Source organism: Myxocyprinus asiaticus, chromosome 35 (genome assembly GCF_019703515.2).
Source record: "Myxocyprinus asiaticus isolate MX2 ecotype Aquarium Trade chromosome 35, UBuf_Myxa_2, whole genome shotgun sequence".
Classification (NCBI taxonomy): domain Eukaryota; kingdom Metazoa; phylum Chordata; class Actinopteri; order Cypriniformes; family Catostomidae; genus Myxocyprinus; species Myxocyprinus asiaticus.
The window spans coordinates 18898153-19145321 of record NC_059378.1 but is presented as its reverse complement, the minus strand read 5'-3'; the positions used below and the strand labels follow the sequence as shown (position 1 = coordinate 19145321).

The window sequence follows — 247169 nt, the reverse complement described above, 5'->3', positions numbered from 1 at the left end:
CAGGCTGAGGCATGGCTGCGACATGGCACGGAGCAGGCTGAGGCGTGGCTGTGACATGGCACGAAGCAGGCTGAGGTGTGGCTGCGGCATGGCACGGAGCAGATTCAGGCGTGGCTGTGACATGGCACAGAGCAGACTCAGGCGTGGCTGTGACATGGCATGGAGCAGACTCAGGCGTGGCTGTGACATGGCATGGAGCAAACTCAGGTGTGGCTGTGACATGACACGGAGCAGACTCAGGCGTGGCTGTGACATGGCATGGAGCAGACTCAGGCGTGGCTGTGGAGCAGACTCAGGCGTGGCTGTGACATGGTATGGAGCAGACTCAGGCGTGGCTGTGACATGGCATGGAGCAGACTCAGGTGTGGCTGTGACATGGCATGGAGCAGACTCAGGCGTGGCTGTGACATGACATGGAGAAGATTCAGGCATGGCTGTGACATGGCATGGAGCAGGCCGAGGCATGGCTGTGACATGGCATGGAGCAGGCCAAGGCGTGGCTGTGACATGGCATGGAGCAGACTCAGGATCTGGGGCAGAAGGTGGTGCAAGCTCAGCGACCATGACGTGGGACCCTGACTAGTCGGCAATAACGTGGGATCCTGGCTCAGCGGCCGTGACGTGGGTCCTGGCTCGGCAGTCGTGACGTGGGACTCTGGCTTGTTATCGGCCTCCCCCACAGTGAACGGTGAACCACTTATCAGTAAGACAAGGTCAATATACTGAGTCAGGCTGTAGGTACTCCAACCGTCAGGCATCAGGGAGGAAACCGGCTCATTCAGTCCAAAACGGAAACAGTCCTTGAGGGCAACCTCATTAAAGTCGACCCTGCAGGCCAGAGCGCAGAATTTCTCAACATATTCCTCCAGGGGATGATTCCCCTGACATAAACGAAGAAGCTGAACTGCTGGGTTCATTTTGCAGTCAGGTATTCTGTAACGATGCTGGCAATAACAGGCAGAGGATGACGAAGGGGAGACTGGAGCTAGCTGTCACACTTTTTACACCAGAGAATATTTCTCAGAGTAGTTTATATTTGAAAGTCAGTTTCTATATACCTAAAGTCTTGGCTACAAAAAAGCTAATGAATATTTCATCCATTATTATCCAAGGATAACAAATAGCCTGCTTTGACATTTTGTAATACAACATGCTCCGCAACATGGGGTTAGTCACAATGGAGCCCGCCATTAAACCAGTGGTGTAAGGCCAAAAATATTGTAATTGATAAAATGTATAAATTTATGACATTTAAAGCATTTGTGACAACCTGACCCTGCCTGACATTTATATAGACCCTTGTAATAGTTAAAACTTTCAATTAAAATCTAACTTACATAGCTAACCCTTGTCTGAATGTATGCCAGTGATAACTTTTTTACCCAACTGGTATTACAAAAATATAATGATGATATTGAAATTTTGGTTTACAGGATAGAATTCACAAATAAATTATTTAGTTTTGAACTAAATGTTTGAAATCAGTATGCAAAATCACTGCTAGAGAAAACACTCTTGTGTAAGAGAGAACACACATTTGTGTCATTTTAATTTTACTTTTAAACCGTTACTGAGATGCAGCCATTGTGACAACTTCACCTTGAGACACATAGCCCTGTTCTCCCCCATACTTTTTCATTGTTCATTTATAAATATATACGTAATGACTGAAAAAGAATATAATTATTACTAATGCCAAATTAACTTTCCATTTTTCCATTGTCATTATACAGTTATGATGTTCCAAATGTGGGATATTAGACTCCATGAATTATGATGTACAAGATTTATGATTATAGTTATGATTCTATTATGACAACATGGAAGAAAATCTGTTCTGTTGTTCTTTCAGCAAACACTGCAGTTGAGCAGTGCTGTTGTGTTAGGAATGCAGCCTGTAGAGAGGTCACGTGACGCCATGCAGGGAGCAGACATGTGAGCAACGAGCTCTGCGCACTTTGCTACATTTTTTATTATTTTTATGTGATAACCTGGTGAAATTCGATACAGTCAGTTACACATTTGCTCTTTGAGGTAAAATATGGCAAAGAAGTCAAAATCCTCAGGCTCTGGAGACATTAAAAGACACTTACATGCTCAGGATGAAAGCCCTGTCAGGCCTACAGACCGGGGACTCGATTTGGTTGGTGCGAAGAGAGAGGAGATCCAGCGTCAACTGTCCAACATGTCGGTGATGCTGACGAGGATTCTTGCTGATTTGTAGGATCTCGCTGTTATACATAGATCGATTACTGCGATGGAAACAAAATTCTCTGAGTTAGTCACAAGAGTGATGGATGCTGAGAGACGAATCGATTGTCTTGAGTCATCGGAGAGGGAATTACCCGCTAATCCACCCATGACCAAAGTTGATTTGGAATGTGTTCTTGGGAAAATTGAAGATCTTGAGAATAGAAATTGCAGGAATAACGTCCGAATTATTGGAATTCCTAAGCATGAGGAGGGCAGAGATATGGTGAAATTCTTGGATGAACTCTTCCCGAGTCTGCTCGACATAACGGGCCACGGGCTGGAAATCGAGCGAGCTCACAATGTTCCGGCTGGTAGATCTACTGAGGGAAACAGGCCCCGATCAATTTTGGTCAAATTTCTGAGATCATCTGATAAAGATCTTGTGTTGCGCCAGGCGAGGAACAAGGGATGGCTTTCTTGGAAGAATTACAGTATTTTCTTGTTCCCGGACTTTGCGAATTCGACAAGAGAGAAACGCGAGCGATTCAAGGAAACTCTTGCATCAAAGAAATATCATTTTTGCACTGATGTTTCTGGCCAGACTGAGAATAGAGATGAAGGATGGATGCAAAGTATTCACGTGTCCGAAACAAGCACTGTCTTTTATACAATCCATGAGTGAGTAAACCATTGGGGTTTTTCTCATGTAAGTGGATCGACTCGCTGTTCATTGACTCTACTGTTGGAGGAAGTTGGCCATCATTTTTGTTTCTTTTTGCGTTGACTCCACCTGGCAGCTGGAGTCTGTTTGGTGGAATAACACTTTTCCTTAAAGAATCTTTTGCATTGACGGAAGATCACTTCTGCACTGAAGTTCCTGGCCAGATTGAGATTAGACACTATGGATGACCGCAAAATGTTTACATGCCCACACAAAGGATGTCTTTTTTACAGTTGGAGGTCTGAGTAAGTCATGGTGTATTCTTTTCATGTGCCCTCTGAGTGAACTTGACTCTTGATCACCCGAGGAACTGGGATTCCTGTTTTGCTGCTGTTTATGATGGTTCCCCCTAGCGGCTGGAGTTTGCTTTGTGGAGTAACACTGCTTTGGGACAGTTTTGTGGATGAATCTGCACATTCTTTGTTCTTATGCCTCCTGTTGGCTGCGGTTTGATTTGCGGAGTTTTTCTGCGGGACATTGGAATGATTACATCATCTGCTGCATTCGTAAGCAACCGGTTCACCGTTCATCTGTTTGACTGTTCGAGGACACTGAACGGTTTATAGCGGCTAGAATTTTGTTTTGTGGAAGAACACATCTTTGAGTCAGTTCTGTGAATCAGTCTATATGTGACCAGGCCAATAGTAGCCTGCAATTGGACTACATACCCCTAGAGGTCACCCTTGTGAATATGTGTGGTGAAGTAGCTAAAAAAGGGGGGTGATGTAGTTTATGGGGGCTGTCTGCTGTTAGAGATAACTGTGCGCATGCGTTAGCTGGTGTGTGCGTGTGTTGGAGTGGGGAGAAGCGCACACTCAGGGTGAGATTTGTTTGAGTGTGTTCGTTGGGCAGTCGAACGATTCAACTCTCGCACGGATCTTATGTTTCTCCGTGTGCAAGAGATCTCCATGGGGCGAGATTGAAGAAGCCGCTGTGACGGAGATTGAGCGTGAGTGTTCATTTAATGTGTTTGTTAAGAGATATTTGTGCTATCTGTTATATTTAATGTTGTGAATTCTGAGGGGGAAGTAAACTATTCTTCTTTCTCCTTTGATAAATGATATTAGAGGGGAGAAGCGAGACACGCGAGTGTGCACATGAGTTATTAGTCGCGTGAGTGTTCCAGTGCGTTGCAGCGCTTCACAGAGTGAGTGTCATTTATTCAGTTATCTATGATAAATGCTTTTATTCACTTAAGGAAAGATCTGATGAGTTGTGATGTGTTTATAATGTTAATGTTCATCTGAGCTCATTCATAATTTGTCTTAAGAGAAGGAAATGTAATTCGGGAAAGTGTTATATGTATTGATTCAGTCTGATTCATGAGTATGAGTGGCTTATGTGTATGTATCTTTATTAATTTTTCTATGTTTTATATTTCGAGAAAACAGTAAAAGCCACTACCGTTGTTTATTAGGGATTTAGTTACTTCCATAAATGGTTTTGTGTATTTTGTTTCACTTTGGGATTTCTGTAACTCTTTTTGGGAAGTTGTAAAGGGACACTGATGTGAATCTATACCCTACTGAGTCTTCTAAAAGGTGGAATAACCATAAGGGAAAAAGATACATAATTTGACTATTATTCTTTATTTTTGTTTGTTTTCTTTGTTATTTTGGAACATTGTAATTTCAGCTTTACAAGTGTAGAGGATATTGTAATCCTGTTATAACCTTGTTTTTTTTTTGTTTGTTTTTTGGTTCTTTTGCTGCTGTTAAGAGTTGTGGTGTATAAAAGCCTACACACAAACGAAAACCACAGATATTAATGCCGCGTCTTTCTCGAGCGCGGTTGGAAATAAAGAATCCCTATTAGATGTCTTGCTGTGACTGTGTCTCCTTAATAGTGGGCACGTTTGCACGGCCACATCTTTTTGGTGTCAGAAGTGGGATTGTTCCTTTCTGTGGGTTTCCCTTTGTGGGGAGGTTTCCTTTTTTTTCCTCTCTCTTTCTCATGTCAAATACATTGTTAGCCTAAGTGGGGTGTAGACAACGGTAGTGGTGAAGGCCGGTCGCGTGCCACAGAGTCAGCGGAGAGCTGTGTACCGAGTCAGGAAGGACGGCGGGGAGACAGAGAGCCAGCGCATCAGGACCTGCTAGAATGAGAAGGCTATATCAGACTGTGTTTGCGAGTGAACTTTGCAGAGACTGGAACTCTTGATAACTGAGGCATGGAGACAGGGGCACCCGAGGAGGTGGTCACCTGGGAGGAGGATGACCAAGGGACTGTTGCTGCCTCTAAGGCAGGCGATGACGAGCGAGATAACCCTTTCATACAGCTCCAGTCTCAAATTCAGGAGCTGGGGAGGAGACACGATCAAGTGATGTCTACACTTGCTAATCTGAGCACTGTTAATACCAGGTCTTATATTCCCAGAGAAAGACAAATTGTACCTTACTGTGGTGACTCTGGTAAAGACTGTCAGACTGTTGATGAGTTTATCGAGGAACTTGAACGAGTAATCCGGGTAACGGGATTGAGTGCAGAGGATCAAGTAGACTTTATTTTGTCACACTAGGGGATCGGCACTTGATGAGGTTAAATTGTGTATGGGGGGAGGATGCACTGCCTCGGGACCTGTTTGCTTACTTGAGGGCTGCTCTCTGAGAGAAGCGGATAACCCCTCAACTGTTACATGCCTTCTATGTGCGGAAACAGTTCGAAGGGGAGGACCTCTGGGAGTATTCGCATGCCTTGTCAATGATGTTAAATGCTGCACTCCAACAGTCGTCTAATGTGGTTCCCGAAATGCAGCTAGTGCTGAGGATACCAGGCTGCGGATTCTTGATAGTCCAAGACCGGAGTGATGGCGAGGCCGATCATTCGCCTCCAGGCATTATCGGCATGAACATTGCCCCTTGCTGTAAGCAGCTGATTTTGGCCGAGTTCGATAATGCTCTGGCGGGAACATTAGATTCAGATTGGCGAGCCGCCTTTAGTAAGGTACATGAGGCAGCGCTGGTTGGGCCGACCTCTACAGTTCGGGTAGCTGGAAAATGCAAAACGTGTGTGCCTGCCGCCTCCGTTGCCACGGTTCGGGTTCGAATACATAAGGAGCTACCTGAGGCTAAGGGTGTGGTGATACTCGAACCGGGGGCGATGCCGCTGCCGGGGGGATTGACCCTAGTCCCCACTGTGGTATCGTTCGGTAAACGTGTTTGGTTGAGCAAGTGCTATGGAGTGTTCATGACCAAATGGGGCACCAAGGGATTGAGAGAATGTTGGGCTTGTTCAAACAAAGGTACTATTGGGCAGGGATGCATGAGGCTGTGGACAAGTGGGTGAAAACCTGTCAACGGTGTATGCTGGCTAAGATGCCACAACCTAAGGTACAGGCATCCTGGACACTTTTCTGGCTTCCCGACCATTGGAATTGGTGGCTGTTGATTTTACTACCCTAGAGCCCGCCTCTGATGGTCGAGAGAATGTCGTTGTGGTGACAGATGTCTTCACTAAGTTTAGTCAGGTGTTCCCTACACAAGACCAGAAGGTGGATACCACCGCTAAGATCTTGTTGAAAGAGTGGTTTCTCAGGTATGGGGTGCCGCAAAGATTGCACTCTGACCAGGGGAGGAATTTCAAGAGCGCGGTCATGGCCGAACTTTGTAGGTTGTATGGAGTGCGGAAATCGAGGACCACTCCATATCACCCGCAAGGGAACCCACAGTGTGAGCAATTTAACTGCATGCTGCATGACCTGCTGCATTTGTTACCACCCGACAAGAAACGTAAGTGGCCTGAACACCTGCCAGAATTGATGTATGCCTACAATGTGATGCCACACTCCTCCACGGGGTATTCCCCGTATTATATGCTGTTTGGGACACAACCGCATCTTCCGGTTGATGCGTTGTTGGGGCGGGAGCCTGGGGGGGGGGCCCGGAGTCCAACTGGTTGTCTGTTCACAAGGAGCGACTCCAAGACTCCCATGCTAGAGCACGAGAATATGCTGAGAAGAAGGCAGCGGAACGAGTTGCCAGGCATGAGAGTGAGGTGTATTGTCCTGAGGTAGCCGTTGGACAGCAGGTGTATTTAAGGCACCGTCCTGCAGGGAGAAATAAGATTCAAGATGCCTGGGCACCAGTGGTTTATATGGTGAGAGATGTTCAAGGGGCTACATATGTGGTGGAACCGGTAGGAGGAGGTGTGCTGAAAAGAATACACCGGTCAGATATTTGACCCTGTCCCCGACCGATCCCTGTGCCAGCACCATGAAGCAAGGTACGGCCTGTGAGGGAAGTTGTTAATCAGGTGGATGAGAGACCTTCAATGTCCTCAGATGTGGTGTGCATAGTGGTGGAGGAGACATGGCCAATTGAGGAAGGGTGTTCGATGCCTCCTGTGTTGGTTTCAGTGGAGACTAAGGTTGAGGAATGTGAGGGTGCTGGTGAGACACTTACTGTGATTGAGGGAAAGGTAGATGAAGGAAATGGTGGCGTGGAAGTGGTAAAAATGGACTTGTTTCCAGATATTGTTGTGAAGCATCCAGTTCCGGCTCCAAGAAGAAGTTTGGCTGTGCCAGATGAGCCAAAAGTACCTACACCTGTGCCACGTCGGTTTCAAAGGCAGACGGCAGGTAAACATAGTAACCCAAATAATTTGCCCAAGTCCGTTTGTAATGCGGTGTCATTCAGCCTAGACAATTTGTCTCAAGTTTTGGCAGGCATGGTGATTTATACGTCTGAAAATCTAAAGGGAGCTGTGGACAGCTAAGAGGGAAGTCTACGTGGATGTTGACTTATAGCAGGGGAGAGTGTGACCAGGCCAATAATAGCCTGCAATTGGACTACATACCCCTAGAGGTCACCCTTGTAAATATGTGTTGAAGTAGCCAAAAGAGGGGGTGATGTAGTCTATGGGGGCTGTCTGCTGTTAGAGATCCCTGTGCGCATGCGTTAGCTGGTGTGTGTGTGTGTGTTGGAGTGGGGAGAAGCGCCATTTTTGAGGAATGGGGGAGAGCTCACTCAGGGTGAGATTTGTTTGAGTGTGTTCGTTGGGCAGTCGAACGATTCAACTGTCACACGGATCTTATGTTTCTCCATGTGCAAGAGATCTCCACGGGGCGAGATTGAAGAAGCCGCTGTGACGGAGATTGAGCGTGAGTGTTCATTTAATGTGTTTGTTAAGAGATATTTGTGCTAACTGTTATATTTAATGTTGTGATTTCTGAGGGGGAAGTAAACTATTCTTTTTTCTCATTTAATAAATGATATTAGAGGGGAGAAGCGAGACACGCGAGTGTGCACGTGAGTTATTAGTCACGTGAGTGTTCCATTGCGGTGCGGCGCTTCACAGAGTGAGTGTCATTTATTCTGTTTTCTATGTTAAATGCTTTTATTCACTTAAGGGAAGATCTGATGAGTTGTGAAGTGTTTATAATGTTAATGTTCATCTGAGCTCATTCATAATTTGTCTTAAGAGAAGGAAATGTAATTCGGGAAAGTGTTAAATGTACTGATTCAGTCTGATTCATGAGTATGTGTGGCTTATGTGTATGTATCTTTATTAATTTTTCTATGCTTTATATTTCTAGAAAACAGTAAAAGCCACTACCGTTGTTTATTAGGGGTTCAGTTACTTCCATAAATGGTTTTGTGTATTTTGTTTCACTTTGGGATTTCTGTAACTCTTTTTGGGATGTTGTAAAGGGACACTGATGTGAATCTATACCCTACTGAGTCTTCTAAAAGGTGGAATAACCATAAGGGAAAAAGATACATAGTTTGACTATTATTCTTTATTTTTGTTTGTTTTCTTTGTTATTTTGGAACATTGTAATTTCAGATTTACAAGTGTAGAGGATGTTGTAATCCTGTTATAACCTTGTTTTTTTTGTTGTTGTTCTTCTTCTTTTGCTGCTGTTGTGAGTTGTGGTGTATAAAAGCCTACACACAAACGGAAACCACAGATATTAATGCCGCGTCTTTCTCGAGCGCGGTTGGAAATAATGAATCCCTATTCTATGTCTTGCTGTGTCTGTGTCTCTTTAATAGTTGGCACGTTTGCATGGCCACATATACTTTACGTGTGTTTATGATGCCTATTGGCAGAGGTTTGTTTTACAAAGTATTTTCTGTTATGTAATTTTACCTTGCAAATTTGTGAGGCAAAATTGAGCAATCCGATGGCAAAGTTGTCGTGGGGGCTCTTGCAGGCGTGCATGGACCTTTTGAGTTTGGAGGGATTGACGCCGGTTGGCACTCTCGTGCGCGGGGTTAATGCGCACGTTTTCTTTTTTCTTTTTTTTTTTGGTTTGGGGGGGAATTCTGGGTTTGAATGTTGCACTAATGGGGATTGTGGTCTGTATAATCTTGTTTTTGACACACATTTTTTTTTCTTTCTATTATATCAAGATGTCAAGCGTTAATATGAATGGATTATCCCTCTCCACATGGAATGTGAATGGGTTGGGGCACCCCATAAAAAGAAGAAAGGTTGTTACTTTTCTTAAGCGTAAGAAATATGATATAGTGTTTCTTCAAGAAACACATCTTTCCCCACAGGAAGCTGAAAAATTTGGGAAGATATGGGGGGGACATGTTTTTTTTAGTGCTGGCTCAAGTAAGAGAAGGGGAGTTATTATATTGATAAATAAACATCTACAATTCAAATATCTCAAACAGATTAAGGATAAATTAGGAAGAGTCATTATTGTTTTAGTTGAAATTCAGGGACAAAGGCTGATTTTGACTAATATTTATGCACCTAATGCTGATGACCCGTGCTTTTTTAAAGATCTTGAAGGGATGTTGCAAACCGCTGGCACCCCTTATGATATAATATTGGGAGGAGACTTTAAATCTTGGTCTTGCAGATATCTGGCGACTTTTGAACCCATCTGGTAGGGACTATACATTTTTTTCATCAGTTCATAAAATCTATTCTAGAATAGATTTTTTATATATATATATCTAAGTCCCTCATTTCATCTGTAGTCGATTGCTCAATTGGAAACATCTTAGTCTCAGATCACGCCCTGGTGAGTTTAGAGATGTTGCCACATACGGAGAAAAAGAAATCATATAGTTGGCGCTTTAATGTAACCCTTTTGCAAAATCCTGATTTCCACAAATGTTAAAGGCTGAAATCAATGTTTATATGGAGACCAACTGGTCCTCAGTATCCTCTGTGGGCGTGGCTTGGGAGGCACTTAAGGCAGTTGTTAGGGGCCGGATCATACAGTATACCTCATTCCTCAAAAAATCCAAAGCACAAGAACTTGTGGAATTGGAAGGGAATATTAAAAGGGCAGAGGCAGAGCTGAAATGTCGTATGTCGTCTGATGGCCTCAGAGAATTGACCCGACTGAAATATAGATATAATGCTATTTTCTCACAGAAAGTGGAGTTTTGGTTATTCAGGGCAAGACAGTCTTACTTTGAGTTGGGGGACAAAGCAGGGAAGCTTTTAGCTAGATACACTATATTGCCAAAAGTATTCGCTCACCCATCCAAATAATTGAATTCAGGTGTTCCAATCACTTCCATGGCCACAGGTGTATAAAATGAAGCACCTAGGCATGCAGACTGCTTCTACAAACATTTGTGAAAGAATGGGCCGCTCTCAGGAGCTCAGTGAATTCCAGCGTGGTACTGTGATAGGATGCTACCTGTGCAACAAGTACAGTCGTGAAATTTCCTCGCTACTAAATATTCCACAGTCAACTGTCAGTGGTATTATAACAAAGTGGAAGCAATTGGGAATGACAGCAACTCAGCCACGAAGTGGTAGGCCACGTAAAATGACAGAGCGGGGTCAGCGGATGCTGAGGCGCATAGTGCGCAGAGGTCGCCAACTTTCTGCAGAGTCAATCGCTACAGACCTCCAAAGTTCATGTGGCCTTCAGATTAGCTCAAGAACAGTGCGTAGAGAGCTTCATGGAATGGGTTTCCATGGCCAAGCAGCTGCATCCAAGCCATACATCACCAAGTGCAATGCAAAGCATCGGATGCAGTGGTGTAAAGCACGCCGCCACTGGACTCTAGAGCAGCGGAGACGCGTTCTCTGGAGTGACGAATCACGCTTCTCCATCTGGCAATCTGATGGACGAGTCTGGGTTTGGCGGTTGCCAGGAGAACAGTACTTGTCTGACTGCATTGTGCCAACTGTGAAGTTTGGTGGAGGGGGATTATGGTGTGGGGTAGTTTTTCAGGAGCTGGGCTTGGCCCCTTAGTTCCAGTGAAAGGAACACTGAATGCTTCAGCATACCAAGAGATTTTGGACAATTCCATGCTCCCAACTTTGTGGTAACAGTTTGGGGATGGCCCCTTCCTGTTCCAACATGACTGCGCACCAGTGCACAAAGCAAGGTCCATAAAGACATGGATGAGCGAGTTTGGTGTGGAAGAACTTGACTGGTCTGCACAGAGTCCTGACCTCAACCCGATAGAGCACCTTTGGGATGAATTAGAGCGAAGACTGTGAGCCAGGCCTTCTCGTCCAACATCAGTGTCTGACCTCACAAATGCGCTTCTGGAAGAATGGTCAAAAATTCCCATAAACACACTCCTAAACCTTGTGGAAAGCCTTCCCAGAAGAGTTGAAGCTGTTATAGCTGCAAAGGGTGGGCCGACGTCATATTAAACCCTATGGATTAAGAATGGGATGTCACTTAAGTTCATATGCGTCTAAAGGCAGATGAGCGAATACTTTTGGCAATATAGTGTATATAAAACAGAGAGAGTCTTTTTTCACCATTCCCTCAATAAAATCTGCTGCCGGTGAAATATTTACCTTGACCAGTGATATTAATAATGCTTTTAGGGAGTTCTATTTTGATCTCTATAGTTCCACGTCTTCGTCTTCTGATGAAGATATTGGAAAATTTGTGGATCCATTAGAACTCCCTAAACTGACGACCGAGCAAAACAATCTCTTGATTCTGAGATAACCTTGGAGGAGCTTGACGAGGTAATTAAGTCCCTGCCTACAGGCAAAGCTCCGGGGCCAGATGGATTTGCCGCTGAATTTTTTAGATCTTGTGCAACAGAATTGGCTCCATTTTAGCTAGAAGTTTATACAGAAGCATTAAAGAATGGAAAGCTTCCCCCAACCATGACACAAGCCCGGATCAGTCTGATTCTTAAAAAGGACAAAGATCCAAGCGAGTGTAAAAGTTACCGCCCAATTTCCCTGATCCAGTTAGATGTAAACATTTTGTCAAAAATTCTGGCTAACCGATTAAGTAAAGTTATGACATCTCTTATACATATAGATCAGGTGGGGTTTATTCAGGGCCATAGCTCTTCTGATAATATTAGGCGTTTCATCAATATCATGTGGTCAGTGGTGAATGATTAGACTCTGGTCGCTGCCATCTTACTCGATGCCGAAAAGGCATTTGATATGGTTGAATGGGATTATCTTTTTAGGATTTTGGAAATGTATGGGTTCGGGAGTACATTTATTGGTTGGATTAAGTTACTTTATAGATACCCTGTAGCAGCAGTACAAACAAACAGATTAATTTCAGATTATTTTACTCTGAATAGGGGCACCCGGCAGGGTTACCCACTTTCCCCATTATTGTTCTGTCTTGCCCTGGAACCATTAGCAGCCGCAATAAGAAAAGAGGATGATTTTCCAGGGGTGATTGTGGGAGGTGTGGTGCATAAGCTTTTGCTTTATGCAGATGATATTTTATTATATTCTAGATCTATGCCTTGCCTCCAAAGAATTATTAATTCCTTCTCCAAGTTCACAGGATACAAAATCAATTGGTCTAAATCCGAAGCTTTGGCTCTGACAGCATACTGTCCAGTAGTGGCTTTCCAGCCGGGCGCCTTCCAGTGGCCCAAACAGGGCATTAAATATTTAGGTATTTTATTTCCACCAAATTTGTCTGACTTAGAGTTCATTTTGACCATCTAATAAAAAGATTTTCGAGCGATGTGGACAGGTGGGCTTCACTACATTTATCGATGATTGGGAAGGTCAATGTAATTAAAATGAATTGTATTCCAAAATTCAACTACCTGCTACAGTCACTCCCTATAGATGTCCCCCTCTCTTATTTTAAGCAATTTGAAAGTATAGCGAAGTCCTTCATTTGGAATGGTAAGCGTCCCAGATTGCACTTCAACAAATTACATAGGCCGATTGACAAAGGTGGACTAGTCCTACCCAAGATTTTGTTTTATTATTATGCTTTCAGTCTCAGACATTTGGCTCATTGGTCGCTTCCACCTGAAAGGGCTCCTCCTTGGTTTGGTATTGAACAAGAAGTTCTTGCTCGTATTTCGCCATTGCAGGGCCTGTCTATCAAATTAACCGGTGAAGTTAAGTTACACTCCGTCATCTCGCATTTGAACTCGGAATGGCAAAAGTGTCAAAAGTTCAATTCGGACATTTATTTGAATGCTGCTTCGAGCATATGGTTGAACCCAAAATTATGTATTGATAAGTCCCCCTTCTGCTGGTCAGAGTGGATTGTCAGGGGGGTTGCTGCACTCGGTGATCAATATGAGAATGGAGTGTTGAGATCCTTTGATAATTTGACTCAACATTTTGGGATTCCCAGATCTCAGTTTTTTTAGGTATTTACAGTTGCGCCACCTGCTATGTACTATTTTTGGGAGTAGCGTACACCCCCCTAAAGCGGCAGATATTTTGGGAGAGGTGCTTGCTGCTTTTGGTAAAGGACATGAGGCATCAGTGTATTACACTTTGCTAATTCAGAGTTTGGGGGATGGAGCTTTAACTTCTATTAAGAGATTATGGGAGAAAGATTTTAATTTGGTGTTGGAGGATGGGGTGTGGGCTGGGATTTAAAAAAACATCAAGTCTGCATCTAGAGATGCAAGGGTGCACCTTATGCAATTTAAGATTTTGCATCGATTTTATTGGACCCCCTCTAGAATGTATAGGCTTGGTCTTAAAGACACACCCACCTGCTGGAGATGCCAATCAGAAGACGGGGACACATCCCATGTTTTTTGGGGATGTGTTAGGATACAAGAGTTTTGGTTGAAAGTACAGAGGTTCGTATGTGAAGTGGTCAACACGGTTTTCGTTTTGCCCCAGATTGTGTGATTTGGGGGATGGAGGGGTCCTGCATGTGGGTGATAAATATGTGGAGAGTTGGGTCCTGACAGGCGTGATGATTGGCAGGAGGTTAATTCTCAGGGGATGGAAGTCATCTGATGCGCCCTCGTTTCGTGAGTGGTGTTTTGAGCTGGGTAGGGTGGCGGCGTTTGAGGAGATGGTGTACAGAAGGCTGGATAACATGGATATTTTCATTAGGAAGTGGGGCGGTTATCTGGCCTTTTTGGAGGGTTCTTGGGGAGGGGAAGTGGAGAGGGATTAGAGTTCTTTTTTTAAATAATTAAAAAAAAATTATTAATTTTTTTTAATTAAAAAAAAAATTGTCTATGTCTAAATATTTCCTGTTTTATTGTCTATTTGTATGTCTTTGTCAGTTGACTTCCGATTACTAGAGTGCTTGTTTGTGTCGGTGGGGTGGAGGGATTTGCTCGGGGAAAAAAAAAAAGGTTTGATTTCATGTGGTTTGAGGTTGTATTTTCTATTATGTCTGTGTGATTTGCTGCATGAATCAACAAAAATGTGTTATTAATATAAAAAATAAAAAAAGGAATGCAGCCTGTAGATGGAGTACATGACCACTTCATGCAGTAGCTACATAAGCTGCCTTAGAAATGTTGCCATGACCACTTCGATTTCACAATATAACAAAAAACTATTTTGTCTTGAATGGGTGAAAAATCTATAAAGATTTATCTAAATCAGTTCAGTATTTATGTACTGCTGATGAATGTCCTTCTCATGAACTCTGATTTCTGAAATATGTTCAGAGGCTGCAGTAAAGCTTTTATCCGCAGTTTGATTGACTTCCACAAGATCATAGCTTCAAGCTTTCAAAAACAGAGCTAACACTGGCAAAAATATAAAATTTTTGAGGCCAGTTCAATCAACCCAAGGTCTGACTTGGTGCAAATAATAATAGTTAACTAAATAAACTATTTCAAAAGCATCCTGTGCTCCAACATCTGAGAAACATTAGTAGATCAGTGATTATCGAACATGTTTAACAATGTAGGCACCTTTCAGGCAAACCTCACATTCTTGAAGTACTACCGCCTACACAGCTCCACCCTGATGTTCTTACAGCCAGTCCTTACGCAGACTCTACAGCAGCTTCCACACAGATCCGCCACACTGGCCTGCCAGTTGCCGTGGTAACTTGACATGTCTCCATTTGCTCTGATCAATGGAAATGTTGCAGTCACAGGGGATTGGAATGCTGCCAGCTCTCTCTCTCTCTCTCTCTCTCTCTCTCTCTCTTTCTTTCTCTCTCTCTCCAAGACAGAGGAAGACACAAGGAAGAAATGGAGGCAGGCGAAGGGGTGGGGTGGTGGTGGGAGTAAAATACCAGCTGGTTTGTCTTGACCTCTCTGGTCAGGATTAAATGATCAGTCATTCACCAAAGAGGCATATAATTTAATTTGGGTTCATTTTCTGTAATCACAGAAAACAAGTTGAAATGGCATTCTATGCGTGATGTGGTATAAGGGATTTCCCTAAAACTGCCATGGTCCTCTTCAGCTTTAGAGTCTGAATTTCTATCTGAGGGAGAGGGAAGTGAAAATGACTGGTACATGTGTGTGTTCACTTGTGTAGATCTTAAATTCAGAATGATGCTTTCTGTCAAGCAAAAATCTTGTGGAAAGCCACGAGTAATGTAATGTATATAATAAACCCTTTTTAAATTCAGATTTGTATGTATTATTTGCCCTCCAATAGAACTGTCAACCTTGAATACTGAAAAATTTTATATGACACGTTTACATAACAAACTGTCTAATAAATGGTCAGATATAGAAGACAGTAATGAGTCTACATTCATCTACACATATAGTTGTGTAAAGGTTCAAAGGATACATAGAACAACCCATACACACACACGCAAATGTACTTATCTATCCCCTGATAGCGCATGTACATCACCCAGACGTCTATTTGATGTGTGTTTGCATCTGGAAGACGTATTTTTTAGGTTGTTTGCTCATCTGGAATATGTCTGTAAGACGTTTCCTCTTGTATGTCAATAAGACATTCAGCCGATGTCTTTGAGATGTTTATGATTTAGAATGCTTGTAAATCTGATCTTTTTAAGATGTTTAGGAGATGTTACAAATTGATTTTCCAATTAGGGACATTGTCAAATGTCTCGAAAGGAATGTTTTGTAAGATTTTGCTCACTTTTGACATATTTTGGTTCACAATTGAATAAAAACTAATTGTTGACTCAACCTAAGCTTTTTATTTATTTTTTTACAATTCTTACAAGTTTTAATTAAGTTAGAGTTACTGTCTAAACTCTAAAGTTGTCATTAATAAAAAGTGGTCCTAATTAAACAGTAATTGAAATGACCCATTTTGGAATCATAACTCAAATATATACGTTCTTTAAACTTTGGATTTGAGTATTACCAACTCAAAATTATCAAGTACAAAATTATGGCTGTGTGGAATACCCATAAGCCCTTCCACTTGAAAGAATTATGTGTTTGGTCAAAACAAGGGAACTTATGTAGAAAGGTGATTACCTCTGGTGAACTAGTAGCCTGTTAAATTTCAGTCATTTGTCCCTAATCAACTGTACTTTAGAAAATTGCAGAATTATGTGCACGAAGAAGTACTCAAGGAGAATCAAATGTGCCAAATGGCTAACCGAGATTCCAGCCATAATTTCCCTTATACTGTATAAGACATGCTATGACTCAATTTCAATAATTAAATAAGAACAACGATACTTTAATCACAGATGAGTTAAGTTTACTTGTAACTAGTTAACTGTATTAAAAAATTAAGTTTAGTATACTTGAGCCAAATAAGTATGTTTACTTGAAAAAAGCATGCAAACCAATTGCCTTAAAAAATAAGAAAGGTCAACTAATTCGATTTTACAGTGTAATTACTGATTGGAGAGTAAAAGTACTGTAGATAACATGTCAAATCATTTAACTTATCATAATTTGTTGGAACCATGGAATGATTGAACCTCTAATTCCCTATAGTTCATCACAAGACTAGTTTTGCCCAGTAATGGCAAGTCCAGTACTGGTACTGTGTCACCCTCATTAGCATTTCAGAAGTGGTCTGTTCTGCAGAAACTGTGATATTTAGCCATTTGAGTTGGAGAGAGAGCCTTGGAAAACTGCTTTGTAAAATAAAAGCTTTAAAACTGTGAGCAGCTGAAGCACCTGAACATCAAGGGCAACAGTTTTCATTAAAGCTTTTGAAAATTTTATCAGCTTGAATTTAATCAGAGTATGTAAACTAAATATCAGGAGGGGAGAAAGGAAATTCATCACCCATGCTTCTAGGCTTCTACACCAGATGAGGGATTGGAATTTAGAAAGTGTGTAGATGTGTATTTGGATGAATCTGTTTTGGGTAATTTTTTATTTTATTTTGAACTAGTGGGTCGGGCACTAAAATGGATAATGAAAAAAAAAGATTTCAATAGAATCTATTAATATTTCTACATAACATTACTTCAAAAAAGTGTCTGTCTTTTTTGTCTTTTGAAAAAATTGTCAGATAGCATATTAACTCTGGCCTTACCCTTCTTACAGCTGAAAATAAAACTTGGTGAATATTCAGAATCCATTTCAGCTGTTCATCTTTCCAAAGCATACAGTATAATCAAAAGAGTTGAATGTCTATCTGATTGAGAGCCCAGATCCTCCCCCTGAAAACACACATGTAGTTCTCATTAAAATGATAAATTGCTTCACACTCGAGGCCCCCAGTGCTCAGCCCCAGTCACCATAGCAACAGCCAGAGCTCTGTGTGTGTGTTTCGCAGACTTCACGGTTGCAGTAGATGGTGTGGGCACTGCTCGTGTTTGGAGAATGTGTAGGCATCAGAGTTACCCTGGCAGAGGGAGCATGTCTGCTTCTGGCGTGGGTTTCTTAGGACCAAGGTGGGCTCTTTTGAACCATCAGCTTTTTGAGAGATTGTGGGATAACCCAGATGATTTGAGTAAAGGATACTAAAAGATGTGACACACCATTACCCGTAAAATTTTGAAACAGGCTAAGGTATAATTTCAGGGAGTGGGACATATTTAGCCTGTAGCTACACTTGTAACATTTATTAATTTAGGCCTATTACTTTTTGCAAAATAAATCTGCATTACACTGCATCTGTCATTTCTTTGAAAATCTTTAAAAATCTATAGTGTTTACACCTAAATTACAGACATTTTCTAGATATAGGTTCACTTTCATTTGGACTGAAAACTAAATAGATAATTAGACCTCATCAGACCCCCTAGAAACCACATCAAACCCCATTAGACCACCTCAGACTCCCCAGAAACCACATCATACCTCCTAGAGACAACATCAGACCTCATCAGACCTCCTCAGTCCCCCAAGAAACCACAGAAGACTTCATTAGATCTAATCAGACCCTCTAGAGACCACATCAAACCTCATTAGAACGCATCAGACCTTATCAGATCACATTACACCACATCAGACTAGTAGACCTATGGGACCCATATACTGTATATCAACACATATCAATACGCACTGTAAATACTGCATTCAACTGGTTGGGATACGTCAATCGTACCCTAGACTTGAAACGGTCTACAAGGACACCTGTTTGAATGTAAGTAAGTGAAGGAGATGCTTGAGCGCACTGATAAAAACTGCTTTTGTTTTGAAACAGGGTTATAAATTGACTAAAATTAAAAATGTTTGCAATGATGTACATATATATTTGCTGAAAATTGTATTTGGCTTCGAAAACTTTTACTATTGTACTAGGGTAAAACTCTATTCGTTTTCATTTTAGGACATTTTATGTTCTTTTAATTTAATTGTGTTGTGACTTAATTTCATTTTGCTGTGTCTTATTTCCTTTCACATATCTGTTATTGTAACTCACTGTTGAGGGGTGGGGAGGTGGGGGGGTTGGAGAGGGATGAAATCATCTTGAATAAACACTGAACTCATTCATCTTAATATACAGCATCTTGTTTATTATTGTCTTTTATTTTGTCACCTTTTTCAGAAACTGCATCAACAGCATGAAGCATCCATTTTGAACAATCATCCACAGAGATCCTGGAGCAGCCCACAGCACCATGAAGAGAGAGCTGACACACACAGAATTCAGACTGCAGTGACAGCTGCACATCTACATTATATTAAATCTGTATTCTTCACTGACTACGTTTACATGGACACCAGAAAGCGGCTTATTGCAAGAAAGTGGCGTATTGCAAGAAAGTACAGTGCGTTTACATGCACTGTATAAGTGCCGTACTCTGTACTCTCGTATACATGCGGCTCGGTCAGTAAAGCAGCTTTCTCCACAGCGACATAATTTCCCCACTACACTAGTGTAAATAACAAACATGGTAACCAAAGGAGACTTCACAATTTTTATTGCCTGTTCCTTCACTTGATTTCCAGATATTCCAGAGTTGTTGCAGTTTGTTTTCGTAACTTTCTATCGCGAATTGCGTCATAATAGTGGGGTTTCCCTCTTATGTAAAACTCCGGGATTCCCCCAATGTACCAGCGTATATAGGTAAACATGAGGGACCGCGTCGATATTTTACATTGGTGTGTATAAATGGGTATAGTTTATAGTGTATGTGCTTTTCCCACTGTACTCCCAGAAATGTTGAATTCTTTCCCCTTTTTTGAATTGTTGGGCTCCGTTTGTTATCTGGTCTATTCACGCACATGCGCACTCTTCAAAAACCTGTTACAACACCACTTACGTGTTTACGTGGCCACATAAGCCACGTTCAGGGAGTAACTTGGATGTGTTAAACTGCTTTGTCTTAATCCCTTAAACAGCTTAAGGAAGTCGGCGTCCTTGTTTACATGATGTTTCAGAACGCTGCTTTCTGCAAAAACCCTGGAATAAACCGTTTTCTTAAGTGCATGTAAACGTGGTCTGACAAGGCTAAAAATCCACCTTGACAACACGCACATAACATGCATCCAGTCCATCTAGAGAAGAGCTTTGGTCTGGAAAACAGCCTGACAAAGAAGATGCTAATAATCAAAGATCATTGCCAGAGAGTTTGTAGAAATTCTTTTTTGATTTACACCTGGAAAAGTCTTTTTTTTTTTTTTTTTTTTTTTTTTTTGTGCTATCTCTCATTTCTCATTATGACACATAAAATGTGGGACCTGTAATAAATTCTTCACATGAACCTGTTGTCGAATTGCTGTTCTGAAGTACAAGTTACAAAGTACAAGGTACATGAAAGACATATTATGTGAAAATACCTTCCTTGAGGAGCCCAGTTCATTCTAAAATTAATCTTAAATACCTCAAACATTCCAATTCACCTCTTGACAAACAAAGAGATGAAAGTTATTTATAAGTGCTTATTCGAGGTACTTACATATTTTCCACCAATGTGTCTTAGAATAGATAAATCTTCAGTAGATTTGAAATTACCGGAATGCTGTTTATCAGCAGTTATTATGAGATTGCACATGTAAAATGACATTACCTAGGTACCGCACATTCCTCCAATATTCAGATTTGTGGTCAACCAATCTGGGCTTTTCAATGGATGATTCATTTGATCCCACCAATCTTTAATGTTGGTACAGTCTTGGACATTACCCTTGCTCTCCTTCATTAAGAGCAAACAAAAATGTGTAAATCATTTAGTTTTTGCCATGAGTGTTACAGCAGACAAGGCAATCAAATATTTTCTAATATCATTGTATCACTACAACATCCACTAAACAATCGTGCACACACACATACACATAAAATTAGCTTGACATCTCAGCCACACGCTTTAAATCTTAATGTCAAGTATGAACAGAAAATCACCAATACAAATAAACCTTAACCTTAATCTTATTTTACAATCTGCCCAGGATTGTGAGATTATGTAAATGTAGTAAAATGAAAAAACATCATGGTTACTGGTGTAACCTCCGTTCCCTGATGGAGGGAACGAGACGTTGGTGTCGATGTAGTGACACTAGGGGTCACTCTTGGGAGCCCGAGACACCTCTGGTCTTTGATAAAAGGCCAATGAAAATTGGCGAGTGGTATTTGCATGCCACTCCCCCGAACATACGGGTATAAAAGGAGCTGGTATGCAACCACTCATTCAGGTTTTACGCTGAGGAGCCGATATAAGGTCCGGCCATTTCAGCGGGTAGTTCAGCGTTGTGGCAGGAGGGACCAACGTCTCGTTCCCTCCATCAGGGAACGGAGGTTACACCAGTAACCATGACGTTCCCTATCTGTCACTCACTCGACGTTGGTGTCGATGTAGTGACACTAGGGGTCCCTATACAAAACGCCACAAGGCTGAACTGTGTTACGTGAACTGGCGGTGTGTGGTGGGCAGACTTGCTGTGTGCCTCATAGCCAGCACACCAGGTCGACACGTAACCTCCCCCAACACAGTTATGAGTGTCGAACGGCCCTTTTTGGGGACAAGTCGACTACCCAGAGATAGAGACAGGCTTAACCCAGTCATGGCCTCTTTCCCCTTCTCTTTTTCCACTCCCTAAAAAAGAAGGGGGATTATCCGACTGGGCCGCCAGGTCTAGTCGGGGGGTGTCCCTCCCAAGGGGAGGACACCGCGGAGACCACACCTCGCCCCAAGAGAGGGGGGGATATTTAAGTGGAAGAATACATCACATGGTCTTTCCAACCATGTGGAGAGCCTTCAAGGTAGATCCTACCCAATGGGGGAGGAGTTACTACAACATGGAGACTGAGGGGCTCTGCCCAAGGAAGACGCAGTTTGCCAGCAGGGAAACGAACTAGCGGAAGATATAGATCGCATGGGGTTAGCCTTACAGGGAACCGCCACATGCGGAGCACCTACCCCAGAACCGGGCTCTTAGTTAGCGCGTGTACTGGGCCGGCAGCGAGTCTCTCCGAAAACTCGACTGCCACAGGGCTCGGAGGAAGTCAACCAGGGAACAACATTTGTGAACACTACTGGGAATTAACAGCGCACGGCTTCAGCTCAAAAGGAGGTGGAAGGTGCTATGTGCAAGCGATACACCCGGCCGGCTATCCCGGGCTTATCCGCTTGTGTTGCGTGCCACTACCTGGGACGAAACCGGTTCCACCCGGAGGTTGTAGAACCTTGCAAAGGTGTTGGGTGTTGCCCAGCCCGCTGCTCTGCAATGTTTGTTAGAGAGGCACCTCTGGACAGGGCCCAAGAAGCCGCTACACCACGAGTAGAATGGGCTCGTAGCCCTACCGGGGGCGGCATGTTTTGGGTGAGACATGCCATAGTTATGGCGTCAATGAGCCAGTGGGCGATCCTCTGCTTGGAGACAGCGCTTCCTTTCCGCTGTGCACCGAAGCAGACAAAGAGCTGCTCAGAGAGTCTAAAGCTCTGCGTGCGATCCAAATAGATGCGCAAAGCGCGCACCGGACACAGCAACGCCAGGGCTGGGTCTGCCTCCTCCTGGGGCAGCGCTTGCAGGTTCACCACCTGGTCTCTAAAAGGAGTGGTGGGAACCTTGGGCACATAGCCCGGTCGGGGGTCTCAGGATCACGTGAGAATAGCCCGGACCGAACTCCAGGCACGTTTCGCTGACAGAGAACACTTACAGGTCACCTACCCTCTTGATGGAAGTGAGCGGAGTCAGGAGGGCAGTCTTCAAGGAGAGTGCCTTAAGCCCGGCTGACTGCAAAACTCAAAGGGGGCTCTCTGTAGACCCTGAAAAACTACAGAGGTCCGATGAGGGAACAAGGCGTGGCCTGGAGGGATTCAGCCTCCTGGCGCCTCTTAGGAACCTGATGATCAGATCATGCTTCCCTAAGGACTCACCGTCGACTGCGTCATGGTGTGCTGCTATGGCAGCAACGTACACCTTCAAGGTGGAAGGGGACAGCCTCCCTCCCAACCTCTCTTGCAGGAAGGAAAGCACTGATCTGACTGCGCACCTCTGGGGGTCTTCCTGATGAGAAGAACACCACTTAGCGAACAGACACCACTTAAAGGCATACAGGCGCCTCGTAGAGGGAGCCCTAGCCTGAGTGAATGTGTCTACCACCGCAGGTGGGAGACAGCTTAGGTCTTCCGCGTCCCGTCCAGGGGCCAGACATGGAGATTCCAGAGGTCTGGGCGCGGGTGCCGGATGGTGCCCCTTCCCTGAGAAAGAAGGGCCTTTCTCAGGGGAATTTGCCCGGGGGGAGCTGTCACGAGGAGCGTGAGGTCCGAGCACCACGTCTGGGCGGGCCAGTAGGGTGCTTACCAGGACGACCTTCTCCTCGTCCTCCCTGACCTTGCACAGGGTCTGTGCGAGCAGGCTCACTGGGGAAAAACGCATATTTGCGAATGCCAGGGGACCAGCTGTGCCAGCGCGTCTATGCCGAGGAAGGCCTCGGTGAGGGCGTACCAGAGCGGGCCTTGGGAGGATTCTTGGGAGGCGAACAGGTGCACCTGTGCCTGACTGAATCGACTCCAAATCAGCTGGACCACCTGAAGGTGGAGTCTCCACTCTCCCTTGAGGGTAACCTGTTGTTACGGCGCGTCCGCCGAAGTGTTGAGGTTGCCCGGGATGTGAGTGGCTTGCAGCGACTTGGTGCTGCTAACTCCGTTGGAGGAGACGGCGGGCGAGTTATGACATACAGCGGGAGCGCAGACCGCCTTGGCGGTTGACATATGCTACCGCTGCCGTGCTGTCTGTCCGAACTAGCACGTGCTTGCCCTGGATCAACGGCCGGAACCTCCGCAGGGCGAGCAGAATTGCCAGTAACTCGAGGCAGTTGATGTGCCAACGCAGCTGCGGACCCGTCTAGAGGCCGGCAGCTGCGTGCCCGTTGCCAACAGCGCCCCAGCCCATTTTGGAGGCGTCTGTCGTGACCACGACGCGCCTGGAGACCAGTTCTAGCGGAACACCTGCTCGTGGAAACGAGAGGTCGGTCCAAGGGCTGAAAAGACGGTGACAGACCGACGTAATGGCCACGCGGTGTGTCCCGTGGCGCCATGCCCGTCTCGGGACTCGAGTCTGGAGCCAGTGCTGAAGCGGCCTCATATGCATAACCCGAGTGGGGTGGCCACCGCCGAGGACGCCATATGCCCCAGGAGCCTCTGAAAATGTTTCAGTGGAACCGCTGTTTTCTGTTTGAACGCCTTCAAACAGGCCAGCACCGACTGGGCGCGCTCGTTCATAAGGTGCGCCGTCAAGGAGACTGAGTCCAACTCCAAACCGAGAAAAGAGATGCTCTGAACCGGGAGGAGCTTGCTCTTTTCCCAGCTGACCCGAAGCCCTAGTCGGCTGAGGTGTGAGAGCACCAGGTCCCTGTGTGCGCATAACCCGTCTCGAGAGTGAGCTAGGATTAGCCAGTCGTCGAGATAGTTGAGAATGCGAATGCCCACCTCCCTTAACGGGGCAAGGGCAGCCTCTGCGATCTTCGTAAAGACGCGAGGAGACAGGGACAGGCCGAAAGGTAGGACTTGTACCGATACGCCTGACCCTCGAACGCAAACCGCAGGAAGGGTCTGTGTCGAGGAAGGATCGAGACGTGAAAGTACGCATCCTTCGGGTCTACCGCCGCGAACCAATCTTGATGCCGGACGCTCGCTAGAATGCGTCTTTGCGTCAGCATCTTGAACGGGAGTCTGTGTAAGGCCCGGTTCAGTACTCGCAGGTCCAAGATTGGCCGCAACCCACCGCCTTTTTTCGGTACAATGAAGTAGGGGCTGTAAAACCCCCTCTTCATCTCGGCTGGAGGGACAGGTTCTATCGCGTCCTTCCGTAGGAGGGTAGCGATCTCCGCGCAAGGTAGCAGCGTTTCCATCTTTCACCAAGGTGAAGTGGACACCGCTGGACCTGGGCGGATGCCCAGCGAAGTGAATCGTGCAGCCGAGTCGGACGGTCCGGACCAGCCCTCGCGACGGACTGGAAAGCACAAGCCATGCACCCGAGTTCCACGCAAGGGGGACCAAAGGGACAACGTCATCGGATGTACCGGCGGGTGGGGCCTCGCGGCGGGGCGGAGCTTGAGGTGCCACACCACATCGTGGCCGTGCTGAGTCCGAGGACATCGAAGCACTTACCTGGCTCCTTGTGACCACCCCCGGAACAGCCTGGGACGGGGGAGGAAGAGGCCTGTCCTCATGACCCATGGAGACTGTCACATCGGGGGCGGATTTGTGCCACAGCTGGGCGCTCAGGGCGGGAGACTGCCGCTGGAGCGCCAACCTGCCAAATGGAGTGGTGGACGGTGGTCGTGATGCCAGCCGTACACACCGAATATGTGACCCAGGGAACAAGGAAACCACTCTTGCGGAGTTCTTGAGTACTGCAGCCACTTGGGCATGCAGCGCAATTAAATGCAAAAGGTAACAAAAAGAAGATCTGCTTACCAGCTCCAGAGCAGCGGGTTTCGTTGTCCCTGGGTCGCCCGTCTCAGGGGCGCTTCGAAGACCTCCGTGGGTTCTTCGGTGCCGGCTGTGAGACGGGTGGCGTCGGCTTCCTGCGGTGGGCTCCACGCCGGGGCCGGGCCGGAGGGGCGGGCTGCGGCGGAGCCGGTGCAGTCACCGCAGGGGGACGCTCTCGGCGATGAGTAGATGGGGGGATCTTGAGCCACGCCGGGGCAGGACAAGCCGGCTAGCATCCATCTACTGCTCTACCATCGAGAACTGCTGGGCAAAGTCCTCGACAGTGTCGCCGAATAGGCCCGCCTGGAAAATGGGGGCAGCAAGGAATCGTGTCCTGTCGGCCTCACCCATCTCGACCAGGTTGAGCCAAAGGTGGCGCTCCTGGACCACTAGTGTGGCCATCGTCCGCCCGGGAGACCGCGCCGTGACCTCCGTCGCTCGGAGAGCGAGGTCGGTCGTCGAGCGCAGTTCCTGCATCAATCCCGGGGCGGAACTACCCTCGTGCAGTTCCTTTAGCGCCTTGGCAGACTTGCAGGAGAGCCATGGCGTGCAGGGCGGAGGCGGCTTGTCCAGCAGCGCCGTAGGCTTTGACCGTCAGAGACGACGTAAACCTACAGGCCTTGGACGGGGGCTTTGGGCACCCACGCCAGGTGGCGGCGCTCTGCGGGCATAGGTGCACCGCGAGCGCCTTTATCCACCGGGGGATTGCCGAATAACCCTTGGCCGCCCCACCATCGAGGGTAGTGAGAGCGGGGAAGCTGAAAAGATCGGGACCGGGCAGTAAAAGGTGCCTCCCGCGATCTTGTCAGCTCTTCATGCACTTCCGGGAAGAAAGGAACGGGGCGGGGCGTGGCTTTGAGCGGCGCCGCGAGCCCAGGAACCAATCACAGAGCCGCGAGGGTTCAGGGAAGAGCGGTGAAATCCACTCTAACCGACGCTCGTGGCTGTCCGGGAAAGCATGTCGTCATCTCCGCGTCAGCCTGTGACTGGGCGATCGACCCCGAAGGGAGGAGCCCAGCCGAGGCTTCCGACTGGACGAGCCCGCTCTCCGATGCTGCGCTCGAGAGCTCATCACTTTCGCGGGCTCCGAATAAGAGGTCGAACTCGCCGTGAGACGAGCCGGCGGACTCACCCGGAAGCCCGATCGGGGCAGACGAGCGTGCTGGGGAATGGGAGTTCCGCGGGGGGATACCCGGCGGAGGCGGTCCCATTGGGGTCCCCAAATCGCCCCCAGTGCTAGCCGCGCTGGCCTCAAACCCGTGGGTAAAAGGACCGAGGCGGGAGCCTCTGGGGTGGCTCGCTTCCTTACGAAGGCGAGCCGCGACCGCAACGTTGCCATGGACACATTCTCGCAATGAGAATGTGACCATCCACGAACGCTGTCTCCGCGTGAGCAGTGCCCAGACACGAAAGACAGTGATCGTGACCGTTAGAAGGCGAGAGATAATGAGCACAACCAGGAATAACACACAATCGGAAAAGCATCTTTAAAAAGACGCGTCTTTAAAAAGACGTTCCGTGTGTGCGCTCTTTTAGAGAAATATACTCTTTTAGAGGGGAAAAATGCTCTTTCAGAAAATATACTCTCTAGTTTTTCTGCCGAAGCGCCCAGGGGCGTTCTCTGCAGTGCACCAGTGCAGAGGAGGGAGAAGCCGCTGAAATGCGCCGTCAGATCCAGCAGGTGAATGAACAGTAGTATTCAGCTCAGTGAGCATGACCGTTCGGCTCCGAAGAGAAAATCTGAATGAGTGGTTGCATACCAGCTCCTTTTATACCCGTATGTTCGGGGGAGTGGCATGCAAATACCACTCGCCAATTTTCATTGGCCTTTTATCAAAGACCAGAGGTGTCTCGGGCTCCCAAGAGTGACCCCTAGTGTCACTACATCGACACCAACGTCGAGTGAGTGACAGATAGGGAACTGCCAGTTTTCATATAGTAGTTGTGCTCTTAAGTCATTTTAAACAGGATCTCCCATGAAGCTCTATTTACTCAAATCTTTTTTTAGTTGGTCCAGTCCTTCAAATATTCCCAATGGAGTCAAATAAAGCAATCAAAACAAATTAAATGTCCAGTTTAAGAGTAATGCATGGTGAAGTTCACTCCGCCATTTGTTGTTGTGCTTATAACTTCATTCCTAAGGGCACTGTCACTCTTTGACATGCCTGCCACTTTGTAGCTTTTTGTAGTAGTTGTCCTGTTCAGGTTGGTTCTGACTGCTCTCCCTGTCCAGCAGAACCAGAGGAGTCTTGCGCCGCAGACTGCGACCCCCTGCGGATTGACCAATGGGTGGGAGTTGTGGGGGAAGTGGTGGCTGGGGGGGTTCAGGGGGCTGGGAATGTGCATGCTCGGCCTCACTGGTAGAGGAACAAGGAGAGGTGCTCCTGATGTGCCGGTAACCATGGGAACCCTTACGGTTGAGATTCTTGAGCTCATATGACTCTGTCATGTTTCCATCAGAAGATCCTCTCCACTCCCAGGGGTTATTGGGGTTGGAGGTCATACGAACCACAGGGTGGTGGGGGGCATGGGCATCTATGGTGACAATGCCCGAACCGCTGTCACGTTCTGAGGGTGTGCGATTGGGCGATGACTCTGTGCCTGTGATGGATGATGTACAGGAAGAGGATGATGTCTCAGAGGATTTGGCCGATCCAGACAGGAGTCCCTGTTGCTTCGACATGGCGATGACCTGCATGAGCCGAGGCTGATTTCCTCCCTTGAGGGCTGGAATATTGGCACCACTTTTCTCAGTGATGGACACCCATTTAGCTCGAGTGCTTGCACTTTTAGGGGATACAGGTGGGGGTACAGAGGGCTGCCCGGGGGGACGAGGGGGCATCACTACTCTTGCTCCGGCTGGTGGATTAGCTGGTTTGGTGGGCTGTGAAACAGATGGATAGATTGAGGAATTCACACTGTCTTCTTCTGTGGTGGTGTCGTCGCCACCGTCTGAGCCTTGCTCGCTGGTGTCTTCATCTGGAAAGCTTCCGCCTCGCATCTCCATCGACTTTTGCTTCCATTCAGACACCAACTGCTGGGACCGCATAGGGTCCAGTGGTACAGGCACAGGTACCGTCACCAGACGCCTTGTTGGTTCCTCTGGAGCTGTAGCACGGGGTAATGTGTTGCTGAAAGTAACCATGGTCTCCTTACCCATAGGGCTGCGTGGTGCCAGCAACTCCACATCCACACTAGCCCTTTTTAAGCTGCCCAGGGAGGCTTTCTCTCGCTTTACAGGCCGGTTCAGACCATCTAGAGATGCTGGGGATGTAATTTCCTCATTGCTCTCAGACGCATGGCCTTTGTTATAAACAGAGTCATGACCTCGCTGAGCCAGAGCCCTCAACGCATCTTTCTGCAGAAGAGGGGGTTGAGGGACAGCAGTGTCCTCTAGAGATTTAAAGTTGGCAACAGCATGGAAAGCCTGGAGAGAATCGTAATTTAAATTGGTATCAACATTGAGGCTACAATGGCTTTATTACATTGTTTAAATCAATGACACAGGAATGTGAAATACTGACTCAACCTAATCTAGAGATCCACTGGAAAACATTCAACTAAGATATACATCTATGTTGGGCACTTACTGGCTGCTTTTCTTTAATATTTGGCCCAAGTCATCAATTAAAAAAAAAAAAAAAAAAAAAAAAAAGATTTTTTGTAATGAAATAAATTCATATGGTTGCACAATTATATTTTTGTTTACAAAATTCATTTCAAACATTTAAACATATGCCTTCAGATCAAAAGATTTTTAAGATCATGAGAAACATGTCAAGTGTTTTCAGTCAAGTGTTTCAAAAGTTTTGACTGGTAGTGTATATATACAGAATATATATATATATATATATATATATATATATATATATATATATATATATTGGTCCTGGTGCAACATTCCTATCAACCAATCAAGGTTTGGTTTAGGGTTAGGGTTAAGGTTCCAATACACTCATGACAAAGTTCTTTATTGTTCTTCGCTCAGAGATAAAAGAAGTTCGAAACAGCTGAACAGCTTTACTGGTTGTTTAGATCAGTGTTACTATCAGAAATAATCGATAATTATTTCTTTAGTTATTAATTAATATTTAAATTAATTGAATCTAACTCATTAAAACCTCATATGGGGCTCCAGTAAATGTAGTGCACTACGTTTAGGAGCGGGTGTGTTATTAGCAATAATTAATAATTATCAAAGATAATTATTAATTATTAAAATCAATAGAACTTTGATGAAAATTAATGTTGCTTTTTTTTAATCCTTTAAATCAACAATTATCAAAGATAATCACTAATCATTGACATCGATGAAACATTAATTAAAATTAACACTAGCTTATTGATCATTCAAATTCAACAATCATCAAAGATAATTATCAATTATCAAAAATCAATAGAATATTAATAAGGATTAATATTGACGGGGCACCACCCTGGATTCATGGACTAATAACCAGATAGTATAACAGTCTCAATATTAGATTGTTTTCTTAGGAAAATCGACATCCGAAGAATATCGATATTCGGGAAAAAAACAATGAATGAAGGCTTGAATCCAAGCACTGGCATCCCGTCAGCATGACACAGGTGTACGCAAAACAAACCAAAACACTTCTCTTTGTAATATAACAAAGTTTATTTATGCAGTAATATCAATTAATAATTAACACAATGCAGTCAATAAACTTCCGACTTACAACTACAAACTAAACAGTGATATGATTAGATATGGAAACCAAAATAATCCTATAACACATAAGGTGTGTGTGTGTGTGTGTGTGTGTGTGTGTGTGTAAGGAGGGACGCGCACAAAATGGCGGACGTGACTCTCGTGGAGAGTATGTCACGCGAGACTTCCGACCAGAGAATATGGCCGCGAATGTGGGCGGAGAGAAACCAGTCAATGGTGTCTACCAGTTTACCACGTGTATCTGCTTGTACGATAGCTTAGGGACAAAGCTGAGCTTTATCACAAAGCTATCTACTAGCCAAAAATGTGTGCGAGAATGTTTTTGAGGGGTCGCGAGTGTGTGTGTGTGGTTAGTACGAGAGAGAGAGAGAATTAAGTGACGGCCCCAAAGCCGGTTTCGCGATCGTGGGAGAGAAAGCAGCTGTTTATCACTCAGAGACACGGTGGACGGCTCGTAAACCGTCCCGCGGTCTTTGATTCTTTAATGGATAAACTCAGTTTGCTGGTCTCACCCGCGATGGCGGAAATGCACAACAGTCCAACGTGGTTGGACTACAATACAGCAAATCTCATTCGTGATAATTAATACCCTGAGTATTAAACTGTACAAGCAATAACCTTGATACACAAGAATAACACACTATAATATTTTATCTCTGCCCAGACGTAAACCTCTTACTTGAATCGCATGAGGACGTAGAATGTGTGTTCATCCGTCCTTTAACTCCAACTCGGTTCCTCGAGGCTCGGGTGATGACGGGAGGCCGTTTCCTCGCTCTGTCGGCAGGCGGTACAGCTGCTGATTCTCGGTGGGCTGGCGGAGAAATCAGCGACGTCAACTTGATTGAAGATGGAAGAGAAATCTTTTCTCTCTTCACTTCTGCAGGCAAACGGATGAAGATGCGGATTGCTCAGCGATCTCTTTCGGATCCGTTAGAGTGTTCGGTGGAACACAGAGTAATCTCAACTCGTCCAGCGAGATGGAGATTGTATGGACATAGTTTCAAGTCGTACGTTACTTCCTTGTGCCACGAGGCTACACCTGAGAGCAGCGATGAACTGCGTCTACACACGGCGAGCATAGTTGCTGGAAGCAAATCCCGGAAGCAATTTCAGAGGTATTTCTACTCCTGATGATGTCATGGTTGAGGTGCGTTCTGTCATGTGCCTCATCCAATAGGAGTTGAGAGTTCGATCCTTTAGTGAGCAAGGCTTCATGGGATTTGTAGTCTGTTTTGGACTCCCTTTGTTTGATTTTGGCGCGGTTTTTATCAGTAAGATTTATGACTTGTTATGTGGGGGCCTGAGTTAGGTTTTACGAGTGTGTTAGGCCTGCCTTTGTCTTCTATCTGAATACATGAGGCCCAACACATTTGTATGCTACTCTAAAATACATGAGGCCCAACACATTTGTATGCTACTCTAAAAAAATCATATGAGATACATTACATAAGGCCACTTTCCAGTTGTGGTGTGAATGACAAATGTGTACTGATGAGTCCTCGGACGGAAATTACGTCATCTTTGGTGGACTTTTAGCAAGGCCTTGATTAAGTGGGTGTTCTTTAACAATGAACATGGATGCTGCTTAATATATATAAAAAAACAGCAAGTACACTAGCTCGCGCAACATGTTCAGTGTTTCCTGAGAGTTCACGCTGGCAAGCTGTTTTGAACCACAGCAAAAATCTCAAAAACGCCTTAGTTTAGGGGCCTGGATAGCTCAGCGAGTAAAGACTACCACCCCTGGAGTCACGGGTTTGAATCCAAGGCATGCTGAGTGACTCCAGCCAGGTCTCCTAAGCAACCAAATTGGCCTGGTTGCTAGGGAGGGTAGAGTCACAAGGGGTAACCTCCTCATGGTCGCTATAATGTGGTTCGCTCTCGGTGGGGCGCATGGTGAGTTGTGCGTGGATGCCGCGGAGAATAGCATGAAGCCTCCACACACGCTATGTCTCCGCGGTAACGCGCTCAACAAGCCACGTGATAAGATGTGAGGATTGATGGTTTCAGATGCGGAGGCAACTGAGATTCGTCCTTCGCCACCCGGATTGAGGCGAGTCACTATGCCACCACGAGGACTTAGAGAGCACTGGGAATTGGGCATTCCAAATTGGGGAGAAAAAGGGGAGAAAATAAAAACATTTTGTTCGCAAAATGACGTCATACATGTTGTTCGTTCTTTGATTTTGCTTTGTATATTGGTCCCTTAAGGCTTATGGCTAAGATTGGGGTTTAAAAAACATTGTTATGTTGTCTGCTTTTAAGGGTTAGTAAGTGATTAGGGTTTGTTTAAAGTTATAGGGTCGGGGCTATGTATGATTGACAGTAATGTTGTTAAGGTTAGGGTTAGGGTTAGGAAAATCATGGTCACCCAATTACACCACTACAAAGCACAATGTAATGTAGCTTACTGTTCATAGTTTAAGGAGCATGATTTTCTGTTAAGCTGCTTTACGCACTAATAACAAATAAAGTTGACTTCCAGAACATGTCCTATTTGGGTAACTAACCAAAATGTAGTGTAGTGCTGACAAAATTCACCACACCACAGTGCAATCTGCAAATAAACATCTGGAAGCCAGACACTCACCAGGTATGCAGCAATACCAGCCCCAATACAGAACCCAACATAAACATCAATGGGGTGACTTCGGTACTGGGTGATCTGAGTGAGTCCTGTCAAAGCAGCCGCAATGGCAAAGGCAAAAACCAGAACGGGTTTGAGCAGCTTGGTGCTATCTGAGATTGTTGAGTTGAAGTACATCTGGAAGAACAGAAAGCAGCAAAGATTTTCAAATGTCTTGCACAAATTAATAAAATGCTGCTTTGCAGCTTCTGTCTGACAAGCACAAGGTAGGAAGCAGCATCAACTTATCTCCACGTCTGTCACTTGAAGTGGATCCTGACACATACGTAGACATGAAGCGCTTACCTATAATTACTTTACTAATCTAGAGAACAAGTGCAGCTGAGCATTTAAATAATTACAGCTTACATTAATACATGACCCATCTTAAGTAAGCTCATGTGTGATATGTCTGTTCCATGCACATCTAAATTATATTACAATATTGTGTTGGTTTTTTGTAAGTGTGATATACAATCACTATATCACAGTCTCCATTTCTCTGGTAGCATGTGATGTCAAATGTATTCAAATGTAAAGTGTGGTTCTAGCACAAAAACATTTTCATACATTTTGATAGACAGTGAAATTTACAATATCATCATATTGATAGTATCTTAAAAGAAAACCTTTTTACCTATAAACAATTTAACAGAAGTACAAATGTTACAAAATCGTTGAAATTCATAGAATATTGAATTCATAGGTTGATTTTATTGTATTTCTTATAAATTAGATTAAATCTAGATGCTGTAAATACATTGAAATTGTATGTTTCAGTGTCTATCCAAAGGTACATAAATATGTGCGCACACTTTACGTATGAACAACTACGAATATATATGAGACCACCCTGCTACTAGAGCAATTTACAACAGCAACCTGTGAGGTTTCCATATTAACAGCATTTTCTTTGCTGTAAACACTCACAAACAGACACACACATACTGAGAAGGTGCCGAAGAGACTTACTGAAATATAAACAGCAGCAAAGGAAGAGAGGGTTGCATGCTGGGAAGGGAAGGTTTTCCTGTTACAAAGGAAAGCAAACATCTCCAGTAAGTCTAGATCATATACAACAGAAGTTACTTTGACAAGTTTGTCTTTGACAAAGGGTGAGTAGGGAGTGTAGAACAAGGGGGGAAAATACAAAAGGGAGAAAGAAAACTGTGGTTGTGCAAGGTTGAAGTTGTTACAGTTAATCACATTATCAGATGTTAGCTTAATTTCCCGTTTTAAAGCATGCCATTACCTGGCAGACAGAATGGCATGCTGATTCTGGCCAGAGCAGATGTCTTTGATTATGTAAGGGTTCTTGTCACAGGACACACCTGGGACAGTATAATTGGGTTTGCACACTGTAAGAAAGAATGGTGTGTGATAGCCAGTGGCCAGCTGGATGACATCAGTGACCAGTGCTGTCGCACAAAGACCAAAAACATGAACACCTAGAAACAGAGACAGATGAAGAGGAATGATTATCGGCTTCATGTAACACTTTGTGCCTGACTCATGTTATGTAATGTTCATCTGCATATTCCATTTTGCAGCTCTGAAAGATTTAAAACTTTCACATTTTCATTTCATTGCCCTGGTTGTAGTAGTCGAAAGCTAAATTTTATTGCTTAGATGTTGTTCTTTCATAGCTCAGTACAATTCTCAGTGATGCTTCATCAACTATAACCTTTATTTGTTTCTCCTTAAATCCCTTTGGAGAAATAAAATAGACACAAATGACATAAAAAAGGTGTATGCTTTAGAAGCAACAGCAAGAGTAAATAACTGGTAACACTTTACAACAATTAGGCTGTATTTGTTAGCTTTAGCTAACAACATTAGTTAATAAACTAACAATAAACAACACCTTTACAGCACTTATTAATCTTGGTTCATGTAAATTATATATATATATATACCAATATATTTTTTCAACCCTTTAAGCTCGGCTGGCCCCCAAGAAAAAAAATAGTAAAAATATTAATAACTACAACCTTGACCAACACAAAATATGTATCTACTTTACAATACATGTAGGCATTAAATAGCCATGTGTAATATGTTGTTGGGAAGCTCTCAAAGAGTAGAATACAATCAGCCCATTTGTTTTACTCACAGACAAAAATTATAGCGAGTAATATAGCTTTGACTTTGACATTTATGTTTCAGGTGTTGAAAGAAATCGAGATTGAGACAGGTGTTGCTTACATGCTGCGCTTTCGCTTATAACTTTATGAAAAATAGACAGAACATAAAATATCACATACCATTACTTAGAGGAGGCGATTATCTTTCAAATGAGCACACACACAAGGTAATCAGATGCATAGATAATAAGATCATTGACAAAAAGCAGAATGTGCACACAGCATCTGGCTATCTGGCATCTTGCAAGAGTGGCTGTATGCCACTGACAGGTCATCTTTAAAAACAGAGCTTAAAGGGTTCAATTAAATGTTGTATATTAACATTAATTAACACAATATGAACTAACACAAACAAATAATAAACAATTTTATTGATACGTGCTGTAAAGTTCATTGTGCATTAACTAATGTTAACAAACAGAACCTAGAGTTACCAAGTTACCAACTATAAAACAAATTAGAATTTGATCTTTGATCTAATTTGATGGAAGTATTTGAGAAATGTTTCATGAGTTTATATCTCTGACTTTTAATTGTAGACTTTGGTATCTTGGCAAAGCTCAGTTTGAGACATGTTGAGATCTCTTCTGAAACTCAAAAGGAGACACGTGAGATTACTGGGGTCTTTTTCTCAGAAGAAAAATCTTAGAAGAAAAAGACTTAAGTCTCCATTTGCTCTCCATTTATTTGCATTGCTTTCTAGGAGGAACAACTGAAATATTAAAAACTGAAATATCATTTTAAGATTTTTTTTTCCCCTATGGAAAATTGTCTTACAATGGACAGAGAATTACATACCAACAAAACGAACAGTTCTCCGCAGGAAAGAGTTAAAGTTACAGCCCCCAGCATTGATGCTCCCCTCAATACCTGGGCGAACCTTTAGTTTGGACTGCATACAATACAGCAGACCCTCACCCATCATGATCTGTGCATAAGAAAAACAGAAAACCACATGGAATAATACAATTGTTCAGAAATCTGAATTTTGTCCTGTGTAAATGTAATTTGAGAATGAATAAAAATAATAAACAGATATTAAATGTTGAAATTCACACACTTAAGGGCATATGAAGTTTTTTATTTACCAAAAAGATTAAAGTAAAAATAAAAGTCAACATGAAACGGTATTAGAAACCTATTTTACTTCCATGATATGATGCATTTCTGAGTGAAACAGCAATTTCAAAAAGATAAAAATGTAGGGCAGGACTTGATTTTATCCATCTGCAATTGACTGCTTTGTGTGTTCCATAGTAGTTGTTCGATACCAGAATGGAGCCAGATCTGAATGTATGCATTGCCGATATTCAATTTTGATGTGGGTTTTTGAACGTGACATGGTGGCTGATGGCCAAATGCCCTCGTAATGAATTTTTATGATCATTATTTGTAAGATCTGATATAGTTCTTAATATTCTATTATAGTCCTAGTTGAACATATTATGGCATAAAATATGAGTTGTTCTTAGGTTAAGAGGTAATCAGTTCTCAATACTGAGAATTGGTATTAAAGGTGCAATAAGCGATTTTTTTCATGGAAAGGCATGCAAAAAAATGTTCCTACTCCCTGAAAGATATTAGTGAAATAAGTGTTGTGAGATATCTCACCAGTCTGAGACAGCGCTAGACTCTGTGAACAGCAAACAAAAATGTGTCTGCGGGTCGCGGTCTCTGACGCGTTCGACCTGTCAATCATTTTGCTTAATGCCATTTTATGCCATGTTGCTCATAACAGCTATCTGTTTTGCTGCTGTTGTTTTTAACAACCGTTTTTGCATGATGTTGGTCTCAGTAAAGCTCATTTGGTATCTTTGAAATGTGGGGTTTTGGAAAGAGGGTTGTGGCTATTTCAACGGCTCAGTCTCGTGGAAGCAGACTGGCTAAAATCGCTTACAGCACCTTTAATTATTTAAATTGTCATATCAATGAAGAGACAGTTTAGGTTTCAAATAGTTACAAAACAATATGATTATTTTATTTAAATATAGGATTAAACTATTGCCGTACCTATTGGCAAGATTTTAGAAAGGCATTACCTACAACCGCAGGCTAAACAATGACTAAATTGTTATTTGGCCACTGGTTAACATTAACCAAGACAAATAATGTGCAATGATGACTCATGCACAATAAGACCAGGAACATGTTTTATGGAAGTAAATAGGGTCAATTTTGATTTCATGTTGACTTTTGGTCACATTTGTTAAAGGGATAAAGTTTTAAAAACAATAAGTTGGCATTATTGACTATCTCTCATCTCACAGAGGCGGCAGGGCCAGCGAACGCCAGACTCAAGAGCATGAGCAGAGGAATGAGCTCATCTCCGCTGTCCACGTAGGGCATGCTGAGAGAGCGGTCATGGCAGCGAAATCCCACCTGCGCTGGCTGGAGCACATCCGTGAGCTCCAAGAAGTAAAGGGAAACCATGGAGGAAGCCACTATGGGCAGCTATGGGTCAGAGGAGGAAAGGTACAAGAGAGGCGTGTAATTAAACTTTTTCACAATGTAATAATAGAGAAATAGGCTTTGTATACGTAGTACATTTACTAATTGCCTTTCTTTACCATATACAAATAGATATTAAAGATTCATATTACACAGGCATATCAAGATCAGAGCACAGGTTAATTACTGTAGAGCGACTCTGGCAGATGGCAGTTAAATGTCAACTCCGAGTACAGTACTTGATGGCTGACAGTGTGCTGAAAGGAATTCACAGTAGCACACTCAAGCTGACAGTTATTGTGCGTTTTCAATTATGTCTTCAAAGAAAATGAGAAAGCCTGGTTGTTTGGAGTGTGTAATGTAATTATGTGAGACATTAATTGCTCTATTTAGTATTAAACTCCGGTAAACAATGATGGCACGTACCTCTACAAAATAGAAGCAGGGTAGCAGGGTCAGGCTGTCTTTTGGAGGTTTCTTCTTGATTTTTTCACGTGCAGTCATCATGATGATACTCCGCTGAAGCTATTTTGGTGACATATAAGTTTATATTAACACTAAATTGTCTAATTTTTTTTCATGTTAGAATACTTTTTTCTATCCCATCTTAATATGTAGAGGCAACTATAAGTAATCAATTTGTAGACTGATTTCCTCAAAAAGTGTAACCACTGTGGCTTTGTGGCACTATAAAAAAATGTCTCTGTTTGAGCATCATAACCAGCCCAACACACCAACACTGACTAAAGCAATGGCATCAGTTTGGGGTGGGACTATCTGTTGATCTGACCAACGGAGTGGGGTGTTTGGGAAGCCCAACCTGGCCTATATGATGGCGAAATTGTAAGAAATTAAACGAGTTGGCTTGTACAAAATGTACAACCTTTACTCCCTTAAAATAAACGAACCAACGAACAATGGTATTAAAAAAAAGTTAATACATAACCCAAACTTAACTATAAAGTCTAACCCCTTACCCAAACCCTAAGCCTAACCATGATTTTAATGACAGTCACTGTTGTGTACCACAGAAAAAAGAGAAACATTGGGGTTTTGAACAAGCGTTCTTACGATTTTTCCTAAGTGTGATTCCTAACCTAAACCCCAAACCTAATCATAAAGTCCAATTACTTACCCAAACCATAAACCTAAATAAAGTGTTGGATAAGAGGTTAGCTAAAATGTGATGCCTGTATTGTATCGATTTAAAATTGTGTTTGTTGATTGGTTGGTCTCTATGAGAATAAAATTCACAACTTACCTTATGAGCCAAGTCGAACAGTATCTTATAATTTCGCTATCTCGTACAAATTATTACAAGTTGGCATAAGACTACAGTGAAAAAAAGGATTTTGTTGTGAAATAAATATAAAAGAAAAGATTAAGTACTTTCTATATTGAATAAGTTAAAGTGTGAACTTTAAAATATTAAGTACATTTTACATTTGTACTCAATACAAACATGTAAAAATACAGTTGAAGTCAGAAGTTTACCCTTACATACACCTTAGCCAAATACATTTAAACTCTGTTTTTCACAATTCTGGACATTTAATCGTAGAAAACATTCCCTGTCTTATGTCAGTTAGGATCACTACTTTATTTTAAGAATGTGAAATGTCAGAATAATAGTAGAGAGAATGATTTATTTCAGCTTTTATTTCTTTCATCACATTCCCAGTGGGTCAGAAGTTTACATACACTTTGTTAGTATTTGATAGCATTGCCTTTAAATTGTTTAACTTGGGTCAAACGATTTAGGTAGCCTTCCACAAGCTTCTCACAATACGATGCTGGAATTTTGGCCCATTCCTCAAGACAAAACTGGTGTAACTGGTCAGGTTTGTAGGACTCCTTGCTCGCACACGCTTTTTCAGTTCTGCCCACAAATTTTCTATCGAACTGAGGTCAGGGCTTTGTGATGGCCACTCCAATACCTTGACTTTGTTGTCCTTAAGCCATTTTGCCACAAATTTGGAGGTATGCTTGGGGTCATTGTCCATTTGGAAGACCCATTTGTGACCGAGCTTTAACTTCCTGGCTGATGTCTTGAGATGTTGCTTCAATATATCCACATAAATTTCCTTCTTCATGATGCCATCTATTTTGTGAAGTGCACCAGTCCCTCCTGCAGCAAAGCACCCCCACAACATGATGCTGCCACCCCCATGCTTCACGGTTTGGATGGTGTTCTTCAGCTTGCAAGCCTCACCCTTTTTCCTCCAAACATAACAATGGTCATTATGGCCAAACAGTTCAAATTTTGTTTCATCAGGCCAGAGGACATTTCTCCAAAAAGTAAGATCTTTGTTCCCATGTGCACTTGCAAACTGTAGTCTAGCTTTTTTATGGCAGTTTTGGAGCTGTGGCTTCTTCCTTGCCGAGCAGCCTTTCAGATTATGTCGATATAGGACTCGTTTTAATGTGGATATAGATACTTGTCTACCTGTTTCCTCCAGCATCTTCACAAGGTCCTTTGTTGTTGTTCTGGGATTGATTTGCACTTTTCGCACAAAACTACATTTATCTCTAGGAGACAGAATGCATCTCCTTCCTGAGTGGTTTGATGGCTGTGTGGTCCCATGGTGTTTATACTTGCGTACTATTGTTTGTACAGATGAACGTGGTATCTCTAGGCAGTTGGAAATTGCTCCCAAGGATGAACCAGAGGTTTCTGAGGTCTTGGCTGATTTATTTTGATATTCCCATGATGTCAAGCAAAGAGGCATATAGTTTGAAGGTAGGCCTTCAAATACATCCACAGGTACACCTCCAATTGACTCCAATTAGCCTATCAGAAGCTAATTGGCTAATTGCTAAAAGGCTTGACATTATTTTCTGGAATTTTCCAAGCTGCTTAAAGGCACAGTTAACTTAGTGTATGTAAACTTCTGACCCACTGTAATTGTGATATAGTCAATTAAAAGTGAAACAATATGTCTGTAAACAAATGTTGGAAAAATTACTCGTGTCATGTACAAAGTAGATTTCCTAAACGACTTGCCAAAACTACAGTTTGCTAATATGAAATCTGTGAAGTGGTTAAAAAATGAGTTTTAATGACTTGTAAATGCTCTAGGTTATAAGTAAATATTATTTATGATTGTTTGTTATCTTTATGTCATCATGTATGAATCCTAAAGAAGAAAACCTTGTCATATTTATAGCATTAAGCTTCCCTGTGGAAGGCTTTCGTGTGTCATGTGGTACATGATTGAGTGCTTTAAAATCCTGGTTGACATTTAATGCATGGCTTAATTCAGTGTTACACTGCATGAGTAAAATGTACAAACAAAAAATGTGTACAATTTACTTGAAACAGAGTATTGCAAAGTACACTTTACTTGAGAAGTTCTAATTAAAGCCACCAACAACTGTGTGTAGCCTTTACTTTAAAATATGGCTTGTTAAATTTACTAGCAATTTCTGTATGGATATTGCTTCTTAGGTTTTTTTAAGTAAACCTCACTTAATTTTTTTGTTTTGTTTTTAGAGTACACTGGAAAAATATTTTACGGTGAAGTAAAAATTGCAGAAAAGTTTAAGACTTGTAGATTGATTTTCTACATTGAATAAGTTAGTTTAAGCGTGAACTTGAAAATATTAAATAAATACTACATTTGTATTCAATTCAAACGTAAACAATTATGCTCTATCTGAAAATTCTGAAAAGTCTGAAAATTATCTGTTGATTGTTACCGTCATCCAGTTTTGTGCACCAAGTGTTCAGCTGAACACAGCTCTGGATCTTGTTGTAATCGCCTTTAATGCAAGGTGATGTTGTGTAATAGACTACATAGCATGCATTAAGTTGATCCCTGTGGAAGGCTTCCATGTGGTATATGACTAAGTACTTTGAAAAATAATTGAAATGCTAATACACTTTTAAAAGCATGGCTTAAAGGGATAGTTTGCCCAAAAATGAAAATTCTCTCATCATTTAATCACCCTCATGCCATGCCAGATGTGTATAACTGTCTTTATTCAGCAGAACACAAACAAAGATTTTTGGATGAGTGTTTCAGCTCTATAGGTCCATAAAATGCAAGTGAATGGTTGCCAAATTTCTGAAGCTCCAAAAAGCACATATAGCCATTATAAAAGTAATCCAAAATTAAACTCCAGTGGATTAATTAATTTCTTCTGAAGCAAAAAGCTAGGTGTGGGTAAGGAATAGATAAATATTTAAAACTTTTTTTACTAAACATTCATGAAGGTCGAGGTCACGCTTGACGTAAGCACGTTGGCAAGTTCACGCGAGTACTGACGTGTTAAATACGAAAAAATACGGAAGCGCAGTGTTGTTTACAACAGATGAGCATCGATATTCATACATAGATGCCTCATTCTCCTGGTCTGGATACGATAACTGTGGCACATGTCTTGAAATGGTGAACAAGGAGAACTGTTTTAATCGGTTTGAATGCAAGTGAATGGAGGAGATGCCTCAGACCAAGCTCCTTGCTCAGACCACTGTATAAACTGTTGTGTGGAAACAGCATCACTGTCCATAGGAACAGCTGCTATTAAGGTCTCTACAACTGAATATCTATGTAGCAAATATTAGCAAATATCTATGAATATCTATGCTTACGCACTTACATCACACGAGAGGCAGTTTGAACTCTTCTATTTAAAAAAGTTTTAAATATTGATCTATTTCTTAGCTTCAGAAGACATTAATTAATCCACTGGAGTCGTATGGATTACTTTTATGATGGCTATATGTGCTTTTTGGAGCTTCAAAAATGTGGGACTTGCACTTGAATTTTAAGGACCTACAGAGCTGAAATATTCTTCCAAAAATCTTCATTTGTGTTCTGCTAAAGAAAGACAGTCATACACATCTGGGATGGCATGAGAGTGAGTAAATAATTTGAGAATTTTCATTTTTGTGTGAACTATTCCTTTAATTCAGTGTTACGTTGCTTGAGTAAATTTTATAAACAGTTAATAAAATTGACTTGAAACAGAATATTGCAAAATAAACTTTACTTGAAAATTTCTGTTAAAGCCACCAAGAAATGTGTGCATCTGTCACAGTCCTGTCACCTTGTCAGGTTGGGTTTCTGTCTTACGAGACCGTGGCATCATCGTCCCCTGTCTGTCTCATGTTTCATGTGTGTTCTTTGTGTGATGTCACGGTCCTGTCACCTTGTCATGTTGGGTTTTTGTCTGACGAGGATTGTGGCATCATTGTTCCCTGTCTGTCTTGTGTTTCGTGTCCGGGGCATGGTGTCTGGATCCTGACTTCCTATCTGGTTCGGTTTTGGTCTGTGTCGGGATTTGGACACTCATGCTCCATGTTCTGTTTGTTTTGTTCCAAGCCTGTTAAGGTTTTCGCCCTCATGTGTTTCAGGTACTGCTGGCATGAGGAATCAGCGTTTCCATGGGAACCCTAATTGTTTCCATGGGAATGCTGATCATGCCAACTTTCAGCTGTGAGCGGCACCTGCCCCTTGTTTGTTCATGCCTATATTAATCCTCTTGTGTGTCATGTCCTTTGCGGGATTGTCTGATTCAATGTTAATGTAGTTCAGTGTTGACTGAATGTCTCGCTAGATTGTTGTTGGGTGTGAAGTAAATAACCTTACTCTCTCTGCCTAGTTGGTGTATCTGTTGGTTGCCTGCATGTCGGGTGTCTGGTTGCCTTCCAGTTCACCGCATGTCAGCTGGGTTTCCACGGAGGATACCTCATCCCCACGTGTCGGGAGCTAGATCGCTAGTGTCGTTCTGCACCTCACTAAGCTTCAATGGAGGATTCCACGAATATATTCCTCCACATCCACAATGACTGCCCACATTTATTGTAAATAAATCCTTTGAACTCTTCCTCTGCATTTGGGTCTATTTGTCTCACTATCGCTTGTTACAGTAGCATTTAGTTGGAAATATGGTCCGTTAAATTTATTATCAATTTCTGCATGACAATTGTTTCCTAAGTTTTAAGAAAACTCCACTCCGACTTTTTTTTTTTCAGTGTATGTTTGGAAACCTGCTAGCAAACAATCATTATTTTGTGCAATTCTGTTGGGTGGTGCTATGAATTATATACTTCAGCTTTAAATACAAGTCACAAGGCCCTACAGAAATATTCAAATTATTAAAAATGTTCTCTTCTTAAACTGAAAATAAGGCCCTTCTGAATAAATAGACAGTGTTCCAGAAATTTTTTTTTTTTTTTTTTTTAATAAACAGCTCTTCCCAGAATATTCTCAAAAGAGCATAATGAACAAATGTTGATGTGGGCTATTGTTTGAGCAGGCAATGAGAGAATAGTGTTTTGTACTCTGTGCCAATTCAACAGTGACTAAACAAGACACTTGTCCTGAAGACACTCTCACAACTCTCAAGTGGGAGTGAGGGAGGTTTTGCTGAAATTAGCAGGAAGCCTATTTTTTAAAAGTAGATTCTCTGTTTATCCCGAAGAGCCACATATGCCTCACAGGAAAAATATTTCTGTGTGTGTGCTGACTGTGATTCCATAGAAACTGTGTTCTCTCTTAAACAAAGTGTTTGTGCTTTCACAGCCTCACAGCAAGAGGCTATAACTGTGGCGAAAGTTTAATAAACTTGTCTGGGTTTCTCACTGTGACAGTGGGGTTAAAGTGTACCACTTTGTGACCGTGGTGTGTGTCCAAAAAGATGCATGCAAAATTGACCCACAACACTTGTATGGTTTGATAAAGAAATTTCAAGCACAATAACCAGTCAAGGCAAGTCATTATACACTTTAAGTAAAGAGACCCAGGGAAAATCAATAATGTAATCAGAGATAAGAATGAGCTGCATCAGTCTCACTAATATCAACAAGCACTGAACTCACTGATGAGGAGGATGATAATTTCAATTACACTGATTCACACCATAAAAGCTTGCTTATTAGTCATATGATGTCTGAACAAACAATTTCCCATGACATGCATTTAGGTAGGTAGGTAGGTAGGTAGGTAAGTAGGTAGGTATAGATAGATAGATAGATAGATAGATAGATAGATAGATAGATAGATAGATAAATAAATAGATAGATAGACAGATAGACAGATAGATAGATTTTCACTGTAATGAGGATGTTATGTAAACTATAACTGGTGCTGTACAGTAGCGTCACTGCGACAGTCTCAGAGATCATATATCGCACGCCCATATGCACTGCAAGCGACGCGACTAGAACGCTCCATTTATGATCAACAAAGTTGTCTACTCTGCGAGCGCGCGACGTCGCGCTAAAACTAGAATGCTCCCGTTATAATCAACGAAGGTATCTACACGCGCGTTGCTGAGCATACTGCTTTGTTGATTATAAAAGGAGCGTTCTTGTCGCGTCGCTTGTTTATTCTCGCAGAGCTGCCACTGCTCATCATGCAGGTAGAAAACTGGAAGAAGAAAAAAATCTCACCTTCACTGTGAAAACAGTCGATTCCCTGAATAAACGGGGATATCCTGAGTGATGATTACCTGCGTTTTTTTCTAAACGATAATAATAACGTATTCCTTCTCGGGTTTAGACTGCGGTACTTAGTTCATATTCCTCTTTCTGCTCACGTTTTCCACGGAGCAATCACGCAGCCGTTGATTCCTGTTATATCTCTGAATGCTGGAGCCAACCAAAATGTTCCTCAACTCACTGAGCTGCCAGTTAGAGCTGCTCTTTATGCAGTCAGACATCCAATATCAGACCCCCAATCTAACATTAGCCTACAGAGGGGCTTCAGTAGGCCCCAGTACTAGAGATGCAAAGATTTTTCAATATTGTATCAAACAGTATCCTTTAATCTTAATATAAAATCAATCCATCAGGTGTGGCAGCATTCCTGAGCATCTTTTCACCTCAGTCTGATCTCTACAGCAGAGCTCTGCGCTAATGCAGTAATTTTCTTCTCCATGCACAGCCAGGTAACATGTGTTTAGATAACAGGGTGGGGTGGGCAGATTATTGGCTTATTGGACAGGCTGGATTTTGATTTATGTTTTATAGCAGGATGGGAGCCGAATTTGTATGAACTCCCCATAAAACAGCTTTCCATTAATTTCGCTGTTAGGACAACTAAACAAGCCACTGAGTAATTAGCAAAGATACTTAAAGACCCCATGAAATCAAAATTGGGACATTGTGGCTTTTTGTCCTGTTAGCTTTATGACTGTTGACTTTAAAGTCAGCATGATATGGAAGTTGCGACGACTTCCATATTGTGATGAATTTCAGAGTGAAACGGCTTATCGAACAAGAAAAAAATGTTGGTTGGGTAATTTTTTATTCATTGGTTGTTGACTGGATTGTGAAAAGTGGGCATTGCAAAAGTGGGGAAATTGAGCAGCGATCTTAACACACTGGTGATCAAACTGGCAACCTGAACAGCACGAGCACATTGCGGTCTTTGCTTATGACAAGGCTGTAGCCTTTGTGAAACGACTGAGTAAAAGATCACAATATTTTAACATTTTGAATCACAATACACTAAATATAAAGGGAAAAAAGTATATGGAAAAGAAAAGCAATTAGTAAATATACTATTCAAATACTGTCTATTACATTGTGAAAAATTTGTAAACTTTCAGTTTCAATAGGAAATAGGCTACATCAACACAGGAAAGACAATTGCTGTTGTAGCCCATCTGCCTCGAGGTTTGACATGTTGTGCATTCTGAGATGCTATTCTGCTCACTACAGTTGTACAGAGTGGTTATCTGAGTTGCCGTAGCCTTTCTGTTAGCTCAAACCAGTCTAGCCATTCTCTTTTGACCTCTCTCATCAACAAGGCGTTTCCGTCAGCAGAACTGCTGCTCACTGGATGTTTTCTGTATTTGGCACCATTCTAAGTAAATTCTAGAGACTGTTGTGTGTGAAAATCACAAGAAATCAGCAGTTAAAGCTACACTATGTAACTTTTGGCCCTCTAGCAGATAAAAGATAAAACTGCATGTGTCTTGCAGAAAAACATTGTTTTGGTAATGATGTAAGTTGTGCTTCGGCCCTGCTCCTCTGTGTAGATGAATGTGGTTCGAGGCACCGGTGTACACATGGATACAGGACATCATATCAGAGCGAATAGACAAGTAAATAACGAAAGAAAGTAAAAGACGTACACTGGTGGCCAAAAGTTTGGAATAATGTACAGATTTTGCTCTTATGAAAAGAAATTGGTACTTTTATTCACCAAAGTGGCATTCAACTGATCACAGTGTATAGTCAGGACATTAGTAACGTGAAAAATTACTGTTACAATTTAAAAGAAATGTTCAGAACTTCTTAAACTACTTCAAAGCATTCTCATCAAAAAAATCCTCCACGTGCAGCAATGACAGCTTTGCAGATCCTTGGCATTCTAGCTGTCAGTTTGTCCAGATACTCAGGTGACATTTCACCCCATGCTTCCTGTAGCACTTGCCATAGATGTGGCTGTCTTGTCAGGCACTTCTCACACACCTTACAGTCTGGCTGATCCCATAAAGCTCAATGGGGTTAAGATCCATAACACTCTTTTCCAGTTATCTGTTGACCAATGTCTGTTTCTTTGCACACTCTTACTTTTTTTTTGTTTCTCTGTTTCAAAAGTGGCTTTTTCTTTGCAATTCTTCCAATAAGGCCTGCACCCCTGAGTCTTCTCTTTGTTGTTGTACATGAAACTGGTGTTGAGCGGGTAGAATTCAATGAAGCTGTCAGCTGAGGACACGTGAGGCGTCTATTTCTCAAACTAGAGACTTTGATGTACTTATCCTCTTGTTTAGTTGCACATCTGGCCTTCCACATCTCTTTCTGTCCTTGTTACAGCCAGTTGTCCTTTGTCTTTGAAGACTGTAGTGTACACCATTGTATGAAATCTTCAGTTTTTTTGGCAATTTCAAGCATTGTATAGCCTTCATTCCTCAAAACAATGATTGACTGATGAGTTTCTAGAGAAGGCTGTTTCTTTTTTTTTGTTGTTGCCATTTTTGACCTAATATTGACCTTAAGACATGCCAGTCTATTGCATACTGTGGCAACTCAAAAACAAACAAAAAGAAAATGTTAAGCTTCATTTAACAAACCAAATAGCTTTCAGCAGTGTTTGATATAATGTCAAGTGATTTTCTAGTACCAAATTACCAATTTAGCATGATTACTGAAGGATAAGGTGTTGGAGTGATGGCTGCTGGAAATGGGGCCTGTCTAGATTTGATCAAAAATGACTTTTTTCAAATAGTGATGGTGCTGTTTTTTACATCAGTAATGTCCTGACTATACTTTGTGATCAGTTGAATGACACTTTGGTGAATTAAAATACTAATTTCCTTCCGAAACAGCAAAATCTGTACATTATTCCAAACTTCTGGCCGCCAGTGTATATCCGAAAACATGTCATCTGAGCAGATAAGTGCTGTTATGCTGTTGTTTTGACTTATTGGAAACATTGATGTTTTGAAATAAATGACATTACAAAAGTTAGGCAATGTTCGCTAACATTAGACATAATGATTGCTAGTCTGATAAGGTCAAATGTTGTAAAGTTTTTATAACTGCAGGATATTCTGGTCAAATAGACCACGGTAGTAACTCATTTATAGATTGTCATTGTTACCAACCAGTGGTCAACATCATTTCAAGACTCACATGTCCTTGGCAAGCCTAGGACTAAAGGATTTATTTATATAAATTATTGCCACTATAAAGAAAAATACACACGTGTGCTAGCAAGTGAAAAGTTCTGCACCAATTACAGTATAATTGTTGCATTTCACTACACACACAGATATGTGTGTGTGTGTGTGTGTGTGATTACACAACTATACATAAACCATATCAATAAAATATCTTACCTGTTGAGTAAGAAAAAAGCCATCTCTGGGTCACTTTTAAATCCTTTCAGATCTCGGAGTTGTCGCCACCTCTGAAAAGCCGATGTTGATTCGGGTTTTATTACAGACTATGTTGCTTTCTCTTTTTGCTTGTAGACTCTGCTCTGTTCGGGATTTCTTTGTTTTTACAACCGGTGATTCCACGGAGGTTTGCTGTTTTGAATGATCCATGGTCAGTATTTCTCGTTCGTTGTGACAACAAACTTTCAGCTTCACGCTACTCCCACACACACGCTACAGTAGCCGGAGCTTATTTTCTCTGTGTACAGATATGATGTCAGCACGCACGGGCGAATGACGTATGTATGCAATTTCCTGTGAAATCCATCACGATAGCTCTAAAATATAAATCATTATTATAGGTTTATCAAAGTGTATTTGGGTAAAGACATGGTTTGGAAGATGGATTTTGTTGCACTCTCTCATTAATAAAATTGTGGTGTTTTTTTAACAAAAAAAGTTACATAGTGTAGCTTTAAAGAAATACTCAGATCACTGAGATCAATTTTTTTCCCCATTCTGATTGTTGATATGAACATTAACTGAAGCTCCTGACCTGTATCTGCATGAATTTATGCATTGCACTGCTGCCACATGATTGGCTGATTAGATAATTGCATGAATAAGTAGGTGTACAGGTGTTCCTAATAAAGTGCTCAGTGAGTGTACAATGAAAATAATTTGGGCAAATTCGTAAAATGTTAAAAGAAACTCATTGTTTCAAAAGTACAGCCACAAATCGTAAACAATATGCTTGTGAACATGATATTTGTGTGATAAAATCACTTACTAACATTTTCTGTGTAAAGTTATATCCAATTTTACAACTTTGATCCCATGCCGGTAACCATGTAATCCCACAAAACAATGATTTAAACAAATTAACAGCTCAAATAATACACAAGTTTCAACAGAAGAATTAAATAATGCAAGTGCTTTTATAAAATTATAAGCTTCAGATATCTGCCTTTAAACCCCACTTCCATTGTAAGTACTTTTAAACTTACTGTAACCTTGACTTTTTATTCTTTTTTTTTTTTTTTTAAGATAAGGAGGGATGAGTCTAAATTAAATTTTGTGGTATCAACATTATGCCACAAATGCTATCATTATTCATATGAAATGGAAAAGAAACAAACCAGTTTCATAATGTGCCTTCCAGTTTAAGTCTCATCAGAATGAATCAATAAAGAAACCACCTTTAAATTGATTTTACATTAATCCCAGTTCATCTGAGCCCATAATGTGATTATACACATCTAATTTGATCAGTTCATGTAATCCACCATGACTCTGAGATGGACTTCTCTCATTCCTTTGCTTACCCTCTGATCTCCCAAATAGTCTAAAAATGGGAACTAACTCAGTTTGCTTTGATGGGTGGAAGTGTAGACCCAAAGCAAGATGCTGCCACTGGAAAGCCAGGAGAGATACCCGCTAAGCCAGATCTCTGCTGAGCACTCTGTGTCGTGATGACCTCTTCAATCAGAGCCAAAGTACAGAGGCTGGAAAGTACAATTTTCCTCTTGATTTCCCATTGATTCCTGAGGACACATCCTTCAACAGATTAAAAAAGTATGCAGTCATACAAACACCACTTATATGTGTTTATATTCGTGCATGTCACGTCAATACGCTGGACAGGTACTTGTCTTTTAAACTACAAGCATGAGGGACCTGTAAATGTGCAGTTTAAAGAGTACAAGTCTTTGTTACCCTTTTCACTGGTTATCAGTTTTTCATAAAGCTAGTCACATGTAACTTTCAATTATTTATTAGACTACAGAGGTCTGGATCTTAAAGGAATAGTTCACCCAAAAATGAAAATTTGCTGATAATTTAATCACCCGCAGGCCATCCAGGATGTATCTGAGTTTCTTTCTTCATCAAAACAGAATTTAAGATTTTTAGGATTTCATTTCAGGCCTCCTCCTCTAAACAATGCAAGTGAACGTACTCCATTTTTTGACGGTCCAAAATGCATATTTAGGGTGCATCAAAATAATCCACACGACTGATTATTTTTAGAAACAAAACAATACTTATATACTTTTTAACTACAAATGTTTGCTTCTGTACATCTCTGTGACGTGTGCTCATGATAGGAATGACGTAAGCTCGTCGGTAAGGTCACGCGTCACGTGGAGGAGGAGTCAGGAAGCACGTCATTGTTTACATTGTTTTCTTTTTTATTATTATTTGGAAATGTTTTTTTATTATATATATATATATATATACATTGTTTTGAAATTGTTTTGGTTTGTGAACGGCACAAGTTTCTTTTGTAAACAATGACGTGCTTCCTGACTCCTCCTCCACGTGACGCGTGACCTTACCAATGAGCTTACATCATCCCTCTCATGAGCGCACGTCACAGAGATGTACTGAAGCAAATATTTGTAGTTAAAAAGTATATAAGTATTGTTTTGTTTCTCAAAATAATCAATCGTTTGCATTCAGATTAACTTTATTTGTCGACTGGAGTCGTGTGGATTATTTTGTTGCACCCTAAATATGCATTTTGGACCGTCAAAAAATGGAGGACATTCACTTGCATTGTTTAGAGGAGGAGGCCTGAAATGAAATCCTAAAAGTCTTAAATTCTGTTTTGATGAAGAAAGAAACTCAGATACATCTTGGATGGCCTGAGGGTGAGTAAATTATCAGCAAATTTTTATTTTTGGTGAACTATTCCTTTAAGTTAACTTGCTAGGTCACTTTAGACTTGATTTTACTTGTCTGGTGTAAGCAAAATCAGTTGGGTACCTGTTGTATCTACTACTAATGCAATATGTGATGCTGACACTGAAAAAGAGTGATGGATTTATAACAGGGTCAAGTTTGTAAAGTTTAGCACCTCCCATGGCTGTCAAAACCTATTCTACAATCACATACAATCTATAGAAGTATTTTGCATCAATATTATATACAAAGCAGTTATAACAGAAACATATTTAGAAAAATGTTTATTACACACTACAAGATTACAAAAGAAAATTGTTCATATTTACAACAGCACAAAATGTCTTTATTCACTCTCTCCAGCAGTCAAAAAAAAAAAAAAAAAAAAAACAGCCCACTGTCTTTTTAAAGGGATAGTTCACCCGAAAATGAAGATTCTGTCATCATTCACTCACCCTCATGTTATTGCAAATCCACATGATTTAAAATTTTCTGTGGAACACAAAAGATGTTAGGCAGAATGTTAGCCTCAGTCACCATTCACTTTCATTTGTACAGAAAAAAGATGTAATTAAAAGTGAATGGTAACTGAGACTAACATAATGCCTGCAACATGTACTTTTGTGTTCCACGGAAGAAAGTCATTTGGGTTAGGAACAACATTAGGGTGAGTGAATGATGACGATTTTCATTTCTGGGGCTGGGTGAAAACAGAGAGAACCTGTAGGACTTAAAAAAAAATTTTTTTTTTTTTTTTTAGAGAAAATAAAGGTTGTCAGGTGAAGCTGGCCTCAACATTCATTGTACAGATCAAAAAGTTGTTTGCAGCTTTAACATTTCCCCAGGTCTCAGGTTCCTGACAGTGTGGTTATCATGTTAGTGTGGAGGGGATTCTTCTCCAGAGACCTCCACACAGACAATTCTTGATCCAGCGCTGCTCCCACTGTCTCATGGCATTGGTTTTATTTGGAGATCTTAGCATGGTGACACAGCCACACCTAAACAGTACAGAGAGACAAGAGCTCATTGAGCAGTGCAGCCAAATTTAGGGTTTGTGAAGGCACAGTCTCAGTACAGCTGTTGAATGTAGAGATAAAAGGGTTGCAGGCCAAATGCATGCACCAAAGTAATACCATGAGGCCTGTAACACTAATATGAGCACCCTGTAAATTTTTCCCACTTTACACTATAGTCAATGTTTTCTTCATTCCCAGCCACATACTGTATCTTCCAGTATAGTTCAGAAGACAAAATAGCAAGTAAAAAAACAAAATACAGTGAGGTAAAAAGGTCTGAGATAAAAAATTTAAAAAAAAAAATCATAATACATATAAACGTTATTTGATTTAAAATTAAGAAGAAATATTTCAAGAGATAGTTCACCCCAAAATGAAAATTCTCTCATCATCTACTCACCCTCATGCCAAACCAGATGTGTAGGACTTTCTTTCTTTTGCTGAACACAAATGAAGATTTTTAGAAAGATATCTCCACTCTGTAGGCCCAATGCAAGAGAATGGTGACCAGAACTTTGAAGGACCAAAAAGCATATAAAGGCAGCATAAAATTAATCCACATGACTCCAGTGGTTAAATCCATGTCTTCAGAAGTAATATGATATGAGTGGGTGAGAAACAGATAAAAATGTATTAATATTTATACCTTTTTAACTATAAATTCTCCTCCCTGCCCACTAGGTGGCAATATGCATGAAGTATGCAAATTTCCAAAAACAAAAGAAGAAGAACATGAAAGTGAGAGTGGAGATTTATACTAAAAAAGGACTTAAATATTGATCTGTTTAACTTTCTTACCCACACTTATATCACACCTGAAGATATGGATTTTACCAATGGATTCATATGGATTACTTTTATGCTGCCTTAATATGATTTTTGGACCCTCGTGGTTCTGGCCACCATTCATTTGCATTGTATAGACCTACAGAGCTGAGATATTTTTCAAAAAATATTTGTTTGTGTTCAGCAGAAGAAAGAAAGTCATACATATCTGGGATGGCATGAGGGTAAGTAAATGATTTTCTAATTTTTGGGTGAATTATTCCTTTAATATTCTGCACCATTTCCTAGGTCACAAATCAAAATGTACGCAAATTTGTGGCATTGTCCATTCTACCCTTTGAACAAAAGGTCAGATTTTCTTGCTTCCACTGAAGCACACTAGACAAACTTTGGATCGTTCTTAATTCATACTGATATAACATGGATCATCAGATCATCATGCCAGCTTGAGTGCATGCTGCCATCAAAGCAAAAGGGGTACATACCAAAAAAAAAAAAAAAGAATCTGAAATTCGTTATTTTTCAAATCAACTGTTTGCTCAAATTGTTATGCTGATAATAAAATTTGAAAAGAAAAAAATTGCATTAAATTATTACATATTTTATACATAATGATAAGATGATTTTGAAGCATTGAAACTGTCAATATAAACATTTATGTTATTTTTTTGAACAGATTTTTAAGGCTTGCCAAACTGATTTTTGTAAAAAAATAAAAATATTGAAGGAATACTTTGAAGCTCATTCCCTGAAGAGAAGGAGAGCATGTGTACCTGGTGCAGGCTTTGCTGTCCTCTGTCGGAGAGATACCCAGATGTAAGCACCGCAGGTGGTCCATCCTCTGAGATGCTGGACTTCTGTAACAAAAGATAAATCAAACAGAAATTGCCAGCAATTAATGTATTTTGATCAGTGTCAAATAAGCGACTGATGAACTGATGATAAGTGTAACTCATGTAAACATTTCTCACTTGAACACCTCCACCTGTGCATTGGGGTTGACCCCAGGCAGGGTGTACAGTTTGCCGAACTGCAGTCTGAGCGGGTGTTTGCTCTGGATCTTTGTGATAACTCCGTCATTGATTGGCAGCCAGTCCATGCTGGGTACCAGGAGCTGACTGGGCAGCAGACAGCACTCATCAATCAATGTCTCGTCTGGATCCTGTGGGTGACTCTCATCTTGAGCTGCTAGCAAAATGAAAATAGTAAACAAGACTTTGTTTTTATTTTTTTAAATTTGCAGAATGACATCTTTTTCATTAAAGTGTTGGTGAACACAGTGACCGAGGGTCAGACTCACAGCAGAGCCAGAGTTTGGTGAGCAGACGGAACAACAGAGACATGCTGTCTTGGTTGTCATATGTGGCCGTGTAGATGGGCAGGCAACCGGGCTTCAGCAGGCCCCAAATACGGATCATTACCAGCATCTCTCTGAGCATGCCCAGGGATGCACCATCCCGGAGGATCCCAAACCCTGGACGCACAATAGAGCCCTGCAAAACAGAGAAATCATATTGTACCTTTCAGAACTGCAAATACGGCTCATTCTGTATTTCAGCCAAATTAATACATTCTCACATGACTAACCACAATTATTTGCCAACAACATACACTATATTGCCAAAAGTATTCGCTCATCTGCCTTTAGACGCATATGAACTTAAGTGACATCCCATTCTTAATCCATAGGGTTTAATATGACGTCGGCCCACCCTTTGCAGCTATAACAGCTTCAACTCTTCTGGGAAGGCTTTCCACAAGGTTTAGGAGTGTGTTTATGGGAATTTTTGACCATTCTTCCAGAAGTGCATTTGTGAGGTCAGACACTGATGTTGGACAAGAAGACCTGGCTCGCAGTCTTCGCTCTAATTCATCCCAAAGGTGCTCTATCGGGTTGAGGTCAGGACTCTGTGCAGGCCAGTCAAGTTCTTCCACACCAAACTCGCTCATCCATGTCTTTATGGACCTTGCTTTGTGCACTGGTGCGCAGTCATGTTGGAACAGGAAGGGGCCATCCCCAAACTGTTCCCACAAAGTTGGGAGCATGGAATTGTCCAAAATCTCTTGGTATGCTGAAGCATTCAGAGTTTCTTTCACCGGAACTAAGGGGCCAAGCCCAGCTCCTGAAAAACAACCCCACACCATAATCCCCCTCCACCAAACTTCACAGTTGGCACAATGCAGTCAGAAAAGTACCGTTCTCCTGGCAACCGCCAAACCCAGACTCGTCCATCAGATTGCCAGATGGAGAAGCGTGATTCGTCACTCCAGAGAACACGTCTCCACTGCTCTAGAGTCCAGTGGCGGCGTGCTTTACACCACTGCATCCGACGCTTTGCATTGCACTTGGTGATGTATGGCTTGGATGCAGCTGCTCGGCCATGGAAACCCATTCCATGAAGCTCTCTACGCACTGTTCTTAAGCTAATCTGAAGGCCACATGAACTTTGGAGGTCTGTAGCGATTGACTCTGCAGAAAGTTGGCGACCTCTGCGCACTATGCGCCTTAGCATCCGCTGACCCCGCTCTGTCATTTTACGTGGCCTACCACTTCGTGGCTGAGTTGCTGTCATTCCCAATCGCTTCCACTTTGTTGTAATACCACTGACAGTTGACTGTGGAATATTTAGTAGCGAGGAAATTTCACGACTGGACTTGTTGCACAGGTGGCATCCTATCACATTACCACGCTGGAATCCACTGAGCTCCTGAGAGCGGCCCATTCTTTCACAAATGTTTGCAGAAGCAGTCTGCATGCCTAGGTGCTTCATTTTATATACCTGTGGCCATGGAAGTGATTGGAACACCTGAATTCAATTATTTGGATGGGTGAGCGAATACTTTTGGCAATATAGTGTATATTCAGTAAACTGAACACATTTCGAAAGATACACATTTAAATTTTAAGAGATATTCAGGCACAAACTTCATGAAATCTAAAATCTGCACAAAATCAGATACATGACTGTTGATAAAGGTAGTTCTGTTGACTCACCTGGTTGGGCAGGTTGGCCAGCAGGTAAAGCACAAAGTCTCCCACCCACTGAATGAGCTGCTGGAGTGACTGGAGTGGAGGACCGTCCAGCACAAACTCCTCCGTCTTCAGATTAATCATCACCTTATCAATGTCTGAACACAGCAACAGGTCAGAAATCTCCATTAGTAACAAAAATAAGATGGATGGATGTTAAAAGATGAAGCATGTAATTTAGATGTTAATATACTTAATGCACGAATAAGCATTTTTACCCCCCTCCCAGATACACCAAGCTCAGAGCAGAATTATTGGAGTTCCGGGGTCTTGTGCATGTATACGTACACCGATCAGCCACAACATTAAAACCACCTGCCTAATATTGTGTAGGTCCCCCTCATGCCGACAAAACAGCGCCAACCCGCATCTCAGAATAGCATTCTGAGATGCTATTCTTCTCACCACATTTGTACAGAGGGTTATCTGAGTTACCGTAGACTTTGTCAGTTCGAACCAGTCTGGCCATTCTCTGTTGACCTCTCTTATCAACAAGGAATTTCCATCCACAGAACTGCCACTCACTGGATGTTTTTTGTTTTTGGCACTATTCGGAGTAAATTCTAGAGACTGTTATGTGTGAAAATCCCAGGAGATCAGCAGTTACAGAAATACTCAAACCAGCCCATCTGGAACCAACAATCATCCATGCGATTATCTAATCAACCAATCATGTGGCAGCAGTGCAGTGCATAAACTCATGCAGATACGGGTCAGGAGCTTCAGTTAATGTTCACATCAACCATCAGAATGGGGAAAAAAAATGTGATCTCAGTGATTTGGACCATGGCATGATTGTTGGTGCCAGACGGGTGTATATGCGCTTATTAAAAAAAAATGTGATTTCCTTTTACAGCCACTTCTAACCGGCAAAGTTTAAAACTCTTTTGTTTTAGGACAGTGGTTGATTGACAGGTGAGTGTGACCTCAAATGCAGTGTGGTCTAGAGGTGAGAATCTTCACTAGACTCACAATTTGATTAGATTACAATTCAAAGAATAATGATTCAATTACAACACGATTCTCAATGCGTTACAATGCATCTTGTCCTCCAATTTTTTTCCCTTTTTAGATTTTCATTTAACAGCTATTTCCAAAAACATAAGCTGGCCCTTTACATTCAGTATGAGTGAGCTGTGAACAAAACATGGAATATCCATAAAATTAAATCGACAGTTCTATAGTTTAGTAGATAATCAACATTTTTCATTTTCTTACTTTAGAACCTTATAAAAAAAATCTCTTAAAAGCACAAGAAAATAAATACTGTTTCTATCAAAACACTCTAAATAGTACTATTAAATACTTATATAATTATTTTTGTATTACTTATATAAAAATATGTTTTTGTTTAAAGCAGTGTTAAAGAAGTATTCCGGGTTCAATACAAGTTAAGCTCTATCGACACTATTTGTGGCATAATATTGATTGCCACAAAAAATTATTATTACACTGTAACCTCAATTTTTGCTTTTTTTTAAAGAAAAGGAGGGCCGAAACTTTTTTTTGGTTTTTTGTGGTAATCAACATTATGCCACAAATGCTGTCGATTTAGCTCAACTTGTATTGAACCCGGAATATTTTTATATAACAGTATTTAATTATGAATTAAAATGCATCTATGCCAAGCCTTTTCATTTATATTTTTAACTATAACCAATCCAGGATGAGATATCTGCTTCTGTGAGAGTGCGGATGTCAGCTTCTTCTCTCCTCACCAGCTCAGGTGACAGTAAAATGGTTTAAATAGCGGGTTGTTGCTTCAGAAATGTATCAAGCATCTTGTATGCGCTGTCCCATCTGTTTACTCTTCGACTAGAAGTCTCAGATCGCATGACCTCGTTGCTACGCTGGATTTTAAACCCGAGTCGTCAGGTGTGCGTACTGTCCCGACAAGTGAGGGACCGGCAATGAGCAGCAGCCAATGAAATGAAGAGAGCGCAAGAGGAAAGAAAGGCATTGGGAAGCAGGAGGCAAACAATTACAAATAAAAACATCACCCACATCTCCTGAACCGATGTCTCATTATTATTTTCAGATGTTTGTTTTTTTTTTCTTTTCAATTCTGTACAAAAAGGGCACAAGCCTGTGTTTTATTTTGTCAGTTGGTGTATTATCACAGATAAACTTTCTTGTTGCTATGTACTTGGGTTTGTGAATGAATTTCGGGATTGTAGATTCATTTGGGCATGAATAGTCGTGTGGTTGATGCACCTAGTCTGCAAACAGTCATGTTTGTGCGCTTGGCTTCAGTGTATGTGCGTCTAAAGTGCAAATTTGTTTCTAGCATCTCACTCTGTCTCTGGTGCGCACCACTGCGCTGCAGCGGTTTAAACTGAACTCAGATTCTGAATGGTTGGAGAAATGCGATGCACCGCTGAATCGATTTTTAACCCACTCCTAATGTGGTCACATGCGTTTTTGATTACCTCCATATGTGGGTTTTTGTGATCCGATCACAATATGTATTATACTCCGTTACACCTGTATTTTGTGTTGTCGGCTTGTGATTGGATCACCCGAAACGCATTTTTATACCAGGTGTAAATAGGTTCATTACATCCGTGAAATTCTGTTGGGTAATGCAAGTGGCACTGAAATTACACAATCCACCTCAATTTATCTCTGAAACTGTATTTGGGTGGCAGGTCATTACCGGTGTCTGTGTTTTTTGCACAGATCTCTGCCAGTCTGTCTCCAGGACTTTTTTCAGGTGTGTTGAGAACATGAGGTCTTAGCAGAGATTTCAGTGTGGAGCTGATGGCGATGAGCAGCAGTTTAGCATTTAAGTCGTAAGCTCTCGCTGCAGTGGCAGATGACAGCGTACACAGAGATGCCTTCACTGCTACTATACGAGTTGACAGAACCTAAATCATAACCAAGAAAAAAAAGAAAATAGTATCCAATACAAATCAACACAGTATGCCACCTACTAACTCGATTGAGAATATTTAAAAATGAAAGAAATAATATAGCATCATACATTTATTTACACCATATATAATATAACAGGCACTGAATTATTCAATGTAAGTTGTTGTGGTGTGAGGATCTATCAGGACAGTTATACCTGCTGTAGTGCCTGGTTCTGTCTCATATACTCCTCATGAAGCTTCTCCAGCAGGCTATGCACCATGCTAGGCTGTGCGTGCAGCAACACATCCCACCAGTCATACCCTGTCACCATGCAGTACTCCAGCAGAAACAGCAGGTGGCGCAGCAGAGTGTTCATGTCCAGCATTTGCCCCATTGATGGGGACACTCGGAGCATGTGCAGCTAAGGTCAAAAGAGAAGAGGAAAACATCAGATCACATTTAAGACTGGGGGTTATTTCTCTGTCATGGATGGCTGTCATGCCTCCATACCTTGCCATGATTGTCCACGCCCACAAGAGCCAGAGAGGTCCAGGAGAACTGAAGGGCTTTGAAGTGCAGCATCGGGCCACCCGCTCTTTGTCGTTTAATGGCGGGTTCCTCCCCGACCCACTGCGAGGAACCAGAGGAACTGTAGAACACTCCCACGGTGTGCAGGGAAAGACGGTGATGAATCTGAATGCTGCCGTCATGGAATGCCAGAGCAAGACCTGTGGACAGTTAACAAACAAAATATTTATCACCCATAAACTAGCTACTTTAAAAGGGCTTTTAAGAGCAAGCACAGGTTAAAATGTCATACCAAGGCCTGGGAAGAACTTTGTGTCCGAGGCAACTTTGAGATCAGTGTTAGAGATGGAGATGGGAAGTTTAGGCAGAGCGACAGCAGACACGCGATCCAGATCATTGGTTGCAGAGAGTATCCGCCACTTTAGAATCATTGGCTGCTTTTCACCCACTGAAATTGGCAGGAAAAATAGCAAGAAACATTTAACTTCTGATAATGTCAGACAAGTCAGTCTAATTGCAGCATTAAGGGAACAATTCACCCAAAAATGAAAATTCAGTCATTATTTACTCACCCTAATGTCGCTCCTAACTTGTATGACTTGCTTTCTGCCATGGAACTCAAAATGTGAATAACCTTCACACAACTTTTTGCCATTAAATGAAAGTGAATGGTGACTTGAGGCTGTCAAGCTCCAGAAAGGACAAATAAAATAAAAATCAGTAAAAGTGGTCAATACGACTTGTGCATTATATTGCTTGTGCACAAGTATTCTTATGCCATACGATCACTTTGTGTGATGAACAGACCTGAAATTTAAAGTTCATCTTATTGATCAAATCCCGTTTGTATTGCCCAAATAAAATATGGTTAATGATGTTCAACCAGCACTGTAGAAGCCATAGTTGGTTTGTATGCTGCATCCTCAGCTCATTAAATGGGTCGTTTTATGAGGAATCAAATATTCCCTGGACGCGTTCTTGCGCCCATCTGCATTTTTTTCATTGTTGGCCTATAAAAACATGCACTAGATGGACGTCCTTGACCGTTTTGATGCATTTCCAGCGATGTGCGACTCAGTGCAGGAAAATACTGTATGTATGCACTTTCACCGTGCTTTAGACTATGTATGTCCGTTGTTTTTTGGCTCATATCAGCATAATATGATTCAAGCTTTGCAAAGAACTGTTATTGAAGGATGGGGCAGTTAAAAAAACACTATCTGACCCGATAGCAAAACCATAAGTTAACACTTTAATTCATGAATATTTCAAATGTCATGACTGTTTGATAGTTTATGGTGCTGCTGTGCTTAAGTGAACAGTTTAATATATTTGGATGCAATGTGTTGGATGGGCGTTATGTGTAAACCCTCGTTTTATAATGCTGTGGAGCTTTGTTCATTCTCTTCCGATTGAATTTCAAATATGGCTGTATTCGAGGGGCTGCATGATGTTAGCCAATCAGAACAGTGGCCGTTTACTTCGAAGTTTAAAGGAGGCGCTTAGGCCAAAACCGAGCATTTCAGACAGAGGGCCAGAGACAGGGTTGAAAATGATCATATATTACTAAATTATGACTGTTTTGGTGAAAAAAGATCAGGGAAGATAATAAAATTATATATATATATATATATATATATATAAAAAGAGTATGCCATGACTTCTTTAATGATTTGATTTGCAACTGAATAACTTACATTTTGTTCCATTCATCACACAAAGTGTTTGTATTGCTTCAGAAAATGTGGAATATAGTGCACAAGACGTATCAATTTGTTTTACAGAGGTTTTATAGTGTTATGTTTATGTACTTTGTGGAACTAGACAGTCCAGAGTCCCCCTTCACTTTTATTATATGGCAAAACGCCATGTGAAGTCTCTCCAAATGTCTCCTTTTCTGTACCATGGAAGAAAGTAAGTCATACAAGCTTGGAGCGACATTACGGTGAGTGAATTTTCGTTTTTGGATGAACTGTACCTTTAAAATGCTTTAAAAATTAGATTTCTTTCTACATCAGGATGGATGTAACCTACCCACAGGTGATCGGTGCTGGAAGATATTATTGACGGGGAGACCCTCCTTGCGCAGTGACCAGCACTCTACAATGCTGCCCATCTGACTGGACGCACAGAGCAGCACCTTCAGAAACATGATATGGTAAAATAAATTGCACACAAAGCTTATTGCATGGAATTAGGGATGCACCGATAATTACATTTGACAAATACCAAAAGCTGATAATTAGTTTCATGTTATGAATGATAACCTATACCTATAAATCTATACTATTTTGTCTAAAAATAAATACAGTTGCACTCAGTGATTTTATTAGTAATTGCTTCTAAACCGAAAGAAATGAACAGCATTTTTTAACAATATGACCAGCCGAATATTACTCCCTTTATCTCGATAATGTTCTGTAATTGGACACTTTTACTCTCTGAATACGCATGACTACAATGACATCGGTAAATGAGAACTCCTTTTTTTCCCCCGTGATGCCGCATCTACATCGCTAGGTGTCAGCGCAATATAAAAAGAAATATTACTGAGTGCACCTTTAATAAAACACACTAAAAACTAAAATCAATAGTTTTCACTGCTACAAGTAAATTTAGGCATCACAGTATTATAATGTACTGTATGAAAGATGGATAACTTTCTTTTTAGATCTGCTAAAGAAAAAGTACTTATGAAAGTGTGCATCACGTCTATTGTCTCACCTGTTCGGAGTTTTCACGTGTGAGGAATTTAAGGTGTGTGACGGCAGGATACTTGTCCCTCCTGACCGGGTCGGTGGTGCATCGCATGACTAGCGAGGGCAGTAGCTCAGTGTCTATACGGCACTTTTCATTCACCACGCTTACGCACACTTTGTAGAACTGCACCGGAGAGGAGCTGCTGCCATCTGTGGCTGCCACGACTATGTTCCCGCCCCCCGTGAAGGCAATGTCAGCGAGGGCCACCCGACCTCTCAGCCTGCACAGGCTCTCGCTGGCCGTCAGCAGAGTACCATTGGGCTTCAACAATGAAACTGTGACCAGCCCACTCACCGTCACCGCTAACCAACCCTCCATGGGCTTCCCGCCAAATAGTGTAAGAGAAGGAGAGAACTTGACTCGGGAAAACTTCTCTCCAAAATTTGTAGAGCCAGACTGTACAACAACAAAGATAAGAGGAGTGTTAGTCATTAAATATAGGGTGAACTGTGTTTTGAGCTAGCAAGGAGATTTTCTTGCCTTTTCCACATGCAAAGCGAGTTTGACTCCATTGTGTAACCAGGAGAGGGCTATGATCGGGTCTCCGTCAATATAACTGGTCTGTGAGCACTCCCAGCTGTTCACCAGGTGCTCTGTCATCCCCCAACACTTGATCTGACCATCATCATCAGCAGATAGCAGCCTCGAACCTGGGCCATCACACCACACACACTCAGATTAATAAAAGGTGATCACTAGATATAGATTTTGCAGATTTAAAAACATGTTTTCCCATATTTAAAAAAAAAAAAAAAAAAAAAATGTACTAACCCTCATGACGTTCCAAACCTGTATAACTTACTCTCTTCCATGGATCATAGAAAAAGGAGACATTTTTACGAATTTCCATACAATGAAAGCAGACAATCTCTGGTCGCTATAAACTCAAAAACACACCATAAAAGTAGCCCATACAATTTGTGCAGTACATTCCAAGTCTTCTGAAGCCATACATAAGACATTTAAGGAATTTCAGGCATTATTAATTGATAAACTTCTGCTCCGCAATTCTTAACATGGGCAACTTTCATGGTACTTTTTTGATCTTTCTTGAGCTTGACAGCCACTGGTCAGGGTATGCTGTAAACCTGAACTGTGAATCTGCGAATAGCTGCAGGCCAGAAATCTCCGAATGGGGCAGGGTTACTCCAGAAGGGGGCGTGGTTGCGGCAACTCCAAAAGTGTCACTTCCACTCACGGTTAGGGAAAGGGTTAGGTAAGATGCGTGTGAAACCAGCAAAAACTAATTGCCTATTTTTAATTAATACTCTGGAAGAGTTAAGTAAAAAAAAAAAAAAAAAAAACTTTCTGCTAAAATTATATAGTTTTCTGTTGTGAATATTCAGTGTAGCGGTGTATGAAGCACCACCCACACAGAGGTCACTGCCAAACCAAGCAATTTCCTATTGGTCAACATGGCGAATTCGCCTGTCAAAGTTCACCAAACTTGAACTCCACGCAAAATACACAAGGGGAAATTCTTCGCCAACGAAATGTCCATCATGCGAAATTAACGACTGTGCGGATTCTCATGAAAATATTTATATTTCGCCCGCGGAATTTCGCCATGCGAAGAAAAATAGCAGAGTGAACGTTCTTCAAAAAAAAAATCTCCTTTTCTGTTCCATGGAAGAATGAATTAAATCATGTCAGGAAACACATGTTGTTTGGAACAACGTGACAGTGAGTAAATGATAACAGGATTGTTGTTTTTGGATGAACTATTAATTTAATCATGTCGACTGACCTGAATGGTCCCATTCCAGGCATGAAATGACTTCAGTATGACCAGAGTTGATAGAGTACACATCCCAGGGATGGTCAGTGTCAATGATGTGTATCATATGATTGAGATCTGCGGCAGAGAAAATGGTTAGTTAGAGCTGGTCTCTTATAGTAACGACTTTTTCCACTTGTGATTATGTTCTGAAAAATAATGTAGTTAATCACATACTGTACAGGCAGCTGTGGGTATCCTGGATGTAACTGAGTACCAGTTAACAGTGTATGTTTTTTTAATCAAGCTCATCATCTGACATTTATAACTCACAGCTAGATCTAGGGCAGATTTTCTTACCTTTGTCATCCTCCTCGTTTTTCGGATCAGTAGTGAAGGCGATGAGGTTTCTGCATGACCATGCGCACACCAGAGGGATAGATGGACAGTGGTTGCTTAGGGGTCTCTTCTCCCACTCACAAACATAAGCGATCTCCATCATATAATTAATTTAAATGCAGTTTAACAGCAATGATGTGTTTATAAAAAAACCTCTTTAACTGTGTAAAGAATCACCAAGTGTACTAAATCTTCGTTAGCCAACTAGAGTACAAAAAAAAAAAAAATTTAAAAAAAAATTAAAACCTACATGCTCCTTATTTTATGATGATACTGCATCTTAAGACAGAAATCGCTTGACATTTCGAAACCTTTTTGATCTATAATTATATTATCTACACTTGAAAACAAGCAGTTTCCTGAACATCTTTGCTCGTCGATTCTTTGCTGGTACAACTAATCTACAACCTGTCGCTCCCAACTGGACTGGAGGGGGATTACAGTTTATTATTATTATTATTTTTTATTTATTTTATTTTATTTAAGTAAGTAAATGTTTGTAATTAAAAAAATATGGATCGACATGATAGTGAATAAATGATGACAGAATTTATATTCTTGTGTGGACTATTCCTATAAAGTCTCTGACTGTTGAAAGTGAAAATAAATCATACTTGATGGATGAGGATGTTTTCTGTGTTTATCCAACATCACAGTCATCAGTACCTCAATGGTTATTTCATTTGGTCTTGGTGAGTTAACGTAGCTGACCTTTTTCATTCTGCTTTGATTTTTTAAGTTTAAGGATGATTTTGATGCAGCAAGAGGACTCTGCATTTACCTTAATGAGTACCCTGAGAATCTTAGAGTGGTTATATAGCTTCTCTGCAAAGTATTTTTCAATTTAGGGCAGACAGATTCATTACATTTGCATAATAGTTCACCCCAAAGGACAATTCTGGCATGATTTACTCACCCTCATGTTGCTCAAAACATATATGACTTAGCCTACTTTCTTTTGTGGAACACAAAAGAAGAAATGTGAAGAATTGTCACTTTTTTCATCAATATAATAAAAGTGAATAGTGACTCTGGGCTGTCAAGCCCCAAAAAGGACAAACACACACACACACACACACACACACACACACACACACACACACACACACACACCATAAAACCACTTTAGTCGTCGATAATACACTGTTTTCTAAGTCTTCGAGACACACAAGAACCAATTACGTTTGTTGTTATTGACATCCAGCCTGTTTCTGAGGTTGGAATGGCATACTACCATACTACTCATACTATGTCTCCCATAGAAACATATGGCAGATGTAGTAAGAGTAGTATGGGTAGTACGCCATTCCGAACTCAGCCTGTGCCCTATTTGATTTGGGAGGTGCATACTCAGTTTTAACAATGATTTGAGTGGAGGGGGGCCTGGGTAGCTCAGTGAGTAAAGACGCTGACTACCACCCCTGGAGTTGCGAGTTCGAAGTGCGAGTTCGAGTGTGAGGGCATGCTGAGTGACTCCAGCCAGGTCTCCTAAGCAACCAAATTGGCTCGGTTGCTAGGGAGGGTAGAGTCACATGGGGTAACCTCCTCATGGTTGCTATAATGTGGTTCGCTCTCTGTGGGGTGCGTGGTGAGTTGTGCATGGATGTTGCAGATAATGGCATCAAGCCTATTTCTCCGTGGTAATGCGCTCAACAAGCCACATGATAAGATGCGCGGATTGACGGTCTCAGACGTGGAGGCAACTGAGATTCGTCCACCGCCACCCGGATTGAGGCGAGTCACTACGCCACCACGAAGACTTAGAGCATATTAGAGGGCATTCCAAATTGGGGAGAAAAGGGGAGACAAAAAAACTATTATTTGAGTGGAAATCTTAAATTCAAGTTTGTTCATCACATAAATCAATCATATGACCTAAGAAGACTTGGAATATAGTACAAAATGTCATATCAACTTTTTTTGTTCTTTTTGGAGCTTGACAGCCCAGAGTCACAATTCATTTTCATTGTATAGCAAAAACATGTGTGACAATTCTTCAAATTTCTCCTTTTTTGTTCCACAGAAGAAAAAGTCACATTGTGACATAAGGGTGAGTAAATAATTACAGATTGTTTTTTTTGTTTTGTTTTTTTGCTTTAAGATAGATGCAGCACTTGATTAGGATTTATCTACAGTAAATTTGAAACATTCAGCATGCTCTAAAAATTTTATATTTAGTTTTTAGACATGCAGTCTAACGTTTATGCAGAAATGTTATTTATGGTCATATTCTGAAGAGATTAGACAAATAAATAATATTGTAAGAATGCTTAAAATATGAACTGCTTTAATAAAGAAGTGCATTATTTTTTTCTTGATCAAAAATGTTATGTTCTGTAGATCCTATTTTGAATTAGCTATTTCTGGGGTTACAATAACCACACTTTTTCAAGAAAAGGAATTCCAACATGTCATATACTTACAGAACAACTTTAATTTTGTAAAAGAGCATAAATGACTAAAACGCATAAGTGACAAATCGTAGCAGCTTTACTGACTAGCGCTTCCACTCTTCATTAATGAGATTCGTATAATTCGTTTAATAATTCTTTAAGACGTTTCGCCACTGTTAAAGAAAAGTAATGTTACAGCGTTAATCAGGGGAGCTAGAAGACATTTTTGGTACTAGACTAGTTTACATATTTTTAATTGAATTGAAACATATTTCCTAAATTATAAATTACAAATACAAATGATGAATTTGAATTTATATTGCGGAAAACGTATGTAAGTTTCTTTGAATAACATTAAATTATGTGGATTTATTCTACCGCCTGAAATCATGTGACTCAACCCGGAAGCGAGTTCAGAGTGGAAATTCTTGTCTTTCCTCATTAAGAGCTTCTTGCCTCTGCTCCCAAGTCCGCTTAGCTTTAGAAAATTGTGCTCTAAGGTTTTTGTCGTTACCATCGGATAGTTCTGGCGGGATATCGCCCTGTATCTTAGGCCATATTTAATCGAAGAGTGTCAGCATATGGGAGTTATGTAGGTATTTTGTTGACAAGTAAATTGAACTTCAAAGGAAGCTCGGCTAACCTGTTAGCTTACCACTATTAACAGACGTGTTGTGCGTGGAATTCAAATTCCTTCCGTTTAAACACTCAGTTGACCAGTCTGTGCCAGCTATGACTTCCAACCCAGAGTAAATGTTATTAGATTAAGAAATATGTGGTGTTTATGGTTATAACGCGTGAGTTAGCAGGTTTAGCTAGTTTGATTGGGTTGCCAGTGGAGATGCGAGAGGCCTGAGTTACATCTGCGGTACAAACTGCGTATAAAACAGACTTTAACAGCCTGGCATGCTCATCTGATTTTACAGATGAGCATGCTCTGATTCATTAGTGGATTGCATGTTTGTGGACTTGTGAAATGATAGGAGCAGAGGCAGCCGTGCTCATTACCATCTTTACAAAATTCAGCATATATAGGAGAGTTTTGTAGTGATATCTAAAAATCAGTCCCGAATTTGAGAACCAGGACCATCATCAGGATTTGCTGATGTTGTGCGATCGGCCTGCTCATCTGGATCTGCGCACATTGCTGTCTGCCTGACCTAAATTGGTCTTTCTCTGTATCAAGTTACTGTACTGTGACCACCATGTCCGACAACCAGGGAAATCTAAACAACAACGTCCCACTGAATAACAACATTAATGGAGGGCCGAACCGGATCCGGAATCCTGCGATGAATCAGAACCCGCTGATCAACGTGCGGGACAGACTTTTTCACGCATTATTCTTTAAGATGGCAGTCACATATGCCAGACTGTTTCCACCATCATTCAGAAGAATATTTGAGTTCCTGGTTCTATTAAAGGTAATATTTTTCTCGTGTCATTCTTCTGATTTTTTTAAACGTGTGTTGATCCATCACAGAAAACCCTACAACACTCTCAGTTTGACCTTAAGATGATGTGTGTGTTAATGCATGCATATCTGGTCTGTTCTGTTACGGGTGTCATGGTTATTAAACATGAGCATGGATGCTGGTCATCATCAGCATCATGTATTTGGCAACAATCCTCCCGTCAATCACTTTAGGTCTTGCCAATCAAGATTCCTTGTCTTATGGGGCAATGTCTTGGTTTATAAAACGACTGTCAAGGATACCTAATGTTGAGTGAAGCTCAAGTTATTGACTAAGCCGAACTCTGCTTAAGAAATAGAAAAGGAGTGGTCCATTTATTTCATATACCATTCTAGTTGTGGGACTGCAATATCTAATTCTGTAAAATATCTACAACCCCAATTCCGAAAAAGTTGGGACAGTATGAAAAATGCTAATAAAAACAAAAAAGTGATTTGTATATTATATTCACCCTTTGCTATATTGAAAGCACTACAACTACACATAATATGATGTTTTACCTTGTGAATTTAATTAATTATTATTTTTATTGTTTTTAAATGTACAGTCATTTCAAATCAGATGATTGCAACATGCTCCAAAAAAGTTGGGAAAGTCGAGTGTTTACCACTGTGAAACATAATTTCTTCTAATAACACTTAAGAATTTGGGCTCTGAAGACACAAGTTTGTTAAGTTTAGAAAGTGGAATCCCCCCCCCCCCCATTCATCCGTTATACAGGTCTATAGCTGCACAATTGTACAGGGTCTTCGTTGCCATCTAATCTGCTTCATAATGCGCCACACATTCTCAATTGGAGATGGTCAGAACTGCAGGCAGGCCAATCTAGCACCCACACTCTCTGCTTACACAGCCATACACTTGTAATCCGGGCAGTATGTGGTTTGAAGTTGTCCTGCAGGAAAATGCAGGGACGTCCTTGGGAAAAGACGGTGCTGGATGGCAGTATATGTTGCTCCAAAATTGGTACATATCTGTCAGCATTAATGGTGCCCTCACAGATGTGCGCATTACCCATGCCATGGGCACTGACACACCCCTGGCCCATACAGACACTGGCTTTTGGACCTGACACTGATAACAATGTGGATGGTCCTTTTCCTCTTTGGCCTGGAGAACACAACGGCTGTGTTTCTCAAAAACTATATGAAATGTGGACTCGTTGGACCGCAGTTCCACTGTTCTACTTTCCATCTAAAATGAGATTAAGCCCAGAGAAGTCGGCAGTGCTTCTGAACAGTGTTGATGTATGGCTTCTGCTTTGCGTAGCAAAGTCTTCACTTGCATCTGTGGATGCAGTGGCGAGTGGTGTTGACTAACAAAGGTTACTAAAGTAGTCCAAAACCCATGTTCATGATATCCACTACAGATGAATGATGTTTTTTAAGACAGTGACGTCTGAGGGATTGGAGATCACGTGCATTCAGAAGTGGTTTTCATCTTGCCCTTTACTCACATGAGATTTGACCATATTCCTTGAATCTTTTAACAATATTGTGCACTTTAGAGGGTGAAATGCCCAAACTCCTTCCAATTTGTCTTTAGGGAACATTGTTCTCAAAGTGCTGGATTATTTGCTGAAGCACCTTTTGGCAAAGTGACAAGTCTCGAATGATCCTTGCTCTTGAAGGACTAGGCTGTTTTTGGAGGCTCCTTATATACTATGACATGATTCCCTCACATATTTAACATCTCCTGTTTCACATCACCTTATTTCAACTCGTCAAATATGTTATTAGTCTTAAATTGACCCGTCTCAACTTTTTTGGAGCGTGTTGCAATCATCTGTTTTGAAATTACTGTACATCTAAAAAGAAATTCATAAGGAAAAATATCATATAATGTGTAGTTGTAGTGCTTTCAATATAGCAAAGGGTGAAAATAATTTACAAATCACTCCTTTTTGTTTTTATTAGCATTTTCATACTGTCCAAACTTTTTCGGAATAGTGGTTGTATAATTGGTTTGCACAGTTTTGTTTTTATTCAGTTTTGTGTCATGTGATCTGTTTGGCAGGCCTTGTTTATGCTTTTCATCCTGGCCTACATCCACATCGCCTTCTCACGTTCACCCATCAACTGCCTGGAGCATGTGCGGGAGAAATGGCCCCGTGACGGAATCCTGCGTGTGGAGATCCAGCGCAACTCCAGTCGAGCACCCATCTTCCTGCAGTTCTACGAAACGGAGGGAATCCAGGGACTGGTGAAGGAACAGGAAGAGGATGGAAATGTAGCCAGACAGCCAGTTATTCAGACAGATATTGAAGAGGAGGAGGAGATAACCATGGACATGTTCGACAACAGCACAGTACGGGTCAGTTTATTACACAGGAAGTTGAAAACAAGGATTGACATCTGGGCATTAAAGGAATAGTTCAAAATTATACTTCTGTCATTATTTACTCAACAACATATACCATGTTTTCTGACAGACATGGCCACTATGAACTAGTGTTTCCTGCAGAATTCCCATGCCATATTAATATATATATATATATATATATATATATATATATATATATATATATATATATATAAAACATTTTTTTTTATATAAAGTTAACCTTTTAAGCTCGGATGCTACACAGAAAAAATAATTATCAAAATATTAATAACTACAGTCTTGACCAACAAAAAATAGGTATCGTTTTAAAGCTTCTTTACAGTGCATGTAGGCATTATGACCAAAACTGAACAAGTGCTTTGAAATCAGAAATTTGAAATCAAAAGTGTTCCGTTTTGATAATTTATTAATAATTTTGCACTGTACATATTATTGTAATCGGTAAAAACTTCAAACTGATCAAATAGCCATGTGTCATATTTCGTTGGAAAGCTCGCAAAGAACAGAATACAACCAGCGTACTTGTTTTACTTGCAGAATATAGCGAGTAGTAGCTCAGTACATGTCTTTGTCATACATGTTACATGTAAATAGGTGTTGCTTGTAATCCACGTTTTCACTTATAACTTCAAATAAATAGAACATAAAATGTCACATATAATTACTTAGAGGAGGGGATTCCTTTTTCGCACGAGCCCACACAAAGTAATCAGATGCATAGATCATCTGGCTAAAAAACTGTTAGCTTTCCTGTATCAGATGACTTAATCAGAAATGATGTAGTACGTTGTCTAGCATCATGGAATGCTAAACAAATCGTATTAGGATTCAGATCGCTGCGACCAGAGTTGGAAGTCATCCAAATATGGGCAGAGAGGATTGTTCACTCTTATTATATATGGCCACCAGGAGATAGCGCCAAGTACACAGACTCAGTGATTGCTCAAATGATCCAGAATGGAACTGAATTAGATCTCGTTACTCATGCCTGCATGCTTTGGAGAGAGAGCGTACCTTTAGTAGGTATGTGCTGAACGACTAATTTCACTGACGTTTAAATAGAAATTTTAAATCGACTAGTCTCAAAAGAAACCAACCTTCAGAAAACAGTCAAAAACAATTTTTATGCAACCCATTTAAAACACTTGATCTATTCCAAATCCGAAGCTAAATTCCACTGAAAAAGGGCATTTATCTGTGACGTGCTCTCCTTGCATTATGATCATTGTACATTAAATATAGAACATGACATGCATTCACATTATTCAACATTAGCGATAGGCATATTTATTGGAAATAATTGAATGAATATTGCAGGACCAATAGAGCAACCCAGCCTGTTCTAAACGGAATTCACCACATAAAATTTACTTAACATATTAAAAGAGTCAGTACATTGTTGAAAATAATTAACAGGTAGGCTAAGCCAAATCTACGAGAGAAAAAGTATGCATTGAAAAGTTGCTCGTATTTCACGACGTGCAGTTGTGCATTAGACATTGATCTAATATAACAGCTGTTCGGTAAAGAAGGTTAAACAATAACAGTTACAATGTAAAAAAAAAAAAAAGTTGCCATAGGATAGAAAAAATAGGCCTGTGATGTAGCCTACAATAAACCTAATGTATTCTAAACATGACGTGTTTATTCTACAGAACAAAAGATAATTTAACCGTTAAGCAGTCGGCACCTCGTTGAAAATAATGTCATTTTCTAGGCTACTTGGAAGCATAACATTTTTTGATGAGCAAAATTAACACGTTAACATGTTCAGGTGAAAGACGGGACTTGACTCACCTGAGGCGGCTGTCCTGCACTTGAAAAAGCCTGCACAGCGGAAAAATAACGTACAAGCATGCACAGATTTAAAGAAGACTCAAATGTGAAAACATCCATAGGGACTTTCAAAAGTTTAGAAATCCGATTCCCGCACCACCACCGAAGTGATTAACTCAGCTTTGCTGAGTTTACTTTTCTAGCGAGAGGACATTTTCCTGAGGTGAAATGAAACTTTGTATCTGCTCCAGATATTCTCTTTTTGAAATATTTATATTATGAATTCTATTTAAAATGTTACATTAATATGACAGTAATTTAAGTGCAGCCTCTGTTAAAAATATAAAGCCAAATTTAAATGTGTAAAAATGATGATCTGTTTAATTGGGGAAGAATTAACCGACTAGTAATTCCAGTGTCGACTAGCAGCATCAGAACCGTTTAGTCGACTGGTCTCGCACATCCCTAACCTTTAGTCATTGTTGTATTTGCATGTGTAATTACTTCTTATGTACATTTATTATGTTTTATTTTTTGGAGAGGACACTTTGAATCCTTTTTGTACACAAGGTATAACATTGGGATAACATTGCTTTGTCGTATCAACACACAACTGGAAACAAAACAAGTTTTTCGGAGCTACCTTATTTGCACCCAAAAATATATCATGTCAAATCAGAAATATAAGAAAAATGATTTTTTTCAGCTGTTTCTTAGGCTGAGAGACTCATAATATATCATAATGAATATCATTAAAAACACTGAAAAGTTTTCTTTAAAATTATACCAAACAATTGACCCTCTTTTTTTTTTTGTTTTTTTTTTTGTAGCCTTTCATTTTGGGCATGCAATGAAACAAATCTTTAAAAACACATTAATATATATTAATAATATATATATATTATTAATAAGAAACTATGTTGCTTATTACAAAAGTAACTGTTTCAAAATGTATTTTTAAAGCACATTGTCATATGAACAACAAGTATAATGACTGATTTAAGCTTCACAAACCTTAAAGTACACAAAACAGTTCTTAATTCATTTCAAGTCAGTGATGACTGAAAGTAAAGACTCACAGTTCAGTGAGTCTGATGTTAATTCAGTAACCTCTCTGAATGATTTAGTGAGTTCATTCAGTGAAGACTGATTCAAACTGATAACTCTGAAGTTGGTGAGTTGTTTGTAGTGATTCATTAAAGAAGCGGTTCATAAGAGTAATTGTTTTGTGAATCGGGCTACACTAGTCACATTGTACAGTATGTTTGTTCTGAATGTAACACAACAAAATGACTATTTCATGGTACACACTCTTTATCTTATAACATTAAATTCAGACTGCAAACTCACAACTCGGCTAAAACATATTTTTTGCCGTGTCACTGCTGTATAATGGTGCAGGAAACACTGCTAAGAACTGTAGGATGGAAAAGAGGTGTGTGAAGATTCTTTAAAAAAATGTGACCAAGGGGGACCACATTGACAAGTGTTTTAATTTTTGGGTGAGCTATTCCTTTAAAATGTACCCTCCCTGTACAGATCTTTCTTAGTCATAGTGCTTCGCTCTCTCACACCCATGCAGTTTGAGCTGGACATTGAGCCACGTCTGAATCCATCGATGAATGGCGGTGTTCCGGGTGCTAGCCTGAATGAATCGCAGGATCTCTCCTACAGCCAAGCCCCCTCTAAAGGTATGCAGCCGCTGAGGGAGACTGTCTCCGAGATTGAGATGCTAACTCGAGCAGGTAAACATCTAAAAAATGCCCCAACCCGTAGCCATCTGATTCACTCCTCCTATTCCTCCTCTGTGAATTCATTCTCTCTCCTTCCTCTATCCAGTGCAGCCCTTCTCACTTCCCTTGGTCAGATTTTCTTTGTTCCCATTCTTTTTTTAATATCCAACCCTTTCCAAAGGTGACGTCTGCTACATCACATGGCTTCAGAATCAATCATCTTGGTCTGATATTAGATAAAATGACTTTGAAGCACATTTAGTGTACATTTCTACTCTTATTTACATACCCCTTGCAGAATCTGCAACATGTTTATCATGTAACCTTTTATGATATTTGTACTTGTCCTTGGTTTGTCCTGGCAGTTAAGATGACCACTGTTCTTGACAAAAAACCTCTGCAACCCGACCCGGACATGACGGGACCCGAGAAACCGTCGGGGTTTCATGACGGGTTCGGGTCAGTTATTCAAGTAGGACTTCGGGCACCCACGCTTTCGCTCACAGACATGCACGTACTGATGAGTTAGGGGCCGTTCACACCGAACGTGTTTTTGCATGCATCTGCTCTGTTTTACCATTGTTTCCTTATATAAACACATGCGGGACTAATGTCTTTTACTGTTGCATCGCGTCTCGCTGTTTCTTCAGTGTCTTGCGCAGGACCGGCACATTTTTAGACACTGTGCCAAGTTAAAAAGAATGTAATTTTTCTAAATGTTTGTCGAGACACCTGCATTCTATTTCATTTGTTGTGCTACATCTAGATTGTTTTTAGCGCAGGTGCCACAAAGATTCAACGTTCTGAACAAGTTCAAGATGCAAAGAGGTGACTGTTACATTGTTTAACATTATTCCAGATTGTTCTGCACCAAGCAGAGTTTCAGCGCTTGATAAACGGTCTGCTCTAGTGTACTGAGGGGCTGCTGTGCCTTGTTAAAACTGTGTGAGTTTACAGTTAAAACACTGTTACGAATGTTGCCTATGATGCTAACATAAAATACAGCCTATTGCAGCAGTACTTGCTAGGAGAAGAAATTAAAAATACAGTGAGCGATTCGTGTTTGTGCTTCTAATCACTGCTGCTTATCAAATCAATACATCAACCGATAAAGAATATTTTTTTAGATGAATTATTGAATTATATGTGAAGAAAGCAGAGTAAAATGAAATATTATGGTGTAGTGTGAAACTAATATATGTCTGGGGGCATGGATACTATTTTTCAGATGCAATGACATTAGCTAATCAGAACAGTGGGTGTTTACTTTCACAAATATTTAACCATTTTTGTGCAAAAAACTTTGATAACATTATAAGCTAACCTCAAGGAACATAATAATAATAATAAAAAGAAAATGTAAAAATCATTTCATGTCCCCTTTAAAGAGAATATCACGAGTCCAATACAAATTGAGCTCAATCGACAGCATTTGTGGCATAATGTTGATTATCACCATAAAAAAAGAAAAAAAAAAAGTCATGTCTCTAAAAATAGTAAAAATCAAGATTACAGTGAGGCACTTACAATGGATGTGAATGGGTTTGAAGGCTGAAATGTGAGGCTTTTCATTTTATAAAAACACATACATAAATTCTTCTGTTAAAACGTGTGTATTATTTGAGCTGTAAAGTTATTTAAATCATCATTTTGCATTTGTTGAGACCTATTGTAGACTAGTAGAACATGATATTGAGATCCTATTAAGTGACAAAAAGAAATGGATGAGATATGACAATTTGTCAAGAGATGAAAGAAGTGCTCTACATGATCTACAATCTGATAAAACAATTATAATTAAGCCAGCCGATAAAGGAGGCGCAATTGTCATTCAGAATATTGCTGACTATGTAAAGGAATGTGAAAGACAACTTTCAGATTTGGATTTTTACGGAAAATTACCAGGTGATCCGACTATGTTATTTAAAGATCAGATTCATTAAATTCTTGATTCACTCTTTCAATCTGGTGAGATTACTAAAAGGAACTTGATTCTCCTCCTGGCCGTCCAATAGTAGCAGGGATTGGCTCATTAACATCTTCAGTATCTACCTTTGTCGACTTTTTTATTAGACCATTTTGCAAAAAAAATGCCATCTTTTCTAAAGGGCACTAGCCATATGCTGTCTTTTATTGATTCAGTCAATCCTGTCCCTAATGATATTCTACTTGTATACATGGACTGAACATCAAAAGATACAAGTATACCACATAAGGAAGGCATTAAGTCCATGACTAATATGAATCAAAACGTAATGTTGATTCAGCTGCCTCTAATGAGTGTATTAACACCTTAACTGAAATTGTACTTTCTCACAATTATTTTATTTTTCAGAATGATTTCTTTATCCAACAAAGGGATGTGGCCATGGGGAGTGCATTTGCACCCTCTTTTGCAAACTTATATGTGGGTTTTTTGAAGAAAAGTTAATCTATTCACAGCATGATTTTAATGCTAATGTGTTGATTTGGAAGTGATATTTGGATGATTGCTGTGTTGAAGTGTTGAACAGCTTGACTCTTTCCACCAATACTTAAATAATTACTCTGAATATTTGAATTTTACCATGGATGTTGATCAGAACCAGATCAGTTTTCTAGATTTATGGATTGTAAAAGAAGGAAATTGGCCCCATTCTCTTCCATTGTGAGTGCCGTACTATAACCTCAATTTATTTTTTATTTTTTTTAAGAAAAGGACATATGAGTCATATATAATAATCCATTATTATTATACATATACTAAATCCATTTTTATGGTAATCTCAATATTATGCCACAAATGCTGTCGATTGATCTTAACTTATATTGCACCCTGCATGTTTCTTTTAGAACCAAATTTGTGTAAATGTTTGAGCAGGATAATTTGGGTAATTTCATTCATTATCTTGTCTTGTGTAATATACATAAATATCTGTTTTGCTGGGCAGTATTAAATAAATAAGAAAATAATATTTCTACAATTGCTAATTTTTCAAAAATGCTAAAATTTTTACAGATTCTGTAAGGTGTATGTAAACTTAAAAGCAAAACTTTATATTGGAATCCAAATTCATGCCGTTCCCAAACCCCATGTAATACTCGGATTCAGATATGTTAGCTGGGTGAGCTCTGTGACATGGTAAACTGTGCATTTGCCAGTACAGTGTTTTACAGTGTCACATCCTATGGTTTAAAAAAACAAAGAATTGATGGTGTTCACTCTTCTAGGCCTTGCATGTGTGCTGGAACTCTCTGAGAGGCCTGCTGTACATTCCTGTGGGTTTAAGCCTGTGGATTTTCTTCCTTTTATATTCTTTGTTTTAAAATATCAGGAAAAGAGCCTATAATTTGTTGTGTAATATATCATATACAGTATATCATATGATACATCATATACTTCATATATCATCCTCCAAATTATAATACAAATTTTAGGGATGAATTCTCAGAACTGCTTTCTGATTTGGTTTTAAAATATGATGAGATGATTATTTTCATTTTCATGTAGACAGGGCTGATGATCCTGTGGTTAACCATTTTTAAACATCACACAGTCTTTTAAATTGAAGCAGCATGTATCTGATCCAATGCATAATTGAGGTCACAGTTAGATCTTGTGTTTACTCTTGGATTAGTTCTGAGTAATTTGAAAATAAAGGACACTTTTATTTCAGATCATAAAAGCATTCTTTTTGACATTGTATTAACTACAGAGAAGAGGAAGACAAGTTGCTCCTATTAATCTCGTACTGTAACTCCAGAAATTCCTTTTTTTTTTTTTTTTTTAGCTTATTTTGATAACTGGGCTCACAATTCCAGCGCAACTGATAAGTTAAAATATTTCAATTATTTAGTTTAGTCATCAGTTATCCGTATTACAATGTGTGGAACAATTGGGTTGTAGGAAGATTTTGTTGGATTCTTTCTCACCTGTTTAAAAGCAGGATCTTTATAATATCAGTTGAAACCATCTAGTTGCCATACAGATGTTGTTCCTTTAAGACTTTTCAAGGAAGGTATTGGGACTTTAGGCCCTTCTTTGATGTCTATGCAAAATAGCTTGCTTGTGTCAGGATGTGTTCTAGAGGAGTTAAAGACTGTGATAGTTCAACCGCTTCTGAAGAATCCCTCATTAGATCCTTTGGTTGCAAATAACTACAGACAAATCTCAGAATTCTTTCATCTAAAAAATAACAGAGAAAGCAGTTGCTAAGCAACTATTAAAGGTAGTGAAGGATAACAATATTTTTGAGAAATTTCAGTCAGGTTTTAGAGAAAACCACATTACAGAAACTGCCCTTCTTAGGGTGACAAATGACTTACCGATGGCAGAGGAAGCCGGAGAGAGCTCCATTTTAGTGTTGCTTGATTTAGCTGCAGCGTTTGATACAGTTGATCATTCAGTATTAATCGAAACATTGAAGAGATGGGTGGGAATATCTGGGGCGGCTTTAGACTGGTTTGTTTCCTACTTGATGAATTGGAAATTTGTTGTCTGTTGGAGATAATTTGTCATCCTTTTCTTAAGTTAATTGTGGTGTTCCGCAAGGATCCCTGTTAGGGCCAATTTTGTTTTCACTATATATGGTGCCGCTTGATTCTGTGAATCGTAAATACAACATAAATTTTCATTGCTATGCAGACGACCTGCAGTTGTATTTGTTGTTGAATCCCAATGATCTTACTAATTTAAATGTTCTTCAAGCATGTATAGGATTTATAAAATATTGGATGGCATGCAATTTTCTTCAGTTCAAAACTGATAAAACAGAGGTTGTTACAATCGGTTATGATTCTAAAAAGAGTTAGATTGTGTCAGCACTTAGACAGGTGGTCCCAAATAAACAGCAGATGGTAAAACGTTTGGGAGTCTATTTTGATAATAATCAAAATTTTGAATATTATGCCCAGCAGTTAGTTCAGTCATGTTTTTATCAGTTAAGGAACATTTCAAAGGTTAGACATGTCTTGAGTTTCAAGGATACAGAGAAGCTTATACATGATTTTATTTCATCTCGCCTTTATTATTGTAATGCCCTGTTTTCAGTTTTAAATCAACACACTTTAGCACGGCTACAACCAGTGCAAAATGCTGCAGCTAGACTTTTGACACGAACTAGGTCTTTTAATCCGATTACTCCAGTTTTAGTTTCTTTGCATTGGCTACAAATCCACTTTATGGTTATTACATATTACACACAGGCATTACATGGGTTGGCGGCAAAATAAAAAAAAAAAAGAACTTTTAAGACCTTATGAAACAGACCTCTTAGATCTTGTTACGAGCTGTTGGCTGTTTCAAGATCTAGATACAAATCTAAAGGTGATAGAGCATTTGTAGTGAAGGCCCCACAATTATGGAACAGCCTGCCCTGGGATATTAGATCTGCTGAATCTGTGTCTGTTTTTAAGTCTTGTTTAAAAACTGATTTGTATAGACTGGCTTTTATTACTATGTGAATTTGTTGTGTTTTACTGTGTGTGTTTTTGATTTTGTGTTTTGTGAAGCACTTTGTGCTTAATCCTTAAAATGTGCTATAAAAATAAAATTAGTATTAAAAATGATCATAACCAAACCACACAGCCTAGACTGCTTTGAGGTTCTTCAGGCTGTCCAATAGGGTGTTGATGTTCTGATACTTGAGAGATTTACTTTCTCAATAAAATTGCACTTTGTAAATATGGTGCTTTCAATTACTCATCTCAAATATTAGGCCTACAAGTTACTTGGTGGAGAAGGTTGGATAGACTGTTTGAAATTAGGGATGTGCTTTTTGGTCATTTTGACTGCCCAAATACTAATATATTAGCAGGGGTTGGATGGGAGGTGATGGTCAAGTTCAGGTTTATAGGTCTGCTGTATTTATAGTTTTTTTTATTATTGTTGGTAAATATGTGTCAAATGGAGTATATGTGTCTTTTTACATTGTGCCACGTCTCAGTGCTTTTCTCAGCATTTCGTACTATGTACGTTTGTACCATGCTTTCAGTTCCATTCCGTTCCATCAGTTGCGCTCGATCTAGCTGATGTTGAACACAAGAACATATCCTGTGTGTGTGTCCCAATCATGTTGGGAGACACATTTTTCTGCCCCGGACTGAAAGTTACCATGTACTGTACAGTGTCCACGTGTAGTCGCTGTCTTAGCTCTAACCAAGGTACTGCCCAAAATACCACCGTAATGACATGATGACAATAATAATTAGGAACTTTTTTGAAGTTAAGGAAAAAATATTAAATATACAGGTTTAGTGGTATAAAGTGTGAATTTAATGAAACACTGTTAGCATTTATTGATACTTGTATATGTTTTTGTGTAGTGTGGCCACAAGAAGAGTATATCGTGGAATATTCTCTGGAGTACGGGTTCCTGCGGCTGTCTCAGGCCACACGTCAGCGGCTCAACATCCCAGTCATGGTGGTGACCCTGGGTGAGTACCTCACACCCTCCAGGAAAACCCCACAATGCTGTGTCATCATAACACAAGAAATACACATGAGATAAACTACTTATTCCTACTTAACTTTTTTAAGTAAATGCCTTTGTGGTGCATCAACAAAATCTTCACACGTCTTTTTGCCATATTCACCCTTATGACGTCACAAACTTGTATGACTTTTTTTTGTGGAAAACATATGAATATATTTTGATGGAGATACCAGGTGTTTTTGTAAATTAAGTCAATGAGGTTCAACAATTTCAAGCTTCAAAGAGGAAATAAAGGCTGCATAAAGGTAATCCATAAGACTCCAGTGGCTACGATTGGTCTTGGGTGAGAAACAGGCCAAAATTTAACTCCTTTTTCACTATAAATCTTGACATTGCAGTTTCCTAGGCGCAATCAGGATTTGAAGCTCGATTACACTTCCTCGCGCTTGACGCATGTGCAGAGCAAAAGGAAGTGTAACTATTCTTTTAATACTGCTGTATAGTAACCTGTCCGTGGGTTATCTGTAGACCCAATGAAGGATCAGTGCTTTGGAGATGGCTTCAGTCGCTTCCTCCTTGACGAATGCTTGGGTTATGACGACATCCTGATGTCCAGTGTGAAGGCTTTAGCAGAGAACGAAGAAAACAAAGGTGTGCTATTTCCTTAATGCTATGTCAGGACACATCTTAATGACATCACAACAGTAAATGTTTATGTTAGAGTATGGTTTGTTTGTATTCAGGGTTCCTGAGGAATGTGGTCTCAGGAGAGCACTACCGTTTTGTCAGTATGTGGATGGCCCGTACCTCCTACCTGGCAGCCTTTGTAATCATGGTTATATTTGTAAGTGTTTTCACTCTGCTGTAGTAGCCTTTTGTTGTAGAGAGTTTATTAGTAATGGATCATTTGATCCATTCAAGTACTGAAAGCTGAAGAAAGCCTATAAATACGTCAAGTTTCGTAAATACGTCAACAAATCAAATTTAAGCACCCATCAAAATAATTTGACTCTGACCTCTCTCTCTCTCTCTCTCTCTCTCTCTCTCTCTCTCTCTCTCTCTCTCTCTCTCAGACTCTGTCCGTGTCCATGCTGCTACGGTACTCGCATCACCAGATTTTTGTCTTTATAGGTGAGTTCATGGAAGCCTCTTATGCTCTCCGACTTTATCTTCACTACTTCAATAACATACACGATCTGTCTATAACACACTAAATGTCTCACAGTGTCCAGCGTCTCACATTAATGGAATTTTCCTCTGATTTCCTCTGTGCTCAGTGGATCTTCTCCAGATGCTGGAGATGAATATGACTATAGCTTTCCCTGCCGCCCCACTCCTCACTGTCATCCTGGCTCTCGTGGGTAAGTAAAACTCAACATTGGGATTCTGAAGTGCTTTTGAAATTCTGCTTTCATGTCTGTTTGTGTCTCTATTTGAATCATGTTGCAGTCTGATTTGTTACCCTGTAGAGGTGAATCTCAGAGTACCTTTTATAATCTGAATTATGGATAGCTCCTCTCTAAAATCGGAGTACAAAAGGATTTATTTTTTCATAATCTTATATTTTGGCTTTAGTCGTCATTGTTTTGCTGTGTATTTTTGTTTGAGTTTTTTTCCTTTTTTCCTCCTCTGGACATTTAAATGTGAAAAAGAGAGATGAAATTGCAATTAATATGAGGTATATAATTGCCAGCTGATTAGGGGTGTAATGATTCATCAATCTGGATTGATGCGTCAATCAAATCACCAACTATACAATGTATCGATTGAACGTTTTTTTTTAAGATGCACCTCTTTTTTTTTTTTATTCGCTTGACAGCCACATCCATATACATTTCTGTCAGGAGATGCAGCAACATAATGATATTCATCTTGCTTTATAAGCGCTAAATATGCTTCTCATGTGGGACATGGATTTGCACGGAGTGGCTGAAGCCTGAAGTTGCGCTGTGCTCTATCCGTGCACACGCGTCAACAGGGCTGCGAGCTCCGATGACAAAATAGTGAGCGGCTTACATGCGCGATTTAAATCGGGCTTCCCTCAATATTGTTGCGCATGCAACACGTTTGAATTGTACATGAGAATTTTCTATTTTAAAGTGCCATGGAGCGATTCAACCAATTCAAATGGCTAAACAGCCACGATATTCTGAACAGTGCTGACGAGGGTAAGAGAAACACCTGCTCTGCCCCAACATCAGTTACAAGACTTTTCACATCTACACATAAACATTCTTACTAACATTTATCACAGTAAACTGTAACAAAATCTTTAAGAACAACTGTGGAAGTTGTAGCCAAGAAAAAGCACGGATAGCACATTATCTCCTGTCGGAAACAAGTTGTGGGTATGTACGAATTTTGGATTGAAAGACTTGCTTGATTGTTGTAGAGATGACAAATTGTCACTGTAGTGTTTACCTCATTCCACAAGGCAATGAGCTGTCATAAAACTATTTATAATCTTATAAAACTGAAGTACCTTATTTTTTTGTCGATATCCCAATCTGGATACTGGATTTGCACTTATATTTCTTAAAATATTCAAATGATAATTTGGTTGCATTTGTGAGATAATAAAGGTTTCTAAATCGTATCGCGGCAGACTTTGAGATAAAAAATCGATATTCGATTAAGAGATTCGATATAAGATCTGATGATACTTGCAATTTACACCCCTACAGTTGATTGAGGTTATAATGACTTCACATACCACATGTTTTACAGGGTTTGCACAATTTCAGGGAGTTGAACATTTCTAAAGTGAATGTATATTTCTCTAGATATGATCAAATCTAAAATGCTCCATAGGCTAGAAACCACTCTGTGGAAAAGTTATGGAAATTCATTGGTCTAAAAGCTTGGGAATCCAGGTTTTATGAATCACAGTCAATATCAAAGGCTCGGTTTATGGCTTATGACTTCTTTTCAATCCTTTCTGTAGGAATGGAGGCCATCATGTCTGAGTTTTTCAATGACACAACCACTGCCTTCTACATTATCCTCATTGTTTGGTTGGCTGACCAATATGATGCCATCTGCTGCCACACCAACACGAGCAAACGCCATTGGCTCAGGTATGTTTTCAGTCTTTTCCTGTGCTGCTCTTCAGTTTGTTCAAGTGAGCTGCCCACCTAGGCAGCATTTTAAAGCACCTTTTGCCCACTTTTGACATGTAGGATAATCTAAAAGTTAAGCAGTAATATTATGCTGCCTTCGAAGATACTTTGTTTTAGCCTGATTCTAAGCTAGCATCATATGTAATCTCAGAATGCATTGCAACTTCAGCAAAATGCTAACATCAAACTATTGAAATCAGTTGAGTGTTTTGTGTGCTTCATGTGAGGAGTGCTATTGTGAGTAGACAGCAAAGCAGCTCCCTAGCTGTTGGAACAAAGCGTTTTCCTTTTTTTGTTCCATGCCCCACTTTTTTGTTACTTTGTGTGATTGTCATTTTGGCCCTTTTTACATCTGGTATCAAGATGCGTTTCCGATGATCCAATCACAAGTGGTCACGCGAGAAGCATCAGTGTTTACTAGGGATGCGGCAAATTTTTTTGTTTTATGCCATTTTCGGCCAAAAAATTTCACTGCGTCAACTAGAAAACATTGATGCTTCTCGTCTAAAATGAAATTTTTGGCCAAAAGAGAAGATTGCCTGAAAATAAAAACACTCCCATGGTGAAAAAGCATTGTTTATGTTGCACTTTACAGAATGGATGCACCAAAATGAACATTTTTGGCAGATACCAATTTTAACAAAAAAACTATAGGGCGATACCGATATTTTGGCACTTACCTTATTTTGTCATCAGATCACTGTTTTTCTAAGAATGCATAAAAAATGTATGAAGAGGTACAAAAGCTTTTGTACTGTTCTAACAATAAATCATTTCCAATATACATAATTTTCAACATCTCAGTAGTCAATGTCTGCTGGTTTCAAAGCGTTTTGGATTCTTTCCCTCATCATGTAGCCTATAGGTAAGTGCCACTTTCACAACTGTGATGTCTGTTTATGGGGGTTTTTTCCACATTAATGTGAGAACAAGAAAGAATTAAATTTAAATATTACATGTTCTCAGGATTGCCAGCCCTTCTACATAGTGTGGCTATTATTATTTCTGGATTGTGCATTTGAATTAACAGAATTTTTACAAAGTATGTTACTGATTAAACAATAGTTTATAACCGATACGCTGATGGTTTTAATTTGGTCAATAATTGGCCGATAAATATAAGCAGGCAATACGTCACTGCATCCCTATTTTAAAGTCTACACCCCCAGTTAGTGCATTTAATAAAGAGCGTTTTACATTGCTCTATTGTGTGTGTCATGGTCGTTACTGTCAAGCTCCAATATAATATTAAGGAAGCATAAAAGCACCATTAAAGTAGTCTATATGAATAATGCATTATATTCAAAGTCTTTTGAAGCCATTCAGTAGTTTTGTGAATCGCAAAGGATGCGTTTAATAAGTAAATATATAGTCTGCATGCACATCGTGCTTCAGTGAATGAGCACTGCTCCGTTGTTGACACACACACATAGCATGCGCAGGGCTAATGATGGGCTCATGATGATGCTCTGCTTCCTGGAGGTTTCCACCAAAATAAAAGCCAGAGGCTTTTAAAGTTTAGAAATTATGACTGAAATTTTATTATTATTGAATAATATAACTATTATTTATTTATTTATTTTAATTTTCTCTCCTTTTCTCCCCAATTTGGAATACCCAATTCCCAATGTGCTGTAAGCCCTTGTGGTGGCGTAGTGACTCGCCTCAATCCGGTTGGCGGAGGACGAATCTCAGTTGCCTCCACATCTGAGACCGTCAGTCCTCGCATTTTATCACGTGGCTTGTTGAGTGTGTTACCGCGGAGACCTAGCGCATGTGGAGGCTTCACGCTATTCTCCACGGCATCCACGCACAACTCACCATGCGCCCCACCGAGAGCGAGAACCACATTATGGCGACCACAAGAAGGTTAACCCAACATGACTCTACCCACCTTAGCAACCGGGCCAATTGGTTGCTTAGGAAGCCTGACTGGAGTCACTCAGCACGCCCTGGATTGAACTTGCGACTCCAGGTGTGGTAGTCAGTGTTTTTACTTGCTGAGCTACCCAGGCCCCCACTTTAGTATTATTATTATTATTAACAATAATACTATATTACAAATTACAATAATATTTAGTAATGTGATATGCTATCACAACTAAAGTGAACACAAAAGAGATACACTCAAGTATCCATTCCACATTCCAGGTCCACATACAATGTAAAAAACAAACAAATATGACAATAGAACTGGCTTCATGTTCACTGAAGATTTTCACTGGAATCACTGTAAATTTCGCTGCTGCATTATACAGTAGAGTAGATAACAATGTAGGTGTTCTTAGTAGTCTACACATTTTTTTTCAAAGTCTACTCTATTTAATGATGACATGTGTAGTTATAGAAAAAGTGGTTTCGGTGCATTCCTAATAATATTTATAATTTGTTCAATTATTCCAAACAAAGTGTTATTTAAAATAATCATTTTCGTTTTGGTTTTCGGCACAGTGTTTCCAGAATATTCGATTTCGGCCAAGAATTTTCATTTTCGCGCATCACTGCCATTTATACCTGGTTGCTAAAATGTGTCTGGTGTGAACACTTGTGTTCGAATTTCAAGGGGAGGGTCTTTGATTTCATGACATCACTCACAACGTCAGTTTTTTACTGCATGATGCAAAACCACGTAAAAAGACAAATAAGGTGCAAAAAACATTATTGCATTAAAACAGACTTGTGTTGCCATATTCATGAGAAGGACCCCAGGTTCTCAAGCTATAGAAAAACAAATCTGACTTCACGTCGGCAGAAAAACGCTTCTGTGTTATGAGGAAAATAGTCATAAAAATAAAGAGAAAAAAACAAGCCAAGGTGAGAAATTATATGACATAATTTATTACATCATATAATAATATTTCTTTGTGAATGAAAATATATGTGGCAAATTGCAGTTTAGCTTTTTGCTTAACCCTCTGTTTTTGTTTTGAATTTTCAATTTTTTTTAAAATAATTTTTATTAGATGCCAATTCCATGACTGCTGCTTTCTCAATGGAAAAGTAGCTATAATGAACAAACATTTATTGTTCATTTTACTTGATTGTGTCATTATTACATCGCATAGTCTATCACGTTAGTGCAAAATAAACCCCAAGATGAGATGGCCAGATTGTTTTCCATTTGTCCGGTAAACTTTATAACTCCCAGACATGTTGGCCACCACCAAAATTTCTTTGTGGAAACTCTGGACGCGACATATCCAAAGCGAGATTCTTCAAAACCTCAAATGGAATGTGGGGTCGCATATGTTTTTGACTACTTCCATATGTGATTTCTGTGATCCGATCACAAAACTTTCCGGTATTTAGTGCTTAACACTTGTGATCGGATCACCCATAACACATCTTAATACAAGGTTTAAATGGGGTCTCTGTGGATATAATTTCTCAAAGGGATCTCTTGTGTTGCTTTTCAGATTCTTTTACCTGTATCACTTTGCCTTCTATGCATATCACTACCGCTTTAATGGTCAGTACAGCAGCCTGGCTCTGGTGACCTCTTGGCTCTTCATTCAGGTATCAGTAAGAGTCTTATTTGAACTTTTTTTTTTGTAAATGGTAAAGAATTTCATGACTCTAATGTTTTAATTGTTTGTAGTTTAAGAGCTTCTTTGTGTTTGTCTTCGGCAGCACTCAATGATCTATTTTTTCCACCACTACGAGCTGCCAGCCATCCTTCAGCAGATCCGGATCCAGGAGATGCTCCTTCAAAACCAGCAGGTGGGTCAAGGTAACCAGACAGCCCTGCAGGACAATCTCAACAACAATACTAGCACTGCAGCACCCGCTGGCCAGGCTAACGCAGCTGCTAACACTAATGGCCAGGATGGCCTAGCTGCTCATGACCAGCGTCAGCTTGAAACCCACAACGGCTTGGTAAACCCCAGTCTCCCCGTCGACCCATCCAGCTCCATCAGTGACCTTGACTGGATGGCCGAGATGGCCATTGGCCCAGAAGCTCTGGCCATTCCACATCTTGACAGCTCGCTCTTAGAGCCAGGAGGGATCCAGGAATTGCCAACGTCCAGCAAAGCTGCAGCGGAGCTGCAAAGTCTAATCACACCAGGAGAGAACCAGGGGAACATTAGCACAGCCAGCCCTTCTGCAGAAGATATGAAGTGCGCTCAGGGTCTGGGGCCCCCTGGTGGGGGAGGAGGGCTGATGGAGTCTGAAACGGATCCCTCTTCCTCCACAATGACCTCACACACAGACTGCAAAGTAGCAGACACGCATAATGGCACCACGGACTGGGACGGCAAGACCGAGAATGAAAACAAAAGCTTGCCAGACTCCCATTCTAACCTGGCTTGAGAGACGCACATGATCGCTCCCACTCAGAATGAATTAATTTATGCCTTTTGCTCTAGTCACCACCCCTCTATGTAAATTAATCCAGAAGGCATTATGAGGAAAAACTGTGATGGAGCATTATATAATTAAATCCTCAATCTCCGAAGGGAACGTGAGGAGGGTCGAAGCTGACTCAAGTAAATTCTTATTGAATTGTCAAATGATGCCATGTGTGAGGATGTGATCATTTGGAGAGTCTTTACATGTGATTGTTTTTGTTTTTTAGTGATTGAAACATTTTTTAATACAGGAAGTATTCAGCTTGCAAATGTGATGTATCGCTCAATTCTGGTACTTTTTGTGATTCCAAATGTGGGCGCTACAGGTATCAGTGGCCAGCACGGGAGACATTCATACTTTAGATCCAAATACACATCAGTGATCTGGCTTGTGCAAGCTTTATTTTGCCTTTATTTCCATTCCTCTAATGATAACATTAACTTGCTCTAATGGAAAATGCTGCCTACTTATAGTGGTGGAAATAAATTCAAATGAATTAATATGATGTTTAAGGGCTCACTATCTTCGTTCAGGTCTTGGACCCTAGTGAGCCACCAAAATGTTCTCTATGTAATTTGATATCCAGATTATGGCCTTCCAAGTATGATCTAAGATAGTAGTTGTTCATGGTCAGAGGGCATGCTTATTGGTGGCACTGCTATTGAAAAGAAGTGCACAAGGGGTGTTAGAACAGCTGGCAGCCAGTTTCAATATTATTATACCCAGAGAATTCTGCCACACGATACTTATTTAAAAATCTGTCCTGTTTAACAGAGGTCATTTCTTGTGGTTCTTCCTCATCAAGAGACATTTGTTCTCAAAGAGACTCTTAGTGGTTAGTTTAGACAGGTGTGTCATCTTTGCACAAATTCATCAGGAAGTCTTTGGCTTTAATTCAGGTCAAATCTGGCTTCAAGGGAGAGGGTGTGTGTAGGTATTGTCTTGTGCTTTTAAAACTGAATATTAACCCAGTATTTCCCTCTGAAGTACTTGGGGGTCAATAGCCTTACGAGATGCTTCAAAGCCAGCAAGTAAATTGTCATTGGATATAAAAGCAACTTAACTAAGGGTAAATGTGTTGTTTCTTTAACTGATATTATTTCTAATCAGCCTAACAATAAGATCCAGATTTCTTCAGATGTAAGCAGTGCAGGTCAGATGCGAGGAATTTTTTTCCATCTGTCTTGCAATGCTTCAAGGTCACTGATCCAGGAGATTCAGTTGTCTTTTCATATTCTGCTTTTGTATAAAGATTTCAACATGTAGGCAGCAATGTCAAGTTCAATATATTTCTGGTAGATTGGTTACAGTGGTTGCCCAATGACAACAGGTTTGTTGATCTCCATGACCATGTGTAAAAGAGACTACATTTACCTTCACTAAATGCTCCGTAAACCAGGAGATCAAATAACCATATCTGTTGTCGCATACAGTCTCTTTGACATATGACTGTGGTTGAAATAACACTATTGGGGAGAAGGGTGTTCTTTCAAAGGCTATGCAACAATATGGCAAGTTAAAGCCAGGCTCTGGATTTTTTTTTTTTTTTAATTGTGCAATATTTTGCGAGGTGCAGGTCTATCCAAGTCTGAAAGATTTTATGATCAGTTCCTCTTTTTTTTTTCTTCAATTTTTTTTCTGTCCTGTGCCTATTTGCCATTGTGAGAGGAAATGGACGATTGTAGTTTTTAGATCTAGTCATCTAGACAGAAACTGAAAAAAAGTATCTGAAAAAGATTTCGTCTCATTCAAATGTATTTAACTGTAACATTTAAAAAAAAAACTGCATAAAGAGACAAAATTAATTTCCACTCCTTTTTGTGGTTATTTTGGGTTTCTCTTATTGGTTCTAGAAACACGGCACCAGTCAAAAGTTTGGACACTTGACAAAATTAGTTTCTAATTATCTTAAATACCTTTTAATCTGAAGGATTATGTTAAAATGCTTGTAATTAGTTTTGCTGACAAATATAAATTGTGCTCATGGATGAATTTATTTCACAAAACAATTAAAGATTTTTTTAATGTTTGAGTTTGACCATATAGTGAAGGAAAAACAGCCAACAAGTGCCCAGCATACTGCATGTCAGTATTGCATTTCAGTTGGAGACCTTATGACATTGGTTTAGAGAATTCCCAAAAAATGCAGAGCTGTAATCTAACCAAAGGGTGGCTACTTGAAAGAAGCTAAAATGTAGGAGTGTTTTGATTTAACATCTTGTGGAAAAAGAGTTATAATAATGAGATTTTGAGTCCAAACTTTTGACTGGTAATGTATGTGAACTGAAATGTAGAAAACATTTTTTGTTTTTGCATTATTTGAGAACATTTTGTGTTGAACATCCTTGGATTTCCAGCTGAAAAACCCATCCTTCAGATCTTCCAAAAATCTTCCAAGATCAATGTCATTATAAATGTTAATCTCTTTTGAAGGTGAGGTCCTAAATGTATGTAATATCATAATCTAGAATTGTCACTAAAATCACATTGTACCAGAAATCAAGCTAGAAATATTAACTAGAGGTTAACTATGCATATAGATGATATTTGGTTTTGATTGCATCAAGAAAAGTGACTTATTTGATTTGAAATGATGTAGCGCTCAGTTAATGCAATTAACACCCATAAATACAGCCCTGAGCTGGATTATTTCAAGTAAGATGTCAAATTTATAAGATCAAGTTTATTTATTTTAACACAGAACTTAATTCAAACAGGCAACCTGGCCATTCAAATGTCAAACCTTATGTCAAACCTTCTAGAGAAAAAAAAGGGTCAATTAAAGGAAGGTTCTGGGTTGAATATAGCTTTTATCATCTGTGACATATCGATAACCAGAGACAATAATTTTGACTCGCCATTTAGTTCGGAAAAACAAGCAGATATCGCACTATAATATACATATGGAAATCAATAGGGAAAGGCATTCCAGCAGAAATGTGAAGCTCATATGTTTGTAAAAGCATTTATTTTAATTCTTCTGCACAAAAATGTTATTTGAGTTGTAAAGTTGTCTGAATCATCCTTTTAGAGTTGGAACAACTGTTCTAGTTGGATAAACTTGAAGGGTGTTACAAATCTAAGTCCTGTAGGTGGAGTTGGTTCCACGTAAACGGTACTTTGCGGGTAGTTACATTACGTTCTATTCTGGCATACTTGAGCGCTTTGTGTGAAAGTTACCAGGCTTTACAATTGAGTTGAAAAATTGGATATAACTTTGCACAGACAGAGTGGTAACTGCAATCCCTTGTCCCATAGACTTTAATTTTACTAGTTTTTACTAACAGAGGGACAGGTCAAAATTATTGTTTGTGGTTACTGACAGCATGCCACAGATGCTGTCCATAGAGCTTAACTTGTATTGAATATTCCTTAAACAATAGCAGTTTTCAGATCAGACACAAGCTTTAAAGTCATTGCCAAAGCGGCAAACACAAGGTCCTTTTTCTGCTTCTGACTCCATGATGAGGTCTCTGGTGCAGCATACTGTCAATTCAGGTTTTATTCTGTTCCTTATCCTGAACAGACATGAAAATAATAGTCGAAACAGCTTGGCAGAGGGAATGGACCTTCTTGGATGTGACTAAATTAAATTAGCTTGTATATCAGGCTGCTGAGAGGAAAGCATGGGCTTGCTGGTGCTTTCATCCTTATATTCTGCTCTGTAAGTCCTCAAACAACCCAATGATTTGAAAGAATCCCCAACCAGGCAGCTCCTAGTTTAACCAGTTGGGTTATGTGATGTTTAGAAAATAAGCCACATGAGGTCTTTTTAGCGTTATCATTAGCAAAACTGTACCAAAGGTCAGTGTTGCCTTAGCATGAAGCTTTTAAAAGATTCCACGTTTATATGAAAGTCTTTTGGAGGATACTGATAGAAAAACATGTCCTTTGTCATATTTCTTCCAGTCGTTTTGAGCATCACCTTTTCAAATCTGATGGCTCTTTGGTGAGGGCGGGGCAAATGGTAGCTGTAACTGTGGGCGGAGCCACTTTGGTCGCCGGGACTTCAGTGGCAGCCGACTGTTCCTTAGCCAGTGTAGTCTGAAGCTCCGCCCTGCGAGCCAAAGCGGCTTTTAATTGACCACGGATCTCCTCGATTTTTGCCTGGAGCTCCTCAAGCTCACCCTCTCTGGGGGGGCTTGAGGAACTCACCGAAGAGGTGGGCCGCTGAGCAACGGGCCCTCCATTTTCACACACCCTCGCCAACAGACTTCCTGCCCCAGAGCTGAACACAGAGGCAGTGCTACTCTGACCCCCCTCCGCCATGGCACGGGGGAGGAGACGGCGTGTGTTGAGGGACTCCAGGTTGAAATGGACCCTCTTGTCCTTGGAATCCTGTGGTGAATTGGTGCTTTCGTTGTTCCATCTGGCAAAGGCTCCAAGTGAAGCAGGTGGAGGTGGCGGATGTGGTTGAGCTTTCTGGATGTTACAACTGGGAAAAGAGAGCCAACATAAATTATTTGGGTCATTCCTACTCCTATATGTTAATATATTGGATAAAATGTTTTAATGCCACTGTTTTTAAAATTAAATTAGTTACTTTTCATTTGTCACAATATCAGATTTAAATGAACATGGTGGTGAATGTGTGAATTGCAATGTCCTTACTATGCACTTCTAAACTGATTATTTCGTAATCAATTTATAGGATTTTTTCCATACCCTCAATAACATCAGTTGATATGTCTGTCAAATATTAAATTCTGTTTGATAAAATATCAGAAATATTATCTACATTTCAAACGATGGTTAAAAATGTAAAAATTAACATGCAAGATAACTGTCAATCACAAACTTTAGCTATTTCCATCCTCATCCTGTTTGGTTCTATAATGGCATCCTGTTAATTTTCTTGCCACTGTGTAAATAATCACATGCCTAAGCTTGACCATAGCATATTTCTTAAAGTCTGGCCTTTATTTTTTTTTTTTTTTTAGAAATATTTCCTTAAAACAAGCATATTAATTTTTTTGTTTTGTTTTAGATGTTTACAGAGTTCAAAGGTATTGCATAATAGGAATGATCCATGCAGTATTCACACAAAAAAACATCCATCATTGCAAGATCCTCAGCTTGCACAGCAGTATTACAAGCAAAAAAAATTAACATTTAAAGTGCTTTGTTGTATGTTTACGCATTTATGGAGGAGAGGCATGATAATCATAATCCTGCTGTGATTAAATTGAAATGTAGATAGTAAAACAAAGTCAAAACCTTTTCTCTGCATTTGCCCGCTGTCGTTTCACATCCTCATAAGTCATGTTCAGAGCTCTGTGGATTTTCTGCCAAAAAAATGGAATTATCTCAGCAAGGGAGGAATGAGACAGATCAAAATCATGCTTTTAATTTTTAAAATCAATATTTTAGAGATGCCAATCACTGACTACACTTAGCATTAATCCCCCTCCCTCAGAGAAAGTAGCTTATAAGATCCTGAGAGATCAAGCACAGCTTACAAAAAGCTTTGCATTCATGAATAACGGACCCTTTCCATTCTTAAAGGTGTACTCAGTAATTTTTTCCTCATTAAAAAAGTTGAACTCCGAAAGACATGATTTATAATTTTGCAATATACAGTATGTTGGAAATCATGAGCACTCACATTAAAATGAAGACTCCAGTCATATCAGTAACCTTATAAAAGCTGTTTTATTCTACATGGAGGGGGTCCGAACATGGGGGCTGCCATGTTAGAATCACATGACAAGCCGAATACTACTCACTTAATCTCAGTAACCGTCCTGTTATTTGACACTTTCACTCATTGATTAAATAATCATCTCTGACTGTAAATACTAATAATAATTATATTTATCACACATATACAGTGAAATTTTTTTTTTTTTTTCACATATCCCAGCTAAGCTGGGGTCAGAGTGCAGGGTCAGCCATGATACAGCACCCCTGGAGCAGATAGGGTCAAGGGCCTTGCTCAGGGGCCCAACAGTGGCATCTTGGTGGTGCTGGGGTTTGAACCCCTGACCTTCTGCTCAGTAACCCAGAGCCTTAACCACTGAGCCACCACTGTTGCTGTCAGTCTGTGTGTCGTGTCTGTGTCCAAGATGACACAAAGACAAAAGTTACTGAGTGCACCCATTAGGCCTTTTCACACCAACTGAAAAAGCAAATCACAGAGGAATGGCACTTTCATAGCAAAAGCGAAATTATCAGAGTAGAACAAAGTCTTTCTAGCAAATCTCTGGCATAGAATTGGCAATTTATGCCAGTACAGGTTGTACAGCACTCAGAAGTGATCATCCCTATGCACATGAGTTGTATCGACTACTTATGGTGCTTTTGTTTTTGTTTTTTTGCCCATTATTGTATTATACACTTTCCAGAGAAGAACAGCCTAGAAGATGACACAATTTTCATTTCAGGTGAACTATCTCTTTAAAGAATTTTTTTTATTGTCAATTATTGGTTCAAGACACTTGTAATTTCTCCCAGATATCACACAGCAGTGAGCTCGGCTCCTGCCTCACCTGGCTGGTGTGAAGCCAGTATTTGAACTTCTGTTTGCGGCGGATATGTGGCAGAACCAGGCGATAGAAGGCGTGTTCTCCCACAAGAGTGAGTAAGGCCCCGGTCACACCCACACACAACAAAACAAACAACCCTGAGAAGTGACGGATGCCCATCTGCAGCGTCTAAAGAGAGAGAAAAACATAGGTGTGATTACAGTTCATGGCACATTAGATTATGAGCTATATTAACCATAATTACTAGCACAGTCATTCTCACAGGGCACACACTTCAAAAAGGTATTGAAAGTCATTCTGCGAGACATTAAAGACGAAGTCTGTAATTTGTCTGTGTGTGTTTAAATATTTTCTTTTCTCACAGCTTACTTTGCAGGGACAACATCCTCAAAAACAAGAACGTGTCCTGTGTTTTCTCAGCATATATCCTAGAGAGCACATGTAAAGTACATCTCCGAGATGTCTGTTTTAGATCTTTCCATCTGGAAAGCATCTTAGTCTAATAAACATCTGCTAAACATCTTAAAAAGATCAGATTTACTAACATTCTAAATCATAAACGTCTCAAAGACATCTGCTGAATGTCTTATTGACATCCGAGACATACATATTATAGACATATTGCAGATGAGCAAACAACCCTAAAAAATACGTCTTCCAGATGTAAATGCATTCTGACATCAAACAGACATCAGATGTCTATTTGATGTGTGTGTTTACATCTGGAAGGCTTTTTTTTTTATTATTATTTTTAATTAATTTATTTATTTTTTACGTTTTTTGCTAATCTGCAAAACGTCTAGTAGACGTTTGTCAATAAGTATGTCTCGGATGTCAATAAGACATTCAGCAGATGTCTTTAAGATGTTTATGGTTTAGAATGTTTGTAAATCTGATCTTTTTAAGATGTTTAGCAGATGTTTATTAGACTAAAACAGACATTTAAGAGATGTATGTGTGCTATCTGGGATATGATTAATTGCGATTAATTAATAGGCACATTATGTAATTAATTAAATTAAAAAATTGTATTGACACACAGCACCTCTGAGGAAAGATGTGTAATACAATACTTGCACACAGGAGGGCAGTATAATACTGACTGACATTTCATTAGACGTGTAAGACTGCGAGAGCAACATGTCTTTTTTCTATAGAGAATTTCTTATACAATACATCAACAAACACAGCAACTCCAGACGAGAATAAAAATATGAAGGAAAGTTCAAACTTTCATCTGTGTTTTGACCGGAGGGCACAAGTGAGTGAAAGAGACACTTTTCATGGTAGAGAAACTTTTCTTATCTACAGTACAGTACCCTGTGTTCATAAAGCAGGTAAAGTCAGATTCATTGGGTATTTTACTGATCCACATGCAGCAATTCAAACCTGTAAATCGTTATAATGGCCACCACATACTACTAAACATTTCTGAGAAATAGCACATTCTGTTAGTACTTAAAGAGATAGCTCACCTAAAAATGAAAATTCTGTAATCTTTTACACATCCTCATGTCATTCCAAAGCAAAATGTCCACGCTGCTATTTTCCATACATTGAAAATTAATGGTGGCCGCTACTTTCAGGGCAGGATTTTCAGTGAATAATGATTTACATTTTAGTCTGTTCCTCACAAAAAGCTATCACATGGCTTAAGAAGATCCACTTTCATTTTATGGAAGAAAGCAGCTTGGACATCTCCTTTGGTCTACCATGGAAAAAAACAAGGTCAAATGGGTTTGGGACAACATAAGGGTGAGTAAATGATGACAGAATTTTCATTTTTGAGTGAACTATCCCTGTAAAGGTGAGCAGACATGTTCACTTGTGCACAAAACCGAGTGTATCTGGCGTAGGTTTTAACCAGCTCACAGTGCTTTGTCCTCATGTTCTTGTCCCTCTGTGAGCCTCTGATGCCACAGAGCACCAAGATTTGAAATGGAAATGAGGAATAATCTTTTCTGCTCAGGCTATGTTAATTTTCACCCTGAAATAAAAAAAATAAAATAAAATTAAAAAAAACAGGCCCTGCTTCAAGCATAAAGCATTCCCCAGCACTGAGAAATCTGTATTTATGGAGAGAGGGATAGTCTGGCCTCTTTATTTATTCTACTGGAATCTGTAATGGATGTCAAAAAGCCTCACACAGCTTTTACCTATCAGCACGCTCTGAAAGTGTCATTTACTCTGGAATCTTCTAAGGGTTTTTGCAGATCCTGCACACCACTGACAGCACAGGAGATCATGGCATGAGATAAGTTAGTGAAGGTACTGAGCCAAATCAATATGTAAAAAGAAATGAAGCTCCTGTGCAACTGAAGGCTAAAGCAAATATCTCTTACTCACATTAGCCTGACAGACTTAAAGGGATGTTGAGGAAATTCTAAGCATTTGAACTCTCTATTGGCCATCTCTTGAATGACAGGATGGTGTTACAAACTTCACCTCATTAACTTTTGCCCTGTTCTTTTATTGGAAAGTCATACAAAGGGAAGGCACTGTAAGTTCCACCCCAAGAGCTTTGTTTGATTGAAAAACACATTAAGTAGTTAATTACACAGTTATGGAATTCAGTAGTCATTGACTGTCTCAAGATTCTGGTTTACACTACTGTAATAAAGGTGTAAATAAAATACAGTATATGTCTTCCGGAATGGCACAGGTAGGAACTGAGTAAGACATAAAGATCTAATGTGCATTTAAAAGAGTCAGTTCACCCAAAAATGAAAAATTCTGTCATCAATTACTTACCCTCATGTTGTTCCAAACCTATTTCTTCCGTGGAACACAGAAGGAGATGCCTAACATCGGGGACTAAAAATGGGGTTGCAACAACAAAAGGGTGAGAATTTAGATTTTTGGGTTTACTATCCCTTAAAAAAAACATTTTCTTAAACAAGTGTTTTATGTGTACATGTACAGTTCTCGGGTGTAAATTAACAGTTTAAGTGGTTCATTACATTAATTGATTAATGTTTTAAAAAATCAATATAAAAGTACAGCTCACACAAAATTTACGTGACTCTAATAAGACAATAAAATAGCTCAAATGTATGAGATCAGAATGTGACACCGCCAACTATGAATTTATTACATGGTTCTAATCCGGTTAAAAGGATTGAAAGATATAGGAATAAATAAATATATTTATTCATTCATTACTATTCAAACTAAAAGATCTTAAAATTCAGATTTTAGGGCCAACCCTGAAGATTTGTCACAATGTACCTTTTTAAATTTTCTGCAATTTGACTGAATACTGCTCACCTCTGTAACAATGAAGACTCTCTTCCCACACGGCACAACCTTGTACCATTTGTCATGCAGCATGTCCATGTAGCCATCAGACTTGTAGCGACTGATGAACTCAGATATGTTGGAAGTGAGCAGTGAGTTCTGAGGCAGTCCAATCCCGTAACCTGAGAATGAAAATCTCCCTATTAACCCTTAAATGCATGAGTGTGTTGCCAAATATTATTACATACCTCAGGTCTTTAGCAACCCGGCACGTATATATACTGTGTGTGTGTGTGTGTGTGTGTGTGTGTGTGTGTGTATATATATATATATATATATATATATATATATATATATATATATATATATATATATATATAGTGCCAAGAAAAGTATGTGAACCCTTTAGAATTAGCTGGTTTTCTGCATTAATTGGTCATAAAATGTGATCTCATCCTCATTAAAGTCACAAGTATAGACAAAGAACAATGTGCTTAAGCTAACAACACACAAACAATTATAATATTTCATGACTTTATTGAACACATCCTATTAGTGCTGTGGAAAATGTAAGTGAGCCCCTAGGGTTACACACACACACAAAAAAAGTAATTAGAGTCAGGAGTTGGCAAACCTGGCATCCAATTAATGAAACGAGATTGGAGGTGTGGGTTAGAGCTTCTTTAACTTATAAAAATCACTCAAACATTTTGAGTGTGTTATTCACAAGAAACATCTGCTGATGTGGACCATGCCTCACAAAAAAGAGATTTTAGAAGACCTACAATCAAGAATTGTTTCTTTGCATAAAGCTGGAAAGGGTTACAAAGTCATCTCGAAGAGTTTAGATATTCATCTGTTCACAGTTAGACAAATTGTCTATAAATGGAGACAATTTAGTACCATGGCTACTCTCCCTAGAAGTGCCCGTCCAGCCAAGCTGACTCACCACAGAATGCTCAGTGAGGTAAAAAGAACCCTAGAGCAACAGCTAAAGACTTTGAAGACTAAAATTACTGGAACTGGTTAACATCTCTGTTCATGAGTCTACTGTATGGAAAACATTAAACCGGCATGAAGCCGCTTATTTCCAACAAAAACTTTGCTGTGTGCCTGAAGTTTGCCAAAGACCACCTTGACACTCCACAATGCTACTGGGAAAATGTTTTGTGGACTTATGAAAGTAAGGTTGAATTGTTTGGGAAGAACACGCAGCACTACGCATGCTGTAAAAAGGGTACTGCTTACAACATGAAACATCATCCCAACGGTGAAGTATGCTGGCACTCATGCACTTATTGAGTGTAAATAAATAGCATAGCCCTATTGTACTGTTCATGTGTTAAACTGGCTATATTTTACTTTTACTTGCTTCTTTGTCAAATAGCAATATCAAATGTAAAACAAGTCAATCGCTGAAACAACAGCGCCACCTTGAAAAAAAATGTCATTTATAAAGTTTATTTGTACATACATATGGGATATTAATAATTCATCATCGTTGCACTGTATGAATATATTACTAATTTGTCTTGAAATAAAGAAATAGATATCCTGTGATAGTAAACTACATAGATAATTATGGAAGTACAAGTATATTTCGACACTATTACAAATCTCGAGTCACTAACGAACCTATACACTTTTTGTAACTAAGCAGTTAGAAAAAGATATATAATTATTTTTTATTTTTATTTTTTATTTTTGTTATACTATTCATACTGTAAGAGAAAGATTGAGGAATACTAAAGTATTTTATTTACTAAATAAAAAAATGGATGAGGTAAAGGGGTGGAATGAGGTCTTGGGTCACAAAAGACCCGAGGTATGCATGTAAGACTTAATAATCTTGAATCCAGACAGTCCAATTCATCAAAACAATTTCTTTAAAAAGTTCAGTGTGTTATAGGGAACAACATCATTATGTGCCCATTGAGCTGATTTAATGGATGGATGGGGGGAAACAAATGTATGATAAACAGCAAATGTCCTGATATTTCATGTTTTGAAGTCAATCAGTGATGCCTGAAAAATGCCATACACGACCCACAGTTATTTCTCTACTCTATACCACTGCTAAATTTTTGACTCTCGAATACTCTCTTCGAGTCTTGATGGTATTATTTTTGCCTTTATGCTGATCTTTTACTTTCCATTACTTCTCTTTGATGTCACTAATGAAACATGCAAATGAAACTTCATGAATAAAATGACATCTTAGAGGAATGTGAATAAAACAGACTCTTCTCTTAAAAGAACAGTTCACCTAAAAAAAAAATTCTGTCATTATTTACTTGCCCTCATTTAATTTCATGTTGTTTGTTTGTTCCATGGAACACAAAATGTGAAGAATATCCTGGAGACTGGGCTGTCAAGCTCCAAAATTACAAAAAAAGCACCATTAAAAAAGTATTTAATTTTTTTTCCTATATGACAATGTTCTATATTCCAAGTCTTATGAAGTCATACTATAGCTTTGTGTGAGGAAAAGACCGAAATGGGAATTGTTATTTACTGAAAATCTTGCCCTCTGCCTTAGCTCTCAAATCAAATACGGTGGCATTACTTGCATTGCATCATGTATGTTTCTCACACATAGTTATCAAATGTCTTCAGAAGTCTTGGACTATAGCCCAAGAACTACATGCACAATACTTTAATGGTACTATTCTGTCATTTTAGAGCTTTACACCCACAGTCTGCTTTTATTTTTAATATTTGGAAAAGAGCGACTAGGATATTCTTCAAAAATGCACTTTTTGTGTACGAGTTTAGAACGACATCAGTATAAGTAAATGATTACATAATTTTCATCTGTGGGTGAACTATTCCTTTAAACTGTGTCAGGAATTGCACAAATTATGTCAAAATTGGTAACAAAAAAAAGTGAAGGCAAGGATGAAGATGAAGTGACAGGAGGGGTGTGTCGCATCAGAGGTGAGTTATGATATGGGTGGGGTTTAAGAGTCCTATTGATAGACCAGCATTGCCAGTGGAAGACAGGCAAGTCAGTACATGTATGGGGGATGAATTGACATAAGACATTGGATGACAGGCATATGGTAATTAACACAGCAAAGAGCAAGGCATGAGTTGGGAGAGGCCTGATACACAGAACATCAATTAATATAGGGAAATATCAAATATAAGGAGCAAATATAATATTTGGACCAATCAGTGGGATGTTAACCTTGAGCTTTCTGCAGAAAATCTGTCACTCACTGGCCCCCCCGGTCCCTAACTGGCTGACAGATTGCAGATATTCAAATGCTGACATCTACGCATTTCATTGCTGCCAAGCTGCAGCATGCACACGCACAAACACTTTCACACCCTCTCCAGCATGCTAATCATCATTTGACACAATATGGCATAAATACAACAGAAATATCTGTTGTACATATCCAAAACATCACTCAACATCATTCTAAAAAATCAACAGCACCCCTTTGCCTCCATAAATACCAAGCAATCTGATGTAACAAATAATTAAAGGATGAGATCTATCTGCTAAATCAGTAGTTCTCAACAGCAACACAAACCAGATTTGACATTGAAATCAAATGGCGACCCAAAATTGTGGTTGGCTCAAATCTTGTTCATACTCGTTGCAGGTGAAACAGTATTTTATGTAGTTGGTGTCATCATTTCTTTTACCTTGCATAATTTTTTTTCATGGTTTTTTAAGGATGTGAGCACGTCACACAATCTGCCCATGTTGGCCAAGTGACAGAATATGAAGTTGTGCAAAAATAAAACTATATGGAAAAAAAGTGTTTATCTACTTCAAAAATGGACAAGCCTGTTTATTTTGCTGTCTTAACACTGCCCATTAATATTGTTCATTGAAGTTTATTATTTGCATTTAGAAATGTTTTGCCCTGCTGACCACAACCATTTCAGTACCTGCAACTCATTTTAGGGTCGCAACTAAACTGTTAAGCTCTAAAGCATGCAAATTAGTATATTACACACAATATGGTATAAATACAGAGATAACTATTGTACATATCCAAGAGATCATTAAACATCTTGCTTGAAAATCTTCAGTGCCACTCTGCTTCCCTGAGCAATTTGATAGTGTCCCAAATAATTTGGCACTATTTGCAGGCAGAATTGAAGGACAAGACCTGTCTGCTAAATTACAGCAATGCATGAGACCATGCTTATTAATCTATAAAAAACATGCAGAACAATGCCCTGCATGGACACCCAGAGCAACACAAAATAGTCAATGCAGTGAGGGAATGAACAGACATGAGAAATGAGACAACAGACATATGTTAATTAACACTGAGGAACAGGGAGCGAGCTCAATTAGCCTAGACGCCTAGCTGAGGGTCAGGCCTGGAAATGAAGAAATCATAGACTGAACCAAAATTATTTTATACAATTTTGTTTAACTGTTCCCTCCCCAACATCTTTTTCTTCCAGCAAACCCTTTCCTGCTGCCTTTGGGAAAGATCTTTGCTTCCTGTATGCAGCTCAGGAAAAGAGCCCAGGTTTGCATTTAAATTGGCTTCCCCACTAGAATGCATGACAGCAGGAAAGAGGCCAAGTTTACTTTTCTGCGCTTTTCTTTTGTGGATTTGTCAGTAAACTCAAAAACATGCATATGGGCAGTTTGGATACTTCCTGCAAAGTTTTAGCTCTCTCTATGTCACTCCAACATAGTTTTTCATATTTCAAATGTCAGTCAGCTTGTTTTCTTCATGCCCAGGGCAAAATCAAACATTAATCTGCCTCTTGTCTTCACACACTGATCAATATATCTGTACATGATTCTCAAGAGTTCTTAAAGGTACACTAAGTAATATTTTATTTCATATTTTTGTTTTGCTCTAGGACATCTATAATATCTGGAAAGCATTGACTTTATTAAAATATTTTTGATATTGCTTGCAAATCAATTTATTTAGTCAGAATACTACTACTACTTATTTTGAATGGCCGCCAATGAAGTAAGATGCTCTTTGCCAGCATTATGCTGTAGTTATGGTATCTACCAGTAGGGGCTAACTGTCAGAGGTAACCGGCTAAACCTTGACTCCTTAGTTTAGCTGACCAATACAACAGTGGTCAAAGCAAGGTTTTAGGTTACAGAAATAGCCTGTTCACAGTAAGGATGTGCACAAGTAATCAATTAATTGAGTACTCGGTCAGCTTTAAATATATGACTAGAAAAAACTCTAATAGAATATTGCAATTTGATTTTTTCTTTGTGCCTTTGCCTGCCTTGGGCAACACTGAAACTGCTTCTCTCATCTAAATCTTACAGTTAGTTCTGTCAAAAAGAACATTCTGGCATTATTTAAAGAGACTGTATCACATCAGAAGACTTGGAAAGTATGTTTCTATGTGTGAGTGCAATTTTGTTTTCATTTTTTTTTTTTTTTTAAGTTTTGAATCTAGATCTTGTTGTTTATGCATATAGCAAATTTTTTCATAAGAAAAACAGCTTCGAAAGTTGAAGGTTGAACTTAAATTGTAAATTTCAAGTATCGATTACTCGTTTTTTATGTGTTAGAGTACTCGACTACAAAATTACTCAAAATGCCCATCCCTAGTTCACAATTCATTCCACAACTGAAAGTGTCTGATAATTGGCAGGTTAATGAGACAAAGTAGTATTCGACAGATCATGTGATCTCAACATGGTGGCTGATAAGGGGGTATGACTGATAAGACTGGAGTCTTCACCTTTTGCAAGAGTAAATCATTTTAAACATCTGTCAGATGTACTAATAATTTCTTTATGTTTAAAGCTTTAAAATTACTTAGTGTACCTTTAATATCACTGGCCCTGCTATTAATTAAAACATTTAAACTGAGCTGCACAATTTGTCCAGTAAATTAAAAAATAACTGTCTTACCTTCAATAGCAAACGGTTTACCAACTGTTAGCAGCTTGCAGTCAGCATCAATGGACACCTCATAGTCCAACAGGGCTTTGTCCATGATAAAAGCATCAAGTTGAGGTGGATCTGTCCTTCACAACATAAAAAGAGGGTGGGCTACAAAACTACACACACTCTGTCACACTCTGTCTCATTAAACATGCACAGTATGATTTTCATAAGTCAGATTGTGCATCTCATTCGGGTGCAAATGGAACATAGACATCATTTGTCTGAGCTAAATGTTCATAAACTGCAGCGGCAACCATAAATCTGCAGCTACACTAAACCAGATGAATGCTGAATGGAGCCCGAAAAGGACATTTAATAGACAGTGACACCTTAAGGGCATTGGCCCACCCTTACTTAATTTACAGATAATAAAACGTCATTTATCAAAAAGTTTGCCAAGAGGGAATTGTAAGTTATACAAATTCAGCAGCACAGCTTGTGGTTGGCAAGAACTCTTCTTGTTTATGTTTTTATAAATTATGTAGTAACATTAAAAACTTTGGAGACTAAGAATAAAAATTAAGTTAAATGCTTTTACAACTGATAACGTTAATGTAAATGAACTAAATTATTCCTAATGTTTCTACAAGATGCACATTATATTGTGAACTCTTTAGTTACAGTTGTCCCTATTACCTGAATAAATATGTAAATTATTTAACATTAAGTTAACATTAATTTACCACGGAGCACATCTAGGTGTCCTTACTGATGTTATTCAAGTTAACTGGGGAACGACAGCTGACACATACAGTAGCTAAATCCAAAGCGCGCACTTTTTATGTTACTTTATGATTTGGATTAGGCCAAAAAAAAAAAATAAAAAAAATATATATATACTTCTCTCTTCTCTGGGTACCTGTTATCACTATTATAAGTGCCCCGGTAATTATGCAATTTAAAACTATCCAAACACACATGATTTCCACAGATGTACTTTAGAAAAGACCAACTTGCCTAATATTTTGACAGAGGGCAAAAGTTGCTAATGTATGATTGTTCAGTGAACCACTTTATATAAGGTGTCTTTAAGATGTTCTTAAAGGAATACTCCGGGTTCAATACAAGTTAAGCTTAATGAACAGCATTTGTGGCATAATGTTGATTACCACAAAAAATTATTTCGACTCATCCCTCCTTTTCTTTAAAAAAAAAAAAAAAAGACAAAATCTGGGCTAAAGTAAGGGACTTACAATGGAAGCGAATGGGGCCAATTTGAAAGGGTTTGAAGACAGAAATGTGAAATACATAAAAGCAATTACATTAATTATTCTGTTACAGTTTCTCAAAAATGTTTACACATTTCTCCAAACTATAATCAATGCTTTCAAAACACAGCCAATGAAACAGACATTCAAATTTGCAGAACAATTCAATTTTACTGCATAATGAAGCAATGTATTATTTTCTGATAACGCATTTATAAAAACTAAATACATCAAAACTAAAGATGTTCTATCGTCTCTATTGAATTCATTACATTTTCAGCTATAGACACACAAATCTACTACTGAAATAACACATTAATCATAAAAATCCACAATAAAGAGCTTTTTTCCATGTGTTTTTGTACAATTTCTAGTTGTTCCTGCTCTTCCTCCAGAACGAGGATGAGGAAGTTTACTGTTATAAAATAAATAATAAAATAGCAGTTTTGCTATTGTCAGGGTTTGTGAAGGGAAGAGACAAGAGAGTGAGGATCCAAACGCAGAACTTTAATTATAAACAAAAGAAGAGGATACAACGAAGAAGGTAAAAAAAAACTTAAAAGCAGTATGCTGGCTTACAGCACTCTACATACAAACAAGAATCGACACTGGAACAAGGAACAAGAGGATATATGTACACTCAAGGGCTAACAAGACGACGAGGAACATCTGTGATACAATTAGGGCAAAGGACAGGAAGACTATAAAACTAAGAGTCTCTTGGGGGAAAACATAGGAATGACGTGGCTTGAGGAATGGAGTGGGGTCCGGAGGCCAGGGAGGTGGCTCTAGGAAGGGAGTGGGGTCCGGAGGCCTTGGAGGAGGCCTGGGCTGTGGAACAGGGATTGGAGTCTCTGGAGAATGAGCTGCAGGAGGCAAAGGCACAGGGGGCAGAGCTGCAGGAGGCAGAGGCTCAAGAGGCTGAGCCACAGGAAGTTCAGGGTGCGGTGCCACAGAAGGCTCAAAAGGCAGAGCAGCTGGAAGTTCAGGGACAGGAGGCTCAAAAGGCTGAGCCGCAGGAAGTTCAGTGGGCAGTGCTGCAAAAGGCGGAGCCACAGGAGGCAGAGCCGCAGGAGTCTCATAAGGTGTATTGCTCGGAGCCACGGAGAGCTCAGTGGGTGGAGTGCTCTGAGGGCGGGGCCATGGAGAGCAGAGCCACAGAAGACTCGGGAGGAGGAGTGGGTGGAGCCGCAGGAGGAGGAGTGGCTGATATAGGAGCGGGCAGAGCCGCAGGAGAGGAGTGGGCGGAGCCACAGGAGGAGGAGCGGCTGAAGGGGGAGTGGGCAGAGCCGCAGGAGGAGGAGCTGCTGGAGCCATGGAAGACTCAGAGGGCAGAGCCATGGAGGACTCAAGAGGGCGGAGACATGGAAGACTGAAGAATGCGGAAGGAGTCTCAGGAGAAGGAGTGGGAAGCAGAAGGGCCTCCGTCGAGGGGGTTTCCGGAACCACCGGAGCTAGGAGCAGAGGGGCCTCCGTCAAGGGGGTCTCCAGAACCACCGGAGCTAGGAGCAGAGGGGCCTCCGTCGAGGGGGTCTCCAGAACCACCGGAGCTAGGAGCAGAGGGGCCTCCATCAAGGGGGTCTCCGGAACCACCGGAGCTAGGAGCAGCATGCTTGGAACCACCGAGGAAGGGACCATTGTAGTAGAGAGCAGAAGGTCAGTCCCTATCATGTTAGCGATGAAATCCTGAAGAGACAGACGATCACACTCTAAAGGGACCAACTTCCTCACAGGGCCATTCAGTCCAAACCAGAACATAGTTCTGAGGGATCTCTCATTTCAGTTCAATTGAGCAGCCAGATTCTAAAAATTTAAGCTGTACTCAGCTGCAGGAGTGGACCCTTGGGAAAGCCGCTCAATCTGTACTGCTGGATCCATAATCCTGGTCGGTTCTTCTGTCAGGGTTTGTGAAGGGAAAAGACGAGAGAGTGAGGATCCAAACTCAGAACTTTAATTATAAACAAAATAAGAGGATACAACGAAGAAGGTAAACATAAACTCAACAGCAGTATGCTGGCTTACAATGCTCTACATACAAACAAGAACCGACACTGGAACAAGGAACAAGAGGACACTCAAGGGCTAAAAAGATTACAAGAACCACCTGTGAAACAATTAGGGCAAAGGACAGGAAGACCAGAAAAACTTAAAACTAAGAGTCTCTTGGGGGAAAACAAAGGAATGACATGACAGCTATATTGTATGGACCTACTGTACGTAAAACGGCATTGTTAGCACAGATGGTAATGGACATTGACTATGGCATGCAGGCCAATGCCATTCCTCCCTCTTCTTTTTTGTTGAGACTGAAGTCACAGTAGATCTGCTCACATTAGGCCGAACATTTTGTGTGTCTCAGAGAGACTGTGATTCATAACATGATCAATTATTATAATAACAATTATACAATTATAGACCATTTGAGCCTCGTCTGTGTCTTCTTTACTCTACTCTTCCATCCTGCTGTCCTCTTTCAGTCTGCTCGCCATCATTACACCATATCCATTTGGTGTTTCCTCAACTCTTTCAGTGTTCACCCCTGAAAGAGCTGAGAAAACCTTCCCCTTTTCTTACCCATTACCAACACAGCAGATATCAATATGAAGGCATTTTGCAACCTGATATGTGCATTGAAAATATGACTTTAATTTTGTTGTCTGTGTTAACTGTTTTGAAAGCCTCAATCATGGATCAGAGAAATTTGAGTGCAGTGTTTCGAGAAAATTATGAAAATCAAGAAATATTTGCAACCAGTTTAAGACAATTACAAAGTATTCAGATGCTTTGTTAATTGTTTTGAGAGCAGTGACCTGAGTTTGGACAACTGTAAAACTCATGTATTATCTGAGCTGTAAAGATGTTTACATCCTAATTTTTACAGTCATTTTAGGGTTTGTTAACATTACACCGTCATGGCAATGAAGTTGTAAAATTGGCTATACCTTTACACAGAAAAGGTTAGTATGCAATTTGATCACACAAATCATGCTAACACAAATATTGTTTATGTTTTGTGGCTATACTTTTTAAATAGTGAGTAGTTTAACATTTACGGATTGGCCCCATTCACTTCCACACTGTAAAAAAATTTAGTGTGAATTTACAGTACATATCTGGCTACTAGTTACATGACTTTCATAGTATATTTTACAGTAGTATTTCTACAGTTTATTAAAATAAAAAAAACACCTGTATAGTGTGACTTCACATTGAACAGCACCAAGAAATTAATGTAATGTAGCAGTGCTGCATTGCAGAATCACAATGATCATCTGTATTTTTATTTATCTACAGTGTTTGTTAATTGTCACCATCATTTAGATTTGTATGCTGAGCGTTGATATCTTGCGTGCCTGATTGACAACTTATGATATAAAGTTAATGAGCGATAAAACCAAATAATATTATAGCCTAGCTTATCAAACATCCCTTCCTCATTGTTCATTTAAAATTATACTATTTCTTTACTTTCAAATGAATTATCTGGTGTCATTTAAATGTCATGGTCCAATATTAAGTCAACCACTGAATTTCTCCATACATTACAATACAAACAATTGTGTTCTTAAACACAATTGCACCAACTGGGAGAAATTTAATTAGAAATAAATAAGATAAGGTCTTATAATCCAAAGGGAACACTAAACACCATAATGGTGACTTCAAACGAAACCATTTTCCTATAAAGCAGTGCAATATTCAAGTGTATTTTTTCACAGTAATTTGTTGTGTTGTGACAGAATATGACCTATCCTGCATTCATTTTACAGAAAAATATTGAAAACAGTATTTTATTGTGAGAAATTACTGTTAAATCTTGTAAAATCCTGGCAATTTTTTACAGTGCATTATAAGCGTCTCACTGTAACCCAGATTTTTGCTTTTTTATGAAAGGAGGTGCAAGTGAAAATACATTTTTGTGATTATAAATATTATGCCACAAATGCTGTCGATTGAGCTTAATTTGTATTGAACCTGGAATATTCCTTTAAGGATTTAATAAAATGTACTTATTATGTACATACTGTTTGTGTTGTTTCATTGTACTTGCATTTAAAGTACCTGCATTTAATTACATATATAGTTACACTGTTACCCTTAATCCCTAATCCCAAACCTGACACTACCCCAACCATTACCCATACCTCAACCTCAGTAGCAACCTAATATAAAGTGGGTCCTTGGTCAGTAATGCTTTTACGGTGGGGCTTAGTGAGACATTATACTTTAGATAAACCTCCCATGGTAATGGGGAAAACAAGAATTTTTAGAAGGATTTTTAATCCACCTTCTTCTGTCCTTTTGCTCTCCTTTTTTGTTGTAGACCAGAATAAATATATAAATAAATAAACAAAAACACACACTTTACTACTTGGTATGTGTGTGACAGACTGTGGTATTGCAGCTGGCAGGAATCAACAAACCGCTCGCCTGCCGGGCAGCTCTGAGAGGGAATCTCAGACCTTAGAATCGCAGAGTAGAGTTGGAGCAGAGTGGTTATGGAATGCTTTGAGCAGGGAGGGGATATTGCTGTTACTCCAATCCGCTCACATACTCTGATCCCTAGGGAGGACTCCTACAGAACTTTCTTGAGATTGAGCATGCACACTGACATTGTAATAAATATGGTCTAACTACTGCTTGAATTATTTATCAATACGCACCAATCAATGTTCCATGTGTTATAAATTTCAAGCCGTGCTAATAGTGTTTGGCAATATGACTATACTTGAGGCACTTGCTGCCATCTGCTAGCTGGGTGCATTCTGTTGGGTAAATTGATCTCTTACTTGAGAGTGGCAACACCATCGGGTGTGGTGGGCTCGTTGAATTTCAGCATATACTCGTGCATCTCAGGAAAACTCTTTTTCATGTAATCCTCTGCACTGCTCTCCCGAACTGTGCCAAATCGGAATCCCTGAGATGGGTGATGGAGCTGTGGGCCAAGGGCAGAGAATGTTGTGAAAACCATATACTGTATTATTAAAGTTAAATCATAAATTAATAAATTATAGCATAAAACACAAGATGAGGTAAATTTCAAATAACTGCTGTTAATTAATTTTAGAGAGCTGTCTCTTAAAGGGGCCATATCATTAGAAATAAAATGATCTTTTGAAATATTACTATTATAAACTAGTATTGTAACTAGGGATGTCAAAATTACTGGTACTTTGGTACCAAGTCGATACAAAAAAATAAAAATAAATAAATACTGTAATGTGCAAAAGTTTTAGGCACTTGTGAAAAATGTTGCATAGTGAGGATATCTTCAAAAATAATGCCATAAATAGTTTTCATTTATCAATTAACATCATACAAAGTCCAGTAAACATAATCAAACTAAATCAATATTTGGTGTGGCCACCTTTGCATTCAAACATCCCCAATTCTCCTAGGTACAGCTGGACACAGTTTTTCTTGGTTGTTGGCAGATAGGATGTACCAAGCTTCTTGGAGAATTCACCACAGTTCTTCAATCTATTTAGTCTGTCTCAATTGCTTCTGTCTCTTCATGTAATCCCAGACTGACTCGATGTTCAGTGGGGGGCACTGTGGGGGCAATGCCATCTCTTGCAGAGCACCCTGCTCTTCTATTCTAATCTTTTCTATTTGCAAAAGTAATGTTTGGGAGTCTAAAATTTATTTTTCCTATTGATACACTAAAGCTGAAGATTATGACAAATGTTTTTGTGAAACATCTTAAGTGCCTAAAACTTTTGCACAGTACTGTACATAATTATACCAGTGTTTCTGCAGTACTGGTAATACAGAGTACCGACTCAATTCGGTACCCGTGCACTGTTTGACTGACGGCTGTTTTCAAATGCTCACTTGCTTTTTTGATTGCATGCTCTCTTACTCCTTTTACACCAAAATGCTGCTGATTATGGTGTCAGAGCCTAGAACTGAGAAGTTATCAGAAGAAAAGCAATCATGCCTCGCGGTAAATGCGGTCATGTGGCAGCACATATGAATGGTCAAAATGCCAATCAGATGCAGTATTATTGAGCATTATACTTTGTGGTGGCTTTAATTAATTATTTGCATCAATATTTAACATTTTAAATAGGCTAAAGGAGTGTGTTCAATAGCATATTACCTAATTTTGCTCGAGTATCGAAATAGGTATCAGTGTCAATGTCCCTGATCATTTCAGCCCAACGTTAAAGGTGCTGTAAGCCATTTTTTTGAATATCATGCATTACATTTCCCTACTATGACAGATTCCACTGAAATGGTGTTCTGAGAAATCAAACATGTATCTGTTGGCAGCTGTAGGCTCTGTAAATAGCAACAAAAGAGTCTGCTCTATACTTTTTAAGTCAATCGCAAAACTAGTAAATCCGAAACGCTGTCTGCATGTGAATTATTCTTCTGGTCCAGATTTGAGAGAGGGTGAGGAAAAAACATTGATTAATTATTATAGCCAGCAGCATATCATCCTGCAGCTCTTGCCTGGTTACCCACTGATGCTAAGCAGGGTTGATCCTGGCTAGTACCTGTAGGGAAGACCTCCTAGGGAAAACTACAGTTGCTGCTGGTAAAGGTATTAGGGAGGTCAGCAGGGGGTGCTCACCCTGTGGTCTGTGTGGGTCCTAATTCCCCAGTATAGTAATGGGGAAGCTATACTGTAAAAAAGCACCATCTTTTGGATGAAACGTTAAACCGAAGTCCTGACTCTCTGTGGACATTAAAAATCCCAGGGCACTTTGGCCTCTATGCATCATGGCTTCCTAATAATCCCCTATATATATGAATTGGCTACAATGCTGTACTGTGGGGGCCATTCTGGTGCAGTACGGCTGCCGTCATATCATCCAGGAGGATGCTGCACACTGGTGGTGGTTGAGGAGTTTTCCAAAACACTTTGTAAAGCACTTTGAGTGTCTAGAAAAGTGCTATATAAATGTAAGGAATTATTATATAATTTATTTATTATTAAAGTTTTAATTGGACCTCAGCGTAAAAGAATTATGATATGACCCCATTTAAAGAGAAGACAAAAACATGGCAATGTTGGATCCTAGTGGTCATTTCTACAGTATGTAACAAAGCAAAATCACTGATATTCAAAGGACTCTCAAAAGATCTCACCTTTGCATCATGTATTCCAGAGAGCTCCTCAAAGGTCTTTTCCCCAACCATGACTGCAGCCAGGTTTGCAGTGTAACTCGACAAAACCAGCAAACAAAAAATGGCCCACAGGTTCATCAGGAAACGTCCAGTCCAGCACTTGGGCGTCTTACTGGAGACTGTGCGACCAAAGAGTATGGCGTAGCAGAGGTTAAGGGCTGAGGAGTAAGAGAAGACCTTCACACGGTTACGTCCATGCGGTGTCATGCCAAAGGGACTTTTCCATTCGTAGAGGGTGAGGAAGAGTGCTGTAATGTGCAATGCCACAAAGATGCCCATCCACATGGACCAATGCAAAGGCCACATGAAGGCTCCGATGGGTGCGGCCGTGTCTTTACTCCGTACCAGTATTCCCAAACTCGTGGAAAAGAATGGACTGGTGAAGTCTATCACTTTACTACGCGCTGAGTTGATGCTGAAGCTGGTAACAGCCATATCAGCCACTCCACTCAGCAGGTCACCCACCAACCCTGTCCACTGGCCACCCTTGAGTGCCCCGTATTTACCGTCCCCCACTATGTACAGGTCAAACTCGAAGTTCATGTCCTCTGCCAGTTTCTCCAGCAGATCAATACAATATCCATAGCAACACTTGCTGTAATCTGGTGGCAAGAAACTGTTGTTACCTTGTGCCCGCTCGGCATATAAGTGGTCCAGGGTTTCCGAGCTGTTGGTTCCTGCATCCAGACAGTATTGCCCTGCGGGGCAGTTCCCATCCTCATCTACCTCTCGAGTGAACACAAATGGGTGTTCCACTAGTGTGACCACACGTACACGGCTTCCCGACACTGGAAAGCCCGCCCGCCATCTCTGTCCCTCCCTGCCCATTTGGCCCTCCGTGCGTTGACGGGGGGACAAGTCCTGCCACAATCCCTGCTCCTCTACATCCAACTTACCACCTTCCCAGCTGCCCACCGTCACCCACGTGGGCTGACCAACGGCATCACGGCGCAAGCTCCAAATGTGGAACCTCTGAGAGGTGAGTACACGAGAGAGGTTACGCTGAACGATGACAGAACCCGTCAGCCCAACAAAGGATGTGTTGGAGAGGAACCTGAGGGTGAGAGAAGACAAAAGTCAGCACGAAAAAGTTCTGGACCACATTGAGGCTTATACTAGCCAAGACAACCCACTTAGATAGGAAGAGGCAATTTCAGAGACAAGAAAACAATGCAGAATCTAAAATTCAGCTTGTGAATATTTCATTTACTTGCTACTATGTCCCATAAACAAAACTCTGAAGGGCGAAATGACTAAAAAGTTGCACCACTTTTGAATGTGGTATTTCAACACTTGAGTCCTGCATCTTATTCACTAACCACCCGCAGTCTAGTTTAAGCAGGGGCAATCAGTGCTAAAATAGCGCTGTGTCTTGATTATTTAAACTAAGTCATTGTCATTCATTTCCGCGCATACACGCCTCCTTTCATTCACAAAATGTTGTGCTATTTGCCTGGTGCAATAAACATCATGCTATTATGGCTTCAAGAAAAGGCGGTAAACTAAATGTTATTGCAAAGAGATGTTTGTGTAAATCTTCTATTGATAATGAGAGCAGTAATTCATCAAATAATCATCAAATGATTTAGAAGGGCGTTATAACCTGACACATATCCAGACAGGCACTTTTGTCACGTTAAAGAGATGATTCAGCAATCTGGATCACAGTAGTGGAGTGATACTGTACAGTCCCGGCAGGTGTGCCAGATCGCAGTTGTAGCTACACCCTCCATAACAGAGCACTGAAAACCAGTCCGCAAGATCTGAATTGCACTCTGCATTTTGTGTTCACACTTTTATCAGACGCAATTCATTCTTTGTGAATTCCCCGCTGAGTTTCTGTCAAAGATTTGATTCCACTTAAATAAATCAAATCAATCTATCAACCTGATACCTTTTAAAAATAACTTTCCACAATGAAAAAAGTGGTAACCTGCAATTTGGACCTCAAGGATATATTTCTACTTGATCTAATCCATAAAAATTACTTTTGTTGGTGTATTCAAATTTGTCAGGTTAAAAAAAAATTTTTTTCAACAGGATTCAACATGGCGGCAAGCTGAACGCATGCATTCTGTTTCAGCTTCCACACAATTAGGCAAATAATAAATCAATAACAGCCTCACTGTGTTTAATATAGACCAGCTCTGCACCTAAGTTGTCTCCAAAATCTCTAAAACACAATGATATCGCACACAACCAAGAAAAAACTGGGAAATCAAGGATGATTCTAGCTAGCATGTTAAGCAAAAGCAAAGCAGCTAATGTTAATGAGAGCAAAATATGGAAGGCAACTTTATAAACACCATCTTTAGTATGAGGGAAGATGTATCATCAAAATTCAAGGGGATCCTCTTGGCTTAATATCAATATCAACTTATCAATAAGTTTGCCAACAGGATGACAGCTGCAGGAACAACAAATAAAAAATGTTGAGGATCAGGCATAAATGTTGCAGTATACTGTGGCAATTCTTAACCAATAGGTGAATCTGCTTCGCACTAAATTGGAGGATCAAAAAAAATGAAGCCATTGCAATAACTTCCTTCTCACTAATCAACTGGAAGACGCTGAGGGTTTGGATATGATAAACTTTTTAGAACAATTGCTGTCTTAAGTTTTGGGAGCGATCTGCTTCCTAACCACATACAGGGCTGAAGAGATCGCAACTTGGCCAGGATCCTCATTATATGCTTCTTTGCTACAAAGAATATTCAAAACTGTTTGAATCAAAGGGAAGGCAATATACGGCAAATAAGAAGTGGATATTCTTTCAGGATATTGGGAGAGAGACACACGCTAACGCTAAAGTTCCCTATCTGTCACTCACTCGACGTTGGTGTCGATGTAGTGACACTAGGGGTCACTCTTGGGAGCCAGAGACACCTCTGGTCTTTGATAAAAGGCCAATGAAAATTGGCGAGTGGTATTTGCATGCCACTCCCCCGAACATACGGGTATAAAAGGAACTGGTATGCAACCACTCATTCAGATTTTCTCTTCGGAGCCGAACGGTCGTGCTCACTGAGCTGAATACTACTGTTCATTCACCTCTGCTGGATCTGACGGCGCATTTCAGCGGCTTCTCCCTCCTCTGCACTGGTGCACTGCAGAGAATGCCCCTGGGCGCTTCGGCAGAAAAACTAGAGAGTATATTTTCTGAAAGAGCATTTTTCCCCTCTAAAAGAGTATATATTTCTCTAAAAGAGCGCACACATGGAACGTCTTTTTAAAGACGCGTCTTTTTAAAGATGTTCTTCCAATTGTGTGTTATTCCTGGTTGTGCTCGTTATCTCTCACCTTCTAACGGTCACGATCACTGTCTTTCATGTCTGGGCACTGCTCACGCGGAGACAGCGTTCGTGGATGGTCATGTTCTCATTGCGAGAATATGTCCATGGCAACGTTGCGGTCGCGGCTCGCCTTCGTAAGAAAGCGAGCCACCCCAGAGGCTCCCGCCTTGGTCCTTTTACCCACGGGTTTGAGGCCAGCGTGGCTAGCACTGGGGGCGATTTGGGGATCCCAATGTGACCGCCTCCGCCGGGTATCCCCCCACGGACCTCCCATTCCCCAGCACGCTCATCTGCCCCGATCGGGCTTCCGGGTGAGTCCGCCGGCTCGTCTCACGGCGAGTTCGACCTCTTATTCGGAGCCCGCGAAAGTAATGAGCTCTCGAGCACAGCATCGGAGAGCGGGCTCGTCCAGTCGGAAGCCTCAGCTGGGCTCCTCCCTTCGGGGTCGATCGCCCAGTCACAGGCTGACGCGGAGATGACGACATGCTTTCCCGGGCAGCCGCGAGCGTCGGTTAGAGTGGATTTCACCGCTCTTCCCTGAACCCTCGCGGCTCGGTGATTGGTTCCTGGGCTCGCAGTGCCGCTCAAAGCCACGCCCCGCCCCCGTTCCTTTCTTCCCGGAAGTGCATGAAGAGCTGACAAGGTCATGGGAGGCACTTTTTACTGCCCGGTCCCGATCTTTTCAGCTTCCCCGCTCTCACTACCCTCGATGGTGGGGTGGCCAAGGGTTATTCGGCAATCCCCCGGTGGATAAAGGCACTCGTGGTGCACCTATGCCCGCAGAGCGCCGCCACCTGGCGTGGGTGCCCAAAGCCCCCGTCCAAGGCCTGTAGGTTTATGTCGTCTCTGACGGCCAAGGCCTACGGTGCCGCCGGACAAGCTGCCTCCACCCTGCACGCCATGGCTCTCCTGCAAGTCCGCCAAGGCGCTAAAGGAACTGCACGAGGGTAGTTCAGCCCCAGGATTGATGCAGGAACTGTGCTCGGCGACCGACCTCACTCTCCGAGCGACGGAGGTTACGGCGCGGTCTCTCGGGTGGACGATGGCCACACTAGTGGTCCAGGAGTGCCACCTTTAGCTCAACCTGGTCGAGATGGGTGAGGCCGACAAGACAAGATTCCTTGCTGCCCCCATTTCCCAGGCGGGCCTATTCGGCGACACCGTCAAGGACTTTGCCCAGCAGTTCTCGATGGTAGAGCAGTAGATGGATGCTAGCCGGCATATCCTGCCCCGGCGCGGCTCAAGATCCCGCACCCCATCTACTCATCGCCAAGGGCGTCCCCCTGCGGTGACTGCACCGGCTCCGCCGCAGCCCGCCCCTTCGGCCCGGCCCCGGCGTGGAGCCCACCGCAGGAAGCAGACGCCACCCGTCTCGCAGCCGCCCAGAACCCGTGTAAAGCTTCAAAGCGCCCTTGAGACGGGCGACCCAGGGACAACGAAACCTGCTGCTCTGGAGCTGGTAAGCAGATCTTCATCTTTTTGTTACCTTTTACATTTAATTGCGCTGCATGCCCAAGTGGCTGCAGTACTCAAGAGCTCATCAAGAGTGGTTTCCTTGTTCCCTGGGTCACGTATCCGGTGTGTACGGCTGGCATCATGACCACCGTCCACCACTCCATTTGGCAGGTTGGCGCTCCAGCGGCGGTCTCCCACCCTGAGCGCCCAGCTGTGGCACAAATCCACCCCCGATGTGACAGTCTCCATGGGTCACGAGGACAGACCTCTTCCTCCCCCATCCCAGGCTGTTCCGGGGGTGGTCACAAGGAGCCAGGTAAGTGCTTTGATGTCCTCGGACTCAGCATGGCCACGACATGGTGTGGCACCTCGAGCTCCACCCCGCCGCGAGGCCCCACCTGCCGGTACATCCGATGACGTTGTCCCTTTGGTCCCCCTTGCGCGGAACTTGGACGCATGGCTTGCACCTTCCAATCCGTCACGAGGGCTGGTCCGGACTGTCCGACTCGGCTGCGCAATTCACTTCGCTGGGCACCCGCCATGGTTCAGCGGTGTCCACTTCACCTTGGTGAAAGACGAAAACGCTGCTACCTTGCGTGGAGATCGCTACCCTCCTACGGAAGGACGCAATAGAACCTGTCCCTCCAGCCGAGATGAAGAAAGGGTTTTACAGCCCCTAATTCATTGTACCTGATAAAAGGCGGTGGGTTGCGGCCAATCTTGGACCTGCGAGTACTGAACCGGGCTTTACACAGACTCCCGTTCAAGATGCTGATGCAAAGACGCATTCTAGCGAGCGTCCGGCATCAACATTGGTTCGCAGCGGTAGACCTGAAGGATGCGTACTTTCACGTCTCGATCCATCCTCGACACAGACCCTTCATGCAGTTCACGTTCGAGGGTCAGGCGTATCAGTACAAAGTCCTCCCTTTCGGCCTGTCCCTGTCTCCTCGCGTCTTTACGAAGATCGCAGAGGCTGCCCTTGCCCCGTTAAGGGAGGTGGGCATTCGTGTTCTCAACTATCTTGATGACTGGCTAATCTTAGCTCACTCTCGAGACGTGTTGTGCGCACACAGGGACCTGGTGCTCTCACACCTCAGCCGACTAGGGCTTCGGGTCAACTGGGAAAAGAGCAAGCTCCTCCCGGTTCAGAGCATCTCTTTCTCGGTTTGGAGTTGGACTCAGTCTCCTTGACGGCGCGCCTTACGAACGATCGCGCCCAATTGGTGCTGGCCTGTTTGAAGGCGTTCAAACAGAAAACAGCGGTTCCACTGAAACTTTTTCAGAGGCTCCTGGGGCATATGGCATCCTCGGCGGTGGCCACCCCGCTCGGGTTGATGCATAAGAGGCCGCTTCAGCACTGGCTCCAGACTCGAGTCCCGAGACGGGCATGGCGCCACGGGACACCACGTGGCCATTACGTCGGTCTGTCACCGTCTTTTCAGCCCTTGGACCGACCTCTCATTTCTACGAGCAGGTGTTCCTCTAGAACTGGTCCCCAGGCGCGTCGTGGTCACTACAGACGCCTCCAAAATGGGCTGGGGCGCTGTTTGCAACAGGCACGCAGCCACCGGCCTCTGGACGGGTCCGCGGCTGTGTTGGCACATTAACTGCCTCGAGTTGTTGGCAATTCTGCTCACCCTGCGGAGGTTTCGGCCATTGATCCAGGGCAAGCACGTGTTAGTTCAGACAGACAACACGACAATGGTAGCATATGTCAACCGCCAAGGTGGTTTGCGCTCTCGTTGTATGTCACAACTCGCCCGCGTCTCCTCCTCTGGAGTCAGCAGGACCTCAAGTCGCTGCAAGCCACTCACATCCCGGGTAACCTCAACACTACGGCGGACACGCCGTCACAACAGGTTACCCTCAGGGGAGAGTGGAGACTCCACCTTCAGGTGCAAGGTCAGGGAGGACGAGCAGAAGGTCATCCTGGTAAGCACCCTACTGGCCCGCCCAGATGTGGTGCTCAGACCTCACGCTCCTCGCGACAGCTCCCCCCTGGCAAAATTCCCCTGAGGAAGGACCTTCTTTCTCAGGGAAGGGGCACCATCCGGCACCCGTGCCCAGACCTCTGGAATCTCCATGTCTGGCCCCTGGACAGGGCGCGGAAGACCTAAGCTGTCTCCCACCTGTGATGGTAGACACGATCACTCAGGCTAGGGCTCCCTCTACGAGGTGCCTGTATGCCTTTTAGTGGCGTCTGTTCGCTAAGTGGTGTTCTTCCCATCGGGAAGACCCCCAGAGATGCGCAGTCAGATCAGTGCTTTCCTTCCTGCAAGAGAGGTTGGAAGGGAGGCTGTCCCCTTCCACCTTGAAGGTGGACATTGCTGCCATAGCAGCACACCACGACGCAGTCGATGGTAAGTCCTTAGGGAAGCATGATCTGATCATCAGGTTCCTAAGAGGCGCCAGGAGGCTGAATCCCTCCAGGCCGCGCCTCGTTCCCTCAGCGGACCTCTGTATTTCTTCAGGGTCTACAGACAGCCCCCTTTGAGCCTTTGCAGTCAGCCGAGCTTAAGGCACTCTCCTTGAAGACTGCCCTCCTGACTGCGCTCACTTCCATCAAGAGGGTAGGTGACCTGCAAGCGTTCTCTGTCAGCAAAACATGCCTGGAGTTTGGTCTAGGTTACTCTCACGTGATCCTGAGACCCTGACCGGGCTATGTGCCCAAGGTTCCCACCAACCCTTTAGGGACTAGGTGGTGAACCTGCAAGTGCTGCCCTAGGAGGAGGCAGACCCAGCCCTGTCGTCGCTGTGTCCGGTGCGTGCTTTACGCATCTATTTAGATCGCACGCAGTGCTTTAGAATCTCTGAGCAGCTCTTTGTCTGCTTTTGGTGCACAGCGGAAAGGAAGCGCTGTCTCCAAGCAGAGGATCGCCCACTGGCTTGTTGACGCCATAACTATGGCATATCTTGCCCAAAACATGCTGCCCCTGGTAGGGCTATGAGCCCATTCTACCCGTGGTGTAGCGGCTTCTTGGGCCTTGGCCAGAGGTGCCTCTCTAACAGACATTTGCAGAGCAGCGGGCTGGGCAATACCCAACACCTTTGCAAGGTTCTACAACCTCCGGGTGGAACCGGTTTCGTCCCAGGTAGTGGCATGCAACTTAAGCGGATAAGCCCGGGATAGCTGGCCGGGTGTATCGCTTGCACATAGCGCCTTCCACCTCCTTTTGAGCTGAAGACGTGCGCTGTTAATTCCCAGTAGTGTTCACAAAATTTGTTCCCTGGTTGACTTCCTCCGAGCCCTGTGGCAGTCGAGTTTTCGGAGAGACTCGCTGCCGGCCCAGTACACGCGCTAACTAAGAGCCCGGTTCTGGGGTAGGTGCTCCGCATATGGCGGTTCCCTTAAGGCTAACCCCATGCAATCTATATCTTCCGCTAATTTGTTTCCCTGCTGGCAAACTGCGTCTTCCTTGGGCAGAGCCCCTGTGCCCCAGTCACCATGTTGTAGTATCTCCTCCCCCATTGGGCAGGATCTACCTTGAAGGCTCTCCACATGGTTGGAAAGACCATGTGACGTATTCTTCCACTTAAATATCCCCCCCCCCCTCTCTTGGGGCGAGGTTTGGTCTCCGCGGTGTCCTCCCCTTGGGAGGGACACCCCCCGACTAGACCTGGCGGCCCAGTCGGATAATCCCCCTTCTTTTTTAGGGAGTGGAAAAAGAGAAGGGGAAAAGAGGCCACGACTGGGTTAAGCCTGTCTCTAACTTTGGGTAGTTGACTTGTCCCCAAAAAGGGCCGTTCGACACTCATAACTGTGTTGGGGGAGGTTACGTATCGACCTGGTGTGCTGGCTATGAGGCACACAGAAGTCTGTCCACCACACACCACCAGTTCACGTAACACAGTTCAGCCTTGTGGCGTTTTGTATAGGGACCCCTAGTGTCACTACATTGACACCAACGTCGAGTGAGTGACAGATAGGGAACGTCATGGTTACTGGTGTAACCTCCATTCCCTGAAGGAGGGAACGAGACGTTGGTCCCTCCTGCCACAACGCTGAACTACCCGCTGAAATGGCCGGACCTTATATCGGCTCCTCAGCGTAAAACCTGAATGAGTGGTTGCATACCAGCTCCTTTTATACCCATATGTTCAGGGGAGTGGCATGCAAATACCACTCGCCAATTTTCATTGGCCTTTTATCAAAGACCAGAAGTGTCTCCGGCTCCCAAGAGTGACCCCTAGTGTCACTACATAGACACCAACGTCTCGTTCCCTCCATCAGGGAACGGAGGTTACACCAGTAACCATGACGTTTTTCAGCCTTATTCTCCCCAAATTCTAGGGGTCAGGACTTTAATTCATAAATCTGTCCCTATCCAAATATCACACACCATATCGGATACAAAAGGAAGCTACTGGATTATTCAAGGCTCCATCTTCAATGAAAGTATGAAAATGGTAAATTTTTATGGCCCTAATTCAGACTGCCCATGCTTTTTTTTTTTTTTAAATCTTTTTGTTTGGGCAAAATATTAATAACTGGAGATTTCAACAGCACAATTTCGCTCAAACTTGCCCGCTCCACAGGCTTAGATACCGCTCATTCACAAAGAAGGAAAAAAACTAATTGTTTTAATGAAAGAACTCAATTTATGTAACCTGTGGAGGAAACTAAATCATAATTAAAAGAGTATATTCATGTTATTCTATGGTAACGAAGGAACACTCTTTTATTGATTACTTTCTTATCTCAAACTGTCTGTTTCCAAAGGTGTCAGCCGTCAATATGACTCTATCGTCATTTCAGATCACGGATATGTTTCTCTTAACTATGAGGCAAGAAATAAGAAAACTGAAATATTTCTGTGGCAATTAAATCCAAAATGGCTGAGCGATTCAGACTTCTTAAAGTTTATTGTAAAACAGATAAACTATAATTTTAAAGAGAACACAGATGGGACATCATCCACAAGATGAAAAGCATTCAAAGCATGCATTTGAGGACAGATAATTGGCTTTACCAGTTCAAAAACCAATAAACTCAATTTGGAATTACAATCTGTGGAACAAAAAATTAAACATGCAGAGGGGGAGGCCTATTCAGATAAATTAGGTGCTATTCATCAAAAGTTATTAAGGCTCAGAGCTCAATACAATGCTTTGTCCATGGTTAAAGCTGAAAATGGCTTTAAAAGGCAGAAACAGTCATTTTATGATCATGGTGAAAAAGCAGGGGAATTATTAGCATGGAGGATGAGAAAGCTATTAACAGCATTATAACTCCAAACAGTTAGAATGCTGTTAAATGGTTGAACCTTTAAAGATAAATAATACTTTTGCCTGATTTTATTAATCCTTATATGAGTCTGAATCTTATGATTCTATTGGCGACCAATCACGTCTCTTATATAAACTTTAGATTCCTCACTTATAGGAAGAAGATAAACCTTTTTAGATGATACTCTTGAAGAAGGTGAAATTTTATGTGGTAAGTCGGTGGGACCAGATGGGTAGACAGTCAATATATAGAAGCTTTTTAAAGACAAACTAGTAGGTCTTCTAAAGGAAATGTACGATGAGTCTTTTCAAAATGGCTATTTACCACCCATGCTAAGATGTGCTTTACGCCGATATTGAAACCTTACAAATCCCCTAATGAATGCTGGTCATTTAGGCCAATTTCTTTACTTAAAGGTGCTGTAAGTGATTTCAGTCATTCTACTTCCATGAGACTGAGCCGTTGAATTAACCACGCCCCCTCTTTCCAAAACCCTGCACTCCAAAGATAACAAATTAGCTTTATTGAGACCGACATCATGCAGAAAAGGTTGTTTAAAACAACAGCAGCAAAATAGCGCCCTCAACAGACAACTGTTGAACAACATGGCTTAAAAATGTCAGTAAGCCTCAATAATTTACTAAAACTACAATACTATGAGAAAGAGCAAAATGATTTACAGGTGAAAAGCATCAATGTCCGCGGTCCATGGACACATTTTTGTTTGCTGTTTACAAAATCTACGGCTGTCACAGAGACCGGTGAGATATCTCAGAACACTTATTTCATTAATATCTTCAAGGAAGTAGGAACATTTTTGCATACCTTTCCTTGAAAAAAACCTTTAACACTGATGCAAAGATAATAATAATAATAATAATAATTTGATTTATATAGCTCCTTTTAGTGAATAAGCATAAAGTGCCACACAAAACATCAAAAACACATACAATAAAACAAAACACATTCACAGTAATAAAAACAAGTCTATACAAATGAGTTTTTAAACAAGTCTTAATAACAGACACAGATTCAGCAGATCTAAAATCAAAGGGCAGGCTGTTCCATAATCATGGGGCCTTCACTACAAATGCTCTATCACCTTTAGTTTTGCCTCTGGATCTTGGAACAACCAACAGCTTGTAACAAGAAGATCTAAGAGGTCTAACTGTTTCATAAGGTCTTAAAAGTTCTGCTAAACATTCTGGTGACAACCCATGTAATGCCTTTAATAAAATCTTAAAATCAACCCTAAAATGAATTGGCAACCAATGCAAAAATCTAAAACTGGAGTAATATGGTGTCAGAAATGTCAGAAATCTAGCTGCAGCATTTTGCACTGATTGTAGTCATGCTAAAGTGTGTTGATTTAAAACTGAAAACAGCGCATTACAATAATCAAGGCGAGACAAAATAAAAGCCTGTATAAGCTTTTCTGTATCCTTGAAACTCAAGACATGTCAAACCCTGGAAATATTCCTTAACTGATCAAAACAAGACTTTTTTCAAAATTTTTATTGGTATCAAAATATACTCCTAAATGTTTTACCTCCTGCTGAATATTTGGGACCACCTGTCTAAGTGCTGACTCAATCTGATTTTTTTTAGAATCATGACCGATTATAGCAACCTCTGTTTTATCTGTATTTAACTGAAGATAATTACATGCCATCCAATTTTTTATATCTGCTATACTCTCTTGAAGAACATTTAAATTAGTAAGATCATTGGGATTCAATAACAAATACAATTGCAGGTCATCTGCATAGCAGTGAAAATGTATGTTGTATTTTAGAACCAAGTGTTAATATATATAGTGAAAACAATATTGGCCCTAACAGTGATCCTTGCGGAACATCACAATTAATTTTTGAAGAGGAGGACATCTCATCTCCAACAGACACTACAAATTTCCTATTTGTCAAGTAGGAAACAAACCAGTCTAAAGCCACCCCAGATATTCCCACCCATCTCTATCAAACGCTGCAGTTAAATCAAGCAACACTGAAATGGATCACTCTCCAGCATCCTCTGCCATCAATAAGTCATTGGTCACTCTAAGAATGGTCTAAGAAGTTTCTATACTGTGATTTTCTCTAAAACCGGACTGAAACTTTTCAAAAATCTTGTTATCTCCAATAGTTGCTTAGCTACAGCTTTTTCTAATATTTTATATATGAAATCATAGGCAAAATTTCCAGTGAATATCAAGGTTAAATTAACGATCTTGAATGATTCCGCCGTGACGGCATTAGACCATCTGTACTGATTTGATTCGGGACACATCATTTAATCTTTAAATATGGAATAATCCCATATTTTACGGGACAGGTGGCAACCCTAATTCCAGCGCTAATTGAATTAATTGATGGATTTGGAACTTTTTTGGGATACAATATTAATCATTCCAAATTATCTAAACTATCCCTGAATTCACAGGAAAGACTTCTGCCTAAGATCAGGCACCCTTTTATCAACGTAATTAATGGGTTCAAATACCTGGTCATAGAAATTACGCCCAAATAATAAACTCCTGAGTAGCTGCAAAGAATTGTCAGAATCAAAGAGAGAAGCATGGAGTGTGGACTCAAATATGTATCAGGGCCCAATGATTTGTCAATTAACACTACTGTAGATTTAAAATTACCCAATATATTGAAGTCAGAAGTTTACACACACCTTAGCCAAATACATTTAAACAACAATTTTCACAATTTCTGACATTTAATCGTAGAAAACATTCCCTGTCTTAGGTCAGTTAGGATCACTACTTTAAGAATGTGAAATGTCAGAATAATAGTAGAGAGAATGATTTATTTCAGCTTTTATTTCTTTCATCACATTCCCAGTGGGTCTGAAGTTTACATACACATTGTTAGTATTTGGTAGCATTGCCTTTAAATTGTTTAAATTCCAGTTGCTGGAATTTTGGCCCATTCCTCCAGACAGAACTGATGTAACTGTGTCAGGTTTGTAGGCTTCCTTGCTCGCACATGCTTTTTCAGTTCTGCCCACAAATTTTATATCAGATTGAGGTCAAGGCTTTGTGATGGCCACTCCAATATCTTGAATTTGTTGTCCTTAAGCCATTTTACCACAACTTCTGGAGGTATGCTTGAGGCCATTGTCCATTTGAAAGACCCATTTGCAACTGAGCTTTAACTTCCTGGCTGATGTCTTGAGATGTTGCTTCAATATGTCCACATAATTTTCCTTCCTCATGATACCATCTATTTTGTGAAGTGCACCAGTCCCTCCAGCAGCAAAGCACCCCCACAACATGATGCTGCCACCCTCATGCTTCACAGTTGGGATGGTGTTCTTCAGCTTGCAAGCCTCACCCTTTTTCCTCCAAACATAATGATGGTCATTATGGCCAAACAGTTCACTTTTTGTTTCATTAGATCAGAGGACATTTCTCCAAAAAGTAAGATCTTTGTCCCCATGTGCACTTGCAAACTGTAGTCTGGCTTTTTTATGGCGGTTTTGGAGCAGTGGCTTCTTCCTTGCTGAGAAGCCTTTAAGGTTATGTCGATATAGGACTTGTTTTACTATGGATATAGGTACTTGTCTACCTGTTTTATCCAGCATCTTCACAAGGTCCTTTGCTGTTGTTCTGGGATTGATTTGCACTTTTCGCACCAAACTACATTCATCTCTATGAGACAGAATGCGTCTCCTTCCCGAGCGATATGATGGCTGCGTAGTCCCATGGTGTTTATACTTGCGTACTATTGTTTGTACAGATGAACGTGGTACCTTCAGGCATTTGGAAATTGCCCCAAAGGATGAACCAGACTTGTGGAGGTCCTTTTCTGAGGTCTTGGCTTATTTCATTTGATTTTCCCAAGATGTCAAGCAAAGAGGCACTGAGTTTGAAGGTAGGCCTTTAAATACATCCACAGGTACACCTCAAATTGACTCCAGTTAGCCAATTAGCCTATCAGAAGCTAATTGTCTAATTGTCTAAAGGCTTGACATCATTTTCTGGAATTTTCCAAGCTGCTTAAAGGCACAGTTAACTTAGGCTATGTTCAGACTGCAGGCAAATTTGATTTTTTCTCAAATCAGATCTTTTCAGGCAGACTGTCTGCACTATTAATTGCAAGTGATCAAATCAGATTTGCACGTTCAGACATAACCAACCTATCTACATGGGTTGCTTTGGTAACGACGTAGGTGTACCCACATGACGATGCTTTCAAAACAGATGTGGGAAAAATGGAGGTGCATCATCTCACTCTCCAAATAAGCGCCCTGTCCAGTCATGGTGCAGAACTCCTCCGTCACACAAGAAAAACTCAGCGACGGAGGAGACTGGTAAATATTGTGATGTTCCATGCTGCAGTCACTAATTTTTTATGTCATCGTTGTGTGTCGCGTTAAGAGTGATGCAAAAGACCATTTGAAATCCGATTTGAGCAGCCAGAGTGTTCGGACTGAGACGCATCTGAAAAAATCTGATTTCAATCGCATTTGAAACCACCTCCCGATGTGGTTTAAATCAGATTCGGAAAAATCAGATTTCATGTGGTTTTTTGCTGTCCAGACTGTCAAAACTCATCTGGATACAATCTGGATATGCAAAAAATCTGATTTTTAGTGGCAGTCTGAACAAGGCCTTAGTGTATGTAAACTTCTGACCCATTGGAATTGTGATATAGTCAATTAAAGTGAAACAATCTGCCTGTAAACAATTGTTGGAAAAATTACTCATGTCATGTACAAAGTAGATGTCCTAAACGACTTGCCAAAACTATAGTTTGCTAATATTAAATCTGTGGAGTGGTTAAAAAATGTGTTTTAATTACTTCAACCTAAGTGTATGCAAACTTCTGACTTCAACTGTAATTGGATAATACTGTCTTGTATTACTCCGTAAATGACTAATAAGTTCAATCCTAATATTCTGAACCACTGCATCAAATGTCCATCACATAAGGGTACGTTATTCCACTGTATATAGGAGTGTGAGGAGATAAAGGCATTTTGGAAGAAAGTTTTAGAACTGATCTCTGATATCATTTCCAAACCCATTCCATTATCTCCTGAAATGTATGTTTTGGGCTTTTATCCCTGAAAGTCTGTCTTTGGCATGCTACCTAACTAAAATGATTGATATGCTTAGTTCTTGCAAGAAGAACACCCCTCTATTAAACATTGGTTGAAAGACTAATTGCATGAAAAAAAAAAAAACAATTTGCCTATGTTAATGCTGTGATATTTTGATGTATCTTAAAGATGGACAAAACTTGCAATAAAGAAATGTAAAAAAAAAAAAAAAAGAAAAGAAAAAAACGTCATAGTTACTTGTGTAACCTCCGTTCCCTGATGGAGGGAACGAGACGTTGTGTCGATGTAGTGACACTAGGGGTCACTCTTGGGAGCCCGAGACACCTCTGGTCTTTGATAAAAGGCCAATGAAAATTGGCAAGTGGTATTTGCATGCCACTCCCCCAGACATACGGGTATAAAAGGAGCTGGTATGCAACCACTCATTCAGGTTTTATGCTGAGGAGCCAATATAAGGTCCGGCCATTTCAGCGGGTAGTTCAGCGTTGTGGCAGGAGGGACACAACGTCTCGTTCCCTCCATCAGGGAACGGAGGTTACACAAGTAACCATGACGTTACCTATCTGTCACTCACTCGATGTTTTGTCGATGTAGTGACACTAGGGGTCCCTATACGAAATGCCACAATTGGCTGAACTGTGTTACGTGAACTGGCGGTGTGTGGTAAGCAGACTACTGTGTGCCTCCATAGCCAGCACACCAGGTCAACACGTAACCTCCCCCAACATAATTATGAGTGTTGAACGGCCCTTTTTGGGGACAAGTCGACTACCCAAGAGATAGAGACAGGCTTAACCCAGTCGTGGCCTCTTTTCCCCTTCTCTTTTTTCCACTCCCTAAAAAAGAAGGGGGATTATCCGACTGGGCCGCCAGGTCTAGTCGGTGGGTGTCCCTCCGAAGGGGATGGCACAGCGGAGACCACACCTCACCCAAAGAGAGGGGGGGATATTTAAGTGGAAGGATACATCACATGGTCTTTCCAACCATGTGGAGGGTCTTCAAAGTAGATCCTGCCCAATGGGGGAGGAGTTACTACAAATATGGAGACTGGGGCAGAAGGGCTTTGCCCAAGGAAGATGCAGTTTGCCAACAGGGAAACAAATTAGCGGAAGACATCTATTGCATGGGGTTAGCCTTTCAGGGAACCTCCACATGTGGAGCACCTACCCCAGAACAGGACTCTTAGTTAGCACGTGTACTGGGCCGGCAGCGAATCTCTACAAAAACTCGACTGCCACAGGGCTCGGAGGAAGTCAACCGGGGAACAAACTTGTGAACACTACTGGGAATTAATGCCGCACATCTTCAGCTCAAAAGGAGATGGAAGGCGCTATGTGCAAGCGATACACCCAGCCAGCAATCTCGGGCTTATCCGCTTGTGTTGCATGTCACTACCTGGGATGAAACCGGTTCCACCCGGAGGTTGTAGAACCAAAGGTGTTGGGTGTTGCCCAGCCCGCTGCTCTGCAAATGTCTGTTAGAAAGGCACCTCTGGCGCAAAGAAGTTCCGCGCAAGGAGGACCAAGGGGACAACGTCATCGGACGTACCGGCAGGTGGGGCCTCGTGGTGGGGTGGAGCTCGAGGTGCCACACCACGTCATGGCTGTGCTGACATCGAAGCACTTACCTGGCTCCTTGTGACCACCCTCGGAACAGCCTGGAACGGGGGAGGAAGAGGCCTATCCTCGTAACCTGTGGAGACTGCCACATCTGGGGCGGCTGTGTGCCACAGCTGGGCGCTCAGAGGCGGAAAGGCCACCGCTGGAGCGCCAATCCTGCAAGAAAAAACCTGTGGACGGTAGTCATGGTGACGACCATGCACACCGGGTATGTGACCCAGGGAGGAAGGAAGCCGCTCTTTTGATGAACTGTTGGGTACCGCAGCCACTTGGGCATGTGGCGAAATTAAACAAAAAGGCAACAAAAGATTTTCTGCCCGGCCCTCCACCGGGGGATGGAGTGGTCTTTTTACCAGCTCCAAGTGAGTGGGTTCCCTTGTCCCTGGGTCGCCCATCTCAGGGGCGCTTTGAGGACCTCCGTGGGTTCTTAGGCGCAAGCTGTGAGATGGATGGCGTCTGCTTCCTGCGGTGGGCTCCACGCCAGGGCCGGGCCGAAGGGTCGGGCTGCGATGGAGCCGGTGCAGTCACCGCAGGGGGACGCCCTTGGCGACGAGCAGACGGGGTGCGGGATTTTGAGCCGCGCCGGGGCAGGATGTGCCGGATTGCCTCCGTCTGCTGCTTCACCGCCGAGAACTGCTGGGAAAAGTCCTTGACAGTGTCGCCGAATAGGCCAGCCTGGGAAATGGGGACAGCAAGGAACCGTGTCTTGTCGGCCTTGCCCATCTCGACCAGGTTGAGCCAAAGTGGCGCTCCTGGACCACTAGTGTGGCCATCGTCCGCCCGAGAGACCACGCCATAACCTTTGTTGCTCAGAGAGTGAGGTCGGTCGCCGAGCGCAGTTCCTGCATCAAATCTGGGGCAGAACTACCCTCGTGCAGTTCTTTCAACGCCTTGGCTTGGTGGACCTGCAGGAGAGCCATGGCGTGCAGGGCAGAGGCGGCTTGTCCAGCAGCGCTGTAGGCTTTAGCCGTCAGGGATGACGTGAGCCTACAGGGCTTGGACGGGAGCTTAGGGCATCCACGCCAGGTGGCGGCACTCTGTGGGCATAGATGCACCGCGAGCACCTTATCCACAGGGGGAATCGCCGTATAGCAACTGGCCGTCCCGCCATCGAGGGTAGTGAGAGCAGGGGAACTGCGGAATCGGTGCCGGGCAATAAAAGGTGCCTCCCACGATTTCGTCAGCTCCTCGTGCACTTCCGGGAAGAATGGCACTGGAGTGGGGCGTGGCTGCTTTGAGTGGTGCACAATAAATAAACAATATGCATGTTAACATGATTTAAGTGTGATAAAATCACTTACTAACCTTTTCTGTGTAAAGTTACAGCCAATTTTACAACTTTGTTGCCATGACGATGTAATGTCAACAAAACCTAAAATTATTTTAAAAATGACAATTTAAACAACTTTACAGCTCAGATAATATATGAGTTTTAACAGAAGAATTAAGGTGTGCTTTCATAAAATTATAAGCTTCAGATTTCTGCCTTTAAACCATCCAAAAATATAGATACATTTTGTCTTTATTTTGAACGTCCTGGTTACTTGCGTAACCTCCGTTCCCTGATGGAGGGAACGAGACGTTGTGTCGATGTAGTGACACTAGGGGTCACTCTTGGGAGCCCGAGACACCTCTGGTCTTTGATAAAAGGCCAATGAAAATTGTCGAGTGGTATTTGCATGCCACTCCCCCGGACATACGGGTATAAAAGGAGCTGGTATGCAACCACTCATTCAGGTTTTATGTAGTTCATCATTGTGGTAGGAGGGACACAACGTCTCGTTCCCTCCATCAGGGAACGGAGGTTACGCAAGTAACCAGGACGTTCCCTGTCTGTCACTCACTCGACGTTGTGTCGATGTAGTGACACTAGGGGTCCCTATACGAAACTCCACAACTGGCTGAACTGTGTTACATGAACTGGCAGTGTGTGACGGGCAGACCACTGTGTGCTTCATAACCAGCACACCAGGCCGACACGTAACCTCCCCCAACATAGTTATGAATGTCGAACGGCCCTTTGGGGACAAGTCGACTACCCAAAAGATAGAGACAGGCTAACCCAGTCGTGGCCTCTTTTCCCCTTCTTTTTTTCCACTCCCTAAAAAAGAAGGGTGATTATCCGACTGGGCCGCCAGGTCTAGTCGGGAGGTGTCCCTCCCAAGCGGAGGACCATACCTCGCCCAAAGGGGTGGGGGGGGGGGGGTATTTAAGTGGGAAAAATACATCACATGGTCTTGATGACCATGTGGAGAGTCTCAAGGTAGATCCTACCCAACGGGCCCTCTGAATTTATTGTCACACAGCCATATACACAAGTGCAATGGTGTGTGAAATTCTTGGGTGCAGTTCTGATCAACATAGCAGTCGTGACAGTGATGAGACATATACCAATTTACAATAACATCAAATTAACACAACACAATTTAAAGTCTAATATACACATAATTACACACAACACAATATACAAATAATAACATACACTGTACAGTATACAATACGCACAATATAGATACACATTATCTATATATAAATTTAAAAAATAAAAAAATAAAAAAGTATATATAATAGTATATATAGAATGTACAGTAGGTTGTATTGTACTGTATTGACATTCAGGCTGTCGGATGATAGTAAGTTGTTAAGAGAGAATATAATATAATAATAATATAATTTATGACAGTCCGGTGTGAGATATAAGAGTAAGAGTAATAAAGTGCAGTGCTGATGTTTTTTGATCGTGGGAGATCAAAAGTCAAAAGTCTGATTGCTTGGGGGAAGAAGCTATCATGGAGTCGGCTGGTGCGGGTCCTGATGCTGCGATACCGCCTGCCTGATGGTAGTAGTGAGAACAGCCCATGGCTCGGGTGGCTGGAGTCTCTGATGATCCTCCGAGCTTTTTTCACACACCGCCTTGTATATATTTGCTGGAGGGAGGGAAGCTCACCTCCGATGATGTGTCTGGCAGTTCGCACCACCCTTTGCAGTGCTTTGCGGTTGTGGGCTGTGCTATTGCTGTACCAGGCGGAGATGCAGCCAGTCAGGATGCTCTCTACAGTGCAGGTGTAGAACCGTGTGAGGATGTGGCGGTTCATTCCAAACTTCCTCAGCCGTCTCAGGAAGAAGAGGCGCTGATGAGCCTTCTTCACAACGACTTCAGTGTGGATGGACCATGTGAGTTCCTCAGTGATGTGGACACCCAGGAACTTGAAGCTGCTGACTCACTCCACTGGTGCTCCATTGATGGTGATGGTACTGTGTTCTCTGTCTTTTCTTCTGAAGTCCACCACAAGCTCCTTTGTCTTACTGACGTTGAGGGAGAAGTTGTGCTCCTGACACCAGTGTGTCAGAGTGTGCACCTCCTCTCTGTAGGCTGTTTCATCATTGTCAGTGATCAGACCTACCACCGTCATGTCATCAGCAAACTTAATGATGGCATCGGAGCTATGTGTTGCCACACAGTCATGTGTGTACAAGGAATACAAGAGTGGGCTGAGAACACAGCCCTGTGGGGCTCCAGTGTTGAGGGTCAGTGATGAGGAGATGTTGCTGCCTATTCTAACCACCTGGCGTCTGCTTGACAGGAAGTCCAGGATCCAGCTGCACAGCGAGCTGTTTAAGCCCAGAGCCCGGAGTTTCTCATCTAGCTTGGAGACTGGGGCAGAGGGGCTCTGCCCAAGGAAGACGTAGTTTGCCAACAGGGAAACGAATTAGCGGAAGATATATATTGCGTGGGGTTACCTTACAGGGAACTGCCACATGCGGAGCACCTACCCAAGAACAGGGCTCTTAGTTAGCACCTGTACTGGGCCGGCAGCGAGTCTCTCCGAACACTCGACTGCCACAGGGCTCGGAGGAAGTCAACCAGGGAACATAGTTTGTGAACACTACTGGGAATTAATGGCACACGTCTTCAGTTCAGAAGAGGTGGAAGAACCTATGTGCAAGCAGACGAGCGTGCTGACAAATGGGAGGTCCGCGGGGGGATGCCCGGCAGAGGCGATCCCATTGGGGTCCCCAAATCGCCCCCAGTGCTAGCCGCGCTGGCCTCATACCCGTAGGTAGAAGGACTGAGGCGGGGAGCCGCTGGGGTGGAACATGACCGTAACGTTGCCATGGTCATGTTCTCGCAGTGAGAACATGAACCATCCATGAACGCTGCCTCTGTGTGGGTTGCGCCCAGACACGAAAGACAGCGATCATGACCATCCGAAGTTGAGAGATAACGACTGCAACCAGGAATAACACACAGTCGGAAAGGCATATTTAAAAAGACGCGTCTTTAAAAAGACGTTCCGTGTGTGCCACTCTTTTAGAGAAATATACTCTTTTAGAGAAATAAACTCTTTCAGAAAATGTACTCTCTTTTTTCTGCCGAAGCACCCAGGGGCGTTCTCTGCAGTGCACCAGTGCAGAGGAAAGAGAAGCCGCTGAAATGCGCCATCAGATCCAGCAGAGGTGAATGAACAGTAGAAATTCAGCTCAATGAGCATGACCGTTCGGCTCCGAAGAGAAAATCCTGAATGAGTGGTTGCATACCAGTTCCTTTTATACCCGTATGTCTGGGGGAGTGGCATGCAAATACCACTCGCCAATTTTCATTGGCCTTTTATCAAAGACCAGAGGTGTCTCGGGCTCCTAAGAGTGACCCCTAGTGTCACTACATCGACACAACGTCGAGTGAGCGACAGATAGGGAACCTAACAAACCCCTTATTGTGAAAATTTTGCTTGAAAAAATGTGCTTGTGCTATCTTTTAAAAAATATATATTTTTTGAGTGACATTTAGTTTTCTAATGCAACAACATTTAAGTGTACAAATTCTTGTTGGGACCACTGTAGAATACAATTGAATTAAACTGTAATAGCTGAAATTAACATTTGTTTTGCACATTATTTACAAAAAATATAAATATTTGAAATCAGAAAATGTGCATCATCCCTTGACAAGCCTGTTGGTATATTTTGGAACTGAGGGATAACTAATACTTCTATTAATTGTCCAAGCATGTACTGTCATTGTCATATACAGATCATCTCAAAACAGCAAAATATTGGCTGATTAATCAGTCTAAACTATATGTGTAATCAATCTATCACTATTTACAGGTGCTTGTGATACTGACTGTTTCTAAACTCAAGCATAAAATAGATCTTATGATTGTGCAGTGATTAAAATTCATTAAAACAAACATATTTTCTAATTACAATAGCCACAGGTCGTCAGAACTGTCATATGCGGGAAAATACTGTTAATAACCATCTGCTCAATCACCAAACACCTCAAGGAAAGACAAATGCAAATGCATACAAATACAGTACATACATACAAATTACATATAATAAAAGGAAAATGATTAACTTTTATGGTATATCAAAGTCTTGCATAAGCTACTGAGCTATGAATAACATTCCTGCAGCTCTACCCTTGCAATCGTCCAGCATTATTAAGCTTGTTTTGGGTCCACTTGGCAGATTTTCAGTCTCGTCCTGTTGTGATGAGAGGCACAGGCTCCCCGCACAGACACATTTCACTTCTGTTTGCTGGGAGAGATATAGTGGTATGTGGCAGGGTGCTGGCATGATCTGCAGAAAACAACGGTTGCTGCATGGCAGGCGGGTGCCAGCTATATTGATAAGAGTGATCCCTCCTCAGGGAAAGGCAGCTGAGGGGAAGTCATAAATAAAGCTTAAAGCTCTAAAGCATGTTTGCATTCCAGCTGAGTATTTGGGCAAACAGTTATTTTCTGCAGCATAACCGTACGCATGTCCTTAAGCATGACACTAGCTATCTGGGACATCTGGTCCAGATGTTAGGACGTTCTACTGATGATTGCTTAGGATAATCATCAAAGCAATTTAGGGGTGAATTCACTAAACAGTTGCACCACTTTTGCGTGTTTTATTTCAGTGCAAAAACCTGCGACTTATTCACCTACTACCCGCAATCCAATTACCAGGTGCTAAATGTGCTAATATAGTGCTGTGCCATGGTTCACTGAAGTGCAAGAATGCCTCCTTTCTAAGGCTCATTAGGCTCTTTATAGATTGTGCACTATTCATAGAAAACTCACCTGGTGCAATGAACGTTGTGTTATTAGTCTGTGAAAGTGTTGGAGCAATGCTGTGCACTGCTGTATGCCAAATCGTGGTTGTCTGCTGCATCCACCACAACCTAGCACTAAGAACCGGCATGCAAAATATGTGATAGTGCATGCAAACATACTACCCTATAGTCTTTCACTATATATTACATCTAATATAGGGAATCTGGCAAGTTTGAATTCCAATTTAGCTATTATTGCTGAATAAAAATTTTAATTTATGATTTATGTATGTAATTCTGATCCATTCAGACAAAAAGTAGTGTTAGCAATTCAGCATCAGCCTACCTCAATAAAATAGCTAAACACACTGTTTATGGGAACAAGTTGTTTCAAAAAATTGAATTTACTTATTCAGCTTGAGATTCAGGATGCTCTCATGGAAGGAACTGAACAGCTAGTTGTCTTCTATAACTGTTGCAATTGAGGTTTATAGTTGATAAGCATTTCAAAAAGACAGAACATAGCTGGAAAAGACAATCATGGTCTTTCTGACTTAGCTGGTTTTTCCTGCTGGTTAAGGTAAAGAAATAGTAAAAAAAATAAAAATAAAAATATGTCATAATTTAATCACCTTCATGTTGTTTCAAACTCATATGAATTTCTTTCATATGTAGAACAACAAAGGAAAATTTTTAAGGAATATTTTGGTTCGTCTTTTCAATACAATAGCAGTTATTAGGGACTCACTTTAAAGCTTTAAAAGGACCCAAAAGTGTCATAAAAATAGTCCATGTACTTGGGCGTCATATTCCATGTCTTCTGATGAAATATGATAGGTTGTAGTGAGGAACAACCAAAAATGTAAGCAGGATTGGGGAGTAATGAAATACAGTACTTGCAATGGCGTTACGTTATCAGGATACATTTTTTATTTTTTTAAACTGCAATCTGTTACAGTTACATTAAAAAACAATGTAATCAGATTACAGGAGTGCCAATCACTGTCGCATGTGCAAATTACAACTGTCTTACATGAGCACTGTGCTCTGGAGGCAAACTCAAGCCATTAAAATAACTGCTTCATCGCGATGGCCACTGGAGTAAATGCATTACTTTCGTGGAAATTTTGACATTATTGTCTCTTCAAAGGAGAAAAGGGAAATAACATTACAGTTCAGTGCAATTCATGTCTTCCTGCTGTAAAGATGCTGTCATTATCCAAGGACCTGACATCATTTAAAGAAATATTTGAAAGTAAGTCCCACATGAAAATCACGTAAGCTAGTTTAGCTGAAATTAGTTATTAGGGTCCCCCTGTTTTTTCGCCATCTGAATGTCGATCATGTTGCCGGAGTAGCTGCCAGTACTGTGACATGTATTGCACATACAGTAACTGATGGTATGGCAGAAAGGAACATTTTCTAATAGAAGGGGCCGACCGACCATGACCCATATTCCTGTAAACGGGACCCAGACTGTCGAAACTGTCACTTCTCATTTCCATCCGTTGTAAGTGCCTCACTGGAACCCAGCTTTTAAAGAAAACGAGTGGCAAGTCAAAATAACTTTCTGTGCTATTCAACATGGCACAGATGCTGTCAATTGAGCTTAACTTGTATTGAATCCAGAATAAACCTTTAAAGATACTGTGTTGTTCTACTTTTGAAAATTTTTCTATGAAGGAGGCAGTATCCTTGTTCTAATTTTTTTTCTTATATTAAATAATAGCTACATTACTCTTTAAACATGTTTTATATTCATCCTGAAGGCATAATTAAAAGTCTTCAAGATCATATTGCTTTTCTTTTTACTTTATTCACATATGTGACCTTGAGGTAATACAAAAGTAAAGGTAATCTGATTACATTACTTTCTTATTGTAGCAATTGGATTAGGTTACCTATTACATTTTTTACTAAGTAATCAGTATTTGTAATTGATAACATTTTAAAGTAACTCTCCCAACCCTGAATTTGTCATTTTTAAGTGAATCTTGACACCTGTTGCTTGTTCATGTGTGCTATGAGCTCATTCACAATGTCTTGCGGGTTCACGATAGAACCTGTGTTGTTTAGCGCTAAAAAAATGGGTTTGGAACAGCAAAAGGGTGAGTATATAATGACAGAATTTTCATTTTTGGGTGAAAAATGACTTTAAAGGTGCTGTAAGCGATTTTAGCCATTCTACTTCCATGAGGCTGAGCCATTGGATTAGCCACGCCCCCTCTTTCCAAAACCCCGCACTCCAAAGATACCAAATTAGCTTTACTGAAACCGCAGCAGCAAACAACAGCAGCAAAATAGCGCCCTCAACTGACAACTGTTATGAACAATATGGCTTAAAAATGGCAGCAAGTTTCAATAATTTGCTGCAACTTTAACACTGTTAGAATGTGCAAAATGATTGACAGGTCGAAAGCGTCATTGTCCGCGGTCCGAGGACAAATTTTTTTTTTTTTTGCTGTTTACAGAGTATAGAGCTGTCACAGAGACAGGTGAGATATCTTACAACACTTATTTCAGTAATATCTCTCACGGAGTAGGACAATTTTTTATGTAACTTTCCATGAAAAAAATCACTTATAGCACCTTTAAGAAGCTTGATGAGAACTTGAGTATACAAGCATACCAGCAACCCAGCACATTCTATGCTGGGTTCCTTTAAGCGTGGTATGTATTGAACTGCTAGAACAAAAGAATATGGATTTACCTGGCAATGTACTGTCCAGATGAGGGCAGCTCATGTTTGTTGGGTTTGTCAAAACAGTTTACCATATTTTGGATTAGGGCCAGATCAGGCCGTACGACTGTTGCAGCAGTAACAGCTCGGTTAATGAGCTGAAGAGCATCGCGAATATAAAAATCCAGTGGTTTGCGGTCGACCTCTCCATAGGCCAGCAGTCCTATAGGCAGACCAATAGAATGAAGGGCATCTGGGCTAAGGGGATATCCCATAATCCAATGTACAGTGGGCAATGTTAGCCCCAGGTCATGCGCACTGCGCAGAACAGAGGAGGCACACTCCGGGTCGGCCCCAAAAAGCAGGACCGAGGCTGGCGGAGGATGACCCTGATTAAAGTGTTCAGAGAGGAAGTCAGAAATATTAGCCATGTGAGGTCTGCTGTGGGAGAGGTTTAGGGTTGCCCGCAGGTGCCAGCGTGAGGGTCCCCAGGTAGAATGGCCTTGGAGGTCCAGGAGATCTAGAAGACCAGCATCCTCCCAGCCTTGGCAAAGCACCGCCATGCTCTCCTCCCAACCACTGCGTTGCAAAACGGCTAGAAGCAGATCCACCAGTCCCAGTGGAGGGATATGAGTTGTCATCTGCAAATGGAAGCGATTCTGAAGAAGACAGAAGGAGTAATGGTAAGACATGCTCACTAACTTGACTTTACTGTACAAATGTGTGGAGAGATTGTGAATGTTCCATAAACACCAGTATTTTTATGTTTCTAGTAAAATATCAAAACATTTCTAAAACAAGATAAATTTACTTCAATTTAAAGCAAAATGACATTATATATTTTGGCTTATGCTTTATGCTTATAACAAGACATATCTGCCATAATGAAAAAAAAAAACTTGATTCAAAGGGAAAACAAGTTTGTTTTTCTAACCTCATTGGCAAATAGTTTTTCCTTGTTTTTAGCATAAACCCCACCGAATTTTGTAAAATTTCTCTGAAAACAAAACTTAATATCCTATTCTGTGTCTCAAGCAATTTTTTCTTGTTTTAAGGATGTTTAGATGAGACAAAAATACTAAAAGTGAATTTTCTTTTCTTTGCAGTGTTCTGGACTTTGCATTCTCAGCACTGGCTTACTTGGTGCCCTAGGCGAGATCCGACGTGGCGCACCCCCTTAACTTCCCAACCCCTTGTTTTTCCTACACAGCAACGAGATCAAATGAAAGTCAAATTCAGACTTTCGCTTAAGTCTTTTGTTTCACAGATGTATGTCCTGAAAAATAACCTCAGTAATCAGTAAAGCCACAAACTCAGATGCTAAGATTGACCAAAATACCAAGTCTGCAATCAAATCCTATCTCATATAAAATTTTCCAAGACCAATTTATCTGAGCTATGCTATCCACATTAATTGTATAGCTTACTTAAAGGTGCAATATGTAATATATTTACTGTACTAAAGCATAGAATTATCATAATATGTTATCAGAGATTTAGGAAACATGCTAAGTTGAAATACTGGCTTCTCTGAAAACAATGCTACAGCCAGTATATTCTACTTTGATGTCCGTTCTGGGTAGGGATGGGCAGATCGATACTAAAATATCGATACTTCCGATACTGACGTGGTATCAAGAATATCGATCCTCACATAAAAATATCGATTCTGAATGTTTTTTTTTAACAAGTGATCTTATTATTTAGATTACATGAATATGAATGCATCTCATAAGCTTTGAAATGGAAAAAAATAATTTTATGAGCGAATTATTGCATGGCCCGGAAATATTTTTCTTCCGCTCATCTTGACGTGCAGAAATGCTAAAGAGGGAGCAGTGTTTTCCTGAAGTAATGACAGAAAAACAGCATCTGGAGTTATTTACACTAAATAATGAAAAACCTAGACATGACATGTATTATAATGGGCTTGTTTGACAATTTTTACAGGTTTATTTAAATTCAGAGTTGTTAAAATAATGATAATGATGGACAACTCTCTCCAATATTTTGAATTTGGACTGCAGTACCCATTTTAAACGTTTGATGTCAATGTTACATATTGCTCCTTTAACAAGTGTCTCATTTGAGTCCATTTTTATTATTATTCCTTCAAAAGAATTTTAGGAGAAACATCTGAGACAAAGAGGATATTAAAATAAAACAACTGAGAACTCAATTAAGACTCTTAAGCTATGACAGAGCAAATGCTGAACAATAATTGTATTGTTCCTTAGGGTAACCAAGGTCCACCCTTATTGAAGTGCACATTAGCCTGAGAAATGCAAGTCCTCGTTAAGGTTAAAAACAGAATCACTGCTTTGCTTCATTTACACATTGATTCAGTTTCACTCTCCTTAAGTTCCCACTTTCCTTCTCTGTTTGCCACTCACATGAAAGAACGCTGCATTTCCCGCCATACATTATTCCTGTACACAATTCCACATGTCCTTTCACAATATTGCTCATTGTGCTATTGATTTTATACTGTAAAACCAAAGGCCTTAATACATTTCCTCTCTAGCATGGACTTGACAGAGACTGCTGCACCAGCAGTTTTAATGCCATACTGAATTAATTGCTTATAGCTCTTCTCCTACTTTAACTCAGTTTATAAGACACAGTTAAAAACAGATTGTTGCATCACTGGACTGACTCATCTCAGGATCGACAATCTGCTTTAAAAAGCCAAAGTTGATTCCCTGACATGTCTGGCAAGTTAATGTGGGCAGCACTCTATTGGCCAGACACCAGTGACAAGGGAGAGGGATTGCTATTCACTGCCAGTTTCTAGCAAGATTTTCTGACTCATGTAGAACCTCTTTTTGAGTTTCTCAATACAGCCGGTAAAAACAGAGGCTAAAAGCTAGGAGGACTTCCATGAAAAGCTTTGAACCTGGATTTAGTAGATGTATTGGGAACACTGTGCAGTACAAAGAGATGGGGAAAAGAGTTATGCACGATGTAAAATATAAGAAGTCAGTGTTCGAATTGTGTCAAGAATGTCAAGAACACTTATTAAAGTCTATAATCATGTTGCACAGCATGAGGAATATCCAGATGTGAGGTAGAATTCAATCACGTTTTGTCAATAATTCTAAACTATTTTTTAATTCAATGAAACACAATGGGACCCCCAAAGTTTAATTTGTTCTTATGAAGAGTCTGGGACCCTCTAGCCCCCCTCCATATGAACAGTATGCAAAAACAATGACTAGCATCAATACTAACGTGTTACACTGAGTTGAGCTGGAATCATCATAAAATGTGTATTACCAAAGGAAAAAAATGAAAAGTCTTTAAATTTGACCCTGATTGAGCTTCTACAAAGTGTTTTGTGATGTCAGTTTAGCAGAAGCAGCATATAATCATAGTATACTGATTCAACAAAATTATCCACAATCAATTCTTTATCACACACACCTACCAATTTAATGACCATAACATTTTATGATTGAGCCACGGAGAATGATCTGGATAAATCCCAGCTTGTGTCTCAAACAGTCTCTGTGTATTCAGCTGAACTGATGGGGCCCAAATCAATTCACTCCAAGTCCCTGCAGCTGTTAAGGATAGTCACCAAGGGCTTGAGACTCATCAGCATTACCATCATGAGAAACACACATGCACTGCACACACACTCAATGAGAACATCCGGAATGGCATTTCTTTGCAGATGCATGCAGAAGAGGCACAGTATAGTTTTTGAAAGTTTTTCTGTTCATGGTGAGAATGGGCTTGACTTTAGGTGTGTTTTGCTGTTTATAGAAGGAACAGTTAACTCAAAAATGTCATCTCTGTCATAGTTTTCCTCATTCCAATGTCATTCCAAACCCATATGACTTTCTTCTGTGGAACAAAAAAAGGAGAAATTCTGAAGAATATACTGGTCACTCTTTTCCATGCAATTACCGTGAATGGGAACTGTAGCTTTCAAGCTTCAAAAATTACACAAAAGCACCATGTGTGTTATTTTCTAAGTCTTCTATAGTCATAAGATGGATTTGTGCGAAGAAGAACAGACCAAAATGTACATTGTTATTAACTAAGAAAATAGCTCTCCTTGGCGTGTTAATGAAAGTTCATAACAAAAATACTGATACCCAAAACTTGAATATCATTCTATGTCAGAAATTTCCATTAAGACATTTTTTTCCCTCTTAAGTTAACATCTCACTGAAGGGGAAGATTTTCACTGAATAATGACTTAAATATCGGTCTCTTCACACCAAGCTATTGTATGAGTTCATAAGACATTAGATATAGACTACTTTTTTGGTGCTTCTGTGTCCTTTTTGAATCTTGAAAATCCTCTTTCTGTACTCTGGATTTAGAAATACTATTATACAAAAAATCAATAAAAATAAAACTCATATAGTTGTTTTATGATGATGGTTTAAAAAATACATAGATAAAGCATCAATTACACACTGTAACACAGCTCAATGGAAAGGAAGAGGCGAGAACCGGCTTAACAACATAAATAATATTAAACGATTAACTAAAACAAAAAGACACAACCAAACACATACAGGTCAGCTGCCTGTAATTCTCTCTCTGTCAAACTGCCATCTCTGGTCGGCTTTATCCCTCTTGGGCTTGATCAGCCTGATTAGGGGCCGGATGTGCAGAATCACGGCCTGGCCACACCCTCCGCCCTGCCACACACACATAATGCCATCTTTTGCTCTTTATTTTGTTGCCCTATCACTAAAAATCTTCCTGTCTTTGTCAGAATAAAAGTACGAGAAATGTGACATTTGCCAACTTTTTTTTTTGACACCAAAATCACAGTTTTCAAAGTAGTAAGTAGGAACTTCCCAGGAGGATGTGAAGGCAGCGTGAGCACACGTCTGCCTAAATACAATATCAAAACACACAGTTTATCAGGAACATATTGTATCCAAAAACATTTCATTTTTCAGCTTGGGGAGGATTCAGGATGCTCTTGGATAGAACTGAACAGCTTGTTGTCTTAGTCTGTCTGGGTACATTCAACTGATGCTGTTGACATGTACATTTGACAAGCATGTTTCAAAATTGCAAACATGTGCAATGTATTACTGCAGGCATGACACATGGCTTTTCTCAAGAAAAAATTCCCTTCTTGTGCTGGAATTGATTGATACCTTGCTGAAAAGGCCAGCATTGCTGGTCACCAGCATATGTTGTATTCCAGTAAGTTGGTGTCCCTATTAGTCATCTTAACTAGCTTAACCAACAAGATGTCTCCAAACATGACATGTCAAGAATCATTCATATTTTTCAGCACTGACAATTTTAGCCTGACTTAGAAGGATGATTCACCAATGAAACCTGGAACAAACCATTGGAATTCAGCAGATGGTTTGGTGCTTATTTGAGCTATTTGGTTAGTCCTAAAGGTAACAGGAATCAAAAATACATATAACATCACCAACCAGAAATTTCAATTTCACAACTGTCAGATGTCTCTTGTCTCCTTATTGTGTGTACACCTAAATGCAGCAGTCAAACTGAGTGTATAAGAATGTATGCCCTCTCGCTGGCGACAAATTGCAATAAACTGCAATGGGAACATATTCAATGTGTAGTGTTTGTTTTGATGTATGCATAAAAACATAAAAGATGACAGGAAGTTTGCTCTTAATTCATGATGTGTAGTAGCTGCTTGGGTAAACACATATTCGTTTTCCACTCTGCACGTAGTGCTGATTTCAATAATGATCATTGATATATTATACACAAAAAGCACAAGAGGCTATCAAACCTCATTCTGCTTTCTGCTCATTTGCTCTCTGTCCTTCTTTCCCACAGAATATATTTTCAGCAAGAGTTCCCTCAGGCTCCGCAGTATAAATGTTTGAAATCAGATGCTTTCAAATGGAGCAATGCTGTAAAATGTCCACACAAGAGACTCAAAGAGCCAAATAACACAAGTACTTCATATGTAACTAAACTCAAAGGGAGCAGCAACAACAATAAAAGGAGTGTATTGCTTTACTCCCATTGTGCTCTGAAGTGTGTGGCTAATTTAGATCATTGTTCATACTTTCATTGAGAGTTGACAGAGCTTATACAGTGGTTTAATGTAAACACATTAAAGAAGACCAAAACCAAGTGTTTAAAGGCAAGCTGCAGAAAGATTTGTGTTCCTGGAACCAAGGCCATTGCTTTAAAGGGATAGTTAACTCAAAAATGAAAATGTTGTCATTATTTACACACCCTCATGTCATTCCAAACTAATTTTACTTTCTTTCTTGGGACACAAAAGAAGTGTTTTTAGAAGAATGTTTAAGCTGCTCTTTTACATACAATAAAAATCAATGGTGACCACAGCTATCAAGCAAGATTTATTAGGCAAAAGTTTCGGTGAATAGTGACTTAAATTTATGTCTATTTCACTCAAAGCATCATATGGCAAATGATGACTTGTAATATGGTGTATGAGTTGTATAGACTACTTTTATGGTGATTTTGTCCTTCATGGATCTTGACAGCCACAGTCCCCATTTACTTTCATTGCATGGACAAGTGCAGCCTGTGCATTCTGCTTAACATTTCCTTTTTTCCTCATAGAAAAAAGTAATATGGATTTGTACCAAAAATGAGGGTTAGTAAATGATTATAGAATTTTCAATTATTCCTTGAAATTCACAGAGCCCAGGACGAACATTTTATGGCCCATTTAGACATCTATACAATAAAATACCGGTTTCAGCCGTTTTGCTAACTTCAACCACATGCAAAACGCTGACCTTCAAAGACATGTCAGCAAACCCGAACATGAAAAAATGATTCACAGGCAGAGTATATTTCTGATAATCTAGTTTGCTTGGCCATTTGAAGACATGGGTCAGGCAAGGCTGTGAAATCTCACAATTTTCCTTGGTTATCCACTGGGTGATGAGAAGAGCCACTGAAGACAGATCAAGAGGAGTGGTACTGGGACTGACTGCACGGCTTGAAGATTGTTACTTTGCAGATGACTTGGTGCTTCTCTCACATGCTCAGAAGGACATCCAAGAAAAGACAGACAGAGTTGACCAGACAGCTAGAAGCGTCATGCTCAGGATTCACCCTGGCAAGTCCAAACTGATGAAGTTAAGGACAATGAACACCAAGAAAACTACCATTCATGAAGAAGAGCTGGATGAAGTAAAAGATTTCAGGTATCTTGGCAGCTACATCTTGGCGGATAGTGACACTGAAAGAGAGATTTTTATCAGAATCGCCCCAGAGCGAAAGCCTTCAATAGGCTCAACAACAATGTGGAAGTCGTCATTGCTGCAGATCAGGATCAAACTGAAGATCTACAGGTTTAAGGTGCGCTCAGTCCTGCTCTATGTTGCAGATTCTTGGAGGACCAACAAGAAGATCGAAAGTAGGCTCAGAGGCTGTGAAGGCAGTGCCTTCTGTGTACCTTCAGAGTCTGCTGGGAAAAGCATGTCAGCAAAAAAGAAGCAGACACACATGCATCAACAACATCGCAGACAAAATCAAGCAGAAATGATGAAGGCTGGGCCACGTAGTACAAATGAACAAAACAGGAATTCCTCACACAGCACTCAGATGGAAACCACTTGGGGAAAAAAAAGGGTGAGACCGTTGGGCACTTGGAGGAGGACAGTGGAGGAGAAGACGAAGTAGAAAGGCAAGACCTGGAACGAAATCAGCTGGCTCGCTCAGGACCGTGAAGGCTCCAACTGGCACCTTATGCTCCAACTTTAAGGAAGTAAAGTTTGCTTGGCTAAAAAAAGTTTGGCTTTTTTCCATCTTCTTAGGACACCTATTTCAGTGAAATCTGTCAGATAGTAGTAACGTTGTATGCATGATATTCCAAATGCTTACAGCTGAAATGTGTAACTTTGTCAGTGTTAAATAACTTTCTCCAATCCCTAACTTAATGTGAAAAGAAAACTCTGGGTAATTTTCTCGAAAACTGTAAACACTGTGTCACTGTGGCACTATAAAAATTCATATGTTTGTTTTGAGTGACACGTCCAGCCCGACTACCTGTTTGTTTGATCAACAGCAGATGGGGGATGTATTCGGAAAGCTTGTTTGGAAACAATGTTTATTTTTGCAATTCCATTTGGTGGCGTCTGTGGCGCAGAAAATACACACTTCAGCTTTAATGCGCCCACAACATTTCATGTTCTCCCTCCCCGACTGTGTCATTCAAACCAACTTGAAACTCAGCGAACGTAAGCAAGAAAGTTCCTCATGATCTTTGAAAATGAAATTTCCACAATGTAATGGATAGAGAAAGGGGAATACTCCAGATTGCCATATTACTGTGTAGTGCTATCATCATAACGACAGGTAATCAACATTTATGAAGCATTATGGATAATGCCGACCCTGCACAAGAGGATAATTTATTTCTCTTTTTCCAGGGAAGTGGAAGCATAAATTGCAACAATGCCTAAACTTCCATAAAAACTTGTTAATATTCATAAGATGGTGAAAGCAGCCCTAAGGATTAGACAAGATGGTTTTTGTATACCGATTATCACCAGAATGATATATCAGAGATATTTTTCTTCACGAAAACTCATGAAGGTTGCAGGTACTGTGAAAATAATTCTGCAGAACACTTTTTAAATTCTCCTCATATCTGTCAGTTTAAACACTGCTCCATAACATTCTTAGAGAAATAAAGTTGTCAAGTATATCTTCTCAGTCCATCAAATACACATCAACACTATGAGGTCATGACTATTTTGTTGGCATGATTAATGCCTGTTATCCTCTTTGCATGAGCATATGCCATCAAACAGGAAATGTAGCATCAACATCATGGTTCTGGAACAATGGATTAGCGTGGTTAGCTTTGTGGTTTCTTCTCATCCATACTGTTACTGTTCCTGTTCATCCTACAGTACATAAATATCTGCACTTGTAATAAAGTGTAGGATTGAAAATTAACAAAGAAATTCATTTCTGTGTTACAACCATTATTCCTTTGTGAAAACAGTCATCTTGCATTACAGAGAGTGCTGATAATGATCAATCAGCATATTGGCTGAGGTGTTTGTGTATTGGAACACTTCAAATGGAAGCATCTTGAATACAGTGGGGGTTAAAGGTAGTCTGCTGATTGGTCATTTTAAATGTATCAGGTCTGTTTGTGGTCACATGGTCAAGGAAAGGATAAAACAGGATTGTAACTTATGCTCTGGGCTTTTTGCCTCTTCCTCTCTCTCTTTTCTCTGGCTCTGCTCTTGGGTGACCAAGTTAAAGGCCATCAGGCCTAGACTCTAGCTCTCAATGGCATCTCTCTCTACCCTCTCTCACTCTTTCTATCCTTCATTCTCTTTCACTCAGATAGTATGCATACTGGTTTCATATACATATTTCATACATTTCTAATTTGTAACTATTATATCTAAATTGTAACCATCTACTGTAACATTGTAAGGCTAAACTGTTATTAAACATTTCCTTTTAATCCATGTGTAACAGGTAAAGGATGGGAAAGGAGGACGCGGGAACCGGCAGGACAGTCGACGTAACTTTAATGACAGAAATTCAACTTAAAACAACATAAAACAAAGACGCATACACATACAGCGGTCGCATGCGTCTCTCTCTCTCTCAAACTGGCATCTCTGGCTCCCCTTTATCTCGCTCTCCCACTGATCAGCTGACTCAGCACCGGCCGTGCACCCTCACGGCTCCGCCACGCCCTCCTCCTTGTCACACTCCTCCCCCGCCCGATTCAGGCCGGGGCGCCATACGGACTGGCCTACTACCCCCATCTCTGGAAGGTAGATGCTGCCCTTCCGGCCGTTCTGCCAGCCGGTGGTCCACCGTGCCTCCTGGGAACCTGGAGGAGAGACGAGGGGAGGGAGAAAGGCAAAGGGTGAGCGGGAGACACACAGATAGAGAGAGAGAGAAAAACTTGCTCGCCGGTCCCTGGACACGCTGTCGCCTGGTCCTTAACCACTCCTCCACTCTGGCGGACGACAGCCGCTCCTCCCCGGGCAGACGGCAGCGAGTCCTCCGACCCCTGGCAAACGGAACGGCTCCTCCCCTTCCTGGCGGTTGGCAGCAGTTCCTCCGACTCAAATCAAATCAAATCACTTTTATTGTCACACAACCATATGCACAAGTGCAACAGTGGGTGAAAGTCTTGGGTGCAGTTCCGAGCAACATAGCAGTCATGACAGTGATGAGACATATACCAATTTACAATAAACATCAGATTTACACAACACAATTTACAAAACTAATATACACATAATTACACAACACAATAATTATTCACAATGTACAGTATAAAATACACAAAATATAGAATACACATACACATAATATAGAATACACATACAATAAAATTGTATATAAAGTATACATAAAATATACAGCAGGTTGTATTGTTCTGTATTGACATTCAGGCTGTCGGTTGATAGTCAGTTGCCAGTGTGTTGTTAAGAGAGAATATAATTTATGACAGTCCAGTGTTGGGCCTCATGTATTCAGATAGAAGACAAAGGCAGGCCTAACACAAACCTAACTCAAGCCCCCACATTCCAAGTCGTAAATCTTACTGATAAAAATCGCGCCAAAATCAAACAAAGGGAGTCCAAAACAGACTACAAATCCATGAAGCCTTGCTCACTAAAGGATCGAACTCTCAACTCCTATTGGATGAGGCACACAACAGAACGTCCCTCAGACATGACATCATCAGGAGTTGAAATACCTCTGAAATGCTCTCGTGATTTGCTTCCAGCAACTTTGTTCACCGAGTATAGACGTAGTTTATTCGCTGCTCTCCGGTGCAACCTCGTGGCACAAGGAAGTAACGTCCGACTTGAAACTGTGGCCATACAATCTCCATCTCGCTGGACGAGTTGAGATTACTCTGTGTTCAACCGAACACTCTAATGGATCTGAAGGAGACCGCCGAGCAATTCGCATCTTCATCCGTTTGCCTACAGAAGTGAAGAGATTAAAGATTTCTCTTCCATCTTCAATCAAGTCGACATTTCTGAGTTCTCCGCCAGCCCGCCGAGAATCAACAGCCGTACCACCCGCCGACAGAGCGAGGAAACGGCCTCCCGTCATCACCCAAGCCTCAAGGAACCGGGTCAGAGTTAAAGGACGGAGGAAAACACATTCTACCTGTGTCCTCATGCGATTCAAGTAAGAGGTTTAGGTCTGGGCAGAGATAGAATATTATAGTGTGCTATTCTTGTGTTTCAAGGTTTTTGCTTGTACAGTTTACGGACCGCCATGTCCGCTCATTATTAATACTCAGGGTATTAATTATCACAAATTTGTTTTGCTGTATTGTGGTCCAACCAAATTGGACTGTTGTGCAATTTTGCCATCGCGGGTGAGACAGCAACTGAGTTCATCCATTAAAGAGTCAAATAACGCGGGACTGTTTACGAGCCGTCCACCGCGTCTCTGAGCGATGAACTAACAGCTGTTTTCTCTCCCACGATCGCGAAATCGGCTTTAGGGCCGTCATCTCTCTCTCTCTCTCGTACTAACCACACACCCACACCCACACACACACACACACACACACACCTTATGTGTTATAGAATTATTTTTATTTCCATATCTAATCATATCACTGTTTAGTTTGTAGTTGTAAGTCGGAAGTTTATTGACTGCATTGTATTAATTATTAATTGATATTACTGCATAAATAAACTTTGTTTATATTACAAAGAGAAGTGTTTTGGTTTGTTTTGCATGCACCTGTATCATGCTGACGGGATGTCAGTGCTTGGATTCAAACCTTCAGGTTGATCCTACTTTGGCTTTTTTTTTTTTAAAAAAAAAGAAAAAAGAAAAAAAAAAAGACAACATTTCTGGCCATATTGTATCTAAATTGTAAGTTACTAGATATGTATTTCTTGTTTATATAGAGCTATTGTATAAAAGCAATATCACACTCACCATCATGCTGTTTCACAATTCTTATCTGCTCCTCTCGAACACCCAAGGACTACAGGTGGAAAATATTTCTTGTATATTATGCTTATTTGTGTGTTTTATGAATTTTCATATACATTTCTATGGTATATTATGGTAATATTCAAATATTTATTAAGTGGCAGTGATGCTCACTTTTAATAAAAGTTTTCTCAGCAGTGTTGTGTAGTGTTACTCATGGATTGCATACAGTATGTTGTTGTATTTTGTTAGCATTACTCATTTATAATTCCTTTGGATAAAGCTTTTACTAATTGAATAAAAGTAAATGTAGAAGTACAGAAGACACTTAAACCAGAATAGAGAGGTTCTGTCTGTCAGATTTCACCCAGATGTCAAGATTCTTTAAGTGTATGGTGAGGATTCAGGGTGACAGGTGGCAGAGGGCACCTGATCCAGAGAGATTTCTGTTGATTGGTGCAGTGACTCCCTTGCTGGCTGGCCTGACCAGCACTGATTGAATTCCTCTGATCTCTGTGCAGTTCAGGCTCAGCTGAGTGCATCCACAAGACAGTGTCACTGGAGACAGGAATGAAGTATTGATCACAGCGTATGGTTCTCTTTTTTTTTTGTCCTCTCCCCACTGAGGTGTTTGTGTTTCTGTTTGTGCAAGTCTTAATTTCATTCTGAGCACAAATTACTAAATGGCCATCTGAAAACTCGACTTTGTATGGCGCATTGCTGTAGAACCTAACAATTGACATACATTTTTTTTTTTAAAAAATCTGACTTTTATTGTATGTGGCAAGCTTCCATATCAAAGTGCAAAAAAAAAAATGGACCAAAACATTTTCAGAAAAATATTGCCTTCTATTGCTCTATTCCAAAACCTAGTGATTTTAAGTCATAATATTGTAACCGATAGTTCCGGTTTTGCCTAAACAGTTGCAAATAATAAAATAAGGGTTGGAGATTAGAATAGTTGAAGTTTGGAACAGAACTTACCCAAATTTATTTGATGCAGCACACGTTGCAACTCAGACTGGACTGCACAGCACACTTGGTGCGCATGCACATACAACATGCCTAAGGCAAGCCCTGAGGGAAAACTTAGCGTTACAACAATAAATTATATCAAAATTAAGTGTTTTACATTTGGCCCCCCCTTCAGAATAAATGTCCTTGTTTGCCTCCAAGAACATTAAACATCTTAGACAGCCATAAACAAATAGCCATAACAAAGTAAACAATAAACCGCTGTAGAAAGTATAACAGACAGTTTAGTATAAGGCACATGGTTTGTTTCTTTTCTCGCTTTTTTTCTCTGTAAATTTTTTTAACAAGTCACAAACAGTCCTGCAAAATGAACTAACTCTTTTTTTTACTTTTTATTCACAACCTGGAAACAGAATTAAACAGTTACTTTTATACATTACAAAGTCCTTGAAATGGCCAGGAGGTTTCAAAATCCAACCAGTCCTACTTATACTTGGCACTGAGCAAGTGGACTCCTCAAATGAACACAGTCCCTTAGGTGAGTTAGTTTGCTCAGTCAGGGGAGAAATATTCTCCTGTCCCCAAGACACCACCAACTCAAGGAAAGGAGAGGTCGAAGGGGAGGAAGGAGTGTCAGAAAATGACCTGTTCTGAGACAGGGGAGAAACAGGCAGTGTATAACGCTGCAGTATATCATAATGCACTACCTGTTCTCTCTCATCAGAGTCCAAAGGATTTATAATCCGATAAGTAAGTCCTGGTTCTCCACACGAATCCATCACTTGCAATCTTATAAGGTCCCTTCCAATGGGGTGCCAGCTTCATGAGTCTCTCAACTAGGTTGTTGAGCCACACCATAGTACTGACTACATAGGTCTGGTGCTGAACTCCATCATGGTACAGTTTCTGCTGCTCATGAACTTCCTCACTATGCATTCATGCACTGCTAAAGGCATCGTTCAGTTTCGTCACCACTGAAGAAACAAAATCAGCATGGGACCCAGACGTTTGCAATTCAAACACACGGGTAGGTATTAGCACATCAGCAGGAGCCCATGCTTCCCGCCCATGGATCAGGAAGTATGGTGTGAAATAAGTGTTGGAATGGGGTGAGATGTTGTAAGCGAAGGCCACATCCTTCACATAACTGTCCTATTCCCCACCATAGGTAATAACCAGTTGATTAATCAATGTCTGATTAAATTGCTCTACCATTTTGCCATCCTACCATCCTAAATCGGATTGTAGGGCATGGTCCGTGTCTTTTTAATTCCAAGCATATGGAAAAGGCTCTGAACAATCTCTGCTTCAAACTGATGGTACAGGTCAGAATGTAAAGTCTCAAGGATGGCAAGAATCAAAATATAGTCCTCAAAAAAGCAATGTGCAACAGTCTGTGCAGATTGATTAGGCAGGGCATTCAAATTGACAAATTTGGTAAAATAGTCCTCTACTACCAGCACACATTGGTTACCTTTTGGTCAAGGGAAGCTCTAAGATGTCCATATCTACCCTTTCTTAGGAGCATGGTGTGTTGGCACAGGACAACAACGTATCTGAAAAGCTCTAAACTGCTCACACCATTTTTTGATGTCTTAGACCATTAAAGGCCAGTAGCAGATTTTGCTTGCCTTCTTCCACAGATGTTCAGAAGAGAAATGGGCTGAGACTGGACCACCAAAAGAGTGTCTGGTATGAGACAGAGGGATCATCAAACTGAGTAACTGGGAGACAACAGAACAGAATGGCTCAATGGCTCAATAGTCCAATAATGTTTGAGACGATTAAACTCAGTCCAGAGCTTCCTTAAGCACTGAGAAGCTCCTCTCATGTGTCTCCTCAAGTGTGTTCATCCTAACTCTACCCACTTAAACACAGTTTTTATATCAGTGTCAGAATTCTGCAAGGCCCTGATGTCAGATGCATCATATGACAAGCATGGAGAGAATGCCTTCTGAATTCATACTTGAGTCTGTTACAGTCACTTCCTCTGTGGGGTCAGCAGACCCAAAGGAGCAGTGAATGTCAGTATGAGATTGTGTAGAGCTCACAGCATTAACTTCCAATATCTCTTTAACACCAGGCTCCATCTCACTCAGGCCATATGTCTCAGGATGTTGAGAATGTGCATCAGCATTTTTGTGGCGATTGCCATCTTCATAAACAACGATCCAATCGAGTGGATCCAGCTCCAGAATCCATCTCCCTCTCCTGCCAGTTGGATCATCATCAATGGACATATGCCGAAGCGCCAAGAGAGGATGATGATCTGTGATGTTGGTGAATAAAGCAAGTCCAATGTAATGCCTAAATTCTCTGCCCACACCATGGCCCACAGCTCACGATCAAAAGTGGACCATCACCTCTGTTCAATGCTCGGCTGGCATATGCCACCACATGTTCGAGTCCCCTTTTTTCTTGGGCCAGCACAGAACCAACGGCCCATTTAGAGGCATCAGTGTACTAGATTTTGAAAGGCAAATTGAAATCAGGAAATGTCACAACAGGAGCAGATGACAGCACTGCTTTCAAATAGTTGAATGATGCTTCACATTCAGTCATCCACTCAAAAGGCACATTTTTTTTCCCCAACAAGATGATTAAGTGGAGCACTTTGTTTTGAAAAGTCTCTGACAAATCGTCTGTAATAAGAACGCAGGCTCAAAAAGGCACTGACCTCAGAAGGAGACCTTGGGGCCGGCCAGTTCCTAACCTTTTCTGTGTTCCTTAGATCAGGTTAAAGGCCCTGCTGAGATACAAAATGGCCCAGAAAAACCACATGCTCTCTGGCAAGGTGACACTTTTTGGGGTTCAGTTTTAAACCTGCAGACTGGATGCTTGAAAATATTTCCTTCAGGCTTGACAAATGTTCCTCAAACATTTTGCTGGAGATTAAAATATTATCAAGGTACACCATGTAAATGTCCTGATGCACTGGCCTCTGTCCTGATGTAATGTTTCACTGGTGTGCAATTACCAGCATTCTGACAGCGCACCTGGTGCGCATGCACATACAACCCGCCTACGGCAAGCCCCGAGGGAAAACATACCACACATACCTATACACTGTGCACAGTCACTTAGCGTTACAACAATAAACTCTATTACACACACACAAACATTCTGATGTGAAGCCTGTTCCAAATGGTAGGGATCTTTATTATGCTGCCTTCAGAGGTACCTCATTTTGGCCATATTCTAAGGCATGCTTCATGGAGAAGCAATCCTATAATGCACTGCGGCAAGCACAGTGAGACAATTGGCAAGGCAAGTTTATTTATATAGCACATTTCATACACAGTGGTAATTCAAAGTGCTTTACAAGGAAATTATAAAGAAATAAAATAAAATACAAGAAAATAATGTAAGTCGCTTTGGATAAAAGCATTTGCTAAATGACTAAATGTAATTGTAAATAACAAAAACATAAGAATCAAATGAAATGCCTCTGAGTTTCTGATAGTTAGATTACTGTCTGAGCAAAAATCATGCTTAACTGTTTTATGATTATTTGCAAATTATCTTATTGTGCAACAGCACTGAGGTAAAAAAGGTCATATCATATCACAATTGAACGTGTTAGGGGACGTGTTTCTTAGGGATATATGGATGCTAAGTGCAGCCCTACAATAGGAAAACTGATAAATACCCAACAAATAAATATGAGGTATATAATAAGAGATGTTCACCGTTTATGCACGTCCTGGGTGCAGAATCTCAAGTGCAGTGCTTAGATTTGCGGGGTCATACTCGCTCCGCATCAAAAGTGCATAACTGTAAGATTATTATGGGTGTACAACATGTAGTACGTGGCAACCAACAGTTTTTTTGTTCTGCAGAAATGTATTCAAGTAATTCATTGTCTGTCAGACACCCCACCATAAATAATCAGCAACAGACTCCATAAAAAAATATTTTAATCTCTCCACAACACCTCACAAATAAACCTATGGAGTGTGGACTATGCATAATAACAGGAACATTGCTAACAGCAGGCAATTTAAAGTCTGAAAAAGACCAAAATTGAAATTTATTGTTGAATGCGTTGGATTTTTACATAAGCAACATTTTAAAGGTGTCATGCATTGAATTTTATTTTTATTTTATAATGTTAACTGAGGTTCACTTATAATGTTAGTAAGATTTTTTCATCAAAAATAGTCATAATCTAGAAATAATTGTCCATTTTCTATCCTGTTTTTGGCCCTCTGATTAAAAATCTCCATTTTTGGGTCATGTCTCCTATAAGACTTCAATGTAAATGCCCACTGCTATGATTGGGTAACATCGTTGCATATGAAATAAGTGTTAACGCCCCTGCCTTTATGCGTGTGGAATTGTTTTGAAAAGTTCGGATGGTTATAAATGGCAACTGGAGGAATTCAGCCATTCAGCCCCTTTTCTCCTCAATTTGAAATGCCCAATTCCCAATGCGCTCTAAGTCCTCGTGGTGGCGTAGTGACTCGCCTCAATCCAGGTGGCGGAGGATGAATCTCAGTTTCCTCCACGTCTGAAACCGTCAATCCACGTATCTTATCATGTGGCTTGCTGAGCGCATTACTGTGGAGACATAGCGCGTGTGGAGCCTTCACGCTATTCTCCGCGGCACCCATGCACAACTCACCACACGCCCTTCTACCCTCCCTAGCAACCGGGCCAATTTGGTTGCTTAGGAGACCTGGCTGGAGTCACTCAGCACACCCTGGATTTGAACTCATGACTACAGTGGTGGTAGTCAGTGTCTTTACTCGCTGAGCTACCCAGGCCCCCAGCCATACATGTTTGAGCCAGAGTCTGATCCTGAATCTGAAGAAAATGAACCCCCTCAACAAACACCACAGATACTGCAGTCTGTGACAGCGTGGTAAGTAATCACTCTAATTTATGTTTATTCCTTGTCTATTTGTGTAATAGGTTTTACTTTTTATTCTCGTTTAAACAAAGATGCGACATAAGTGTTTATCTTGTTACATAGTTGGGGCATTTTCCAATTGTGAAACATTTCCGTGTTTTACAAATGCTTTGTAACGCATGACAGTGCCAACTAAAGTTTAAATACTTGGTGCTAGCACATTTATAACTGTCATATCCTTTGACACTTATGGTGCAACATGTAAACGTATAAACTGACCGGTGTTTATCGCACGGTCGTTCTTCATATATTCATCGTTCATCATATATTCAGTGTAGTGACGAACGCATACGTTGTTCATTACAATGAGTCATGTTTTCATTAAAAAGGAAAGAGATTGTCTGAATAGATTGCTATCATTACTCTGTAGGTGCATCTGTGGCACTCTGAAAGCAATATTCAAGTAAAACAATGAGAACATGCTATGGGAAATTATTACTGATAGCTGGATGTGACAAGATACATGAAGCACGCATTAAAACTAATACACAAGTTTGACTGAAATCGCTAGGATCAAATCAAAAGAAAACTAAACAACATAAATTCAGCGAACAGTTTCTCATGAATAGTTCTAATATTAAGCTTGGAAATTTAGGTGAAAACGTTCAAATACTCAGTACATATCTAACAGTCTGTAACATATGAAGCAATACAATTAACATGGATACTCACACATAACTGTCAGGTCCAATATAGTTGGCACTGCATCAACTCTCTGCAAAGACTGTGTCGAACTGTGTCTTGTTTGAAAAAGAATCCAAAGTAAAATTAAGTGAACAAACAAACACTTACTGACGCGATCCGGGACTTCATTAAAAATAAACGTCAGCCACGTTTATTCATTAGGATTCAAATGCAAAGAGTCTAATTTACCACAACCTGGCACTGCACAATGTTATGAAAATGTTGCAGGCATCTCGAACCTCTTGTTGCTCCAAAAATCCCTGTGTTTATCCCTTCTGTGCCAACTCCCATCTCATCACCGCTCTAACCGCGAACCTGTGGGCGGGCCAAAGAGGCAATGATGAAGAAGTAGGCATTGACCTGTTTATGCAGAGGCAGAATTGTGCTGATGTATTCATCTCTATTACGTAATACAGACGAGGAAGTAGAAAACGAGTCGTTTAGGAATATTAATTTCAATAAAACCTTTTTTTGGACTAATGAATCAGTTTTGAGTTCTGAAACTTACAGTATGTTTTTATAGTACTATGACCTCTTATATGTCAAAAGATCAAGGAAATTTTTATTTCTCAATTCATGACCCCTTTAAATAAATAAAATAGGATGATTTAAGAAGCAACTTCTCAAAGTTTACCATGCTGATAGGAACTACACGCAAATACACAGCACACTGTCAGCACGCTTAAACATTTCAAAAAGTTGCATCTCTGAATTCATCCCTTTTAAAGCACCACATCTAAACTTTTTAAACTCATTAGCTGTTTGTTGGATGACTAGTGAAGCATCCTGTCCCATTTGTTTGATTTTACATTCGTTGTCTTCGATAACCCAGTCATTCAAATGCTCCCAAACAGCCAATTTTAGGCACTTTTTTGGTGGATATGTGTGTGGTAAATAAATTTTCTCTCTAAAATTTTGAGGTTAGTGTGTAGACCCAGTTTCAGGTTTAGTCTGCGATGTGTGGGTAAGCACCACGTGGACACCATCCGTAACCATAGTAACAGCTGCATGAAAAAGCCAGGCACAAGCACAAGATATTTTACATTCAGGCTTTCACTACAAAAACAATTGTTTACTATAGATTTATATATACAGTATATCATATTTTTTTCCCATGTGTAAATAAAACATTATTAAATAAAACTAAATATTTACAGTTAATATAACCATGGCTTTTCTAATCGTGGTTAATAGTGAAACTTGTTATTTGTGAAATCCCTGGTTAACACGTGCTTTTGCCACTTTCATCTGTGGTGCTCATGTGGTGTCAAAGGGGCAGGGGTGTAAAGTAACGAATTACAAATACTCACATTACTGTAATTAAGCATTAATCCTGCCTCTAATTTTAAGAAACATATCGAGGTAATTTTCATAATTCTGCTTACTAGATTCTGTGTGTCTATAATGTAGCCTGTAAATGAGCTATCACTGAGATTATTGGGTTGATGTGAGAGATTAAGGCAATGTTATCAATAGGGCTGGGCGATAAAACAATCTTGATGTTTATCTGAAAAAAGAGAGAGAGAGAGAGAGAGAGAGAGAGAGAGAGAGATGTCCTTGATATCGATGATACATTTTGAGTAATTTTTCATATTTAGCCTATGTTCTACATCTACACCAGGGATGTTCATTACATCAATCGCGATAGCAAGACAACCACTGGTTGGTTGATCTAGATAAAATATAAAAGATTTACTTTTTATTTCCTGACATCTGTAGCTGCGTGCTGTTTAATTGACAGGCGGCTAATGTTTGTGTGCTAATGCGGGTACGTGCTTAAATGGTCAAATACACTTTAAAATTCTGCCAATGCCCGTCTTGGTGAGGCATTAATGTAAACACAGTCGGTTTGGTCTAAAGTGAACGTAAACAGTGGGACAAAAAGTGTATTTGCATCATGTTGGACTTGAAGTGTGCACGTAACCGAATTGAGCACTGTCTAGTAGGCTATGTCATATAAAGGCTATTAATCAAACAACAATAACAAGGAAATGAGAAATCCACTCACTACTTTTGGCTGAATAACTTCAGTAGCTTTAAAAGTATTAATGTAATAGAATAAAACAGTGACATTTTTAATAATAATATTTTTTAATAATATTGTTCATTTTTTTTATAATACCGACCCCTGATGTAGAGATTGTGTTAATTTGTATAATAAATTACCAGGAAAGTAGAGATGATAAAATAATTTATCATTATGCTTCGCCTTTTATCAAGTTTTTTCTAATGCCTGATAGAAAAGTATCAACCTCTGTAGAGCAACACTTCAGGCAGAACATTCCACCAGTCACAAACTTCAGAAAATGGTGCATCATGCATTAGAATGAGAACACAACTATTTCTGGGCTTAAAAGATACAATAGTTAAATCAGTGTGGAGGACATTGTGGCCCCCCATGTGCTACTTAAAGAGATAGTTCACTCAAAAATGAAAATTATCTTATCATTTACTCACCCTCATGCCATCCCAGATGTGTTTGACTTTGTTTCTTCAGCAGAACACAAATTAAAGTTTTTAGAAGAATATTTAAGCTCTGTAGGTCCATAAAATACAAGTGAATGGATGTCAAAATTTTGACGCTCCAAAAAACACAAAGGCAGTACAAAAGTAATCCATATGACTCCAGTGGTTAAATCCATGTCTTCAGAAGACATATGATAGGTGTGGTTGAGAAAAATATCAATATTTAAGTAAATTTTTGTTAGAAATTCTTCTCCCTGCCCAGTAGATAGTGATATGCATGAAGAATGTGAATCACCAAAAACAAAAGAAGAAGAAAGTGAAAGTTAAAGTGGAGATTGACTGAGCAGGGAGGAGAATTTATAGTAAAAATTGACTTAAATATTGATCTGTTTCTCACGCATCCTGTCATATCTCTTCTGAAGACATGGATTTAACCACTGGAGTCACATGGATTAGGCTACTTTTATGCTGATTTATGTGATTTTTGGAACTTCAACATTTTGGCACCCATACACTTGCATTGTAGGAACCAAAAGAGCTGAGATATTCTTCTAAAAATCTTAATTTGTGTTCTGCTGAAGAAAGAAAGTCATACACATCTGGGATGGCATAAGGGTGACTAAATGATGAGAGAATTATCATTTTTGTGTAAATTATTCATTTGAAGCCCGATGTGGCCCCTGTACCAAACAACTGCTCTACCCCCTCTATTGTGAGTTTTTATTATAAAGGGGCATAGCTTTCGCTACTTAGTACTCAATACTCACTACTCATGAGTACTTTTAAATGAGCTACTCTTTTACTCTTACTTGAGTAGTTTTTAGGACAGGTAATTTTCCTCGACTCAAACTACATTTTCTAAGAAGTAACAGTACTTTTACTTGAGTATTATTTTTCAGTACTCTTTCCAACCCTGCAAAGGGGCAAGTCTGACCTGCAATATATCTTAATTCTACTCCCCTTCTTTCTCCCCAGTAATTCCTGTCACTGTCTACTCATTAATGCAGTGGAGAGTGGCAATGGTATGATATAAATGAGGATCCACCAGAGAGAGTCTTTACTCTCCAAATACTGACAAGGCAATACATTTATCCCTTTTAAATTGCACCAACAATCAGTAGGAGAGACTGCAAATGCTTTAAACAGGACGACAGGTAATTCAAAGGAACACTAATCTCCCCAAGGTTAACTTTAAATTAAACATTGTTATTTAACATAAAACTACATCATTAAGACTAACCTGATCTCGAGCAGAATTATAACAGCCATTTACTTATAAATGACAATTAATAACATTCCCAAACTGTGACAAAACTTTGCACAGACCTACCTAATAAATTACAGTATTTGAATGCTACAGCCAATCCCAAAGCATAATTTACAAAAACAGGCTATACAATATGTTAGAGGTCATACATACATTTTTCGTATGAATGAGTGTTTTATATATATATATATATATATATATATATATATATATATATATATATATATATATATATATATATATATATTTCTATTGCATATTGTATGCAAAAGCAGTAATATTGACTTAATTAGAATAATAAAGTATTAAAATATAAGTATAAACTGATGAGCCAAAACATTATGACCACCTGCCTAATGATTTGATGGCCAGGGAAACACCTTGAACTCTTCATCATGTTCCTCAAACCATTTCCGAACAATGTGTGCAGTGTGGCAGGACAAATTATCCTGCTGAATGAGGCCACTACCATCAGGGAATACCATTGCCATGAAGGGGTGCACCTGGTCTGCAACGATAATTAGGTAGGTGGCACATGTCAAATTTATGTCCACATGAATGACCGGACCCAGGGTTTCCCAGCAGAACATTGCCCAGAGCAACACACTCCCTCCACCAGCTTATTCCCACAGTGCATCTTGGTGCCATCACTTCTCCAGGTAAACAGAGCACATGTACGCAGCTGTCCATGTGATGTAAAAGAAAACGGGACTCATCGGACCAGGCCACCTTCTTCCACTGCTCCAAGGTCCAGTTCCGACGCATTCGTGCCAGTTGTAGGCGCTTTTGATGGTGGACTGGAGTCATCATGGGCACTCTTGACTGATCTGCGGCTACGCAGCCCCATACACAGTAGCGTGCGATGCACTGTGTGTTGTGACACATTCCTCCCATAACCATCAATTTTCTGTGACTTGTGCTACAGTAGACCTTCTGTCGGTTTGAACCAGACGGGATAGCCTTCATCGCCCTTGCACATCGATGAGCCTTGGGAGCCCAACACCCTGTCGCCGGTTTGTGGTTTGTCCCTCCTCGGACCACTGTTGGTAGGTACTCACCACTGCTGACCGGGAGCACCCCACAAGCCTTGCCATTTCAGAGATGCTCTGACCCCGTCCTCTGACCATAACAATTTGGCCCTTGTCAAAGTTGCTCAGGTCTTTACTCCTGCCCATTTCTCCTGCATTAAACACACTGACTACTGATTGTTTGCTTACCATCTAATCTACCCAGACCTTGACATGTGCCCTTGTTAGGAGATGATCAATGTTATTCGTTTCACCTGTGAGTGGTTATAATGTTTTGGCTCATTGGTGTATTAATATACAGTATAATTCTTGTCTTTGTCTTGTATTTGTTGTTGCCATGTTTTCACAGAACAAACCCAATTTTAAACCTTTACATACACAAAAATGCAAACTGCAGGAGTGAAGCTTGTCGTCCTTTTAGGTTTTAAGTTTGCAACTACCGGCGAGTGAGAGACAAGCAATAGCAGGAGGCAAAAAATTAATAAATAAATAAATAAAACTGATGCCCACATCTTTCCAACCATCATGCATCCCATAAATTGTTTTTGGCTGTTTTTCTTCTTTTTCTCGTTTTGTGCAAATTAGTGCAAAATAGACTGCAAGCCATTTCACCATGTTGTTTGTTGACATTTTTCAAGAATGTACTCTTGTGTTGCTATTCGCATGAGTCTATGCAAGAATTCATTTCAGGATCTTAACTACAGTAAGGGTGATCTTGTAATTCGGGGTGATCTTCAATGATCTTGTAATTGGCACACCTAGCCTGTGATTATATGTGTAAAGTGTGCACCAACACAACAGGAAACAAAACATGTATGCAGGTCCAAGCCTTGTATTGTGCACTTGCCTTAAGCGAATCATTCAGAACAATGTAGATGAAAACTCCCAATATTGTATCCTTAGCATGCAATCATGAAAAAAGTTGCACAAGCCTATAAACCTTTTGTATGACATTTTACATCTTTAAAAAAAAAAAAAAAATATTTTTTTTTTTTTTTTTGCTCACTTGATTTTATTTATCATGTGAAATTGAAGATCTGCACAGTAGTTTAAGACGTGTTTGGAATGTTAAAAATGTTATATTAGCAAGCAAGTTAGCTAGCAAGCTAGATATGTTAAATATATCTATTTTGTGTATGTTAAAATTAACCAGGTTGATATAAAGACAGGACAGAAAGCATTTATCTGTTTGCATGGACCGATAAAAGGAGCAGGTAAAAGATCAAATGAAGCTGCTCATCTGACTTTAACATTATCAGCAGCAGCCAATCACATAAACAATGAGAACTGGAGCCAAATGCGAGATTATAGATGATCCATGGAAATGAATGAATCTTAACTCACAAGTCACAACACAAAGCATAACAATCCGGTCATGTGATCTAAGAGAAGAGTTTTAAATCTGGAGGGCAAATGGAATAATGCATTTCACTGACCTGATGGATATTTGCCTTACGCCTTAGTGTAACAGCCAGGAGAAAATCTCTTTAGTCAGGGACACGTGCACAATGCACAAATTTTGCTTTCCACATGAGAATCTCACTAGAAAAATAAACCAAGGACTCTGCAAGAGATTAACAATAGAGTATGAGCTCTAAGTATACACTTAAGGGTAGAAAAGAGACTATATTTGGTTAAGGATGCAAATGCTACCATAAATTTGTAATGCTTATAGAAAGGGTAATTTGAAGTTCAGGCTTAATAAGATCATTAGCTCAGCTTGGTAGTCCTTACATTTACTGGGCTAAATGACTATTTCATTATGCTTTAAATCTTTTACTGTTATTTAGCCAGACATAATGTTTAATGCATTACCAAGGCCTTTCAGTCAGTATACTTGAAGCCTTAAGTGTAAAGAACAGCAGTTTAGATCAATCCTAAGATTAAAGAGTGTAAAATAAAATAGCTAATAAATATATCTGTGTCTCACAGCAGTGTATTAAGAGCACTAAAAAATTGACACAAGTGGAGGAACCGCTTTAAAATACCAAAAATAAACAAACAATGAGGCTGGTCCTCCTTAAAGTCTCCCCTTTCTAACAGCTATGCAGAGATAAGTCATTAGTTTAAGTACTGAATTATACTTATTTAGTTTGAAACACTGTGGCATTTTCAACAATTCTCTGTTTGTTGGAGTGGCCCGACATAGCAACATTGGCTCAACTAATGGAGTGAGTCTGGGGTAGGACTGACAATTTTTCAAACAATGGAAGATGGGGAAAATATTTGTGAAATTATTTTTCAATTGTTTAGTGGTGCAGAAATTACACAGAAAGTTGCATTTATTAAAGTTATATTCCTATAATTAGATCCTTTTGAACATGGTTGGTAACTACCAGACTACAACATTCAAAGGTTGGAGTTAAATTCAAATTAAAACAATCTCCCCAGAAATCTGAAAGCTTAAAAGTTTGATTCTCTGATGTTTTTTTATTTATTATTATTATTATTATTATTATTATTATTATTAAAGAGGACATATTATGTTGAAAACAGAATTTTCCTTGTTCTTTTGAAATAATTATGACCACCTGCCTCCCTTCCCAGTCCACCCACACTCTTTATGAAAACTAAGATGCAAAAACAGGTCATTCAGGAATCATATTATACTGTACTTCTACCTTCAGAACCATGAGAACATTAAAGGAATATTATGGGTTCAACACAAGTTAAGCTCAATCGATCGATTACAACAAAAAATATTTTTAACGTGTTTATAAAAAAATAAATTAAAAAAAGTCAGTACAGTAAGGCATTTACAATGGAATTGAATGGGGCCAGTCAGTAAACATTAAAATACACATTGTTTTAAAGTAAAGCCACAACATTAGTCTTGACATTATTTAGTGTGATAAAAAATATATTGCTGTAATTAACATTATGCTACAAATGCTGTTGATTGAGCTTGACTTGTATTGAACCTGGAATATTCCTTTAAAGGTACTGTGATATCCGCTATTTTGCCAGAATTAGACCACCCCCTATCCCTTCAGTTATACTCAAAACCCAATGTCAGCAAACCTGAAAGAGAAAAATGACTGACAAGCAGAAAACATTTCTTACTGGCTCTTCTGACAACTTTTTATTGACAGGGTGATGGGATGTCACAGAGACAGGTGTGATTTCTCAGAACACCAATTACAGTGATATCTGTCATGTAGGGACATATTATATGTTGTATTAAATATAAAATCGTTTTGGGCACTTTTGATCACATTGTAACACAGGGTAACGTCTTAGTTACTATTGTAACCTCCTTTCCCTGATGGAGGGAATGAGATGTTGTGTCGATGTAGTGACACTAGGGGTCGCTCTTGGGAGCCCCAAACACCTCTGATCTTTGAGAAAAGGCCAATGGGAATTGCCGAGTGGAATTTGCATGCCACTCCCCCGGACATTCGGGTATAAAAGGAGCTGACTCATAACCACTCATTCAGGTTTTGTGCTGATTTCAGCGGGTAGTACAGCATTGTGGCAAGAGGGACACATCGTCTCGTTCCCTCCATCAGGGAACGGAGGTTACAACAGTAACCAAGACGTTTCCTATCTGTCACTCACTCGACGTTGTGTCAATGTAGTGACACTAGAGGTCCCTATACGCAGGGTTGGGGAGTAACGGAATACATGTAACGGGATTACGTATTTAAAATACAAATATAAGTAACTGTATTCCACTACAGTTACGTTTAAATCATTGGTATTAAGAATACAGTTACATTCAAAAAGTATTTTAATTACTGAAGAGATTACTTTGCATTTTATTGTCATTTGTTTCATTTAATATTTAGTCCTTTCAGATGGAAAACATTTATACATATAAATGATGCGATCCAAAGTGCATTTGAACAGCGGTGAAACACTTTCTTACGAGCAGACAGAGAAGTACGTTTGAAGTAAGTTTGGAGCAGAAGAAATAGAAATAAACCTTGTGTAAATTGTCAGCTTTACGCTAAGCTAAAATGCTATTTCTAGCCAGCATGGTCATATTTTTTTAATCAAGAAAATTCACGTTGGATCATAAATAACTTTTTTCTAGTAAGATCTTTGATATTAGGGCAAAAATCTTATTCTTGATAATAATTTTTGTATTGTTTTCCTGTAAAAATACAAAAAAATCCTTAAAACAAGATCAATTTGATTTATCTTGTCTTAGAAACAACACTGCATAAGATATTTAGGTTTTTCAGAGAATGTATATTTAACGTGTATTTTGTCTTACTGTACTGGCAGAGTTTCTATAGTCAAAACAAGTGAAAAAATCTACCACTGCTGAAGAAGTAATCCAAAGTATTTAGAATACGTTACTGACCTTGAGTAATCTAAAGGAATACAAATTACATTTTACAGCATGTATTCTGTAATCTGTAGTGGAATACATTTCAAAAGTAACACTCCCAACCCTGCCTATACGAAACGCCACAACCAGCTGAACTGTGTTACGTAGAATGGCGGTGCAGGTGCAGGCAAGCCGCTGCGTACCTAGTAGCAAGTGCATCCGGTCCGCACATAGCCTCCCCAACGCCCCATGAACGTTACACAGTCCTTCACAACTCGGGGGGTACGACAAGACTTATTTACAATGGGAGTAGGCCGTGCCAAAGGGAGACATGGATTTGCCCTCAGGGAAACCATACCGTGAAAAATACGTCACAAGGGGCACCTTTGAATTTCTCCGCCAAATTCACCTGCCGCAGGGCTAAGAAGGAAGGACATCCAGGGTTCACCCATCTCGGGAACTCACATGGGGAAAAAGTGCACATCTTCCCCTCAGTGAGCACAAGCGGTACACCTGGTCAGCTGCCCGCACACTTACCTGTTCATACCTGTCAACACATGGGACGAAACTGGCTCAACCCAGAGATTATAAAATCTCGCAAAGGTATTGGGTGTTGCCCAGCCCGCTGCCCTACAGATGTCTGCTAGAGAGTTGGCTAGTGCCCAGGAGGACACCACACTCCTAGTGGAGTGTGCTCATAGTCCCAAAGGGGACGGCATGCACTGGGCCTGGTATGCCAAAGCAATGGCATCCACGATCCAGTGGGCAATCCTCTGTTTGGAGACAGCGTTCCCTTTCCGCTGTCCCCCAAAACAGACAAAGAGCTGCTCAGAGCATCTAAAGCTCTCCATGCAATCCAAGTAGATATGCAAAGCATGCACCGGATACAGCAATGACAAGGCTGTGTCTGCCTCCCCCCGGGGCAGCACTTGCAGGCTCACCATCTGATCCCTAAAAGGGGTCGTGGTAACCTTGGGCACATAGCCCTGTCGGGGTCTCAATACCACGTGAGAGTACGCCGGACCAAACTCCAGGCAGGTGTCACTGACAGAGAATGCCTGCAGGTCCCCAACCCTCTTGATAGATGTGAGCACAGTCAGGAGGGCCATCTTCAATGAGAGAGCCTTTAACTTAACTGACTCTAGAGGCTCAAACGGGGCACTCTGCAGGCCCAGCAGGACCACGGAGAGATCCCACGAGGGAACGAGGCGCAGCCTAGGATTCAACCTTCTAGCACCTCTAAGGAACCTGATGATCAGGTCGTGCTTCCCCAGGGACTTACCGTCCACCGCGTCGTGGTGTGCCGCTATAGCGGCCACATACACCTTCAAGGTGGAGGGGGACAGCCACCTCTCCAGCCTCTCCTGCAGGAAGGAAAGCACCGACCAGACTACACATCTCTGGGGGTCTTCACCTCAGGAAGAACACCAATTTGCAAACAAACACCACTTCAAGGCATACAGCTGCCTCGTAGAGGGAGCTCTGGCCTGAGTGATAGTGTCTACCACCACCGGTTCAATCATAGGTGGCGCTCCTGGACCACCATGGTGAACATCGCCTGCCCGAGAGCCTGCGCTGTGACCTTTGTCGCCTGTAGGGTAAGGTCAGTTGCCGAGCGCAGCTCCTGCATCACTCCCGGGTCAGGACTACCCTCGTGCAGCTCCTTCAATGCCTTGGCCTGATGTACTTGCAGGAGGGCTATGGCATGCAGGGCGGAGGCGGCCTGTCCGGCGGCACTGTAAGCCTTGGCTGTCAGAGATGATGTAGACTTAAAGGCCTTGGACGGGAGTCTCGAGCGGTTCCACCAGGTGGCGGCGTTTTGCGGGCACAAGCGCACCACTACCGCCTTGTCCAACTGAATCTCGGAATCTCCGTGTACCCCCTGGCCATCCCACCATCGAGGGTAGTGAGAGCGGAGGAACCCAAAAGTTGGGTCCGGGCAGTAAAAGGTGCCTGCTACGACTTCGTGAGCTCCTCATGCACCTCCGGGAACAATGGAACCGGGGCGGGGCGCAGCTGTGATCGGCACTCTGGACCCAGGAACCAGTCATCAAGCCGCGAGGGCTCAGTGCAGGGTGGAGGGTTCCACTCCAGCCTGACACTCGTGGCAGCACGGGCAAGCGTTGCCGTCAGCTCCGCATTGGCCTCAGACTGGGCGACCACACCCGAAGGTGGGAATCCAGTCGAGTCCTCCACGTCCAACTGTGCCAACCCACTCTCTGATGCTGCGATCGAAAGCTCATCCTGCTCTCGAGCCCCGAACGAGACTGCCTGTCTCATCCAAGAACTCGACCAGGGCAAACGAGCATATTGGGGAATGGGTGGTCTGTGGGGGATCACCCGGCAGAACCACTCCCACTGAGGTCCCCAAATCGCCCCCAGCGCTAACCGTCGTGGCCATGTGCCCGCAGGCAGAAGGACCGGGGCAGGGAGCGGCTGGAGTGGCTTTCCCCTGGAAGAAGGAAAGCTGCGACCGCAATGTTGCCATGGTCATGTTCTCGCAGTGAGGACATGAACCATCCACGAATGCTGTCTCAGTATGACTACGGCCCAGACACGTGAGGCAGCGATCATGGCCGTCAGAGGTGGAGAGGTAGCGACCGCATCCAGGAACTACACACAGATGGAAAGGCATCTTTAAAAAGACACTCTCTGTCAGTGCGCACTCTTTTAGAGAAAATAATCTTTATCAGAATATATACTCTTTTAGCTGTCGATGTGCCCAGGGTTGTACTCTGCACTAAACGTGCACAAGGGGGAGAAACCGTTGCAATGCGCCATATATCCAACAGCATACAATCGCGAGGTGAATGGAATGGCAGTGGAACTCGCTGATTCAACACTGCTAGGCTCCAAAGAAAAAATCTGAATGAGTGGTTGCGAGCCAGCTCCTTTTATACCCATATGTCCGGGGGAGTGGCATGTAAATTCCACTCGCCAATTCCCATTGGCCTTTTCTCAAAGATCAGAGGTGTTTGGGGCTCCCAAGAGCGACCCCTAGTGTCACTACATCGACACAACGTCGAGTTAGTGACAGATAGGGAACTACAGATTACAGAATACAAATTTGTAATGTATTCCGTTAGATTACTCAAATGCAGCAACGTAATGTGAATACTTTGGATTTCTTCTTCTGCACTGGCAGATTTTTTTCACTTGTTTTGACAATAAACAAGTTAATAACAAGTGAAAAAATATCTGCCAGTACAGTAAAACAAAATACACTTACATTAAAAAGACATTTTCTGATAAAATGTATGTATACTTGAACGTGGATTTTTCTAGATAAAAAATGTCATCATGGCTGATAACAGGTGCATGTAAAAGGGCTAGAAATAGCATTTTAGCTTAGCATTAAGGGGGTCTGTTATGCAAAATTCACTTTTACATGGTGTTTGAACATAATTGTGAGTCGGCAGTTTATGTACTCAACCACCCTACAATGTTAAAAGTCCACCCACTCCTCTTTCTTATATTTCTATTAATCAAAAACAGTGTCTCAAAATGACTGGTTTTCATATCCGCTCTAAAGTGACGTCACTTTAGAGCAGGCCACGCCCACAACTGGTGATTGACTCCACCCTATTATCATAGATCCTCCCCTGAGTGATCGACACACAGTCCGCCATTGTTTTCTGCGCTGGAGCAGCTACAGTGAGAAGAATAATGTCTCAGCTTCGTAAGCATCATAAGTGTTCTGTTGTTGGCTGTAAAAGTGAACATAAGAGTCTTCATGTACTCCCGGCATCAGAGCCACTGAAGACACAGTGGACAAGTTTTGTTTTTGAAGAAAATGTGCCCCAAAACATACCAAAATTCGTGTATGTTTGTGCAGATAATTTTACATCAGACTGCTTTGTGAATGAGGGTCAATGTAAAGCAGGATTTTCAAAAAATTTGACTCTCAAGCATGGATCAGTACCAACTGTTCATGTTCCAGCTTTATATCCTGAAGATGTAAGTATCGCACTGTATATTTTGTGAATGTTTGCAAATCGCTTTTCCAAATGTGCTTGTTAGCCGATTCCACGGCTAATGCAGCTAAAGTTACCATTGTCTCTGCTTGTATTCACAGAGACCAGAGCTATGTCGTTATAGCTCGTTTGCACAACATCACATCACTGCATTGCTGTGGCGTGAAATGCAGATGGAGGACAGGAAGTGATTTTCTACATAAGAAGCACTATCACAAACTCAAAATGCCTATGTTTTGCGTCGTTTACGGTTGCTCAAATCGATCAAACCGAGAAACCACAAGGAGCTTTTATCGTGTAGAAAAGTAGGCAATTGTAGGCAATGGTATGTCATAAATGAAATCTGATTATAGAAAATATAATTAATTAAAGAAAATAATACCTGTTTTATCTCCATGCAGCATATTCTCTGGCTCTGTAGGCATATTGTCACAGTTGCCACATGAGCACCTGTACAACAATTTCTAAATGAGCATGATGCAAGATCATGGTCATTTTCAGGGTGATTCTGTAACTATGGGCACTTATGACCTCAGTTTATAAGTATACATTTTATTTCAGGACTGCAATATACTAGTTCCTACTATATAAATCCATGTAAACATCCACGTTAAGTGTAAGTGTCATTTGCTCTGCCGATCGCATGTTTTATTTCTGGAGCGTGAGCTGTCAGTATGTATGCACGTGCACAGCATTTATGCGCTTGACAGATGCGGCACATTTTTCTTCTGGACAACAAAAAACATGCCTACCATGCCTGCAAACACAGAGATATGATGCAGTTTACCCTTAGTGTACAGAACTAATTAAATAAATTCTTTCGACACTGAAATACATGATGCCACAGACAAGCCCATGTTATCATTATGGCCTAGGCGCCTATACCTACTGTGCTGCAGTTTTAATCTTGAAATATCCACTTGTCTTGGTGTAAAATGAAGGCATTGCATGATGAAAGAAAGTGTTTGTTTTGAGCGCTTGCTGCAGCTGCAATGATGAGTTTGACTTGAGTGACAGAGCGCAGCTGTAAATTTCCGCTGTCATAAAAGTCCCATTCAAAAATCTCTCAATAAATTACACATTTATTAACAATTATTAAATTAAAGCCATAAATCTAATGAAATGAACGTAGCCAATTATAATGAAGTAAAAGTAAAAACATTTTCATTAGAAATTTACTTGAGTAAGAGTGAAAAGTACCCACCATTAAATTTACTCATAAAAGTAATTTTCTTCCAAAACGTTACTCAAGAAAATGTAACGGAGTAAATGTAGCACGTTACTACCCACCTCCGGGCATGCCAAACTATTATTAACTAAATAATCATTTATATTTAATCTATGCAGTTAAATGCGTTACCAGGGCTGGGGAGTAACAGAATACATGTAACAGGATTAGGTATTTAAAATACAAAAAATATTTTAACTGTATTTCACTACAGTTACAATGTAAATAATTGGTAATGAGAATACAGTTACATTCAAAAAGTACTTTAATTACTGAAGATATTACTTTGCATATTGCTTCATGGATGGGCGGGGAGTTTGCCCAGAGCAGAACTACACCGCCAATACCAACAGTTGCTTAATTTGTGTACTATCAATAAATTATTCATTCTGTATTCAAGCTAGTATTCTTTGACGGAAGTGGTCCTGACTGACATTAGCTTTTGATTTGCCGCAAATGTTTGCCAGAAGTTTGCAGCTCTTCACCCAGCAGTGGTGAACCTCCGGCAAACCTTTAGCAACAATGGACAATTTTCCAAAAAACAAGCCTACCACGCCTGCAAACACAGAGATAAGGTGCAGTTTACCCTTAGTGTACAGAACTAATTATATAAATTCTTTCGACACTGAAAATACTGTACACTGAACAAAAAATCCAATCAGGACTTTAAAAAGTGACAAGACTTTGAAATAGTGATAGTAGGCATTCATAAAGCATGATCTTGCTTTGTTTTATTTAGCATTATATATTACTGGGCCTGTGGGACATTGTTAATTTTTTTCACCATAATAATTACTAGAAACTGGCTTCCAAATGCCTCTTCTTCTTGACAGATTCATCCAAATCTGATAAGTGTCCTTAAAGTAACAGTTCAGCGTAAATTAATATTCTGTCAACATTTCCCCAACCTCATGTTGTTCCAACCACATGTTTCTGTATTTTGTGGAAGCTGAAAGATGTTAGACAGAATGTTAGAGACTGAAAGTCTCAGTCACCATTCTTATTTAAAATATGGAGGTAGGGAAAAAAAACATGCAGTGAAAGTAAATGGTGACCAAGGCTAACATTCTGTCTGATATCTCCTTATTGTGTTCCATGGAAGAAAGTCATATGGTTTGAAAAAAAAAAAATGCTGGTGTATGATGACAATTTCCATTAATAATAATAATAATAATAGGGCCTGGCTAGCTCAGCGAGTAAAGACGCTGACTACCACCCCTGGAGTCATGAGTTCGAATCCAGGGCGTGCTGAGTGTCTCCAGCCAGGTCTCCTAAGCAACCAAATTGGCCCGGTTGCTAGGGAGGGTAGAATCACATGGGGTAACCTCCTCATGGTCACTATAATGTGGTTTGCTAACAGTGGGGCACGTGGTGAGTTGTGTGTGTGGATGCCGCAGAGAATAGCATGAAGCCTCCACACGTGCTATGTCTCCGTGGTAATGCGCTCAACAAGCCACGTGATAAGATGCACGGATTGACAGTCTCAGGCGCAGAGGCAACTGAGATTCATCCTCCGCCACCCGGATTGAGGCGAGTCACTATGCCACCACGAGGACTTAGAACGCATTTGGAATTGGGCATTCCAAATTGGGGAGAAAAAGGGGAGAAAAAAATAATAATAAGAAGAAGACAAAGAAGAAGAATTATTATTTGTAGTAGCAAGCTTTCCAGTAGCTGGTCAACTAAATAAAGTGAAGCTTTCAAGCAGAATATAGAGTTAACGTAACAAAACGTACCATCCTCCATCGTGGACTCCAACAATGCCGTGGCCAAGTCCAGGGCACTCTCCCACCCATTGCTCACCAGTCTATTGCCATAGATAGTGTCCATTTGGTCGAACCACTTCCACTTTCTTCTGTTTGAACCACTCCAGCTATTGTGGTCCTTGATGGTTCTGTAGTCACTTAAGTTTTTTTAACTTTTCCCTACACTGTTGGTAGGTCTGGTGGAAGCCGTGTGCGGCCAACAACTGCTGAGAAACTTCCTGAAAGACTTTTTCATTTCACGTCGCCCCATCCAGCTCTCGTTGGATCCTCTCCTCGGCTACTAACGAGAGGAACGTCTGCACCTCATTTATTGACCACGGCATGGTTTTGCACATGTGGCAGCGGGGGCTTGGTCAAGCATCTCTCCGGAGAGAGAGATAGCGGTAAGGGTGCTTACACCTGAGCTAAATTATGTCTAACACCTGTCTCTAATTTCAGTGAGCACGGGGAGAGCAGCATAAATAGAGTGACACAACACTTAGTTGAGAGAGAGACTGGATACGACAGAGCCGAGCCAGAGCAAGGATTTTCTAATAGTGAAAGTTTATTTGTGGAAGCAGTGTGTGTTAGTGTCTAGTTTAGTGCATAAAGGTAAACTGTAAAGTGGTGTCGAGGAAGAGGGGAAATAAAGCCTCACCTGAAGAAGGAAAAACTGCTTCTCGCTTCATCTTTTACACTGGTGCCGAAACCCGGGATTGAAGTTTGGGTCGAAGATGGATGGAGGTCGTCCCGTAGAGTCCTCCCAGTTGGCGGAGATCCTCCAAGTCCTCGCCAGCCTACATCAGAACCACCAACAAACGCTGCTTGAGCTCTGACAAGATCAAGACCGCCGGTTTGTCGAGCTCATGCATGCTCAAGCCGAGGACCGGCAGGCGATCCGGAGCCTCCTCAGCCAGGGGGCATCCTCAGCCGCGACCCCGGACACACCCACGGCATTACCCCCACCAGCATTACAGAAAATGGGGGCGGCGGACGACCCCGAGGTCTTCCTGGATTTGTTTGAGCGGACCGGCGAGATCTGGGGCTGGCCGCTCGGCCAATGGGCAGCCCGATTGATCCCACTATTGTCCGGGGAAGCCCAGCTCACGGCTCAACAACTGCCAGCGTCGAGCCTCCTGGCCTACGGAGATCTAAAAAGAGCCATCTTGCAACGGGTTGGTCGCACTCCGGAGGAAAGTTGTCAACTCTTCCGGAGCTTGAAGTTGGAAAGCTCCGACCGCCCGTTTGCCTTTGCCCAGCGGCTCCGTGACGCCTGCCGAAGATGGCTGCTAGCGGGGGATCGCGACGTCCAGGGAATTATCGACCAGGTGGTACTGGAACAGTTCACAGTTCGACTTCCAAAAGGGACGACGGAGTGGGTCCAGTGCCACCGCCCGGCGTCGTTGGAGGAAGCTATCTGACTTGCGGAGGACCACATGGCGGCGATCCCGAGGGCAGAAGATCCCTCCTACGTTTTCTCTCCTCCCTCTGTTTCTTCCCCCTCCCCTCTCTCTCTCTCATCTGCTCTCTCTCCAGGTCCCGTTCCTGCCCCATGCAGACGAGGAGGAACTCAGCCCCTGAGACCAGTTCCCCGGGTGTGGGAGGCGACACCTTCCCCTACTCCAATGCCCCGCCGCTCTCCCCCTCAGGGGGGGTGCCCGCCGAGGCAAGTGCGGGCGTAGCGCCTGGGCCGGCCTGCTGGAGGTGCGGAGACCCGAGCCACTTCCGAGATCAGTGCCCTCTGATGGAGCTGGGGACGGTGGTGCGGGTCTCTGACCTCCCACAGGCTGCCCCCGACCGGGCCGGAGCGTACCGGATACCGGTAAGCGTCAAGGGGGGTACTCACCAAGCGTTGGTGGATACCGGGTGTAATCAAACCACTATCCACCAACGCCTGGTTCAACCCGAGGCATTGGTCACAACCAAAACGGTGGTGACCCTGACAATTAAATTTCAGGGGAAAAAGCATAGAGTGGAGGCCGCGGTTAGTTCCCACCTCACCCATCCGCTGATTTTGGGGACTGATTGGCCTGATTTTAGAATTTTATTAAAGGGAATTTGCGCGGATGGGTCCTGTATGAAAATAGGGAGATGTGTGATGTGCGATGCTCTGGCAGGGGAGGCGGAGCCGGGGCCGTCCTCGACAGCTCCACGTCATGATGACGAGAGAGGGAATTCTCAGGGAATTCCCTGACGGGGATTTCCCTTTGGAGCAGTCGCGAGACGAAACCCTCAAACACGCCTTTGACCAAGTGAGAGTCATTGATGGTCAACGACTCCAGCCTGACATCGCCCTTTCATACCCCTATTTTGCAATTATAAATGAGCGTTTGTATCGAGTGACACAAGACACTTGGACCAAAGAGGATACAACCCAACTTTTGATTCCAAGGAGCCGCCGGGAAATGGTATTCCAGGCGGCTCATTATAATCCCATGGCGGGTCACCTAGGAGAAAGGAAAACATTGAACCGTCTAATAGCCCGTTTCTATTGGCCGGGCATTGGCGGCAATGTCCGCAGGTGGTGTGCGGCATGCCGCGAATGCCAGCTGGTTAACCCACCGGCCACCCCAAAAGCGCCATTGCGCCCTCTCCCTCTGATCGAGGTCCCCTTTGAGAGAATTGGAATGGACCTCGTCGGGCCATTAGAACGGTCAGCACGCGGACATCGCTTTGTATTGGTCCTAGTGGACTATGCAACGCGATATCCGGAAGCAGTGCCTCTTCGCAACATCTCAGCACGCAGTGTTGCGGAGGCACTCTTCAAAATAATCTCCCGGGTGGGGATTCCGAAAGAAATCCTCACCGATCAGGGCACAACAGTTATGTCACGGACACTATGCGAACTGTATGGGTTGTTAAATATTAAATCGATTCGCACCAGTGTATACCATCCTCAAACGGATGGCCTGGTGGAACGATTTAATAAAACCCTCAAAAACATGATTTGTAAGTTCGTGCACGATGATGCTAGAAATTGGGATAAATGGCTCGACCCCCTGTTATTTGCAGTACGAGAGGTCCTGCAAGCCTCCACTGGCTTCTCCCCATTCGAGCTGCTGTATGGGTGACGCCCACGCGGCGTGCTTGATGTATTGCGAGAGGCCTGGGAGGAAGGACCATCAAACAGTAAAAATGAAATTCAGTACGTTCTTGATCTTAGAGCAAAACTCCACACTTTGGGACAACTAAAACAGGAGAATTTGCTCCAAGCTCAAGAACGACAATGCCGACTGTATGACAGGGGAACTCAGCTAAGGGAATTTGCACCGGGAAATAAAGTGCTTGTATTGCTTCCCACGTCGAGCTCTAAATTACTTGCCAAGTGGCAAGGACCCTTTGAGGTCACACGACGAGTGGGAGATCTCGATTATGAGGTTAAACGGACCGATAGAGGGGACGCTCGTCAAATATACCAACTCAATCTCCTGAAATTGTGGAGGGAGGCGGTTCCCGTGACGTTGGCCATGGTAGTTCCCGAGAAGGCGGAGCTTGGACCGGAGGTGAGTTCAAAACATAAACAGTTCACCCCAGTCATTTGCGGAGACCACCTCTCACCGAGCCAACTCGCAGAGGTTGCTAGGTTGCAACAGGAGTATGCGGATGTGTTCTCCCCTCTACCGGGACGCACAAACCTCATCCATCACCACATCGAGACCAAGCCGGGGGTGGTGGTACGTAGCCGCCCCTATCGATTACCCGAACACAAAAAGAAAATTGTTCGGGAAGAATTGGATGCGATGCTTGATATGGGGGTAATAGAAGAATCCCACAGTGATTGGTCCAGCCCAGTCGTTCTAGTGCCTAAGAGCGACGGGTCTGTACGGTTCTGTGTGGATTACAGGAAAGTCAACGCGGTGTCTAAATCTGATGCATATCCAATGCCTTGCGTTGATGAGCTGCTCGATCGGTTGGGCACTGCTCGTTTTTATTTGACATTGAATTTGACGAAGGGTTATTGGCAGATCCCCTTGACACCAATTTCCCGTGAGAAAACTGCCTTCTCCACACCGTTTGGTTTACACCAATTTGTGACACTTCCGTTCGGTTTGTTTGGAGCCCCGGCTACGTTTCAGCGTCTCATGGAACGAATCCTCAGACCACATTCAACCTACGGCATATGCAACATCTGAGGGCGGTTCTGAGATCGCTGTGCCGAGTGGGACTCACAGCGAATCCGAAGAAGTGGACGGGTGGAGGTACGGTATCTGGGGTTCCACTTGGGCCATGGGCAGGTGCGTCCCCAAATTGACAAGACAGCAGCGATTGCGACCTGCCTGAGACCCAAGACCAAAAAGGGGGTGAGACAGTTCCTGGGGCTGGCTGGCTATTATAGAAGGTTCGTACCTAATTATTCGGACATCACCAGCCTGCTGACTGATCTCACTATAAAGGGAGCTCCAGATCCGGTCCAGTGGACGGAGCAGTGTCAACAGGCGTTTACGCAAGTTAAAGCTGCACTTTGCGGGGGGGCGCTTTTACACTCACCTGACTTCTCTCTCCCTTTTATTTTACAGACAGATGCTTCAGACAGGGGGCTGGGGGCCGTACCCTCGCAGGTGGTGAAGGGGGAGGAGCGCCCGGTGCTGTACATTAGCCGTAAGCTCTCGTTAAGGGAAACTAAGTACAGCACCGTGGAAAAGGAGTGTCTCGCCATCAAGTGGGCGGTCCTCACTCTCCGATACTACCTGCTCTGCAGGGTTTTGACGTCACATTTATTATCGGCTCGGCTCGCTTGGAACCTCAACCGAGGTGGTACTTAAGGGAAGTATACAGTATATCACTATATTATATAGTATAGTGCTTGAGAAGTTTCTCCAATGATGCTGGCGATGTGCTCAACTGAACCAGAGAAGGTGGACATCCTCCTGTGACCTGTCGGCATGAACTAAAAAAAATGTACACTAAAGCTTCATGTCAAACTATTTTTATTGACCTCTTGGACTAATTCACAAAAGAACCTCTGACAGCAAAGATGACTGTAAGTTCCTCACTTTCTTTTTAGATGCAAGTGTTTGCTAAATCAATATTTTACGATGTTAATGCACTCCATTAAAAAAAAATTGTTTACTAACGAGTCTGAAGCCTTCTGCATATTGGCGTGGATTATGATAATTGTGAATGAACATGCGCTCAATTTACGAATGTTTGGAATTCACTAACATACACAAGTTGTACTAACAAATCTAGGGAATATTGTGAGGGACTTGACTTAGAGGCGAAGGTAGAATCCAAATGCAGGAAGTTTATTAAACACGGCAAACAAATCCAAAACACAAAGGCAGAGACGTAGTCTTTAAAGCAGGCAAAGTAGTCGTGCAAATTCATCAGTCCAACCAGGCAAACAGAGCAAAACAGTAATCCAAAAATTGGTAATCCAATAAGGTAGGCACAATGGTCATAACATGAAGACAATGACAACAGGCAATGAGAAAAATGCTTGGTATGGCAGTTAAACTGGCAATACTTCGCAAAGGCATGGCTATTTTTATAGTGCAAACAGGAAGTCACCATAGAAGAAATGGTTCAATGTTAGTATTCGGGGGAGGGCTCCCTCTGGTGGTCGGCTGAATGGATACCAGCCTCATTCGTTACAGAACCGGGGTCATCCCCTTAGTCGTGGTGCTGGACGATTCAGGTGCCCTTGGTGAAAGTCATGAATCAAGGATGGATCCAGTATGTCATTGGTGGCTACCCACTATCTCTCCTCTGGTCCGTAACCTTTCCAGTCCACCAGGTACTGCATCTGGCCCCCTCTACGATGAGAGTCCATGATCTCTGACCATGTAAGCAGGTGATCCGTCGATCTCCAATGAAGGAGGCGGCTCAGGATCCTTAGTTCCGTGACCAGATGTCGGGTGGACCAGTTTCAACAATGACACATGAAAGGAAGGAGAGATGCGGTAGTTAGCAGGAAGCTCCAATCGGTATGATTGATCTGTTTGAGAATTCTGAACGGGCCAACATACCTGGGGCTGAGCTTCCTGCAGGGTAGCCACAACTTGAGGTCATGTGTGGATAATCAGACCCTCTGACCAGGCTGTTAGTCGGGGTGGGGATGCCTCCGTCGATCAGCTTGGATTCGTTGGGCCCGGATGGCCCGCTGTAGCCTGACGTGTGCACTGTCCCACACCTGCTCGCTCCGCCTGATCCAATCATCCACCGCTGGCACCATAGAGGGTTCACTTGACCAAGGGAACATAGGAGGTTGGTAGCCCAGCACACACTGGAAGGGAGTGAGTCCAGAAGAGGAGTGAGTGAGGGAGTTCTGAGCATATTCCGCCCATGGAAGGAAGTCGCTCCACTTCTGTTGTTCACGACTGCAGTATGACCTGAGAAATCTGCCTGTCTCCTGGTTCAGCTTCTCCACCTGTCCGTTTGCTTGAGGATGATAACCAGACATGAGGCTGATATTGATGTCTAGCTACTTGCAGAAGGCCTGCCAGACTCTGGAAATAAACTGCGATCCCCGATCAGACGCTATGTCTTCTGGCAGACCATAGATCCTGAAAACTTGATGGAAAAGAGTGTTAGCAGTCTCCATGGCAGTGGGTAGACCTTTCATGGGGATTAGTCTGCATGACTTTGAAAAACGATCAATGATAACAAAGATGGTTGTATACATTTTGGAGTTTGGCAGATCTGTGAAGTCGACGGACAGGTGGGACCAGGGTCTCTGAGGGATAGGCAGAGGTTTTAGAAGGCTGGCAGTTCTCTGGGGTTTTTTGACTGTGCACAAACCTGACATGCCTTAATATATGCAGTGACATCATTTATGAGTGAAGAGTTACGTACCAGGCTTATTGTCCTCTGGATGCCAGGGTGTCCAGTGCTGAGGGAGGTATGGATCCATTGGATCGTTCTTTGCCGTAGAGTGCGTGGTACATACGGTTTTGTTGGGGGGCATTCTGGTGGTGCAGGGTCTGTCTTTTGGGCGCTTTGAATTTCTTCCATGATGTCCCAGCTTATGGGTGAGATGATGACTGAAGGTGGTAATATGGATTCATTTTGAGGTGTGTTGTGAGGAGGATCATGACAACAAGAGCATCAGCTTTGCAGTTCCTACTGCTAGGGCGGTAGGTGACTGTGAATTGGAATCTTGTGAAGAGCGACCAACGGGCTTGTCGTGGGTTGAGTCATTTTGCTCCCTTGATGTATTCGAGGTCTTTATGGTCATTGATTACTTGAAATGGATGAACAGATCCTTCAAGCCAGTGGTGCCACTCTCTTAACACAGCCTTCATGGAGAGTAGCTCTTTGTTTCCAAAATCATAGTTCCTTTCAGCTGAGTTTAGTTTATGTGAAAAGAAAGCACATGGATAAAGTTTTCCAGGGTTACCATGGCATTGAGAGAGAACCGCCCCGATGCTGCAGTCTGATGCATCCACTTCCACAATGTATGGTTGGTTAGGATCAGGGTGCTTGAGAATGGGGGCAGTCATGAAAATTGTCTTGAGGGTTTTGAAGGCTTTTTGAACAGAGTCACTCCATGGTAGTTTGGATGGTTTTCCTTTGAGTAATGATGTTAAAGGGGCAGAGATGAGACTGTAGTTGCAGATAAACCTCCTGTAGAAGTTCACAAAGCCCAGAAAACATTGTAGCTCCTTAACAGTATTGGGTCTTGGCCATTCCGTGACTGCCTGGTTCATGGAGTTATCCATCTCGACACCCCTATGACTGATTATATACCCCAAGAATGTTGTATGTGTAGTGTGGAACTCACATTTTTCTGCTTTCACGTAGAGTTGGTGTTTCTGTAGGTGTTAGAGGACCATCTTGACATCTTTAATGTGTTGTGCTTTATCTTGGGAGTAGATGAGTATGTCGTCGATGTAGGCGATGACACACTTGTTGAGGAGGTCTCTGAAAATCTCATTAATGAACGATTGGAAAACAGCTGGTGCATTGGCCAGGCCATAAGGCATCACCTGGTACTCATAGTGCCCCCTAGTGGTGATGAATGCGGTTTCCCACTTGTCTCCTTCTCTAATACGAATGAGATTGTAAACACTTCTCAAATCAAGCTTGGTGTAGATGCATGCTTCACATAGTTGTTCTAGGGTAGATAGAACAAGGAGTGGATACCTGTATTTAATTGTTACTGTGTTCAGTCTTCGGTAATCAATACATGGATGGAGCCCTCCATCTTTTTTCTCAATGAAGAAAAAGCCTGCTGCAGCTGGTGAGGTGGAAGGACGAATAAAACCTGAAGCTAGAGCCTCCTCGACATAGATTTATGGCCAAGGTTTCAGGTCTTGATAATGGATAGGCTGTGCTCCTGGGAGGTGCCATGTTTGTTCTTGAGTTTTTATATTTCTTGCCTTTGTGAGGGCATGCAGAGTTTTGATGACTCCTTTCACCACAGTAGTAACACAGTCCCTCCTTATGACAACGTTCACGTTCTTCAACAGAAACTCTAATATAGGCAATCTGCATAGGTTCAGGAGCTTTGGGGCATGCCTGGACTTGACTATGGACTGAGAGTTGTGACTTGGGGCTAATCTTAGAATGTGGTGTTACGCAGTAAATTATCAATCTTTACAGCCAACTAAATTAATTCAGTGAATGTTGAATCCTCACCCTTGCATGCAAGTTCAGCCTGCAGTTTGTGGTTCAGTCCCTCTCTGAACACAATCTTGAGTGCGATATCATTCCATCCACTCTAGGCTGCTAGTTCCTGAAGTGTATGGCAAAGCCAGCTGCTGAACGTGAACCCTGGCGTAAATGAAGCAGCTGAACAGAGACATCTTTACCTCCCTCTAGGTATTCAAACACTTCATGGATCTGGGAAGCGAAGTAATCAAATGAAGTTTGGAGTTGCTTATCAGTCTCCCAAACAGCAGAAGCCCAGTCTAATGCTTTACCGGTAAGCAATGTCATAAATGCACATTTCTTCTAATCCTGGCTGAATGATTCTTGTTGGTTGGAGAAATATATTCTACATTGACGTAGAAACCCCTTACATTTCTCTGGTGAGCCATCAAACTTATCAGGAAGAGCGAATCTTACCGGTGTAGCCTGTGGGGATGGAAGAGAGCAGATGTAGTGGGTGAGGCTCTCATTTTCAGCTCTTAGGTTGTTCAGTTGCTCTTAGTAACTTGCGAGAAGTTCGCTCTGGTAAGCAAATGCAGCCTGGAGCTGAGAAACTTACGCTGGATTCATTGGTGGTGAAGTATTTTGTGAGGGACTCGACATAGAGGTGACGGTAGAATCCAAATGCAGGAAGTTTATTAAACACAGCAAACAAAAAAAAAAAACAAAAAAAACACAAGGCAGATACATAGTCATTAAAGCAAGCAAAGTATTCGTGTGAATTAATCAGTCCAACCAGGCAAACAGAGCAAAACAGTAATCCAAAAATCAGTAATCCAATAAGGTCATACATGAAGACAGTGAAAACAGGCAATGGGAAAACCAATTGGTAAGGCAGTGAAGCTGGCAATACTTCGCAAAGTAACAATGGAAAGGCATGGCTATTTATATAGTGCAAACAGGAAGTCACCATAGAAGAAATGGTTCAATGTTAGTATTCGGAAGAGGGCTCCCTCTGGTGGTCGGCTGAATGAATACCAGCCTCATTCTTTACAAATATGAAGCGTTCATGAATCCGGCAGAAAGTTTTCGGGAAGCTCCATTTTACGCAGAAATTACTCCCAATTCTTTCGTATATTTATGAAATTTTCCTGAATGAGGCCCAATGTGTGTAGTCATGTAAATGCCCATTATCCTGATTTAGCTCTGCATGTAAACATCTTTACCGGTGTTTTTACTGGCTTATCCAATGTGCTTCAGTGCTCTGTCATATTTACGGTTTGACATCTTGTGTTGTTGCATGTTTTGAATAAGTTGATTTTTGATAGTTATCAGTGTATTGGTGTGCATGAAAATGCATTCAATGGTGCAAATTCACTAAACAGTTTGGCAACCTGCGTCTTATTCACTAACCATCCACAATCCAGTTTAAAGGTGCACTCAGTAATTTTTTCCTCATTAAAAAAGTTTAACTAACTTGTAATTTTGCAATATACTGTATGTAGGAAATCATGACCACTCACATTAAAATGAAGACTCCAGTCATATCAGTAACCTTATAAAAGCTGATGGAGAAGAGCATTATATCAGATGTGTGTTTTAGTCAAGGGCACTTTTGCCATTTTAAAGAACTGATTCAGGCTCCTGGATTACAGTGGTGGAGACTGATCCACTGTACAGTCTCTGCATAATATGTCCAATCCAGCATTCTGAACCGGTGTGCAAGATGAGGAATTGTGCCATGAAAATTGTGTTCAGCACTAATTTTGTGTGTGTGTTTGCACCGTTCTTGATTTGCATAATTCCTTAAAGGTGCAGTATGTAACAATTTTCATGTAATATTCGCCTTTTTTTTTTTCTTTTTTTTTTTTTTGCCAATGTGTGATCGGCTTGTAACGCAACTTAAAAAATGAGTCCTTCCCAGACTTCCTAGGTTGCCTATTAAAGCCTGTAGACTGATTTTCATGCGAAGGGAGCGGGTCGGTTTTGCCGGGAAAATCCAAAGGATGTAACATTTATGCACACTCCCGAGAGCCTTGCCTCAGTGCTTCTCTTCCGCTATTCAACAGCGGCAACAAACTGCAACACTGGGTAATGTTATCTTAGAGATGGAATCCAGCAAACGGCCAGCTCCCAGCACAACACCGATCCCTCAGAGAAAGCCAAAAAATAAATGTATCTACTGAATCCCATCTGGCTAAGCAGTAACGTGATCGTGGTCGAGCAAAAACTAGAGTGAACATCGGCAGGGCATTTGATTCCTGTAGGGACCTTCGTTCCTCCCTGATCCTGAATTGGCATTCTTCTTATTGGACAGGTAAGCTTACATAACTGCAAAGCACGTGAAATATTGTGCCATAAGGATTGATCTGTGTAATTTTAGCTAACTTGATCTTGCCTGCCAATGCTGACGAATTGCAAGCTACCTTGCTTCGTAACTTTCAGATAATTTCAACAATCTTCTCTTTATACTAAAAGTCAGGTATACAAGATAAATTTAAGCAAATACGCTGGGTTCTTGATCGTAGTACAACATATGACATACAAAACATACAATAGTGCAACATAACAGTGCAGTGCAACAGTAAACTGTCTGGTATAGTTCGGTAGTATGTAGCTGTATGTGTATATCAGTATACTATGTTAGCTGATAAGTAGTTTTAGTTTAGTCTCAAAGTTTGTAGTAAAACAATCATAACTGTGTAATTTTAATTATGCTACCTCATCCGTCAGCATGATGCCAGTGAATATCTTTGTACATTACATCATTGTTTTGGCCGATGCTCGCTCGCGTCCCTATGGATTGTGTGCACGAGCGAAAGCACAAACAACAGGTTGCTGGCTGCAGTTCACTTAATGGCCACAGGTGTCATTAATAACAAGGGTTCCTGAATCTTACATACTGCACCTTTAAGTGAACTAGGCGCTTAAACAATACAGAGAATATGTGCAAATAAATGCAGCTATCAGCGGAAACATTAATTCTTGAATTCCACCCATTGTTTCCTTAGATAAGCAGTGTCTTATTATGCTGGATTTTTATTTTAATAATTTTTTTTTCATAATAGGTTAAGGGCTGTAAAAGGCCTGATTGAAAATATTAGCACTCTCTAAATTACTGAATTATGTCTGAAGTTTGTGGTTCCCTGTGAGATGTATGAAAATCTAGTAATTAAAAAGTTCCTCTGCTTTGCTTCACTTTTCACGATCGTAATATCCCCTGAACTCACAGTGCCTTCTTGATTTTGATGAGTTATGTTGATTCTTGGGCTTTCAAAAGCTTTTAATAATTGAGAAAGTTAGAAGTTTAGTAATGCCCTGCTGGTGGAGTCTACGATGAATTGTTGAAGCCAAAAAAGGTGTCATTTTCATTATAATTTTGGTGGCTCTCTGGTCCTGTGACGAATGTTCTCTGAATGCTGGTCTCTCTGAGAGCAGACACACTAATCTCAGCTGTGTTTGTATCCTGCAGCTGCTGCAGTCTGAGGGCAGATATCATTCACCACTGATCCTCTTTTCTCACTGGAGAGGCAGCCGCTAATGAAGCTGCTTTTATTTGTTCAAACAGGGTCTAAATATTATACACTTTACACCCAGGATTAGTTTTACAGCTTCTCAGTTCAGTAAGTTAAAATCTGTGTTTTTATTGTAGTTTTACCAAAAACAGACTGTCAAGGTGAATCTTGATGAATGTGAATATGTGATTAATCAGGTCAGTCTCATGACGAAGACGTCACCATAGTGACTTTTTGCCAGCATCAATAAAATATATTTTTATAGTTTAGATATTTTAGATCCCCTAACCCAACGCCATTCCTAAACCAAACTACTTATAGACCCCGTTTCCATCTCGTATATGCGTTTTGGGTGATCCAATCACATGTGATCAGCCCTAAATACAGGTCTAAATGGGGTCTAAAATGTTTTGTGATTGGGTCACAAAAACCACATACGAATGTGGTCAAAAATGCATCTGACCACATCATATTTGAGGTGTAAAAGAGTTTAAACTTTGCCGTTTATGAAAGGCTTTAAAAGGAAATAACCATCCGATCGGAACATTTAAAAAGCGGATACATACACAATCATGAGAGCTTCACAGATCTCCTTTAGTGTGTCTGATATCAACACACTATGACAAGCATGAACACCTTAAGTTCCTTTAATACTAAATAATGGATAATTCTGCTTTAAATGTTGCGTTTGTGTTACACCGGCAGCACCTGCTCTCTCCTGAACGCCGCCAGAGGTCGCCATCTCCAGAGTACTAACCCTTCCTTCACAAACTACATTTCCCATAACCCTCCGCTCAGACTGATTACTCACCCACCTGTTTCACATTATCACTGTCTATTTAAGTTCCCTGTTTACACACATTCAGTGTGAAGTCTTGTTCTGCCTAGTCTGCAATTCTGAGCGTTATTTGCCATTACTGGTTTCCCTGTGTTTTGACTTCTGCGTGTTCATCGTATTTCCCAGCCTGCTTGTGTGTTTTTGGACCTATTACCTGTTTACTGGATTACCCCTCTGTCTCTTGGATTTACTTGGTTTGCCTTTCTTAGACTGTCTTCCTGTGTACCGAACTCTTGCCTGCTTTTTGTTTACCCTTTGATTTGCTACTTTGTTGTACTGTTTATACTTTTATTAAACTGCATATGGATCTTAACATTACTGCCCTGGCATCTTCGCCATAGAAGACTTCGCCAAACCTAGATCCAGCAGCCTTCCAACAGTTACACAAACTTGTTACAGCACAAGCAGCAATGCTTACTAGTCACCATCAGCAGCTGTGCAAGCTCACCTCTATCACAGAAGAACTCTTTAAATCCATGCAGCTAAAACTACAAGTATCTCCATTGGGGGTTTCCACTAGCAACTCTGCCAGCAGCATATCGCACTCTACAGCTGTTGTTAATCATCGACTCTTGCTTCCTGAGAAGTTTGACGGCTCACCCAGTAAGTGTCGAGGATTTCTCTTGCAATGTGAACTTTTTCTCTCTCAACTACCTCAGATGTATCTCAATGATGAAGCTTGTGTTTCCTTTATTGTATCACTGCTGTCAGGAAAGGCATTAGACTGGGCTACTGCAGTATGGAGTCATGAGAACATTTTAAAATGCTTTTTGTCTCACTTCCTAGCTTGTTTACGGGAGGTTTTTGAACACTCTGAGGGTGGTAAGGACCCAGGTGAACTTTTATTGTGTTGAAAATAGGGGAAGAGGTCTGCTGCTGAATTCTCTTTATCCTTTCGCACGCTAGCAGCGCAAACTGTGTGGGTAGAGGACACTTTGAAACTGTTGTTCTGTCAGGGGTTAAATCCTGATCTTCAACCTGAACTAGCATGTCGTGATGAGGGGAGATCGCTTGATGAATTCATCAAATTAGCCATTTGCCTGGATAACCTGATCAAAGCCCGTCATCCAGTCAGCCCTCCTCAGACACTTCACTCTGACACCACTGCAACCAGTTATCACGAGCCCATGCAAGTGGGTCTTTCTTCTCTCTCCTCCGAAGAACGAAGACACCATCTCCGGGAGAGATTATGTATCTACTGCGGACAGTCGGGACATTTACTGGCTGCCTGCCCTACTCGTCCCCCTAGGAAGGGGGATACGGCGGTGAGTTTGGAACTTCAAACCTAAATATTGAACAGTTTGAAGTTTCTGTTACTTTTCATGTGTTAAATAATGAACATCATGTACTGTATCTGCCATTTTAGATTCTGGGGCTGCAGGTAACTTTATTGACCTGGGTCTCGCCATGAATCTAAATCTGTCTTTTGTCCCCTGTGTCCTTCCTGTACATGTGCCAGCACTAGATGGATGACCTCTGGGCTCTGGCAAGATTCAACAGATCACCCGACCCATTCGTCTTCAAGTTGGACTCCTTCATCATGAGGAGATTAAATTCCTAGTCACTCACTCTCCTAAGAACCCGATTGTTCTTGGCCTGCCATGGCTGAGAATTCACAACCCTGAGATCTTGTGGAGAGATGGACAAATCACTCGTAGGAGTGCTTCATTATTATTCGGATCTCCAGGAGGCATTCAGCAAATCAAAGGCTATGCAACTTCCTCCTCACTGTTCCTGTGACTGTGCCATGGACCTTCTGCCGGGCACCTCTCCTCCACCTGGATGAATTTACCCCTTATCTGCACCTGAAACTAAAGCTATGGAGGAGTACATATCGGAGTCCCTAGAAAGAGGATTTATTCGACCATCCACTTCTCCTGGTTTCTTCTTCGTAGGAAAGAAGGACGGGGGCCTTCGTCCATGCATTGACTACCAAGGCCTGAACACAGTCACCATCAAATATCACTATGCTCTCCCTCTGGTACCAACAGCATTAGAGCAGTTATGATGTGCCAAAATCTTCTCCAAACTGGATCTTCGTAACACCTACAATTTAATCCTCATTTGGGAGGGGGATGAATGGAAGACTGCCTTTTCTACACACACTGGCCACTACGAATACCAAGTGATGCCTTTCGGACTTTCCAACAGTCCATCTGTCTTTCAAGCCTATGTAAATGAAATTTTTCGTGATCTTATTGGCAAATGGGTTATTGTCTACATCGATGACATTCTGATATACTATTCTTCCCTTGATGAACATGTTCAACACATCAGAGTGGTGCTCAACCGCCTAGTTCAACATCAACTGAATGCCAAAATGGAGAATGTGAGTTTCACCAATCTACCATCTCTTTCCTGGGGTATGTCATCTCCCCCGAGGGGGTCACCATGGACTCTTCTAAGGTGCAAGCCGTGCTGCAATGGCCACTACCTGTGTCTGTCAAGGAACTACAGCACTTCCTTGGTTTTGCCAATTTCTACAGATGTTTCATCCAAGGTTTCATCTTGGTGGCTGCTCCACTCACCTCATTGCTCTGAGGAAAAGCTCTGAAACTAATCTGGACACCTTCTGCTTGTCAAGCCTTCGATGACCTCAAACAACGCTTTATGACTGCACCTATTTTCCATTATCCAGACCCCACTCGACCCTTCATGCTGGAAGTGGACACCTCTGATTCAGAAGTTGGTGCAGTACTCTCTCAATGACAAGGATCTCCCGCCAAACTCCATCCCTGTGCCTTCTACTCACGCAAGTTGTCAGCTGCTGAAAGAAATTACGACATAGGCAACCGTGAACTGTTGGCCATGAAATTGGCTTTCGAGGAGTGGAGACATTGGTTAGAGGGAGCTCGTCATCCTTTCCTGGTGATCACGGATCATCGCAACCTGGAATACATCCAGTCTGCTAAGCATCTAAATCCTCGTCAAGCTCGATGGTCTCTATTCTTCTCCAGGTTTGATTTCACCGTAACCTTTCGACCTGGCTCCAAGAATACCAAAGCCAATGCCCTGCATTTATGGGTCCACTACTTGCAACAACCCTGTGACTTCGATAATCCCACCAACCCTCATTGTTGCTCCCATACAATGGGACATTATGGCAGACATCACCCAAGCTCAGAACCAAGAACCCACTCCCACTGACTGCCCTCCTTATAAGGTCTTTGTTCCCAGATCCTTATGCAACAGAGTTCTTCATTGGGTACATGATTCGGCCTGCTCCGTACATCCAGGCACACAAGCTACTTGCAGGTTAGTTCAAAACTGGTTTTGGTGGGAGAACTTAGCATCTGAGGTCACTGACTATGTTAAGAACTGCAATGTGTGTGCCACCTCTAAGTCTGTTCGACAGCTCCCGTCTGGTCTCCTTCAACCTCTGCCTGCCCCTCGTCATCCTTGGTCCCATATCACTGTGGATTTTGTCATGGATCTACCCAACTCTCAGGGTTTCACTACCATCTTAACCGTGGTGGACCGCTTCTCTAAGGCCTGTAGATTCATCCCTCTGCCCAAGCTCCCCTTCTCTATGGAATGTGCTGAGAACCTGTTCCAGTATGTCTTCCGCTTCTATGGCTTACCAAAAGACATTGTCTCTGACCATGGTCCTCAATTCACCTCCCGAGTCTGGTCTGCATTCTTCAAATTGCTCAACGTCAACGTGAGTCTAACCTCTGGATATCACCCTCAATCCAGTGGACAAGCTGAACGTCTAAATCAGGACCTAGGTAATTTTTCTGGGCTTACTGTCAAGTGAACCAGCACGACTGGAGCCGTTTTCTTCCCTGGGCCGAATATGCTCAAATATCCCTGTTGAAACCGGCCACCGGAACCACTCCTTTCAAGTGCATCCTCGGTTTTCAACCCCCACTCTTTCCCTGGTCTAGGGAGCCGTCCGATGTACCTGCAGTCGATGACTGGATGCAGCGCATTGAGGCTATCTGGGATCAAGCTCACGTCCATTTACAACATGCTATTCGCCGACAGAGCAGGCCAATCTCCATTGGCGGCCTGGCACCAATTATGCTCCAGGGCAGTGGGTTTGGCTATTCACCCGAGATCTTTGTCTACGGCTCCCGTGCAAGAAATTAAGTCCCAGGTATGTCGGTCCTTTCAAAATCCTTCGTCAAATCAATCCTGTGTCCTTCAAGCTTCAGCTCCCTGCTAATTACCTTGTTTCCCCCACCTTTCATGTTTCCTTGCTCAAACCCACGGCACCTCCGAGAGAGGAGGGCTCTCAAGACCCCCAGAAACCCCTTCCATTCCTCATTGATGGAGAGGAGGCCTTTCAGTTACACAAGCTCCTGGACTCTCGACGCCGGGGTCGGACTCTCCAATATTTGGTTGACTGGGAGGGCTACGGTTCTGAGGAGCATTCCTGGACAAACTCAGAGGACATTCTGGACCCTGCTCTCATCTCTGAATTCCACCACGATTTCCCTAATCGTCCCGCTCCCAGAGGTCGTGGTAGACTCCGACGCAGACAACCTCCTCGTGTCAGGAGCCGCTCGCAGGGGGGTGGGCTCTGTTACACTGGCAGCGCCTGCTATCTCTCCTGAACGCCACCAGAGGTCGCCATCTCCAGAGTACTAACCCTTTCTTCACAAACTACATTTCCCATAACCCTCCGCTCAGACTGATTACTCACCCACCTGTTTCACATTATCTCTGTCTAAGTTCCCTGTTTACATGCATTCAGTGTGAAGTCTTGTTCTGCCTAGTCTGCAATTCTAAGCATTATTTACCATTACTGTTTTCCCTGTGTTTTGACTCCTGCCTGTTCATTGTATTTCCCAGCCTGCTTGTGTGTTTTTGGACCTATTGCCTGTTTACTGGATTACCCCTCTGTCTCTCGGATTTACTTGGTTTGCCTTTCTTGGACTGTCTTCCTGTGTACCGAACCCTTTCCTGCTTTTTTGTTTACCCTTTGATTTGCTACTTTGTTGTACTGTTTATACTTTTATTAAACTGCATATGGATCTTAACATTACCGCCCCGGCATCTTCGCCACAGTTTGTGATTAGATAAAATTTCAACCGCATGTGGGAAAAACAGCGCACCGTTTTTTGCACTTTCTTAACTTTTCTGACTTTGCAGCTCATGCAGTAACACACTGACATAGTGATTGATATATGTCATCATGAAACAGAGACCCTCCCCTCCAAATCAGAACACAAGTGGTCACAGGATGTTACACCAGGTGTAAACGGTGATGTGCCTCACCTGACCACATGTGATCGGATCACCTGAAATGCATCTTAATACCAGGTGGAAACGGGGTCATAAACGTGTACACATATACATAAAACATGTAACAGGCAGGTAAAGGTAGTCACAATAATGTAATTTACATTTCTGAACACCTAACCCAACTCTTAAACCTAACCTTAGTAACAGCGAATAAGACTCTAGCAAGACTTTGGCTGCTGGGGAATTACCTTCTAGACAGCAGGAAAAATGCTTTCTATACAAAATCTGACACTTAAATTTCATCACTTAAGGTTGGTAATTTGTCACAGAATTTGCTCTCATGCTGTGATAAATGACCAATTAATAATTTATGAAACTTAATGACATCCAAAAACAACCTGTAGTAATGTACTGCACCTTACAATCAGGAGACAGAGTTAATAAGTCTGATTGAACAACAAATGATACCTGCTTTTTAGAGTTCAAGCTAAATAAAATATATGTACTTAAGACTATATGTGACTATGTCAAGTTAAACTTAGAGGAGGAGAAAATACTACTTGATTTTACCTTCATCAACCACATGTGAAGTAAAAAACAATGCATTATATAGTGATAAACTGATAATTGGGCATTACTTTTGAGAATATTGACAATGCCGTTCATTAAATTGCATTGTATACACTCAGTGGCCACTTTATGTCCACTTTTCTAAAACTGGGTAAAAACCTTTGCCCCCAGAACAGTCTGAATTCTTTGTGGTATAGATTCAACAATGAATAAATTCCAATATCATGTTGGCTGCAGATTCATGCAGCAAATCGTCATGGTTACTTTCGTAACCTCTGTTCCCTGATGGAGGGAACGAGACATTGTGTCGATGTAGTGACACTAGGGGTAGCCCCAAACACCTCTGCTTTTTTGAAAAAAGGCCAATGAGAATTGGCGAGTGGAATTTGCATGCCACTCCCCCAGACATACGGGTATAAAAGGAGCTGGTATGCAACCACTCATTCAGGTTTTGTGCTGAGGAGCCGAGACCAGGTCCTGGCCATTTCAGCTGGTAGTTCAGCATTATGGCAAGAGGGACACAACATCTCATTCCCTCCATCAGGGAACGGAGGTTACGAAAGTAACCATGACGTTCCCTATCTGTCACTCACTCGTGACGTTGTCACACCCCGGTGTGGTTACTTTACACGACTGCAATGTTGCCATGGTCATGTTCTCGCAATGAGGACATGACTCATCCACGAACGATGTCTCCGCGTGGGCAGTGCCCAGATACATAAGACAGCGATCGCGCCCGTCAGAAGCGGAGAGATAACGACCGCAACCAGGAATAACACACAAATGGAAAGGCATCTTTAAAAAGATGTTCCGTGTGTGTGCCACTCTTTTTGTGAATGAAAATATACTCTTTTAGAATACACTCTCTTATTTTCGCTCTGTCGAAGTGCCCAGGGGCGTTCTCTACACTCCATGGGTGCAGAGGGGGAGAAGCCGCTGAAATGCGCCGTAAATCCAGCAGTTCTGAGGTGCGTCTTTGGAGGGAATTGAATTCAGTGCACTGAATACAACCGCTCGGCTCCAAAGAGAAAATCTGAATGAGTGGTTGCATACCAGCTCCTTTTATACCCGTATGTCCGGGGGAGTGGCATGCAAATTCCACTCGCCAATTCTCATTGGCTTTTTTTCAAAAAAGCAGAGGTGTTTGGGGCTCCCAAGAGTGACCCCTAGTGTCACTACATTGACACAACGTCGAGTGAGTGACAGATAGGGAACTGCTGTTCCACCACATCTGGTAACCGTAAAGGCCTTTGGAGTGCACTGAACTCATTGTCATGTTTGTGGAACCAGCTCGAGGTGTGATTTGTGACATGGTGCATTATCTTGCTTTAAGTAGCCATTAGAAGTTGAGTACACTGCAACTATAAAGAGATGCACATGGTCAGCAACAATATTAATGATGGCTGTGGCATTTTAACGATGTTCAATTGGTATTAAGCAGCCTTATGTGTGCCAAGAACTATTCCCCACACTATTACACCACCACTATCAACCTAAACTGCTGACACGCAAGGTAGAAAGGATGGATTGTTTATGCCAAATTCTGACTCTACCATCTGTATGTCGCCAATTAAATCAAAATTCATCAGACCAGGAAACTTTTTTCAATTCTTCTCTTGTCCAGTTTTGGCTATCATGTGCCCACTGTAGCTTCATATTCTTCAGATTCCTGTTCTTGTTCCTGTCTTGATTTGTTTCCAGGTTTGTCTTGTCTCTTAAACATATGTACCCAGTTTGTTTGTGTGTATTTAAGCCCTCATGTGTCCTCTTTTCTTTGTCAGGTCTTGTCATTTGCTAAGGTTGTAATTTTGGTGATCAGTACTAGTTTTGAGTCGAGTTCATGCCCATTAGTCGAGTTCCTTGTTCAAGAATCATGTATCTGTTCCAAAAGTTCTATTCTTTGTCTTTTTCAATAAATAAATTCCCTTTAGATCCTGCCTCTGTTTTCTTTTCAATAACACTGTGGTAATGCATGGTTATTTCAATTACTGTAACCTTCTTGTATGCTTAAACTACCAGAGTTCAAGCTGTCAGGAAGGCAACACTATTTGAAACAGCCACACATTACAACAGTGTTTTGCATTCTCCATTAGATGATTAGATAATTAAATTAATGAGTTGGTGTACAGATGTACCTAATAAAGTGGCTCTGGTTGTGTATACTGTTAATATGTACATGTATGCGTGTGTGTGTGTGTGTGTGTGTGTGTGTGTGTATATATATATATATATATATAGGCAGTGCTAAGGGTGGCCAATATAATGCTTAAATAAATGCTACTCTACAAATTAACAGTATTGTGAATTGAAAACCCCATACACTTCCATACATATACACTACATGGCCGTACACCATACCAATGCTTGTTGAACATTTAATTCTGAACCATCAACTTTAACAGGGAGTTGGTCCTCTCTTTGCTGATATAACAGCTTTCACTCTTCTGGGAAGGCTTTCCACTAGATGTTTGTACATGGCTTTGGGGATTTGCTCTCATTCAAAGGTCTAAAGATCATCAGTTAGGACAGAAACCATTCTTTATAGAGCTTGTTTTGTTAAAAAAAAAAAAAAAGAAGAAGAAGAAAAGTTGAGTTAACTGAAAAAGAGTAAAAGAGTTTACGCAACGTCAGGCAAATTAGTTGCACCAACTTAACAATTCAAGTTGGATTATATGTTCCATGAACTGTGAGTTCAGCAAACTCAAAAATATAAATGATTATTAAGTTAAATAAAAATGCATTTTTAAGTACAGCTGTCCATAAATTTCAATATTCTTGAAAATAATTAAGCAGATTTACATTTCTACATAAGATCATGTGTCAGTCCCACCACCAAGATGCCAAATAGTTGGTCCAACTTAAAAGGTAGTGTAGGTAACAAGTACTTTAAACTTTTACAGTATAAGTCAACTTAATAACTAAATAAACTTAATCAAAGCGAACACTAATCACTCTGATGGTGACTAAACAAAACACAACTTTTTACAGCAAAACATCTTTAAAAACACACATAGAGCTTCTGTAAACATCTATTAAATAAAAACAGATTATGTACATATTATTCACATGTGTTCTGCATTTTCCACAGAAAATCCACTATATGGACAATCATATGCAGTTATTTTGCACAAAAAAAAACAAAAAAAAAAAACTGATAAGGTCAGTATATAATAATTTACAATCCAACATCCTGATGAAAACTTATTCATATTTACATATCATAAATACGTTATATATTAAATAAGAAAATACATTCCTTAGGACTGAGCATTAGTGATCAAACTGAGCATGCTCAAAAGCCTGTAAGTTCTACCTTCACCACCAAACTTGCTCACTGTTTAAAAATGTAAGTTGCTCTGACTTAAATGGCATATCGTTGACTTTATTTATTGTTTTAAGTAATATTAACTTTTTCTACATTAGATCATTGTCATTCTAGAACAGAAAAATGTCCACTCTACTTAATAAATTCTATAAAATCTATAGAGATGTTAAAATGAAATAGGTCTTGGGATGTTGATGGGATTTTATTGATTCTGTTCACCTGTTAGTGCTGTGTGTAGCAGAAACAGCCAAATATGTTAGTAGGGGGTCCTCACCTTTCTAAATATAGTGTATCTGTTGATAGCTTAAACTTTCCTTCTACATTACGTTGACATTCTTAGCAGACGTTATTTTTTTCCAAAGCAGCTTGTAAGCATACAGTGCCTTTTATGTAATTACAGCAACAATCCCTATGGGAATATATAAAAAGCATTACTGCAATGACAGTCTTTGCATTAGATTCATTTTCCTGCAACTATTAAATCTGTACTCTATACATAGCAGCCAAGCTTGTGGCTTAATATATATGGTCTAAACTGTGTGGCTCTATATATGGTCTAAGCTAAATCTAAGTACTCATGATCATATGCAACAATTTAGAGTCTTAGATAAATCCTATACACATCTGTCCACATCAAATAATCAAAGGCTGCAGTGCCTCACAAATTAAGATGTGTCATTTGGGGCTCTTTCTTCCTTTCTTAAGAACTCCTCAGCTGATACTGACTTTAAAAACCTTCCCATCATGCACAGTGAACATGAAACACAGACAGACTGAAAGTTCTTCCTTTTTCACTTTCTTTTTTCTTCAATTTATCATCCTCTGGATTGGACGCTCTCATCCCTCAATGCCAGTGCTGACATTCTGGGAGATAAAAGAGATTTAATGGAAGATTCCACACCTTGCTCTCCCTCGTCTTTTTTTTTTAAATCGAAATGACTATGCTAGTGCAAATCCTTTGATATTCCCACATATGCTGAACACAGGGGTTCAAGGACAGAAGGGTGAGAAACAGAAAGGGAGACTTAAACACCAGAACACAAATACTGGATCCCCACAAAGCTGCAAACACAGCAAAGAAGAATAAAAAGAGTTTTGCTGGAGTATAGATGATGTGTATGTGTGTGTGTGTGTGTGTGTGTGTGTATGTGTGTGTTTATGGATTATGATAAGTGTTTTGGAAATCTCAGTCAAGATAAGATGAAGTGAGGAGGAAATATTGTCAAGCATTTTTAGTTGTTACATACACACACACAAAAGCGCAAACACTATTGAAACATTATGACAACACATTTCCATTCAAACAATAGCTCTATTCCAAAAACCTAGTAAACTGTCTTCTTAGGCAGCATTTTAAGGCATTGTAGGTGTACTCCCAATTCAAAGTCTGTCCCAAAAGGTAGGCAGCAACATATGCTGCCTTATAAGATGCCAAACTATTTTTAAATTGACAGAGTCTTAAAACCTTACACGGACAGGCTAGACACAAAAAAGAAATGAGATGCTATGCAGTGGCCAAAATGTCCATCTGCCACATGTTTACATAGAGAAACAATAAAAAAAAAAAAGCACAGACATAATGCATGAACTTACCCTGTACAAATAAGACAAACCCAAAATGTAGAACAAGAAGGTCATTGAAACAATTTAAAAGATATCAAATATATGATATATACAGTATATAATGTGCTTGGGCTATATTTCACTCAATACTGAAAAGTATCAATACAAATATTTCAATCTAATAATTTTTTTAACCCAATATTTGTGTGCAACATATATTTTATATTAAAGCTGATGCAATTTTTTTCTGTTAAAATACTTTCTCCTATCACAGCTTAATATGCAGAGGCAAATAGTAGTAATACATTCATAGGTTCATTTTCTCGAAAACTGTAAACACTGTGTTTCTGTTGCGCTATGAAAATTGCTCTGTTTGTTTTGCTTAGATCCGCCCCAAAAAAGTTACTCAACCAATGCCGTGAGTTGGGGCCGGCACAGATATTACATACTTCAGCTTTAAGATATATAGAAACATTGGCTTATCAACATGCTAACATATAACTCTAAATAAATTCAAATCTCCTTTATGTGCTTTTTCTGCCTTCATGTGCTGTTGGAATTATCCTACTTCCCAATTCTAAAACCATAATTTCGAGTACGGCGTTTTCAAGTTCTTTGCTGTCAGAAAGAAATGGAGGACACCAAGTTCACTCTTGCATATTTCTTGGGGAAATCTAATTTTGACACTGTAATACATGTTAGTCAAACAATAATGACATTTTTGAGAAATAAATGACAAATTAAAAAAAATTACATTGTACATCAAATGTTTACTGATATACATACATGTACACTGATGAGCCAAAAAATGTTGTCCACTTACAGGTGAATAACACTGATCATCTCCAAACAAGGCCACATGTAAAGGTCTGGGTAAATTAGATGGTAAGCGAACAATCAGTTCTCGTAGTCAATGAGTTGAATGCAGGAGAAATGGGCAGGATTAAAGACCTGAGTAACTTTGACAAGGGTCAAATTGTGATGGCTAGATGACGGGGTCAGAGCATCTCTAAAATGCCAAGGCTTGTGGGGTGCTTCTGGTCAGCAATGGTGAATACCTGCTGACAGCTATCCAAGGAGGGACAAAACACAAACCTGCGACAGGGTGTTGGGCGCCCAAGGCTCATCGATGCACGAGGGCAGCGAAAGCTATCCAGTATGGTCCGAACCGACATAAGGCACATCTCACAGAACATTTTAATGATAGTTACAGGAAGAATGTGTCACAACACAGTGTTGCGCCCTGCTGCGTATGGGACTGAGTAGCCACAGACCGGTCACAGTGCCCATGATGACCCCTGTCCACTGTCTAAAGCACCTACAATGGGCACGCGGGAGTCGGAACTGGAACTTGAAACAGTGGAATAAGGTCGCCTGGTCCAGTGGGTCCCATTTTCTTTTATATCACATGCACGGCCGTGTACGTGTGCACAGTTTACCTGGGGAAGTGATGGCATCAGGATGCACTGTGGGAAGACGACAAGCCGATGGAGGGAGTGTGATGCTCTGGGCAATGTTCTGCTGGGAAACCCTGGGTCCAGCCATTCATGTGGACATCAATTTGACACATGCCACCTACCAAAACATTGTTGCAGACCAGATACACCCCTTCATGGTAATGGAATTCCCTGATGGCAGTGGCCTCTTTCAGCTGGATAGTGCCACACTGCACACATTGTTCGGGAATAGTTTGAGGAACATAATGAAGAGTTCAAGGTGTTGCCCTGGCCTCCAAATTTCCCAGATTTTAATCTGATTGAGCATCTGTGGGATATGATGGACCAACATGTCAGATCCACGGCAGCTCCACATCGCAATTTACAGAACTTGAAAGATCTGCTGCTAATTTCTTGGTGCCAGATACCACAGGACACCTTCAGGGATCTTGTAGAGTCCGTGCCTTGGCAGGTTGGCACTTTTTTGGTGGCACATGGAGGACCAACAGCATATAGGCAGGTGGTCTTTATGTTTTGGCTCATCTGTGTATATACTGTATGTATGACCAAAATGGCAAGCGATAACAAGGTATCTACATTTAGAAAAAATTAATAAAACACAATTATTCACTGCAGAAATCGTACTCTCACCCACCATATAAAAAATGTATGTCTCCTCCCAACTTGGAAACTCGGGTATCAAAATATTATTTCAGAGTTTCCCAATTGTATTTATGACTTGAGGGTGCATTCATGTGTATTTAAGTAGGAAACTCTTATTTATGATAGTTCCGATAGCAAGTGAAGACAGCATTATTTTCAGGTGTTGCTGCCTTATAAACAGTGTTTCAAATCAGCTTCTTATCAGGTTCATTTCGGGTAAGATTCAGGCTTAGAAGGTATCTGCCTATGTAGGCAGTAGACAGCAAGGCACTAGGTTTTGAAACATAGCAAATGTTTGTCTTTTTGTAGAATTATATCATATCATTAAATACAGTGCAATTCAAGATCACTTGATCATGTCATTTTTTTCTCATCTAGGGAAAAAAGTTCTTTCTTAATTAATCCACTCTTTAGACATAAATGATTAAGCAAGTGAAAACAGTGTCCTGCTTTACTTACCATACACAACCAATTAACAAACTAAACTAAACTGTTTGACTCAAGGAACTGTAAAGATAAAGAAGACCACAGACTGAGCCAGCTTCCCAGAAACAATCTTACGCTACAAGGGTGTTTGTCAGCGATGCCATGTAATTCAAGTTGAAGGTTAATGACTGCAAACCTTTGGGGAAACATGCCGTCATTGAAGTGTGGTACTTCGCTCCAGCGGAGGGGCAGTTTTACACTGCGGGAGTCGACACAGTAATATCACTCTTAGTAGATGTGATTCTTAGACCGTCACTCATGAAAAAAAAAGAAATCTTTCTGAAAGCCTCATGCTCACCTCCCTCTGCAGAAACAAGATTATTATAAAATTGATAGTTCAAAATCTAAAGCCATATTTAAATATGGTACATGCACACCTCAACTGGCAGCCATAAACAGTCTACAGACAGGCTTCTGAACTAAATTTCTTGGTGGAAGGACTGTTTATTAGTGGTTCTTGCTGAGGTCAGCATCACTATTACAATTGCTTGTACTCCAGTAATTCACTTATTCATTTACAGAATGAATACAAAATACAAAATCTTCACAAGAAAAACAGACAATATTCACATGAAATAATTAATTTATTAAAGAAATAAAACAATATCTATTTGAATATGTGATCTTTAACATTCACTCATTTGTCAATAGCAGGATTATCCTATTTAACCAATAGTATAACAAGCAAATATATCTCAATTCAAGAAATAAATCAGAAAACTTACTTCATTGGCTGCTTATTACCAAAGGAAGAACTCTATGTCTTGCATCCTCTTAAATTTCTACTGTAATGGGGGAAAATTTGATATTTTCACACACAACTTTAGAAAACTCTAATCACTAATGTGGAACATACATCATTCTCTCTGGGGAAAACATTAATAATAGCAGTCCCTACAACAACTGTTCCTACCTATTGGTTCCACTCTGCACATCAAGGCTATATTATTTGTTAAATACACAAAATATGTGGGAAAAAATATAAAAATAATCATCAATAAATCTAAACTGACTTTGATATCAGTAACACTAACGTATTAAACTTTAGACATGAATGATACATCCAATCGACAGGCTTGTTGACAAGAATTTTTGTCTAGTGGACAATAAAACGGCTGAAAAAAATCCATGTATTTACACTGAAAGAGGGACCTGACCACTAAACTTGGGCCAGTAAGTAACCACCTAGCTACATGCTAACACCACCCAGAACACTCTAGTAATGTCATACCTGCAGCAATGCGCTAACAACCACTCAGAACACCTTAGGAATCACATAGGCAACCACCCATGACACCCTTGAATCATGGCAGCACATTTTGCACAGGCTAGCACCACTCACATTATTTTCAGAAAATGTGAAAATTTAGTTGTGATTATAATTATTATTAATAAATGTCATTGTTTAACACTAGTGTCTTTTATAGTATTGCTTTTAATACATAATTCTTACTATATAGTACATTTTAGTCAGTGTGGAGGCCAACTTTTCACAAATTAAAATAAGGCTGTAAAGGACAGATGTATAGTCTGTTCATTAGGTTGTTAATGTTTCATCAACTGAACAACTGACACCAAGGTATTTAACAGTATTAAATACTTGGTGTCAATTGTTCAGCTGTTGAAACATTAAGGGTGCCTTCATGTGCCATCGAAATTAGCCTACTTCCCACTTCTGAAGTGGTAATTATGAGTAGGTCACGTTCAAGTGTTTTGCTGTCGGAAAAAAAACAGGAAACATGGATGACGGCAGTTGCATTCATACATATTTTTTGAAGAACTTTTATATGACAGCATGATACATATTATTCAGTTAAGCTTGCTGACGATAATGGAAATTTGGTCAAATACAAGCAAAAATATACAACATGCATCAAACGGTTGCTGATGTACATTAATGAATATAATGTGCAAGCGCTAACAATTAGCTGTATTTAGAAAAATGAACAAAACCTGTCATTGACTACAGAAACCGTCCTCTCCTCCGCCATGTTGAAAGTGTACGACTCCTCTCAACTTGAAAATTCAGGCATCAAAATTGTTTCCCAGTCGAATTAAGACTTGAGGGGTCATTCATGTGCAACTTCTGAGTGGGAAACTCATATTTACGATAATTCCAATAGCATGTGAAAGCAGCATTAAAATATGTCATGCCAAAAAATATTCCAGTGGACAAAAACCTCTGGAAAACATGGGTTGTGATAATTAGATGTTTGGACAGTTTGATTATAGTAACCATTGAACAGACTTGTACACCTATCCCTTGCAGCCTTGTTTTCAATCATGAAAAATTTAATATGGTGGCTACCCTAATAAAGGTCTATTAAAAAGACCAAAACATGGTCTCAGATGAAGCCTTTTTAACAAGAAATAACAGTGCTTAAATTCAGCGCAACAGATAACATATTTCCTGAACTATGATGTTTGTCTCATACAGTATGTTGCACTGATCCCTCTTTTCCTCCATTGAGCAGCCAATGTCACTGTACTGACACAGTGATTGATGAGAGCAAAAGATCAACCACAGCACCTCAATGCTTCATTAGACAAAAGGGAGAATCAATCATGACACACGCAGGCCTTGTACCACAGCACAGTGAGAAAGAACCATGTCAAAGTCTGATGTGAAGTTTGTCTTAATCAAAGTTTAGTTCAAAGTGTGAATGATGATAGAATCTGGCTCGAGGAGAATAAAAAATTAATTGATTAGAGAAGAAACCTACCAGAATCCTTGAGTATCAGACATATTACATTTGCTGTCATCATGCGAATGGACTTTTCTTGCGTGACAAGTGTACAGTGGATATGCAATATTGCTACCAAGTTCATAATTGTTCAATAGTAGAATATTGGCAGTTATCAGTCATTTATTAAAATGTATGACAATGTTGGCTTTTGGCATGGGGTCAGGGTTTGGTTGGTTAGTTTCAGCAGCTAGCCCCTGTTGGTAGATGCTCTAACCATTCTGAGGGCAAAAACCAAGCTAACACAGTTATGTTGTGAAGACGTACCCAGACCAGACTCGTCGCAGCGATGTACCAAAATAAAGTTGCACTGACTTAGATTTGTGATTCCCCTATTTGTCGTGATGATGTTATTGTACTAAATTGCTGGTATTTGGGGTGTAGGTTCCAATGACTTAAAACAGATACGACATACCCAGACCGGACCAGATTCGTCTCAGCGACGTACCAAATAACGTTGTATTGAGGTAACTTTGTGATTCCCCTATTTGTTGTGGTGACTTTATTATTACACGTTGCTGAGATGTGGCCAGTATGTTCCAATGACCAAAATATATTTTCGTACCAACAACGCCGCCAGCATGTTTGTCTGTAACGAACTGGCCATGGTGATGGTGTTAGGATCCATGTGCAGGAAGTTTATTAAAAGAGACACAAGCAAACAATCCAAAACAGCAGGCAGAGAGACGTGGAGCAGGCAGATAAATCCAACAAACCAAATAGACAGTCTAACCAGGCAAACAAAACAAAGGGTAATCCAAAAAGCAGGAAATCCAGAAAAACAGGCAATGGTCATAACATGAATCAAGAAACAATGGAAAAATGCATGGCAGGGTAAACTGGCAATACTTCACAATGAACAATGGAACTGCATGGCTATACACACACACACACACACACACACACACACACACACACACACACGGTAAACAGGAAATGAGCAGTGAAGAAATGGGTGAAGATCAGTATTCGGGAGAGGGCTCCCTCTGGTGGTTGGATGGGTAACAAGAAACAGAGGTTACAGAACCCCCACCCCACAAACAACTCCTGGTGTTCTTCTGCTGGGACGTGCCCTTGGTCGTGGTGCTGGACGATTAGGATGGGCTTGGTGGAACTCTTGGATCAGGGATGGGTCCAGTATGTCCTTGGTGGCTACCCACGATCTCTCCTCTGGTCCGTAGCCTTCCCAGTCCACCAAGTATTGCATCTGGCTCCCTCGTCGCCTTGAGTCCATGATCTCTCTGACCATATATGTTGGTGCTCCATCAACCTCCAATGGAGGCGGAGGCTCGGGATTCGTGATTCCAGGGCCAGACGCTGGGTGTACCCATTTCAGCAAGGACACATAGAATGAAGGAGATATGGTAGATTGCAGGAAGCTCTAATCAGTAAGTAACTGGGTTTATTTGATGGATAATTCTGAATGGACCCACATACCTTGGACTGAGCTTCCTGCAAGGTAGCCGCAGCTTGAGATCCCTTGTGGATAACCAGACACTCTGTCCAGGCTGATAGTTGGGGTGAGGGTGCCTCCGCTGGTCAGCCTGAAAGCGTTGCGCTTGGACCACTTGCTGTAGCCTGACATGTGCACTGTCCCACACCCTCTTGCTCCCCCTAATCCAATCGTCCACCACTGGCACTGTAGATGGTTCTCCTGACCAAGGGAACATCGGGGGTTGGTAGCCCAGCATGCATTGGAAGGGGGTTAGCCCCATAGAGGTATGAGTGAGGGAATTCTGTGCGTATTCGACCCAGGGCAAGAAGTTGCTCCAATTCTCCAGTTCACTACTACAGTAGCTCCGAAGATATCTGCCAATCTCCTGGTTTAAACATTCCACCTATCTGTTGGCTTGGGGGTGATAGCCTGAGGTGAGACTCATATTGATGTCCAGTTGCTTACAGAATGTCTACCAAACTCGGGACGTGAACCTTGATCGGACACTAAGTCTTCCAGTAATCCATAGACTCTGAATACTTGGTGGAATAGAGCATTAGCAGTTTCCATAGTCGTGGGTAAACCTTTGAGAGGGACAAGTCTACATGATTTTGAAAATCGGTCGATAATTACCAATATGGTGGTGTATCCATTGGAGTTTGGCATGTCGGTGACGAAATCGATGGACAGGTGGGACCATGGTCTTTGGGGTATTGGCAGTGGTTGGAGTAATCCTGTGAGCAGTTCAATGGGGGTCTTAGATTGTGCACACTTGACAAGACTTCACATAGTTAAATTACAGATGGCCACCAGAAGGAATTACGTATAGTGATTATTCTTTGGATGCCAGGGTATCCTGTGCTCAATGAAGTGTGGACCCATTGGATAGTTCTCAGATGTCAAGCTTGTGTGAACTTAAAGTACTTGGTTGGGGGGCAGTCAGGTGGTGACAGTTTGTGCTGTTGTGCTCATTGTATTTCTTCCATGATATCCCAACTAATCGGTGCAATGATGACAGATGGTGGTAGGATTTGTCCAGGATGAGGTTGGATGTGGGGTGGATCATGCCTGTGTGAAAGTGCATCTGCTTTGCCATACTTGCTGCCAGGGCGGTAAGTGATGGTAAAATTGAACCTGGTGAAGAACAATGACCATCGGGCTTGATATGGATTCAGTCTCTTGGCTACCTTGATGTATTCAAGGTTCTTGTGATCAGTGATAACTTGGAACGGGTAGACTGCCCCCTCTAACCAGTGATGCCACTCTTCGAGTGCTGCCTTTATGGAAAGTAATTCCTTGTTCCCCACATCATAGTTTCACTCAGGAGAATGTAACTTTCTGAAGAAAAATGCACAAGTGTAAAGCTTGCCTGGGGTTCTATGATATTGTGACAGGACCGCTCCAATCCCACAATCAGAGGTGTCTACTTCAATGACAAAAGGAAGATTGGAGGGGTGTTTCAGTATAGGAGCGGTCGTGAAGCTTGACTTGAGGGAGATGAAGGCTTGGTATGAGGCATCGTTCCATGGCAACTTGTTGGGTTTTCCCTTGAGCAATGACGTGAGTGGTGCTGCAATGATACTGTAGTTTCTGATGTAGCGGCAGTATAAGTTGGCAAAGCCCAGAAACCTCTGTAGTTCTTTGATTGTGGAAGGTCGAGGCCATTCGGTAACTGCTGCAATTTTAGAGACATCCATTTCTACACCTTGGTGGCTGATATTGTAACCTTGTTTTGAGAGTAGATGAGAATGTCATCAATGTAGGCCACCACACACTGATTCAGCAGGTCTCTGAAAATATAATTGACAAAAGACTGGAAAACAGAGGGGGTGTTAGCAAGTCCATACGGCATGACCAGATATTCATATTGCCCTCTGGTGGTGATGGATGCAGTTTTCCACTCATCTCCTCTGATTCTGATGAGGTTATAAACACTTCTTAGATCGAGCTTAGTATAAATCTTAGCCTCACAGAGTTGTTCAAGGGCTGAGGGGATAAGTGGCAGTGGGTAACGGTATTTCAGGGTGACAGAGTTCAGGCCTTTATAGTCGATACATGGATGTAGACCTCCATCCTTTTTCTCCACAAAAAAACCTGCAGCTGCTGGAGAGGTGGAGGGACAGATGTAACCAGAGGCAAGGGCTTCCTCAATGCAAGTTTCCATAGCTAGGGTCTCAGGGCGTGACAATGGATAAGGCTTGCTTTTCGGTGGAGCTGTATTAGACAGAAGTTCAATGGCGCAGTCCCATGGATGGTGAGGAGGAAGTTGAGTAGCTTTGACTTTACTAAAAACTTCATTGAATTCTGCATACTCCTTGGGAATCATGGTTACTGTTTGGAATTCAGGGCTTTCAATGCTGGTGGTAAGACAAGGCATGGAGACAGCAACAGAGACAATGTTCATGACAGAAACTTGACCATTGCATGAGCTCACCCTGGTTCCAGGATATAGAAGGGTTGTGGATGGACAGCCAAAGATGACCCAGGATAAGAGCGTGATTGGGTGAGTTTGACATATAGTGAAATGTTCTCCACATGAAATAGTCCAATCTTGATGGTTATGGGAACAGTCTGTTGGGTTATACCAGTACCAATGGGAGCGTTGTAAACTGTGGTGATATTAATTGTTGGAATGGTGTGTATATTGAGTTATTGTACGATCTCTTGATTTATGAGATTCACAGCAGCCCCAGAATCCACTAAAGCTGTAAAATGTTTTATATGATCACCAAAGGAGATCTGTACAGGCAACAAAAAACTGTGAAGGATAGGTGATACAAAGTTTGTGGTACTCACTTTCAGCTTTGATTCATGGGAACTTGATTTCTTGTGTGGGCATGCAGCATTGAGATGACCTGGTTCACCACAGTAATAGCAAAGTTTTTTGTTATGTCGACGTTGGTGTTCCTCCATAGAAACACAAAGTTCTTGGTGAAGCCCCTCACGGAAAACAGTTTTCAGAGCGACATCATTCTACCCACTTTGAGCCGCTAGCGTCCTGAACAGAATTGCGTAGTCTGCTGCAGATCGATGGCCCTGGCGTAAATGAAGCAGCTGAACAGAGATATCTTGACCATTCGCTGGATACTCGAAGACTTCGTGGATCTGTTGAACTAAGTAGTTAAACGAGGTCTGGATTTGAGGATCTGCTTTACTGGTAAGTAGAGACATCATAAAAGGTACATTTCTTGCCGTCTTGAAAAATTGATTCAGGTTGGTTAGAGAAAGACTTTACACTGTCATAAAAAACCCCAGCATTTCTCAGCAGAACCATCAAACTTGTCAGGAAGAGCAAAGCTTACCAGTTTAGCATGGGGAGCTGGCAGTGAGTGAATGTAGTGAGTCAAACATTTGTTGGCAGCTCATAGGTTGTTCAGCTGGTCTTGATAACCCTTTAAAACCTCGCACTGGTGTGCAAATGCAGCCTGGAGCTGTGAGACTTCCGCTGGATCCATGGTAGGCGAAGTATTCTGTTATGAACTGGCCATGAAGACGGTGTTAGGATCCATATGCAGGAAGTTTATTAAAAGAGACACAAGCAAACTATTCAAAACAGCAGGCAGAGAGACATAGTCGTAAAGCAGGCAGATAAAACCAATAAACCAAATTGACAGTCCAACCAGGCAAACAAAACAAAGGGTAATCCAAAAAGCAGTAAATCCAGAAAAACATGTGGCAATGGAAAAATGCTCAGTAAAGCAGGGTAAACTGGCAATACTTCACAACGAACAATGGAACTGCATGGCTATATATACACATGTGGTAAACAGGAAATGAGCAGTGAAGAAATGGGTGAAGATCAGTATTCGGGAGAGAGCTCCCTCTGGTGGTTGTTAGGATGGGTAACAACCTCAGATGTTACATTGTCATTGCATTCTACTCATGTAGTCATGTTTAAAATACCAACTTACCTGCAGATAACCAGGGCTGACCTTTGTTTCCCATTTTATAATTTTCCTCCTAAAATTGCAATTACTTGACTTAATTAATAAATCAGCATTTGTAAGCATAGAAAATATTTTTCACCACAAAACACTAAGTTATTCAGAGTATTTATTCACAAAATATAAATTAATATAAAGAATATAAGAATCTTAAAAGTAAACAGCTAAATGTGGGAAAATGTCACACTGATGTTCCAAACAAAGTCAACTATAATTTTGTCCACTTTTCTACAAATATCCACAGAGACATCCAGTGTCATTGCAGGGTAGATAACACAAGACAATGCCTCTGCTTTGGAAAGCAACACTTTACCTTTTATACAAAGATCATGCTTTAACCAGGAATTTAATTTACGTTGAATAGTAAGAATAAGAGATTCAAAGTTTAGTTTTGATCTTTTAACTTGATCTTTACAAATAGTTATGCCTAAATATTTGACTTCGGATTTGACTGGGATGTTACAAATTGTAAAATCAGTGGAACATTTGGTAGGTAAAAGTTCACATTTGTGAATATTTAGAACTAAACCGGAGGCAGATGAGAAAAAATGTATAATGTTTAGGGCTACAGGAATTTGCTGTTTATTTTTCAGAAATAGTGTTGTATCATCTGCCAATTGCCTCAGAAATACCTTTCAGATTACTATTTTGAATGTGGATGGCTAATAACTGCAAGAGAAAAAGGTATGGTGAGATTGGGCAGCCTTGACGGATCCCCGTCTATACTAAACCTACGAGTAGTACCATGCTGTAATTTGATTGAAGTATTAGCGTTATTATACAAAGTTTGAATTGTATTAATAAAATTGAAGCCAAAAACGTATATATCTAAAGGTTTTCGAATAAAAAAAACTCAACAGAATCAAAAGCTTTGTAGAAGTCAAGAAAAAGCAAGAAACTGTCATCTGAGATCATATCCGAGTAACCTAGAATATCAAGCACTAGTCTAATATTATTTGATATACAGTTGTGCTCAAAAGTTTGCATACCCTGGTAGAAATTGTGAAATTTTGGCATTGGTTTTGAAAATATGACTGATCATGCAAAAAAAGTATTTTATTTAAGGAAGGTGATCATATGAAGCCATTTATTATCACATAGTTGTTTGGCTCCTTTTTAAATCATAATGATAACAGAAATCACCCAAACTGCACTGATCAAAAGTTTACATAACCTTGAATGTTTGGTCTTGTTATGGACACACAAGGTGACACACACAGGTTTAAATGGCAATTAAGGTTAAATTCCCACACCTGTGGCTTTTTAAATTGCAATTAGTGTCTGTGTATAAATAGTCAATGAGTTTGTTAGCTCTCACGTGGATGCACTGAGCAGGCTAGATACTGAGCCATGGGGAGCAGAAAAGAACTGTCAAAAGACCTGCGTAACAAGGTAATGGAACTTTATAAAGATGGAAAAGGATATAAAAAGATATCCAAACCTTGAAAATGCCAGTCAGTACTGTTCAACCACTTATTAAGAAGTGGAAAATTCGGGGATCTCTTGATACCAAGCCAAGGTCAGGTAGACCAAGAAAGATTTCAGCTACAACTGCCAGAAGAATTGTTCGGGATACAAAGAAAAACCCACAGGTAACCTCAGGAGAAATACAGGCTGCTCTGGAAAAAGACGGTGTGGTTGTTTCAAGGAGCACAATACAACGATACTTGAACAAAAATGAGCTGCATGGTCAAGTTGCCAGAAAGAAGCCTTTACTGCGCCAATACCACAAAAAAGCCTGGTTACAATATGACCAACAACACCTTGACATGCCTCACAGCTTCTGGCACACTGTAATTTGGAGTGACGAGACCAAAATAGAGCTTTATGGTCACAACCATAAGCGCTATGTTTGGAGAGGGTCAACAAGGCCTATAGTGAAAAGAATACCATCCTCACTGTGAAGCATGGTGGTGGTTCACTGATGTTTTGGGGGTGTGTGAGCTCTAAAGGTATGGGGAATCTTGTGAAAATTGATGGCAAGATGAATGCAGCATGATATCAGAAAATACTGGCAGACAATTTTCATTCTTCTGCACGAAAGCTGTGCATGGGACGCTCTTGGACTTTCCAGCATGACAATGACCCTAAGCACAAGGCCAAGCTGACCCTCCAATGGTTACAGCAGAAAAAGGTGAAGGTTCTGGAGTGGCCATCACAGTCTCCTGACCTTAATATCATCGAGCCACTCTGGGGACATCTCAAACGTGCAGTTCATGCAAGACGACCAAAGACTTTGCATGACCTGGAGGCATTTTGCCAAGACGAATGGGCAGCTATTCCACCTGCAAGAATTTGGGGCCTCATAGACAACTATTACAAAAGACTGCACACTGTCATTGATGCTAAAGGGGGCAATACACAGTATTAAGAACTAAGGGTATGCAGACTTTTGAACAGGGGTCATTTCATTTTTTACTTTGTTGCTATGTTTTGTTTTATGATTGTGCCATTCTGTTATAACCTACAGTTGAATATGAATCCCATAAGAAATAAAAGAAATGTGTTTTGTCTGCTCACTCATGTTTTCTTTAAAAATGGTACATATATTTCCAATTCTCCAAGGGTATGCAAACTTTTGAGCACAACTGTAAGCCTGCCTCTCATGAAACCCGACTGTCACTCATCAATTATATCATCCAGAATATTTGTAATCCTTTTTGCAAAACTCATGGCTAAGATTTTATAATCATTATTTAGAAGGCTTATTGGCTGCCAATTTTCTAATTGAGACTGGTCCTTTAAAGGTTTAGGAATCAGATTTATAACACCCTGAGTCATAGTTGGTGGGAGAGTTCCCTTGTTAAGGCTTTCTGAGTAAACTTTGAGGAGAAATGGAGAAAGTTCATTAGTGAATCTTTTATAAAACTCTGTGGTCAGACCATCGTTTTCAGGAGATTTATTTAGTTTCAATATGTCAATCGCCTCATAAATATCTTTAATTTGAATGGGAGATTCACACAGAAGCCTGCCATTATTGTCTATTTTAGGAATACGGTCTATGTCAAGGGAGTTAAAAAATAAATTCAAATTTTGTTGTGAATGCCTTGAACGATAAAGGTCAACTCTTTACAATAATTAGAAATTTCTTTATGGTTCTGTAAAACCACTCCATTTGAATTCAATATTGAATTCTTCTGTTCTGTTTTGCTTGGCTTTTTGAACTCCAGCTTTAATTAACATTGACCAAATATCATATTTTAACAGCTCCCAGTAAGAACCAAATTTATTTTCACATAGAGCTTTGTTAAAAAAATGCTGAACCTTAGATATCACAGATTGACAAATTTCCTCATGCTCTAATAAAGCTGAATTTAATTTCCAATAGGAACTATATGTTCTTGAAAGGGAAAAGGAATTGTCGAACGACAGAAGTATGCATTTATGATCAGACAAAGGAGAAGGCAAAATCTCAACCCTGGTGACATAATGAGATAAAGAACCAGATATTAGCCAAAAGTCAATCACTGATTTCAGCGATCCAGATCTGTTAGACCAGGTAAACTGTGATGCTTGAGAATTCTTTCCCTCCAAATGTCAATTAGACCAAAACGGGAGATCAAGTCACAAAGCCTGATGAAGCACTGGACAACCTAGGTGGTGATCTATCCAGAGAGTTGTGTAAAGCTTGATTAAAGTCTCCGCCCAAGAGAATATACAGGTTAGGGTATTTAGACATGAAATAGTCCAAATGTATTAAACAATTTCAAGTTATTCTTGGCAGAATTAAACCCATAAATGTTACCCAGGACAAAAAAAATGTCATTTAAAGTGACCAATAAAAAAGAAAATGACCTTCAGGATCAGAAATTGTCTCTATTATTTTACCCTTAAATTTGTGTTTTAAAGTCAGGACACCCGCTGAAAGATTAGAGCCATATGAAGAAAAACACTCATCCCCTCACTGTGATTTCCAAAACTTTGAATCACTAGGAATTGCATGTGACTCTTGCATAAAACATAAATCAGTATTAAGATTTTTAGCAAATAAAATGTTAGCTTTACGTTTAACATCATTTCGCCACCCTCTTGCATTAAATTAACAAAGAGAAAACTTTGGAAACATTGGATTTAGCCCACGACATATTGTAAATCAAAAATTATTACTTGTAGTAATTAACAGGTTAAACTAGGCTGGGGTCAGTAAAATAAAATAAAATAAAATAAAATAAATAGAATAGAATAAAAATAAATAAATAAATAAATAAATAAATAAATAAATAAATAAAATTAGTGTAAAGTGGTTAAATCCTACATATGTGCATCATGATTATTTCCCATCATGTTTTTTTGTTTGTTTTTTTTTTTTTTTTTTAACCAGCTCTTGCAATTTAGAAACGACAGTAATCTCAGGCCACTAATGAGCTGGAGAAAACAAAAAAGCACCACAAATTCAGCAAAAAACCCTCTGAAACAAATGCAACTCATTCAGTGACCTCTTTGTCCCCAAAACAAGTTATTTGCCATCAACATACGCCTTTGGACCCACGAGGTATGCACGACATCCTTGCTGCTGTGCTTTTTCAACAATTGGCCAAAATTTATTGCACAGCTCCCGATCTTCGGGGGACATATCCTCCGCGAAACACATGTTGTGCTGTGCCAAATACAGAGAGTTCTTTCCAGCTTTCCAGAGCACATCATGAAAATGACACATTGTGAACTGGAGAATAATTCTGCGTGGTTTCTGTCCAGAAGGATTCTGACTAAAAGCGCTGTTGCTCCTCAGTTTTCCCAGGCAGTGGGAAAAAGCTGGAAAGACAGCCTCGCACACATTCAGAACTTTCTGTCTGACGTTTCCTCCTGGTTGTCTGGGCAGACCATAGAGCCGCAAATTCCATCTCCTCTTGTATCTAGAAAGTTCCTGCACTTTGTTCTCCAGCTCATTGATTTTATTTTTTTTTTCTGCATTTGTTACCAGCTTATTGACTCATTCCACTTTCCCCTTGACTTCTTTCATTTCTTCCATCAGGAATTTTCACTTCCTCAATGCCTTTATCAAGGATGTCAGCTCTTTCATTGATGACGGACTTGAGAGATGTTATTATCATAGTAGCTAAAGGAGAATGCAAATCTTCAACATCATCACTTCTGCCTATTTTAACATTGGTTATTTTACCGGAGTTTCAGGTAGTGGAATGATTGCAGATGAATCAGAGTCCTCAAAGTCTACTGTAACACAGGCACCAAGATTTAAAGATGAATCCATCGATATGGATTTGCCTTTCTTATCCTTAGTCATATCCAAAATGCTTCTCGCAGGTAAATAACAACACTGCTGACAAGTTAAGTAAAAACTGACAACAGAAAGGGAGATTGATTAACTAAAAACTAGCTAGACAGAAAGGTTGGTCCACACGAACAACTTACACAAAAGCGGGCATTGAAAAAGTAATTAAAAAGAATAAATAAATTAAAAACCTTGCTGATCAAAAAGTGCTCCTAAGTAAAAATAGACAAAATATTGTATGATAAGCACTTTACAAGTTGAAACAAAAATGTCCAAGGACTGAGTCACCCACACTGGCAACCTCACGCCGCCATCTTGCCGCGGCTCATGTCGTCACGTCTTCTGAAGTCTCTCAAGTCGTTAGATGAGGAGCACAAGTGTAAAACTATGAAGTCCAAGAATTATTTTCTCTTTAAAGAGATGTTGTTTGTAATGTCTTTCATTCATAATTACCAAAAAAGTGAAACAATCTTTTAAATATTTGAGCTGTTAAAAGGTTTAAAATACACTACTATATATTTTCATTTCTTTATTTATGCCATTTAACTGTTATAATAACACTGTCCATTTGAATATCTTCAATGAAAATGAACAATAATGTCATTTATACAGCGATGGTGCTAATTAATAACAGCTGCACTTGAATGCGCAAGCTTGTTAATGTGTCACAGGTGATTGAGTCATAAGTGTCCCAGTGTTCAGTGGATCAGTAGTGCCCGAATTCGTGTTCACAATATACTGATTCACGATATAGGGAGCTGATTGAGACAGGACTCGCATTCGACTGCACACAGACGCTGAGTGTTTGTACCAAAACCAAAGTATACTTTGGGCTTAACAGATAGCTCTCTGCAGGTATATTACAGATATGCAGTACTGTGCAAAAGTCTTAGGCACATAAGATTTTTCACAAAAGCATTTGTCTTTAGTGTGTCAGTAGGAAATATAAATGTTAGACTCCCAAACATTACTTTTGCAAATAGAAAAGATTAGAATAGAAGAACAGGGAGCCCTGCAACAGATGTCATGGCCCCCACAAAGCCCCCCACTGAACATTGTGTCAGTCTGAGATTACATAAAGAGACAGAAGCAATTGAGACAGCCTAAATAGATAGAAGAACTGTGGCGAATTCTCCAAGAAGCTTGGAACATCCTAACTGCCAACAACTAAGAAAAACTGTGTCCAGGTGTACCTAGGAGAATTGGGTCTGTTTTAAAGGCAAAAGTGGTCACACCAAATATTGATTTAGCTTTTTTTTATGTTTACTGGACTTTGTATGACATAAAGTGATAAATGAAAACTATTTATGGCATTATTTTTGAAGACATCCTCACTATGCAACATTTTTCACAAGTGCCTAAAACTTTTGCACAGTACTGTATATTGTTTTATGCAACAACAAAATCAACAAGAGGGTTTTAAGAATACACATGTACGTATGCTGACAGCTGACACTGACAGAATCCAGATCTCAACTGCTGAATGGGATTTCATGCCTTTATTGCTCTGTAGATCTGCTTTCACATTCAAGTGCCTTACAACATCATGAAACTCAAGAGTTAAGCCCGTTACATGCTGAGAACATAGCAGGGGATTGAGACTCAGAGATCACTGTACATCACAAACATCCAGATAGATAAAAGTGAACAAGATCAAGAAGACTTTCTATTGTTAATTGATTAAGTCAACTGATTTAAGACATGAGAAGAGATTTAGGGTTCCAAAAAAATCTACATTTTACTTTTAATATGTTTATTTGATATTTGGTATTTATTATGCCCTCCTTTTTTAATGGCATCATGCACTCAAACTGGCTTCGACTCTACAAGCTTGTTCAAAACCTGATGATCCATGTTATCCCAGCATGATTTGAAGCATCTTGTTTGCTTCAATGGAAGCAAGGAAATGTTACAAATTTAACATTTCCTAAATGCAAAATCTATTATTATTATTTTTTTCTTCATTTTATGTCATAACATGTCTTTAGTTTATTTTTTTTTACTTTCCCCTAAAACTTTCTGTTTATTTTAATATTTCAATGAAAAAAATATTTCAGACATTTAGACCCTACTGTAGGTTTCTGGATCTGTAGTGGTTATAGGCAGCAGAAAGTCATGGAAGTAAGTGGCACTAGTAGTCTAATAAAGTCACTATAGCCCAAATTGGGTGCTATTTGTAGGAAGGACAGGATTATTTTAGCATCAGCTTCCAAGTCTTGCTGTGTTAATAATGAACCATGAAACGTGTCTTTTTTCACCATCATTATCTGGACTCCTAGGGATACAGATGTGTTACCAAAGGACTGCTGGCTCTGATGTTCTTTCATTATCCATTGCTGTTTTGCCCTAGAGTAAGTCACTTAATCCTTGGCTTCTCCACTGGTGCTGAAACTTAGTATCAGTGCTTCTCTTGACCTCTCACCCCTGGCCAAGGCACAGTGGTCTTACAAATGAGACTGAAGTTTGAACACTTGTGTTGTGTGTTGTAGTGGTCGACTGATAAAAAGTTTAAAATGTACAATGCCGGTGTTCATACAATATACTGTATACTTTATAAGACATCTGGAAAAAGTGCCATGTGTGTCTCCATTATTTACTACTGAAATAATTAACAGGATACTGAACAATTAAGTCACATTATCTTATTTTAAAATGTTTGTTTCCAATTTGCATGCCCACAATTATTATGAATAAATTTTTATGGGCTTCACAGAATATATGAAATTTAATTCTACCAAATTTTATGTTGTTGTTTTTATTCATTTCAAAATATAATGCTTTCATTGTCTATTTAGTTTATTCTAAAATGTAGAATATGCTTTTATCTCTCAGTTTCTGTTCAACTCTGTTATGCTTTTATACTTATATTTAAGGGAGTGACAACATAAAAGTCTTTCTGTCCACTTGGTTCAAACAGAAGTTTTTCACAGTGTTTATCAGTATTCCATTATGGCTACACTTATATTGACCTTGTCAATGTGCAAATCACAGTAATCTGTTTTTATTTTATTATTATTATTATTATTTTTTTTTTTAAGAATTCATTTTCTTTGCACAATGTAAAAAAATATTGACTGTGAATAATGTGGTGTAGTGCAATGAATATTCAAATATGTTCCAGTTATTTGCCAGTCTTTTGAGTTTTGAAAGAGAAATGTCCTGGGTAATATAACAACTTTCATATAAATAAATATAACATACTTATATAAATGTGCATTGTGTAATATCTCACAGCTTCGTTAGTGAATATTCTGGGTTGAGGCCTGCATTTAGCTAATTAGTTTGAGAATTAAAGGATGGAGATCTCTAGTAAATATGAATTGAATAAGCCTGGGAAGGGGAGGTAAGAAAGATCGCTTGTCATGAATCCTCCATTAAGAGCCATACACAAACTGTTGTAGCTCCACTGAGAATAACTCACAATAAATGTTTCATCACAACATTTCCATCTCACAAATTAGAGAGTATACGGTACACCGCATTAAATAATACACAACACTATACCACACTGCATTGTACCATATCATGCATGGATGTATCATTCTATGCCAGTATGCAATTCAGTATACAAATAGATTTAAGTAATAAGACAAAGATTGTCATGATGCTAATTTTTCGTCTCACCTTCGTTATCACTGACAAAATCAAAAAACATTTTGTTAATAAACATTTTCATCAGTTATTTAATTGAGGATCTTAACACTGTCTGTATGTTCAGTGCTTCTGCCTAAAATAATTGTAGACATTTGTGGAGAAGAATACAAAAAAAGAAAGGTATTTTTGATATACGTGCGTAGCCTTGCAAGCACTATAAATATACACTCACTGAGGACTTTATTAGGAACACTTGTACACCTACTTATTCATGTGATTATCTAATCAGTCAATTATGTGGCAACAGTGCAATGCATAAAATCATGCGGTTACAGGTCAGGAGCTTCAGTAATGTTCACATCAACCATCACAGTGCAGAAAAAATGTGATCTCAGTGATTTCGACCGTGGCATGATTGATGGTGCCAGACTGGCTGGATTGAGTATTTCTGTAACTGCTGATCTCCTGGGATTTTTGTGTACAACAGTCTCTAGAGTTTACTCAGAATGTTGCCAAAAACAAAAACATAGAGTGAGCGGTAGTTCTGTGGACAGAAACACCTTGTTGATGAGAGAGGTCAACGGAGAATGGCCAGACTGGTTCGAGCTGACAGAAAGGCTACGGCAACTCAGATAACCACTCTGTACACTTGTAGTGAGCAGAATAGCATCTCAGAATGCACAACACGTCGAACCCTGAGGCGGATGGGCTACAACAGCAGAAAACCATGTCTGGCCCATAGGACCATAGTGTTCCTAATAAAGTGCTCAGTGAGTGTATCAGACTTGACTGCGGTTGATTTCAGGTGCAGATATCTCCTACATTCTGTTCAGTGGTCAGTGGCAAGAAGTGGCTGGTTAAAATGCTCGTCACAAGAATCTGTCATCATCAGTCTGTTTATCCTGACAGTCTATTACAACAACTGGGTCAGAGCTGCCCCACTTAAGCACAGCCCCTGTCAAAACCCCTGGAGCAGACGACAGTCAAAGTCTGGGTCACCCTGACTTGCCCATGTGCCTTCAAATGCATGAGAAACAGTTGCTCAGACAGAGCAGTGTTCAGAAAATGGCAGTCACAACCCAAACAGGAGGAGCACAATATAACAAAGAGTTGGCTAAAATCAGATGCTTGGTAGACGTGGTGCTGCAAGCTGTGGCTTTTGGCAGGCTACTCAGCTCTGCTAGGATTCAATAAGGCTGCTGCTTGCCAAAATATAGTTTGCAGTTAGTATGAAAAACAAAGGACTAGTTTTAAAGCAGGATGAAAATGCAGAGCCCCATCTCACGCTTCAACTTGCCAAATCCTACTCAGCTGAACTCATTCATAGGAAAGAGTTGATGAATAGAGGAGTAGATAAATAAAAGAGAAAGGAATCAATGAGTAATGGAGTAGATGAACAAAGGAGAAGTGAATGGGTATGTGAGTGGAGGAATAGACGTGTAAAGAAAAAATCCAAAGAAGGTGTGGAAGATACTAGTTTCGGTTAGGTAGGTTAGGTAAATTTGTATTTCACATATGTACTTTGTGATTTTAGTCCAGTCCGAATCAAAAAACTCTGTTAAAATTACCAACTATTTTCTAGCCAACTCAGGGGTCCCGCCTGAATGGAAATATTTGTGAATATTTCTCATTTATTCTGACCTTCATCGATTACCATAACTAAAGCAAAATTTCTTGATGAGCTACAGTACCTGGTGTACTTTCATTATATTTTTAGGCGTTTTTTGCCGATTTTCCATGTAAAATAACTAGAGCTGTCAAAATTAACGCGTTAAAGCATGTGATTAAAAAAGTTTAACACGTTCATTTGTCTTAATCGCAATTAACGCATTTTGAATTAATACAGCATAAACCAGCATAAACGCTGGTTGGAAATCCGGAACCTTTGCCACGTGTCCGCCCGGAAACATTACACTGGCGCACACACCACAAAGAAAGGAGTTCTTAACACTATTTGTTGTACAAAACAAGTCTAAATGGAACTTGTGACAGAAATCAAGTATTTTTCAGCCTAGGTAAGACGCATTTTAATTACCACAGAAGCACGGTAAGTCTTAACTATCACCAAAACACAGAATGAGACGTTTTTGTCAGCAAACACTTTTCATGTGGAGTTCAAAATGGCAATTGACACTGACGCCCTGACGTGAATCATGAACAACACTTCGCGAATGCTGTAACAAAGCGGATAGCCACAGTCTGCCTGTTGATTAATATTGTGGAGGATGAGAGTTTAAAAAATGTAATGCCCATTGCAATGACTATACAACCTATGGAGAGTAGTTCTTTTAATTAGTCAAACTCCCACTTAGACTTTGGAAAACATTTAATGTTACTTGAATTCATGCTATTTTAGTGCATTTCTATCTTTATACTGTGGAAGGCTTTGTTTGGAAAATGTCAATAAAGCATTATATTGTTACATATTGATTTGTTTTCTTTCCTAAGACGGAAATAAATGTTCACAGGAAAATAAGTATTTTTAGAGTCAAATTTCAGCACTTTCAAAATCTGCAATTAATCACAATTAACTGTGAAAAATGATGCGATTAATTGTGATTGCATATTTTAATCAACTGACAGCACTACAAATAACATTTGGTGGTACAATTACTGCTGAAATACCATGTGATTTAAAAAGAAAAATAAATCAGTGAGGAGAGTCCAATTAGACTACTCAGAAAGGCCACTGTAGTTTCAGCTTTAGGTATGATCCTCACCTTAATTAAATCCTTCCCTTAATTATATATGTACTGTTATTTTATCACATAGATTTTTGTTTCAATAGATTTTATGATGCCCTGAATAAATTTCACTAATGCCTACATTCAGGCAATAGACACTCCCACCTTACTAATAACTACAGAGATGTCAATCCTGTCCAAATCAGTACATTAAATCACAGATGACCTGTTTATAATTATAACTCAAGTGTCACTTAGAAAACGTATTCCATCAGTACACAAGCTCTAATAGTGCTTAAGTTCTCAGTCCCATTATATAATTACTAAGAAGGTACAATATTGCTGCATCTGAATTTGCATACTTTCAGAGTATGTACTACATTTGATAGATAACTTACTTCTCCACCATTAATAGGGTAAAGTACATTCTTTAGGTATAAATACATTCCTTGACATACACCATCCGGCAACATGGGCATTGTCCTGTGACCAGAATGTATGACGTTGTAACATCAACCGCAGAAGTAATTTACTCTGGTTTTGCTAAACAAGTACAATATAACCACAAGGAGCAACTTTAATGTTTCCAATACCACTGACAGAAAAGAAAGGATAGTATAGGATAGTAAAGAATCCAGTGGATGGCAGCTCAGAATCTCAGCAGATGCAGTAGGTCATCCAGGTATTGTTCACCTTTTTAATACTGTGGATTCGGACATCCTACTCATTAAACATTCTGTGTTTGGAATACTATTTTTTTAGGGAAGTAGGTGGGGCATCACTTTATGAGGAGTGTCCATACATAAAAAAGTATCCGCAAAATGGGCTGGATAGACTTAAGATGGACTTAAAAGTTGTACTAAATAATTTTTTATTTATGTTTATGGACTTTATACTGACACGGTGCAGATGCAGCATTACACAGAAGCAAGTTGTGATTGCAGAAGTACCATATTCACAGGCAAACTTGTGACCTGTGATTAACTTATTACCCAACCGAAAGTGTCTGATAATAAAGGGAAAACAGAGATAAAGTGAGTTCCATTTGACTGGCATGGCAGCCAAAAAAAAAAAATAATAATAATAATAATTGTTTAGGTGTAAATCTTTGATGTAACTCAGCACACCTTAGCAACTGCATAACAACACCCTGGCAACCACCCAAAACACCCTAGCATTGTGGTGGTGAGTTTAGTGTGGGCATTATATCTCTTAAACCCTCATCCTCCACAATATTAATCCACCGGAAGGCTGTGGCTATCCACTTTGGATGTGGAATTCACATGATTTGCGTCAGGGCGTCAAGTGCCACTTTTAACTCCACATGAAAAGAGCTGCAGAAAGTGGATGAAATGGCATTCTACCCATACTACTCTTACTGCTTCTGTCATATCTATGAATAAAAGAAATAGTAAGAGTAGTATGGTAGTATTCCATTCCGAAAACTGCCAACATCTTGTTATACTTTTAGTGCTGGCACTGCCCACATAATGATTCATCTGTATTGTCAGGTAATCATTAGCTGAAGCTTTGAAAGCTCAGCAGCAACTGGTACAAAGTTGAAATGATATGAACTTTGAGCAAAGTGTCGACAAACCCTCCACAGGAGAACTTGAACAAGCAATGCAGCAACCTCTCATCAGTGCCATATATATCGTGTTTGGCTCATAGGTGATCGTTAAGATTTGAAGGGCTTCAGTGTGGTAAAATTTGGACTTACAAATGACGCAAAGTACTTTATTTTAGTCACAAGTCCCATCTGGGTTTGTTTTGTAAGAGGTCCTTTCTCTGTCACTTGATCATTGGCACAGAATCGCTATTGTGTGTTTGCTGTGTGTACATCAGTGTAATGCCCCCACCTGATACACCGCAAAGGTTGCGCCCAATTCCAGTGTTTAGAACTCAAACGGAGCTGAATAAAATGTCAGAGACTTATATGAAAATTGGTATTTAAGAAAAATTAATGCATTAAACATTTTTTTAGCTCTAATTTTAATGCTTACATTACATAGCCAACTACATATGCAAGGTTATTGCAGCCTGACTAATGCTGAATTTAGAACATGGAAGTCCAGGGTTCGAGACCAGAAAAGCAAGTGAGTCGACGCGTGAGCCACAAAATAACATGGCTGCTTAAGCTATTGCGTTTTTCATCTCACATCTGCTTTTATTACACTATCGGTTAGGTTAAGGTGTTGGATTTAGGGTAGGGATGTCAATTTTGTTTATTTCAAAATAAATTTAAAAAAAGTCTCATTTGCTTTTTATTACACTATTGGTTAGGTTTTGGTTACAGGTTTAGGTTAAGGAGGGAGGTTTTATTTATTTAAAAATCCATGGAGCATTAACCTTAAATACCTCATATTTTTGGGTGAACATTAAATGTGCTTTTAGCACCCTTCAGTGGACATTACACCTAGAAACTGCAGCAATATGTGTAATAATGAACCACGTTATTTCATTTTGCAAAAATGTTGCCAGTTACAAACTCTCATTAAATCACGCTGCCTAATATCACCTGCAATGAGTTAGCAAGTGGGTTAATTGCTTTATATGTCACTCAAACATCCGGTTTCAGTACAATTTTGTTTTAAATACAGGACAGAAAACTGACTTTGTAAGAGATTTAATGGGATATTTAATGCTTTATAACTTCAATTTGTTGGTGGTTAAATGTGCAAGATGAAATTGGTGAATCTGTCTGTCCTAAGCTTTTGTTTAGCCAAGAGGGAACCGCTCTTTTGACGGATAAGCCAAACAATTTAAGAAACATATGTCCTTTTAAAGATTAATGCTAATTCCACCCCCTGATGTGTTAGGGGCAATTTAAGTAAATCACAGTTATCTGGTCCTTTGGGTTCTCTCATTTAGCCAGCATAAAGTTAGAGCAGGCTAGAACATTCCCACCGTGACCACACTGTCACTTCCACAGGCAATGCTGCCTATCACTGTCTAACACCTGTGCACTGTTATAACTTATCTCTCTCCACCTCTACAGCCTCCCTTTCTGGGACTCCTTCAATTTTTATCTTATCAAGTCACTGCTCATCAAGTCTGCCTCGCTACAACGCAGCAAGCAGTTGCCACAGATCCAGACAGGAGACAGCGCATCAGGTAGAGGTGAATTATGCAACCGCATCGGTGTGGGGATGTCAAGGGCAGACTGTAATTCCCAGTCTAGTCTTGTAATACCTTCACTGTTACAGCAGCCTCAATAACAAACACAACATCTCAGTTTTGCTGATGGTAAATTTGCGTTTATATTTTATGGATGGGCATTTTAGGAATGGTTATTTGTGAAATAAATAGTTCACTCAAATGAAAATTCTCATTTACTCACCTTCAAGTTTCTCTAAACCGTATGACTTAAATCGAGAGTTTTAAAATTATTGCCAAAGGTTTGCTGAAGGTTCACCACTACTGGTGAAGAGCTGCAAACTTCTGGCAAACATTTTCAGAGAATCACAAGTTAATTTGCATGTGAAAGAAATTAGTGGCAAATTTATGGCACATTTGTGGTAAGTTTTCAGCTAGTAACTCGAGATTTTTTGTATAGGTTACCTTCTTCCATGGAACTCAAAAGGAGATATACATGAAAATGGAAAGTCACCAGTTGCTGTCAAGCTCTAAAAATGACAAGAGAAAAGAGAAAAAGTTGTCCATATGATGTGTGTGCCATATTCCAAGTCACACAATGGATCTTGAGGTGGCAAGTTTGAATATACATAATTTACAATAAACATAAATAAAATATACAAATGAGATATAAGAGCTATGTCAGAAGGAGGTCTGTTCTTTCCTAACCAGAGACAGGTAGCTCTTTACACAGACCTTACTTCCTGAGGAGAAAATAACTCCTTCCTGAGAAAGATGTATAATACTCTGTGAAATGTGTGGGAGCAGACAGGTACAAGTGGAGAAGGCACATCACTTATCCTATCATATCCTTTCAACAAGCTAGCCTTCCACAGCATTCCAGTGCCATATATCATGTGTTTGGCTTTTAGGCAATGGCTAAGACTTGAAATGCTTCTGTGGTAATTTAATTCCAACCAGTGTTTAGAACTTACATGGAGCTAAATAAAATGTCAGAATCTAATGTCAAAAATCGTAAATGCGTTAATTAAAACTTAAATTAACATATTAAGCACTTTTAATTATTCTCCTGATATTTTCACTGCTCATTTTGACAGCTCAAAAATAATAAAAATAATAATAATAATTTTCTCAGTCAGATGTCCCCCTCCTGTCTGGGCAGTTATCATTCAGAATAAAATACAAAGTTGACCAGACTTTTTTGTCAATAGTCAAACAAATGGCTATGTGAGACTAGATAAACAGAGGATCCATGCATCACTTCCATCTAGTTAAAATTATTGAAATACCTGAAAGACTGTATTGGTCCGTGTTGAGATACAGGCAAGGTTTTCTCACCTTACACTGAGTGTTAAGGTCATGAAGGGAGTGTATACACCCCATTAACAACGAGTAACGGAGCACACTTTCTTTAACACACCATGTCATCCTGTCAGTGGCTCTCTGAATTTTGATTAAATTCCTATCGATTTTTGCACTATGCTGATCTGTGTGTCATAAATTACATCTATTGCGACATATATTGAAATTGGGGGAATGAATTAAGAGAGAGGCTGAAGATTATTCAATTATAACTGAGAATAAGATTAAAGCATTAAAGTTTGATGGTGTGTTGTTAGAAAGCAGCTCTCACTTGAACAATTTTAGCACTATGTAAAAAATTTCAAAAAACCATCACATAAAAAATATTTAAATACTGAATTGAAAAGTTAAATGCTTGTGAGAATAGTGATGCTTTTATTAAATCATGTCACAAATGATATCCAAAAAAGTGGCATCCATTTGTGTCATATTACCTCATTTGTCCACTTAAGAGTCTAAAGTACAGTCATCTCCTTCCTAGTTTCAGCCTCAGAGCAAATGCCCACAGTCCGTTCAATGCTCTAATCTGATTGGCTGACTTTAAAGTAAAGGCACGCATGTTTTTAATCCTTCAGTTTGTCATTTTTACAAGGTACCGGGATGATACAATGAGTGCTTTTGAGGATGAAATAGGATCATTAGATTCAGAGGAGCACTGAATTTGCCAAAGATTGCCAGGTTAGTGGCATTAGATTATTGAGAGAGAGTTTTGTTTGAGAAATTTTTGTAGCAAGAGCCAAACTGTCTCTTCTGCTTTATTTTCTTAGTTATGACTGTGAAATAGTCTACTTATTACTTCTAAATTAGCAGAAATTCTGATCACAGTTTGAAACATTTTCCTCTATTTTTCCAGAGTTTTATGTACAATTGTTCGTAGATAGTGATGCTGCATTATTTAAAATATATTTTTTTCACGCCGGCCCATTATTGAGGTATAATGCATTTTAGGGCTGGGTATTGATACAGATAGTTTTTTATTATTTTGGTCACATTTTGGCTTTTTACAAATGAACAAATCCATGTATTCAATCAATAAATAAGATTTGGGCTCTATATTCGTGAGTGCACAAAGCGCAGCGCTACGTGCTACGACCGTGCACAACAACTTATCCAATTTTCGTGAGAGCGCTAATTCTAAGCCCCAATTTTCGTGCCAGCGCAAAGCGCAGATGGGCATGGGTGGGAGTGTTTGCGATACTGTGGATGTAGGTGTGGAAACTGTGGGTGTATTGTATGTAAATGAAGTGGCGCAATTAGCTATTTTCCTAAGAATTTGGTCGTTGCGCTAAGACAATTCAATACCACCTCTTAACTCAGCGCAAAGTCCAAATTCAGTTCCTGCATTTGCAGTTTGGAGATTTCACAAGCAAGTGGTAATAAAGTTCATGTACAAACTCTTAAAATATAGTTGAACATTAAATTAAGACCCTGACAATCACTGTCGTAGACGTTTTGCCGGTAGAAGATGTTGGACAGAGCCAAATGTTTGGATTTAGTATTATTTTTTTTACCACTTCGTTATTTATAATATTTTTGTTTTGTTTGAAGTGTAATTTGAATTTAGAAATATTTTTGGTTTAATTTGTTCATGTTTCAATAAATAAATTTATTTTTTCAAAATCAAAATCGACCAGTAGAAGTGAAGAGCTTTCTGATACAATAACTGTTAATCCTAGCCATGATTTGTGTGTCAGCAGATGAAAATTATTAATAATACTTACATTCTCTATAATTTAAAGGAGCATACATCCAAATACTGACGAGAAACGCATTTTCCATGCATATAAAAGGAGCGTGTCACTGTCATAGAAATATGCCTGGCATTCATCAAGGATGCAGTTAATGCTCAAAAGACCATATTTCTATTCTTTTAATTCATTGCATGTAGTCCATTTACACTACTTATGAATGTGTTGTCTTTGTTTAAATTGTTGGTGCTTGAGGGAATGGACTATATAATAGGTCACAGATGCTGGAATAACCGGAGAAGAACCTACATTTACATTTCTCTTCTCACAACATCACTGGGACCCATCATTCAAGCACATGGGTTCTCTTATCACTGCTATGCCGATGACAAACAACTCTACTTGTCCTTCCAGCCCAACAACACCACGGTGCTTGCTCGAAACTTGGCCTGTTTGGCAAACATCTCGGCCTGGATGAAGGAACACCACCTGCAACTTAACCCAGCGAAGACTTAGCTCCTCGTCTTTCCAGCTAACCCTGCTTTTGAACACATCATCAGCATTCAGTTTGGTTCAACCACAATAACGCCTTCCAAAACAGTCAGAAATCTATGGGTAACAATCAATGACTGACTAAATTTCACAGACCACATCTCAAAGGCAGCACGATCATGTAGATTTACACTCTACAATATCAGGAAAATAAGACCCTTCCTCTCTGAACATGCCACACAACTTCTTGTTCAGTCACGTGTCATAACTAGACTGGATTACTGTAATGCTCTCATTGCAGGCCTCCCTGCATGCGCAATTAGGCCCCTGCAAATGATCCGGAATGCAGCTTCAACGAACCAAAGAAAGCGCATGTTACACCACTCCTTGTCTCTCTTCAATGGCTACTGGTTGATGCACATATCAAATTCAAGGCTCTGATGCTGGCATACAGAACAGTCACTGGGTCTGCTCCAGCGTACCTAAAATCACTTCTGCAGATACGTTCCCACCAGAAGCCTGTGGTCGGCTAATGAGCGGCACCTTGTACCAAAACAAAGAGGCACCAAAACACTTTCGGTTTCACTGTACCTTGTTGGTGGAATGACCTTCCCAACTCCATCCGTGAAGCAGACTCACTCTCTGTCTTCAAAATACAGCTAAAAACACATCTTTTCCATGAGCACTTAACCATGCACTCATTAAAATATAAATAAATAAATAAAAATTATATATATATATATATATATATATATATATATATATATATATATATATATATATATTCTTATTGCTCTCTAATCTGTCTTGGATACTACTTTTCTGATGCTAGTGAAACTTTGTAATACAGCACTTTTTCTACTGCTGTCTCCTTAAGATGAATCGCTTATGATGTATTATTCCTCTTTTGTATGTCGCTTTGGATAAGCGTCTGCCAAATGAATAAATGTAAATGTAAATGTAGATGAGCACGTTAACGAGAAAGACTTGAGTGGCTTTATTTTATATGTGCCATGCATGATTAGAATAAATGTTTTGTTTGTTTGGTTTTTTTTGACTGTAGAGAACAAAAAATATTTTGAAAGAGACATTATTCAATTACAAATGGGTGTGTGGATCTCGTCTTTGGACACGCATTACACGGGACAACTTTCCCTCTCAACACGCAGTGAAAGGATCTCGCTGCTGAATACTCCACCACAATTATTTACCAGCCAGTTGACAATTATATACATTTAAGTCGCATAGCGAGAAATTTGGTTATTAATGGGAGTGATTTCCTCTCATTGTAGTAAAAGGTTGCGCCAGGACTTTGGTTGTGCATAGAGTAAAAGATCAATCTTGGGATTTAAGAATCGATATCTAGATCATTCATATGAAAATCATGATGCATCGGAAAATCTATATTTTTACTCACCCATAATACATGTCAGATTAACTCGCTCCTAAATGACACGTCAAATAAAAACAAACTGTGGTTGGTTGCAGTAGATGTCAGTCAGACAGTCTGTCTAAATAAGTGCTTCTTGGCCAGAATAAGCTGCAATAAGGACCAGACCTGATGTAGTCTAGTCAAAGGTCTGGCTACGTGAGACTATCTTCTACCAAAAGCAACAGATTCTAGAGATAAACATCACTCATTAACATAGCACAATGATAAACAACAGTAGCTAAAAAGCGCAAGAGTGTAGCAATCGCAGGGACAGTCCCTCAGGACCAGTATGAGGTTAAATACTTTTTACAAGGTCACCATAATGGCAGAGCAAGATTGTGATATCATTAATTACAGTAGTTTGGTAGTTCATGAGATTCACCTCTGCCTGGGACTGAACCTGCAACTATTGTCTTAACAGCCCAGATTTTAATCCATTTAATTACCAAACTATGCATGGAAGCTATTTCTTTGAACAGGGAAGTTTGAGGAAAAGCAGTGAATAGGACAAAACAATATAGTCAGAGTCTGGAACAGCTTGAATGTTAACTGTTGAATAGTAGTTATATTTATGGATCTTTTCACATGAAGCAATTGCAGACTGTTTCAACAAGATGTGAGAACAACAGCAAAGTGCATCTTCAAGCTCAAAGATGAGAAACCATCGTGTTCTTCATGAGATAATAAGTAGCCTATTGGTCGCTTAAATGTTCACCTTGCAATGTTATTGCAACAAAATCTATTTAATTAAGATAAACTACAACTGGGCTGTATAAATTGCTGAACTCTGAGTGTTTAGCTAGCAATCAGCAAAACTCAAAGCACAAAGGTTGTGCTTACTGGCCCTTCGTGACTTTAAAAGAGGCTTACTCTTGGTGATTCTTAAGTTAGGTTTCTTTATATAAATAAATATAATAAGAAGATATACAGTGTGGTTCAAATGTCTAATACCCCATTTAATATGTGGGATTAAAAACCTGGACATAAACAAAACGTTTCAAGATTTTGAAATGTTTTAAACAAAAAGACACAGAATCATGTAAAATGAATAAAAAATGTTAAAGATTCAGCACTATTTATAGGTTACTAATCAAATAAGCATATTGTAACATTAACCAACTTAACTCATTTAACTTAACTCGTGCAAAAAGTCAGATTTTCTTTCTTTCATGCTCTTTGGAACATTAACAAATCATGCTGAGATTACATTGATCATAATTTTTTTGGATTCCATTTAATAAATATAAAAATAAATATAAAAAATTATAGCAGTCTTTTGCCATTTCTGGTTCAGCTTTGTTTATACACTGTAAAAAATTGCTGTAAATTTAAGCCAAATTCCTACAGCAATCTACTGTGATTCTTAAATACAGTAGTTTGCTGTTAAAAATGTTGCATTCTGGGAGATCAAGAGCAGGCTCACTGTGAAGTGACTAGTTTTATGGTAAATAGCTGTTCTGTGCAAGGCATTAGGGGAATATGAACATTTAAAATCATGTTATCATTTTGGTGAAAGCTATAGTGACATTTTGAAACGTATATTTTAACCCCCACCCATGAAAATTTTAGTTTGTGGAACATGGTTAGTGTTCATGATGTTTCTGACCAACACCTCTGTTCTTTATCATCTCACATCAGCCTTCACTTGTCTGTCTAATGAGAAGTCAAATAATAAAAAAAAAAAATCAACCTTAGAAGCAAATTTTTTATGAAAAAAAAAAACAAAACAACAACCATCTGTACACAGTAAAATAACAGTATAGCACTGCATTGTGGGTTATAATGGTGAACAGCATAAATCGAGTTTGTTGAAGTTACAGCATAACATAACTCTCGGCATACAAAACGCAACAATGGTGACAATTAACAAACATACTTTTACGTAAATAAGTAAGAGCTGAACATTAAAATCCAAGTAACTTAGACTACAACAAAAACAACGTCAAAATAAACTAGTACATATTAAAAAATCAAAGTAATTTCTTCGTGCCGCAGTGCATGCTGGGAACATAGCTGTAAATTTCGGCAACAGTAGATAGTATGTAATTTGACAGCTATTTGCTGCTAAATTACAGTTGTATACTGTAGCTGTAAAAATTATATAGCTGTTAATTTCAGCAACTGCAAGACACCGTTAATTTTACAGTAACATGCTGGCAACCCTGCTGCAGTTCTTTACTATTTTTTGATGGGAAAATCTTTGAGTGTATGTAATTTGACAAAATTTTTAATGACCCTTTAACTTTCTGCAGTTCATTTAAAATGTCCTGTGGTTTGAAGTACAATTATTTCATATAGTATCTCAAATCATATAAGGCCATAAAAACTGTTATAATTACACAAAATTGGTAACACTTTACAATAAGGTTCCATTTGTTAACATTAGTTAACAAGATTAATTAACATGAACTAACATTGAACAATACTTATTAAGCATTTATTCATGTTACTTTCAACATATACATTTTTAAAATCAAAATTTGTATGAGTTAACATTAGTTAATGAACTATGAACTAACATGTACTAACAATGAACAATTGTATTTTTATTAACTAACATTAACAAAGAATAATACATGATGTAACAAATCTATTGTTAATTGTTTGTTCATGATACCTAATGTATTTACTAATGTTAACAAATGGAACCTTATGGGGTCCTGGGTAGCTCAGCAAGTAAAGACGCTGACTACCACACCTGTAGTCACAAGTTCGAATCCAGGGTGTGCTGAGTGACTCCAATCAGGCTTCCTAAGCAACCAATTGGCCCGGTTGCTAGGGTGGGTAGAGTCATGTTGGGTTAACCTCATCGTGGTTGCTATAATGTGGTTCTCGCACTCTGTGGGGCACGTGGTGAGTTGTGTGTGGATGCCACGGAGAATAGCGTGAGCCTCCACACGTGCTAGGTCTCCGCGGTAACACGCTCAACAAGCCACGTGATAAGATGCGTGTATTGTCCTCCGCCACCCGGATTGAGGCGAGTCACTATGCCACCACGAGGACTTAGAGCGCATTTGGAATTGGGCATTCCAAATTGGTGAGAAAGGGGAGGAAAATTTTTTTTTACTTTTTGTAAAATGTTACCCAATTTATATGTTTGTTTTTTTTAAATGTTGTTAAATAGTTTTAGATAAAGTATAACACATCACACTGCTGGACACTGTTGTCACAGCTTGACATTTAAAGTAAACTACCCAGTTATATTTTCATTGTGCAAGCAATAGTCCTCAGTGCCTCTGTGTTGCCCATAGGTGACCTTTAAAATCCCACATATTTTATGTTTAGCAAACTATGAGATCTTTTACAACACAGTGAGGAACAGAGTACAATATTTAAAGGGTTTTGGTTTGATGCAAAGCTGGTTTCTAATCAAACTTGAATACTACACTGAAAAAAATCTGAATTGGAGTTTACTTAAAAAAAAAAACCTAGGAAACAATTTCAACTACATTTAACAGACCACACTTTCAAGTAAAGGGTACACACAATTCTTGGTGGCTTTAACTATAAATTCTCAAGTAAAGTTTACTCTGTTTCAAGTACATTTTACTCACTCTTTGTTTGTTCATCACAATTAAGCAATGTAGCACTGAATTAAGCCATGCTTTTAAAAGTGTTCTAAAAATGCAATGCTTTTTTAACACTCTTAGTCCTGTACCACATGACACACAGATGCCTTGCACAGGGAAGCTTAATGCATGCTACATGAAGTTTATTAGACAACATCATCTTTCTTTATTGGTGATAAAATCAAAATATAAAGGTGTGCACACAGACCTGAACACTTTGTTAACATTCAACAGATAATTATTTTTTATCATGAACTGGCAATTTTGAATAGAAAATTAACTTCAGATTTTACAAAACAAGACGTTATCTAACGTAACAACAAAATCAACATTAAAAACGGTGTAAACAAACTTGCAAACAGTGAAACCATGCAAACTCATTAATTATTCAGGCTGGTGCATGCTGGGAACACCAGCTTCAAAAAGTTAAGTCAAATTTACTTATTTCATTTAACTGTGAAATTTACTCAAATCAGCAAATAAATAAGACAAGAATTTCAACTTTAAGTTTGATACATGATTACGCAATGTAAAGATAACAATAATAAATAATACTTTACTAATAAGCTTAGTAATAAGCATTTTTACATGTTTGAATTGAGTACAAATGTAGAATGTACTTACTATTTTCAACTTCACACTTAAACAAACTTATTCAATGTAGAAAGTACTTAATCTTTTCTGCTATATTAAATTCACAACAAAATCATTTTTTTCAGTGTACTGTACAAAGCACATCATTTAGCCAGTTTAAGAATTCTCCTAAAGGATTGCAGTGTTATGGTATTTTGATAAACTGTGATAAAATAAAGCAAACCTTTTATTAGTTCTGTTTTAATTAAACTGTTTAACAACTTTTCAGGATAATACAAGAGTTTCAAATGTGGGTTGCTTGTCTCAGGATATTTCAACAGCGTAAAGGCGCAACAAGCCCTTGTTTATTACGTAAAGCATAGTTCTACAGCATGACATTATTACAGCTCTACACATTCTACTGTACGTTATAAAGAGTTTTGGGTTTCGGATCCATGCACTGGGTTTCCCTGTCATTTTATGGCATTCCCTCTGGTCATTCTTTTAAATTTGACTGCAAATTAGAGATTGAGAAAGAACATTTGTTGTTAATTAAGTTCATACAAGTATAGCTTGAACGTAACATAAATGTCCTTTTGATTGAAACCTTTGAAGCCAAAACCTTCAGAATGCAATGCTGCATTTTGCTTAAATTGTCCCGACATCTCCACAAAGCAAACTGTGAGAATAACACACAATGAGAAAAAAACAAAAAAGCAGAGCACCCTGAGCTTTTAACCTGATTGGCAGATTGAAGGAAGACATAGAAAAAGGTTTACAGCTTGCACTGTGAGATGATATTTGTCAATGTCTGATCTCCTGACGGTTGTCTGATGTCAGCATCATGACTCAAACATGTTTGAGATCCTGTCTGTAATCACTCAGACAGCAGTGGTCTGTACCATTTTCTTAAGCTGTTACTTTAAAGCCAGACAATGGCCTTTGGTGTGCTCGAAACCAGAGATAAAAGCATTTCAATTTAAGAGGAATAATTAGAAAAGGATTACAAAAATTACATGCAGCTAGATTTTTAGCAGACCACTGAAGTGATTTTAATGGATAGACATTAAACAAGACAAATGTATACATTTCCCCAGCTGGCTGTAAGATTTACAGTATTTTTCCCTCTTTTAATTTCTTTAAGTACCTTGTGATGTAAGCACTTTTTGGCTAGTGGCGCATGCCAAACCCTTCAACACATGAAGACTACCTCTGCAGCCAAGACAAGTGCAAAATATCTACTCAAGATTAACTTTAAATACATCATTCTGTGTTAAACTACATGTTAAACATGTCAATGAATGTAGTCAACAATTCAGATTCAAACATGCCAACAAACAAAAAGGATAAATGCTATTATTTCAAACAATCATTTATACAGCTGCTATCAAAAACAAGCTTAAATGCCATTTTAACCACCTAATGTGTTCAGCGCCATATCATTAACTCCAGAATTTTACCAGAACATCTAATTTGACAATCATGAACAGAAGAGGTGGCACTCATGTCTTTGAAACCATCTCAGCGTATGACATACCTGACTGTGCTAATGCAATGTAAAATATTTCTACCTGAGAGAACACATCTGTCCGAGAAATATTCTCTCTTATGGACCAGGTGCACTACCAAAGAGTCCAAACACCAAACAAACACACAAGCTGAGGAGATCTATTGTGACCTGAAGGAAAGATCAGCTAGTCACATTAATCTGCCTTCTCAGAGTAAAGCCAAAACTCGTAAAATAATACATATTTTAAGTCATTTTGGGTTGCCTGTAAATTGAGGGCATGGTGGTTAATTAGTTGGTCTTATGTAAAATGTTATACAAGCACCTTGATTTGATGATTAACCCCAAATAAGCATTAAATATTTGGGGATTTGTCTTGTGTGCTCTGAATCTAATAGCTCTGCGGATATTTTCCTCGTAAAATCCATTGTACTTGAATCTTATTATTTTGTATGATTTCTGACCAGTCTGAAGAATCCAGAACACTTCTGTAGCCAAATTTTGTTTGGTTAAGGACGAACAACCCATGAGAAAACATACGTCCTTAATCAGCAATCAGAAAAGAAGGCTGTATGATTAGCTATTGGCTTGCATAATATGGAATTTTACTTTTCTCTTAACATAAGCATTATGTTTGCTCCAAAAGATCACAGAATCGTGGATGCAACAAAAAGCGCACCTGTCAACAATGCGTAATGGCTCGGATTTAATCTATAAAATGTATGTTTTATATAAAATCGACATTTATAAAACTAAAAAGATATATAATTCAAGTGTCTTTGGAGCCAATGAACATGTATGCAAGTCATGTAGCTTAGGTTTGCGCATTAAAGGCGTCACAGGTGTATGCGTAATTGCGCATTGAAAAACTAAACTAGTAATCAGCACATAAATTAAAAGTTAAAGTCGAATAGGCTCAAATTAAACGTTTTACCTGAGTTCTGAGAGGTTCTCCTTGCTCAATGATGCTTATAAAAGGGATTTCCAAAAAAGAAGACATAAATTCCATTTGTACTATTTCCTCCTGGGTCTGCGGGAAGGCGAGCACAGCCGAGACCCCCTGGACCACTATATCCTGACACACACACCTGAAGAGCGACTCGGGGTCTCCGCTCGTGGATTCCCGAGCCACCACTTCCATGCTCAAGTTGTACGGAAGAAAGTTGTTCCCGCTTTCGGCGAGACCGCTGAGGGCGCGGTTGAGAGCCGCCCGCACCCGGACCGGCTGGCGGGAAGGCAGGAGGGCACCCAGGCGCACGGTGTGTCCTATCCGCGCAAGGATGTGGCAGGGCTGCGGGTGAGAGCGAGCGGGCTGGATGAACAGGGTATGGAGAAGGAATATTTGCGATCCCAAATAAAAGTATGCCAAGAATCTGTAGAAGATGAAATTCATCCTGCTTCACTCTCAGAGGTGGTGATGAGGCATTGTCAAAAGATAGCATTGCTCGCCTTGTTTTCTGGTCCTTTCTTTAATGTCCTTTATTGTTTTTTGTGCAGGATGGTGTATAAGGAGTGATCTATGGAGTTATTGTGTGAATGTGATACTCTGCTCAGGAGAGGAGGGGGGAAAGGCGGGGATGTCATTGCGTTCACACCCAAAGAAGCGCGGGAGAGGAGGTAATGGTATCATTAGGAGAACAGCACGAGAGAGAATGAATAAAATAGACTATAAATACATGGGCCATGTAATTAAATCCTCTAAACTTTTATTAAATCCAAACGGGTTTTACAGTTCAGTCCTGTGTTTTGTTTGAGGTCTAGCTCAAAAACACACTTAACATTGAAGTATCAATTTAAATACATTTTAATGATCGTAATTTCATGAATACTGTTTTAAAAACAGCATTTCTACTTGATACATTTCAGAAGACTACTGTGAAGATTGTTACATGTGGGGTTTCAGAGACCCAGTTATCAGGGGCCATTATAACAGGGCCGTTACACACACATTTATAAAATTCTGTCCCTTAATGTGTCCTCATACTTTTCAAATGATTTCTATGCCACTGGCAGGTATAAAAATTGTAAATGCAGTACATTTTCACATGCTAAGATTCTCCAATTAGTACACACACTAGTAGACTACTCTTGCCCGTTGACTGCCTGTTGGATTTTTGTTGGAATACAATCCATTAAATTATATAATTTCACTCAAACAATACAGGATTTAGTGCCACATATAAAATAATCAAGTCTGCGTGGAAAAAATGAAGGGATGTAAATACTGCAATAAAAAGGGGAACAAAGAGATGTGGGAGAGAAATTTTGAAATCGCATTGATAATAGAAGGCGGTGACTTTAGGTGGGCTACTGTTTTAGACAAGAGTATCAGGGAATCGATACGAGCCAGTCATGCAGGAAAAGGGAATCTGATAAAGGTGGGCTGAAGATTTAGCCAATCACTTACTTTTTTTTAATGAAATATAGAATTACAGTAGTCTGGAATGTGAGGATACATAGAAATCCCCTTACTTATCAACTCTTAAATGCATGGGAATTTCACCAAACACTCTTACATATTTGCACATATGTCTGTCACAAACGGATCTACAAAATGCCCAGATAGTGTAAAAATGTCAAAACATTTTCAAAACAATTAAAGTAATAGAACAAAATATATTTTGATGTTTTATTTTTCATATATCAAAGAGATCAGGACAAATCTAGAATAGGGTTCATTGATTTCGCACTGAAATGTCATGAGACGCAACTGGCTGTCAAACACATACTGAGCTACAAATAACATAAGATACACATAAGCTACACATTTTCTTGTAAACTGCACTTATTGAGTCTAAATAGATGCACAACTAACACAGTTTTAGTAGTAAACCCAAATGACAATAGTCATATCAGATTGTTCATGTGTTGTACTTGCTATAGTTTACTTCCATGTTGCTTCTTCATCAAATAGCAATGTCAAATGTAAATCAAGTCACTCACTGAAACAACAGCACCACCTTGAGTAACAAATGGCCCGTAAAATATGTATGTGTACACATACACTCACCGGCCACTTTATTAGGTACATCTGTACATCTACTTATTCATGCGATTATCTAATCAGCCAATCGTGTGGCAGCAGTGTAATGTATAAAATAATGCAGATAGGGGTCATGAGCTTCAGTTAATGTTCACATCAACCATCAGAATGGGGAAAAAAAATTGATCTCAGTGATTTAGACTGTGGCATGATTGTTTGTGCCTTTCTCTGATCTCCTGGGATTTTCACGTGCAACAGTCTCTAGAGTGTAAAGAGAATGGTGCGAAAAACAAAAAACAACCAGTAAGCTGCAGTTCTGTGGAAGAAAATGCCTTGTTGATGAGAGAGGTCAATGAAGAATGGCCAGACTGATTTGAGCTGACAGAAAGGCTACGGTAACTCGGATAACCACTCTGTACAATTGCAGTGAGCAGAATAGCATCTCAGAATGTACAACATGTTGAACCTTGAGGCAGATGTACTACAACAGCAGAAGACCATGTTGGGTTCCACTTCTGTCAGCCAAGAACAAAAGACTGAGGCTGCAGTGGGCCTACCATTTGTGTACCTCAGCAGAAATCCAGAATTGTCAGACCAGGTGATGTTTTTCCAATCGTCTACTGTCCAGTTTTGGTGAGCCTGTGCCCACCTTCCTGTTCTAAGCTGACAGAAGTGGTACCCGGAGGGGTCTTCTGCTGCTGTAGCCCATCCACCTCAATGTTCAACAAGTTGTACATTCAGAAATGCTTTTCTGCATAGCACTGTTGTAACGCGTGTTTATTTGGGTTACTGTCAAATTCCAGTCAGCTTGGACCAGTCTGACCATTCTCCTCTGACCTGTGTCATTAACAAGCCATTTTCACCCACAGAACTGCCACTTGCTGTTATTCGCACCATACTCTTTACACTCTAGAGACTGTTGTGCATGAAAATCCCAGGATATCAGCAGATACAGCAATACTCAGACCAGCCCGTCTGGCACCAACAAACATGCCATGGTCTAAATCACTGAGATCACATTTTTTCCCCTTTCTGATGGTTGATGTGAACATTAACTGAAGCTCCTGACCCCTATCTGAATTATTTTATAAATTACACTGCTGCCACACGATTGGCTGATTAGATCATCACTTGAATAAGTAGATGTACAGGTGTACCTAATAAAGTGGCCGGTGAGAGTATATGGGATACTGATAATTCCACATTGTTGCACAGAAAAACAATGTGATATCATATTTATTTGTATCCACATATATCTAATTTCTCTTTTAATAAACAAATTAATATATTGTGATACTAAACATATATAGATATGAAATAATCATAAAAATATAATTTATGGAGGAGTAAAAACAATTTTTTTAAATAAAAATTAAATAAAAACTATTACAAACCTATACACTTTTTTTTTACTTAATCTATTATTACATTTTTTTTTTTTTTTTTTTTTTGCAATTCTGGCAAAACATTTTATTTACATTTTTTTACTCTCTTTATAAGAGAAAGATTGAGGAATACTAAAGAAGTGTAGGAACAACTCCAAAAAATGGATGAGGTACAGGGGGTGGAATGAGGTCCCAGGTCACTAAAGACACAAGATATGTGTTTAAGGGTTAAAACTGATGTTCGTCATTTAAAAATGTGCTTGCTTCATATTTGGAACCTCTAAAAGGTTCTATCAAAAGAACCCTAAAGGGATATTTGAGCCAGGTTAAAAGGTTCTATATAGAACTGTTTAGGGGTTCCCAACATGCAACCGTTACATTTGGTTAATGTTTAGTTTTTAAATTAATTTTTTTGTTTTATTACCAGGAGAACACTTAATGAATATGACAATTAAATAGTTAATATAGTATATCACTAAGAAAGTGAAATAACCATAAAAGACATTTATGTATTATTAAGTAAAGCATTTTTAATAGTTTGTATTTACAACACAAGCAATAATTAATACAATTCATAACGCAATTGTTATGAGAATTGACTTAGTAAATCCACAGGTTTGTAATAATAAGCTAAAAGTTCATTAGTATTAATATTATATAAAAATCATAAACATTAAATAATTTAACATTAACTATAAGTTAACACTATAACCATAAGTAAGAATAATAAAGTAAAAAATGAAGTAAAAATAAATAAAAACAAATGACCTCGAAAAGCTGTTAAACGATTTTAGCACTGGGGCAGATATAGAATAATTTTGTTGCCACTGGTCTGACAAACTGAGTGATGTATTTTGGATACAACAAATTTCACTTTACTTCAGTCATCTCCATGCCATCAGTTTGATGTCGACTCTCTGCACTGAGGGGTCTGGACCAGTGGTGTAGTAGTGTCTGAAGAGGTGGGCATACTGTGAATTTATGAATCCCCCTTTTTTCATAAAAAAAAAAAAAAAAAAAAAGAATATTGGCTGTTGCAATAATATTCCCATATGAACATGAAAATGTATATCAGGGTAAGTTTCTTGCTGGCATGGTGTAGAGCACACCACTAAGAACCATGGTATTGTAACTCGATTTTAAGTATGTATTTCAATTAATAGGTGTCATTAATGTTCCTTTCATTAGGCTACTATGGAAATTGTTAATACTTTATAATTACTCTAATTAACTAATACATACTTAATAAGCAATAAACTGTTAAGCATTGTATAGCTAATAATCTCAGCAAAAAAAGAAACTTCCCATTTTCAGGACACTGTAAAAAGATAATTTTGTAAAAATCCAAATAACTTTACAGATCTTTATTGTAAAGGGTTTAAACAATGTTTTCCATGCTTGTTCAATGAACCATAAACAATTAATGAACATGCACCTGTGGAACGGTCATTAAGACACTAACAGCTTAAAGATGGTAGGCAATTAAAGTCACAGTTATAAAAACTTAGGACACTAAAGAGACCTTTCTATTGACTCTGAAAAACACCAAAAGAAAGATGCCCAGGGTCCCTGATCATCTGCGTGAACGTGCCTTAGGCATGCTGCATGGAGGCATGAGGACTGTAGATGTGGCCAGGGCAATATGTTGCAATGTCCGTACTGAGACGCCTAAGACAGCGCTACAGGGAGACAGGAAGGACAGCTGATTGTCCTCACAGTGGCAGACCACATGTAACAACACCTGCACAGGATCGGTACATCCAAATATCACACCTGCGGGACAGGTGCAGGATGGCAACAACAACTGCCCGAGTTACACCAGGAATGCACAATCCCTCCATCAGTGCTCAGACTGTCCACAATAGGCTGAGAGTGGCTGGACTGAGGGCTTGTAGGCCTGTTGTAAGGCAGGTCGTTACCAGACATCACTGGCAACAACGTCACCTATGGGCACAAACCCACCTTCTCTGGACCAGACAGGACTGGCGAAAAGTGCTCTTCACTGACGAGTCACAGTTTTGTCTCACCAAGGGTGATGGTTGGATTAGCATATATCATCAAAGGAATGAGCGTTACACCGAGGCCTGTACTCTGGAGCGGGATTGATTAGGAGGTGGAGGGTCCGTCATGGTCAGGGACACATTATTCCTTTTCTGTTATTCACATGTCTGTGAAACTTGTTCAGTCTTATTTGTTGAATCTTTTTATGTTCATACAAATATTTACACATGTTAAGTTTGCTGAAAATAAAAGCAGAGTTTATCAGCAAAATCTAGAATTACCATATTATCGTTTTTACCCATGTTTTCTACATGCAAAGAAAATTAAATTATAACATAACTTGAGGGCCTGGGTAGTAAAATACGCTGGCTACCACCCCTGGAGTTCGCTAGTTCGCTAGTTCGAATCCCAGGGCCCCGGTTGCTAGGGAGGTAGAGTCACATGGGGTAACCTCCTTGGTGGGGCGCGTGGTGAATTGAGCGCAGATGCCGCGGTGGATGGCGTGAAGCCTCCACATATGCCGTGGCAACGCACTCAACAAGCCACATGATAACATGTGCAGGTTGATGGTCTCAGAAGCGGAGGCAACTGAGATTCGTCCTCCACCACCCAGATTGAGGCAAATCACTACACAACCATGAGGACATAAAAAAAAAAAAAAAAAAATAGTGTTCCAAATTGGGTGAAAAAGGGGAAAAATCCCAAAAATAAAATAAAAATGATAACATAACTTATATCAGGTTTACTAGTCAATCCACAGAGATTTTAGTTATTCAAGTTTGAAATTATTTACCTCCTGATGGAGAATATCGCAGGCCTGGACAAAACAGTTTTGTCAACATTTATTCTTTTTGCTGGCTGAAATAAACGTGTAAGTCCAGGGGCGTAGATTCCAGCCCCCCACCACCCCCACCCCAATAATCAAAACAAGCAAATACAACCCCATGTGCAAAAAGGGTTATTTTTCTGTAAATCTTTGTAAATAGAAGCTTTTTGGCATAAAGGGTTCTTTGAAGCTGAGTAAAGAACCCTAGGGACCCCAAAGAACCTTATTTTCTAAGAGTGCAAGAAGACAAAATAAACATTACTGAATGCACCTTTAATATTAAGCAATACAAATGTTGAATGAATGGAACAAAGAAACACTGAAACATTCAGTTGCTGGTTATTTAAATTTCTTAGCTATTGTGAATGAAAGGTCAGCACAGAGTAAAGAGAGGGTTTAAAGTGATCAAAAATAGGAGAGTCAGTAAAAATACTCAATTGTTTGAAGCTAGTGCAGTAGTAGCTACCTGCGTTTTTATATTTATCTCACCTCTTGTCAAGATGGTGTGATTGTGTTAATCAAACAACACAAGCAAACAGACAAAAAGGACAGCATATCCTAACTTTCCACATCTTTAAAATGCAGTACACTATTTGCACAATACCTGATACAGCCACTAACATGGTAAACTTCTGGAAAGTGATATTGCACAAACTCATAGCTAGTAGAACTTGTTTTTTTGTTTTCAATAAGGCCTCCCTGGAGTATATAATTGGGTGGTCTGCGACATCACTCAGCTTGTACGAACACTGAGCCTCATTAGAAGCCCACGGCTGTCAACCAAACCTTCTTCTGTGTAGCACATCCTCAGCCAATTTACTACAGACAGTATTGATCAGTGTGTATTATCAAATGATCTGAGCTTCCCTTCAGTTCTTGGGGGAACTCTGCTCATTGTTAATACAGACCAGAGATCCTTGTCACTAAACGTGTGCTAATTACAGGTGAGCACCAAGGTGAGATTAACAGGGAGGTCATGCCGTGATTCAAAGGCCAATTTAGGACACAAAACCAATTACACTAAGGACTTTATCTCTAAGATAGCCAGAGCAAATATGCAGACGTTTGTTGTTGTTTAATTCACGTCTGCAGCTAACAGATAACTCCCTGGCTGTGGAACGCTCTTTAGTTCAGTATAAATTTCACAAACATGTGATACCCAGCAGAGAACACAAGCAGTCTCAAGAGGCTTTGGAGGGTGCAGTACCTACTAGAAATAAGTCTCATTAATAGCCTGTAAGAAATTAATTTGCAGAGGGTTTGTACATACGAGGCCAGAATTCGTAAATACGATGTGATGTGCATTCTAGTAATTTTAGTCGGAAGGAACGGACCCATATTGCAATTTCAAATTTCTTCCTCTCTTTTTCACTTACTAGCAAAGAGTGGATGCTTTTTTAGCACCAATGCAACAAAATGAACAGCAAAGCCATGCATTAGGTGTGTAATGAATGCTTTATCAATCTATTTTACCGTTCTAGTGTGGCCACATATAATGATAGGAAGTGTAGTTTTGTTGCAAATGCTAGTTGCTGCATAAACCAGCTAAAAGAGTCTTATTTTATGGCAAGAGCAGTACAAAATGCATACAAACTAAACTGTAGAGTCAAAATCCATACGTAAAACTGAAATATAAGCAATAACAATTTGCTTCTGCCATAATTCTTAAATCGACACACCCCAATTCAGAAAGTTGGGGCTCAAAGAAAATCCAGAGTTCCCCAATAGCAATTAAGAATTTTTGGTGCCATTCATGTGCGCTTAACTCGTAAATACAATCATTCCGACATGACTTGAATGCACCAATAAAGCAGCTGTGATACAATTGTAATAACGTGCTAGATGTTTAACTCTAGAGTGGTGTTTGGCTATGTTAGAATTCTCACCACCATGCTAAGGTGTTGTGGATGGTTGCCAGGGTGTTGCTATGAGGTTGTTAAGGTGTCCTTGGTGGTTGTTAGGGTCGAAGTCAAAAGAGCAGACCCCCAAGTATCTGTGATATTCTGTAGACTGGCTTAAAAGGTCAGTCATAATAAACTATTTTTACAAATTTGTATTTCAGGCTTATTATAAAATCTTGGTGAATCCATCAACTGCAGATGACAGAGATCAATTCTACTTGTTATCTAAAGGCTGGATGATCACCTTTGAGAAAAGATCACATTTCACAATAGATTTTCTTTTTGAGATGGAGAAGAATCATTTCTTACACTGTAAAAAAAGATTCTGTTGTTTTTACACACACACACACACACACACACACACACACATAACTGGCAGCTGTGGTTGCCAGAATAATTATGTAAAAATAAAAATGTAAACAACTTTACAGAACAACCTGTAAATTTTAGTTTAAAACTGTTGTTTTTACGATATATTTTATGGTGCAGTACCGTCATTTATATTATTAAATGATAAACTTAATATATTAACCTTCTGAAACTGTCAAAATCTGCTATTTCACTTTGGGGAACGCCCGATTACTGTTTTTTTACCGTAATTTCAACAATAATTTACCGTAAAAAGTACATGTACTCTCTTGTTAAACATAATATAAATATTAATTATCATACTTTTCATAAAATCATACTTTTTACTATAAAACTACATGTATTGTCTTTATATACTTTTATGTACTTATATTTTACGGTAAATACTCGTTAATCAATTTACGTCTTTTACCGTTAAAATTACAGATATTTTTTACAGTGTACCCTTCTGTTTTTGTTCAGAGAATCATGACAATGCAATATGGTGGTCAGCTTTTAAATGTCATGGTGCCATTTCAACATTCCTGAAATGTCCACAATTCCACATGAGAGTGAAATGAATCAGGTTATGACGGGAGTGGGGGTAGTTTGAGTGTTTTGTACACACTTCAAGCCAGGTATCTGAAGCAAGGAGAAACACAAAGCTTCAAAGCTTATGGAAAGAAAGGGGATTTTCATGAAAATGATTCCACTGTGTTTAAATAACCTGAGCTGTTCCCTGGGAATGGCAGATGTAGATGATTGTTTTTTAATTATTTGACTGAGCGATGTTCTTTTTTTGTCACTTACATTGTGGTGAGTTACATCACTGTGAAATAGAAGGGTCAATTTATCATTCATAATGTATGAATTATATCAAATAAGGGATGTCACCTTTGTCATATAACTGTAAGAAATAAACATCACTGAATCACCTACAGTATGCCAGGTGAAAGCTTGGAGTCTATTTATTATCCTTTCAGATGACAGTGAATGATGTTCTCTCTCTGTGTTTGAAAACTTTCATTCATTGTACATCTGTCAGATTTTTAAATCCTTTATTAACAATCTGACAGATTAAATCACCTCAGATATTAAAGAGAGAGAAGTTTGGCAAGAAAGTCATGAATATTCTAAAATGTGTGTGCTAAGTTATTAGGTATCATCAACCTTGCCCCAATCCTAACCCTAACCCTAAACCTACTCAAACCTCAACCTCAGTAGCAGCAAAAGTGAATATTGAGAGAATTTAGTTACACAATAAGTATATTGTATTATATGTATATTACTGTTAGTACATAGTAGTTAAAGACACCTAATATAAACTGGAACCCTAGATTTTAAATTTTCTGAAGAAATGTGTGTTGTTTCCCCATGTAATACATTAGCCACAATGATGCTAGGGAGTTTTGAGTGTTTTTAGCACATTGTATGGCACGACGTAGCACTCCTAAAGTCTTAACATAAATATATTTTTATCTAGAAAATTAAAATAAAATAAAGGGACGTTAGGGTGAGTAAAAGGCATCTAATAGAGTTTAGACAACAGATGGTTTTTGCTTTCACCACACATGTACAAATGTCAAAATCTTCAAAATTCTTCTCTCAAGTGAATTTTACTGTTTAGGTAACATCAGAAAAGTTATCTTTACTGTATTGACGCAATCCCTCATTTATAAACTCACTGTGCTCGATCCCTCAGGCCTTACAGTATATTTAATAATAATAATAATAATAATTCCTTACATTTTATACAGTGCTTTTCTAGGCACTCAAAATGCTTTACATGGGGGGACCACCACCAGTGTGCAGCATCCACCTGGATGATGCAACGGCAGCCATAGTCCGCCAGTATACTCACCACACACCAGCTATTGGTGGAGAGGAGAGAGGAGAGTGATACAGCCAATTAATGAATGGGGATTATTAGGAGGCCATGATTGAGAAGGGCCTATGGGGGAAATTTGGCCAAGACACCGGGGTTACACCCCAACTCTTTACGAGAAGTGTCCTGGGATTTTTAATGACCACAGACAGTCAGGACCTCGCTTTAACATCTCATCCAAAAGATGGTGCCTTTTTACAGTATAGTGTCCCCATCACTATACTGGGGCAGTAGGACCCACACAGACCACAGGGTGAGCACCCCCTGCTGGCCTCCCTAATACGTCTTCCAGCAGCAACCTTAGTTTTCCCCACGAGGTCTCCCATCCAGGTACTGGCCAGGCTCAACCCTTCTAAGCTATAGTGAGCAGGGTGATATGGCTGCTGGTAAAAGCCACAGTGAGGCTCAATATTTCTTCTCCTTTGAGTTTATATATTTTATTCAGGCACCGAAACCTTTTACCCCTAAAAGATACACCTCTTCTCTCTCAGTCTGCTGTTTTCAGCCAATCTCTTCAAAATTGAAGTTCAGTTCTTAGTAAATCTGGATTAGTGCCAGTGGAGCTCTAGGCAAATCTCTGTAATGTGGACTTGTTGCCAAGTCTTTTCTTTCTAATTCTCTGCCTCATTACAAAGGAGCCTAACAAGACACAAACCAGTAGACCAAAAAGGTCTAGACACCTGAACAGCTGTGACTGCAGCTAAAGAGTAAAGGGTGAACCCAAAATAATGAGCCACATGGGAAACAAAGTTACCACAAATGTATGACCAAACCTCTGGAATATCAATGTTGTTCTTGCAGTTTGAAAAACACACTATAGAATGCGCTTTGCACAATCCACATCACAGATAATCAAAAAAGAAATGCTCAGCACAATATATATAAAAAACAAAACAATAAAAAACAAATTAATGCACCAAATACAAATGGTTTTAACAAAACAAAAGCTAAGTAATTAAACATTTTACATAACCCTTTAAGCTCTGAGGGAGTTTTTAAAGATTTCCTGTTCCAGTGCCATCCTCAAAATTAAAGGCTTATAATGCGAAAGGTCAAGTGTTTGGTGTCATTATAGAGAAAACTTGAAATGAAAATGAATGATTTAGATTACAATAAATTCTCTCGTTAAGAGTCTCTCAGCCTAAGAAATTTAAAAAAAAATAAAAATAAATATCTAGAAAAAAAAAAAGCCATTACTTTTTTCTTATTTTTTATTTCTTTATTTGACATTTTATCTCTGGGTGTAAATAAGGTAGCTCCAAAAAAAACTGCTTTTGTTTTGTTCCCAGTCATTTCAACTGTATGAGCACAATTTTGTACTGATTCAACAAAGCAATCAAAAGTTATAACATTACAAAAAATGTATCCTAGTGTACAAAAGCCTTTCTAAACAAATAGAACATAATAATTGTACATACAAACTAATTAAACATGCAAACACATTAATGACTAAAGGTTTGCATAGCATGCAGACATGATTTTAGTAATGAGATTTCACAGAATGAGTGCCATTTGAGTCATCACTGAGTCTGTGTCATGTACTTGGCGCCATCTCCTCGTGGCCATATGTAACAGTCACCAATCACATGTCTCTCTGCCCAAATATGGATCACTTTTTGCACCGATCTGAAACCAAACCAATTGGTTTAGCATCTCATGATGCTACATAATTTCCGATGATGTCATCTGATCCAGGAAAGCTAACGTGTTTTCAGCCAGATTGCAAGATAGCCAGATGCTGTGTGCACTGTGCACACTGTGCTTCGTGTCAAGTCATTTTTTATTTGTATAGAGCCTTTCACAACACACATCGTTTCAAAGCAGCTTTACAGAAAATCATGCATTAACAGAAAATGAAACTGTAATATCTATAATGTTTTAGAGTCATCATTGTGTAGTTTGCTAAAATACGATTGTGAGTTGTGTTTAAAAATAAGTAATTAAATAGTAATTGTATTTATAAACCCAGTGAGCAAGCCAACTGTGGCAAGGAACACAAAACTCCGTAAGATGTTGGTTAATGGAGAAAAATAACCTTGTGAGAAACCAGGCTCACAGTGGGACCAGTTCCCCTATGGCTAACATCATGAATATAATGCAGATATTATTTAATTATGAATAGTGCAAGTCATGGTTTAAAATGATTAAACTAAATAAGTGTTAAGGGTCGGTGTTTAAAGAAAGATTTTGTAAGAACTGTAAGATTAATGACTAATGTCTCTGAAGTTCATCCTGGATTAAGTCCATAAGTTCACATAGATAAACCTTTGTTAATTGTCTGATGAAGGGTTTTCTGATAGACTGATAGTCTATGTATTCCATTATAAGAGTGTAGTCCATCATTAGACCGAGGTGATGCAGGCAGAGATCAGTGAGGTGCATCACAGTTTAACCGGCCGGTAATTTCGGTGAGGTCTATCCTAAATCCAAGGTTCAGGCAATGGCATATGATGTATCCCATGTCTTATGGTTGGAGTTGGCATCAGTTCATCCTCTGAAGTCCATCGTAATAGACTGAAGTGATGTTTGGCTGGCACCGGCTGCATTTAGTCATCATCACTCAGAGACACGTAGCAGTGGAGTCCAACACGAAGCAGGAATGGAGCTGGATACAGCTGGTTCTGTTGACCTCAGTATAGGAGTCCCGAGGTTGAGACAGGGATACAAATAGAATAATATTAGTATAGATGCCATTCAGTTTATTGCACAGTTATAGATCATGATCAGTGTTTCTGGTTTCTGTTTCCAGCAGACCTAACTAAAGCAGCCTAATTGTGAGTTGAAGGATAAATTAGGTGTATGCCTGGCTAAATAGATGGGTCTTTAGTCTAGACTTAAACTGAGTGAGTGTGTCTGCATCTCGAACAGTATTAGGGAGACTATTCCATAGTTTAGGAGCCAAATAAGAAAAGGATCTACCTCCTTTTGTGGATTTTGATTCTAGGAACTATTAACAGGCCATTTACATGGAATATAGCATGTCACTTAAGTATTACGGAGCTAGACAATTCAAAGCTTTGCACGTAGTTAACAGAATTTTAAAATTAATACGAAATTTAACAGGAAGCCAATATAACGACGATAAAATGGGGCTAATATGATCCTATTTCTTGGTTCGTGTCAATTATCTAATGATATACTGTATGCATCTGGTTACCTTGTCTCTGGGCTCATTTAAAGATAATCGCCTCCTCTATGTAATGGTTTGTGATAATTTATGTTTTGTTTATTTTTCGTGAAGTTATAAGCGAAAACATGGCATATGAGCCACACCTGTTCACATGAAACATAAATGTCAAAGACATATATTTAGCTATTACTCGCTACATTTTTGTCTGTGAGTAAAACAAATAGGCTGGTTGTATTCTACTTTTTGAGGGCTTTCCAACAACACGTGCCTATTTGATGAGTTTTATGTTTTTACTGATTACAATAATATGTACAGTACAACATTTTTCATAAATTATCAACACAGAACACTTTTGATTTGTCTGCAATTTTCAAAGCACTTGTTCAGTTTTGGTCATAATGCCCATGCATTTAAAGTAGAGCTTCTAAGTTTCCAAAACAATACCTATTTTATGTTGAGCAAGACTGTAGTTATTAACACATTGATAATTATTATTTTTCTCACGGGCCCACCGGCGGGGTTACAAAATCTAAACAAACAAAAACTGGCTGGGTTACCCGATAACGTTGCAACTTAAGTTTTTACGATCATCTTAACTAACGTTGCTCATTATTTTACAATAGAGTAACGCCTTTTTCCAAACCAGCACGTAGATTGCTGATTATAAAGTTGAACTTAAATGCTCCTTTAAGGGAGCTGTCCAGTCCAAATTGGTGCTGATCACAGATTGAACCTGTTTTTTAATAAACAGGTAAGGTCTTTTATTTTTCCCTTTGATTTGACTGAGCTGTGTTGTGAGTTGAATTCATTGATGGCGAGTCAAACCCATGGAGAAACCTTGAATGAAGCATGCTGAAGATTTCCCTGTCCCAGACAATGAATCTGATTTTCCATATCCAACAGAGTGGTAGGATCTCAAATGACAGTTGAGAGTATTCGATGACTGATCTTTATTAAGTTTCCAAAAAGGAAAACGGAACAAAGACTTTACAAGTGACGCAGGACAATATATATAATTTACTAAAACAGTAGTCTGAGTGGTTTCTAACACACACCTCTACCTCCCTAGCCGAATCTAGATGCATAGGCCCATTGGTATTCAGAAATTCATTATTATTGCCAAGTGATTTAAGAGTAATTTGATATACTGGTTACAGACGCAATAAATGCATGTAACGTGAATGAACGTGATGTGAATCATAAGGGGCTCTCGCGTAGCCTAAAATTTTGTTCCTTTGGCTGGAAACTGAACAAATGCACAAAGAACAGGATTAAAATGACTGGCATCAGCATTGAACTACTCACCGACCTGTCTAAATATTAATAAATCATCTAGTTAGCGTGCGAGGCACTGTGATTTGAAACATCCATTGGAGGAAGGAGGAAGAGAGAGATGGAATCTATCATTGCACACTCTCACTTTAATCTCCTTTGTTAACCACATTTTCATTATTTACTAGGCATAATTAAGTTTTAAACTGCATGATCACATTACTCACGTACGTCTTCTTAAACAATCTGTTTAATAAGAACATATCGTCTTTCCATTGCCATTACAATTATGCTTTTCAAAGAAGGCTAATATAATGTTATACTGTATTACGTGTCTTGTAATTTAGATAATGTCGCATGCGCAGACTGTGGAGACTGCCTATTGATTTCATAGTGATTTTTTCAAAAAAAGTTATCCTCTGAAATAGTTTACAATGGCTTTCCAATGATCAAAATTTGTTAATACAATTTATTAAATGTCACATTGTCTTCGATAAACTGTGAAAGATGCCAGAAAGATATGCTTAAGTTGCACTTAATGGACTTAAAAGCGGTTCAAAGCTCTTGTTAATTTACGAATATTTTTACGAACTTCTTAGATAACTATGATTTTGGGAAATGTGCTTTAGAGATTAAGTACTACTTAAGTGCTACTAACGTCCTACTTAGTGCTTCGGGAAACCCAGCTACTTTCTATACTTTGTGGTGAAGCGTTGTGGAATCTAG

The 247169-nt window shown here is 40.4% G+C and overlaps 4 protein-coding genes across 8 annotated transcripts; 1 reads left to right on the top strand and 3 right to left on the bottom strand.

Moving 5' to 3' along the window:
- Positions 1 to 27130: 27130 nt before the first annotated feature.
- On the bottom strand, positions 27131 to 45078 carry LOC127426557 (phospholipid phosphatase-related protein type 3-like). 2 transcript variants are annotated; one of them, XM_051673440.1, is made up of 8 exons: positions 44606 to 45078; positions 37633 to 37731; positions 37024 to 37209; positions 35557 to 35686; positions 33867 to 34062; positions 33587 to 33644; positions 32579 to 32752; positions 27131 to 28719 (listed from the first exon to the last, which is right to left on the bottom strand). In XM_051673440.1, the coding sequence occupies exons 2-8, from the start codon at positions 37711 to 37713 to the stop codon at positions 27442 to 27444; spliced, it is 2103 nt and encodes a 700-aa protein (XP_051529400.1). In that variant the 5' UTR covers positions 37714 to 37731; positions 44606 to 45078; the 3' UTR covers positions 27131 to 27441. The 2 variants fall into 2 exon arrangements, with proteins under 2 accessions (XP_051529400.1, XP_051529401.1); XM_051673441.1 differs by lacking the exon at positions 37633 to 37731.
- A 5934-nt stretch (positions 45079 to 51012) lies between these two features.
- Positions 51013 to 64220, bottom strand: LOC127426555 (mediator of RNA polymerase II transcription subunit 16-like). 2 transcript variants are annotated; one of them, XM_051673435.1, is made up of 14 exons: positions 63779 to 64220; positions 63449 to 63556; positions 62182 to 62351; positions 61666 to 62097; positions 60976 to 61081; positions 59234 to 59389; positions 58924 to 59141; positions 58628 to 58834; positions 58214 to 58424; positions 55522 to 55655; positions 53827 to 54019; positions 53498 to 53714; positions 53300 to 53383; positions 51013 to 51722 (listed from the first exon to the last, which is right to left on the bottom strand). In XM_051673435.1, the coding sequence occupies exons 1-14, from the start codon at positions 63918 to 63920 to the stop codon at positions 51596 to 51598; spliced, it is 2505 nt and encodes an 834-aa protein (XP_051529395.1). In that variant the 5' UTR covers positions 63921 to 64220; the 3' UTR covers positions 51013 to 51595. The 2 variants fall into 2 exon arrangements, with proteins under 2 accessions (XP_051529395.1, XP_051529396.1); XM_051673436.1 differs by having other exon boundaries at positions 53498 to 53711.
- Positions 64221 to 66629: 2409 nt separating this feature from the next.
- LOC127426559 (membralin-like) lies at positions 66630 to 89230 on the top strand. 3 transcript variants are annotated; one of them, XM_051673443.1, is made up of 11 exons: positions 66630 to 67634; positions 69702 to 69992; positions 73387 to 73549; positions 79841 to 79951; positions 80479 to 80601; positions 80694 to 80794; positions 81024 to 81081; positions 81228 to 81311; positions 82895 to 83027; positions 86486 to 86585; positions 86700 to 89230. In XM_051673443.1, exons 1-11 carry the CDS (start codon positions 67416 to 67418, stop codon positions 87378 to 87380), a joined length of 2064 nt encoding a protein of 687 aa, XP_051529403.1. In that variant the 5' UTR covers positions 66630 to 67415; the 3' UTR covers positions 87381 to 89230. The 3 variants fall into 3 exon arrangements, with proteins under 3 accessions (XP_051529403.1, XP_051529404.1, XP_051529402.1); XM_051673444.1 differs by having other exon boundaries at positions 69702 to 69998; positions 73387 to 73495; XM_051673442.1 differs by having other exon boundaries at positions 69702 to 69998.
- A 136-nt stretch (positions 89231 to 89366) lies between these two features.
- On the bottom strand, positions 89367 to 232105 carry LOC127426552 (glutamate receptor ionotropic, NMDA 3B-like). The gene is made up of 9 exons (XM_051673432.1): positions 231647 to 232105; positions 136822 to 137450; positions 111357 to 112449; positions 109049 to 109194; positions 103015 to 103130; positions 97172 to 97323; positions 93908 to 94072; positions 92637 to 92704; positions 89367 to 91854 (listed from the first exon to the last, which is right to left on the bottom strand). The coding sequence occupies exons 1-9, from the start codon at positions 232103 to 232105 to the stop codon at positions 91341 to 91343; spliced, it is 3342 nt and encodes a 1113-aa protein (XP_051529392.1). The 3' UTR covers positions 89367 to 91340.
- Positions 232106 to 247169: the final 15064 nt, after the last annotated feature.

Bases quoted from the DNA above. Each gene is read 5' to 3' on its own strand.
- LOC127426557 (XM_051673440.1), bottom strand. From the start codon at position 37,713: ATGATGACTGCACGTGAAAAAATCAAGAAGAAACCTCCAAAAGACAGC. The intron at 35,687-37,023 runs GTGAGATGAGAG...TCTTATGCACAG, and splicing joins TCGCTGGCCCTGCCGCCTCT to ATCATGATGGGTGAGGGTCT. The intron at 34,063-35,556 runs GTATGTAATTCT...CTCTGTTTCTAG, and splicing joins GAGAACTGTTCGTTTTGTTG to GTGTTCATGTTTTTGGTCTT.
- LOC127426555 (XM_051673435.1), bottom strand. From the start codon at position 63,920: ATGATGGAGATCGCTTATGTTTGTGAGTGGGAGAAGAGACCCCTAAGC. The intron at 62,352-63,448 runs GTCAGTCGACAT...GTGATGGCCCAG, and splicing joins CCTGGAATGGGACCATTCAG to GTTCGAGGCTGCTATCTGCT. The intron at 61,082-61,665 runs GTGAGACAATAG...ATGTTTCTGAAG, and splicing joins CACGTGAAAACTCCGAACAG to GTGCTGCTCTGTGCGTCCAG.
- LOC127426559 (XM_051673442.1), top strand. From the start codon at position 67,416: ATGTCCGACAACCAGGGAAATCTAAACAACAACGTCCCACTGAATAAC. The intron at 80,795-81,023 runs GTAAGTGTTTTC...TCTCTCTCTCAG, and splicing joins TTGTAATCATGGTTATATTT to ACTCTGTCCGTGTCCATGCT. The intron at 81,312-82,894 runs GTAAGTAAAACT...TCCTTTCTGTAG, and splicing joins TGTCATCCTGGCTCTCGTGG to GAATGGAGGCCATCATGTCT.
- LOC127426552 (XM_051673432.1), bottom strand. From the start codon at position 232,105: ATGAATTTCATCTTCTACAGATTCTTGGCATACTTTTATTTGGGATCG. The intron at 92,705-93,907 runs GTGAGGCAGGAG...TTTTTTTGGCAG, and splicing joins ACTGGCTTCACACCAGCCAG to AAAATCCACAGAGCTCTGAA. The intron at 91,855-92,636 runs GTTTTGACTTTG...CTCTTTTCCCAG, and splicing joins CGGGCAAATGCAGAGAAAAG to TTGTAACATCCAGAAAGCTC.